This window comes from Cetorhinus maximus, chromosome 8, assembly GCF_964194155.1.
Source record: "Cetorhinus maximus chromosome 8, sCetMax3.hap1.1, whole genome shotgun sequence".
In the NCBI taxonomy this organism is placed as follows: Eukaryota; Metazoa; Chordata; class Chondrichthyes; order Lamniformes; family Cetorhinidae; genus Cetorhinus; species Cetorhinus maximus.
This window is the reverse complement of record NC_135886.1, coordinates 47,501,019-47,789,376: the sequence shown is the minus strand read 5'-3', so window position 1 is coordinate 47,789,376 and position 288,358 is coordinate 47,501,019. Positions and strand designations below refer to the sequence as shown.

Genomic DNA, 288,358 nt, shown 5'->3' with positions numbered 1-288,358 from the left:
ATTCTTGTGAGTTGTCCTGATGAATGCAAGACGAAAAGCTTCGACAAAAAAGTTTCTTTTTTCAGCAATACTGCTGTGAGTATGGAGCCACATGTAGGCCAGACCAATTAAGGACAGCAGATTTCCTTCCCTAAAGGGGAAGATGGGTTTTTACAACAATCGAAAATGGTTTCATGGCCATCATTAGACTTTTAATTCCAGATATTTATTGGATTCAAATTTCACCATTTGCAGTGGTGAATTTGAACCCAGGTCCCCAGAACACTAGCCTAGGTCTCTGAAATACTAGTCCAGTGACAATACCACTATGCCACCGAGGCCTCCCCTGTACAGGTATATAACAGGAACTGAGGTAGGAATGTCGGTGCATCCCATTGGATTTACTGTCCCACTGACCTTCACCTCCAAATTCTCACAATGCACACCTGGCATATTCTGAGCTTGAAGCGTGGTTTTGTAGAATCTGCCATTATGAATCCAATTTAACAACACAGGATTGCATGCAATGCGAAAAGGCCATTCAGCCCAATAAACAAGCAGCTTCCACAGCTCATGTGCAATCTACTGAGACAGTATTCAACTTTAACCCACCTTTCTCTTTTACATATCTATTACAATGAGTGACACACTGTAAGTTGTGAGCTACATACCTGGAGCAGGCACTAAGACACTACAGAGTGAATTACACATCCACTGTTGTGAGTTTATAAACCTATAGCTGTGCTTTGTGAATAAATACTGTACAGCCATCGACTCCCAGGCTGCAGAGTCTTTGTTCAATGTATGATAGTGTAAGAAGCACCTGGCATGATTCCATTGCTTGAAGCACAGTCCTAATACAATGTTAATAAAAAATGCTTTCTATAAAACTCTTTTTCAATTTATCATCTGATACAAGATACAATATTCCCCATTAATGTATTGCTCAAACTAGGATTAAATAGTGCATCCGCAAGAAAATCAAAGTGAGAGACACAGGGCAATCTCACAGCCTATTTTAGACATATATATATCAACAAAGGAACAGAGGGCTTAGGGCAGGAGTGGGCCATTCGGCCCTCCAAGCCTGCTCCACCATTCAATAAGGCCATGGTTGATCTGGTTGTGGTCTCAACTCCACTTTCCTGTCTGCCCCCCCCCCCATAACTCTTGAAATATCAAATGGTAACTTAGCTCAGCTTCCAATGACCCCGGTGTAGTGCAGACCAGGAATTTCCAGGTCTCCACTGAGATAGCCGATTTGCATTAAGCAGCTGTTGGTTACTAAGTTTCTCTTAGTGCCACTGGGTTAGGGAAAGGAAAAATCAGCCAAGGTTCCTGCTCCTGATCAGTGTATGACACTTTACAATGTTGACAATGTTTTTGCCTTTCCAACCCCATCACCAATATTTTCCCCTCTCTCCTGAGGACGCATGCTTGGATGCAGTTTGGGGTACAGTCTGCTCTCCAGTATCTGGTCCATTCTTCATGAGAAAGCCCAGGCTATGATTGTCAACAGGCTAAGCAATCACAAGAAAGTTTCACAGCTGAAAGTTCATGCAAAGTTCATGCACAGTTTCTAAAAGGACCACCTCTATGAATCAGAAGCAGAAACTCTATAGACATATGGTTTGGTCCTAGCCACGGAGACACATACAGTTTGTTTCACAACCTCAGAACGTCCCAAAGCACCTTACAGCCAGTGAAATACTTTCGAACTGTCGTCACTGTTGTAACAACCAATTTGCACATAGGTGATGATGAGGGATTTAATGATGCTAAGGTCATTGAATGGCATTGCCATCTTTGAATACCTGACCATCAACATCCCAGAAGGTTACCACTGACTAGAAACTTAACTGAATCAGCCATATCAATACTATGGCTATAAGTGCAGGTCAGAGGCTGGGAATTCTACAGCAATTAACTCACCTCCTTTCTTCCCAAAGCCTGACACTATCTACTAGGTGCATTTCAGGGGTCCGATGGAATACTCTGGATGAGTGCAGATCCAGCAACACTAAAGATGCTTGATAACATCCAGAGCATAGCGGCCCACTTGATCAGCATACCTCCACCATGTCACGCTTACACAATATGGACTTGTGAAACATAAGGACAAAATGGACACTTTAATACAAAATTGAATTGAGAAATCAGATGACCTTTTCTTTCCTGCCAATACACATGGGATTACATGACCCCTGAGCTAATCTACATGTCTAGAAAAGTCTTGATGCAGTTATTAAAATGCAAACAATCTCTCTGGACATATCTTTGATAAGTCATTGAAATGCAAAAGACACTTCCCAGTGATTAATGGCTGCCCTTCTCTAAATAATTAAAGAAACTGGCTGCACAATACTGTTTGCAGACTTTTTGACTCCAGAGTTGACATCCAGAGAATAGGTGTGAAAAAAACCATTTTATAATGATGGTATGTGAATGGGTGATACTTCGACCCCATTGTTTGACAATGGCCTAGTCATCAGAAACATTTGTGAGGACAAGGGAAAGAAATACTCCGGTCACATGACAGAAATTAGGTTTTTGATAAGGAGATTTAATAAGGCACATTTTTGGAGCAGAGAGGGAGAAACATCTAGACGAGCAAAGGAACAAGATCCTGCCTAAGAAACACTAGTAGACAGGGATTTGGTCTTGCCTAGACCTCTCCACATGAGGAACTGGACCAAGCATCAATATTGCACCTTTATTGGAGTTGAACAAAAGAAATCTGCTACTGCAAACAATAACTGACAGCGAACCTGTCTTCCTAAACCTCAAGACTTTTTTTTTAGTGGACCAAAAGGATTATAGGCCTGCATTATTTTCAAGTCTTCACCCCAGGGAAAAGCTAGTGTGTCGAAGAAGTCTCAAACTCTTAAGATTTAAATGTATGCTTTCCTTTTGTAATGACGATCTTTTTTTGATTGTGTGTATGTCTGTAAGAGTGTGTGAGTGGTTGTGGTTGTATATATATTCAGGTGTTGAATAATAAATATTTATCTTTCGGATATGATTTCACCTTACCGTAAGATCTAATTGCTATTACAGAGACATGGCTGCAGGGTGACCAAGGCTGGACAACTGATGTTCAAGGGTATTCAGCATATAGGAAGGATAGGCAAAAAGGAAAAGGAGGTGGGGTAGCACTGTTCTTAAAGGATGAGATAAGTACATTGGTGAGGGAGGATTTTAAATCGGGAGATCAAGGTGTAGTATCAGTTTGGATGGAGCTAAGAAACAGCAAGGGGTAGCAAACATTGTTGGAGTTGTTTATAGGCCATCAAAGAGTAGTGATAATGTAGGGCATGGTATAAAGTAGGGAAATTAGAGGTGCATGTAACAAGGACAATGCAATAATCATGGGGTACTTCAAGCTACATATAGACTGGGTAAACCAAATTAGCACTAGTGCTGTAGAGGATGAATTCCAAGAATGTTTACAAGATGGCTTTCTAGAACAGTTTGTTGAGGAACCAACTAGGGAATGGGCTATTTTAGATCTAGTGTTGTACAATGAGAAAGGACTAATTAATAATCTTCTTGCAGAGAAGCCTTTAGGGAAGAGTAACCATAACATAAATTGACATTCAATGGCATTACCATCGCTGAATTCCCCATTATCAACATCCTGGGGGTTACGATTGACCAGAAACTGAGCTGGACTAGCCATATACTGTGGCTACAAGAGCAGGTCAGAGGCTAGGAATCCTGTGGTGAGTAATTCACCTCCTGACTCCCCAAAGCCTACCCACCATCTACAAGGCACAAGTCAGGAGTGTGATGGAATAGTCTCCACTTGCCTGGATGAGTGCAGCTCCAACAACATTCAAGAAGCTTGACACCATCCAGGAAAAAGCAACCTGCTTGATTTGCACCACTTCCACAAACATTCCCTCCCTTCACTACCAATGCATAGTGGCAGCAGTGTGTATCATCTACATGATGCGCTGCAGGAATTTCCAAGGCTCCTTAGAAGCTCATTCCAAATCTGCAACCATTCCATCTAGAAGGATAAGGGCAGCAGATACATGGGGGCACCACCACCTGGAAGTTCTCCTCCAAGCCACTCACCACCCTGACTTGGAAATATATCACCGTTCCTTCAATGTCATTGGGTCAAAATCCTGGAACTCCCTCCCTAACAGCACTGTGGGTGCACCTACACCACATGTACTGCAGCGGTTCAAGAAGGCAGCTCACCACCACCTTCTCAAGGGCAACTAGGGGTGGGAAACAAATGCTGGCCTAGCCAGAGATGCCCACATACCCATGAATGAATAAAAGTAAGATAGAATTTTACAATAATTTGAAAGATAAGTTCAATCTGAAGCTAGGGTTTTAAATCTAAACAAAGGAAATGACTACGGTATGAGAGACAAATTGACTGTGATAGATTGGGAAACTATGTTAAAAGGTATGTTGATGGACAAGCAATGGCTAGCATTTAAATAATTAATATATGGTTTACAACAAAAATACATTCCTTTGAGGGATATAAACCCAACAGGAAACATGAAACAATTAATTGTCCTATGAGGACAGATTGAGGAGACTGGGCTTGTATTCTCTACAGTTTAGAAGAATGAGACGTGATCTCATTGAAACATACAAAAATGTTACAGAGCTCAATAAGGTAGATGCAGGAAGGATGTTTCCCTTGACTCGCGGGGGATCTAGAGCCAGGGGACACAGTCTCAGAGTCAGAGGTAGCCATTTAGGACTGAGGTGAGGAGGAATTTCTTCACTCAGAGGGTGGTCAATCTTTGGGATTCTCTACCCTAAAGGTCTGTGAAGGCTCAGTCATTGAGTACGTTTCAGATAGAGATCGATAGATTTCTAGATAATAATGACATCAAGGGATATGGGGATAGCGTGGGAAAATGGCATTGCGGTAGAAGATCAGCCATGATCTAACTGATTGGCGAAGCAGGCTTGACGGACTGAATAACCTATTCCTGCTCCTATTTCCTATGTTACTTTAGAACCATAGAAAAGTTACAGCACAGAAGGAGGCCATTCGGCCCATCTTGTCCATGCCAGCCTGAGGACACCCAGGTGCCCTTTCTAATCCTACCTTCCTGCACCCGGTCCATAGCCCTGCAGCTTATAGCACTTAAGGTGCAGATCCAGGTACTTTTTAAAAGAGTTTAGAGTTGCTGCCTCTACCACCAACTTGGGCAGCGAATTCCAGACACCCATTATCCTCTGCGTAAAAACGTTCTTCCTCATGTCCCCCCTACACCTTCTACCACTTATCTTGAATCTATGTCCCCTGGTTCTAGAATTCTCCAACAAGGGAAACAATTTTATCCTGTCCACTCTATCTATTCCCCTCATAATTTTGTATACCTCAATCAAGTCACCTCTCAGCCTTCTTTGTTCTAAGGAAAATAACCCCAACCTATCCAATCTCTCCTCGTAGCTACACTTCTCTAACCCTGGCAACATTCTTGTAAACCTCCTCTGCACTGTCTCCAGGGCTATTACGTCCTTCCTGTAATGTGGTGACCAGAACTGCACACAATACTCCAGTTGTGGCCTCAGCAGTGTTTTATACAATTCCAACATTATATCCTTACTTTTATATTCTATACCTCAATACCTTTCTTTAAAAAAGTCAGAGAAAACCTGTAATTTTTCTGTTAATGTCAGTTACAGCACTCGGGCAGTTAAAACACTACTTTTTGTTTTAAACACGCTATCTTTGGTCAGTTTTGAGGTGGAAAAAGGGAAATCATCCCTATTATCTCTCCCCTGTCCGTAAAAGCCACCCTAAACATTCACTCCCTCCACCACCAGCCCACCAGTGGCAGCAGTGTACAGTATGCTATCTGCAAGATGCACTGCAACAATGCACCAAACCCCAAGTGTTCAATCACAAAGTACACTTGTGCACCTTCTTGCAGGAGTTACTGGCCAGACCCTTCTTTCTCACTAGCCACACCCCACAAAGACTGCTGAACTTCATTGCATTATCCTACTGTAACCCCAGCTGAGATCAGGTCGGATAGCAAAGGTCAAAGATTGAAGTGGAAACTTGCCACTCTGCAGGGTTGAAAGGACAGCCTTTGGTAGTTTTACCCATTGGCACTTCACTGATGTTTACCTTTACTTGCAGCAGTGGGAAAGAAAGCAAGAAAGTCCTTTCATTTATATAGCACCTTATTTCACCTCAGGATATCCAAAGCTCTACACAGCCAACAAAGTACTTTCGGTACAATCACTGTTGTAATGCAGATGCAGCTGCTGCTCATTGTGCTGTATGAATAACACTGATTGAATGATCTCCATTTTTCCACAATATTATCAGCCCATTGAGCTGCCAGCCAGCACTTTGGAGGAATTTTAGAATCAGAGGAGACATCTCAATGTTTTTTTTTGTTCAACTGACATTCTTTGGGGGTGAGGTAAAGAGAATACTTTATCTTCTAAGTAATTCTCATAACCCTGCTTTAGACTATCATTCTTCTTCCAACTGTTGTCAATTTACTCTGTATTTTTCATTCATTTTCCCAGATGGGAAAGTCAGCCTAATAAAATAAATAGCTCGCACCATGTGTGGCTTCAACCAACATCTGTCAGCTGCACACATGCATGACCTTTTGGCCGTGAGCTCATAGTGTGACTCGATGTTGGAAGTTGAGGCCAGGTCATTTATTATGTGAATCTTTTGACTATTAAATAAAACCCAACAACTAATAATTTACTTTTCTTTCCTAGTGAAATGCAGAATGAAAGTGGATGAAGAACAGAGAGGGAAAGAGAGGTTAACAGTCAAAGTGGAATAGAATGGGTTGGGGAGAGAGAAACCAGCTTTAGGGTAGAAATTTCTTAATACTTTTAAAAAAAATGGTTGTCCTATTGAATTTATTTTAAATAGTTTAATGACTTTCTTAAAATAGCAGAACTTCATCTGAATGTGGAAGCCAGTTTGCTAAAAATATCACAAATAGGAGTGTCTTTTACTCAGAGTTATTGGGGTGGATTTAATGATTCAGTGTTCATTGGGTAGACCTGCACAAGACGATTGGCCAGATTGGCTGATTAGGTACGGAGGCCAGCACACCTAATTCATGCCAATTTTCTAGGCATTAACAACAACTTACATTCACATAAAGCCTTTAACGCACTATTACTGCTCACATATAAAAGGAAAAGCAGATAATGAGATGTCTAAGTTTGGGAATCCATTCAATGGCCTCCTGAGATGCTCAGCAAAGAAATGAAGTGCCTCCTTGCAACAGATCTCACAGACCAGTCTGATGTGCTGTTTACCATGTGCTGGAACTCAAGGCTGCAATTGTACTTTGGGTCATCCCTCATCTTGCAGAGAGGTGGTTGCTTCATCCATGCCCTGTGGGGTTTGTTTGAGCCCTGTCTGCTGTCTTTGAGGGAGATCAAAGACAGGGACCTTTGCTGTTGGGTCAGTGCTGAGATATATTGTCTTTTTATGTTGCATACATCCCATAGTTCTGTCTACCTGAATAGTAGGTTGATACTAGCACCAGGTCACAGTGAATGGCAAGCTGAGCAGTGTGGGAAGCACCAAGAGTCACTCAGTTGGACTTAAATGTTCCTGACACTATCCTCATGGCAGTGATGCGTGTCCATGGTCTTTCTTGAGTAGCTGCAGGACCATGAAGAAGAATAGTATTCTGCAGCAGAGTGAACAAGGACCTCTGTTGATGGGCAAAGTGTCCTCACTGTACACTCCCCATGATGTTCCAACGGGTTTCTGGATCAGGTTCACTCTGGTTTTTAACTATTTGGCCAGTGTTGATGCAATGTGGTTTGACAGGTGGGAATCCTGTCCAGGGTGACACCCAGGTATTTTGGAAGGGGGGAGGGGGGCGGTCATGGGTAAGACCTCCTTCTGCAGAAAGAAACATTGGGCCCTTTCTTGGTGGCGGCACAATTCAGATGGACTTGCAACATAATCATCTTTGCTGGATTGGGGCAGAGGTGCCAGGTCTGAAGTAGGCCAAATTTCTGGTGAATAGTACTATTTGGTTCCTCAAATATTGATGCCTACATCAGGCACTGCTATGTTATTGGCAGGGAGGAACCTCAGGGGTTTGATGCAGGGTGCATCTGCCATATCGTTGTTAAAAAAAGTGTGTGTGAATACTAATGCTTGTGGCAGACATTTGCTGAGCATGTGTTCGGCTGGTCTTGTCACCAAGACAAATGTGGAACATACGAATGCTCATTAAATGTCGATAAGCCTAAGAGTTTTGCAGCATTGAGTGATGTTGAAAGCTCAGTCACAGGCCTTTGTCTCAGACAGTTTTGTGTGCCAATGACAAATCTGTGAAGGCCGCTCCAGTTTTCAGTTGTTTCTGGAATCCTGCCACAATTGTGGTAGCAAGTTCAAGGACTTGGTCAGGGCAGCTTCTTCCTTTGCTGAAAATCATTTACTCATTTGGGATGGCTGCTTCTAAAATTAGCTTAATCTGGTTTTGGATGAGCCAATTGACCACCTTGTTGACAGAAGGGCAATAGGATGCAGTAAAATGTCCCAATATGCTTCCCAAGGCCATTATCAGACAAAATTTGACAGAGTCATCAGGACAAATGACCAAAAGTTTGGTCAAAGAGGTAGATCTTAAGGAGCATCTTAAAGGAGGAGAGAGAGATGGAAAGGAGGGGAGGTTTAGGGAAGGAATTACAAAACTTAAGGCCTTGACAGCTGGAGGCAAGGTCACCAATAATGGCTCAATGGAAGTGAGGCTGCTCAAGAGGCCAGAATTGGAGGAGTGCAGAGATCTTGGGGTAATAGGCCAGCAAGATATCAGAGAGATGTTGCCATGGAAGGATTTTAACACAAAGGTGAGAATTAATAAGCAGAAAATTGAGGGCTGTCATTTGTGGGTGCTGCCCTCTCTGCCCCAGTCGGCAATCTGCTCTTCCATCGAGCCAAGTTCCAATGCTGAAGTGTTAACATAAAATTTTACTACCTGCACCGTTAAAATAACTTAAAAGTAAAAACAAGAGATACATATACAGACAGCTGGCTTGACCAGATTGTGATTTGACACCAGAAACAAAAAATTCTTTCTTCCAAATCTCCAGGGTTACAGTGACTGCATCATTGATGGATTCTCCCCAGCTGCCTTGCCACATGTTCTAGTGGGAGAGTATGCCCAAAGTATGCCTAGCCCGAATGTTAGGATAAGCTCTGATGCAATTGTCACAGTGTACTCCCTCCTAATTTAACTGATAGAAACCATTCTCTACACTCCTTTTGTTATCCCACATCAGCATTCTGGGGAGGGAGGATACATTCGCATACCTTCCAATGATCCTTTCCCATTCTGAATTTTGCCACTTCCTTTCTTTCCTTTCTCTCTTGAAGAAGTCCTTGCTGGGTCTGGTAAGACTAGTACTGGGACCTCTTACATACCTCACCCAATGGGGGTGTCCCAGTGAATGGCAGCGGGCTATTTGGCCTCACTGCTGATCCCCATTCTCTTTTAGCCAATGTCATACACACTTCGGGAAGGGGTTAGGAGTGATAATGCTGATGACTCAGTATTGCTGAGTGAAGGAGAGGCTGAGGCCAAGTGTAATAACCTTAATGGTAGCATTCTCACCTCATGGCTGTGGGTTCACGTCCTGATTACAGAGTCCTGAAGCCTAGATCCATGTTCCCATGCAATGCTGAATGAGTGTTGCCATATCAGGGGTACCATTCTTTTGGATGAGGCAAACTGAGACCCTCTCTGCCCTATCAGGTGGACATACAAGATCCCATGGTACTATTTTGAAGAGCAGGGGAGTTATCCCCCTGTCCTGGCCAACATTTATCCCTCAACCAACATCATTTAAAGCACAGATTATCTGGTCATTATCATAGTACCGTTTGCGGCACTTTGAAACAAAGAAAGGCTTGCGTTTATGTAGAATCTTTCACCAACCACAGAACATCCCAAAGTGCTTTCCAATGAAGTACACTTTGAAGTACCTTTGTAATGTAGGAGACATGGCAGTCAATTTGCACACAGGAAGCTCCTAAAACACCAATATGACAATGATCACATAATCTGCTATGGTGATATTGTTTGGGGGATAGTGCCATAGAATTTTTATGCCCACCTGAGAGGGCAGACAGGGCCTCAGTTTAACTTCTCACCTGAAAGGCTGCACCTCTGACAGTACTGCACTGGAGTGTCAGCCTTGATCTTTCGCTCAAGTACAAGAGTGAAACTTGAACCCACAAATCCTGATTCAGAAGCAAGAGTGCTACCAACTGAGCCACAGCTGACACTATTGGCTGTTGCGTTTCTCACATTACAACAGTGACTACACTTCAAAAGTACTTCATTGCCCCTTTGGGATATCCTGAGTTTATGAAAGGTGCTATACAAATGCAAGTTTTTCTTTTTTGTTATTGCTGCTCCAGCTAAAATCAGCTAACTCAACACAGGCCAGATTGAACCCACAACCTTACTGGTTAGTATGACCCAACCACTTACAATCTTGGGGCTTGGCCATCAAAGAAGTATACCCTCTGCCTTCAAATAATTAGTCTGATGACACTGAAGAGGAAATTTTCCCAAGGTTGCCAACACTTAATTTGTACCTAATATTAGCTAAAGTTATTTTCAGGACAATTGGTTAAATAGTAGGAATTTGAATTGAGCACCTTAAATGCTGCCACCATTTCTTTGGAAATAATTCCCACTCACTGTCTAAGCTAAAAATACAGCCACCTGGACTTGGGTGAGAATATTGGAGAGAGGTATAGAGACATAAAGCAGTCACTAATGTCACTGATAATCAACAGAAAACCTCAAGCAGGAATTCCAAACAGATCTCAACCAGAATGTATGTGGGACTGCATTGCACTGCCGCAATGCATCACCTCATTGTCAGTGAAAGGTTTAGAATGTTATTTTCCTCATCTGTGATACTAAGCAAGTAAACATTGACCAGATGCACCTCTGAGTCCTCAGGAGCAGCAGGGTGTGATTGCCTCCCATTATTTAGAAAGTTAGTGATTCCTCTCCTCAGTTCTTCCCCCTGCTAAAAGCGATGGGCAAGGGCTCCACCGGTGTTAGTCGCCCTCTGCTATCTAACCAAGTGGCCACTATTCAGGTGTATATTTAGACGGTGAAATGTGTTGCCTGACTATTTCATCATGGGGAGATTCTATCTGGACCCTGTTCAGCCATGGCATAGTTCCCATATACTTCCAGCAGGAAATCCCTCCCTTGCCTAGGGGCAATGAACTAATTTTAGCAACCCCTCCATGCATCCACCCCCTCTGCCAATGTCACTATTGCTGAGAGCAGCAATCCATATGACTTTCCTAATCCATGTGACTCAGTGCAACACGATACATTTATCAATTCATAAATCTGCAAGGCAGCTTTTCAGTAAAACATTTGAACAAACAATGAATATTTTATTTATCAAAATGTTAATGTCTTTTTTTAAAAAAAAACTCTCAACCCTTTCATTTGTTTCTATTTTTCCATATTCCATCTTATGTGACTTCATTGCCTCTCCCCTGATAGCTGAGTCCTAAAAAATAGTAGCAAAAATCTGGAACTCTTTCCCACAGAAGTGTTCTGAGCTGCCACCATGTTCTGAGATTAGGTTTTTCTGTCTTGGACTCTTGGCTTGGCACTTGGTTCTTAGACAGACCGTAGACATACTGGGGTATCTGCTTAACACTAGTTTATTCATACTACTTCTAAACTGGTTACAGAATAGGCACGTAGCTCTTTAGCGTGATTCCAAACTCTCTCTCCCGAGAATCTAACACTTGACTGACTAGTGTCAATGAGTACATCATTATCTACTTCATATGTTAGCATAGCCCATCTGTTAACCCTTTATACTACAAATAGAATGAGGGTACTGGTGAATAATTGACCCAAGATTGATAGGTTTTTGTTAGGTTAGAAATCAAGGAATTATGAAGCATAGGTGGAGATGAAGTACAGATCAGCCTTGATTTACTTGAATGGCAAAGAACTTTTGGTGTTTAGCCTACACTATGTTTCTAGTGAGTAGTGGCAGTATTTTGTGAATATGGTCTCCAGACCTTAAAATTGGCTACAGAGAGAACTGGGGGAGGGGGGTAATATTGCTTTAAATTCTTTTTTAAAAAATTATTTCTTTAAATTCTTTTTAGGTTAGTCAGAAGCCAGACTTAGCTGAAGGAATGTTTTTATCCTGGGACTTCACAGCAAAGATTACAGTCTGGAGGCTCCAGTTGTGTGTGGAATTGTTTGACCACTTATTTTTTTCAAAACACAACTTGTACTTGTTGTTCTGGGGTAAATTTTGTGTGAATTTTAATTGCGAATACAAGCATGGGAATCAGCAGGCCAGATTTGCAGCCCACAACGTTTTCAGATTCTGAATTCTCAGCATGAGCTTGCAGTCGCATAAAGCTCCGTGCCCAGTGTTTGAATCTGCTTTGTTATATTTCCTAATGAAATCATTCTCAGCTCTGAGTTAAGTTTTCGTATCTCTCTTCTGCCTTGTTCACCTTCATTGCTTTCCATTTCTCTCCTCGTGTTTGACAAGGTGTTTACTAAAACCCGCTTTCACAGCCATATTTCCTTTCTCAGTGACTGTCTCCATCTCCGGCTTACCCCACGTGGATTTCAACTGAAATTCCATCCCTCTTGTTTCGAACCCACCCAGGATTACAGGTATCTCCGGGACATACAACGTTCCTCGGACTGCTATTCCCGTCGCATTCTGAGATCCACACTCAGTGCCATGCGCCGCCATATGAACACACTCGACCTCTCCCTCCAGCAGCACCGCCGCACCCTTTTTCAAAGTTGCGCGTGCCCCCAGTTTCATTTTATTCTTCGTCTCATCCGACGCCTCAACAAAAAAATTTTCTCTTTCTCTCACGTGCTAAGGAACGCAAGCTTCAACAACTCATCGACACCAACACCCATCCAGGACCCTCCACCCCTGCCTGTCCCTCTGTCCCCATCCCGTCTCCCAATCCCAGCCCCGGCCGTGTATTCACTATACCCCCTGACCTTCCCCTCTCCGATGCTGAACGTTCAGTGCTCAGCAAAGGACTTAGTTTCATACCCTTACGCCCTCATCTCAATGAATTTCGGGCTCGGCACGATGCTGAACTCTTCTTCCGCTGCCTTCATCTCCGTGCTCACTTCTTTGGGGAGGAGTCCTCTCCCCGTTCAACGGATCCTTTTACCCACCTCCAATATTCTCCCTACACCTGGACCCCTCTCTCTGCATTCTTACTTTCTCTTGATCTTTTCATTGAGAACTGTCAGCGTGACATTAAACGTCTCAATTTCTCTGCTCCGCTCACCCATTCTAATCTGTCTTTCTCTGAACTTACTGCACTCCATTCTCTCAGGTCCAACCCCAACATTGTCATCAAACCCGCTGACAAGGGTGGTGCTGTTGTTGTCTGGCTCACTGACCTCTACCTCGTGGAGGCTGAGCGTCAACTCGCAGACACTTCCTCCTACCTCTCCCTGGACCATGACCCCACCAGTGAACATCAAGCCATTGTTTCCAGGATTGTCACTGACCTCATCTCCTCTGGAGATCTTCCTCCCACAGCTTCCAACCTGATAGTCGCCCAACCTCGGATGGCCCGCTTCTACCTCCTACCCAAAATCCACAAACAGGACTGTCCTGGCAGACCGATCGTGTCAGCCTGTTCCTGCCCCATGGAACTCATTTCTCGCTATCTTGACTCCCTTCTCTCTCCCCTTGTCCAGTCTCTTCCCACCTACATCCGTGATTCCTCTGACACCTTACGTCACATCAACAATTTCTAGTTCCCTGGCCCCAACCGCATCCTCTTCACCATGGACGTCCAATCCCTCCATCCCCCTCCGGGATGGCCTGAGGGCTCTCTGCTTATTCCTTGAACAGAGGCCCGAACAATCCCCATCCACCACTACTCTCCTCTGTCTGGCTGAACTTGTTCTCACACTGAACAATTTCTCCTTTAACTCCTCTTACTTCCTCCAAATAAAAGGTGTGGCTATGGGTACCCGCATGGGCCCCAGCTATGCCTGTCTCTTTATGGGGTATGTGGAACATTCCTTGTTCCAGTCCTACTCCGGCCCCCTTCCACAACTCTTTCTCCGGTACATTGATGATTACTTCGGTGCTGCTTTATGCTCTCATCGGGACCTGGAAAAATTTATTAATTTTGCTTCCAATCTGCACCCCTCCATCATTTTCACATGGTCCATCTCTGACACTTTCCTACCTTCCTTGACCTCTCTGTCTCAATTTCTTGTGATAGACTGTCCACCAATATCCATTACAAGCCTACTGACTCCCACAGCTACCTCGACTACAGCTTCTCACACCCCGCTTCCTGTAAGGACTCCATCCCATTCTCTCAGTTCCTTCGCTTCCGTCGCATCTGTTCTGATGATGCCACTTTCAAAAACAGTTCCTCTGACATGTCCACCTTCTTCCTTAACCGAGGTTTTCCACACACGGTCGTTGACAGGGCCCTCGACTGTGTCCGGCACATCTCCCGCGCATCTGCTCTCACGCCTTCCCCTCCCTCCCAGAAACATGATAGGGTCCCCCTTGTCCTCACTTATCACCACACCAGCCTCCGCATTCAAAGGATCATCCTCTGCCATTTCCGCCAACTCCAGCATGATGCCACCACCAAACACATCTTCCCTTCACCCCCCCGGCAGCATTCCGTAGGGATCGTTCCCTCTGTGACACCCTGGTCCACTCCTCCATCACCCCCTACTCCTCAACCCCCTCCCACGGCACCTTCCCATGCAAACGCAGAAGATGCAACACCTGCCCCTTCACTTCCTCTCTCCTCACCGTCCAAGGGCCCAAACACTCCTTTCAAGTGAAGCAGCATTTCACTTTCACTTCCCTCAACTTAGTCTACTGCATTCGTTGCTCCCAATGCAGTTTCCTCTATGTTGGTGAGACCAAACGCAGACTGGGTGACCACTTTGCAGAACACCTTCGGTCTGTCCGCAAGCACTACCCAGACCTCCCTGTCGCTTGCATTTCAACACTCCACCCTGCTCTCATGCCCACATGTTTGTCCTTGGCTTGCTGCATTGTTCCAGTGAAGCTCAACGCAAACTGGAGGAACAGCACCTCATCTTCCAACTAGGCACTTTACAGCCTTCCGGACTGAATATTGAGTTCAACAATTTTAGATCATGAACTCCCTCCTCCATCCCCACCCCCTTTCCGTTTCTTCCCCCTCCTTTTTGTTTTTTCCAATAATTTATATAGATTTTTCTTTTCCCACCGTTTTCCATTATTTTTAAATGTATTTCCACCCATTGTTTATCTCTACCTTTTATGCTCTTTAAGTATTATTTCACCCCACCCCCACTAGAGCGATCTGTACCTTGTCTGTCCTGCTCCCTACTCTTAATTAGCACATTCCTTTAGATAATATCACCACCTTCAACACCTCTTTGTCTTTTGTCTGTGACATCTTTTGGTTATCTCCACCTATTACTGGCTGCTTGTCCTAACAACACCCCCCCCACCCCCCACTTAAACCAGCTTATATTTCACCCCGTTCCTATTTTTACTTAGTTCTGTTGAAGGCTCATGAGGATTTGAAACGTCAACTGTGCTCTTCTCCGCCGATGCTGCCAGACTTGCTGAGTTTTTCCAGGTATTTCTGTTTCTGTTTTTGTTCTGGATTTCCAGCATCCGCAGTTTTTTGCTTTTATCTCTGACTTAATTCATCCATTTTAAATTGTTAACATCCTGAGACCTCACTGAGATTATAATAGGTGTGAACATCACAGTTTGGCTGTAACAATGGAAGGCAGGAAGTCTAATGGATAAGTAGCCAGGATGGCTCCTGTTCTTTTGTACATGTACAGTGTCCCAAATCCGGCACACTTGGGACCGAGACTGTGCCGGGTTTTGGATTTTCCCTGATTTTGGATGTCCAACCTGCACAGTGCCTGAAACGGAATATAATAAAGATCCTGAAGCAAATAGTAAAGAGATTGGGATCTAGGTTAACCCAAAATTAGATGCTTCTGTCCAATTTTCCCTTGGGCCCAGGACCCTAACTCGTCAAAGTGCAAGCAAAGCAGCAGTCCCAAGAGCCCGATGCCCTCCCCAGGCAATGGCACAGATGCCAGTAGTGACCCTGTGACTGGCAGAGTCACATCGCTATCACCAGCGGTCGTACATTGCTCTCTTCCCATCGCCATCTACTCCCACATGCCTGGCAGAGAAGTACTAAGACCAAGGGAAGCCCGAGGAAAAGATTCCCCTCGAAGACTGGGAGAATGATTCTGCTCCATAACAGGGACAAAAAGTGGAAGCTCTTCTATCTGACAAACACAATCTGGACACAGCAGAAGTGAAGGAAGAAGACCGGGAAAAAACTGAGCAGAAGGATAATCAATAATATAGACCCTGAACCTAAAACAGAACCTAGAACTAGTCCAGCAGGCCATTACAAAAAGGTCTGCTTTTGTACCTCACCAGTATTCAGATAGCTGGATCTGAGGTACTATCTGCATCAATGATACTGACAAACCTGGAGGTCCGTATGGAGAAAAAAAATCAGGTGGCATGACGATATCAAAGGAGAAAGTTCTGAATTTTAGTGAGAGGGATTGGTAGGGTTTTCTTAGAACAGTGAAGGCCCTCCTGGGAGAGCTCATGGGCAGTCAGAAAGACAATGCCTACAGAAGCCAAACCTGATCATCTTAGGTCTGCAAGAAACCAGGTGGTGAGAGACAATTGTGTAACCTTAATAATTACTGTATTTATGTGTCTGAGTAATTAACTTGCATTTGGACGACACTCGATCTGAACCAAGAGGAATTATTTAACTAATTAAAAAATAATTCCTTGTACCCAGACCCCCGAAAAATGCTGCTGATGGCTTGGGTTTGCACCTTTGCAGGACAAGGAGAAACCATGCTGGGAGAGGAAGTTCCTTCAGTGTGCTCAGTTCTCCAGTACATTGTTCTTCTGAACCCAGGCAGTGGATGTTTGTACTGCATGAGGTCCTGGGCATCACGGCGGAACCCAATGCTGCCTTCACCCAAGTCCACACACGTGCTCTTTCCAGAGGGATCATGGGGTCTTGACCATGAACAGGTGCCCAGGAAGGTACCAGGTCTCCAACTGAGACCAGAGGACAGCCCAGACCAGATTATCAAACCCAGGACATTCCTGTCAGACCAGTTAACCCTGTTTATTCACTGGGCCAATGGTGAGAAGGAGTTTTAAGGTGACAACTCAGAGCTGACAGAATCCTGTCACATTGCAAAAGAGAAACTGCCAATTTTATCCATTTCTTGTAAGAGACAATGGCAAATTTCACTTGCCTGCCTTACCTCAGTCCCTCTGGTGTAAACTCCCTCTCACCAATGATCCAGTGACAGGGCTGGAAAATCCCGGCTGTAGTTAGCTGGACTGACACATGCAGGGTGCTCTTTCAGCGTGTCCAGACCTTTGGGCATTGTCACAAAGATGTGCTATATGGAATGAATTTGATGTCTCATTGGCTGGTTACACATATTAAACTTTTTAAAAGGAATGTTTCACTGGAGCACAAAAACACTTGACTTAAATGGGCTGCCAATTTGCCTCTGTGCAGCCACATTCCATTTCATGGAAATGTAGGGTCTATGGTGGCCCCAACAGACAATGAACTCTATGGAAGTGTGAAAATCTTCCTATCTCATCCAAATTGAAGAATGAACCATTCAGGAGCAAATTGCTGGAACATTAAAAAATAATCACAATGGCTAAGAGGAGCTGTGCCAGAAATAAGTTGATCAACATCATTTTAGAATATACAACTGAGATGGAGAGAGGTCAAGTGATACAACCTTTTGTGTGGAATCTTGAATTTTGGATTTGGCAGAGATATCCTAGTTGCTGGAGAGAGTGGGTGTCTTTCACCCTCTCTCTCTACAACATTACATCTAAGCTTTGAACCCTGTTTTATTGAGTTAAAAGTGTCTCCACATTCCTATAGCAGACAGGAATTCTCTACTGAACGCCATTGGATTTCTACAACAGTGTTTCCAGGAGAAAAGGGACATATCCACAACTTTAAACCAAGGGCTTCAGCTGAAGAATCCGGGTATAGAGAATTTTATTGACTTTCCTTTTTTTAAATCTGCAATTTAATTTAGCCAAGTTTAATCTCCGATACTCTGTAAATTTGTATTTTTTGCTGCATGCTTGGAGTTTGAGTGTGCGTTAGTGGGAAATAGGAAATATTTGTACATTTTTTAATACTTTTACCAGGGAGAGTTTTAGTACAATAAAACTGACCCCTTTACGTGCTTAACTCAAGAATGCCTGTCTGGCTTAATTCTTACAAACTGCACACAATCAAGTACATATTGAATTAGAAATACAGCATCCTTTTTAAAATTCAAAACCTCTGCTATAACCAAATGAGGAGTAGGACAAGGGGAAAATAAGTCCATCCCTCCTCTCCATGTGTAACAGCACTCTGAGTGCAGTGAAACCCTATGTGTTGCCTCTCTCAAGCCAATATGGCAGATAGCCAAGAAAGCCTCTTGGTGAATGTGTTCAAAAGCTCAATGAGAACCCTACTCAAAACTAAGCGTTGGATCCCTGTCTCTGGGGACCTGCTGTAGAAGGCACTGGAGTTGTCACACACTCCACATCAGATGATGTAACAGGCTATTATGTAAATATTACACTTAACAACGCATCCTGTCCTAGGGGAGTAATTGTTAACCCTTTGCCAATTGAATATTTTTGAGTATCGTTTTGTTTGTGCTCCAAGTAACTACCTAGTCAATTTAAAGTCACATTGAATGGGAATTTGTATTTATCTAGCATTCTTCATGTCCTCAGGCGTCCCTAGTTTGCTTCATAACCAATTGCCTGCTTTTGAAATGTAGTCACTGGGCAGAATTCTATGTTTGCCAGGCCCGACCCAATCGGCGGCGGGTGCATAGCCAATCTCTGCCGGCGAAACGGGCCGCGCTGCCATTTTGCACGGGCGGGCCAATTAAGGCCCGTCCAGCGCATTTCAGACTCCCGTGTACAGCAGGAAATTCAAATGTGCGGTGGGCGTGTACAGACCGCTGGTTCCAATGGGAAAAAGCCAGGCAGCCTCCTTTAGGCTGTTCACCATGGCCAGCGGCCAGACTCCAGAGGAGGTCAGGGCAGAGCAGGAGGGGGACAGGCTGCTGGGTAGGCCAGTGGGGGGCCAATGTGCCCCTTGGTTCTCCGATGCCTGCCTTGCTGCGCTCCTGGAAGATGTGTCACATCGTCGGGAGGTGTTGTTTCCCGAGGATGGGAGGAGGAGGCCTCCTACCACACCAGGCAGGTGTGGTAGGAGGTGGCGGAGGCAGTAAGCTCTAAAGATGCTGTGCGGCGCACAGGAACACATTGCCGCAAATGCTTCAATGATTTGTTGCGCTCTGGAAGGGTGAGTACCATGTCAGCCTTGGCCATTTAACCCAGCAGGTAGCCTTAGCCTTTGAGGCCCCCTCCCCTCCCCCACGTCTTAGTGTCGTGACTGCTTTGGGCGTTTGGCGCACGCTGGGTGGGCAAACAGATAGTGGCCATGCTTATACCAGCCTTAGTGGTTGGGGAGAAGATGGGTTCTCCCCGCAGCATATGTTGGTGTTTGTCACATTTGAGTAGCCTGGGGGCAACCTGCAGGGAGGCTGCTAGACACATACTCAGAATTCCAACACATGTCTTATTGATGGTGATGAGATGGTGGAAGGGGAGCCTCAAGGTGTTGTGGCCAAGAGCCATCTGCTGGCCTCGGCGCCGCACCTAGTTGCGTCTCCTTGTCATGGGCGCTAAGACCCGTGTGTTATTCAAAGTGATGGACGCCGAATGTGTCCAAGGTGGCCATTGGAGAAGGGGGTTGGGAGCAGCCGTATTATCTTCTGGTGACTGATCACCAGTAGTGTGGACAGGAGCCACTGGAGGCCTCAGATGGGCCACTGTGGTTGGGGTGCGGCATGCGCGTACAGAGTACATGAGTGATCAGCCCCAATAAATGGTGTTCTCTGTTCTGCAGGCAAAAACAGAGCACAATAGCCGGGAGCGTTTGCGGACTGGTGGTGGGCACGCCGTGCTGCAGCATGTAACCACATTTGAGGAGCAGGCCATGGAGTTGGGGAGGAGGCAGGTGGCCAGGTCGGCAGGTGTCGGCGAGGCTGGGGTGCAGCGGCCAGGTATTTGAGGCCCACAGTCCCATCCACTCTGTCTTCCCACCATCCAAAGCACTGATGGTTGCTGCAATCGTTAATGCAGCAACACTGCTCATTCACAGACTGATACAGTCAGACGTGTGGGTTACACACAAAGTTCCCTCGGCCCCTTGAGGATGCACATCTCTAGCACCTTCCAAAGTCGCCTTATCCCATTTGTGACCACTATCCCCATGGCCTAACATGCCATGGCATCGCTGCTGCACATCCAAATACTTATTGCATCTTAGGAGGGTTTGTACCTCCACCACCCTTTCAGCCAGTGCGTCCCACATTACTCTGTCCAAAAGGTCCTCGGCACCTCACCTGTCGACCTCATGGCACTCAACTTAAATAAATGCCACCACATTAGTCATCCCTGCGCCAAGAGGAAACGTTGCCTTCTGTCCACCCGTTCTATACCCCTCATAATGGTATGAAGGTCAATAATGTGACCTGTCAATCTCCTGTACTCCACAGCAAATGTCACAAGTGTATGCAATGTTTCCTCATAACTCCAACTCTCCAGGCCAACATGCATCCTGGTCAGGAACCTCTGCACTCTCCCCACTCCAATGCCATCCCTCCCATGAAGCGCAGATCACAAACGCAGAAGTGTAGATGTGGCCTCGACAGCGTTTTCTGCACTTGCAACATGACCTCCCTTTTCCAACATTCTATTCCTCGGCTAATAAAGGTAAGTCTGGCTTTGACCTTGTTAAACACCTTATGCTCCTGTTCTGCTACCTTAATGGGTCTGCCCAGCCAGATCCCTGTAATCGTCCTTACTTTCCACGGTCCTACCATTTCTCCTGTATTCCTGTACCTTGTTTGTCTTGCCCAAGTGCTTAACCGCACACTTATCCACACAACATTCCATGTGGCATTCCTTAGGCCATCTGACCAGCCTGTCTGTATGGGCGTGTAATGTTTGGGCCTCCTCTTGACTATTTACCACACCACCAATGCTCGTCTCCTTAGGTTCTTGAAGGTTGAGCGCATTATAACCCTGGGCGGGGGAAAGGGATGAATGGTGTTACTGACTGAACGCTAACTGACCCACTGTCCTTGTTGTTAATTTCAGCATCACCACCGCATGGCCGCCAGCAACAAGTCCAGAGCCCCCCCTCCACACCTGAGAGGCGTCATTTGCAACTTGCGTCACGTCATTTCAGCAAGACAGGCACCAGCGCAGCGACTACCACATCGGTGGGGATTATGACGCCAGCTAGTGTCCCGGGGCACAGTGGAGAGGGCACTTCACAATCGCTGGAGGAGATGGCACGGACAGAGAGTGCCAATGGCGCCAGCAGAGGAAGGACTGCAGGGGACCAGGCACATGCTGAGTCGGGCCGTGATGATGTGCCTCTGGAGATGTCAGCCATGCAGCAGCTGCAGGACAAGCGGCCGGGTGCGCGGGAGCATCTGGCAGGGTTGCATGAGGGTGTGCTTCACTTGGTCTCTGTGGTGGAGGTATCCAGGCAGAGTGTCAGTGATGGCATGAACCTCAGGACAGAACTTCAGGCTTCCTCCAATGAGAGATTGGCGACTCTCGTGGAGAGGGGCTTCCAACAGATTGAGAATCATCTGATTGGGTTACACTCTGACCTGCAAGCCCTCATAGCGCTAATGGCCACAGGTGGTCATTGGTAATGTGGGAGATGTTCTGGGCACCAAGAATCCCAGCTCGGTGCCCATCCATCTGCGGTGAGCAGGGAGGTCCAAAGTGACCTCACGTCGGTACAGCAGCTGCCTGTCGCCATGTGAGCTCCTCTCAGGGCGCTCCGGATGAGGGCATCAGCTCCTCCACCCCTCTGCCAGTGACTGTTGCATCCATTGAGGCTGTGACAACTGGGGAGGTGCCAGTTCTGGAACTGGCCACTCCTTCCCAGGCGGGGCCAGCACAGGCTCCACGGGCCAGAGGACGGCCGCCAAGGTCATCGAGGCCAACAGGACAGCAGAGTCAGCAGGCTGTCTCACAAGCCACTCCGAGCGATGGGGTGGTACCAAGACGTAGCACCCGCAAACGTAAGCATAAGGCACGTTAGGCACTCCATGGGTTTGTCACTGGCGATTTTGTGTTGGCCCTAGATTAGGAAATGTTTCATGATCAGCGTCAGAGTGACATTTGTGGTTTTTTTTGGTGAGAATAAAGTCCACATTTCTGACCATGACTGAGGGTGTTTCCTTTGTGCTGCATTTGTATGTTTCACAGACATATCATGAGTGTTTGATTGGACATTGATGTTTCTGTACTAAGCCCTTAGTTGCAGCTGATGAGGTGGAAGATGTAGCACCTAAGTGCCACGTGTGGAAGCGCCAGGCAATGATGGTCCTGCAGATCCATGTGTGTGGAGCTAGCTGAAGGTTCGTTGGATTAAAGTGTCCTGGATGTCCCTGCCTCCTTGGTGTAGTTGCGGGTCGGCGTGCTGCCCCTCATCATTGCCCTGTGCTTCCTCATCCTCTGAGCCACTGCTGGATTCATCATGTGCAGCCTCATCCACTGCGTCAAGGTCTTCATCGTCAACTGCAACCCCCCTTTCCGGCACAAGATTGTGGAGAGCACAGCATACTACCACTATCACAGAGACACGATCTGGGGGGCACTGGAGTGCGCCCCCTGAGCGGTCCAGAAAACGGAAGTGCATCTTGAGAAGACCAATGGTTCTCTCCACCATAGCCCTCGTGGTGCCCTGGCTCCTATTGTAGCGCTCCTTAGCTTCTGTTCTTGGATGGCGGAGAGGCGTCATGAGCCACCTTCTGAGGGGATAGCCCTTGTCACCCACCAGCCGAGCTGGAGCACTGAAGAGCCCCGGCACCTGGGAGTGTCTGAGGATGTAGGCGTCGTGGGAGCTGCCTGGGTACCTTGCACAGACTTGCAGAATCTGCAACCTGTGATCACACACTATCTGCACATTCATGGAGTGGAAGCCCTTCCTGTTGACAAAGGCACCGGGCTCACCTGCTGGCGCCTTGATGGCCACATGTGTACAGTCTATTGCACCCTGGACACGGGGGAAGCCAACAATGGCCGTGAAGCCTCTGGCTCGTTGTGCCTGACCTGCCTGGTCGCAGTGGAAGTGGATGAAGGTTAATACCCGTCTGAACAGAGCGTCTGTAACCTGCTTGACACAGGTGTGGACAGCTGATTGGGAGACACCGCAAAGATCACCCACCGAGCCCTGGAAGGAGCCAGAGGCATAGAAGTGGAGGGCAACTGTGACCTTCAGAGCTGCTGGCATGGGGTGTCCACCCACACAGTTAGGGGAAATCTCAGGGCCAATCATCTGACAGATATAGTTGACTCTCCCCCTTGAGAGACAGAGCCTCCTTCGGCACTGCATCTCAGTCATATTGAGGTAGCTGCTTCTCTGCCTCTATCCTGGCAGCTGGATAGTGGTGTCTACTGCGGCCCCTTCCACCTTGAACAACCTCTTGGCCCTGCGCCCCTTGTGCCTGCGCCTGGCCTCCCAAAGGTGGCTCCCCTGAAGGTTGATTGTACACTCCTGGCCCCCTCCTTATTCTATCCCTCCCTTCCTCCTCAGAGGAGCTGCCTCTAGTGGAGATGTCAGAACCCATATCCCCAGGCAAAATGGAGGCCTCCGGAAAGCTGCAGGCCCGATAAAGATTACAGTCTGCAGACTGGTGAGCTGAAGCTTCAAAGTACAGAGAAAGCTGCTGGAAATCGATCTGAACTGCAAACAATCACACAGGCAAGTTTAAAACACTTTCTGGAATAAATACTTCACATAAAACATTAACAACCCCTCTGAGCCCACATATCCCGCCCGGGAGATGAAGCACATCATGACAACCGCATGCACATTGAACAGAAAAGAAATATCTTGCAATCATGTTGTACCTCAGAATGTTCCATTGAGTTTAATAGCCAATGAAGTTATTTTTGAAATGCAGTCACTGTTGCAATGTAGGACATGTGGCAGCAGATTTGAACACAGCAAGATCCACAAACATTAATGTGATAATGACATAATAATTTGCTTTTTTTAGTGATGATGGTTGAGGGATAAATACTGCCCTAGACACAAGGGAGAACTCCCCTGCTCTTCTTCAAGTAGTGCCGTGAACAGACAGCTTCAAAATCCAGAATGCGGTCAAGCAATGCTGTTAAATAGCCCCCATGCAATTTCCAATCTATCTGACAGTGGCTGCCCACCTCATCAAAGAAAAATTGTCCTTTGGTGTCAGTAGTAAATACCTCACAGATGGAAAATTCTTTAACCTCGGTCGCTTCCATGTCAAAACTAAACTGACCACGATGGATATATATGACCTACAGTTTGCAGATGACTTCAGTGTCATTGCCCATTCTGCACTTGATCTCTTCAATTCTGCATTCAAGGAATTTGGCCTGTCCTCCAACATTGCCAAAGCAAAACTTATATATCAAAAATAAAAATACCTGGAAAAACTCAGCAGGTCTGGCAGCATCTGCGGAGAGGAACACAGTTAACGTTTCGAGTCCATATGACTCTTCAACAGAACTAAGTAAAAATAGAAAAGAGGTGAAATATAAGCTGGTGTAAGGGTGGGGGGGGTGTGGGACAGGTAGAGCTGGATAGAGGGCCAGTGATAGGTGGAGATAGCCAAAAGATGTCATAGACAAAGGGACAAAGAGGTGTTGAAGGTGGTGATATTATCTAAGGAATGTGCTAATTAAGGGTAGAAAGCAGGACAAGCAAGGTACAGATAGCCCTAGTGGGGGTCGGGTGGGGTGAAGGGAAGGGATCGAAATAGGCTAAAAGGTAGAGATAAAACAATGGATGGAAACACATTTAAAAATAATGGAAATAGGTGGGAAAATAAAAATCTATATACATTTTTGGAAAAAAAAAGAGGGGGATCGGAAAGGGGGTGGGGATGGAGGAGAGAGTTCATGATCTAAAATTGTTGAACTCAATATTCAATCTGGAAGGCTGTAAAGTGCCTAGTCGGAAGATGAGGTGCTGTTCCTCCAGTTTGCGTTGAGCTTCACTGGAACAATGCAGCAGGCCAAGGACGGACATGTGGGCATGAGGGCAGGGTGCAGTGTTGAAATGGCAAGCGACAGGGAGGTCTGGGTCATGCTTGCGGACAGACCGAAGGTGTTCTGCAAAGCGGTCACCCAGTCTGCGTTTGGTCTCTCCAATGTAGAGGAAACCGCATTGGGAGCAATGAATGCAGTAGACTAAATTGAGGGAAGTGCAAGTGAAATGCTGCTTCACTTGAAAGGAGTGTATACCCTGGTCCACTCCTCCATCACCCCCTACACCTCAACCCCCTCCCACGGCACCTTCCCATGCAACCGCAGAAGGTACAAGACCTGCCCCTTTACTTCCCCTCTCCTCACCCTCCAAGGGCCCAAACACTCGCTATTACAATTCCGTCAGCAATCCTTCCACCCTATCCTCCGGACTGTCAATCAAACACTAGTGGCTGTGTTGAAGCCAGGCCCACAAGCAATCAGGCAAAATCAACTTCGATGGCCTAGACACTGTCCGGATGGCTGAAAAGTGTCTCCCTCATCAGGTCCCGTTTTCTTGACTCTCAAAAGACCAACGTTCCAAGGGAGGACAACAAAAATGCTTGAAAGACACACTGAAGCTCTTCTTGAAGCACGGCTTAATGATTGGGAGGAGCTTGCTATCAATTGTTCAGAATAGCGACAACTTGTCCATCAAGCTGCATCGCGCTTTGAGTCACAATGTCTTAATGATGAGGCGGAGCAGCGGCAGAGAAGGAAAGGAATTAAATCTTGCACTCCGGAACCCTCTAGCTCATGGGATGTTCTGCCCCATGTACCCAAAGATCTGCAGGTTGCGATTGGGCCTGCTGAGTCACATGAAGACCCACTGCAGAAACTTGTGACCCTGAGTAGACGTCATCCGTGAATTGAGGGACAGCCGGCAACTAGTGCCGTGGATCTTTCACACCCACCTGAGAGGGAAGATGGGGGGTCTTGCTTCAACGTCTCATTGGAAAGATTTTCCTCCAGCACTCCCTCAGTATATTCAACATGAAGAATAAAGCTTCTTTCAACTGTGTCATGCCAATCATGTAATTATTATAACAATTCAATATGTCGATGATAATGCATAATTTTCCCACAAGAAGGGAAAATTCCTGTAATATTTGTACAATCTTTCACTATACAGTGATGGAATGTTTGGTGTACCCAGCCCTGAAGCTTGGGATAAAAGCAAAAAACTGCAGATGCTGGAAATCCAAAACAAAAACAAAAATACCTGGAAAAACTCAGCAGGTCTGACAGCATCTGCGGAGAGGAACACAGTTAACGTTTTGAGTCCGTATGACTCTTCAACAGAACTGTTCTGTTGAAGAGTCATACGAACTCGAAACGTTAACTGAAGCTTGGGATGTTGGCGTCTTTAGTGTAACAACACTGCATTAACTCATATTCAGGACTGTTTTTGAATTAACAGCTTTTGTAGAGTTGTTTATCAGCCTTTACTAGTTGTGGTCTATGTGCTGACATATACAAGGCAGCTTTACCATTGCTAATTAAAAGATCTTTATGGGCCTACAATGTTATTAGTTCCAGATGTTGTTCACAGACTGTGCGGGGGAATGGGATGCTTGCTGTCAGCTCCACCCTTGCAAGGTAAAGCAGCTAAGGCATATCCTGAGGCTAGGCCTGCAGGACAGTGACTACACTTCAAAAATGCGTCATTGGCTGCAAAGCTTTGGGATGTCTTGAGGTCGTAAAAGGCATGATATACATGCAAATATCTTTCCCATTAATGATGAGATTACACCTGTTGCTACCCTCTAGCACTAACCTCATTGAGTATGCAAAGTCAGGGTGTTTGCACATAATATGCATGGGGCACCAAATAAGGGTGCATCTTTTATGTCGATTTGTTCTCTCTTTCTTCAGGTGCCCTAAGAGGGATTTGGCAACAATGGACTTCCATGCGTTGGTCCATGCTTATGTTTGGCAAAATACTGCAGTGGTTTGCCATGGCCTTCTGCAGGTTCTGGCTGACAAGGAGATGCTCCTGCTCTTACCACCTGCCAATGACCTATTGGAAGGATTTGCGGGTTGATAATCAAGCTGTTTAGCCACGTTTTGGATACACCTTCCATGGCCATCAAGTACTGGAGTGGGACTTGAACCTGGAGCTTCTGGCTCAGAGGTAGGAATGCTACCACTGCACCACAAGACCTACTCACCTATCTGCTCCAGGGGGCTGAAAAATGCAGTGCTGGTGGATGGCCCGGGGTGGGATTTGGGGAATATTGGACCCCCAAGCAGATCCCTTACCAAGGTGGCCAATTTTTAAAAAAATGTGCCTTTAATGTCTTCTTCTGGGGCTCAGATCACAACCTCTAGTTCCACCATCTCAAGGCCTTTCTTTTTTTTTTGACATACTGACCTCCAAAGATCCAAAGTAAGCCTCTTTGGGGGCAAGGTAGGGGCGGAAGCAGGAATACTAATTTAGGGAATTCATTGCCCCAGCCCTGCCCCCTCAACCCCAGGTTGTGGCCTCACTTTAGAAAGGGAGGAAGCTGTGCCCCAAACAGAGGCTACATGAATCTCCCACAAAAAAAGTTAAAACCCACCGTAACAGGCTCCCAGCCAATTTCTTGGCTTATCTGCCCCATTCCCACTGGATTTGCCTCATTTGACGCTACATATGTAGTGATTTATTGCTCTGGTTGTCAATCAAAATTGATCAGGCTCACCAATAAGATTGTTTCTTCAGTCAGTGTTTTGTGGCTCATTCTTCTGAGAGTTCAGCTGCTAATAGACAAGACATAGGTCTTTCTTATGTGAGACATGTAACTACTTATACCTCAGTCTAACAGTACTAAGAATTCAGACCCATGGTGGAACAGACAACTCAAGATAAAGATTTCAGGGTAATTGTTTCTTTACTTAAAATCAATAATAGTAACAAGAAAACATACATACTTACGAGAACCAGCAAGTGATCAGTTCAGTAGAAGAGGAGCTTCTTTCTTTTTTTCTGCAAAAATATACTTTATTGATAAAATATCTGAAAGAACATTACAAAACATTTCAAAATGGCCATCACAGAAAGTGCAATAATTTTCAACTCTCTACATTGATCATGTTGCACTCTAAGGCGTTTCATTACAATAAAAAGAAACATTACCGACATTTCAAAATGGTCATTACGGAAAGTGTAATGATATTCAAGTTTTCTACCTAGATCATGTTGCGCCCTGAGGTGCTTCAATACAATCAAAGAAACATTACAAACATTTCAAAATGGTCATTATAGAAAGTGCAACGATATTAAAGTTATCTACATAGAACATGTTGCACTCTGAGGTGCTTCATTATAATTGTGATACACATTAATATTCACTGCATACATTCAATGTGAGTCATACAGCCCGAGCGGGTCTATATAACTTGCAGCCCCTCGGTGCATTATGGCTGAGAGGTCTTAGACAGCGACCTTTCCCAATTGCGCCTCCATGGTGGCTGCCCCAAGCTTTGTCCCTCCGCACGTAGTCCTGGACTTTGGAATGTGCCAGTCTGCAACACTCGGTTGGGGACAACTCTTTGCACTGAAAGACCAACAAGTTTTGGGCAGAACAAAGAGCTTCTTTCACCGAGTTGATGACCTTCTAGCTGCAGTTGATATTTGTCTTGGTGTGTGTACCTGGGAACAGCACGTAGAGCACAGAGTCCTGCATCGTGGAACTGCTTAGGGTGAACCTTGACAAAAACCACTGCATCTCTCTCCAGACCTCCTTTGCAAAGTCACATTCCACAAGGTGGAGGGCAACAGTCTCTTCCCCACCTCAGCCACCTCGAGGCAATGTGCGGACAGGGTGAGACTCTGGGTGTGCAGGTAGAATCTGATGGAAGAGGCCTTTCTCACCACCAGCCAAGCTATGTCTTGGAGCTTGTTTGAAAATTCTAACAATGAGGCATTCTGCCAGATGACTTTTACAGTCTGCTCAGGAAACCATCCGACAGGGTCCACCATCTCCTTTTCTCGCAGGACATCTGGGACGTTGCGTGCAGACGACTGCCTGATGGACTTGTGGTCAAAAGTGTTTCTCTGCATAGATTTTTCCACCAAAGACAGGTGGTGTGGTGTGGTCCAACTACTTGGAGTGTTCCACGGCAGTGTGACCAGACCCATCCTTCGCAACACCGGGGACAGGTAGTTCTTTCTGCGTGACCAATCAAGTACCCGAACTCACTGCAGCAGCCTGTAGTGTCCTTGGACTGCTATCTTTATACCCCAAAACTTGGCAGACTCCTTCCCAATGTGCAAATGTCTTGGACCATGTTTGACTATTGTCAATTGTTGGGATCTCTTCTCCTTATCTGTAGCCAATGGGTCTCAAGGCCTCTCACATTGTGTCAGCAGGGATTTCAGAAGTTGAAGGTTTGTTTGCAGAACTCTCAAAGGCTGTTTCCTTATCGGAGATAAAAATGTCCCAAACATGCCCTTGTAGTTTCCTTCGTCTGACACCATTGTCTAGTTCTTATGAGCTTGACTTTGCAGATTATCAGAGACAATGGTGATTGCTTACTTAAGAAACTTGGTTCAGAATAGTGAGAATAGCCTGAAACCACAGCAATTCCATTTTATAGAAGTTGTCCAGCGACCCGGCCCTCAGCCTCTCAAGGCATGCTGCTACATTAAATTCAGTCAAGAGCATAGATTTGGTTAAATCCGAGATATCCTCTCTTTCACTCCTCAACAGCAATCCAATGCTCATCAATGACACTCTGTACAAGGACTAATGATTCAAGTATGTGCTTCTGTAGATGTCTGTGTATATGTCTCTGTGTATATGTGTCTGCATGTGTGTTTATGTGTCTGTGTGTACCTCTGTGTGAGTCTGTCTCTCTGTATGTGTGTGTTTGTTTATGTCTGTATGTATAAGCAAGCTGAAATTTAACTCTCTTCAGGTTTACTGTGGGTCTGGAGACTTCATTTTGAAATAAATTTAAGAAGGGATACAAAATAAAGCCTTATCAATCAATCTTTCTCAATGAGCCTCTGTAATCAAAGCAACATTCGTGATGTTTATAGGTGAACCCTGCAGAGAAGTGATTAACTGCACTTTCTCTTGAAACCTCAGGCTAATGGCTGCCTGGAAATGGCTCCTGACTCAGAGTTACTTGGGTGATGGGGAGGTCGGGTGTATTGGGATTGTCATTTCCCAGGAAACAAAGGGACTTTCCTTCTCTTAAACTAATTAGTGAGGGGGGCGTGTGGGGGAGATGGATGGTTCAATTGAAGGGAAGTTTAGAAAATCAAAAATAAGCGAGAGAGCGGATGTGCAGGGTAGTGAAGAGGCGAACAATAATCAAAGTGTGACAGGAAGGGGCAGAAAATATAAGCAGAAGAGTGCAGCAGAAATTAGAACCAGAATGAGTAATAATGGTAAAAAGTCAAAGCTTAAGGCTCTTTATCTGAATGCACGCAGCATTTGTAACAAGATAGGTGAGTTGACGGCACAAATAGAAATAAATGGATATGATTTGATCGCTATTACAGAGACGTGGTTGCAGGGTGAACAAGACTGGGAACTCAATATTCAAGGCTATTCGCCGTTCCAAAAAAATAGGCAAAAAGGAAAAGGAAGTGGAGTAGCTTTGTTAATAAAGGAAGGTAATAGTGCGGTGGTGAGTAGTGATATAGGTGCAATAGATTGTGATGTGGAATCAGTTTGGGTGGAAATAAGGAATGGCAAGGGGAAGAAGTCACAGGTGGGAGTCGTCTATAGGCCCCCAAAGAGTTGCCTCACTGTAGGACAAAGTATAAATCGGGAAATAATGGAGGCGTTTAAGAAGGGCACTACAATTGTCATGGGCAATTTTAATCTACATATTGACTGGACAAATCAGATTGGCAGGGGTACAATGGAAGACGAATTTGTATAATGCATTAAGGATTGTTTCTTAGAGCAATACGTTACAGAACCTACGCAGGAACAGGCTATTTTAGATCTAGTAATGTGTAATAAGAGATCTCGTAACTAAGGATCCTCCACGGGGTAGCAGTCGCAACATGGTAGAATTTCAAATTCCGTTTGAGAGCGAGCAACTTGGATCTCAAACCAGTGTCATCAACTTAAATAAGGGCAATTACAGCAGCATGAAGAAAGAATTGTCTAAAGCAGGCAAGGAAAATAAACTAAGGTCAGTGGATGAGCAATGGCAGACATTTAAGCAGATATTTCATAAAGCTCAGCAAAAATTTATCCTGGTCAAAAAGAAGGACTTGGTGAGAAGGATGAACCACCTGTGATTAACAAAGGAGAGTCAAGGAGAATATCCAAACAAAAACTAAGGGATACAAAGTGGTGAAAACTAGTGGTAGGCCGGAGGTTGGGAATTTTTTTAGGAACCAGCAGCGGATGACTAAAAAGCTAATAAACGAGGAGAAAATTGATTATGGAAGTAAATTGGCAAGAAATATAAAACAAACAGCAAGAGCTTCTACGGGTATATAAAAAGAAAGAGAGTAGCTGAAGTGAGCGTGGGACCCTCGGAGGATGCGACTGGAGAATTGATAATGGGGAACATGGAAATGGCAAATAATTTAAACAAATATTTTGTATCGGTCTTCATGGTGGAGGATGCTATAAACATTCCAAAGATATCAGATAAGCAAGGAGCTAATGGGCAGAAAGATCTTGTAACAGTGTCTATCATGAGGGACAAAGTATTTGACAAACTAATGGGACTAAAGGCACACAAGTTGCCAGGACCTGATGGCTTGCATCCAAGGGTTTTAAAGGAAGTAGCTGCAGAGATAGTGGAGGCATAGGTCAAAATATTCCATAACTCACTGGATTCTGGGAGGATCCCAGCGGATTGGAAAACCGCTAATGTGACGCCCCTGTTCAAGAAGGGAGGGAGACAAAAAGCAGGAAACTATAGGCCAGTCAGCCTAACATCTGTTGTTGGGAAAATGCTAGAGTCCATTATTAAGGAAGAAATAGCAGGACATTTAGAAAAGCTTAACGCAATCAAACAGAGTGAACGTTGTTTTATGAAAGGGAAATCATGTTTGACAAATTTGCTAGAGTTTTTTGAGGATGTAACAAGCAGAGTTGATAAAGGGGAACTGGTAGTTGTAGTGTATTTAGATCTCCAGAAGGCATTCGATAAGGTGCCACATAAAAGGTTATTGTACAAGATAAGAGCCCACGGTATTGGGGGTAACGTATTAGCATGGATTGGGAATTGGTTAACACGCAGAAGACAGAGAGTCGGGATTAATGAGTCTTTTTCAGGTTGGAAAGACATAACCAGCGAAGTGCCACAAGGATCAGTCCGAGGGCCTCAATTATTTATTATATATTAATGACTTGGTGAAGGGGGCAGAGTGTAATATATCCAAATTTGCTGATGATACAAAAATAGGTGGGAGGGCATGTTGTGATGAGGACATAAGGAATCTGCAAGGGGATATAGACAGGTTGAGTGAGTGGGCAAAAACTTGACAGATGGGGTTTAATGTAGGAAAGTGTGAGATCATGAACTTTGGTTGGAAAAATCAAAAGGCAGACTATTATTTAAATGGAGAAAGACTCCAAAAAAATGCAGCACAGAGGGATCTGGGTGTTCTTGTGCACGAAACAAAAGGTTAACATGCAGGTGTAGCTAGTAATTACGATGGCAAATGGAATTTTGGGCTGTATTGCTAGGGGGTTAAAAATAGGGAAGTCTTGTTACAACTATACAGGATGTTGGTGAGGCCGCACCTGGAGTATTGTGTATAGTTTTGGTCCCCGTTTTTAAGAAAAGGTATACTGGCATTGGAGGCAGTTCAAAAGAGATTCACTAGGTTGATTCCTATAGGATGAAGGGATTGACTTATCAAGAATGGCTAAACAGGTTAGGACTTTATTCATGAGAGTTTAGAAGAATGAGGGGTGATCTTATTGAAACGTACAAGATTCTGAGGGGGCTTGACAGGGTAGATGTTGAGAAGATGTTTCCACTAGTGGTAGAATCTCAAACTAGGGGACATAGTTACAGAATAAGGGGACACTCATTTAAAACTGAGATGTAAAGAAATTTCTTCTCTCAGAGGGTAGTGAGTGTCTGGAATTCTCTACCCCAGAGAGTTGGGGAGGCTAGATCACAAAGTATTTAAAGAGGAGGTAGATGGATTTTTAAAATATCGGGGAGTTGAGGGCTGGGGCTGATCAGCCATGATCTTATTGAATGGCGGGGCAGGCTTGAGGGGCCGAAGGGCCTACTCCTGCTCCTATTTCTTATGTTCTTATGTTGTCCCATAATGAAACAAATATGGTGTTTTGCTGATGCCAGTGCATTTTGGAAGGTCCTAACTTCAGAGAACTTGTCTTAGTAACAGGGGTTCACTCATCAAAGAATGAAGCTATTGCTCAGTCCTTGACCTCTCTTTCTCCCTCTTTCCATCATTGTTTTTCACCTTCGGCTCAGTAGTAGCACTTTTGCATAGGTTCAGGTCCTACTGAAAGAACTGAGCACATAACCTGGGTTTAACACCACAGTGGAGTGAGGTGCTGCTTTTTAGATGGTTTAGATGTTAAACTGAGGCTCCATCTGCCTGCTCAAATGAGTGGATGGAAGAGATCCAATGGTGCGATTCAAAGAAGAGCTGGGATTTTCTCGATATACTGGATAACGTTTGTCCTAATCAATGCCTCCAAAACCAGATTTTCTGATTATTCATCTTATTGCTACCTGTCGATATAAATTGGATGCCAGTTTTGTCCTTAAAACAACAGTGACTATATTGTGTGTTAAGCACTTTGGGACATGCCAAGGATATGAGAGGTGTCCTATAAACACAAGTGCTTTCTTTCCTGAAGAATCACAGCAACAACACCTATCCACAATTGGCAGCTGAGTGGAAATGAAGCTGTATAATATTGTTTTCAGGGGGAATACAAAATGGGCACTAGTGAACCAGCAGCTTGCCTTGCACTCTATTTTCTATTGACTTCAATGGAGAAGAAACTGGAAAGTCTGCAAAACAGGCAACGAGTTCACTATCGCCTGTTATGCATTACCACGTGAGAGGAACTTATGCCTCAAAAATGTTAACAGAATATAACACTAAGGCACCATTAATTGCACACGGAAAAGAGGAAGGTGGGTCTTTATGCAGCATAATCTGTAAAGTGAGAAAGCACCACTTGTACTATCACCCTCCATTCACATTACCCAGGAAGAATACTCAGGTTGTGAGTTTGAATTGTTTATTTCACTTGACCATGTGGCTTGTTTAGCTTAAAAACAAAAAACTACTGCAGATGCTGGAAATCCAAAACAAAAACAGAATTACCTGGAAAAACTCAGCAGGTCTGGCAGCATCGGCTTCTCCGCCAATGCTGCCAGACCTGCTGAGCTTTTCCAGGTAATTCTGTTTTTGTTTTGGCTTGTTTAGCTTGTTTGATTTGTCTCATCGTAGAATCTTATGATACAGGAGGAGGCCATTCAGCCTATCGCTGTGCCGGTTCTATGAAAGAGCTATCCAATTTAGTCCCATACTCCAGCTTTTCCCCCCGTCATCCTGCAAGTTAGTCTTCTTCAAGTACATAGCCAACTAACTTTTGAAAGTTCCTGTGGGATCTGATGCCACTAACCTTGCAGGTTATGCATTCCAAATCTTAACATATCTGTGTGAAAAAAAATTCTAATTTCTCCTCTAGTTTTTATACTAATTATTTCAACTCTATGACCATTAGTTGCTGACCCGCTTGCCAGAGAAAACAGTTTCTTCCCATTTGATCTACCAAAACCGATTATTTTGAATACTTCTATGAGGTTCCCCCTTAATCTTCTCTACTCTAAAGAGAACAATACCATATTCTCTAATATCACCGTTTAACAGAAGTCCCTCTTCCCTGATATAATTCTGATAAACCTCCTCTGCACCTTCTAAAGATCTTGATATCCTTCCTAAAGTGTGGTGCCCAGAAGGGTACACAATACTCCAGCTGAGGTCTAACTGGTGAGTTTAAAGGTATAGCATGACTTCCTTGCTTTGTATTCAATACCCCCATTTACAAAGACAAATATCCCATATACTTTCTTAACCATTTTATCAACTTTTCCTGTCACCTTCAAAGATTTGTGAATATGCACCACCAGGTTCCTTTGCTCTCCGCTGCCAGTCAAAATAGTACCATTTAGATTACATTGCATCGCCATGTAGTTCCTCACAAAGTACATCACTTTCCACTTGTCTGCATTAAATCGCATCTGCCATTTGTCTGACCATTTCACCAGTCTGTCTGTGTCCTCCTGATGTTTGTATGATCCTCCTCACTATTTACTACCTTTCCAAGTTTGCTATCATTTGCAAACTTTGAAATTGTACTCCCTATGATCAAGTTCAGGTCACTAAAAATGATTTAAAAAAGGCAAAGAACCTAATACTGACCACTGGGGGACCCTGCTACATGCTTCCCTCCAGTCAAAAAAACATCTGTTCTCCACTGCATTCTGCCTCCAATTACTTTGCCAATTATGCACCCAAGTTAACAATTTGGTAGTTAGCTTGTTTGGGCGGTCTTGTGATGCAGTGGGTAGCAGCCCTACCTCTGAGTCAGAAGCTCTGGGTTCAAGTCCAACCCCATGACTTGATGGCCTCAGAAGGTCCGTTCATTACATAGCCAAACAGATTAATTATCAACCTGTAAAACCCTTCCAATATGCCTGGTAAGAGTGGGAGAGTTTCCTGGTTAGGCAGAACCGTGTGGTAGCTGCAGCACAATAGCCTCCCCATGTTAAAAGACTCCACGTGCAAGCTGCTGCCACGGGCTGTACTCTGTAGCAAGTGTCCTCACTTTGATGGACTGCTAGGGACAGAGGTAGCTTGCATAAAACAGCTGAGGTATTTGAAGACTTTGTATCTGATAGTTGTAGTTTTTGTCCCGTGTTACAGTTGTTTTTGGACTTTCCGTGCTGCATTTCACAAGGTGGTTAAGGATCTGGAATATTTCACTTTGCTCCCTACAACTTTCCAGTTAGTGAGTTCATATCTGATCCCCAGTCTCCGGTGATTGAGTTGAACTCAACTGAGGTGTTATAATCACCTTGAGGGGCACTGGGTTATAGAGGCTAAAACTAGCCAGGGTTTCTGCTCCTGACTGAGACTGCCTATCTCATGATAGAATAGCTTACTGATTCATAAATCAGGCTGAAACATAAAGAATAGCCTTGTTGTCAGTTTTGGCTCAGTGGCACACTGGCCACTGAGTCAGAGGCTGTGGCGTTTAAATGCCAGTCCAGAAACTTTTGAGCACATGATCCAGTACTAGGGAAGTGCTGCACTGTTGGAGGTGGTGCTTTTTGGGTGACATGTTAAATGGCCCTCTCAGGTAGACATAAAAGACCCAATGGCACTATTTCAAGAGGAGCAAGGGAGCTCTTTCTGTGATCTGGTCAATTTTTATCCCTCAATGACCATCACTGAAACAGATTATCTGATAGTTATTGCATTGTTGCTTGTGGCATCTTGCTGTGGGCAAATGGTCTATCTCATTTGCTACATTACAACAGTGACTACCCCTCAAAACTGGCTGTAAAGTTCTTTGGGACCTTTCTTTCTTTGATGAAACAGACACTCGCTGACAATAGGAGCATTTCTTTGTCATGCAGGAAAAAATTGCACACAAATCCCAAGAAAGACAGGCTACAGGGGGGAGAACAGCAGGAGGAACAGGCAAAGTAAATCAAAAGAACTCAGCTAACTAAAGCTGCAGGGGATGGAGGTAGGAGGGCATGCACCCCTATGGTGGTTTGTGCTAGCTAACAGTCAAAGGTCAGAGATCATTTCTATTAATGAGTCTCATGCTTGAACCTAACAGGAAGGAAAAGTGGACAGAAGAAAAATCAATACATTTCTCATTCTTCTTATCTCCACAGATGCGAGACAGATGCTAGAGAGAGAGAGAGAGAGAGAGAGAGAAAAAGATACAGCATACAGAGAATGAACCAATACTAGAGCCTTTAACAATTGGTACTGTTAGCAGAAATTGATCCAGTTCATCATGAACCAACAACCCACATTTGTACAGCGCCTTTAAGGTAGTAAAAAAACGCAAGGTATTTCACAGGAGGGTTATCAAACAAAATTTGATTCTGATTCACCTAAGGAGATATTAGGCGACCAAAAGCTTGGTCAGAGGTGGGCTTTAAGTAGTGCCTTAAAGGAGGAGAGAGAGATTCAGGTTGGCATTCTAGGGCTTAATGCTTAGGCAAATGAAAACAAGACCATCAATGGGAGGATCAAAGAAAATCAGGGCTATACAAAAGGCCAGAATTGGAGGAGCACAGAGATTTCAAGAGGGTTATATGGCTGGGGAAACCTTAACACTTGTACTCACTAGGCCATATTGGTTAACTCAGTCAGATGAGGGATAGGCTTAGGCTGATTCAGAACTCACAAGGAAGCCTGAGGATGAGATTTTGGAAGTGGGGTGTGATGCTACAGTTCCCAACAATTAAATCAGGCAAAACAAAAACAGAATTACCTGGAAAAACTCAGCAGGTCTGGCAGCATCGGTGGAGAAGAAATCAGTTGACGTTTCGAGTCCTCATGACCCTTCGGCAGAACAGAAAAATTAATTAAAATGAACAGAAGAATTAAATCAGGCATGTTAATATAATCACTGTTTTCTCATTATATCAAGTGGATGTTAAACAGCTGTGAATGACAGCTGAGCCTGCCCAAAATAACCAATTTGCTTAGTATAAAAGAGTGGTGACTTTGTAATTGATATCTATGGGAATGGCAAATGGCATTGATTGCCTGATGTAAATAGTTGCCCACAATAACTGTGGGGAGTGTAAGTGGAGGGGACTCTATATGAATGGAGACTTGTGAGACGTTAGACCATAGCAGTTATGCATTCAAGCGATGATTTCAGAAATCCATGAAAAGGCAAATATTTCTAGAACTCCATGGTATAATCACAGGCAAGGATCATCATCCCAACTAACAAGACCACTAGTGAGCAGACCCATCTGCTCCACCAATCTGCTGAATTTCAGAGGACAAGACCAAACTAGCAAGGTTATGGGGAAAGAGCGGGGCAGTGCACCAAACTGGATAGCTCTTTCAAAGAGCCTGCACAGGCATGTTGGGCTGAATGGTCTGCTTCTGCCCTGTCTGATTCTATGATCAAAACCATATAAAAGTGCTGCACATACTTTCTGAAGATGATGGGTGAGTTCAGTGCCATCATTGTCACAATTGCAGTAAAGACTTCCAAACAGTGAAGAGAATCTTGGAGTGAGTGGAAGATCCAGAAACATCTGCACAGAACACAGAGGCTCTCTGACATGTAGCTCCATGGATGCATTGGGGAATGGTTGTCTGAAATGTATACCCTGGTGGTTAAGTACATGTAGGAGGGTCTGTACCTCCCGCAATGTTATGTTAGGAACCTGGTTACCTGGGATGCCCTGTGTCACTCCTTCTCTCCAACAAATGGGCTGCACCAGGAGTTACCCTTTCATTTTAGGGAAGTTCACCAAACAGGAAATTGGTTCACAGTGCACCTTTCAAATAGAGCCAGAAGCCTGAAAAACACAGCGCAGAAAAAAGGGATTGACAAAGGACAAACTAAGTAAAATTCTGAACCTGTCTTACATGAAACACATCAAAAGAGCCAAGCATCATCCTATCTCAGTGATAGGTGCTAATTTGTAGTGGCATAAATTAGATTTTCAGATCCTAGGGCAGAAATGATGGAATTGTGGATGTTATTAGATCTAAACTTATCATTTGCATGATGGAACCTTAGCTAGAACTGGTGTATTTTACACCTTCCCTCATTTCCAGCAGAAATTAGGGAAGAATCTAAATGAGGTGCAAAACAGCCTTATCCTGCACCAGTCCCAAACCACCACACCGCACCCTCCAACCCCCACTCCTCTTTCAAAATTAATCAAATTTAAATCCGAATGAACCATCAGAATTTTAGGACCAAAGTTTTTTTAACGCCTCAAGACTGCAGGAGGATACAAAAAAAGAGCGAGTTGATAAGGCTTTCCACAGTTTCCTGGGAAAGAATAGACTACAGTGGGAGATGGAGAAATAAGTATTGATTTCAATATAGTGGGGATGTGATGCAGAGGGACAACATGTAGGGCAGTGTATTTGGGGCCAAATGGGACAAGACAGGAAAGGTCAAAGGAGCACTTACTAAGATCGTATCAACTTAGTCAAGTCGGCTTGTAATGGAGAGGGAGAAAGGTTGAAGTCTAGAAACGTGAGAGGTGGTTTACCGAATCGACAAGAAGCTTTTGCTTGGAACAAAAAGAGAAAAATATTGTATCCACACTACAGGCCACTCATCATCTGTTGAGCGAACAGAAAAGTTAGCATTTCAAGCACAGGTAGTGCTTCAAAACTGCAAAATAAGAGATGGACATGAACATTCAGTCCGAAGAAAGGAAGAGAAAAATAAACTCATGCTTATATAGCAATAGAGGTGTCTGACTTTCTCAGATATGGGAGCAGTTTTCAAGCCTTGCACTGTCTTTGCTTTATAAGGAGTTAACAGTTGTTGCAAAAAAAAACATTCAGCACAAAACAGGGCACTGAGCTTCTTAATATGGATATACGAAATAGGAGCAGGAGTTGATCATCCGGCCTCTTGGTCATGCTGATAGCTGCCTTAACATGCTTTCCGCCCGTTCCCCACGCTCCTTGATTCCCTGAGACCCCAAAAATCTTCAATCGTCTTCAACGATGGGGCACTCACAGCCCTCTGGGGTAGACAATTCCAAAGATTCACAACTCTTTGAGTGAATAAATTTCTCAGTCCAAAATGATCATCCCCTTAACCCAAGACCATGCCCCCTTGATTTAGATTCCCCAGCCAGAGGAAACAACCTCTTGGTATCTACCATGGAAATCCCTTCAGAATCTTGTAAGTTTCAATGAGATCACCTCTCATTCTTCCAAACGCCAGAAAGTGTAGGCCAAATTTAATCAGCCTCTCATCCCAGGTACCAATCTTCGCAGTACTGCGTCCAATGCAAGTATTTCCTTCTTTAAATATGGAGACCAAAACTGCACACGGTACTCCAGGTGTGGTCTCACCAAAGCCATATACAATTGTAGCAAATCTCCCCTTTTCCTGTTCAATTCCGTTGCAATAAAGGCCAAGATACCATCTGCCTTCCCAATTGCTTGCTGTACCTGTTATGTTAACTTTCTGTGCCCTTGCACGAGTACACCAAAGTTCCACTGAACATCAACATTTACAAGTTTTGTGCCTTTTTAAAAATATTCCGCTTTTCTATTCTTACTACCAAAGTGAATAAACTCACTTCCCCACGTTATACTTCATCTACCTTGCTGACCACTCACTTTTTTTTATTCATTCACGGGATGTGGGCTTCACTCGCTAGGCCAGCATTTATTGCCCATCCTAATTGCCCTTGAGAAGGTGGTGGTGAGCTGCCTTCTTGAACCACTGTAGTCCATTTGGTGTAGGTAGACCCACAGTGCTGTTAGGGAGAGAGTTCCAGGGTTTTGACCCAGTAACAGTGAAGGAATGGCAATATATTTCCAAGTCAGGATGGTGTGTGGCTTGGAGGAGAACTTCCAGGTGGTGGTGTTCCCATGTGTCTGCTGCCCTTGTCCTCAGAGATGGTAACGGCCGTGGGTTTGGAAGGTACTGCCTAAGGAGACTTGGTGAGCTCCTGCAGAGCATCTTGCAGACGGTGCACAATGCTGCCAGTGTGCATCGGTGGTGGAAGGAGTGAATGTTTGTAAATGGGGTGCCAATTAAGCGGGCTGCTTTGTCCTGGATGGTGTCCAGTTTCTTGAGTGTTGTTGGAGCTGCACTTATCTAGGCAAGTGGAGAGTATTCCATCACATTCCTGACTTGTGCCTTGCAGATGGTGGACTTGGGGAGTCAGGGGGTGAGTTACTCGCCACAGGATTCCTAGCCTCTGACCTGCGCTTGTAGCTACAGTATTTATATGGCTGGTCCAGTTCAGTTTCTGGTCAATGGTAACCCCCAGGATGTTGATAGTGGGGGATTCATCAATGGTAATGCCATTGAATGTCAAGGAGATGGTTAGATTTTCTCTTTTTGGAGGTGGTCATTCCCTGGCATTTGAGTGAGGCAAAAGTTGGACACTGCTCTGAGGAACTCTGCAGTGATGTCCTGGAACTGAGATGATTGATCTCTAACAACCACAACCATCTTTCTTTGTGCTAGGTATGACTCCAACCAGCAGAGAGTTCCCCCCCTGATTCCCATTGACTCCAGTTTGATAGGGCTTCTTGATGCCATACTCAGTCAAATGCTGCCTTGATGTCAAGAGCAGTCACCCTCACATCACCTCTGGAGTTTAGCTCCTTTGTCCATGTTGGAACCAAGGCTGTAATGAGATCAGGAGCTGAGTGACCCTGGCAGTACCCAAACTAAGTGTCAGTGAGCAAGTTATTGCTAAGCAAGTGCCACTTGATAGCACTGTTGATGACCCCTTCCACCACTTTACTGATGATCGAGAGTAAAATGATGGGGTGATAATTGGACGCGTTGGATTTGCCCTGCTCTTTGTGTACAGCACATACCTGGGCAATTTTCCACATTGCCGGATAGATGCTAGTGCAGTAGCTGTATTGGAACAGATTGGCTAGGGATACAGCAATTTCACAGAATCACAGAATTGTTACAGTGTAGGAGAAGACCATTTGGCCCATCGTGTCTGCACCAGCTCTCTGTGCATTTTAATTTAGTGCCACACTCCTGCCTTTTCCCGTAACCCTGCACATTATTTCTATTTAAATAATCATCCAATGCCCTCTTGAATGCCTCAATTGAACCTGCCTCCGCCACACTTCCAGGCAGTGCATTCCAAACTCTAACTACTTATTGTGTGAATACGTTTTTTCTCAACTAGCATTTGCTTCTTTTGCAAAACACTTTAAAACTGTGTCCTCAGGTTCTCAATCCGTTTACGAGCAGGAGCAGTTTCTCCCTATCTACTGTGTCCAGATCCCTCATGATTTTGAAAACTTCTATCAAGTCTCCTCTTAGCCTTCTAGTCTCCAAGGAAAACAGTCCCAACTTCTCCAATCTTTCCTTATAACTGAAGTGTCTCATCCCTGGAACGATTCTCTTAAATCTTTTCAGCATTCTCTCCAATGCGTTCACATCCTTCCTATAGTGTGGTGCCTGGAACTGTACACAATACTCCAGCTGAGGTCTAACTAGTGTCTTATATAAGTTCATCATCACCTCCCTGCTCTTGTACTCAATGCCCCTATTAATAAAGCCTAGAATACTGCATGCTTTAGAAACAGCTCTCCTTCTACCTGTCCTGCCACCTTTAATGACTTATGTATATATACACCCAGGTCTCTCTGCTCCTGCACACCCTTTAGAATAGTATCCTTTATTTTATACTGTATCTCCATGTTCTTTGTACCAAAGTGTATCACCTCACACTTCTCCACATTGTCCTTCATCTGCCACCTATCCGCCAATGTGTCAATGTCCTTTTGAAGTCCTACACTGTCCCCCTTACAGTTTACAATTCTCCCAAGTTTTGCGTTGTCCGCAAACTTTGAAATTGTCCCCTGCACTCCAAGATCTAGATCATTATATATCAGGAAATGCAAGGGTGTCAATACCGACCCCTGGGGAACTCCACTACAAACCTTCTTCCAGCCCAAAAAATGCCCATTAACCATTACTCTCTGTTTTCTATCACTCAGCCAAGTTGGTATCCACGTTGCTACTGTACCTTTTATTCTATGACCCATAACTTTCCTCACAAGTCTGTTGTGTGGCACAGTATCATACATCTTTTGGAAGTCCATATACACCACATCAACGGCCTTGTCCTCATAAACCATCTTTGTTATCTCTTCAAAAACACTCCAGTAAATTAGTTAGGCACGATTTTCCTATAAAAAATCCATACTGACTCTTCCGAATCAATCCACATTTTTCCATGTGACTATTAATTCTATTCCAAATAATTGTTTCTAGAAGTTTCCCACCACCGAACTAAAATTGATTGGCCTATAATTGAAGGGCATATCTTTACAACCTTTTTTGAACAAGGGCTTAATGTTTGCAATTCTCCAGTCCTCCGGCACCTCCCCCGAATCCAGAGGACATTTAAAGATTATTGCCAGGGCCTCTGCAATTTCCACTCTCACTTCCTTCAGTATTCTAGGGTGCATCTCATCCAGTCCCGGTGCCTTATCAACTTTAAGTACCAACAACTTATCCAATTTCTCTTCCTCATCAATTTAAATCCTTCTAGTGACCGAGTTTCTTCCTCTGTCACCATGGCCTGGGCAGCATCTGACTCGTAGGTGAAGACAGATGCAAAGTATTCATTTAACACCTCAGCTATGCCTCTTGCCTCTATGTGTAAATCCCCTTTTTGGTCCCTATTTGGCCCAACTCCTCCTTTTACCACCCTTTTGCTATTGGTGTGCTTATAGAACACTTTGCGATTTCCTTTTATGTTAGCTGCCAGTCTTTTTTCATAAATCCTCTTTGCTTCTCGTATTTGCTTTATCACATCCCTACTGAACCTTCTGTATTAAGTCATAGAGTTTTACAGCATGGAAAGAGGCCATTCGGCCCATTGTGTCCACACTGGTCATCAAGCCCTTACCTACTCTAATTCCATTTTCCAGCACTTGGCCTGTAGCCTTGTATGCATTGCCTTTCAAGTGTTCATCTAAATACTTCTGAAATGTTGTGAGCTTGTCAACTTGGTTCTCAATTGTATTTGCTACCTGGCATCTGCTGTAAGCACACTTTTTCTTCTTTAACTTAATTTCTATCTCCATTGTCATCCAGGGAGCTCTGGATTTGTTTGTCCTACCCTTCCCTTTTGAGAGAACATACCTTGACTGTGCCTGAACCATCTCCTCTTTCAAGGTAGCCCATTATTCAGCTACTGTTTTTCCCGCCAACCTTTTCTTCCAGTCTATCCGGCCCAGCTCTGTTCTTGCCCCATTGAAGTCTGCTCTCTGCCAGTTGATTATTCTTACTCTGGATTGACCAATGTCATTTTCCACTGTCATCCTAAACTTTATGATACAATGATCATTGTCCCTTAAATGTTCCCCAGCTATCACATGATCTACTTGGCCCACCTCATTCCCAAGAACCAGGTCTAGCAGTGCTTCCTTTCTTGTTGGAATAGACACATACTGCTGCAGGAAATTATCCAGAACACAATCTAGGAACAGCTGTCCCTCACTGCCCCTTACACTACCACTATCCCAGTTAATATATGGGTAACTAAAGTCCTCCATTATAACTACCCTATGTTTATACCTCCCTGTAATTTCCTTGCAGATTTGTTCCTCTATAGCCTTCCCACAAGCTGGTGGTCTATATATTACACTGAGCAATGTAATTGCACCCTTCTTATTCTTAGCTGTAGCTAAATCGATTCTGTCCTTGAATCCTCTGACACATCCTCTTTCTCCAGTGCTGCAGCACTCTCCTTAATCAAAAACGCCACCCTCCTTTTTTCCCTTTCCTATCTTTCATAAACATCTTGTAACCAGGAATATTTAACACCCACATCTGCCCTTCCTTAAGCCAGGTCTCCGTTATCACCACAACATCATAATCCCTCAAGGCAATCTGTGCCTGTAACTCCCCAGTTTTATTAACAATACTCCGTGCATTCACATGCATGCAGTGTAATCCTGATATAGATTTCATTTCTTGCTCCCTTACTCCGACTCCATCTATTAACTTACTATTCTCTATTTTAGTGGTCTCCCAATATTTCATGCACCCTGGTATTACTTTCTAATATTCTCTCCTGGTTCCAACACCCCTGCTGAGTTAGTTTAAACCCTCCCCAACAGCCCTAGCAAAACCCCTGCAAGAAATTCGGTTCTAGCTCTGTTCAAATGCAACCTGTCTGGCTTGTGTAGGTGCCATCCCCCCCAGTGCCAGTTCCAGTGCCCCAAGAATCTAAAGCCCTCCCTCCTGCACCAGCTTTCCAGCCATGCATTAATCTGTCTGATCTTCCTATTTCTGTACTCGTTTGCACATGGCACTGGTAGTAATCCAGAGATTACTACTTTGGAGGTCCTGCATACTAATTTTCTACCTAGTTCCCCAAGTTCCAATTACAGGACCACGTCCCCCTTCCTACCTATGTCATTAGTACCAATGTGGACCACCACCTCTGGCTGTTCACCCTCCCCCACAAGAATGTCCTGCAGCCGTTCTGTGACATTCTTGACCCTATCACCAGGGAGGCAACAAACCATCCTGGAGTCACGTTGACGGCTGCAGAAAAGCCTGCCTACTCCCCTAACTAAAGAATCCCCTATCATTGCTGCCCTTCTGCTCTTCTTCCTTCCCTCCTGTACAGCTGGGCCACTCGTGGTGCCACGGGCTTGGCTCTTGCTGCACTCCTCCAAGGATCCATTGCCCTCACCGATATGCAGAATGGAAAACCGGTTAGTGAGTGGGACCTCTGGGGACTCCTGCACTACCTGCCTGTTTCTCTTGGACTGCCTGGTGGTCACCCATTCCCTTTCTGCCTGCTTGCCCCTAACTTGCGGTGTGACCACCTCTCTGAATGTGCTATCCACATAGTTCTCTGCCTCACGGATGCACCTCAGTGACTCCAGCCGCTGCTCAAGCTCTGAAACACGGAGCTCAAGCTTGTGCAGCCGGTGACACTTCCTGCACATGGGCTCGTCTGGGTCACGAGAAGTGTCCATGACTCCCCACATGCCACAGGACAGACATTCCGCTTGGCTGAGCTGTCCTGTCATGCCTTAACCTCAAACTTTCAAATCACTTTGTTAACTTTAAACTTTAGTTACTTTTACTTACTTTGACCTCACTCTTGTACCATTAACTATAAACTGGAGATTAGTAGAAAGTAGAAATTTTTCACCCTTGCTCACAAATCAGCTCCCACTCCTGTGCCTATAAATTCTTACTTTCCCTGTACTTGTTCAGAAATTTACATTTTTCAAAATTGCTGGGGTTGAAACACAGTCCCTAACAGCAGCTGCTCAAGAACTAATGAACTCAGGACTTTCCTGTGATGTCACTCGCACACTTTTTTCAAATCCACCGAGCAGCTCAAGAAGGGTGCTGCCACGCAGGTCCGACTCCTCTTGCCCCCGGAAGGCTGCCTCTCCTCTCACACTGTTTTCAATCTCCAGACTGCCTCTCCTCTTGCATTGTTTTCAATCCCCTGGCTGTATCTCCTCTCGCATTGTTTTCAATCCCCTGACTGTCTCTCCTCTTGCATTGTTTTCAATCCCCTGACTGTCTCTCCTCTTGCGCTGTTTTCAATCTCCCGACTGTTTCTCCACTCGTGCTGTTCTCAATCTCCAAACTGCCCTGTTCTGGAGCACAAGTCTCCAGTGCTATTACTGGAATATTGTCAGAGACCATAACCTTTGCAGTGTTCAGGGCCTTCAGCCATTGCTTGATATTACATGGACTGAATCGAATTAGCTGAAGACTGGCATCTGTGATGCAAGGGACCTTTGGAGGAGGCTGCGATGGATCATCCACTTGGCACTTCTGGCTGAAGATTGTTGCAAATGCTTCATCCTTATCTTTTGCACTGATGTGCTGGACTCCCCCATCATTGAGGATGGGGATATACATGGAGCCTCCAGCGAGTTGTTTGATTGTCCACCACCATTGATGGCTGAATATGGCAGAACTGCAGAGCTTAGATCTGATCCGTTGGGTGTGAGATCGCTTAGCTCTATCTATTGCATTTTGCTTATGCTGTTTGGCACACAAGTAGTCCTGTGTTGTAGCTTCACAAGGTTGACACCTCATTTTTAGGTATGCCTGGTGCTGCTCCTGGCATGCCCTCCTGCACTCTTCACTGAACCAGTGTTGATTCCCTGACTTGGTGGCAATGGTAGAGTGGGGGATATGCCAGGTCATGAGATTACAGATTGCAGTTGAGTACAATTCTGCTGTGGCTGATGGCCTACAGTGCCTCATAGATGCCTAGTCTTGACTTGCTACAGTCAAGGAATCTGTTCGAAATCTATCCCGTTTAGCACAGTGATAGTGCCACACAATATGATGGAGGGTATCCTCAATGTGTAGACAGGACGTGGTCTCACTACTACCGATACTGTCATGGACAGATGCATCTGCGGCAGGCAGATCAGTGAGGATGAGGTCAAGTATGTTTTTCCCTCTTGTTGGTTCCCTCACCACCTGTTGCAGACCCAGTCCAGCAGCTGTGTCCTTTAGGACTCGGCCAGCTCAGTCAGTAGTGGTGCTATTGAGCCACTCTTGATGATAGATATTGAAATCCCCCACTCAGAGTACATTCTGTACCCTAGCCACCCTCAGTGCTTCCTCCAAGTGGTGTTCAACATGGAGGAGTACTGATTCATCAGCTGAGGGGGGGATGGTACGTGGTAATCAGTAGGAGGCTTCCTTACCCATGTTTGATGTAATGGCATGAGACTTCATGGGGTCCAGAGTCGATGTTGAGGACTCCCAGGTCAACTCCCTCCCGACTGTATACCACTGTGCCACCACCTCTGCTGGATCTGTCCTGCTGGTGGGACAGGGCATACCCAGGAATGGTGATGGTGGTGTCTGGGATATTATCTGTAAGGTATGATTCTGTGCATATGACTATGTCAGGTCTATGACTAGCCTATGGGACAGCTCTCCTAATTTTGGCACAAAGCCCCCAGATGTTAGAAAGGAGAACTTTGCAGGATTAACAGAATTTGCCATTGTCAGTGCCTAAGGCAATGCCGAATGGTCCATCCAGTTCTATTCCTTATGGGCTTCGTAGCAGATTGATACAACTGAGTGGCTTGATATACCATTTCGGAGGGTATTTAAGAGTCAACCATGTAGTTGTGGACCTGGAGGCACATGTAGGCCAGACCAGGTAAAGATGGCAGATTTGCTTCCCTAAAAGACATTAGTGAACCAGATGGGTTTTTACAACAATGGTTTCATGGTCATCATTAGACTTTTAATTCAAGATTTTTTATGGTGGGATTTGTGGGAGAGCATTACCCTGGTCTCTGGATTACTAGTCCAGTGACAATACCACTACACCACCACCTCCCCTTAACCTGTATATATCTCTTTGCAATCTTTGTGTTCTCCTCACACCTTACATTCCGAGCTAATTTTGTATCATCAGCAAATTTAGACATATTTCTCTCGGTGTCTTTGTCTAAGTCATTAATGTAGGTTTTTTTAAATTCGTTCATGGGATGTGGGCTTCGCTGGCTGGGCCAGCATTTATTGCCCATCCCTAGTTGCCCTTGAGAAGGTGGTGGTGAGCTGCCTTCTTGAACCGCTACAGTCCATGTGGTGTAGGTACACCTACAGTGCTGTTAGGAAGGGAGTTCCAGGATTTTGACCCAGCAACATTGAAGGAATGGCGATATATTTCTAAGTCAGGATAATGAGTGACATGGAAGGGATCTTCTAGTCGGTGGTGTTCCCATCTATCTTCTGCCCTTGTCCTTCTCGATGGTAGTGGTCATGGGTTTGGAAGGTGCTGTCGAAGGAGCCTTGATGAATTCCTGCAGTGCTACTGCTGCTACTGTGCATTGGAGGTGGAGGGAGTGAATACTTTTGGATGAGGTGTTGATGAAGCAGGCTGCTTTGTTCTGGAAGGTGTCAAGCTTCTTAAGTGTTGTTGGAGCTGCACTCATCCAGGTAAGTGGGGAGTATTCCATCACACTTCTGACTTGTGCCTTGTAGGTGATGGACAGGCTTTGGGGAGTCAGGAGGCGGGTTACTTGCCACACGATTCCTAGTCTTTGACCTGGTCTTGTAACCACAGTATTTATATGGCTAGTCCAGTTCAGTTTCAGGTCAATGGTAACCCCCAGGATGTTGATAGTGGGGGATTCAGTGATGGTAATGCCATTAAACATCAAGAGACAATGGTTGGATTCTCTCTTGTTAGAATAGTCATTGCCTGGCACTTGTGTGGCACGAATGTTACTTGCCACTTGTCAGCTCAAGCCTGGATATTGTCCAGGTCTTGCTGCATTTGGACGTGGACTGCTTCAGTATCTGAGGAGTCATGAATGGTGAACATTGTGCAGTGTAAACAGTCGAGGCATTTGCACTGATCCTTGTGACATTATGCTGGTAATAGTCTGCCAACTTGAAAATGCCCCATTTATCCATACTTCGTTTCTTGTCCGTTATCCAATCCTCTCTATCCATACTAATATATCATCTCCAACACCATGAGCCCTTATTTTATGTATTAACCTTTTGTGTGGCACTTTTATGAATGCCTTTTGGAAATCCAAGTATTCTACATCGATTGGTTCCCCTCAATCTACATAACTAGTTACATCCTCAAAAACCTCTAATAAATTTGTGAAACATGATTTCTCTTTCATAAAATATTGAAGGCAATTGGGGAGCTCTTGAGTTTTGTTAAGATAACGTCACAACAACAGGAAATTGTGGCTGTGAGATCCACCTATAACTTCACCAGCTAACCAAAAAATATGTTGAGCTGTTTAAAGAGGACCTGTTTTTAAAAAAAATACAAAAGACACTGACCAAAAATGGCTGACATGGGTCACCTGGTGTCCAGGATTGTAAGTTGACCTTTTCTGTAAAGTTACTATATGGATTGCATTGCAGACCTGCTAACATGTTGCTCATGGAATTCCACACCTGGGGGTCTCAAAGTTTACTTCAAAAAGCAACTCTTGAAAATAATGTATTAAAATGCAAAGTGCTGGACTTCAATCAACTGTAACTCTGTCAAGACAATGGGAACTGCTAACAAGCCAGATACCCAACAGACATTTAAAACCCCTGTGGAGGGTGAAATAACCCCATCCCCTGTTGGTTTCTACTATCTTGAAATATGTCAAAAGTTTCTGAGATGAAAGGGCAAAAATGTGATTACTTGTTTGGCAACAATAACTGCAGGACATGTTTATCAAATTCCTTCTTGGAATATTCAGACAGGAGGTTTAGGAATTGGTTTTGCCAAGCCAGAAATAGAAAGAAAAAAATCAAATCATCTGGAAACACTGCAGAAAAGAGTAGTCAGGAATCTCTCTCTCTCTCTCTCTCTCTGAAGCAAAGATTGACTCCAGCAAGGTGCAGCTACCTGAACTTAAATTCAACTCCAGGATTTTAAAGGAAACCAGCTAACTTCAAACAGATGCAATGTTCAACAGTCTATGCCTCAAGGACAAGCAAAGAACTTAATCAAATATTCTTTTAACTTATTTGGACCTTTGTTACTTCTGAGATCTGTGTGGGTGTGTTGCTGCATTTTTAGTTTTTTTTAGTTTAGTAACTAATAAACTTACACTTTCTTTGACCCAAGAAAACCTGGTTTGATGGGCTCCTTATTAAAAAGTAAATACAACTGGATTAAGAAACACATTTATAGGCAAAAGAAATTTTAAAAAACAGTTGTTGTGACCAACTGAGGGGGTTGAACAAAGGGGAACCAGTTCACTCCTCCTCACCTGGTCTTAACAATAAGTGGAGATGGAGAAGTCAAGATTGTCAATAGATGCACAATGCCGATGTGATACTGAAATGTATGGACCAGGAGAGAGGAAAAACTGATGGTGTGATGATGCCCTGCTGGTTTGAAGTGGCAAGTACAGCTGACGTATCCTCAACAGACACCTGCTCCGAACAAGTGTGGAGCAGTTAGATGAATTGACTCATCCAATAGTTAGCAAGTGAACAGCTGAGCCACACATACCAAGTTTGTGCTGAGTTATCTGCTGTCCACTAGGTTGGCAGTTGAATAAAACAGACTTGCATTTATTTCGCACTTTTCATAACTTCAGGGTGACCCAAAGTACTTTGCAGCCAATAAAGTACTTTTTGCAGTGTAGCTACTCACTATTCTTCATCAAACTAGTGTCATGGCACTTTTACATTCACTTGCATAGGCAGATGGGGCCTCAATTTAATGTTTCTTCCAAAAAGCATCACCGCTGACAGTGCAGCATTCCCTCAGTGGGACTGGAACCCATGACTTTCTGAATCAGCTACAAGAGATGCAGATACAGAGCCAACAGTGAGACACAGCTGCAATTAGCTTTGTTGCCTCTGGATCAAGGGGATGAAAAATATCAGCCAGTGCTCCTGCTCCTAATGACCATTCTATGACCCTGCTGAACGAATACTGAATTTTCAAATGTATTGTCCTTCAGAAAATAAAATTTAGACTGGGTATGGCAGCATATTGGTTATGTTACTGGACAAGTAATCCAGAGGCCTGGACTAATGATTTGCAGTTCAAATCAGCCATTAATTAAATAAACCTGGAATAAAAAGCTAGTAATGGCGACCATTAACCACTGGATTGTCATTAAAACCTATCTGGTTCTCTAATGTCCTTTAGGGCAGGAAATCTGCCATCCCTACCTGGCAGATCCATAGCAATGTGCTTAACTGCCCCCTGAATAGCTTAGTAAGCCACTCAGTTGTATTTCGGAAAATGAGCAATTAAGGATGGGCAATAAATGCTGCCTTTGCCAGTGACACCCACATCCCAAGAATGATTTTTTTTTAAATAAAATGAGATTGAGTCTGGTGGTTTAGGAACTGTTAAAGATCTCTTGGTGCTGCTCAAACAAGACTTGGTAAAACAGGTCTTCCCAGCTGCTGGCTTTACCCAATCCCAGGGTGGCAATCAGCTACATGAGACCCACATAGCAGGGGCCACCCCTATTAGTGCGAGTCTTCCACAATATGAAAACACCTCATACCGCCAGCTCCTGTCACAGCTGCCAAGTAAATCTGCTAGGTTCACCAAGACTGAGTGACAGGGGTTCAAAAAACAAGTTGCAAAATGATCAGATTACATTTGAACATCACACAAACATCAATGAGACAAATCAGCAGTCTATTTTTTGAATACATTTGAATACTTTAAAATCTGTAATAATCTCAATATTTAATGCCTCCGCATCACAAGACAAGCAGTGGAAAGAATGGACTTGTGTTTAAAACAGGCTTTTCAGCCCAAATTTTCCAATCAGGTCAAAACTGGAGGTGGGACTGAGCAAATAAAGCATCCACTGTCCCATAATGCACCGTCCCCATTTTCAATGTTTGTGGCATTTTCATTACCAAGGCCACCAGTCACCATGAAATACCCATCATTACGAGCCCTTGCGGAGCAGAGAATCAGGTGCTTCAGGAATTACACACCTGGCAGCAGCTTACGCCCATGAATTCTCCAATTTACTCAGTGGCTCAAAGATTCTGGAAGGAGTACAGTACAAAGGTCCTAATAGATTTTGTTGGAGAACATGCAGGAGAGAAGAATACTCAGTTCAGGATAGAGCAGTGTGTGGCCCCAGGAAATCTGTCCAATGAGAAAGCAAGAGATGGCTGCAGTGCAAATGCTATGATGGCCATGTTGCACATTGGTCAGGCAAGGTAAGGGAACACAGTGTTGCCTTCCATTAAGTCAGTGTAGAAGTATTCATCACAATTGCTTTTCCATTATGCTTCCTTAAATGGCTTTTAATGCTGACCTGACTGGTCATTATGCTACCGGGATTTACTTAGCATCACAAGGAGCACTTACATTTTCCAGCACAAATCTGTGCTGGAAATTATGTGAAAGACTTTTCGTCCTCCATGGTGCATCTCTCTCTATCTCTCCATCTGATTTAGACACAGATGTCAGAGGTACAAATAAAAGCAACTCTTTTTGCTGAATTGATTTCATCTAGTTGATCACATTATAAAAATCCAACAAATTCATTAAAAATTGCGTTTTTTTTCCCAGCAAACCAAAGATTGCAGATTGTAATCTGTTTTAAAATTATTTCCTTGTTTCCTATATGTTTAAAAGTACAAAATATAAAGTTCAGTGCAAAATTAATACAAATTATTATATATTCCAGAGCCAATCGCCTTAAATCTATGCTCACTATTTGCCAACACTTTTGCCATTGCAAACAGTTCCACTTTATTTCCTCTATCTATAGTCAGCATCCTTCCGTTCAAGAAAGCCCTTCACGATTTTACACAATTCTATCAAATCCCCTCTTGGCCTCCTCTTCTTTAAGGAGAACAAATCCAGCTTCTCCAATCTATCCACGTAAATGTAATAACCTCATCCCTGAAACCATTCTCCAAAGCCTTTGCATTCTTCCAGATGCCCAGATTGGACACAATATTCCAGCTGGGGCCAAATTAGTGTTTTATATAGTTTCTGCATAACTCCCAGGCTTTTGCACTCTATTTATAAAGCCCAGGATCCCAGAAGGTTTATTAACTGTTTTGTTAATCTGACACACCACATTCAAAGGTTTGTGTACAATATCCATAGGTTTTCTTCTTTAAAATTGTACCATTTAGCACCTATTGTCTCTCCTCATTCTTCCTACCAAAATGTATCACTTCACACTTTCTACATGAAATTTCATCTGTCAAGTGTCCATCTATTCCACAGCCTATCTTCTAAAATTTAATTGTAAGAATTTTCATAGGAGAAACTCAGCTTGTTTGTTCTGTGCATCAATCCATGCTGGCATGAGGTCTGCGTGACGTCAAATTTGAATGGAAACAGCATGTGGTCACAAAACATATATCCTGATGCAGCTCACCAGTTGGGGCCTTACCAATTCCAGGTCCTAGGAAGCAGCTGGGGGAAGGAAGTGAAACTGAGGGGAGAGAACTCAGGCGTGCAGTGGGCTGTAGTATTAATGCGGAGACAAGAGAAACACTCCTGTACCTTCTGGCTTCAGAAAGCTTTAACTTTAAAAGAAATCCAGTGTTTTTTTTTAACTGAACTATAGCAGTCCCATTTAGGACTGTTGGCTAGTTTTCTTGAGCCCTGGGTCAACTGGGTGTAACTTGAATGACTTGGATTTTGAATTGGGGTCTAACAACTAGTGTAAAGCTCTGATAGGTTTGGAAATGGAGCCTTAAGTCTGTTTCATGTGGGTAGGATGCTTGCTTATTTATAGGTCTACATGATTATGGCATCAGGCGGGCCTTGAACATCAGTGGGTGTTGCATTCTTCCCCCAGTGATATAGAGAGACTGCTATTTTAGATCCAGTATTGTGTTATGGGGCATGGTTAATTAAAAATCTCAGAGTAAAAAGTCCTCTGGGAAAAAGTGGTCATAACACAACTGAATTCCATATTAAGTTTGAGAATGACATACTCAAGTCCAAAACAAGAATCTTAAACTTAAACAAAGCCAATTATATAGTTATGAGGAAGAGCTGGCTGAGGTTGACTGGATAAATAGATTGTAAAGTATGGAAGTAAATAAACGGTGGGAAATATTTAAAGGAATTATTCAAAATTTTTGACAAAAATACATTGAATTAAAAAACAGAAACTTAGCAAGAAAGATCCATCCCAAGCTTACTAGGGAAGTTAACTATAGTATTAGATTAAAAGAAGAGGTTTATAATGCTGTGAAGAACAGTAATAAACTAAGGATTAAGAACGTTTTAGAAACCAAAGGGTGATCAAAAATTGATAAAAGAGGAAAATAATTGATTATGAGGGAGGGCCAGTTAACTAGACAGCGAGCATGTATTATAATGCCAACAGCGTGGGATGGATTCCCGTTCTGGCTGACGTATACTTGGGACCTGTCTCCTCACCCTGCCCCCAAAAGTGGAAGGTAATGGCAAACCACCACTGACAAAGAAACTGTCAAGGAAATAGCTCAGGATGAATCATCAGCAGAGAATGGGCCAATGACCTGCCCTCAGGCAGAGCACACATGAACAAATGAATAGATTATGAGGGCAAACTAGCCAGGAACATGAAAACAACTGTAGGGGTTTTCACAAGTATATAAAAAGGAGGAGAGTAGCTAAAATAAACATTGGTTCCTAGATGCTGAGACCAGAAAAATTATCATGGAGAATGAGGAAATGACAGAGACTTTGAGCAAATATTTTGTGTGTGTCTTCACAGTAGAAGACACAAATTACATATCAGAAATAGAGGGTAACCAAGGACCTAATTAGAAGTGTACAAAGCATTGGTGAGACCATACCTAGAGTACTGTGTAAAGTTTTGGTCATCTTATTTAATGAGAGGCACATATACATTGGAAGCAGTTCAGGGAAAGTTCATCAGGCTGATTCCTGGGATGAGGGGCTTGTCTTTTTGAGAAAAGGTTGAGCAGGTTGGGCCTATACTATTGGCGTTTAAAAAAATTAAAGGTGATCTTATTTAAATGTTTATCATTTTGAGGGGGCTTGACAGGGTAGATGCTGAGATGTTTCCCCTTGTGGGGGAATCTAGAACTGGGGGGATGGTTTAAAAATAAAGGGTCGCCCATTTAAGACGGAGATGAGGGGAATTTTTTTTCTTAAGGTCATTAGCATTTGGAATTCTTTTCCGCAGAAAGCAGTGGAGGCTGGGTCATTGAATATACTCAAGGCTGAGAGAGAAAGATTTTTAATTGACAAGGGAGTCAAGGGTTATGGGAGACAGGGAGGAAAGTGGGGTTGAGGCCACAATCAGATCAGTCATGATCTTGTTGAATAGCAGAGCAGGCTTTAGGGGCCGAATGGCCTACTTCTGCTCCTATTTCTTATGTGTTATGTCTTATATGGGGAACTTGAAATAATTAATGTCAGCAGAGAAAAGATATTAGATAAATTAAGGGATTAAAAGCTGGCAAAGCCCCTGCACCTGATGGCCTACGTCTCAGAGTTCTAAAAAAGACAATTGATCATGATTTTCCAAAACTCCTTGGACTATAGAATGGTCCCAGTGGACTGGAACTTAGCAAATGTAACACCACTTTCAAGAAAGGATTAAGAGAAAACAGGGAACTACAAGCCAATTAACCTGACATCAGTCGTTGGGAAATGTTAGAATCTATTATTAAGGAAGTCTCAGCAATGCATTTAGAAAATCACAGTATAATCCAACAGAGCCAATGGGATAAATTTTGCTGCTTAGCTGGAATTCCCGTCATTGGGTTGAAATCAGAAGGCAGCCCCTCGCTTCTGCAGGAGGCAGAATGTGGGGTGGCATATTGCTAGCAGCGACCAATTAAGAGGCAACCGCTGGGACCATCATCCAATTAAGGACAGTGGCCCACCCCAAGGACTGCTAGCTCAATCAGAGGACTGGGAGCACAGCAGGGCCACTGCTAGTGGTAGTCAGTGCTGAGGCTGCATCACCAGTGAGAGGACACTTCAATGAACCTGGAACCTGACAACTAGGCCCTGGTAATCAACAGGAGTGGGAAGGGTAGTGGTGCCATTGCCAACGGGGTTTCCCTCTGTTGGCCACAAAGCACCCATCAAGGAGGACCCTCTGGTCGGATGGTGGAAACAAATTCAATTGTAGCCATCAAAATGAACTGGACAAACAGAAAGAGAAAAAATTGCAGGGATAAGAGGAAATAACAGGAGAAAGGGTTTTTACGACAATGGTTTCATGATCATCATCAGACTTTTAATTTCAGATTTTTATTGAATTCAAATTATACCTTCTGCCATAGTGGGATTCAAAGCCAGGTCCTCAGAGCATTACCCTGGGTCTCTGGATTACAAGTGCAGTGACAATACCACTACACCACCACCTCCCCATAAAGGGCAAACCGGCTGAAACTTTGGCAGGGGTGGGGACTAACTTGATTGCTCTACAAAACAGCCGGCGCAGACTTGCTGGGTTGAATGGCCTCCTATTGGACTATTCTATGAAACCCGCTGGGAGGCCACCAGGGTTTACCTGGCCATCTCCCCAGGTGGTGCCTGCCCTCCCTACTGAGGCAAAGTGCCCAGGGAGGCAAAAGGCTATGGGCCTAGTGCTGGAAAATAGAATTAGAATAGTTAGGTACTTGTTTGACCGGCGCAGACTCGGTGGGCCGAAGGGCCTTTTTCTGTGCTGTAGGCCTCTATGAATCTATGGAGTGACCTTTAACTGGCCATTTGTATGGCTCAACTGGCTGCCCAGCAGGTGTTCAAGCCAACAAGTTTCCTGCAATATGGCATGGCAGCAGCAAGACAGTGGACTCCCTTCCCAACACCAACTCCTACCATTTTGGCAGGCCTCGCATCTCTTACCCCCACACTTGATAGGCCTGCAAATTTCAGCCCAGCATGGCTTAACGAAAGGGAAATCATGTTTGACATATTTATTGGAGTTTTTTGAGAATGTCACTAGTAGAGTAGATAAAGAATAACCAGTAGATGTTGTATACTTGGATTTCCTAAAGGCATTCACTAAGGTGCAACACAAAAAATTAATTAGCAAAATGAGGGCTCATTGGATTATGAGTACTATATTAGTATGGATGGAGGATTGGTTAACGAACAGAAAGCAAACAGTAAGGATAAACAGCATTTTCTGGTTGGCAGGCTGTAAGAGTGCCACAAGGGCCAGTGCTCGGGCCTCAGTTACTTACAATCTATATTAATGACTTAGACAAAGAGACAAAGAGTAATGTATCCAAGTTTGTAACTGATACAAAGCTAGATGGGAGTGCAAGCTGTGAGGAGGACACAAATATGCTGCAAAGAAATCTAGATAGATAAGTGAGTGGGCAACAAAATGAAGTATAAATGTGGGGAAGTGTAAGGTTATTTACCTCAGTAGTAAGAAAAGCAGAATAATCCTATATTTTTTAAAAAAGGAATGAAACTTGTAAATGTTAATGTTCAGAGGGACTTGGTTGTACTGGACACAAAAAGTTACCACGCAGGTACAACAAGCAATTAGGAAGGCAAATGACATAATGGCCTTTATTGCAAGGGGACTGGAATGCAAGAGCAAGGAAGTCTTGCTCCAGTTGTACAGGGCGTTGGTGAGATTACCCTGCAGTGCAGTTTTCCACAGTTTTGGTCTCCCTATTTAAGGAATGATATACTTGCCTTGGAGGCGGTACAGTGAAGGTTCTCTAGATTGGTTCCTGGGATGAGAGGGTTGCCCTATGATGAGCAGCTGAGTAAATTTGACCTATATTCTCTGGAGTTTAGAATTAGAGGTCATCTTATTGAAACATACAAGATTCTAAAGGGACTTGACAGGGTAGACACTGAAAGGTTGTTCCCTGGCTACACAGTCTTAAAAATGGGATAAAGGGTCAATCATTTAGAACTGAGATTAGAGGAAGTTTCTTGACTCTGAGGGTAAAGAATCTTTGGAATTGTCTACTCCAGCAGGTTGTGGATATTGCATCATTGATTATATTTAAAGCTGAGATAGACAGATTTTCAATCTCTTCGGAATCAAGGCATATGGGGAATGAGTGGGAAAGTGGAGTTTGAGATAGAAGATCAGCCATGATTGTATTGAATGGCGGAGCAGGCTTGAGGGATTGTATGGCCTACTCATGCTCCTATTTCTTATGCACTTATGTTATTATGTTAAACTGTCTTTGCTACTGTAAGCAGGACCTTTTATACAGGCCTTCTTTCCTTACGCAGATGAAAGTCTAATGTCTAATCATTCAAGGAGTTCCTGTCTTCAATTTAATTTTTTCTATGCACTTCAAACAGTTGTTTTCTTTCTCAGATAGAAAGGAAGGAGATTCTGCCATTTCATAACTCAGAGCATATTAAAAACAAGAGATTTTAGCTTCCCCAACCTTCCCTTGTTACTGCTCCTTCACTCTCATGTTGCATACATTCAGCCCACAGCAATCGTCCCATGCAGTCTATAACACAATTTATCATATCCAGTGTGAGCAGCATACTGAAAATATACTATCATGACAATTCTTAGACTCACTTGTTTGAATCTGGTTTTTGGTGACGGTAGCTACATTAGCAGATAAACAACATATGTAGCAAGAGGACAGGCATAGCAATGTAGTGGTTATGTTACTGGACTAATAATCCAAAGACTTTGAGCTCACATCCACCATGACAGTTTGAGAAGTTGAATTCCATTTATAAAAGAATAGCTGATATGAGAAAAGGTGAAAGCAACAGCTGGTGATAGTGGCTGAGGAGGAAAGAATCTGTTTCCTAAAAAGCCAACTTCTTCCTGCCTCAGCTGATAAGCCTAGTATTCTGAAATTCACAGTGTCTGGCCTACACCAGGAAGGCATCACCTTGCCATCACCCTTAGATGTTTGCATAGGTACCTCACCAGGGAGAAGTGGTAAAGCCTGCAGATGGTCGGTCCATCTTAGAGTCCAGATGCCAGAATTGAAGCCAGCTCAATCTCAAGAGACGCTTCTGGATATACGGCAGAGTCAACTCATGAATTCCTGCCCTGACAGAGGCAAAGCATCAAATTAGGTCTGAACGCACATGAGGCAGTTAACACATATAAATCAATTGTTTACACTGCATTTGGACATTGTGCAAAGAATGTTCATTCTAAGAAACTCTGAGATATTTTTACAATCTAGAATGCCAGAGTTTGAAGTTACCTATTTCTTGCCAATATCACAGAATCACAGAGTCATAGAGTTGTTACGGTACAGAAGGAGGCCATTCGGCCCATTGTGTCTGCACTGGAACTCCGAATGAGCATTATGACTCAGTGCCATTCTCCTGCCTTTTCCCCATAAACCCTGCTCATTGTTTCTATTTAAGTAATCATCCATTGCCCTCTTGAATGCCTCGATTGAAACTGCCTCCATCACACTTCCAGGCAGTGCATTCCAGATCCAAACCACTCGCTGTGTTAAAAAGTTATTTTCTCACATTGCATTTGCTTCTTTTGCAAACCATTTTAAATCTGTGCCCTCTCATTCTCGATCCCTTTACAAGAGGAAACATTTTCTCCCCGTCTACTCTGTTCAGCCCCCCTCATGACTTTGAACACCTCTATCAAATCTCCTCTTAGCCTTCTTCTCTCCAAGGAGAACAGTCCCAGATTCTCCAATCTATCTTCATAACTGAAGTTTCTCATCCCTGGAACCATTTTTGTAAACCTTTTCTGCACTCTCTCCAATGCGTTCACATCCTTCCTAAAGTGTGGCGCTCAGACAGTACACAATACTCCAGCTGAGGTCTAACCAGTGTCCTATACAAGTTCAGCATAACCTCCATGCTCTTGTGCTCTATGTCCCTATTAATAAAGCCTAGGATACTGTACGTTGTACTAAGTGCTCACCCCACCTGTCCTGCCACCTTTAATGACTTATGCACATATGCACCCAAGTCCCTTTGCTATGATGGCTGTCAGTCCTCAAGAGCTATTTATTCCTTGAAGGGCAGTTTTTGCTGCTGACCTACTTGGCTGCTTCACAGAAAACAATTAAAGTTGCCTGAGATTTGAAATCACAATTTGAGAAAAATTGTAAATATTTAATATACATCGTTGGCTATTTGTGTATATATCTGCACAATGATTATTCTTAAAATAATCCAGCCATACATGTTCACATGATAATTCAGATGAAAAAGACCATACAGTTTATTCAATCTCACCTTTCACATTACAGTACCTACCTGAACAGACAGAGATAGAAACAGGAATTGCTGGAAACATTCAGCAGGCTAGGCAACATCTGTTTTGGGGGTGGGGGGATGGAGAGAGAGGAGAATAAAAGGTCACAGAAGTGACCTCTGTCTCTCTCTATGTAACGTCCTCATTGTCTGATGGTTGCAAATCATGGCCCAAACTATGATATCACTATACAAGGCAAGAACTACCTCAGCTGGAACAAGGATTGAACACATGCTGTTGGCGTTATTATACTCCACACTCTAGCCATCTAAGCTAACTGACCCTCTGATCTTTCATTAGAACTGGAAAATATTATGCATGTAACAGATTTTAAACAAGAGAGGCAAGGATAGAGGATGGTGGACGAAAGAGCAAAAGAGAAGGCGATGCACAACTCAAGTGAGCATGAACAGATATTGGTGGCAGGCGCAGCCGCGGCAAGTCTGCTCCCGGAGTCAAGGTCCCCAGCAAGCTCTGTTCAGCTGGATACAGATGCTGATCCTCAGGGTCTAACATTAAGGAAGAGAATGACAGAGGTGCTTATTTCAGGTACTGACAGATGTGCCACACACACTCTCCACAATAACAGAGATGATGGGGGAAATCAAACTGAATCGCTAGTGGATTGGTGATGCAGGGAATTCTGAGAATATTTGTATTGGAGAGAATGGCTGCTCCCATGGAGCTTCAAACACTGCTCTCAATTGAGTCCAGGCATGCAATTTTGGATACCAACATGTCTCTCACCTTTAGCAGGATAAAAGATACCTTATTCGTGATCTCTACCAAGCTTGTATGCTGGTTCTGGCCCAGGAGAAGAATGATGGCAGAAGGGGACATGGAAGCGGGAACTCGACTCAAAGCCCTCCCACTTCTCACCCATTTTCCCTCCCCACCACAGCCAATACCCAAAATGTTGCCTCGTCTCCTGATAAACACTGCAAAATTGCAGGTGGGGCAGTCTTTGACAGGGCCCCAAAGGCTTCTAAAAAAACAGAGATCATAGGTCAAAATCATCTTAGGTGTCAGGGTAGGGATCTATCTCTGCTGAAGCCAGGGCCCTGGAGAGGGGGGTGCAGTCAGTGCCAAACACCTGGGCCCAGGGCTGGGGGGGCACGGACTCTGTGTTTTAAATGGAATTTCTCGTCATCCAGACTGAGCAACCGGCGAGTTCCGATCTTTTTAACACCAGTCAGTCAGTATCAGTGGCAAATTCATGGAGTTGTAATGTGCTGCTTCCAATCCTTGGGCAGCTTCGTGGGTCTGATTTTTTTTTTAAAAGGCCGCCAGAAAACCGAAGCTGCTCGAAGAACAACAGCAGCGCAGCAAATGTCAGGACCATGTTCTTCCTTGAAAAATGGTAAGTGAAATCCGTGTGTGTGTGTGTGTGTGTGTGTGTGTGTATATATATAAAGTTGAGGGAATTTGGAGGAGTGGTTGTGGGGGGAGGTTTGAGTGTGGGTTGGGAGAAGGTTGGGGAGGGTTGGAGGGAGGTTGGAGTGGGGATTATGGGGCATTGGGGGGAGGTTGGAGTGGGGATGGAGGGAGGACAGAGGTGGGGTTAGACGGGGTATTGCCGGGAGGTGGGGGCAGAGGGGGAGGTCAGCTAGAGAGTTGAATTGCTTTGTAAATTTAGTGATTTCTTTGTAGCCACTTTCTCGACATCAATTGATTGCTTGTGATCAACTATCCTTAGATAATCAGCATTGGGTCTCCAATTTCACCATTGTTACAGTCACTCTGACTACTACATACAGGTATAATGAAAGAAAGAAAGACAAAATCTACATTTATACAGCACCTTTCATGATGCCCCAAATCGCTTTACAGCCAATTAAGTACTTTTGCATTGTAGCCACTGGTATAATATAGGTAATGTTATCAAGTGACAGAGCAGGCTCGAGGGGCTGAAAGGCCTATTCCTGCTCCTAATACGCATGTCTGTATGTCATTCTGGGATGAATGAGATGAACTGGGAAAGATGGCCTTTGTCCTCCATAATTATCTTGCGAAGAGGGTGAAATCATGGCTGGAGTTGTTTATTTTGTTGCTAATGAAAGATTACAATGAGAATGATTCGTCGGGTGAGATTGCCAGGACAGAAGTGCATTATGGGCTCATAGCGAATCAGTAACCTGATTTACATTGCGGACAATTCTCAAGAATTCAATCTAGTCCTTTTGTATACTTAACTATTATCCCATTCTATCTTGGTACTTTTTATGAGTTTTGTGAGGTATTGAAATACTGTTATAAAGTTGTGTTGCATTGTAGATATTGAAAATATACTGTAGTGAGAAGCAGCAGGGTCTTTAGACTTGCTAATCAAGAAAACAGATACAATTGTGAACCATTCAGTCTTTGTCCTCTGGCCTTTTAAAAGTTGTGTTGCACAAAGGCACCAGAGAACACCAATGCTTCTCATTGACAGTAAAGACCTATGTTGTTCAATCATTCTACTTTGTTGCTCAGGAGTCATTTGATCTTTCTATCCTGTGAGATTACTGATAAACTAGAATCAATTTACACCCCTTGTGTGAAATAATTATATTGAATAATAAATATCATGCATCCAAGCAGAAGAAAGTCTTCTTCTACTTCTACAGAATGGAAAAGATCTTGTGCAGTTAATCAGGATTGCAAGTACTGAATATTTCCCCCAGGTATGAATTTACTGTCACTGTGTCCATATGGTGCAATGCCCAGAACATGTTAATGAGGGCTGAGGCAGTCATTGAAACCAGTGTTATCATATGCACAGTGTTATAAATAACAAATGATTTCCTGTCAAATTAACAACGTTGCACGATTTTGTTAAAGTAAAATTTGTACTTTCTGGTTTGTTTAACAGTCACTGAGATCACCTACAGGGCGCATACAAACTAACACTGCATTATATCGTTGCTGCTCTTAATATTAATGGCCCATGCTGCATATATTGGATGATATTTGTAACCAGATGCCAACGATGGGCATCATCATTTTACTAGGACCTTTTTGTGATTGTTTGGTGAATCTTGAAAGGGGAAAACATATCATGCAGGATTGAGGGGGAGGGTTAAAGTGGCACAGAATAAGGGGCCCAGAAACAGGAGAAGCGCCGGGGCCCATCATATCTCTCCCTGGCCCTGACTGAAGCCACTTGGCTTACAACATGACAAGGAGGTAGGAAGTGTAAGTTGAAGAAATTGTATGTCACCAAGAGACAGCACATTAATATTTGGCAAAATGTTATGTTGTTAATTTTCCTTTCTTTATAATAGCATATAAAAGATATTGATTAGTACCACTGCCATGTCTTGCCATTATTGCGTCCTGAGTGTAAACTCGTACTTTCACTTCACTCGTGGTGAATGCCATTGCTTGCCATGGGGTGGATGTGCAATGGGCGGATGACAGGTTGAACTGCTCCTCTTCTTTTATATTCTCCTCATACGATAATGAGTGCTGTCATCATCCTCCTTCACCTGCAATCCACTCTACTGCTCAATGTAGTGCAGGATACAGCACACCACTACTATTTTGGAGATCACTCACCCCAGATCTGGCAAGTCCTGAAGGATACTTCCAAACATACCTAGACATGTGAAAAACATCTTCAACATTCTGAGGGCTTGCTCTACATCAAACCTTGTGGTCATGTGGCTCACACTGTAGTGCTCGTGTGCTTTATTGATAAGGTTTCTCAAAAGGGTTCGGGATGTTGCACTGCAACAGTATGAAGGCATCATGACAGTTCCCAGTGAAACTGCATGAACCCTTTCTTGAGGTTGCAGATTTGTTGTGCACTGATGGAAAAATATTCCTTGCAGTTTATAAACATTTTGAGTCACTATGGCAGTGCTTGAATTGCCGCTTGTGTGCCACTAGTGGCAACATAAACCTGGGGGAGTCCAGCCAGAGAGCTGAATCTGATTATCTGCTCATTCTGTTAATTGTAATCACTGGGAAAACTTTCATCATTATCAGCAAACAAATTGCCTTACGCACTGATATGCGGATAACTGGGAGATCTTGGATGCATCGCAGGTAGCACCCTGGAAGGATCCGGAGACAGAAAAGTTGAGGCGGTGGTCATTTTCACAGTCATTGGTGCCGCATGGCCACTGGGTCCAGCCGGGAGCAAGTATCCTTGTAGTAGGCTGTAGATGTCTGCGATCACTTGACGTGACAACCTCAGCCTGCAGGTGTACTACTCTTCTGAGAGATCAACGAAGCTGAGCCTCTGACTGTCAGCCTGTGATGTGGATAGTGCCTCCTGAACCTGGGTCCCTTTCCTGTGCATGTGCTAATCCCACACAGCATGACATCGCTGTCCTGGATAGTGATGTTCTTCCTCTTCTGATCTATTGTCAAACGTATCCAAGGTTCCTCCCATTCTGATTGAGTCAATTTGAAAGGCTCCAAGGTTGAGAAAAGCTGGTTTCACACAAGAACTCTCTGCTAGCCATTGCTGGGGGGAACTGTGACATCAGCTTCAATAAGTGAGACTTTATTCAGATGGGACAAAGACAAGTTTAAATCTCCATATGAACAGCTGCTCAAACTCACCTCCCTTTCCCGGTCAGTCTCCTGAGCCCCAGAAAACCTGTGCTGCTCAAGTTAAATCTGGAGTTAAGTGAAATACAATGTAAAAATTAACATCCTCAGGATATTAAATGTGCCAATAAGTACCTGCCTGCATCCAATTATGAAATTAGTCGTTTGGTAGTATAGAGCACTCAAGTACTCTGTACTACAATCTGAGTATTGCTGAAAGAAGGGACATGTCTAAACTTTTTGTCTTGCACTCATCAGAACATGCAAGAATACCAATATAAGTGGAAAATAACAATTTATACAGTATGTGAAGAGAGTGCTGATTGGTTGGCAAGTGGCATTGCCATGGAGAATGCACCACTGATGGTTACTAACTGTTAACTGCCAAACATTGTTTGAAATTTAAACCAGGCAGCTTGACTCTGATTGGTCAAGGCATTGCTCTGAGGAATGAGTCAGCAAATGACTGTCACAGGTGCAATGTATGTACATGTTCTTTCTGTCTGCAAAGAATAGGGCCCTGTATATTAATATTTGTAGCTGAATGCTAAAATGAGACACAGTCCCACGACTGAGTGAACATTTATGCAAGATGAGATTGAACAGATTGCTAATAGGGTTACTAATTTACGCCATGCCCTACCCTGCACTTGGTCTGAATTTCTTTCATTTATCGATTTGATCTGTTTATGCCACTATATTGCTTTAATAGATCACCGCACCATAAACTCACTTAAATGGAAGCAGTTGGGCAATGCAATTAATGATGCCACTAAACATGTAATAAATCTCTCTGACCATGTACTCTCAGAAAGTGAAGAATTTGTGCTTGCGCATGGTTTCAATTTTGGTGTGCGTTCATCACAAATCAAACAGGAAGATTGGACTCCTCTACTCCCAACTATCCTGCCACAATCCAGCGTCCACTGAAGATGCTGAATCATTGAAAATGCACCTAGCTGATCCAGGGATTCCGAATGACTGACCTGTCTGACTTGCACGTGCAACATGAATGTCTTACACCGTTGCGAGGCCTTCAGACCAACCCGGACATGCACATCAATAACAACAAAAAACTGCAGATGCTGGGAATCCAAAACAAAAACAGAATTACCTGGAAAAACTCAGCAGGTCTGGCAGCATCGGCGGAGAAGAATAAAGTTGACGCTTCGAGTCCTCATGACCCTTCATCAGAACTGAGTAAAATTAGGAGCGGGGTGAAATATAAGCTGGTTTAAGGTGGGATGGGGGGAGAAAAGTCGGGGGGGTGGGGTTAGTTGTAGGGACAAGCAAGCAGTGATAGGAACAGATAATCGAAAGATGTAACAGACAAAAGAACAAAGAGGTGTTGAAGGTGGTGATATTATCTAAGAGAATGTGCTAATTGAGAATGGATGGTAGGACACACAAGGTACAGATAGCTCTAGTGGGGGTGGGGTGAAATAAGACTAACAGGGCATAAAAGGTATAAATTTAAAAATAATGGAAATAGGTGGGAAAAGAAAAATCTATATAAATTATTGGAAAAAACAAAAGGGAGGGGGAAGAAACGGAAAGGGGGTGGGGATGGAGGAGGGAATTCAAGATCTAAAGTTGTTGAATTCAATATTCAGTCCGGAAGGCTGTAAAGTGCCTAGTCGGAAGATGAGGTGCTGTTCTTCCAGTTTGTGTTGGGCTTCACTGGAACAATGCAGCAAGCCAAGGACAGACATGTGGGCAAGAGAGCAGGGTGGAGTGTTAAAATGGCAAGCGACAGGGAGGTTTGGGTCATTCTTGCGGACAGACCGCAAGGTGTTCAGCAAAGCGGTCGCCCAGTTTGAGTTTGGTCTCTCCAATGTAGAGGAGACCGCATTGGGAGCAACGAATGCAGTAGACTAAGTTAGGGGAAATGCAAGTGAAATGCTGCTTCACTTGAAAGGAGTGTTTGGGCCCTTGGACGGTGACGAGAGAGGAAGTGAAGGGGCAGGTGTTGCATCTTTTGCGTATGCATGGGGAGGTGCCGTAGGTGGGGGTTGAGGAGTAGGGGGTGATGGAGGAGGGGGCCAGGGTGTCACAGAGGGAATGATCCCTACGGAATGCCGCCGGGGGCGGGGGGTCAAGGGAAGATGTGTTTGGTGGTGGCATCATGCTGGAGTTGGCGGAAATGGCGGAGGATGATCCTTTGAATGCTGAGGCTGGTGGGGTGATAAGTGAGGACAAGGAGGACCCTATCATGTCTCTGGGAGGGAGGAGAAGGCGTGAGGGCGGATGTGCGGGAGATGGGCCGGACACAGTTAAGGCCACTGTCAACGACCGTGGGTGGAAAACCTTGGTTAATGAAGAAGGAGGACATGTCAGAGGAACTGTTTTTGAAGGTAGCATCATCAGAACAGATGCGACGGAGGTGAAGGAACTGAGAGAATGGGATGGAGTCCTTACAGGAAGCAGGGTGTGAGGAGCTGTAGTTGAGGTAGCTGTGGGAGTCGGTAGGCTTGTAATGGATATTGGTGGACAGTCTATCACCAGAAATTGAGACAGAAAGGTCAAGGAAGGGAAGGGAAGTGTCAGAGATGGACCATGTGAAAATGATGGAGAGGTGGAGATTGGAAGCAAAATTAATAAATTTTTCCAGGTCCCAACGAGAGCATGATGCAGCACCGAAGTAAATATCGATGTACCGGAGAAAGAGTTGTGGGAGGGGGCCGGAGTAGGACTGGAACAAGGAATGTTCCACATACCCCATAAAGAGACAGGCATAGCTGGGGCCCATGGGGGTACCCATAGCCACACCTTTTATTTGGAGGAAGTGAGAGGAGTTAAAGGAGAAATTGTTCGGTGTGAGAACAAGTTCAGCCAGACGGAGGAGAGTAATGGTGGATGGGGATTGTTCGGGCCTCTGTTCGAGGAAAAAGCTCAGGGCCCTCAGACCATCCTGGTGGGGGATGGAAGTGTAGAGGGATTGGATGTCCATGGTGAAGAGGAGGCGGCTGGGGCCAGGGAACTGGAAATTGCTGATGTGACGTAAGGTGTCAGAGGAATCACGGATGTAGGTGGGAAGGGACTGGACAAGGGGAGAGAGAAGGGAGTCAAGATAACGAGAAATGAGTTCCGTGGGGCAGGAACAGGCTGACACGATCGGTCTGCCGGGACAGTTCTGTTTGTGGATTTTGGGTAGGAGGTAGAAGCGGGCCGTCCGAGGTTGGGCGACTATCGGGTTGGAGGCTGTGGGAGGAAGATCTCCAGAGGAGATGAGGTCAGTGACAGTCCTGGAAACAGTGGCTTGATGTTCAGTGGTGAGGTCATGGTCCAGGGAGAGGTAGGAGGAAGTGTCTGCGAGTTGACGCTCAGCCTCCGCGAGGTAGAGGTCAGTGTGCCAGACTGTTATATTTAAATCCGCAGCTGCATGTAACAATTTCCTTACATTTCTTCATGGGCTCCATCCTGTGCTCAAATTCACCTATGAAATGGAGCAGTCAAATGAACTCCCTTTCTTTGACGTACTAGTTGAGGAATTTGCCAGGGGATTCTCTACCACGGTGTACAGCAAGCCTACCTTCACTGGTCAATACATGTGTTGGGATTCTTATAGTTCCACATGCTATAAGACTGATCTTATTGGCAACCTTGTAAATAGGGCCCGAGCCATTTGCTCAACATGCAAGCTTGATGCTGAAGTAGGGCGCATCAAAGGCATCTAGCAGGATAATGGTTACTCTGATCAGATCATTTCATGCTGTATATCACGCAAACTCACAAAGAGGCCTAAGGCCATCATTTTCGGTTCTGAAAAGTGCCCAGTCTACCTCAGATTACCCTGGAGGGCAAGGTATCTCAAAAATTTGAGCAACAGGTGAAGTTAGCTGTTTCACCTGCTACTATGCAGTCGCAACACAAGTGGTATTCGCCATTAACAGGATGCTGCTGTCAAGCCAAAAAGATGTTCTGCTTATCACACAAATGAGTAAAGTGGGTATATGAATTTCAGTGCTAATGTGATGCTGGGTATGTAGGCCATACATCCCAAAGACTGGTGGATCGCGTCAAACAGCATGTCCCAGCCGCTGTTTGCAATGGGCAGGGTACAGACCGTACCCAACCAATCTGTACTTGTAAAACTCAAAACAGTGTCCAACATTAGATGTGATTCCACAATTGGGCAATATTTGCTAAATAATCCTCAATGTGCTAAGAATTATGCTGGCAGCCAATTTAAGACTGTCAGTCAGGCTCGCAATGTGATGCATTTGCATGTACTGGAGGCTACCTAGATTAATACACAGGGCTCTGTTCTTTGCAGACAGAAAGAACATGTACATACATTGGACCCTGATTCAGCTAAACAAAATGTGACAGCCATTTGCTGACTCATTCAATTCCTCAGGGCAATGCCTTGGCCAATCAGGGTCAAGCTGCCTGGTTTAAATTTCAAACAAAGCTTGGTAGTTAACTGTCAATCACCATCAGTAGTGCATTCTCCATGGTAATGCCACTTGCCAATCAATCAGCACTCTCTTCTCATACAGAATAAATTGTTGTTTTTCCCCTTATATTGGCAAACTTGCGAGTGTCCTGATGAGTGCAAGGTGAAAAGCTTAGACACGTCTCTTTTTTCAGCAATTATGGAATTCCTGGCTTTGGTGTTTGGGTTTCTTGTCAGCATCCAAGCACACCTCTTCTAAGGCTGGGAGTGGCTGTGTTAGAGTCAGGTTGCACTAACACCCTAAAAATTACAAATTTAACCCCCCACCCACTCTCATCTTTCCATTGTTGGGGGGTTAAAATTTCCCAACATGCAATACTCAAATTCTTAGCCTGTAAACAGCTGAAGCCAATTGACAATAACCCTTTGGAAAAGTTCCAAGCGCACATAAAATTCTGATTATTTTGAAAATGCCAGTTAGATATTATCCAAAATGATAGTTCACTTTAAACAGATACAACAATTGGCACAATTACATGAAGGAGATCTTAAACCGCCTCCACTCCAACATCCTGAATAAACAGTCAGCCTCTACTGCTACACCAGAAAAAATTAATTAGGTTGACAGTGAGTTAGCAAGTCAATAAGAATAGCAAGAGGTCGTGTGGGGCATTTTCAACTTGACTGCTTGGTATTAAGATCGTCGGAGAGACCCAAACATTGTAAAAAGATATTTGAGTTTCCAGTAACTGACTGAAAGCATTACAAAACAAAATTTCAAGCTATAAGGCTTCTACTGTAACAAACAAACTGAAACCAACATTATCTAAACACTAAGTTGGCACTATACACTAAAGTTATACACTAAATTACAAAAAAAAAACCCAATTTAACTTTTAAAACAACTGAAAATCCCCCTCCACAGTTATATTTGTCCCTGAAGTGGACACTTCATTCTCCAGGAACCTGTCCAAAGCTATTCTCAGTTCCTGACGCCTTGCTTCCTTTTCCCTTATTCAGGGTAATTTCTAATCCCCAAACTGACTTTTACAACGAGGGTTATCCTGGAGGTTCCTCCCTCCAGCTAAAGCTAAATGAATCTTCCAGCCTTGTTTAAATCCTCACGAACTTGGTCTCTTCAATCTGAATGTGAGCTCCCACCCACATTCTACATGGTGAACAATAGGGACTGGCTGCTTCTGTCTGCCTGCTCTCTCTCTCTCTCTCAATTCTTTTATAGATGACTGTGTCTGTGAATTTCAGCGATATCTTAAGAAATCTGCAACTTGATCCTACAATGGCTTCCCATGGACCTTACCAAATCCTATATCTATGATAACATGAATCATGAGATCCTTGTTTCCAGGTAGAAACACTAATGAGCTATCCTCCGGACCCCCAATTCTATTCTATCTTGAATTAAGTAGACAGTTTAAAGTGCAACTGTTTATACAAAACCTGATATTCATAACACCTCTCTGTGAGACTTGGAGATTGACCGAAAATCAGCACAGCATCACTGTCTACAGGTGTGAACATCTTGTACCTATTTCCCAGTAAAATAACCTGCACCAATCCCACCACCAACCCCCCAACCCACCTTAACCTTTAACCGCCAACCCCCCAACCCACCTTAACCTTTAACCGCCAAGCCACCCAAGCTTGTTGTCAGACAAGATTCAGAGGTCATATGATCCCTTTCATTCCTCCGTTTTACCCTAAATTAAAGGGAGAGTCCCAAAACATAACAATTTTGTGAACTTCATATTTGTGACACTAGATGGTAGTATGGCAGAATGAATTATCCTCCCATTATACAATTTGTTTGATCTTCATCCCATTCACGCCAATAGAAAAAAAATCCAGGTGGGTTCAATAACAGATGTGTAATTCATTCAGCCAAGTTTACTGTCCAGGTACAGATGCTCAAATTTGCCACAAGAATCAGTGAAATCACAATGTCGTTCAACAAAAGCTAGTATTCAGAGGAACTTTAAACATGAGAAAGGTCAGTCAGACTAAGTTAATTCATACCCTTGTAAAACCCTACACTTCCCACATTGCTATGTCTAGTTTTTTTTTAATCATTCCAGAATTTTCATCTCCCAGCGTTCTGTCCAAATTCCATTACAAGAATTGCTCACTCTTCACATGAAAAACTTCCTGATATCAGGCATGCCTTTAGCTTTTACCAATTTCCATCACAATTTAATATAAAATATAATCTGCATTAGCCTTTTCTATACTACTTACTATTTGGCAGCGAAGAGAAAGAAACAAAGATTATTTGAACCTGACCGTATCCCACAGTGCTGTTTGGCAAAGAGATGGGAGTTCTCCCAATTCCTGGCTAACATCCTTCCCTCAGCCAACCAAAAATAGATCAGTTGGTAATTTAACTCATTGCTGTTTATGAGATTTTCACTATTGTCTACAATGAGTGTTATACTTGCCTATGTAACATCGGGCACTACATTTCACAAGGTAATCTACTTTAAATTGAGCACTTTTTGATGTTCAGAGCCACGATGAGGTGCTATATAATTGCAAATTGTTCTCTTTTCCTAATGACCAGTTTTGCAATGTCACAGGGCAGTGGCCCTAAAGTAGGGTTACCCATCTAGTCTCCGCCACAGTTGTTGAAAAGTTTGGGGAACCACAGAATGGGCTGGAAAATGTAACAAGATGCGTATAGAGGCCTGATTACAGAATGGGAAAGCTTTGAAGGGAAGGGAGAAATAGGAAAGAAAAGAAAGGAAGAAACATCTCTTGATTCCCTTAGATTTTTGGACTCTATCAATCTCACCCTTGAAAATACTCAATTACTGAATATTCATAGCCATCGGGGATAGAGAATTTCAAAGATTCACAACCCTCTGAGTGAAGAAATTCCTCCTTACCTGAGTTCTAAATGGCCGACCCCTTAAACTGAGACTATGAACCCTAGTTCTAGGCTCTCTAGCCAGAGGAAACCTCTCAATATCTGCTCTGTCGAGCTTTGTCAGAATTTTATATATTTCAATGAGATTCTTCTAAACTCTGGAGAATGTAGGCCCATTCTATTCAATCTGTCCTTAAAAGACAACCCTCTCATCCCAGGAATCATTCTAGTGAACCTTTGTTGTACCCCATCTAAGGCAAGTATATCATTCCTTAAGTATGGAGACCAAAAGTGCTCCAGGTGTGGTCTCACCAAAGCCCTATTCGATGCAGCAAGACTTCCTTACTCTTGTACTCCAATCCTCTTGCAATAAAGTGCAATATACAGTTTGCCTTCCCAATTGCTTGGATTACCTGCATGTTAACTTCCAGTATTTCGGATGCAAGGATACCCAGATTCCACTGAATATCAACATTTCATAGCTTCTCACCATTGAAAAATATGCTGCTTTTCCATTTCCCTTAGAAAATGGCACAACCTCACATTTCCCCACATTATTTTCCATCTGCCACCTTCCTGCCCACTCACTTAACCTAGCTACATCCCTTTACAGGCTCTGTGTCCTCCTTACAGAATACTTTCCCACCTATCTTTTTACCAACAACAAACTTAGATATGTCAACTCACTCCCTTCATCTAAGCCATCAACAAAGAGTGTAAATAGCTGAAGCCCAAATGCTGATTCATGTTGTATCCCGCTTAGTGAAAGCCTGCCAACCTGAAAATGATCCACTTATCCCTGTTCTGTTTTGTGTCCATTAACCAATCCTCTATCCATGCTAATATATTTCCCCAAACACACCAGGCCAAACTAATAAGGAAGTTGTGCTAAACTTTTACAAACAACTTGGAGAGGATAGTGAGGAGATTTGCCAGAATAACATCAAGGATGAGGGAGTTCAGTTATGTGGCGAGGCCAGGGAAGTTGGCATTGTTCCTTGTAACAAAGAGGGCTAAGGGTATATTTATTACAAGTGTTCAAAATTATGAGGGCTTTTGATAAAATAAAGAAGGAGAAATGGTTTTCACTGGTAGAAGGGTCATTAACCAGGACACAAATTTAAGATAATTGGCGAAAAAGGGGGGAGATGAAGATATTTGTTTTTATCCAGCAAATTGTTATGATCTTTAATGCATTGCCTGAAAGGGTTGTGGAAGCACGTTTCAAGAGTAATTTTCCTGGGGGATATTCACAGCTAGGAATAGACTGTGCTTGGGCAGTAAAACCCATAGTTGCTTTGTAGTGAGAGACCTGGTATATGTTCCAAGTGAAAATGACCATAAAGTGGAAAATTTCATTCATCCAAGGAAATAATCCTCTATCTGTGTTTGTTTTCTTTCCAACACATTTCTGTCCTGCTTAAAGCTTCTTGCACATCTTTGGGTACCCTGTCCAACTGGCCAGCCCTCATTTGTGAACAGAAGTAGTTAGTGTCAGCTGACTGCTTGCTTGCAGAAGGCATCAGAGTCAAGTCCAATCCTGTAGTTATGCCAACATCTGCTTTCCATCAGGGCACAGCAATCAGGAGCTGGTCATTGGTAATTTTTTCCATTCTTAGGTGAGGGACACTGAAGCCAGTGGAAGTACCCCTACCACCATTCCAGTTAAGATCAGCTAAATCAACACAGGCTCTTTTGGCTTTTAAATCTCTTAAAATTCAAGCTCAGCCATTTTGGAGGGAAATTAGGGCTAATTTCTTCAGTCAAATGGTACGAGAAATCTGTAACTCCCTCCCTGGAAGGCTTTGGATGCTGCAAGTTAATTGGAGCTTTTAAGAGTGCAATAAGGTGGTTTTTGATAGGTAAGTGTATCAAGGAATATGGAGTTAAGGCAATTGAGATACAGATAAGATTAGCAGAACAGGGAGTGCTGAAAGGCCTAATTCAGTTTCCTATCTTCCTAGGCACAGCACCTCATTGATATACTCAATGAGCCATCAGTGGTCTGAACCTTGTGTTACTTGAGCAAATTTTCATGGAACAGCAGGAACAACAGAATCTATCACCACATCAGCTTTGATTCCATTATTTTCCTTTATTTTATGATTTTCTTTTCATTCATCCTAATGCAGTTTTATTTCCTATTTTTCCTCTAGTCTCTTTTTTGATCTCATTCCTGTTCATCTCTACTGTTTGTCTCATTCCCACTATCACCTCATCTATCTTTTTAATTTCCTTTCAACACCTCATTATTCAACGACTTCAAATGCTTTTCCTGTAGTCTAGCCCTTCCTCCCACTCTGTGTCAGTATGCGCGAGTGTTTTTTATTTCAGCTCCTTTATCTATTTTCCTCCCATAGGTTCCTCCTGAAGGCTTTGTGCTCTTGTGAAGCTATTAAATCCTAAATTATTATTTTTCACTGTCTTTTACTAAATGCTTTATGAACATACGAAATAGGAGCAGAAGTAGGCCATTCGGCCCCCGAGCCTGTTCCGTCATTCAATAAAATCATGGATGATCTATTTGTGTTTCTAATTCCACATTCCCATCTACTCCCAATGACCTTTTATTCCTTTGCCTAACTAGAATCTATCTACCCCCACTTTTAAAATATTCAATGACCTACCTCCACCGCCTTCTGAGGCAGGGAGTTCCAAAGTCATAGAGAAAAATATTCTCCTCAGCTTTGTCCTAAGATGGTGACCCCGAATTTTAAAGTCGTGCCTCCTGGTTCTGGACTCACGCACAAGAGGAAAAATCCTTTCCACATCCACCTTGTCAAGACAGTTCAGGATCTTATATCCTTCAATTAAGTCACTCTTCAATCTTTTGAGCTCCAGTGGAAATAAGCCCAGTCTGTCCAATCTTTCTAGATAAGACAGCCCACTCATTCCAGATATCAATCTGAACCGCCTCCAACGCATCTACATCCTTCCTTAAATAAGTAGGCCAAAACCGCACACAGTATTCGAGATGTGGTCTCACCCAATGCCCTGTGTAACTGAAGCATAACATCCTTACTTTTTTGTTCAATTCCTATCTTAATAAAGGATTGCATTCCATTATCCTTCTTCTTAATTACTTGCTGTACCTGCATGCTAACTTTGTGTGACCCATGCACGAGAATACCTAGATCCCTCTGCACTTCGGAATTCTGCAGTTGCTCTCCTTTAAGTAATACTCTGCTTTTTTATTCTTCCTGCCGAAGTGAACAATTTCACATTTTCCCACATTATACTCCATCTGCCAGATTTCTGCCCATTCACTTGGCCTATCTATATCTGTCTGCAACCTCATGTCCTCTTCACAACATACTTTCCTACCTATCTTTGTGTCATCTGCAAATTTAGCTACCATGCCTTTGCTTCCCTATTCGAAGACATTTACATAAAGTATAAAAAGTTGAGGCCCCAGCACAGACCCCTGCAGGATGCCATGCATCACATCCTGCCAATCAAAAAAAGACCCATTTATGCATACTCTCTGTTTTCTGCCAGCCAGCCAACCTTCTATCCACGTTAATATGTAACCCGCTACACGATGAGTTTTTATTTTCTGCAATAACCTTTGATGTGGCACCTTATCAAATGCCTTCTGGGAATCCAAGAACAGTACATCTACAGGCTCCCCCTTATCCACAGCGCATGTTACTCCTTCAAAGGCCTCCAAAATATTTGGCTAAACATGATTTTCCTTTCACAAAACCATGCTGACTCTTCACGATTATGTTGAGTTTTTCTAAATCCCCAGTTATAACCTCTTTAATGATCAATTCTAACACCTTCCCCATGACAGATGTCAAGCTAACTGGCCTATAGTTGCCTGTTTTCTGCCTCTCTCCTTCTTGAATAGAGGGGTTATATTTGATACTTTGCAGTCTGATGGAACCTTTCCAGAATCTAGCAAATTTTGGAATATTAACACCAAAGCATCTACTACCTCAATAGCCACCACTTTTAAGACCCTAGGATGAAGTCCATCAGGACCCAGAGACTTGTCAGCCTGCAGCTCCACCAGTTTGCTCAGTACTACCTCCCTAGTGATTGTAATTTTACCAAGATCGTCTCTTCCTTCCACCTTCCAATATACAGCTATTACTGGAAATGTTTTTTGTATCCTCTATAGAGAAGGCAGAAACAAAATATTTGTTCATTGCATCCGCCATTTCTTTATTATCTACTATTAACTCCCCATTCTCACTCTCTGGAGGACCAAAACTCACTTTATTTACTCTTTTCCTTTTTAAATACCTGTAGAAACTCTTGCGTTCCTTTGTTTTCATTTCTTACTAGCTTCCTCTCACACTCTAATTTTTTTCTCCTGATTAACCATTTAGACATTCTCTGCTGTTCTTTATATTCTGACGAATTATCTGACCTGCCACTCATCTTTGTGCAGTTAGATGCTTTTTCCTTAAGTTTGATGCTTTTCTTAACTTCTTTAGTTAACCATGGATGATGGGTTCTCCCCTTAGAATTTTTCTTTATAGTAGGAATATACTTGTTCTGAATATTCTGAAATATCCTTTTAAATGTCTGCCATTGTTTCTCTATTGATCTATCCCCTAGCCTAATATCCCAGTTCACTTCAGCTAGTTCAGCTTTCATGCCCACATAGTTGCCCTTATTTAAATTTAAAATACTAGTCTCAGACCCACTCTTCTCCCTTTCAAACTGGATGTGAAATCCAATCATATTGTGCATACTGCAACCTAGGGGGGGAGCCTTTACTCTGGAGTATTTAATTCATCCTGTCACATCACACAATACCAAGTATAATATAACCTGACTCTGGTTGGTTCCAGAACATGCTGCTCCAAGAAACTCTCTCGCAAGTATTCAATGAACATCTCATCCAGGCTACTACTACCGATTTGATTTTTCAGTTTATATGTAGATTAAAATCACCCATGATTATTGCTGTCCCTTTATCACAAGCATCCAATATTTCTTCTTGTATACTTTGTCCTACATTGTGGTTACTGTTAGGGGGCCCGTAGACCACTCCCGCTGGTGACTTATTTCCCCAACTGTTCCTTATCTCCACCCAAACTGATTCCACATACTGATGACCTGAACCAAAGTCATCTCTAACTATTGCACCAATGCCATCTTTGTTGAACAGTGCTACCCCTCTACCTTTACCTAGCTTTCTTTTCTTCTTCAATGTCATATACTCCTCAATATTTAGGACCCAATCCTGGTCATCCTGCAGCCATGTCTCTGTAATGGATATCAGATTATATTTACTCACTTCAATGTGCACTATCAGTTCATTTACTTTATTACAGAGCTTTTAATTTTGACTTTGTTATCTTTGTAATACGTATTCTTGATTGTTGGTGAATTCTTAGGTTTTTTTCTCTCTGTCCCTTCCTGCCATTCTCTGACCCTCATTTCCCACATTACTACTTTGCTCTCCTACCTTGACTCTACCGTTGATTTGCTACATCTACCCAAGCTTGATTCCTCACCCCACTTGTTCAGTTTAAAGCCCTCTCTACTTCCCTAGTTATGCAGCTCGCTAGAACACTGGTCCCCGCATGGTTCAGGTGTGAACGGTCCCAATGGTGTAGCCCCCACTTTATCCAGTAGTGATGCCAGTGCCCCACGAACAGGAACCATTTCTTCCACATCAGTCTTTGAGCCACACGTTCATTTCCGTAATCTTATTTATCCAATGCCAATTTGCACATGGCTCAGGTAATAATACAGAGGTTACCTCTGAGGTTCTTCTTATTAATTTGGTGCCTAGCATTTCATACTGGGCACCAAATGCCCGTCTTTTTTAGAACATGGAGAAATAGACAATTGTGAGTGCACACTTTATTTGTTGATGGCATTAACACACAGAACCCGACAACAAAACTAGTGCTACTGAATTCTTGGCTTCCCAACTTCCCTCCCTGATCCCTGTACTAGTTGGCAATGCCATGGTAAATATGGCTATCACCCAGATTCAACCATTTCCAGTATTTCAGCTCTTACCGATTCCCTCTTCCGATAACTGTGATAGGGTTCCATCCCACCAGCTTTTGCAGTTGGCAGGCCATCTTCCAATGTGATCCTTCTACCCAACCTCTCATTTCCTCCCCATTCTGCTTTCCAAAGATGCTTTGCTTTATTCTTCCACCATCGTTATTAGATGTTCTCCTTTCCCCGTACCTGCCCATGTAAGCACAAGAGAAGCAACACCTCCTTCACCACCCCCCACATCGCTTTACAAAGAGCCAAACACTCCTTCTGGTTGAAAAGCTTTGTTCCATGTACATCGTCCAATTTGGTATATTGCTTAAATGTGTCCATTGCTCATTCTGACATCTCTACACTGGGGAGGCCAAATGCTGATTGGGTTACTACTTTGTTAAACACCCCTGCTGCGGGGGCCACAGAAAGAACATTAACAGTGTGGTTTCTGTGTAGCCTGCAAATTCTTCTACAACACTACACCTAACTTCCTGCCACTCAGGTTTCTTGAGCCTGCATGGAACAACGTCGAGGAAAGGTATAGCAACCTAAGAAGAAGAAGAAGAAGACGATTTCAGTCTCTAATTGCAACTCCAAGCTACCTGCTGCTAGCACTCTAATTCCCTATTTTTCTCCACCTTTGGCCTTTTATTCTGTTGCAATAGTTCAACACAAGCTTGAGGGACAACATCTTGTCTATCTGTTATATGCATTGCAACCCTCTTTCCTTAATATTGATTTCAATTACTTCAGACTTTAGCCATTTTTCCAGCCCTGTCTCAACCCTCACTTGCCACCTCAGCTATTCCCATGTTCTTGGCTTTAATTTTTTTCATTATGCTTTTCCCTATCATTTGATATTAATACCCTTTCAGCCATTTAACCATCTCCTGCTGTCCATTGAACCATTTTACATATCACTCTATTTCTTTTCATTTGTATGCGTTTAGTCTTCTTTCCCCTCTTCCTTTCTTGCTCTATTCCTTGTGAAATGCTTTCACCTGTAATTTATTCCAGTTCTGTTCTCTCCATAGATATTGGCTAACATGTTGTGCATTTTCCAGCACTTTTGTTTTTAATCCCCGACCCCCCCGCACCCACCCCCACCCACCCCCCCGCAAGTATCAGCCGCCTAATACCATCACAAGTCAGTGATGATGATACCACTTTGTCTTTCACTGGAACAATTTGTTCTAGTAACCGGCCTGAAAATATCTTACTGCTCGTAAAAAGAGCAGTCGCCTCCACTTCTTCTCAGCCTCTGCAATCTTCTCCTGTCATGGACAGGGACAAAAAAAATCAAAAAGGCTAATGATATTCTGGAGTTTATATCTGGAAGACTAGAATACAAGGAGGTAGAAGTCATGCTTCAGTTATACAATGTCCTAGTTAGACCATGCCTGCGAACAGTTCAAGGAAGGAAATAAAAACAGAAAGTGCTGCAGGTCAGGAAGCATCAATGGAAAGAGAAACAGAGTTATCATTTCAGGTTGATGACCTTTCATCGATCTGAAACACTGCCAAAAAGTTTGGCTGTATATTCGGCACCAGAGGTACCATTTTGGTATCAAAATGGCGTCCACGCAGCCTGCACATTTCAGGTCTGTATGCTGGACACCATTTTAGGCAGGATGTTGGTCTTCTTAATTCCTTGCTTATAATACCTTTACTGGCCAGGACCGGTTTAAGGTAACTGCATCCTAAATTAAAATACATTGTATTTTTTTTAATACACTATACAATACACTTATAATATACACATCACCATAGGTACTATATTAAAAATAATTATTTAGTAAGAATTCTTATCAGTCTGTGCGTGCATACAAGACATTGGAAAAGAGAGTGCAGTTATATTGTTACATATGCATTACTGCAAACTAACTTCCATTTTGAGTCCTGATCTGAGACAGGAACAGAACAGTGCAGGATCCCTCAGGGAAGGCAGTGAAACACCGCTTGAGCTTGAAGCTGCATTGAATATAACTGCAGAGACGCATCAAGTCTGATTCACCAAGTGCTCAGGAGCTTGACTGTTTTTAAAATCTTAAAAACTGTAAAACTCATTGGCCCAAATCTTCCAATATAAAGAGTGGCGAACATTAAGAAGTTTGCCACTGACGTACATTGAGACCCAGAGGAAGTCTTGACCTGTGCACAGACGGTAACTCCATGAGAAGTTTAAACTTCCAATGGACAAAATTATGCTGCCCGGACCGCTTTGTGGATGCCTCCAACACTGACACTACCATTGGGAACTTGTCCAGAAATTTATTGCAGCAAACTCACACTGTTAATCACAGGCATAGGACCCGGGTTGAAAGTGATTGACAGCACAAGCTGTATCTGGAAGGCCTCACATGCATTTAAAAGTAAACTTCCTAAACAATTAACAACCCCCTCACTGTCCCCTATCCCTCCACCCCATCCTCTCATCCCTCCACTTACTCTCACAAAAAAGATTCTATAACTCATGTTACAGTTGGGGATTTTCAGGAAGCCCCTTTCATTCAAAGGCCTGATGGAAGTTTTTACAACTGGACCATTTCCCTTATAGCCACAAAGTTGTTTCTTTTGGTTTCTGTCTTGCTTTGCTCAAGGCTAACAATTAATTGCAATTGCAGGATTTTGCTTACTAGAATTTACTCGAGATTCCTACTCTGAATGAAGAAAAATATTCCACACTAAATTAAGATTCTTAGACAGTAAGATAGAAAGAATCATCTCATCCAAGGAAGGGTGAGACAGATTGATGATCCCCCTCATCTGTACTTTGTGATTTGAACAAGCTGTTCCAATTATTTATCATTAAATAAATAACACACAGAAGCAAAGATATTGTGCGCAGACTGTGCAATCAAAATGTTTTAAAACAGACCTGGAATGTTTACTTAAAGATAAAGCTGCTCTTTAGTCTTTTGGAATTAAGAAGTACTGCAGAATATGGACAATTTATCACTGTGTTCATCACCTGTTGCAGTAGCCTGCAGATCATTCATTGAACATAAAAAATGGGAGCTGGGACTCCAGGATATTCCAGAATGGCACTCTGAAATCGCAAGACTCTGGGAAGCCACACTTGTGGCTGGGAAAATTAGCATCTTCAGTTTTTTTCATTACATGCAACCAGCATTTGGATCAACCTAACCCTTCATTTGGCAGTGTTTTTGCATGTACAGGCTGAAACACTGCTTAAACTATCCTGGTGCAGATGCAATTGGAAGTTAGAACACTGCAGTCTGTCTGCAAGAAAGACCCAAACCTCCCTGTTGCTTGCCATTTTAACACTCCACCCTGCTCTCTTGCCCACATGTCTGTCCTTGGCTTGCTGCATTGTTCCAGTGAAGCCCAACGCACACTGGAGGAGCAGCACCTCATCTTCCAACTAGGCACTTTACAGCCTTCTGGACTGAATATTGAATTCAACAACTTTAGATCTTGAACTCCCTCCCCCATCCCCACCCCCTTTCCGTTTCTTCCCCCTCCCTTTTGTTTTTTCCAATAATTTATATAGATTTTTCTTTTCCCACCTATTTTCATTATTTTTAAATCTGTAATACCCTGTTAGTCTTTCCACCCCACCCCCACTAGAGCTGTACCTTGAGTGTCCTGCCATCCATTCTTAATTAGCACATTCTCTTAGATAATATCACCACCTTTAACACGTCTTTGTTCCTTTGTCTGTGACATCTTTTGGTTATCTGCTCCTATCACTGCTTGCTTGTCCCTACTACCACCCCACCACCCCCCCAAACTTCTCTCCCCCCACCTTAAACCAGCTTATATTTCACCCCTCTCCTAACTTTACTCAGTTCTGCTGAAGGGTCATGAGGACTCGAAACGTCAACTCTTTTCTTCTCCACCGATGCTGCCAGACCTGCTGAGTTTTTCCAGGTAATTCTGTTTTTGTTTTAGCTAGAAATAATTGTTATGACGTGGTGGATGATGTGTGCCAAGCAGACCAAATCCACAAGGGAAATTTGGTAGCGCTATCACAACGGCTTTGCAATTTGTATTTATTACGAGAAAATATGTGCACTGAATTGCGAAGTAATGAGTCTACCAAGACCTTTAAAATTTTTTAAAATTAAATTAAAATATTTATTAACAAAATAAAAGACTTTAAGCACATACATAAGACTACAATTACTTACTACTATAACAAATCCTAAAATTCCTATTTAGCCTGACTCCCAGTTACACACTCCCTTTAAGTCAACGGTCCAAAAATAGATTTAAGACTTAAAACAGAAAGGAAATAGAGAGTAAAATGAATAAGTAGAAGGTGGGTATGACAGATGTCAGGTTGATAATACAAATGAGAACCAGGCTGAATTTCAAAAGTTAAGTGGAAAATTAAATAGGATAGGCAAGGAGAGAATATGGAAAGAGGTGGGCAGCTAATATAAAAGGGGAATACAAAAGTATTCTATAAGCATATAAATAATAAAATGGTGGTAAAAGGAAGGCTGAGGCCAACCAGTCACCACAAAGGGGATGTATACAAAGAGGCAGAAGGCATGACTGAGGTACCAAATAAACACTTTACATTTTTTTTTAAACCAAGGAAGAATTTGCCACTGAAGTAATAGTGGAAGAGGAGGTTGTTGAGACACCGGATGGGCTAAAAATTGATAAAGAGAGGGTAAGAGATATCCTGGATGTATTGAAGCTGATAAGTTACCAGGTTCAGATGGGATACATCCGAGGATGCTAAGGAAAGTAAGGGTGGAAATTGCTGAAGCACTGGGCACACTCTTCCAATTCTCCATAGAACTGGTAGTGCCAGAGGACTGGAGAATTGCAAATGTTACACTTCTGTTCAAAAAACGGTGCAAGGATAATCCCAGCAACTACTGGCCAGTTTAACCTATGTGGTTACAAAGCTTTTAGAAATGATTACCCAACACAAAATTAGCAGTCACTTGGACAAATGTGGATTAATTAAGAAGCCTTGCATGGACATCTTAAAGGCAAGTGCTATTTAACTAACTTCATTGAATACTTTTATGATATAACAAAACGAATTGATGATAATGCAGTTGATGTGGTATAAATAGGCTTCCAAAAGACATTTGATAAAATGCCACATAAAAGGCTTGCCAGAAAAGTTGAAGTCCATGGAATAAAAGAAACAGTGGCAGCATGGATACAAAGTTGGCTCAATGACAGGAAACAGAGCAGCGGAAACAGTTGCTTTTTGGACCAGAGGAAAATCTACAGTGGGGTTTCCCAGGGCTGGTACTAGGACCACTGCTTTTCTTGATCAACAGTAATAATGTAGACTTGGGTGTAGAGGGCACAATTTCAAAATTTGCAATGACACGAAACTTAAAAGTATAGTGAACCATGAGAAGGGTAGTGATAGACTGCAAAAGTTTTCTTTTTGAGCACGTAACAAGTAGGGTGGATAATGATGTGGTGTACTTGGATTTCCAGAAGGCATTTGATAAGGTGCCACATCAAAGGTTAGTAGACAAGATAAAATTACATGGTGTTGAGGTAACATATTAGCATGGGTAGAGGATTGGTTAGCTAACAGGAAGCAGAGAGTCGGGATAAATGTATTTTTTTAGGTTGGCAAGTTGTAGCAAGTTGAGTGCCACAGGGATCAGTGCTGGAGCCTTAACTACTTACAATTTACATCAATGAATTGGATGAAAGGACCGACTGTATGGTAGCTAAATTTGCCAATGACACCAAGATAAGTAGGGAAATAAGTTGTCAAGAGGAGGAAGAGAGTCTACAAAGAGATATAGACAGGTTTATTGTGTGGGCAAAAATTTGGCTGATGGAGTATAATGTGGGAAAATGTGAAATTGTGCACTTTGGCAAGTACAAAAGCAGTATACTATTTGAATGGAGAGAGACTGCAGAAGTTGGTGGTGTAGGGGAATCTGGGTGTCCTGGTACATGAATCAAAAGTATAGGTACAGCAAGTGACCAGGAAGGCAAATGGAATGTTGGTATTTATTGCAAGGGGAATAGAAAATAAAAGTAGGGAAGATTTACTGCAGCTGTACAGGACCCTTGGTGAGGCCACATCTGGAATACTGTATACACTTTTGGTCTCATTTGAAAAAAATATATAATTGCATTAGAAGCAGTTCAGAGAAGGTTCACTCGACTAATTTCTGGGATGAGTGGCTTATCTTATTAGTATTGAACAGGTTGGGTCTATACCCATTGAAGCTTACAAGAATGAGGGGTGATCTTCTTGAAACATAAAGATCCTGAGGGGACTTGATAGGGTAGATAACAGGAGGATGTTTCCACTTGTGGGAACGACTAGAACCAAGGGACACAGTTTAAGAAAAAGTGGTCTACCATTTAAGGCAGAGATGAGGAGAATTTTTTTTCTCTTGAGGGTCATGAGTACTTGGAATTCTCTTCCCCAAAAAGCAGTGGAGGTTGGGTCATTGAATTTATTCAAAGCAGAGTTAGACAGATTTTTGATAGATAAGGGAGTAAAGGTTTGTGGGAGGCAGATGGCAATGTGGAGTTGAGGCCACAACCAGATCAGCCATGATCTGACTGAATGGCGGAACAGGCACGAAGGGTTGAATGGCCTACTCCTGCTCCTAAGTTCTATGTTCCTATAAGAGGACATAGGCTGGAGAAGTGGGCAGACATGTGACAGATGAAATTTAATGTAGATAAGTGTGCAGTGGTAAATTTTTGTAGGAAGAATGAGGAGAAGCAATAGAAAATAAAGTGTATAACTCTAAAGAGACAGAAGCAGAGGGACCTGGGGGTATATGTGCACAAACCATTGAATGTGGCAGGACAGATGGGTAAATTGGTTGAAAAGGCAATGGGATCCTGGACTTCATAAATAGAGGCACAGGATACAAAAAGCAAGGATGTTATGAACCTTTCTAAAACACTGGTTCGGCCTCAAATGGAGTATTCTGTCTAATTCTGGGCACCATACTTTAGGAAGAATGTGAAGGCTTTTGAGAGGGTGCAGAAAAGATTTATGAGAATGGATCCTGTTATGAAGGATTTCAATTACATGGATGATTAGAGAAGCTGAGGTTGTTCTCCTTTGACAAGGTTGAGAGGAGATTTTATAGAGGTATTCAAAAATCATGAGGGGTCTAGATAGGGCAGATGAAGTCAAGAACCAGAGGACATGGATTTAAGGTGACTGGCAAAAGAACAGTCGGCAACACAAGGAAAAGCTTTTTCATGCAGGGAGTAGTTGGGATCTGGAATGCACTGCCGGACAGTGTGGTGGAGGTAGATTCAATTAAAGCTTTCAAAATTGTATTTAATAAGCACCTGAAGTAAAACTTTTTCAGGACTTCAGGGGAAGGGTTAAGGTTGGGGAATGCTCTTGCAAAGACCCAACAATGACATGAAGGGCAAAAGGCCTACTTCTGTGCTTTAAACATTCTAGGATGCCAGATGCATTTAAAAATTGAGTGGCTAACATGTTAGAACAGACTTCTAGACTGGCACCGGCAAAATTCATGGAATGATTTAAAGTATAGCTGGATATATAATGTCGGGAGGAAGCGTGTTGTCTTATTTTGTTATCAATGTGGGCTGAATGTCCTTGCTCATGCGTGTCTACCTTATGATTTGTGATCTTACGAAGCAATGGCAACTCCTGGTGGTGAGTAACTGAACTGTTACAAGTTAGAGTTCTCAGCACTGCTCTTGTATTTAGTTCAGGTTTCCAAGACACAAAAGGAAACTGGAGCAAACGATGGTGGTGTAAAAATTTCAATTATATTTGCCACCATCCTCCTTTTTCATTTAAGGAAATACTTAGTGGATTATCACCTTGTAGGGTCCAGAATGACATTTATTAATGAGAAGGCAGCAGACAAATATCGGTTGGAGGGATTTGCAAAGGCCATTATCCACTAATCTGCATTGATTTTCATGTTAGTCTTTTTTCCACTGAGTGTTCATATCCCATCTTTTCTTCTTAAACGTTAGCTCTGAATGATTATTCTCACATCACAACAAATACTCAGCAGGGACTTGATCAAAGCCAAAGTAAAGCTCATGAATGCAGACCTCAATAGAGGTTTGCAAGAATCACCTGTAAAGATAATCCAGCCTGACATTAGTGAAGAAAATCTGCTGAATTTATGGTCTGGCAAAATGTCATCTTTATGAGGCCTCCTAAAAACAAATATTGCTGAGAGTCACACTGCGGGGGGCAAACGTGGAGCCTAAGCTCTTTATCTTGCCCGTACCAATGTCTCAGTGATAGTATTCTTGACATTGTTTTAGACAGTTGTGGGTTTGAATCCCACACCCCTGACTTGAGTAAATAATACTAATAAAAAGACTTGCATTTATATAGCACCTTTCACAGCCGCTGGGCATGCCAAAGCACTTTACAGCCATTAAGTATTTCTGAATTGCAGTCACTGTCACAAAAAAGAAAGTATAGCTGTCAATTTGAGCACTGCAAACAGAAATGGTGATGAGTAGATACACTGTTTTGTGATATTGATTGAGAGATAAGTATTGTCAACGCCGCTAGGGATATTTTACATCCATCTGAGAAGGCTGTCAGGGCCTCAGTTTAACTCTCATCTGAAAGGCAGCACCTCTAACAATGCAGCACTTTCTCAGTATGGCGCTGGAGTGTCAGCCTAGATTGTTGTGCTGAAGTCCCAGAGTGGGATTTGCACCCACAACCTTCTGATTCAGAGGTGAGAGTGCTACTCTAATCTAAAATATCACATCAGTGCAGCAGTCAGGGAGCGTTAACACTAATCAGAGGTGCCATCTTTTGGATGAGACTTATGCCTCATCTACCCTCTCAGGTGAATGTGAAAGAATCAATGCCACTATTTTGAAGAAACCAACGTCGTTAAAACAGGTTCCTTTATACTGCTTGTGGGACTGTTCTGCGCACAGATGTGTCCTGCATTACAACAGTGACAACCCTTCAAAAGTACTTAATTGGTTGTAAAGCACCTTTGAACTTCCTGAGGTAATAAAATGCACTACATGAATGCAAGTTCTTTATTTCTTCAGACCTCCCCCTCCAACTCAAGAGCACATTGCTCCAGTTACTTCGCTTCTGGAGTTGGATCTACCTGCAGCTTAGTCTTAGAGCATAGCAATCTCTATATACCTTTGCAAATACTATCCTCTTCACAACTTGCTTTCCTACCTTTGTATTGCCAGCAAATTTGGCTACAACACAGTCGGTCCCTTCACCCAAGTCATTAAGATTAAAATAGTTGAAGCCCCAACACTGATCCCTCTGGCATTCCACTAATTACAGTATACCAACCTGAAAATGACCCATTTTTCTGACTTCCTGTTTTCCAATGGTAAGTCAATCTTCTATCAATGCTAATATATTAACACCACCATGAGCTCTTGTGTAGTAAACTTTTACTTGGCACCTTATCGAATGCCTTTTAGAAATACAAATACACTGTGTCTACTGGTTCTCCTTTAACCACCCTGCTTGTTACAGCCTCAAGTAATGCTAATAAATTTCCCTTTCATAATGAAATCATGTTAACACAGCTTGATTGTATGATTTTCTAAATGTCCTGCTACTACTTCCTTAATAATGGATTCCATCATATTCCAGTGACTGATGTTAGGCTAATTGGCCTACAAGTTCCCTGTATGTCTCGGTACTTTCTTGAAAAGGGAATTACATTTTCCATTTCCCAATCTGCTGGGAGCTTTGCAAAATCTAGGGAATTTTGGAAGATTACAACGAATGCATTCTCCATCTCTGCAGCCGCTTTTTTTTTAGACCCAAGGATGTAGGTCATCAGGTCTGGGGCACTTGGCAGCCTGTAGTCCCATAAATTTGCCTAGTACTTTTCCCCTTGATAATGATTGTTTTAAGTTCCTCCCTCCCTTTTGCCCTTGACTAACCACTATTATTTGCATGCTTTTTGTGTCTTTTAGTGTGGGAACAGATACAAAATATCAATTCAAACTTTGTCATTTTCTTCATTTGGGTACAAAGAAAAGGATTTAGGTAGTATGCATTGAGTGCAGCTACTTTGAGAATTGAAGATACTTTTCACCATTATAATCAGGAAATCTCAGTTTTGCTACTGAATTTCAATCCTCTCTAACCTTCCCTTAAGCCCTCCCTTGATAGCCAGTTTCATCTTTGTAAAGTGCTCCGGGGACATTTGGAATGTTAAATTTGTTATATACATGCAAGTTGTTGTTACTTTGAATAGTATTTCTGAATTATTACAAGTCCCAAGTTAGTTTGCAGACTTTTCTTGCAATTACAGGAGTCAGAGTGATAAAGCAATGCTTGAACTTAGTTTTTCACACTCATAATTGTTATATTATGACTTAAGTTATATATAACACACTTTATGATCAAAATTCAAGTCTTCTCATGGTGAAGCATGGAGAAACAAAACCTTCCTGTTATTTACATCTGTGTAAACAAGAACAATGCATTAAACTTCTGAGAATACATAAACAATAGTGCCAAAGAAGATATTAACTCATCAGCCTCTGAAAGGCAAAATGATAGGCCATTTTTCTGATGCGGCATCTTCCTTAAAACTCATTAAAACATTATATTTGAATAGTGATAGAATCTGTCCAAAGGCACAACAAACCACACTGCATCTAGTTATTTCAGGAGCCCCCAATGCAATAAATAGGTTTTCAACATTATCATAAATAAAGCAAACTACGGCAGGTGCTGGAAATCTGAAATGAGAACAGAAAGTGCTGGAAAAAAAAACTCAGCAGGTTTGGCAGCATCTGTGGAGAGTTAACATTAACTCTGTTTCTCTCTCCACAGATGCTGCCAAACGTGCTGAGTTTTTCCAGCACTTCCTGTTCAACACAATCACATGGCTTTGTTCATGTAATTGAATCTAATCCCAAGAGCAAAACATTCATTGCTGACAGAAGTCAGTTTCTTAATTTTATTTGTAATCTAAACATCTGCAGGAGCATATAAAGGTTCCTGTTAAAAAAAAATCCCCAAATGGCCTGCAGCTTCTCAGCAACTAGTGGTCCAGCCAGCTCATCCCAACTTCATTGCATTTTCTGTTTCTTCATTACAGTCCATTCCAACTTCTGCTTGTTGCAATGTGTAAAACGAAGTATATTATCGGAATATTCTAGATATAAAGTGTCCTAATAACTACTTTTCACTTTAGTTTAAGGACCCAGATGCCTAATTTTCCACCTGAGGGAAGCCTGAAGACTCAGTGATAGATCCACGTGATACCACCACCCCCCCACACTTGCCCGCCATTTGCAGACGCCGGGAGCCGCACGTCGGCGACTCACGCAACCAATAGGAACGCACCACCGGCGTGCCGTGCGTCCTGACGTCCTGTCTCCACCCGCGCGGCGAAGACCCGAGCGGCCAATCGGAAATGGGTTTGCATCCGGCGGTAGGAGACGGGCGAGGTCGGCCAATAGGCGCCGCTGTTTAACGCGGGCGGTCGGTGTCGGCGAAGCTCGAGAGGGTTTTGAATGTGAGCGTGCGCGGAGCGAGCGCGAGAGAGAGAGAGAGAAAAGAAAAGATGGCGGAAAACAAAGGTGGAAATAATATCGAGGCGAATGGCGTCAGCGAGGAGAAGAGCGGCCTGCCCGACAAGGATGAAGAGAGTCAGGACAAACCGGAGCCGGAGCTGAACGCGGCGACGCCGGCGGTGACAGGATCATCATCATCATCTTCATCATCATCATCAACAACACCACCGGCGGCGGCACCGATACCAACGGCCGCGGCGGCGGCCGAGGGACCGGGTCCGAGCCCAGGCCTAAGCCCGGGAGCGGGCCCCGGTCCAAGCCCAGGGCCGAGTCCGGGCCCAGGGCCGAGTCCGGCGTCAGGACCCAGCCCGGGAGTGGGCCCGGACAAAGCGGCGGCGGCGATGGCGGCTGCCCCTGCTGCGCCTCCGGCTGCGGCTCCCGCCGAGGTGAACCTGAACCTGCTGGACGAGTGCGCCGTGTGCCGCGATACGCTGCAAGGGAAGGAGCCCAAGTTGCTGCCCTGCCTCCACTCGTTCTGCAAGCGCTGCCTGCCGGAACCCGAGCGGCAGCTGAGCATCCCCCTCCCCGCCGGGGGCAACAACGCCGCAGGAAATAACGGGGATTCGCCAACCATCCAGCAGGGTAAGTACCGCCTCGCAGTCTGGGTGCAGAGGTGGGGATCCACCCCGGCCACTGCGGACTTTACTTCCAACTTCTCCAGTTTAATGCCTTCCTTTATCGACATGATCAGACCATCATGATCAGATTGTCTGAAGTTATTACATAACAAACTCCTGATCTGATTGTGTGGTAAATACGTTGTCCAATCTCCAACTTAATGTGATCATATAAGACTCTTGCAAAGGGATGCAACGGAATCTTAGTTTTTCTCATGTTGTGCTGAGCGGTGTCTCTTAGATTGACAGGGTTTCAGGTAAATTCCAAAAATAAGGCCTTAACAGGTCAAATCTGTCTTGCATCTGAAGCTTTTGTTTTTCTTTAAAGCGATGATGGCGACTCTTTATAGATTATTTGTCTGCATTTTGCAATGGTCAGGAGTTCACCTTGTAAATACTATAGACCCGTTTTATATGGGAAAGGATCAAGACTCAAAATTCTAAAGCATTGCAGGTGTCAGGGCAGATTTTTCCTAAGCTTGCTATGTGTTTGTGCAGCATTCGTAATTTAGGGTATTTTTCATAGTCGTTTCGTACTAATACCCAAAAAGTAGACCTTGTCCCTTACAAATCGAGCTGTATTTTTTAATTTTGTTGAACAGAACAGCGAATGATTGTTATACTTGATTATACTTGAATTTATGCCGCACAATCAATGTTTTTGAAGTGGTAGAATATCAAATAGGCCAAAGTAATATTTATGACCAAATCAGTTTCCATATGCTTGATTTTCCCTCAATGAACACACCTTTTCAATGTAGTTGAACCAAGCCATATAAGGTGACTAATCACCAACCTATTTAGGAAGTCCACTGGAGGTATTGAGGGTATCTTTTGAAAGTAAGTCTTGAGGTTGCCAAAGAATCCTGTCATTGTGACTTGAATCATAGTATGTATCAGCAAGCCTGATCTTAGGTCTAACTCGATCTTTCAATTTAAAATGAACTCCATTGCAAGGTTTGGTCCTGATCCATGTAATTCCAGAAGATTACCCACCACAACCTTAGAGTAGCAATGGATGGGCCAAATCTGTGGCCTTGCCAGCATCTCCCATGATCCAACAGAAAACGTTGAAAGATCCTGTTTAGGATTTTTCAAAGTTGTTAATATTTACTTTTTGAGCATCCCTTATGTTAATCCCCCATCCCAAATCCCTTGGCCTCTCTACTCTTCATAATGCACTCCTTAAAAACTATAGAGATAAAAACAAAAAATAAAAACAAAAAACTGCGGATGCTGGAAATCCAAAACAGAAACAGAAGTACCTGGAAAAACTCAGCAGGTCTGGCAGCATCGGCGGAGAAGAGCACAGTTGACGTTTCGAGTCCTCATGACCCTTTAACAGTTCTGTTGAAGGGTCATGAGGACTTGAAACGTCAACTGTGCTCTTCTCCACCGATACTGCCAGACCTGCTGAGTTTTTCCAGGTATTTCTGTTTCTGTTTTTGTTTTGTGTCCTTAAAAATTATCTCTGACCAAGTTTTTGGTCATCTGCTCAAATCTGGCTCCTTCTGTGGTTCAGTCTCCTATTTTGTTTTATGATTCCTCTATGCAGCAGCTTGGGACATTTTGTTGGGTTTAAAGTACTATATAAATAAAAGTTATTACAAATATGCTAGTAGTTGAGTTACCACATCAGTCCTCATGGCAGAAGCAGGTTTGGAAACCTTTGACAATATCAATTAGGTAATTGAGTAATGGAAGATAGGGCGCAGCTGTAAGCTTTGCATGACAGAATACATTTTTTTAATGCCGATTAAATCCCTGTGGTTTTGGTGATTGAAAAGACAAACAAATTAATTAGTTCAGTTTATGACTATGAACTCCATTCCAATTATGGTGGTGGAGTTGGGTGAAGTTATTTAATAATTGCTCAGTTTTGCTTTATCTTTGGTACTGAAAGCCCTCTTTCTCTCATTCACCCCCCCGCCAAAAGAAAAGAATCGCTCAAGTACATTAACTTGAATTAATGGCCCAGACCTTCCAATAAATTAGTGATGAACTTTGAGACATTCCCTGCTGTTGAGCTTTGGGACCCAGAGGAAGTCCTGATGTGCACACATGCATGGTACTTGGGTGCGAAAATAAACTTCCAATGGGCTGAGGTAAGCTGCCCATAACCTTCTGTGGATGCCTCCAATGTTGACCCAACCACCTCCCCCGCCCCGCCCCGCCCCACTATAGACTTGGACTAGATGCCCTGGACCTGCCAAGAATTCTACTCCAGAATAATCACATTATTAGTCACAGGTGCCAGTGATCAACAGCAAAAGCTGTATTGGGAAGGCTACTCAGTGTGTTTAACAGTAAACTTGCTGAACAATTAACGCCCTGCTTCTTCACATTCCACCCTATCCCTAGCACCTCACTTGTAAACTGCCCTTGTCCACTGTTAATCCGTCCTGTAATAAAAATCAACGCTTTCAGACCTGTAATTCATTTGGGGACACTTGTATCACTTGTAATCCATTGGGTAAACACATTTTTAAAAGACCAATGCACTCAGATCTTATGCATTTTACCATTTATTTCATTTGAAGTACTTCAAGTCATGTCAAGACTTCTCCACATTTACTTATGTAAAAGTAAAGCTTATACAACCTCATAAAGTAATTAAAATTTGAAAGATTAAAAATGGTTAAATGCTTAACTTTACAAAAAAACTCACCATAACACTGCAAGTCTGCTGAGCCATCTAGGGCATTCCTTCGACTGCTGACATCAAAGGGGCGTGGCTTTATTGTTTCTGTGCTTTACCTTGACACCTCATAGTTCCCTTTGGTTGTGTCCCTCAGCTGGTACGGGAAATCCCTAAAGCTTCCACGCAAAATAGTAAATGCCAAAGCCTCACTGCTGACCAGAAGATCTGGGCCAATATTTTTTCAGCAACTGCTCTGTTCAACAGATGTTGTGTATTTGAAGTAATGAAGTGTGCTGAAGTAGATGTAACAGTGGAAGTAAATTTTTGGTGGCAAAAACTCAGGAATGCTGTAGCCCCTGCCTGCTGCAACAGCTGAGTCTGATAACTGCTGCAAAGCAATCTTTATGAACATAGCTGATTTAAAAGTAAGAAATGGCAAATGTAATGTTTTAATTTAGAAAAGCACAATATTGATTGCTATCAAGTTTTGTGGTTGTGAAAAAGTCCATTATTGACTGTGGAAATAGTCATTAATAATTTACATCTGACCTTGGATACCACAGAAATGGTCACATGGCTAGGGATCAGTTGGACAGGAGATTTAAGTCATAAGTCTGGACCTATTGAATTTGACGGGCATGGTCAGACATTTTTATGACTTAGGGCTGCAATTGGTTGATTAAACAAAACTAGAAGGGACCATTTCCAGGCGTGCAATGCTTAACTATGTTTAAACTGACAACATCCTGTATCAAAATTCATACATAGTTATTTCAAGTTCTGTCAGCATATGTGCCTCCATTTGTATGTTATTTTGTTTTCTCCCTTTTTCCCTCTTGCCTGAGCCTGTTTCTCTGCACGTATTGCTTCCCTCACTGGGGATGGGGAAGTCACCGTTTTGTACTTTGCCTCATTGGATGTCTTATCGTTCAGTTCCTGGTGCCCTTGCCACTTAGTTAGAAAGTTGTAGGTACGACTCTTAATCCTGAACTTGAACACTTTGTCCACTCTGACATTTTGCAGGATTGATGGGGTGTGATTATTGTTGATTGTTTTTCAGATCAGATATTAAACCAAACCTCTGACAGGTGAGTAGGGTCCAGTGCTACGATTCAAAAAGGAACAGGGAGTTCTTCCAGTATCCAGGTTAACACTTTATCAACCAATACTGCCAAATTTAAGCTGAGTAACTGATCATCTTATTGTGGATTTTTGCTGTGTGCAGAATGCCAGCTGAGTTTGTGTATGTAACTCCATTCACTGCACTTCTTTATTTGTGCGCTTCCCAAGAGGATATGGCGTACGTTTGATCATTGCCCCTTAAACTTGAGGCACTAAGGCCAATTGTGGTGTCCCAGAACCCCACAGCTAAGATCAAAGAAGAAAGATGTACCTAAGGTCAGGTTTGTGATAAGATTGTATGTCACCAGTATGAAGCAATGCTTTTCTCGCTAACTATCTTTGAGCTTTGGGCTGTGTCTGTTTTTCTTTGGGATGGAAGGGAAAATGGAGGCTAAAATTCCAATCCCATCATAGTCCTCTAGCATGGCAATTTTACTGATATGACTTCAATATTTCAGCAAGTAATTGCTTTTTGTGGTTTATACCACTGTCAATTAACTTTAAAGATAATGTAACCTTTTTTATTCTTTCACAGGATGTGGGTGTCACTGGATAGGTCAGCATTTATTCCCCATCCTTAATTGCACTTGAGGTGGTGATGAACCACCACAGTCCATGTATTGCAGTGTGTCTATGTTTAAAATAGCAATTGACGTATGAGTAGAAGTTGCCAGGGCAACCATGTCAAGGTGGTGAGGGAGGGGTGGAGAGAAAGGTAGTGGTGAATTACAGCTTTGTCATGATAGCTCCTACTTGTCCAAAAAATTGGGAGAAGGTTGCTTGAAATATTTTTATTAACTCGAAAATGGCAAATGAATGCATGGTGTAGTCATGGTTTATCTTTAAACTTTGGAATTCTTGATGTGGAAGTGCACCCCATCTCCTTGGAGAAGAAAACTTGAACCATACTCATATTTCCCAATACATGTATAGGTAACCTTGCTTTAATAAGAGAGGGTTAGTGCTGATGTTTTCCCAAGTGTGAGTGAATTTATTTTTGTTGGAGACAAGTGTAGAAAAGAATCATTTAATCTTGCAATGTGTAACTAGAGTATAAACCTGTGACTGCACTGCCACAGTGAATGATCGAATGAGTCTGTAAGGGAGGCAGTTGCTGTAACCATATAGAATAATGATTTGACTGGCCAATGTTCATGGACAACTAACAGGCATAGATTTATTGGATTTCATTGTGCTGTTTAGTTCTGGTGGCTATTTATTAGCCCATTGATCACAGTGGTAACGTTGGAAAGGATGTTATTCTTTGAACAAATCTCATGTTAGAATGCCTGTGAAAGTATTCCCTAAGTACCTGTTAACTAAACAAGTGTGTTTGTAAATTAACAATGCTGTGTATGTTTATATACTGACAAGTTTGCTTTCTAAGTATGGATCTTTCAGTTCCATTTGTAGTGGCCACCTTATTTAGAAAAATATGATCATGCTTTGAGCTGTGCTGATAGGATTTACTGAAAGGTTGCCGATGGTTTGAAAATGTAAGAGATGCTAATACCAGTCGTGTTTTCAGTGGAGTGTTTTGGTGGTACTTATGAAAAAGGCAATGGCTTTGACTGTGGCTTAACAGAAGTGCTGTAAGCCTTTTAAGTTCCATTTAAATGTGTATCCTGTTTTGGTTCTGAATTCCAACACCTTTGTAACAATAATGCTCCTAATCTCTAAATTGGAAAAAAGTTTGTATTGTTGAGATGAGTTTACAGTTTACTGTACCAAGAGTGGTAGAGATCGGATTCATCTACAGTCTGTTGAGGCAATGCAGTTCATAGGCTGTAAATAATTCATCAGTAAATAATTCATCAGTATGTAACAAGGATACAGCAAGTGAGGGTGGTGCTGAATGCACTTCACAGGGCATGAAATATATGGTGCATGAGCACAGCAGAGTGCTGTTCAATAAGACGTTTTGTGAGGCAAAAATAGTTAAAACTGTGGCTTGTTGGGCTAATTGAATTGAAATTCTTGCTATGATTACAAGGTTTCTTTTGAAAGTGCTCCGGGAGCTGCGTAGTATAAATTTCAAGATAAGCCTAATAAACTATTTTATAGCCAGTAAATGTCTTTTTATAAGAGACATATTACTTGTACCCTAGTTCTGTAAATAATTGGATGTAATTTTTGCCAGCAGTAATATTAAACTTGTATGGCCTTGGAGGCTCTAATGGCACCTATGATTCATTCAAGCAGGGTGTTGCACTTTCTTGCAGTGCCACTGTGAAGATGGAATTCCCTTGTGCACTGAGCAAGCAATGTGTAACCTTGTCAAAGAATATCCTCCTGTACGTAATGCTTAAAATATAGAATGACCTTCAGCTTTCAATGTTTTGTAAAACGGTGAAGCTTGTAGAACAAACAGAAAATATGACTGGGCATAACGTCAGGTATCTGTACATTGTTTATCAGATCGTTGAAGTGTTTTCCCATCCAGCACTTGCATGGATGGCCTCCTTCTGTACTGATAATTTTTGACTATTTCACACCAAAGCTCCCTTCAGTCATGCACCATAATAATATCTTGGAAGGCAAAGCTTTGTGGATAATCAATTTCTATAAAATGTATTTTAAAATGTTATTGCAATGAGTACTTTGTGTGCTAGGGGAATGGCTACATTTTTACTGCATTCTCTGCTCATGCTTCTTTTCCCCCCTTCCAAATACTCTGCTCTACCAAATCTCTACCTCAATCCATCAGTATTGCTACTCGTCTGCTGCCTTCCTCCCCCCTGCCTCCCAGACTTGATTCTTCCTTGCATTATCTTATAGCTTCCCTCCGTACTTCACATCCTCCGAAGGGCCCTTTTGAGGCACTGGTTGCTGCTTCCTTACAAGTTGCAAACCCAATACTTGCTGACCTTTCTGTTCAGCCTGATCACATGGGACTAGTCTTGCCAATCTACTCCCCGACCAGTCCTGACCCTGTAGGCTCATCAGATCAGCTATCACACCCACTTTGCATATTCCCCCAACATTCCAGTTCACTTATGAACATGGCCCGTGCCAACCGTGATGTTGATGCATTCATTCACAAACTCATGACCTTGATGGAAGCTTGATTGAGTGGTAAAAATGCCATTCTTCTAAATGAAGCCTCCTTGCCTGGTTATACCTTCCACCACTTGACTTAGACAGAGCCTCGTGGTGGCTGTGTGGGGCTCTTATCACCTTGGTCTGTTCCCTTACTCCTCTGGCACATTCTTCTCCCTTTGAACATCTCACCTTGCTTCACCTCTTTCCTTCTTGATTTATCATCTTTTTTTTCTCTACAACCTTCAAATGCCAGAGAAATTTTCTCACCGTGATAGCTTCACTTTCTTCCCTCAGCCTCAGCACTGAGCAACTACTTATCCTCAGTGATGTCAATCTCAATTCATCATGTTTTCTCTCCTGAGTTTACTCTCTTCCTGGCCTTCCTTAAACTTTTCCTCTTTATAAACTACCAATCCATATTCATTGGGCACCCCTTGATTGTGCATCTTATGTGGCTTTCCTAATCCGATCATGCCCTCCTCCCGTTAAATTCATTATGATCCCCGTGGAGACCAGTAACTTTGAAAAAGAAATTCAGACTTGAAGTTAACAGCTGAAAGGATGACGCAGCAAGATTTTGTGTTTTAAGAACAGGGTAAAATGTAATTTTCCAAAATTCACTAGATTCAGGGAAGGCTCCATTAGATTGGAAAATACCTAGTGTAACTCCTTTCAGAAAGGGAAGGAGACAAAGCAGGAAACTGTAGGCCAGTTCACTTAACATTTTCCCTATGACAGATGTTAGAAGCTATTATTAAAGACGTTATAACAAGACACTTCTATAAATTCAAGGTAATCGTGCACGGTCAACATGGTTTTGTGTAAGCGAAACCATGTTTAACCCATTTATTGGAGTTTATTGAAGGAGCAACATGTGCTGTGGATAAAGGGGATCTGGTGGATATAGACTCATAGACGTTTAAAGCACAGGAGGCAATTCGGCCCATCGTGTCTGCGCCGGTCAACAAAGATCTGACTACACTAGTCCCATTTTCCAGCGCTTGACACATAGCCCTGGAGGCTATGGCAACACAAGTGAATATCTAAATAATACTTAAATATTATGAGAGTTTCTGACTCAATCAACCTTTTAGGCAGTGTCCCAGACTCCCACTAAGTGTCCCACTGAAAAAATTTTCTCCTCAACTCCCCTCTTAGCCTTCTACCTCTTACCTTAAATCTATGCCTGCTGGTTATTGACTTCACTACTAATGGAAAAAGTGCCTTCCTAGCTATGTCCCTCATAATCTTATACACCTCTATCAGGCCCCCTCTCAACCTTAGTTGCTCCAAGGAAAACAACCCCAGCCTATGCAATCTTTCCTCATAGCTCAGACCCTCCAGCCCAGACAGCATCCTGGTAAATTTCCTCTGCACCCTCTCCAGTGCAATCACACCTTTCCTATAATGTGAGGACCAGAACTGCATACAGTGCTCCTGTTGTGGCCTAACTAGCGTTTTATACAGTTCCAGCATAACCTCACTGCTCTTGCCTTTATTAGCCGAGGCATAGAATACAAGAATCCCATATGCCTTCTTAACCACCTTATCTACCTGCCTTGCTACCTTCAGGGATCTGTGAATATGCACACCAAGGTCCCTCTGACCTTCAGTACTACCTGAGTCCTACCATTCATAGTGTAATCCCTTACCTTGTTAGCCCCCCCCCCCCACCCCTCCAAGTGTATTACCTCACGCTTTTCTGGGTTGAATTCCATTTGCCACTGCTCTGCCCACATGACCAGTCCATTGATATCCTCCTGCAGCTTATGGCTATCCTCCTCACTATTTATTTACCACCCAACCAATTTTCATATCATCCGTGAACTTCTTGATCATGCTCCCTATGTTTAATGACACAAAGATATGAAGGAAAGTAAGTTGTGAAGAGGACATAAGGAGGTTACAAGGGGGCATAGGTGAGTGGGCAAAGACCTAGCAAATGGAGTATAATGTGGGAAGATGTGAGGTTGTCTATTTTGGCAGGGTGAATAAAAAAGCATATTATCTGAGTGGTGAGAGATTGCAGAGCTGTGAGATGCAGAGGGATCTGGGTGTCCTGGTGCATGAATCGCAAAAGGCTAGTATGCGGGTGCAGCAAGTAGTTAGCAAAGCTAATAGAATGTTATCATTTATTTCCAGGGGATTTGAATACAAGAGCAGGGAGGTTATGCTTCAGTTATACAGGGCATTGCTGAGACCACATCTGGAGTACGTTAAGGGTGCTATTTAAATATAAGTTCATCTGCCTCGGTAAATGAATATAAATTTTTTCTCCCTGTATGGTGAATCAGTGTTGTCCTGAGACTAGATCCATAGTTGGTGCAGAATGCATTTGGAGAAGTGATCAATAGCTGACTACACATGAGGATTATGTTAACACTGATAAAATAGTAACACAATTTTTATGCATCTATATAATTCCTTCATGTTTAAAACAGATGCCTTGCACGTCACACTAGCGACCCAAGTGATTGTGATGGAATTAGTGACGAATGTTCTGATGTTTGCTGTTGTGTCGAACCCAGAGGAAGTCCTGACCTGTGTTTGTATGTGGTACTATGTCACCTATAAATTTCAAACTTCTTATGGGCAGAGATATACTACCCAGAACCCTGCACGGATGCTGAACTTGCCTGGAAACTTACTCTGGAGTAGTCTCACCTGTTAATCACAGGTGTAGGACCTGGGTTGGAAGTGATGAACAGCAGAAGCTGTTTGTGAATGCCTTAAAATGTATTTGAAGGTCAAGTTGCAGAACAATTAGCACCCTGCGCACCTACCCCAAACAACCCCCCACCCACATCCAACTCCACTTGCAAACAGTTTTGTCCACTGCTAATCCCTTCTGTAACATTGAATATATCAATGATCTCAAAGCCTGAATGCATTTGCTCTTGCCCACATGTCTGTCCTTGGCTTGCTGCATTGTTCCAGTGAAGCTCAACGCAAACTGGAGGAACAGCCCCATATCTTCCGACTAGGCACTTTACAGCCTTCCGGACTGAATATTGAATTCAACAACTTTAGATCTTGAACTCCCTCCTCCATCCCCACCCCCTTTCCGTTTCTTCCCCTTCCCTTTTGTTTTTTCCAATAATTTATATAGATTTTTCTTTTCCCACCTATTCCCATTATTTTTAAATCTATACCTTTTTTGCCCTTTTAGTTTTATTTCACCCCACCCCCACTAGAGCTATCTGTACCTTGCGTGTCCTGCTATCTATTCTTAATTAGCACATTCTTTTAGATAATATCACCACCTTCAACACCTCCTTGTTCTTTTGTCTGTGACATCTTTTGGTTATCTGCTCCTATCACTGCTTGCTTGTCCCTACAACCCCCCCCCCCCCCCCCCCCCCCCCAACCTTAAACCAGCTCATATTTCACCCCTCTCCTATTTTTACTTAGTTCTGTTGAAGGGTCATGAGGACTCAAAACGTCAACTTTGTTCTTCTACGCCGATGCTGCCAGACCTGCTGAGTTTTTCCAGATATTTCTGCTTTTGTTTTGCATTTGGGAACAGTTGTCCACTTCTAATCCATTGGGTAAACAAATATAAAAAAAACAGTGCAGTCGGAGACCTAATGCATTTATCATTTATTTTGTTAAAAGTACTTTTTCAGTTCAAAGACTTTTATACATGTTCTTACATTAATTTAAAGGTTATCCAAACTCCAACAATTAAAAGGCTTTGAAAGATTTAAAATTTTTAAAAAAACACTAAAGAACTTAAATGCTCACCAAAACACTGCAAACCGGCTATGTCTTATGAGGCATTTCTTCCATTGCTGACATCAAATGGGAAATGCCTTGGTGCTCCTGCAGCTTTCCACTACCCCTTGTTCCCTTCTGCTGATGGCTGGGCCTGCATCAGGGACAGGAAGTCCGTAAAACTTCGGTGCAAAAAGGGATGGCAGCAGTTTTAATCGTGTTCAGTGGCGGGGAGTTTGGCCTCACCCCTGACCAGAGGATCTGGGCCATTGTGTTTTAAGTGGAGGATTTTGGTTGAGTATCATCGTCCTGGAATTAATTAAATAACCCCATAAGCCATAATTATTTTGAAATTCTGCATTAATATTCCATTAATTGACGAGCATAGTTTTATTTCAGAATATTCGGGGTTTGCTTGATGCAGAGCAAAGACTGGAAATGTTGGGATTCAGTTGTTGTTCAGGCTCTTGTTGCATGTGTTTGCCTATTTTATTCAGACTTGCTTTATTATTGCTTCTGGTGAGTAGCTGCTTTACATTTTAAGACTTTCTAAGTTTCTTGCTGCTTCTGGTTTGCAACTTGTTCTGATTGTAATTCTGATTGTGTCTTGAATGTTAGAAATTTGCCCATTGTAAGCTTCTTCCATTATCAGTTGGCTGATTCACAGTAATCATGCAACACATGCCAATCTTATTTCATCGTTCAGTTTGCTCGTGCAATATTTTCTCCTTGATTCATAGAATTACACAGCCTCAGACTGGGAAGGGAGGCAGGGGATAATGACTGATGCACAAATCATCTGAAATTCCTGCTCTTGACTGCTGCCCATTCACTGACCTGAGTAGAAAGTACTAATTTTTAGGATAATCCTTGTCCTCTTAATTCAGGGCAGGTGATGGACTTGAGACTCTTGTCTAATCAATAATTATGTATCAAATCAATATAAACCCAACATATGTCGTACTATTTCCAAGTAACAAGCTCATTGAGGTTTGTGACTGCTCATGGTGATCTCAGCAACAGTATTTAGATTTCTTAGTTTCCTGGTCTGCCCTTTCTTTTCTTTCAGTATGGTTAGCATGCAAGTGCTGCCATGTAGGCACTTCTTTTGCACATGTGCATTGTGGTTCCTTTCACTTATCTTTCTCCAGACACTTTACATGGTTGAGTGGTGAGGCTGGCCTTAGGATCAGCACTTAAAATATTTCTTTAGACATTTCTCTCATTTGCTTAGTCCTGAAATATTAATCACCTTTTGCAGACATGTTGGGTTTTTCCCTCTTGGAATTTTCCATTTCCAACTTTCTACCAATGGTATTTTAAGTCCTGCATTGACTTGGTCTGGGGCTGGATTTTAACCTGTTACTACTAAATAACAGCAACAATTATAGTATGCAAAGAAGAGTATTACCAGCATGGTTGAAAGATACTACTTGCCCAAACAGCCATGCAACATAATTGATTGCAAGCTATCCAGCAACCGATGTGCCATTGATCTCTACCCAAGGATCAGTCATCACCATTGTCAATGTAGAGATAAGAATAGAGGGACCTTGTTTGAGTAACCAGCAAAGCAGCATTTTTATCAATCAGGAATTTGTTGGCTGCATATGATGGCACCGCTATTACTGGCGAGAATGGAGAGATCACTTCTGGGATTGATTTTACTCAAGTAATTTGCATTACGCACTTCCACTCTGCATTTTGCTAGAGAAATCACCCTGCTTTAATTGGGGGATGTTACTGCAGTTTTAGAATGAGTTCTGTTTACTGTAGGTGGTAGGGACCCCTTTTTTAAATGACACTGTTTGCTGATTAAATGGACCTGGCTTGCTGTAAAATAGATATCGCAAGTTCTTGCATAAATCCCACCCCACCTCCAACTCATTGGCATAGTAGTATCAATAGATACTCTGGAATTTGTTTTGCATCTTTACAGGCAGTGCTATGTCATTTTATGGTGGAAGTTACTTGTCACAGTTGGGGAGTCAAATGTCCATCACTGAGCCCCAGATCAAGGCATCGGCTACTTAATGCTCAGAAAGCCCTGAATTTTCTTTGAGGGCAAGATGCTTGCAAAATAGAGACAAAATTTGCGAGCTTCTCAATGGGTAGCTTAGAGAGTGTGAGCAGGCTGCTGAATAGCATGTTGGAGAACAAGAGAGGGAAGGAGAAGGATTTAATTAGGTGTATAAACTATTGCCAAATGTTTATTTTAAGCATCCTGTTATATCCATAAATGAAACGGGCAAGTTATTTTTTCTAGATCATTTACTATTTGCATACAGTACTGTTTTTAGATTTCAGGTTTGCAAATCTGTAGTTTGTAAAGAACATATCTTTTTATTTTCGTTGGATTGTAGATTAAAATTACAATGGCAGCAGTTTGAAGGGCATGTCTACTGGAACAGTGTGAGGGGTCTATACAATGTTACTGTCCTGGAACAGTGTGTGCCATGAAAGACAGGATGATGCTGAGGAGTCGTCTGGTCTAATGGGGAAATGCCTGGCATCAACATTTTAATTGGCTCCTGACCAGGTGACCAGGGTTTGAGAGAGAGCAGTGCAGCAGAATAGCTCCTAGCCGGAAAAAAAGACCTAAAATCTCTTGCTCCTGTGTCTCAGATTTGAGTATTTCTACAATAATAGCTAGCTGGCTTTTTCTCCTCATATCTCTATAACCTGTTCTCTCTGAAAACCCCTGTCAAGAGGTAAAGGGGAAAATCACTGTTAGAGACATTAAAAGGCAAGTACTCAACCAGTGAACTAAAGACAAAGTGCTGGAAGACCACTCGTGTCATCAGCAATGAACTGAAAGGACTTTGGAAGACATCAAAATCAACCCTTCGAATCCTGGACTCCGGAATTGGTGCTATTGAAATGTTTTATCCCACCCTTAATCCATGTTTTTGTGTGTTTTGTATGTCTTGTATATGTGTGTATAGGGATTTAAGAAGGGGTAGAGTTTAGGTTATGGAGTTTGGAGTTAGAAATTAGCAGTCCATATTTCTTTCTTTTGCCATTGGTTAAAGACAATTTGTTCAATAAACAGTTATTTACTTAAGTGTACGAACCTGGTGCTTGTATTCTGTTGACCTAACTTAAATAATTAGGTGGGTTGATCAAACATTTGTCACGGCTCTGAGAGCATTGGGGTTTGATATTACAGCGCGCTATCCCAAGTGAGTTGTGACAAGTTGTGTTCTGAGTGAACTGCATAATATGTTAAGGAAAAGTAAGTTCCTAATCCCGAACAGCACCTCATCTCCCGACTAGGCACTTTACAGCCTTCCGGACTGAATATTGAGTTCAACAATTTTAGATCATCCCCACCCCCTTTCTGTTTTTTCCCCCTCCTTATTTTTTTCCAATAATTTATATAGATTTTTCTTTTCCCACCTATTTCTATTATTTTTAAATGTATTTCCATCCATTGTTTTATCTCTATCTTTTAGCCTTTTTAGTATTACTTCACCCCACCCCAACCCCACTAGAGCTATCTGTACCTTGTTTGTCCTGCTTTCTAGCCTTAATTAGCATATTCCTTTAGATAATATCACCACCTTCAACACATCTTTGTCCTTTTGTCTGTGACATCTTTTGGTTATCTCCATCTATCACTGGCCCTTTACCTAGCTCTTCTTGTCCCAACACCCCCCCCTCCTTAAATCAGCTTATATTTCACCCCTTTCCTATTTTTACTTAGTTCTGCTGAAAGGTCATGAGGACTCGAAACGTCAACTGTGCTCTTCTCCACCGATGCTGCCAGACCTGCTGAGTTTTTCCACGTATTTCTGTTTTTGTTCCTATCCCAGATGCCTCCTTATCCATGTAATTCCATCCATTTATTTTTAACACCATATTCCCACATGCCATTTTCCTATCAGCCCACCCCTTTGTGGCTGCTTCATTTATATTGGATATTACGAAACTGCTTCTCAACTTCCTCTTTGTTGCTGTTCCTGCCAGGAGATCTGCTGCCATGGTATGCCACACTCATCTGCAACTGTTCTATGATGTTGGTCATCCAACTTTGCATAGGTTGACCCCTCTTTCTGCCCTCCAGTAGAGATCTCTAGCTTTTCAACTCCGATCAAATGACCAAAATACTGACATTTTCTATGTCACTTTTTAGAGTTAATTTCACTCTTGCTATTTCAAGCACTGTACCTCTTCATTTGTCTTATGCTAAAAATTCCGTATGCAGACCATATGTCTTAGCATCCACATTTCAAAGGTCTCTATTTTCTTTCACAGATTTTCACTTTGTCCAGGTTTCTAAGACAGACAGGAAAGTGGTTAGAATGTAGTAGCTTATGAGTTTTTTCCTTATTACATGCTTGAGTTTTCTTGTTGACACATCCCTCAACTTCACAATTACTTGTAGCTATCTCTTCCTCCTTCTGACTTTTGCATCACATCTGCCATCTTCTATTATCATTTGTCCTAAATAAAATTATCTGCTTATTCCAGTGTGGCACCATCCACTTCAATTTCACGCTAGTTTCTTCTAATGTATTCTTTGTAGCTACCATTGTTTTTTGGTGTTCATACTCCATCCATATTATAAACTTGTTATATATTACTTCATCTACAGTATATTGTAGGGTCTCTTTATGATTCTGCAAGTAGCGTTGTTGTGTCATCAGTGTACCACAAATTTATGTTCTTGCCTCCCGTTTAATACTGTGAACATTTGTTCAGTGTACAGATTGAATAATTTTGGTGATGGTATGTACACAGCCTTGTCATACTCCTCTCTTCACTTGAAACATGCCTGATTGTCCCTCTTCTATCCTGATGCTCTCAATTTGGTCCTACTATAGTCTCTGGATAAATCTCATCTTTACTGTCAATGTCACATTTCAGCAATGCATCTATTAACTTTAGGTGATAAACCGAATTGAATGCTTTTCATTGTCCACAAAGCATATGTAAATGTTCTTGTTTACTTCTAGATACTTAGCGAAGATTGTTCTTAGGTTAAATATTCCCTTTCCTGTTCCTACTCCAGATCTAAATCCAGACTGCATTTCACATTTGTTTCAAATGTGTTATTCCTTTCTATTTCAAGATCAGTTTAATGAGATGATTCATTAAGCTTATAGTTCTAAAATGATTGCATTCCATTTCTTTAGCTTTCTTAGCTAACTTAATGAATAATGAATCTTTCAAGTCACTTGGAATGTATACTTTAGTATATATTTGATCACAAATTTCTGCGATTACTTCTAATTCTATTTCTCCAAGGGCTTTTCAGATGTTCTGTTACTTCATCTATGCATGGAGCTTTTCTTGTACTCATCAATTTCAAATCCTCCTATACCTTTGATATAATGCTTGGTCCTTCATTTCCCTCTATGTCTTGAGAAGTCCCTTGATTTGGATCATCGTATAATTCACTTTTTTATGCTGTCCATCTTCTTGCTTGTGCATTCCTTTCAAACAACAGTTTACCAGCTTTATTTTTATGTACCCACTATCTGTTATCCTTTTCCTTCTAATTATCAAAAATTTCATTTTCTGGTTCATAACTCATTTTGTGATTTATTTCCAGCTACAGTAGTTCATCACACATCTCATTATACCATTTCTCTTTAGTCTGCCTACGTGCATCCTTTATTCTTGTTTCAATTTTATCATACTCGCTAGTACTTCATCATTGCCAGTATCTCATCTGTCATTCACTCCTTGTTCCTCTTTTCTTTTCTGTTTTGGTAATATTTGCTTTTGCAGCATGTTGTATGCTCTCATGTTTTTCCATTTGCTTCTTTCTCTTTCTTGCTCTGAGACTTTTGTCTCAGGATTGAGGAATCAGAACATTCATACTTGTTTTACTTTGTGTGAATGCCCCTCTGTTTTCATCCTTCAACATGTCAAGGTTTAAATGGTCATGCCTTTTTCTCTTTTGGAATTTTCAGTTTTAGCTTAACTTTTTGCTACAAGGAGACAGTGATCTGAATTTATATCTGCATTGGGATATGTATAAGTGTTCTTTTGTATTGTTTTAAAATATTTCACCATCACACAATCTATTTGATTTCTATACATATCGCCTGGACTTCTCCAAGTGTACAGTCACTATTCGATCATTTTCTTGACAAATTGTATCAGTCTCTCTCCTCTTTCATTTCTTGATTCAAGGCAATGTTGACTGAGATGCGTCCCGATGTTCCTTCACCAATTTTAGTGCTTAAATAATCTATTACAATTACCATATCACTTGATTCAACTTGATCATAACACTTCAGGTTATCGCCATAATATGCCTCTCTTTCCTGCTCACTGCGATCTTGTATCAGGGCATAAACTTGTATGATAACCAGATCAAAAGTTTTTTTTTTAATCTTAATCATAACTCCTTCTGAGATTGGCCAGTAACCTTGAACTGATCTCTTGTATCTAAATGTTTACTAGGATTCCGATTCCGTTCCTATTTTTCTCAGCTCCCGGGAAGCAAAGCATATGATTCTTTTCCATCTGACCAAGTTATAGCCACCCTCCTTCTGCAAGTCCTAGTAAGCCCATACAGTGTCTATTCATGTATGCAGTTATCAAGCTTTCCTGTCAGGATAAGAACTTTATATCAATGTTCCTATTCTCATGAAGTGAGTATTCCATTGAGTGTAACAGGCTCAGAAGCTGGACCTCAGTTGTGAGTTTAGGTCAACTTCGTCATAAATTTGTTGTTTACTTCTTTAGACGAGGGCTTCTCCATCCCCGTCAGTATTTACAACAGTATCGGATACCGGGGCCCCCCCAACCTCTCTGTATCTCCCAACCTTTTTGACTATGGCTTTCCATGACTAACTATGGGGCTTTTATACTGTGTGAGGTCCCAGATTTCTCTCCGGTGACTGGCCAAATTGTCTTACTAAGTGTCATGACTGTGTCCTTGGGTGTTCCCCACACACACCTTACTGGTCTACAACTTCTGAGCCATTATTCCTACTAACTCGTTAGCACTTTCTGCCTCTTCTGCCATTCCTGGTCTTCACGTACATTAGAAGGGGTGATGTCCCCAAAGCTGATGGCCCCCTCATTTAGTTTTGCACGATTGCCAAGTCAAGATCCCTGGCTGTGCACACCAGCGGTCATAATCAGCCACTTGGAGTCATAAGTGAGAGTTGAAACCCCACGCCTTTTGATGTGGGTGTGTGGCTTGGTAGGGGCTCAAGGGTACTAGCCCTCAAACATCTCTCGCATACCAGCTTCTTAATGCTCTCACTCTGTCTGCCCTGTTGCTCTGTCCATGAACTCCTCGTCTCTGGGCACTCTGAACAGCCAATCACTTATCTGCTATACTGTGATGTCACTCCTTGATTTTTTTTTTTCCCCAGTTAATTCTCACTGTGCTATGTCTCCATCTGTCCTCCTGCTGACTCCCTCAGGCTCACTTTCCCTCCTCCCTCCCCTGCTTTCTCCTCTCTTCTCCCTTCTCCTCTCCCCCCCCCACCCCGATTTCTTGACCATCCCTTGCCTCTTTGGGATGCTGGTGGATGCCTTGTTCTAGTTGTGAATAGATTACGCTGATTCACTCAGACTTATTAACTTGTGTGAAACTTCAGCTTGTCAATCTTGCGCAGTAGTCCCAGTGCATTCTGGGTGAATTTAGCCATTTCACATGTTTAAACCAACTCTTGCTGAACCAAAACCTTGTGTATTAACTTCAACTGTCAGCTTTTAAATGTTGGCCTCTTAAGTTGAATGTGTTCTTGCTGAAAGGCTGGTAAAATATCCTGCCTTGAATGAGCCTCAGTTTTGTTAAGCTAAGTTGCTAAGACCACAGCTACCTATTTTGATCTCTCTTCCCCAGTCACTCTGTTTGAATTACTATTAGCTACCATGATGTCCTATTCGTAAGACATAGGAGCAGACCATATAGCCCATCAAGCCTGCTCCACCTTTCAATCCGATTATGGCTGATCTTGTGCTTCAATTCCACTTTTCTGTCCATTCCACATACCATTCGATTCCTCCTGACCATAAATCTGTTAATCTCAACCTTAAAACATCATCAATGATGAACATCCACAACTCTATTGTAGAGAATTCCAAAGACTTACAGCCCTTTGAGTGAATAAATTTCTCTTCGTCTCAGTCCTAAATGGTCAGCCCCTTATCTTGAGACTGTGCCCCTGTGTTCTAGATTCCCTAGCCAGGGGAAGCAACCTCTCTGTCTACCCTGTCAGCTGAGCTTCTTGACACCCTTTCTTTACTAATCCAAAGTTTACCCCCATAATATTGCAAACAACTCCCTTACCATCACCTACGATGCTGACCTACATTGGCTCCTGATCGCCCAACAATTCAAATGTAAGTTCATACTTATTGTTGAGTTTAGATCCCTTTGTAGCCTTGTTGCTTCTTATCTGTGAACTATTTCCAAAATTGGATTAAAATTCTTGGAGCCCCTTTGCACTCACCACACATTGGATCAAAAAAAGACAAAATTAGCCTCACCCCTTCTGAGTATTTTTAAATGCTAGAATATTTTGATCCCAGTGGTTGTATGCAGTTTTTCTGCATTTACGGTGAACTTTGCCTGAGTCCTTAGCTTCATGGATTCATCCACTCCTGTTTTCTCCAGCCCTGTTACAGCTTCCCTCTGAACTCACTTTCCTTCTGATCTCATGTGCATCCTGTTGCCCTATACTGTAGTCTTAGCTGTGTACTCAACTTCCTAGTTGCCACAAAACAGAATTTCCTCCTTTACGATTGCCCTTCAAAAACCACTTCTTTAACCAAACTTCTGGTTACACCCATAGATTCCTCCTATGGCTTCACTTTCACTATTCCCATGTGTCTCTGAAGTTCATTGGGACATTTAGTTCTACAATAAAAACCTTTTAGAAATGCAAGTTGTTCTTCCAAGGTTACAGATTAGTGGTAATCAGTTGCACCCACACTATCCAAATAACCTTATTTATGTATGCCGTAACTGTGTGTATTGATTATTAACTCAACAGTAGAAGCATCTCTAGGCCCTCTGCTGTCATCACCTGATGTCTACCATCCTTTAACCTTCGGCTTCAAGTACCTGAATGAGAAGCAGTGCATAGCCCCATCACAGACTTAGCTGAGATCAGCTATTAAGGGGCTTCAAAATTAGCTCCACTGCATCCTCCGCTGAGATCTTTCAACTGCATGCATTGTAGATTTAAAATATTTTATGTTTGTGTGATTCATCTAATCACTGGATAAACTTGCTAGCTATCTGGCAACTTGAATGTACCATTAGCAGTGTCCCTGCAGTTGCACGAGAACCTTGACAGTGAGCATTGAAAGGATATTTGACTGTTGTCTATGGTTACAATTGATTTTGATTGTCTAGTTATTTCACCCTGAGGTGAAGTTACTGATTGGGATGGCAACTTTGCTGTCATATTCTTTCCATATCTTGGGGTACTGAGGCCAATTATTTCTCTTCCTCTGACTTTTCCTTCTGCATTAACCAATGATAGAACCCAAGGTGGTTTTATATTTATTTTAACTCAGAATTACGCTTAGCACTTGAACAAATAAATGTGTTCTTAATCTGTTTTTAAATGAGGTTTTATTCATTTTGAAGGTTCCTGGTCTTAAAAAAAATGCCATGTACCAAATCTATATAGTCTTGCCATTCTTAAGATTAGCAGAAGTGATTGGTGCAGTTGCCTGTTGTGGCTTATTGTCTTATGTGCTACCTGTCAAAGATGACGAGCTGCAACTAAGTGACAGCATGGAAGATGTTTAAGTCAGCACTGACATGAGAGAAGTTTTGATATACTTAAACCTTTAAAATAACAAAATAATGACTTGCTTAGACTTTAATTACTTTCTTGGCAGACTTTTTCATTGTCTACTTATAAACCTGATCCTTACCAGTGTTGGATCACCACCTATAGATGATTTTAAGATTGGTTAAAGACTGCTCACTTCATATTGCTTTCAGAAATTTTGAGCATAATATGGGTGTTAAGCTCTTCCAATTTCAGGCACCCTCTAGTCAACTTTAGCGTAACCAGGTGACTAATAAAGCTCACCCTTTTTTTGCCCCAACAAAGTGCTTTAGCTGCAAACGATCAACACCTCATCCCTGAGGCTATGCATCCACCATTTCCATCATTGGTGTACCCTTGCTACAGCGTATGCTGCCTTCAGACTGCACAGCTGCAGTTTGCCCAGATCTCTTTAGCGGTACCTCACAACCCTGTGCCCTCTACCACTTAGGAGGACAAAGACAAGAGATCATGGGAATGCCATCACTTCCAAATTTTCCCCCAAGAGTCTCGCCATCATTGGACATGTGTTCTTTTGCTGGGCCAAAATCCTGTAATCCCTTAACTATCAACATTTGTGAGCACTTTCATCATGCAGACTGCAACTGTTCAAGAAGGCCCATCCCCTCAGCAATGTGAGTTGGGCATTAAATGCTGACCTTGCCAGCATCCCAAGAATGAATAAAAATAAGTGAAGACATCCTACTGCACTAGCATAGTTTTGTTTTCCATTTGCCATGTACACTGGCCTCTCGGGTTGTTGATTAGTGTTGAGTTAAGAGCCATTTTATACTGTAGGCATAGGCCCACCAAACACAGGATTAAGATTTCCAAGCTTATTTCTTGCAGGTTTTGTAAGGACTAACGCCTGTCAACTGACCAATAAATCTTCTGTATTTCTGTACTTCCTAAGGAAAAACTGAAGATTCTGTTTTCTATTCCTGCTCTGTTAACTTTTAATGACATCTCTGCTCCATTTAAAATGGTACCATTTAAGGCTCATTTTCAAATGCATTGTATGTCGCTTTTCTGCGTGAATTGAATATGCCATTTATCTATCAATTACATTTCTGTATCTTGTCAATAGTAAATGCTGTTTAATCTCCTAGCCTTTGATATGCTCCCTTTTATCCATTCCATCTGTTTTAAATACTTCCCACTGCTGCTCTGTTTCTATTTGCCAATATTTCTTGATGCTTAATTTGCTTGACTCGTTAATACGCGTCTGTTTAATTTGTTTATTTTCCAGTCAAATACCCTTGTTCTCAAATTATCCTATTCTTTTGCCATGCTGAAGTTGTCATATTGTTCTCGCTTTACCAGATATTTCCTTACTTTAAGGCCTTCTATATATTCTATTTCATTATTCAAGTGTTTCCTTTCTTGTTGCAGCTATAATCTACTGCCTAGGAAAACAGTCTTGGACACAATGCAAAAGAAAATCCCAGCTGATTTCATTCTGTTTTTGGTTAACTCCCATCATGTAGCCTTCGCGAATTTATTTTTAAAAATCACCCTCGCCCTCTAATTTCATCCCACCTTCAATGTCATTGCTGGAAAGTTTATGATATATGTCCAATAATACAACCAATCTTTTACTATTCCTTACCTCAATCTTTTTGGACTACCCCATTTAAGTTTTTGTGCTCTAGTAGTGATAATTGTCTCCAATTTATGCACTGTCCCTCCCACCCGTTTATCCTCACTTTCTTAAGGTTCCATGCCTAGGAATATAATTGACAATATTGACCGAGCTCCAGTTCACACCACATAAGTGCCAGGCAATAAACAGATTTTTAATCAGTGAGGGAATCGGGGGTTATGGGGAAAAGGCAGGAAAGTGGAGTTGAGGGTTATCAGATCACCATGATCTCATTGAATGGTGGAGCAGACTTGATAGGCGAAATGGCCTACTTCTACGCCTTGTTGTCTTACGCTCTTGTAGGCAATGACCATCTCCGACAAGAGACAATACGATGATCGCCCTTTGACATCAATGGCGTTACCATCGCTGAATCCCATTATCAATGCCCTGAGGTTACCATTGACCAGAAATTGAACTGGACTAGCTATATAAATGCTATGGCAACAAGAGTAGGTCAGAGGCTAGGAATCCTGCGGTGAGTAACTCACTACCTTTTGACCCAGCGACAGTGAAGGAATGACTATATGTTTCCAAGTCAGGATGGTGAGTGACTTGGAGGGGAACTTCCAGGTGGTGGTATTCTCGTGTGTCTGCTGCCATCGCCCTTCTGGATGGTAGCAGGTTTGGAAGGTGCTGTTGAAGGAGCCTTGGTGAATTTCTGCAGTGCATCTTATAGATAGTACACACTGCTGCTACTGTGCGTCAGTGGTGGAGGGAGTGAATGTTTATGGATGCGGTGCCAATCAAGCGGGCTGCTTTGCCCTGGACGGTGTCAAACTTCTTGAGGGTAATGGGAGCTGCACTCTTCCAGGCAAGTGGGGAGTATTCCATCACACTCCTGACTTGTGCCTTGTAGATGGTGGACAGGCTTTGGGGGGAGTGTCAGGAGGTGAGTTACTCATCGCATGATTCCGAGCCTGTGACCTGCCCTTGTAGCCACAGTATTTATGTGGTTAATGGTAACTCCCGGGATGTTGTTAGTGGAGGATTCAATGACGATAATGCCATTGAACATCAAGGGGCGATGGTTGAATTCTCTCTTGCTGGAGATGGTCATTGCCTGACATTTGTGTGGCGTGAATATTACTTGCCGCTTGTCAGCCCAAGCCTGGAGATTGGCATTTGGACATGGACTGCTTCAGTATCTGAGGAGTCCTGAATGGTGTCGAACATTTCACAATCTTCAGCGAACATCCCCACTTCTGACTTTATGATGGAAGGAAGGCCATTGTTGAAGCAGCTGAAGATTGTTGGGCTGAGGACACTACCTTGAGGAACTCCTGCTGTGATGTCCTGGAGCTGGGATGACTGGCCTCCAACAACCACAACCATCTTCCTTTGTGCTAGGTATGACTCCAACCAGTTTTGCCAGGGCTCCTTGATGCCACACTCTGTCAAATGCTGCCTTGATGTCAAAGGCAGTGACTTCTGCCTCACCTTGGGAGTTCAGCTCTTTTATCCACGTTTGAACAAAGGCTGTAATGAGGTCAGGAGCGGAGTGGCCCTGGCGGATCCCAAACTGGGTGTCAGTGAGCAGGTTATTGCTAAGCAAGTGCCGCTTGATAGCATTGTTGATGACCCCTTCCGTTACTTTACTGATGATCGAGAGTAGACTGATGGGGCGGTAACTGGCCGGGTTGGACTTTTTTTTTGTACAGGGCATACCTGGGCAATTTTTCCACATAGCCAGGTAGATGCCAGTGTTGTAGCTGTACTAGAATAGCTTGGCTAGGGATGCAGCAAGTTCTGGAGCACAAGTTTTCAGTGCTGTTGCCGGAATATTGTCAAGGCCCATAGACTTTTTGCAGTACCCAGTGCCTTCGGCCATTTCTTGATAGGACGTGGAGTGAATTGAATTGGCTGAAGACTGGCATCTGTGATGCTGGGGACCTCTGAAGGAGGCCGAGATGGATCATCCACTCGGCAATTCTGGCTGAAGCTTGTTGCAAATGCTGCAGCCTTATCTTTTGCACTGATGTGCTGGGCTTCTCTATCATTGAGGATGGGAATATTTGTGCAGCCTCCTGCTCCAGTGAGTTGTTTAATTGTCCACCACCATTCACGACTGGATGTGATAGGAGTGCAGAGTCTAGATCTGATCCATTGGTTATGGGATCGCGTAGCTCTGTCTGTCACTTGCTGTTTATGCTGTTTGGCACGCAAGTAGTCCTGTGTTATAGCTTCACCAGGTTGACACCTCATTTTTAGGCATGCTTGGTGCTGTTCCTGGCATGCCCCCCTGCACTTGTCATTGAAACAGGGTTGACCCCCTGGCTTGGTGGTAATGGTAGAGTGGGGGATATGCCGGGTCATGAGGTAACAGATTGTGTTTGAGTACAATTCTGCTGATGACCCACAGCGCCTTCTGGATGCCCAGTCTTGAGTTGCTAGATCTGCTCTCAATCTATCCTATTTAACATGGTGGTAGTGCCACACAACATGATGGAGGGCATCCTCAATGTAAAGGCAGGACTTTGTCTCCACAAGTGCAGTAGTCACTCCTACAGATACTGTCATGGACAGATGCATATGTGGTAGACAGATTGGTGAGGATGAGGTTAATTAAGTATGTTTTTCCCTCTTGTTGATTCCCTCGCCACCTGCTGCAGACCCAGTTTAGCAGCTATGTCACTTGGCCAGCTCGGTTAGCATTGGTGCTACCGAGCCACACTTGGTGATGGACATTGATGTCCCCCACCCAGAGTACATTCTGTGCTCTTGCTACCCTCAGTGTTTCAACATAGAGGAGCACTGAGGGAGGGCGGTACGTGGAAATCAGCAGGAGGTTTCCCCATGTTTGACCTGATGCCATGCGACTTTATGGGGCCTGGAGTCGATGTTGAGGACTCCCAGGATGACTCCCTCCTGACTTTATACTACTGTGCTGCCACCTCTGTTGGGACTGTCCTGCTGGTGGGATAGAAAATACCCAGGGATGGTATCTGGGACATTATCTGTAAGGTAGGATTGCGTGAGGATGACTCTGAGGCTGTTGCTTGACTAGTCTGAGAGACAGCTCTCCAAATTTTGGCACTAGCCCCCAGATGTTAGTAAAAGGAGGACTTTGCAGGGTCGACAGGGCTGCGATTGTCGTTTCCGGTGCCTGGGTTGATGCCATGTGGTCTGTCAGGTTTCATTACTTTTTTGTGACTTTGTAGCGGTTTGTTACAACTGAGTGGCTTGCTAGGCCATCTCAGATGGCAGTTAAGAGTCAACCACATTGCTGTGGGTCTGGAGTCACATGTAGGCCAGACCAGGTAAGGACGAGAGATTTCCTTCACTATAGGACATTAGTGAACCAGATGGATTTTTACAACAATGGTGCCATGGTTGTCATTAGACTTTTAATTCCAGCTTTTTATTGAATTCAAATTCCACCATCTGCAGTGGTGGGATTCGAACTTGGGTCTCTGGATTACTAGTCCAGGTGGCATTTGCTGGGCTGACCAATCCACAAAGGAAACTTGACCACAGTATCACAACGCTTTTGCAGTTTGTATTTATTACAGGAAGATTTGTGCACTGTACTCAGAAGTAATGAGTCCACTAATGCCTTTAGAGATTTAAAAAATTAAATTAAAACATTTAACAAAATAAAATAATTAAAACACACACACAAGATTAGAGTTATTGTTAATATTATGATAAATCCCAAAATTCCTAATTAACCTGACTCCCAATTATACACCCCCTTTACGGCAACAGTCCAAAACTGATTTTAAATTTAGACAATCCAGCAAGGTTACCACAGGCACTCACTCGACAGTGGAATTCCAAAGGCTTTTAACACAGCTTTGGTTACTAAAACAGCAGACTTCTGCAAAGTGGCTGGAGGCTATTTCCTCAAAGATAAAAGCAAAGAACTGCGGATGCTGGAAATCCAAAACAAAAACAGAAATACCTGGAAAAACTCAGCAGGTCTGGCAGCATCGGTGGAGAAGAGCACAGTTGACGTTTCGAGTCCTCATGACCCTTCAACAGAACTAAGTAAAAATAGGAAAGGGGTGAAATATAAGCTGGTTTGGGGGGTGGGGTGGGGGTAGGGGGGGGTGGGGGAGTGGGTGTTGGGAGAAGAAGAGCTAGGTAAAGGGCCAGTGATGGGTGGAGATAACCAAACGATGTCACAGACAAAAGGACAAAGAGGTGTTGAAGGTGGTGATATTATCTAAAGGAATGTGCTAATTAAGGGTAGAAAGCAGGACAAACAAGGTCCAGAAAGCTCTAGTGAGGGTGGGGTGGGGTGAAGGAATACTAAAAAGGCTAAAAGGTAGAGATAAAACAACGGGTGAAAACACATTTAAAAATAATGGTTTCCCACCTATTTCCATTATTTTTAAATGTATTTCCACCCATTGTTTTATCTCTACCTTTTAGCCTTTTTAGTATTCCTTCACCCCACCCCACCTCCACTAGAGCTATCTGTACCTTGTTTGTCCTGCTTTCTACCCTTAATTAGCACATTCCTTTAGATAATATCACCACCTTCAACACCTCTTTGTCCTTTTGTCTGTGACATCTTTTGGTTATCTCCACCTATCACTGGGCCTTTACCTAGCTCTTCTTGTCCCAACACCCCCCCCCCACCCCCCCCCCCACCTTAAACCAGCTTATATTTCACCCCTTTCCTATTTTTACTCAGTTCTGTTGAAGGGTCATGAGGATTCGAAACGTCAACTGTGCTCTTCTCCACCGATGCTGCCAGACCTGCTGAGTTTTTCCAGGTATTTCTGTTTTTGTTTTTGTGTTGCTATTTCCCCAAGTCTGTTTCACACGGTGCATCTTTTAGATCTTACACGCCCACCCTGATACAACCTTCCATCCTTCTTTAAATATTCCTCCTCTTTAATCTGTAAATCCCATTATTCCCACATGCCTTTGGAAATTACTTTTCTCGTACTATAAAAATCTTTCATGTTGTCAATATGGCCTTTTCCTTTTGGGAAAAATAAACACAATAGCCTCCCCTATTTATCCTGTCAGTTGTAAAACTTTATCATGTTTCTTTGAAAATCCAACAACTTTTCCCCTTATCTTAAAAATGCAAATTTCATTCACACCCTATCTACTGACTTTACCCTAGCTCACTCATTAGCATTTCAAATACCTTTTTTACACCTAACACTCTTGATAATTTCAACCTTGCAGTCTATTGGACTCTAATTCAATTAAATCAGCCACACACACACACACACACACACACACGCCCACAATATCCCACAATACTATAATGAAAAATATGATAGTTTCATGACAGCTGTCTGTATTCTGATTTCTTAATTGTTACTATTTTGTCCTGTTTAATCTCTCTCGACCTCAATATCTGTGCATTCAGCAATTTCTTTCCTGTCCAAGGAAGGCCTTAAGCTAGGGTTATGTTTAAAAGACTTCATCTACTTGAAACAGTAACCATTGAGTGCAAATTTAAAGTAACTGGGAAATTTTTTTTACACTGAGTTGCTACAATCTGGAATATACTACCTGAAAAGAATGGTGGAAGCAGACTCTAGTAAATTTCTATGAAGAAGAGAAATTTGCAAGGCTATGGTGTAGAGTACAGTACAGTAGGGTGGAACTAATTGGATAATTCTTTTAAAGAGCTGGCACAAGCATGCTGGCCGGATGGTCGCTTTTTAAAAATTCATGCATGGGATGTGTGCATCGCTAACAAGGCTACTGTTTATTCCCCATGCCTATTGTCCTTGAGAAGGTGGTGGTGAGCTGCTCCCCTTAAACTTCAGCAGTTCATATCACTGTTAGGTAGGGAATTGCAGAATTTTGACCCAGTGCCCAGGAAAAATTGCTGGTATGTTTCCAAGTTGGGGTGGTGCATGACTTGGAGGGGAACTTGTAGATGGTGGTCTTCCCAAGTCCTTGCTGCCCTTGTCCTTACAGATGGCAACAGTCGCAAGTTTGGGGGACATTGCTGAAGAAGCAAAGCGGGTTGCTACAGTGCATCTTGTAGGTTTAAGGTGGTGGATGGGGTGCCCATCAAGCCAGCTGTTTTGTCCTGGATGGTGTTGAGCTTCTCAAATGTTGTCGGAGTTGCACACATCCAAATGGGTGGAGAGTATTCCACCACACCACCTGGCCTGTGCCTTGTGGCGGGGGGACAGGCTTTGGGGACTTAGAAAGTGAGTTACTCAATACAGAATGCCCAGCCTCTTATAGTCACCAAATTTATGTGGCTGGTTCAGTTAAATTTATGGTCATTGATAAGTGCCCCACTGCCAACATTCTGGGAATAAAGTGGTAATGTTTTTGAATGTCAAGGGACGGTGGTGAGTGGTGCCTGGCACTTGTGTAGTGGGCATGTTACTTGCCACTTAATCAGCCCAAGCCTGATTGATCTCCAGGTCTTGCTGCTTGTTGGCACAGACTGCTTCAATATCTGAGGAGATTTGAATGGAACTGAAAATCGCAAACATTTCCACTTAAACTTATGATGGCGGTGACATTATTGAAGCAATTGAAGATGGTTGGGCCGAGGACAGTCCCGTGGAACTCCTGCAGTGATGTTCTAGGGCTGAGGTGATTGACCTTCAACAATCCCAACCAGTTTCCTTTGTGCTAGGGATGACTGAGCTTTTCCTCCTCATACCCATTCACTTCAATTTACAACAGTTCTTTGATACCACACTACCAAATGCTACCTTGAAGTTACTCTTGCTTTATCTCTGCAATTCAGCCAAGTTTGAACAAAGGCTGTAATGAGGTCCAGAGCTTTGTGGTCTTGGGGATAAGCTAGTGGAGAGGCCTGGACTAATGATCCTGAGACATGAGTTGAAATTGCACCACAGCAGCTGGAGAATTTAAATTCAACCAATTAAATAAATCTGGAATTAAAAAGCTGGAATCAATAATGGTGAGTGACCCTGAAACTACTGGATTGCCATAAAAAAGCCATCTGGTTCACTGATGCCCTTTAGGGAAGGAAATGTGTTCTTGCCCAGTCAGACCTAGAACCATGAGACTCCAGACCCACAGCAATGTGATTGCCTCTTAATGGCCTCTGAAATTGCCTGGCCAGCTACTCAATTTTACCAGACACTATGACAAAGCATAATGGGAATGAGACAGCTAAGGGAAGTAAGCTTGGTTGAAGAGGGATATATTAATGCAAATGTTTAAATATTAGTTGATCTTGTGATGTTGCTGAAAAATGAAATAAATTTATCTTTCTGCAGCTATCTTAATACTTCCACTCCATTCATAATTCCTTCTGTTTGCACTGTTTTCTGTGTTTTTTCATTCTTTGTGCTTCCTGCTTTATCCTTGTGTCTCAACAATCCTCCTCTGGCAAATATAATTGTACCAAAAATTAGCCTTTCCAGTTCATGGAGTATATACTGCTTTGCAAGTTATATCACATTTGCGGATGCATATATTTATGATGTTGCATTGCTATATTAATTCCTCACATTTGGCTGACATTAGTTGCCAGAGCAGGGCCAACAGCTTGCATAGATGGGGTGGTGGGATCATATTTTGAGTTGGGGTGGTGTATTATCTGTACAAAATGAGGGAATCGGTGGGGTGAGAATTGAAACATTCATTTTCTGTGCCTTCTGCCGCCTCCCTTCTATGTCAACCTCTCATATATGCTTTTATTCACTTTGTTTCTATATTTTTCCTTAAAAGCTTGGAAACCAAGATGTCAGCAATCATATCCAATTGGAAATGGGTACTGGAACTTATTCAAGGGGAAATTGGATTGTTATTTGGAAAGAAAGAATGTGCAGGTTTACAGGGAGAGGGCAGGGGAATGATACTTGGTGAATTGCTCATTTGGAGATCCAGCGCAGGCACTATGGCCTGAATGGCCTCCTGTATTATAATAATTCTGTGAACCATTGTGGGCGGAGTGGGAAATGGTGTGAGGATTTGGGTATATGGCAGGGGCCAGGTTGGAAGATGCTGGCTGGGAGCTGTTGCAAAACGTACCAGTTAGGTTGATGCACACAGTGCTTTCCAGAAATTATCAGTTTGTTCCCTTTTGCCCTAAAGACAGCACATCTAATTATTGTTAATTCATGCTTTTGTGAAGCACTATGGTTGAGTCTAAAACACCAGGAGAACTGGATGTGTAGTTTTAAATAAAAACAGAAGTATGAATTATTGCACAGAAGAAAATGCAGAGATGGGTGACTACCCAAGGGTGAAGTACTCTGGTTTGGTAACATCTGTAGAGAGAGAAACAGAATTGGGCCGATGGCTTTTCATCAGATTTTAAGTTATTGATTTTGAGCTAATATCAATGGCTGATGATGCATGTGGATTGTTTACTGGCAGCTATATGTGGTCTGGAAAAATCATCTGTATCTTTTAGTCGATGTAATGTTCAGTTTTAATTCATCAGTTAGCTTTCAGTTAAAAGTAGGAATCTGAAGCTTAGGCCTGGCGTTACCATTCAGTTGCGCTGTTTTATTCCTTAGTGCAATTTGCCTGAAGTCAGTGTAACAGATGAATTGAATTTCTGTGACCTTTTATGCCTATTTAAAAGCTGTTGCTTTAGAAGTAGACTCCACCCACAAAATTGGCCACCCCATCAAGATTGAATTAATCATCATTGGAAGTTTCTGCTTATAGTACTCATTTATTGACCTTTGAGAGAGTTCCAAAAATTAAGCTGGTTCTTTTGAGCTCAAGGGCACTAGGAACATGTTAAAAGCTTTTGAATATTTTTAATTCCATTTACTAAGGAAATAATTCCCCTAAATATGACTGGGAAATAGTTCATTTTTTTCTGTTTTCAGTAATTTAAAATCAAATTACTAAGCGGGTAATTAAAAATTATTTTCTATGATGAGCCCATTTTCAGTTCATTGATAAAATTGCATCTAGTCACTGTACTCAAATATATCAGGAATATTTTTTCAAGCTGCCTGATCATGGTGATTCATGGCAGATTTTGTTCTCTGATATGCAAATGAGTGAGCAGAAAGCATAGAAAGAAACACTTCTCAAAAATGGCCCAATTTGCTTCAGTTTCATCGATTACACCCAAAACGCAAACTCTAACTCCAGAGATGAACTTGCGTCCTTGCTAGACGTTAACTCCAGATATTGATTTCTGTCCCTGATAGGCACTAGCACTTAGCAGCGGGCACCGTCCAGTTGGTTATCAATCAAAAGGCAAATTGCATCTCAGTTCTAGACGGTTGAACTTTGTCCAAGTTAAAGGTAAACATTGTCTTCTCCTCACATATTGATCTTGTTTGGCATGCAGTTTTATCAAGCCATTCCAGCTTCCACAGTTGGCCCCTGTTTGTTACTGTGATTCTTAAAGGTTAATATTTTTAGAGCCACACACTTCATTTGGAAAAGGAAAACATGAATTATTGCATAGAGGAAAATGCAGATATGGGTGACTACCCAAGGGTGTAGTACTAGCTATTCAAATGATCCAAACTATCTCCTGTTCAGTCCTTGGTCTGAGGAATTGTTTTGAGACTGTGTAGATTCCTGACTTTTACAAGCCAATTCGCCAAAATCAAGCAGGATATGGAAAATTGGTTGTAATGAAAGTAAGATCCCAATATCTTGAGTCGTTTTTTGAAAAGCATAATTTTTTTTGAGGGAAAGTATGTTTGGGAATATTTTTATTGCAATAAGTTTTTTGTTTTGGTAAATCAAACTCTATCAAGAAAACACTATATAAGATGTAAGTAGGAGAATGAGATAATTTAATGTTCTTGGGTATGAACTTGGCTTTCTTGGTAGTGCTCTCACTTTTCAGGCCTTATGTGCGTAATGTAGGTTGACACCCAAGTGTATCATTGAGGAAGTACCATGTTGAGTTACCTCCCTCCAAATGAGGTGTTAAACCAAGACTATGCCTACTTCAGGTTAAGATCCCATAGCACTTTTGGAAGAGGACAAGCTGTACTATCTTTTCTGAGTCAGCACCACCCGAAATTAATTTTAAACTTAATTTGTTAATCATATTTCTGCCTTCAGTGGGATTCTGTGCACAGATGGCTATTATGCCTGCATTTCAAAGTGATTCATTGTCCTTGTACCAGACTCTGGCCAGATTTCAGTTAGTGTTCAGTTTTAGTTCTCCTTGTTGTCGGTAGCATCGAGGCTTTGGAAAGGGTGTTGAGGAGGGCTAATAGTTTAATCCCCAGTTGGAAGCACTTTTGGATATCATGGCCTAAAAGAGCTGGGACTGTACACTTTAGAGACGTGTAGACTTCTGATACAACTTTTATTTTGAGATGATGAAAGAATTAAATAGTGTTTGAGTTGAGTTTGCCTAAATTAAATAGGTTAAGAGGACATGGTCAAAATTTTAAGTTGTGCCCAAATCAGCTAACTGTGGAGGTAACTCAACACTGCTGTTCTTCTCCCAGAGAATCTTGAGGGTTCGCCTGAGACAGCAAAGGTGGAAACAGTTCTCCTGCCTAGTGTCTGTCAAGTTGTTGTCATTCTACTTGGACACAGAGCTATTGAACTCTGAGTTTAGACAAGGTAGATACCATTTCATTTGTATTCTAGCAGAATTCGGATCATGAGTTTCATCTCCCTGTTTGTTTTGTGATGGTGCAGCTGGATTTGAATGTGAAGAACTACTTCCAAAGATATTTGGCTAGGCAGAATTCAGGAGCTTGGTTATGTGTACTTGGAGAATAAACAACAACACACATTTACGTACTGCCTTTAAATGACTCAGCACTCCATAGAACTGCTAGCAAACAAAATTTGACACCATGTCACATGAGCTATAAGGACAGGTCACCAAAAGCTTAGCCCAAGAGGTAGGCTTTACAGAGTGTCTTAAAGGAGAAAAGAGGCAGAGAGGTTCAGGAGGGAAATTCCAGAGCTAGGGGCTTAGGCAGCTGAAGATATGGCTGTTCCTGCTGAAAGCGTTGAAGATAAGAATGTGCAAGACACTAGAATTACGCTATGTCAGTGTGCACAGAGGTGATGGGTGAATGGGATTTACTGCACCTGAGGATATGGCCAGCAGAGTTTTGGATCAGACACTGGATAAGGGGAATGAAGGTGATTATCAATATTTAGAACATTTTGTACTTTGTATCCCATGTACTAATTTGTAACTATTAAGCTTTCCCATAGCATCGAGTATGTTAAAAGATTTCACTATAGTTTCTAAAATATAATTTAGGGCCGGATTTTCATGAAGGAAATGGGTATGTGGAGTCGGGGAAAGTTCCCAACCCTGCAAACCTGTCCCTGTTAAGGAGGCCCCCCGCTCGTCATATTTTAGTTCCACAAGGCAGGGTGGTGATCGGCCTGAGGTGGCAATGGAGGGGTAGAGATAGTGAGATCAACAAGCTAAAAGACCCACATCTGCTTGCTGGAACATTTAGCCCAGTTGTAATGATGAATGTCATACCCTCATTCCGCCCCCCACCCGCCACCCCACATGCCCCTCATATTCCCCCATGTCCCTTCTGTGCCCCTATGCATCCCTCTTTCCCTACTCTCCCAATATCCATTATATTTAGAACTATTGGCAAGCCTGGCAAACCTTTGGAATAATCCTGAAACCGAAGCAATAAGCAGAGTCTTTGAAAAGATATTTGAAAAAAATGGCTCAGTTTACAACCTCTTAATAGTGTCAATCAGCAAGCCATTCATAATGATGCCATCAGGCAACTATATCAACAAAAGCAGGCTGAACAGATGGCTGCGTTATAAATGCCTGGCTGAGCTCCAAGAATGGCTAATGTACAGATCTCAGCAATGTTTGTACAGCTACAAAGAGGACTGAAACCTTAGTTTGATGTCTCCATTGCCTTGTAACAAACCTGTTTCATTGAAGAGTTTTTTTCACCGGCTGTGTGCTCAGAAGATTGAGGTTCTGAAGTGGACAAAAGCTTGACATTGATAATATCAATGGCTGTGATTCATTGACAGCTTTATGTGAAGGTAAGATGGCCAATATTTTTTGAAGGAAACATTGAATGGTTTCTTTTGGTTGATTTCAACTAGATTCCTCCGTGAAGGAGCCCGACACAACTAAAATTGCGGGGAGGGGTTAAACTGTGTTAAACCATGAAACTTGATGATTGTATGTTAATATTTTAGCTGTAACCTTTGGTTTGGGGGAGATTAAATTTGTACAGGTAAGGTAATTAAATTTCTGGACTTGAGAAATTGCCGGTCCGTCCTGTTCAAAGGGTGATTTGTGTTTATTTAATAAGGTAGAAGGGAAAGAGCTATAAGATGGCAGGTGGGTTCGTTTAACTAGAGAACTGGGGACAGTGTCTGAGCATCATTGTCCAGTCTATGAGATGAATTTCCATGCAGGAAAAGAGGTTTGGTTTTGAAGCTGAAGGTTAATTAATCTAAATTTCTATCGGACATCACAACTAGTCTCTGTTACCATAGAGATAAGCTTTTCAGGGTGGAGCCTTGGTTGGAATTGTAGGAGGCTGTCTGAGATTTTTTTCAGAAAGTTTTTGGGGTTGAAGCTGGAAGCAGCCAAGTTGCTTGAGTTCAGAAGACAATGAAAAAAAATTGCCCAGAGCTGTGGAACAGCTGTGGCCCAGGAGAATAGAGCTATTAGAAACCATGGCTGTTTCTAATTTTCTGTAAGTCCCTGCAGGAATTGCAAGTGAGGCTTGAGCTGAAAAGCCCCAAACCTTGAAAGGCAGCTGTGGAAAATTTGGCATTTGGTCCCAAAAAAGTGGATAACCTTCAATAACTGGATAAGTAGCCAAAGACTTTCTGGTGGAAGTCAGAGGAAAAGGGAAGGTTCAGTTGAAGATTTTGATTTAAAGTATACATGATAGCGTTTTATTGTGTTTTCCATCTTGAAGTATAAGTAATTATCTAAGATATTTATTTAGTAGTGTTTGCTTGACTCTTGTGTAGTAAAATTAATTGTTTTAAACTGTGGAATTTTGTGGCTTTCTTCTTCCAGTAAATAATTGGGATTTGTGTTTTTTTAAAATTACCGGTCTCTACCGGGATCACAAAAACTGCCTAAACCTGCAATGCAACTGGCAAGGGCAGGAGCGCTACATGCAGCTTGGCTACCTGTGCCGTGGAAATTGCTGGAAACAAGAATGGGGTGCAGGAATCCTGGAACCTGGTCCAACCCACCATTTTAAAGGGTTCCCAAGCCAGCCTAACTCAGTGAAAATCCGAACCTATGTTGTTCATTACAATTGGAACGGTTCTTTGGAAAATATTTTAAAACCAGCCTTTTTTTCAGCCTCTGCAATAGAAATTTTACTTCCTTCGTCCCAGTAAGGTGGTATTGAATGTAGGTAAGGTCTTGACTCCCATTGAGCATAATATGGTGCAGGTGAACGATTGGGCCAGGTTTTTTTTGACCAGGCTCTCATGTATTTTTTTTACTCATGTAAGGGATGATTTTTGAGACCAATTTTTTAGGCCAAAAATTTAGGAGGTCACCTATGAGGAGCATAGGACTTGGGAACAGGAGTAGGGAATTTGGCCCTTTGAGCCTGCTCTGCCATTCAATAAGAGCATGGCTGATATGGTTGTGGCCTCGATTCCACTTTACTGTCTGTCCCCCAATAACCCTTGACTTCCTTGTCTATTAAAAATCTGTCCAACTCTGCCTTCAATAAATTTAATGACCCAGCCTTATCTGTTCTCTAAGTAAGATGATTCCACAGACTAATGATCCTCTTTGATATAATTTCTCCTCATCTCAGTCTTAAAAGGGAGACCTCTTTACTTTTAAACTGTGTCCCCCAGTTCTAATCTCCCTCACAAGTGGAAACAGCCTCCTGAAATCTACTCTATCAAATCCCCTCAGAATCTTAAATATTTCAATAAGATCACATCTCATTCTTCTTAACTCCAACGGTTATAGGTCCAACCCGTTCAACCCTTCTTCATAGGATAAACCCAACATTCCCAGGAATGAGTCGAGTGAGCCTCCTCTGAGCTGCTTCTAATGCAATTATATCTTTCTTCAAATACGGAGTCCAAAATTGTACACGGTATTCCAGATGTGGCCTCACCAATGCCCTGTACACTTGCCTACTTTTATATTCCATTCCCCTTGCAATAAACGGCAGTATTCCATTTGCTTTCCTAATCACTTGCTGTGCCTGCACACTAACTTTTTGTGATTCGTGTACCAGGGTGCGGACATCCCTCTATCGCAATCTCTCTCCATTTAAATAGTAATCTGTTTTTCTGTTCTTCCTGCCAAAATAAATGCGTTCATATTTTTCCCACATTTTGCCATCTGCTAAATTTTTGCTCATACTCTCAACTACTGAAACCCCTTTGCAGACTCTGTCCTCACAATTTGCTTTCCTACTTACTTTTGTCACCAGCAAATTAGCAGCCATACGTTTGGTCCCTTCAACAAAGTCATTGATGTAGATTGTAAATAGCTGAGATCCCAGCATTGACCCCTATGGCACTCCAGTAGTTACAGCTTGCCAGCCTGAGAAAGGTCCATTTATCCCTACCCTCTGCTTCCTGTTAGCTAACCAATCCTTTATCCATTCTAATATGTTACCTCCTACACCATGTGCTCTTATCTTGTGTAATAACCTTTTGATGTGAGACCTCTAGGAAATCCAAATATGTCACATCTACAGGTTCCCCATTCTCCACCTTGCTTGTCAGTTCCTCAAAATCTGTTCATTACCAGGCCTAGAATAGCTTGCTCCCTGGTTAGCTCTAGAATGTACTGCGCTAAGAAATTATCCCACGTACACTCCATGAGCTCAGTTTCCAGGCTACCTTTGCCAATCTGATTTTGCCCAATCTGTGTAGACTAGACACCCATTATTATTGCAGTACTTTTATTTCCCATTTAATTTTTCCTGCATACTATCCTATAGTGCAACTAATAGTTGTTTGGTAGTACAGAACTTGAGTATTGCTGAAAAGAGACATGCCAAAGCTTTTCATCTTGCACTCATCGGGCACTTCAAGAATCCCAATATAAGGGGAAAACAACAATTTATACTGTATGTGAAGAGAGTGCTGATTGGTTGGCAAGTGGACTCTGGTAAAGGCATTACCATGAAAAATGCATCAGCGATGGTGACTGACAGTTAACTGCCAAGTATTGTTTGAAAATTAATCCAGGCAGCTTGACCCTGATTGGTTGAGGCATTGCCCTGAACAATGATCCAGTGAATGGCTGCCACTTGTTTAGCTGAAACAGGAGCAAGGTGTGCACATGTTCTTTCTGTCTGCAAAGAACAAAGCCCCATGTGTTAATATATGTAGCTTCCAGTACACACATCTGCCACACAAGCCTGACTGGCGATCTTAAATTGGTTGTCAGTGTAATTCTTAGCACACAGGATTATTTAGCAAATGTTGTCCAACTGCAGAATTACATCTAATGTTGGACACACTATTTTGAGTTTTACAAGCAGGGGCTGGTTGGGTACGGTCTGTACCTTGCCCATTGCGAAACGCAGCTGGGACATGCTGCTTGATATGACCCACCAGTCTCTGGGACGTACAGCCTACATATCTAGCACCACGCTGACAAATTCATACACCACGCTACTCACTTGTGTGATAAGCAGAATGCCTTTTTGGCTTGATGGCAGCATCCTGTTAGTGGCGAATACCATTCATGTTGCTACTGCGTAGTAGCAGACTGAAACAGCTAGCTTCACCTGTTGCTCAAATTTTTGGTATACTTTGTCCTTCCAGGGTAATCTGAGGTAGACTGGGCACTTTTCAGGGCCAAATGTAACGACCTTGGGCCCTTTCATGAGTTTGCATGACATATAGTGCGAAATGATCTGATTGGGGTAACCATTATCCTGCTGGATGCCTTCGCACCCTATTTCAGCATCAAGCTTGCATGGTGAGCAAATGGCTCAGGCCCTATTTACATGGTTGCTGATAAGACCAATCTGAAAGCGTGTGGAACTGTTTAAAAATCCCAACGTGTATATTGATCAGTGAAGGTAGGCTTGTGGTAGACCATGGCAGAGAACCCTGGGCAGATTTCTTGATTAGTACATCAAGGAAAGGGAGTTCATTTGACTGCTCCACTTCCAAGGTGAATTTGAGCACAGGATGGAGCCCATTAAGACATGTAAGGAAATTATTACATGCAGCTGCGGATTTAAATGTAGCAAACGCACCATCCATTTATCAGAAACATGCAAGGGTTAGGAGATTAGGTGTGATTTCATCGAAGAAACAATTCTCATGGAACCCAACAAAGATTTTGAGAAACATTTAAAAAAAATAGAAGCAGGAGTAGGTCATTCGGCCCTTCAAGCCTGCTGCGCCATTCAATATGATCATGGCTGACCCTCTATCTCAATGCCATACTCCCACCCTCACCCCATACACATTGATGCCTTTAGAGTCTAGAAATATCTTAACTTTCTTTTTAAATATATTCAGTGACTTGGCTTCCACAGCCCTCTGTGGTAGAGAATTCGACAGGTTCACCACCCTCTGAGTGAAGAAGTTTCTCCTTGCCTTGGTCCTAAATGGCCTATCCTGTATCCTGAGATTGTGACCCCTTGTTCTAGACACACCCCAGTCAGAGGAAACATCATCCCTGTCAGAATTTTATACATTTCAATGAGATCCCCTCCCATTCTTCTAAACTCCAGTGAATGCAGGCATAATTGGCCCAATCCCTCTTCATACGACAATCCTGCCATCCCAAGGATCAGCCTGGTGAACCTTCGCTGCACTCCCTCTATGGCAAGCTTATCTTTCCTTCGGTAACTAGACCAAAACTGTGTGCACTACTCCAGGTGTGGTCTCACCAAGGCCCTGTATAGCTGCAATAAGACATCCTTGCTCCGTACTCAAGTCCTCTTGCAATGAAGGCCAACATACCATTTGCCTTTTTAACTGCTTGCTGTATTTGCATGCTTGCTTTGTGATTGGTGTACAAGGACACCTAGGTCCCTTTGTACATCAACATTTCCCAATCTATCACCATTTAAATAATACCCTGCCATTCTGTTTTTCCTACCGAAGTGGATAACTTCAGACTTATCCATGTTATATTGCATCTGCCATCTATTTGCCCACTCAACTTGTCTAAATCGCCTTGAAGTTTCTTAACATCCTCCTTACCAGTCTCATTCCCACCTAGTTTTGTGTCATCAGCAAACTTGGAAATATTATATTGGGCTCCCTCATCCAAATCATTGATATATATTGTGAATAGCTGGGGCCCAAGCACTGATCCCTGTGGTACTCCACCAGTCATCACCTGCCATTCTGAAAAAGACCCATTTGCGAGAGCTGGACCTAGAGGGGATCCCTTGGCAACATCTATTTGGGCATATATAGTGCCATTAAAACTGAACTAACTGCGTGAATTGCTGAGTTCATAAGTTCAGTGGATACTGATCCATGCAATGGTGGCGGGTCTAGATTACAAATATCTATGGCTTCCTTAAGTGGAACATTGGTGAATAGACTAGCAATGTCAAATGAACACATGGACACAGCATTGTTATCGAAATGTAAGTCCTGTATGGCCTCAAATGTAAAGGACTCCTTCACTGCCTGTGGAAAACTTGGTCGGAACTGGTTGTAACAATTCACTCAGCTATTTGGCCAATTCATATTGTGCAGAAGATGAGTCTTAAAGGGACATCACCATTCTGTGTCTTGGGCAGCCCATACATATGTGGACGTGGTGAACTGAGAGGACGAACCCTGTCACAAATCACACGGTAGTTCATCACTCTTACATAAGTCCAGCAAGCAGTTTTTTAAGCTTGCTTTCGAGCAAGGCTGCCCAGTCATGTTGAATGGCAGGTCCAATGGATACGAATTTGGACTTGTCATTAAGAATGACATGCATTTTGTTGATTATAGTCACGCTGGTTTAAGAAGACATATCCTGTTGCTTTGTCAGGTTTACTGATGTGTGTCTAGGTTGGCCTTAAGGCCTCACAACGCTGTAAGACATTATTATTGCATGTGAAAGTCAGACTCCCCCAGTATGTGCATCTTAGCTGATCAAGCATGCGCATGTTGCGGGATTCCGAACCGTCTGACTTCCACATGCAATGTGAATGTCTTATGGCAGTGCCCACATAAATCATTTTTTGTGTGTTTTTCTGTGCCTTTCTCTCACTCTCTCCCTCTCTGTTTTTATTATGGAGCCTCCCCAGTCCATTTTTCCCCTTCCAAAACACACCGTGGGAGTGGAAGTGTTGTCATCAGCTGGGCCTGGGGTTTCAACCTTCATGGGCTGTGTGACGACTACCAGCTCTTTATTTAGACTTCTGTGCAGGGGAATTGCATCCCAGGAAGGCTGAAGGCAGTGGTTGAGGACACAAGGTTCATTTATTTAATGTTCATTCTGAAAGTTAGCCCCTGCCTCCTGTTCCCATGTGTGCTGTTTATTTCTTCTCCGATCTTCCAGTTTCTCTCCAAAGTCCAAAATTAATCTACTTTCTTGCTGTCTTAATTGACAAGTAGAAACTGGAAGAAATAAAGTGAACTTTTTTATGAATAATGAATTGAGGATTTTGTGTTTGGAAAAATTATACTTAAGTTTTGACATTTTGGGCTTTGATCCTTGATTAAACTTGGGTCGACTTATATACGAGGTACATGAAAAATTACGTTTTTCAGCCAAAAATCATGGGGCCAACTTTTACATGAGACTGACTTTACAGTCGTTTGGCAGGATAGTGCAGTTTCTGTTTGCACATGATCTGTTTATTCATATTTTAGAAAGTTGTCTAGGCTGGATTTATCTGGTCTCAGTCAATTAAACTAGTTGATAAAAGTAACAGAAAAGTTTGAGCTTGATTTAAAAATCGGGATGGGGGTGAAGTAGATTAGATTAAAGTTAGCAAATAAAGAGTTTGTGGAAAAGGAAGGGTTAGCGCTCTGCCTTTTAATCTTTCTCAATTTTCTCTTTCATACTTACGTTTGTAATGAATCCAGTGTCACATTGTGTGCAGGTTTGATGAGCAGTAACATCAGCTGCCAGTTGTATGACTATAATATAATATCTATCAAAATCACTAGAGCTGGCATATCAAGTAGACTTCTGTTAAACTGTGATTGGTTTGGCAGTCCAACTTTGATTATTATCATGGAGTAATCATTGAAGCTGCCATATATATCTCCTCATCCTCGTGTAGTATTGGCCTATCACTTAGTGGTTCCAGGCCCTATTAATTGGCTGATCTCAGCAAGGACTGTGCAGTAAAATTACCTCGACCTATGAGTTAGTGAAGGGAACAGCTTACTCGGGGTTCCCGATCACCACCTAGCAGTTTTGTGCTGAGTATAAGCTAATGGACATTGAGTGAGGACAGAATCAGGTTTCTTGGGAGACTGCTTATAGTTAATGACACTGGTCAGGACTCCTATTTTGATGATGGCCACTGGACTGTGGTAGGAGTGCAGCTGGTGCTATTGGAACAGTACCTGAGCAAAAAAGTATGCTTTCAGGAAGGAAAAATTAAAGCAAAGTAATCTTTAGTTATGGTACATTCATTAATATTCTCTGGTTACTGGTGCTTTATGTCCATATTTGAAAATTAGAGCTCTACATGTTTAAAATGTGGGTGAGCAGAGTGTGATATTGAATACATTGTAACCATCTGGCTTCACATGCAACGTTCTCTGATTACTGGCACTTAATTCAGTGCTGTAATTTTAAACAGCATCAGCAGTGCCAGTAAATAGTGTACTGTGAGAAACACCAGTTGGTTATTGTATAATAATGGACCCCGACAGCAAAGCACCTACTGTGAACTTCATGGTAAAAGGTTGGCAGCAGAGACAGAATATTGGAAATTGGACTTCTGAGAGAATGTTTTTTAAAAAAAATTTTGGGGGATATTGGGTTATTCTGTAAAGAAGGTTGGGTGTATGTGAGATTTAAGCTGGGCAAGAGATTGATAGGAGCCAGGTTGTCTGGGGGGGAGGTTTGAAACATGAAAACGATAGAGGTACAAGTAAATAGGTTAGATCTAACATTTGAATTTTTAGATAAGTGGAGAGTTTGTTTGAATATCGAAGGGGAGTCAGAGCCGACAAGAAACATGTTTGCGTCTTGGAGGAGTTCCATAGGTAAGTAGTAGTGGGGTTATAACATTTTATTGACCCAAAAGCAAAGACAAGTTAGAGACATGAAGGATTTTTTATATTTTGGAAGGATTTGAGTTTCAAGGAGGTGCGAGAACAATGGAACCAGAGATGAAAAGGAGAAAAAAGATATTTTAGAGTTACTGGGGAGAGCTACGATAGAGATAGCTGAGCTGGGAGCTGTTAGCTTTGGGCTGGGAGAAGTTGTAGTTTGAATCAGCCATCCAGTCAAGCCAGAAAAGCCTTGGGCTGCAACGACCAGTTCCACTCTGCAGTGGAATCCACTGCAGAGTGGAAGAAGGTAGTGGTCATGTGGTATGCCTTTATTGAAGGTACAGCGGTTTGCCTTGTGTAATATTTCTGGATTTCACAATAGACATCAATAAAGGAGTGTTGCCTGGAAAGTGTTTACTTGTGGGTTTGACCTAGTAGAGTGTTTTGGGGAAATGTTTTGTAAGACTAACAATTGTGTAACTATAATCTTGTGTGCTTAAGTTTTATTCTTGTAAATTAAACTTTTACTTGTAATTTTTAAAAATCACAAAAGTGTTACTGGACCTCTTACTGCTGAGAGCGGTATGCCGTCCTCTTGTTTTTAGAGTACAAATAAAAGGTTATGGCCCATAAACCAAGTTTCCCTCTGGGATTTGGTTTGGGCAGCATTTAACACTGGCTGTGGTCAAACACTTTAAAAATATGGCAGAAAGATGTTGCCTTAAATCACTTCAGTCTGTGAGGTGAAGGTGCTCCCACAGTGCTGCTGGGTACAGATTAGGATTTTGACCCAGTGAAGATGAAAGAGCAGTGATTTATGTTGAATTTAGGACGATGTGCAGCTTGGAATGAGCTTTAGGGTGATGGTATTCCTATGCATCTCCTGTCCCTATCCTAGTTTGTGGCTTTGGGAGGTGCTGTGGAAAAGTCATGGCACGTAATTACAGCACATCCTGTGGATTGGCTACACTGCACTATTGTTGGTTGTTGTTAAAGTTGGTGAATGGGTGTTTCTTTTTGTATTGTTTCAGGAAGAACAACTTTCCCATGGTGACACAATATTTTGCTAATTGAGCAGGTAGTTCCCCCACTTAGCACAAAAAAACTAATTATTCATCATGTTACTGTTTACAGGATGTTGGTAACAGAATGAATTACCTACATAACAGTCATTGCATTGTGTGAAATTCTGAGAGTTGCTTTAGTGGTGTAAATGTTCAAGAATTCCTTTTTTACCTAAAAGCATCCTGCAGTGGGAGTTGTCTTCCATATGTTGGGGATAATATATTAGGACAAAGCATTTCTGGTTAGTGGCTGGTTGTAGTTTTGGGAGGCATTTGATGGGCTGAATTAAGAATATTACAAAACAGAAATTGTTTTGTGTGCCTTTTCCCCCTCTACATCTCAATCAATATGTCAATATGGTACCAATTTTGGTAAAGCAGTCAAGGACACTGATTTATACTGGAACTGCTTTGATAATTGCTCATGAACAAGAGGAAGCTGTTTGGCTATTCTGTCTTGATTATTCAGGGCATGCAACCTCATTCCTGAGAGGAGCATATAACCATAAATAGAAGGTTGAAAGTAATTTCTAGAAAACTGAATATTGAAAATAAATCCCAAGCAATCTAAATTTCAGTTTATACAGTTGAACCCTAAATGTTAAATGTCTTCATTATGTATGTATGCATAGCCCCAGCTCAGTGTAATTTTTTTAAAAACTGATTTGATTATTAGTGCTTTTCATTTCTTAGTTGGCTGTTGGAATTCTTTAATGTGATTAGCTGCTTGGATGACCTGATGGCACAAGATCTGAACTGACATGAATAAGCTAAATACTCTATTATAGACATTGCTGCCGACATTAGTTAAATCGGTCAACACTCAACAGTCTTATTTTTGTCAAATTAAAAATTAAAGTATTTGCTCTATTGTTCTGTTCAAGCTTAATGGCACTGAAGAGGCAATTAGTTTGTATAAGCTTATGGGCTGGAAGATCTGATTTGACCAATTGGCGTAGTCATTTTTGTTTTTAGTGTTAAATCTTCAGTGAAATAGTGAACAGTGAGGCATACGAAGTTGAGAATCTCTCAATGGTATTTGGCCCTTGTTTTGTGCCAATATTGGATTTTCAGACTGAAAACTTACTGCAGTAAATTATATATTCCAAACACAAATCCAGCATGTAGATTGAATACTTGCCACAAATGTTTCGCAATAGTTGATTCGCATGCAGTATGTTAATCTAATTATTAATCTACTTATTAGTATCTTAACCAGACAGTTTCAAAAGCTAATGGGGACAGGAACAACTAATGAAACAGTGCAATAAATATTACTGTGAATTACATTCATTACATATGAATCAGGTTTGTTTTAGTTTGTCTTTGACCTTTTCTATTTAGCAGAATCAAGGTAAGAAACTTGGGACTAGGTTCCCAGTTAGACCGATCATAAATACAAGTTCAGCAAAAATGGGAAGATGGAGATGAGTTGAATGGAAAAAAATCTACATACTTATGACTTAAAAATAAATGCAAAGAAAGGCATTCTTTCCCCATAGACAACATGATAACTGCAAGGAGTCATGATAGAAGGGAGGAAAAATGTTCCAAAAGATTAAATTCTTATAGAGGCTATACATATAGTGGCAATTGACCCAACAGATTTCATGAAAACTGTTTAAGACCTGTTCAGGACATGAGACTTTGTAGTGAATGTAAATGCTTTAGAAGAAAGTGTGAAATGATGTGAAAGTTTTCATTAAAAAATTGAGGCACTGTGGTTGTGGATTTGGCCACCAGAGAGAGCATGACTAGTGATTTTGGTTTGTGACAAAATTTGTGACAAAACTGCAGCAATGTGCCTAATATGGGCTCTTGTAACAAGAATAGGAGCTAAATAGTTGATATGCTTATACCTTCAACTGTCGATTCTATCTTTATAATTGGTATTTTTCAAGACTGTTTCCTGCATTCTCTAGTAAACAGCTGATTGATGCTGATTATCCTCCTGTCCTGTGCAGTGTCTGGTGCACTTTAGACTGTTGTTCCGGGAACCGTCTGTATGTTCTCTCTTTGGGGTTGGAGGGAAGGAGAAGATGGTGGGGGCCAATTGTGCTTTTCTAAATCCTGCTGCAATTCTTCACGTTGACAGACGTTGTCCAGGGCAAAGAGGCAGTTAGTCGGAAACAGACTGCACTGTAGTATGCTGTGGAACAAAAACGTGATTTCTTCACAAGTCTGTCTCGGAGATTCCGCTGCTCAATTCAGGAAAAATACCAAATGAGGCTAGATGTTTGCCCCCAGGGAGGGTGGTACCTTTTAGAGGTCTGTTACAATGGCAGAGACGTGGAAGGAAGCTGCCTGCACGCTCTGCCGGCAAATAATAGTGCACGGAGAGGGCTGAGGAAAAGATAGTTGGACTCTGAATTGATTTTGTGAAGTAGACATCTTTACATATTACTTTGCTATTTTGTATTTTTAAAACAAGTGTTACCATTTTTAAAAAACAGAACTCAATGCCATACCAGCTATAATTTCGGCAGCTTAATTTATATTGTTGAGAAATGCAGAAAAAATGGCAACCTTCCAGTTATTTAAGTTGGTTTATTTTCCCCTCATTTCCCATCAGGGTCACCGGTTTACAGTGATTAAGTCAAATTGAGCCTTAGGTTGTGTAGTATTCGCAGCTGCAAGCATGTTAACTGAATCCTGAATTTAAGATTGAAGCAGTTGCCTGTGTTGATGCAACCCACTGGAAATTAAAATGCTTGTGACATTTTAATTAGCTGCAAACAGGGTCCAGGGCCAATGAAGATGAGATTGCTGAGGTTTGCAGACTGGCTGAGTATGGAGTGGTGTGAATGCAACAGCATGAAGAAGGAATTGCTGTTTATGTCCAAGTCAGGATAGCATTTCAAACTTCCAGGCCCCACAATTTAAACAAAAACCAGTGAATAAAGCAGTATGGATAATTGTTACAGAAATGGCAATGGCCAGATACCCAAGGCTCAAAGCTACACCTGACCCATTGGCAAGAGTTTATACACCCCTGAAATAAAGCAACAGCACGTGCTGAGTTATACTATTGTTTATGACCTCCTGTGGTGGCATTGCAGATAATAAATTGGAGAATGATTTCACTTGCTCTGTTGTCTTTTTGTGCTGTTTTTCCTCATAGTTTCTTTTTCTCACTGTATTCTGCTTCCTTTGTATGTGTCTCTCTCTTTCAGCCCCCTCATGACTTCTTTCTACGCACACTCACTAACTTTTTTTCTACTTGCATTTTCTTTTTTATCTTTTAATTCATTAGTTCCTGCTTTCAATTTCTTAGCCTATCACAAAAATCTAGTGTTTGAGTATATTTACCTTGATAGTTGCCTGGAGCTTGCAATCATATTTGTCAATTTTTGCTATGTGCAGTTTGCAATTTCCTCAAATGCAATCTACATACATCACACTATTAGCCAACGGAGAAATCTTAGCACTGTATTTCTCAGTTGTAACCTGATTTGGACAAGCAGATTATAACCTCCAAGTTTGCTAATCTGTAAATTCTGTGTCAGAACTATTTGACTGTTATGGCTCAGTTCACAGCACACTATTTGAATAATCAGTATCATTTAGCACCTCAACTTTGCCCTTGCACTGGCATTTATTACCTGATGAGTCAAGTGGAAAACCTGGCAAGCAGCTAAAAATTTAGAGATGCCCATTTAAATACAGTGGTTTTGTAAGGAGGACAGGAATATTGTATTCTTATCAGTTTCTCCCAAATGATTTGATAGCCCTTTTTGAGGATGACCTTTTAATAACTTAATACTAATTTTATGTTAAACTATTTTTATTTTAAGACATACTGGTTTAAGAGGCATGCATAGTGAATGAGATGTAGATGGATAATTTGAATACTTAATTCAGTTAAATTATGGAGTAAGCAACAATATCCATGTGCAACAAGTAAGCTAGAATGTAGCTGAATGGGGTTTAAAAACAAGCATTTGCAATGGTGGTGAACAGTTCATGGTCTGAATCACATTTGATTGCCTATTAGCTGAATTACCTTATTTAATTCCTTTTCCTATCACCAGTTATTAACCAGCAGTGGGGCAAATGAGAAGCTGTAGGAACCACATAAAACTAGTTGCTCTCCCCACCCTCTTCCTTATCTAGTTTCATTCAGAAATGTTTTTGTTTCAGTTCACTACCATTTTGTATGAAACTTCAATATATAACCATCACTTATCTGATGAGCGGTCAGGACCAGTTTCGTCTCATGCATTTTTGCGTTAATCTGGAAATCATATTTTTCTGAATGCTCTGATGTGAGGACTAGTTTTGATAGGTTTTCCCTATGTTAATCAAGTGATCATTGCTGTCCAATAGGACTGCTACTTCAAAAAGAATGGACACCTTTTTAACTACCAAGAGAAAAACGCAATGTACCAGGAGAAAGAAAATGACTACTTTAATGAACACAGCAAACCTGAGTTAACAGAATAAAACATAAAAAATACCTGGAAAAACTCAGCAGGTCTGGCAGCATTGGCAGAGAAGGGTACAGACCTCATGACCCTTCAACAGAATTAAGTAAAAATAGGAGAGGGGTGAAATATAAGCTGATTTGGGGGCGGAGGGGGTGGGGGGGAGAGGGTTGTGGGGGTGGTTGTTGGGACAAGCAAGCAGTGATAGAAGGAGATAACCAAAAGATGTCACAGACAAAAAAAAAGGAGGTGTTGAAGGTGGTGATATTATCTAAAAGAATGTGCTAATTAACAATGGATAGCAGGACAAGCAAGGTAGCTATAGTGCGGGTGGGGTGACATAAGACTAAAAGGGCATAAAAGGAATAGATAAATGATCGGTGGAATACATTAAAAATAATGGAAATAGGTGGGAAAAGAAAAATCTATATAAATTATTGCAAAAAACAAGGAGGAGGGGGAAGAAACGGAAAGGGGGTGGGGATGGAGGAGGGAGTTTAAGATCTAAAATTGTTGAACTCAATATTCAGTTCAGAAGGCTGTAAAGTGCCTAGTCGGAAGTTGAGGTGCTGTTCCTCCAGTTTGCGTTGAGCTTCACTGGAACAATGCAGCAAGCCAGGGACAGACATGTGGGCAAGAGAGCAGGATGGAGTGTTAAAATGGCAAGCGACAGGGAGGTCTGGGTGATGCTTGTGGACAGACCGAAGGTGTTCTGCAAAGCGGTCACCTAGTCTGCGTTTGGTCTCTCCAATGTAGAGAAAACCGCATTGGGAGCAACGAATGCAGTAGACAAAGTTAGGGGAAATGCAAGTGAAATGCTGCTTCACTTGAAAGGAGTGTTTGGGCCCTTGGACGGTGAGGAGAGAGGAAGTAAAGGGGCAGGTGTTGCATATCTTGCGTTCGCATGGGGAGATGCCGTAGGAGGGGGTTGAGGAGTAGGGGGTGATGCAGGAGTGGACCAGGGTGTCACGGAGGGAACGATCCCTATGGAATGCCGCCAGGGGGGGGTGAAGGGAAGATGTGTTTGGTGGTGGCATCATGCTGGAGTTGGCGGAAATGGCGGAGGATGATCCTTTGAATGTGGAGGCTGGTGGGGTGATAAGTGAGGACAAGGGGGGCCCTATCATGTTTCTGGGAGGGAGAAGGCGTGAGGGCGGATGCGCGGGAGATGGGCCGGACACGGTTGAGGGCCCTGTCAACGACCGTGGGTGGAAAACCTCGGTTAAGGAAGGAGGAGGACATGTCAGAGGAACTGTTTTTGAAGGTAGCATCATCAGAACAGATGCGACGGAGGCGAAGGAACTGAGAGAATGGGATGGAGTCTTTACAAGAAGCGGGGTGTGAGGAGCTGTAGTCGAGGTAGCTGTGGGAGTCGGTAGGCTTGTAATGGATATTGGTGGACAGTCTATCACCAGAAATTGAGACAGAGAGGTCAAGGAAGGGAAGGGAAGTGTCAGAGATGGACCATGTGAAAATGATGGAGGGGTGGAGATTGGAAGCAAAATTAATAAATTTTTCCAGGTCCTGACGAGAGCATGAAGCAGCATAGAAGTAATCATCGATATACCGGAGAAAGAGCTGTAGGAGGGGGCCGGAGTAGGACTGGAACAAGGAATGTTCCACATACCCCATAAAGCACAGGCATAGCTGGGGCCCATGCGGGTACCCATAGCCACACCTTTTATTTGGAGGAAGTGAGAGGAGTTAAAGGAGAAATTGTTCAGTGTGAGAACAAGTTCAGCCAGACGGAGGAGAGTAGTCGTGGATGGGGATTGTTCGGGCCTCTGTTCGAGGAAGAAGCTGAGAGCCCTCAGACTATCCCGCTGGGGGATGGAGGTGTAGAGGGATTGGACGTCCATGGTGAGGAGGCGGTTGGGGCCAGGGAACTGGAAATTGTTGATGTGACGTAAGGTGTCAGAGGATTCACAGATGTAGGTGGGAAGGTACTGGACAAGGGGAGAAAGAAGGGAGTCAAGATAGCGAGAAATGAGTTCCGTGGGACAGGAACAGGCTGACACGATCGGTCTGCCAGGACAGTCCTGTTTGTGGATTTTGGGTAGGAGGTAGAAGCGAGCCGTCCGAGGTTGGGCGACTATCAGGTTGGAAGCTGTGGAAGGAAGATCTCCAGAGGAGATGAGGTCAGTGACAGTCCTGGAAACAATGGCTTGGTGTTCAGTGGTGGGGTCATGGTCCAGGGAGAGGTAGGAGGAAGTGTCTGCAAGTTGACGCTCAGCCTCCACGAGGTAGAGGTCAGTTCGCCAGACAACAACAGCACCACTCTTGTCAGCGGGTTTGATGACAATGTTAGGGTTGGACCTGAGAGAATGGAGTGCAGTAAGTTCAGAGAGAGACAGGTTAGAATTGGTGAGAGGAGCAGAGAAATTGAGACGACTAATGTCACGCCGACAGTTCTCCATGAAAAGATCAAGAGAAGGTAAGAGTCCAGGTGGAGGGAGAATATTGGAGGTGGATAAAAGGATCCGTTGAACAGGGAGAGGACTCCTGCCCAAAGAAGCGAGCATGGAGACGAAGGCGGTGGAAGAAAAGTTCAGCATCATGCCGAGCCCGAAATTCATTGAGATTGTGGCTAAGGGTATGAAACTAAGTCCTTTGCTGAGCACTGAACGTTCAGCGTTGGAGAGGGGAAGGTCAGGGTGTATAATGAATACCCGGCCGGGGCTGGGATTGGAAGATGGTGTGGGGACAGAGGGACAGGCAGGGGTGGAGGGTCCTGGATGGGTGTTGGTGTCGATGAGTTGTTGGAGCTTGCGTTCCTTTGCACTTGAGAGAAAGAGAAAAAGTTTCTTGTTGAGGTGTCGGATGAGACGAAGAATAAAATGAAACTGGGGGCACGCGCAACTTTGGAAAAGGGTGCGGCGGTGCTGCTGGAGGGAGAGGTCGAGTCTGTTCATATGGTGGCGCATGGCAATGAGTGTGGATCTCAGAATGCGACGGGAACAGCAATCCGAGGAACGTTGTATGTCCCGGAGATACCTGTAATCCTGGGTGGGTTTGAAACACGAGGGATGGAATTTCAGTTGAAATCCACGTGGGGTAAGTCGGAGACGGAGACAGTCACTGAGAAAGGAAATATGGTTGTGAAAGCGGGTCTTAGTAAACACCTTGCCAAACACCAGGAGAGAAATAGAAAGCAATGAAGGTGAACAAGGCAGAAGAGAGATATGAAAATCCTGACGGAGAGTAGAACAAAACTTCTTCAAGGTAGGCATTTCTTGAAGAGAAGTGACAGTCAATTAACAATTAAACACAGAGATAAAAACAAAAAAACTTAACAGAATTTCAATTTGAAATTGATTGGTCAGAAATTAAGTATAATTTTCTGGCCAAAGATAAGGATGAGTGGAGCGGTGGTGGTTTTTGTAGGATGGAGGGGAGCATTGTCAACAGCTACCCAAGTAGATGAGTGGGAAACTTCGAGGTCGAATAAGGAAACAAAAGCTCCACTTTCCATAAATGCTTTGCACCTGTAAATTGTACTGATATGCATACATATCAGTAACATCTTCAGGGATTCTCAGATTCCAATAATGCGTTATAAATGGTGAAATTGACTTTTTCAAAATAGTGTGTAATTGTTCCCTCAATAGTTTGTCAGTATAAGAAGGAAAAACAAAGGCCACTTGTCATAAACACCAATGAAAGGGGGAAAATAGTGTCACACTCTATAGAGTATGCTCCAGCCTTCTTGCTTCAGGAATGCCTTTAATCTAAACAACACAATGGAACAATATGAGAACAAGAAAGTGTGGATGACAACTATTGTTTGTGTGGCCACTGAGTTTCAAAAAAAGGATGCACATTGATTTGGCATGACTGTGTTCATAAACATTTGAATCAGCTGTTTTACTGACATACATGTTTCCTGGCAGCCTGTACACCAATTAGCCTTTGTACTTTGGGTATCTTTAGTTAAGCTATCCAAAATGTAATGAAGGAAATTGGTCACCCAACTAGGACGTAAAATCGGTTATATTTTTCTGCACCGCATGAAATAAGATGTTGTACCACATTGAGATCTCAGAGCTGATTAGCCAGTGCCTGGGCCTTGATGAACAGCCGAGAGACCAGCCCAAGCCTGATGAACGGCCAAGTTGTCAGTAAGCCAGTAGCTGAATTCATTTATTCCTTTGACAACTCTGAATGTACATTGCCTGCAAATAATAACCATGGCTCATCCATACCATGTGGCATTGCAGATGATAGAATGGGTTGGAAATATTGTGCACCAACAACAATAAACTGCGGTTATGCAATGCCTTTTAATGTCGACAAACCTAAGCTGCTCCACAGAAGCATAAAGGGGAAAAGGTATGGATACCAAGATAAAGAAATCGTATTAGAAAAGATAACTAAAATCTTAATCAGCCAAGTATGTTTTAAGAAGAGGTGGATAATTTTAAGGAAGAGTACTCTAGAGTATACAGCCTAAACAATTGAAAGCTGACCATCAGTGGATGGATCAAGGTCAAACACCATTATGAAAAAGGCAGCAATAATAAGAGCCTGTAGTCAATGCAGTGGGCTTATCCTACCTATCGAGAACTTTGCGATTGGAAAATTTGGAAGTATTTTCGCATTAGGTGCTATTTGCATAATCAAAGACACGCTAGGGTTTGTAATGCAGACCTGGGAGATACAGTAAAAACTCTTAACTTGATGAAGAAAGTTACTTAGTACTGGAAGTAGTAAGGTTGTTGTGTACAGTAAGTATTTGAAGTGTTAAATTTACTATTTACTGTGTACTGTATGTTTTTCATAAGTGTTATCATTTAGATACTGTTTGGTTATTTAAAACACTGGATATCTAAGTTTTGGTAATTCAGCACACATGTTCATCCAATCCTTTGCAGCGATTATTGTCAATGCTGTCTATCTAGGGATTTCGTATCCCAATCAATGTGAAGCACATAGGGATACAAGTGAGTTCATTTATTGCACATTATCTTATTGAGGTGTATGTTGCCACAACAACTTGCATTTATGTAGCAGAAAAGCATCCTAAGACACTTGAAAGTGTATGAAAAAACCAAGAATTTACATGGCTCTTTATGTAAGTCCTTCGTTGTGCTTTTACTGCAAATATGAAAGAAGTTGCTCCATTAATTGAGAGAGAATATTTGGAAATAGGTGAAACTTAACTTCCAAACATCCATTTTCAAATGATTTCAGGATGGGAACTAAAGAAAAACCCTGCTAGAACTGATAAATTGATTTAAATCTTGAAACCATAAGACTAGGAGAAAGGTAGTTGTCAAGAATTGATGTAAGTAATTTTACTCAATATCCATTTTTTGTGAGGGGCAATTTCAGATCTCCATTTGAGCACCATAAGCATATGCAGACTTGCATGGCACAGGCACAAGTCCTGGCAGCCTGAGCTCCTTTGAGTTCCCTTTTTGCTCAAATCTCTACACCTGTGATCTTGTCAACTAGGGGGGGAAGAAAAACAGCAAATCGGGCATTTGTTACGTACTATTAATAGTCTTGAAATTAAAATCCATATATTAAAAATGTTACTGTTATGACCGACGCAGTTGGTAAAGCTGGGGTATTTAAAAGTCCCAGAGGGAAGTTTTAAACAACTGTCATAACCTATAATTTTAAGTGTTGTGTTTGAGATGCGACTCTAAATTCAGGAATCGGGCCATCAGTTCTCAAGGTTTTACATTAAACTAATTGAAACATTTTATTAATTTATACAGGTTAAAAAAAAATATATATATATATATATATATATATATATATATATATATATACACATAGCTACAAATTACTACTAATCATAACTTTTAACAAATTCTCAAACTAATCTCCATTAAGGCAACAGCAGTCCATAGACTTAACCAAGCACCAGGCAAAGCATTTTAACCTTATGAATACTAAATGAGGTTCTTTCACTTGGTTCCTGTGGAGCCAGTTGGAGGCTTGCAGCATTGCCTCTGCCTGCACACCCGAAAACTGATGAAGTTATACTTACCAGCCCCATTGAATGTTAATTCTCATTGTATTAACAACTTCTTTGAACTTCACCTTTTAACAATGAAACCCCTTTCATAATACCAATTTTATTAGTAATATAAACATATTGCTTGGTAGCTGCTAGAAAGGTGTCAATTTTCACCCCACTTGTTGAATGCCCTATTCAAAAAATGCAAATGCACACTATCTCTCTTACATATCAAAACTAGTACATATCAAAGCACCCAGACTAGCTGAGTTTAATCCAATTATGACATACCCAAAAGAAAAGTATTTTCCAATAATATTATATACACTAATAGCTTCTTGATAGTTAGATCTGGTCAGTATTGAATTATGGATGTGGAGCTTGGAGTGTTGAGAAAGAGGAAGGAAAGAAAATCCACAGCATTGATATGTGCTTAAGAAGGATCCCAAAGGTAAACTGGGTGGAGAAAAGAACTAAGAAGTATGGAATTAGGCCGGAAGAACAAGCATTCTTTCAAATAATATCAAAAAATGACAAAGGATTGGAGTGCCTTATCACCACTGGAACGGTTAAAGAAAGAAGAGCAAAGAAACAACAAAAAGGAAGCAGCTAGATAACATTAAAGACTGGCTTTAGCAGCGCACCCAACAATGCAATCATCCAGCATTGCTATGATCTATACGTTTGGAAGACCATGATTGCTTCCGTTGCTTGACATGGCACTTGGGCGACAACTTCTAGTCAGTCTAAGTTATACATCCGTGCAACATAATAACCAACTTCTTAAAATCATTATTGTTTATAAAGGATCTGAATCTTGCACAGGTCTTGATGTTGTAGTGCATTTCTGTCTTCACCAAATTGGTGGCAAAAATAAAAAAGTGACTTTTAGAGCTCTGGGGAACTGGTCATTACATTCTAGTGCACAGTGGGCGTACATATATTTCAAAATGACAGACAAAAGGCCAGCTGCTCCATCAAGCCTATTCTACGCCATGATGGGTGGACAGATTTGTGGTTAATTACATTTTTTTGCCACCTCACATGTATACTCGCATCCCATCCTGAGGGGATTACCATTGACCAAAAACTGAACTTGACTAGCCATATAAATACTGTGGTTATAAGAGTAGGTCAGAGGCTAGGAATCCTGTGATGAGTAACTCGCCTCGTGACTCCCCAAAACCTGTCCACCACCTACAAGGCACAAGTCAGGAGTGCGATGGAATACTCCCCACTTGCCTGGATGAGTCCAGCTCCCACAACACTTAAGTAGCTTGACACCATCCAGAACAAAGCAACTGTCACTTGGTTTCAGAGTGTGGTGCCTATTGATACATGGACTGTGTACATTAAAGTATAAGATAGCTTTTGTAACTTGTGTTATCCTTACAAATCTGTATATATCTGTAAAGATATATCTGTGGGTGAAGGAGCCTTGTAATAGTTAATCTTTTCTTGCTGAATAAATGTTTTATTCTTTTGTTAAAAGTTCATCAGCTGACTCCGTGACAGTTCAGTAGCGCTTCTCCACATTTCTAAACAAACAAAGTAAATGTTAGGATCTATCAAGATGGCTTCCAGTCTGAGATCAGGCTTGTCCAGTGGTAACCTCAGCTGGGATCATAACAATTATCAAAAGCTTTTAAAACTTTAAAAATTATTTTTAAAAACCTAGTTTAATAAATCATCATGGAGTCATTTAACAACATTCTGCATTTCAAAGGCAGTATTTATTACTCCGATTGCCATTTAAAAACTCAAGTTAAACCTTTTCCAATGAGGTTTAACTTTGATGAGATTTCTAACCAATATGACAGCAGAAAAGGGAAAGTTTGCACCAGATTCGCAGATTGCCCTCCCTGATGGTGTTGGGGAGGTGGACTGAGTAAATGTCTTCAGTGCAGCTTGTGTGGCATAGTGATTGACACATCATATCACAACTTTAGGATTTCTGCATTAACCTGCATTTGCGCTAAATTCTGAAGTTGTTGTTAGACTCAGGTGATGACAGTGAATGCTGACAACCTGGCAAATTTGTCTCCTGTGAAGAGTAGCAAACCTAGGACCAATCCCTTGGTGACATGGTGCACGAGTAACAGGTCTCCAAGTTAAATTACATCTGTTAACTACGACTTTTGACTGCATGATTGGAGCCAATTCCTAATCCTGGGTTTCAAACTTATACTGATACCACAAGATTTTTTTTTTAAAGTAACCTGGTGTGAGGTTCCTTATCGGAGTTTTACAGAAATTCGAGGATAGATAATGTCTGGATGTAAGCCAAAGAAGCTGGTGAAAAGCTCTGCCAAAATTATACTCTTCTAAAGTAGATGAAGAAACATTTGTTTTAATTGAAAATAGCTGTTTCTTCAGTGTCATTCAGCTATTAAAATGCACATGTGCATTTTTTTATGCATGTGATTCTCTGCCATTTGTGATTTTAAAAATGTGAGCAGGCAGTGAAAATCGCTAAGTGCTTAAATGACTTTGGAAGACATGTTTTAATGCAGTAGAAAGTGCCATTTTTCTTTTGTTCTTTTTCTGCTCTGCTTTCAGATTTCGAACCAGGATTATGTCCTTGAAAGAATGGTAGGTTTTGATCACCTCTTGTACTGGTCAAAAACACACTTATTGAAAGTGAGGACAGAAACAGAGTTTTACTATCGGAGGGGAAATAAAACTCATTGAGAAATACTATATATGGGTTTACTTGTTGGCGTTTAGCAGAATGGACCCTGAAAGATTGTCATGCATAACTAACCTGAGAGAACTCTTGATGAGATAATGGAGAGTGGATGAGGATGATAAATATTCTATATGTAGGTTTTTGGAAGGCACCACGTGGGTGGGCTCCTGACAAAGGTGGAGTGGGGACAAATAACTGGGTGGCCAATTGGCCAAGAAATGGAAAGCAGAAAGTACAGGTGAGCATAGTGCCTCAGATTGGGGGAAGGTAAGAAGTGTTGTTCCACAAGAATAAGTGCTAGGGCCACTGATCATAGTTTACAGTAAGATTTGGAGTTGGGAACAAGTTACCCAATATCAAAATTTGTAGATAACCAAACTGCGGTGTATAGCTAATACTGTGGAAGAATGCAACATTAAACAAAATACATTAGGAAACATGCCGACTGGATAGTTCTGTGGTAAAATGACTTTATGGATAAATGTGAGCCAACGTACTTGACAGGAAATACAGAAACATCACTTGCACTTCAGTAAATGAACTGAATGGGGTAGAGAAACAAAGGGATCTAGGAATACAAGCTGATAAATCATCAAAAGCATTGTCGCAGTTCAGTGAAACAAGATTGCTTTAAAAAAAAGTGGGATTTATTTCTAGAGGTATAGAATTCAAAAATAGTGAAGCCATGTTCAACTTGAATGGGGCACTGATCGGTGCTGTGTACAGTTCTGTTCTCCATACTAGAAAAAGGATGTAGGCGAGCACTGGAGGAAGTGCAGAAAACTTTTTTACAAGGATGGTACCTGAACTGAATACAGCTATCAGAAAAGATTGAACAGGTTGGGGCTTTTTAACCTAAAGAGAAGACTTAAAGGTGGCCTCATCCAGGTCTTGAAAACTATGAATAGGTTTAACAGGGTAACTGGGGAGAATGTATCCAGCTGTGCAAAAATTCAAAACCGCAAGCCATTAATACAAGACAGTTAATAAATCCAATCCTTGGTGAATTTAATTATATAACCTACATATTATCTTAAATTCCATTCTTCCTTGAATCCCTTTCTGGATGAGCAGTGAGCACGTTTGCCAGCTAGCTTTTTGTGAACAAGTTAGTCTTCCCATCTGTTCTCTGCTGTATTTTTATTTTCTCAGAGCTGTCGTTGCATTTTTTGGTATTCCATTGGTGCCACCTGATTGTTAATAAATTGAAAAGTTTGACTCAAAATATTCTTTTGGTTTGATTTTACTGTCTGTTCTACAAATAATAAATCAATATAATCTGTCAGGACTTGGGAGCCACTGTGTGGAATTTTTTAAATATGTGGGCATATTTAGATGGTGTTGTTTGTACTGCTGTTGCTTCTTGACATGCTGTTTTGTAAATCTTACTGAGACTATTTGGAAGCTTTGTTTTGCGTGAAGCCAAGTTGCCTGAAGCACACTAAGATTTTTTTAATCATCCAGTGTACCATCTGCTTTACCACCACAATGTTTGTTTGACTACTCCACCTGTTTAGTCAGATTTGTATAATTGAAAATCGTTTTTGCTGTCGTCACGCTGTTAGGATCCCAGCTGATAATACTGGCCAAGTCAGATCCCAGAGTGAAGCCTGGCTTGATGGATCCTGACTTTTTAGCAACCATGGAGGAAGTTACTGAACAAATTCACAGGAGTCTGCTGATGGAAATTTTAACACAGAATAAAATATTTATTAAACAAGAAAAATGAACTATTACACCAGGCAAAAAAGTTGGAAAGATTTCAATACAAACACAAGATGATTCACTATCTCTTTTTTCTTTACCTAGCAATATCTTTACAGCCACAGAAACCAGTGAAGAGTTACCACTATTTTGACACAAAGGCCCCTTGCTTGGGACTGGCAAATGTGCGAATGCTTTCCTTTCGGTGAATTCTTGAGCATTCCCTTGATGCTTCTCACCTGCATAATTGTTAATAATTGCATTGAGTTAACACGACATGGCGGAGGTATGGGCTTTACTGAGTGCCCTCTTCACTTGTTTATACTGGTTTGACATGCATTGCACTTAATTCCAAGTTTGCAAACATGTTAGTGTGGGTTTCCCCAACATTTGAATTTGCTCCAGACCTTGTGTGTTGGCTTTTCTAATCCTCCACTTTCTTAGTCATGTTTAAGATGATACAATTGCAATTAGTAAAAATGCTGCTTGTGCAGCATTCATAATTTCTCTGGCATAGCTTCAGGTGTTACTGTACAGGACAAATCAGTTTTCATGTGTATAAAAGGATATTGTCACTGGTGTACAGTAAGATCTCACTTAAAAGGTTGCGGTTGCGTTCCTTAAAATCATGACTTTAAGTTCCTGCATCTCAGGACTTGCTCTCTGCCTGTAGGCTTGGCCTCTGGTGACGGCGGCGGATCCATCATCAAAATATGGCAGCATCTGGCCCAGAGTGCAGTGTGGCTGGAAGTAGGGCCAGAGTGCAAATGATGTACAAGTGAAAATGAACAAATGGCATTAAAACAAAACAGTGTTAAGTGGGGCAACTTAAAGTGAGGATTTATTGTGCTTTTTTTAAAAAAAAGTTAAAGCCTGCCAATTTGAGATATTTCATCCAACTTGAGAGTGGGGAAGCACAGTGTGGTCTGGCATCAGTGCTTCATGAGCAGTGTGTGTATTGGGAATTTGGTGCAGAGCAGAAAGGTTCTGCTTTTAACCTTTGTTTTACACCCTGTAGCTGGTGAATCATCTTCCGCCTCCAAGCTAGGAGACTAACTTGGAAAAACTCAGCAGGTCTGGCAGCATCGGCGGAGAAGAAATCAGTTAACGTTTCGAGCCTTCATGGCCCTTCGGAGGGCCATGAAGGCTCGAAACGTTAACTGATTTCTTCTCCGCCGATGCTGCCAGACCTGCTGAGTTTTTCCAGGTAATTCTGTTTTTGTTTTGGATTTCCAGCATCCGCAGTAGCTTTTAGCTTTTTGTTTTTATTATTATAGGAGACTAACTTGCTGTTACTAATTAGTAACTAGTTAACTGATCAAAGGTAGAAAATACAACTGAGAACTAAGAGAACAAAAGGTTCAGGGGGGAGGTGAAAAGGCATATTAGAGAAGCAAAAAGGGATTATGAGAAAAGACTGGAAGGCAGCATAAAGGGGAATCCCAAAGTCTTCTATAGGCATATGAATGGTAAGAGGAGTAGGGCCAATTAGGGACTACACATGGACGAAGGGGCCGTGGCATTAAATGAATACTTTGCATCTGTCTTTACCAAGGAGGTAGATGTTACCCAGGCCATGGTGACAGACAAGGAAACTAGAAGGGTTCAAAATTGATAAGGAGGAAGTGTTGAATAGACATATCGGTTGACAAGACACCAGGACTGGATGTGATGCATCCAAGAACATTGAAGGAAGTGAGTGTAGAAATTTCAGGGGCACTGGCCATAATCTTCCAGTCTTCTCTAGACTCAGCAGTGGTGCCAGAGGACTGGAGAATTGCAAACACTACATCCTTGTTCAAAAAAGGTTGTAAGGATAAGCCCAGCAATTACAGACCAGTCAGTTTAACTTCCGTGATGGGCAAGATTCTAGAAACAATTATTTGGGATAGAATTAGTAGTCACATGGAAAAATATGGGTTGATAAGGAAGAGCCAGCATGGATTTTGAAAATTAAACACTATTTCCCCTAACTTGCTGGAGTTTTTTGAAGAGGTAACAGGAAAAGGTCAATGAGGGTAATGCTGTTGATGTGGTGTACATGGACTTCGAAAAGGTATTTGATACAATGCCTCACAACAGACTTGAGAAAAGTTATTGCTCATGGAATAAAATGATAGTAGCAACGCGGATACAAAATTGGCTGGAAAAATGGGGAGCAGAGTGTAATGGTCGATGGATATTTTTCTGGCTGGAGGAATGTTTGTCGTGGAGTTCCCCAGGGGTAGGTATGGGGACTCTTGCTTTCCCTGATATATAACGATGATCTAGATCTTGGTCTGCATGGGACAATTTCTAAGTTTGCGGATGATACGAAGCTTGGGAGTGTTGTGAATTGCGAGGAGGACGATGTGGAACTTCAAAAGGGCATAGACAAGTTGGTGGAGTGGGCAGATAGGTGGCAGATGAAGTTCAATGCAGAGAAGTGTGAGGTGATACATTTTGGTAGGAAGAACATGGACAGACAATATAAAATAAGGGGTGAAATATTGAAGGGGGTGCAGGAACAGAAAGACCTGGGTGTATATGTGCATAGATCATTGAAGGTGGAGAGAGCAGTTAATAAAGCATATAGTATCCTGTGCTGCTTTAATAGGGGCATAGAGTACAAGAGCAGGGAGGTTATGCTGAATTTATATAAGACACCCGTTAGATCTCAGCTGGAGTATTGTGTACAGTTATGGGCATCACACCATAGGAAGGATGAGAACACATTGGAGAGAGTGCAGAAGAAGTTTACGAGAATGGTTCCAGGGATGAGAAACTTCAGCTATGAGGATAGATTGGAGGTTTGATAGAGATGTTCAAAATCATGAGGGGGCTGCACAGAGTAGATAGGGAGAAGCTGATGCCACTTGTAAAAGGATAAAGAACAAAAGGGCACAGATTTAAAGTGATTTGCAAAAGAAGCAAATATGACGTGAGAAAATCATCATCACATGACGAGTGGTCTGGAATGCACTGTCTAGAAGTGTGGTAGAGGCAGGTTCAATCGAATTATTCAGAAGGGCATTAGATGATTTGAATAGAAACTGTGCAGGGGTATGGGGAAAAGGCAATGGCACAAGGTCATAATGCTCATTTGGAGAGCTGGTGCAGACACGATGGGCTGAATGACCTCCTCCTGTGCTGTTCAAATTCTGATAAACAAGGTTAGACAGACATGGCAGAGCTGGTGATGTGCTGCAACTGCAACATGGGAATGCATGCAGTCCCAAAAAACATATCTGCGATATATGTCTGGAGCTTGAGCAGCTTCAGCTCAGAGTTGCTGATGTTGCAGGGCAACCGATGGAGGCGAGATAACTGGACAGTTTGTTTCCAGAGGCAGTCACATCCTCTTCGGTTAACTGGAACATTAGAGTTGGTTAACACCCAGAGACAGGAGGGTGTGATTTGTGAGTCAGGCAGGTATGGGGATTCAGCATGTAGTGATGGAGGAGCCTCAGCCTTGACTTTTGCCAACAGGGATGAGGTACTTGATACCAGTGGATGAGAACAAGGACTGCAGGGTGGATGAACAAACTGACCGTAGCCACAGTTAAGGACATCTTGCAACTGGAGAGACACTTGGAGGGGGAGGATACAGTTGTCATGCTCCTATTAGCAACCAAAATCATAGGTGAAGCTAGAAATGATCTGAGAATGTTTAAGGAGTTAGGATCCAAATTAAAACGCTGAGCCTCAAAAGTTGGTAATCTCTGGATTGTTACCTGAACCCTACACCTATTGATACAGAGTCAAGTTGATTGGAGAACTAATCATGGCTCAGAGTGGTGTAGGAACGAGGGGTTTTGATTCATGAGGAACTGGCACATTACTCTGGAAAGAGGAAGCTGTTCCGTTGGATGGACTTCACCTAAACCAGGCTGGGATCAGTGTCCTGGCGAATTCTGTAACGAGGGATGTGGGTAGGACTCGAACGTTCCATTGTAGAATATATTTAAGGCTGTTAGCACCATTTTTGAGGTCTCAGGAAATTGAGGGTTATGGGGAGTGGTTGGGAAAGTGGAGTTGAGGCTGAAGACCAGTTATCATTTTGAATGGCAGAGCTATTTAAGTTATGCATTATATCAGTTTCTATTAAATAATGATGTACCATGTTAAGAAATAGTTTGTGTATTTGGAGGTGTTGGAGATAAGGTATATCTTTAACTTTAAGTTTAATTTGTATTTCTGCATTTGTGCGTTAAAAGGATGAAACCTGAGTTTTAGTTTCATTTTTTAAAAGATGCCTACGTTTTTAAAGAGTTTTGTGACCCTTGAAGTGGAGAGCTGTATCATCAAGTGGTGTAGTGGTTTAGGAAAATTGAAACAAAAAAATTGCCTCGCAACAGGGGTCCAGAGAGGCAGGTCTGTCCCTCCCACAGACATACACAGAAGAAATTAGAAACATCAGTTTTTGAGTTCAATTTTGAAGACAGCTGCCAGGTAGAAGGGGCAGAATGCCAGCCCCAAGCTAAAGTTGATTGAAAGTAGCTACCACAGAGAGACTGGACCAAAAGGGACAGATAGCAAGTCCGAAGCTAAAGAAGAGAGTCTCCAAGGACCCAGGGAGTGGAACAGGAGAAAGCCCCAAGCAGACCAGGTTAAAGGAATGACAGGAATCTGGAAAAGGTCCTGTTAAGTGAAGTTAAGACTGAGGAGCAAAGAAAAGCTTAAAGAGATGAAGATTTGTGAGAAGCCAGAAGATCCAGAGAGACAACTGAAGGTCTGTAACTTTGCTATGGGCATATGAAGCAGTGGTGTACTGTTGACTGCTGAGTCAGTGAGTGTGTGTGTGCGTGGAGGAAAGCTTAAACACGTGGTGACCCGGGGAGAGGAACATTGGAAGGAGAGTTTGGAACCCTGGAGGTGAACCCCTGCGGAAGGCATTTGAGAGAAAGCGTCGGTTTGGGAGAAGATTCCAAGGTGAGTTCTTGGAGAGTGGAGTTTGGAAACCTTCGTGTGAAAGATGGAGTTCAGTGAGACCGGTTGGCTCATGCTGTGACTGGGGGGAGTTGATGAGAGATCTATAACATCTGTTTGGGTGACATCTGTCACTTGGTTTTGGAATGTTGTATGCCTGACTGCAGGTCACCTAGTGCTTTACATGGACTGTGTACTTACTGTGAACATTAGAGTATAAGAGAACTTTTGTAGCTTGTGTTATCCTTACAAATTTTTATGTATCTGTAAAGGTATAGGTGAAGGAGTATTGCAATATAGTTAATCTTTTCTTGCTTAATAGATGTTTCCTGCTTGTGTTAAAAGTTCATTAGCTGACTCCCGGTGACTCTGTTCAATAACACCTCGCCACGTATCTAAACAAGCAAATAAAAGTTTGGATCTATCAAGCTGGGTTCCACCCTGGGATCAGGCTTGTCCAGTAGTAACCTCAGCTGGGGGCCATAACATGCTCACATTCCATCAAAGAATAAATTAACTGTTAGATTATTCTGTCTGCCATTTCACTCTTGCTATGCCACTATCTTTTTTTTCTCTTCCTTACTGGGAACAGCTGTGATTTTCTGCTATTTACACATTCTCAAAAAATCACAACTGTCATATCAGGTTTTTGCTCTGTTAGTCTGCATTTGAAAAATTCGGTGTGATTTCACTGGCAGTTTTACATTGTGCATATTTGGGCAATCTGGGATCAAAGTGCAGATGTTTACAAATGCAGCTGACTATGAAATGGTTGGAGATTATGCTCGCACACTTGCTAGTGATTTGTCGCAAAGGTTCAGAGATAGACTGGCTTCCAATTTTGATCAAGGAATTGGATGCACATCATAATAAAGGATTATTTAAGTTGTCAGGTCTTTACAGAAACTTTCTACCATTCACTTCCCACATAAGGCTCTGCAAAAATTTGTGCTGAGTTCCAGAATGGGTTCAGTGGAAGATTGCAAATTAGAAGAGATAAAGCAGAATAATCATAAAACGGCTCCCTAAATCAACCCACTTATTTACTGGTTAATGATGTGACCAACAATGAATATGCAGGCACAGGCTGCATTGAGGAAATTTTAAGCTATTAAAATTTTCCCCCTCTTCAACCAAAGATGTGGTATAAGTTAACTGAGCTTGGTCACTTTTATTATAAAGTAGACTGTTGGTCACTTTTATTATAAAGTAGACTGCTAACTGGTTATTTGTGTCAGAACTAAAATTTCCAGTCTTTACATTTATAGCCGAACCTGGAATAGGCTCTTAATACACCAATGCCTGCAATTGCCATTACCCACTCAGCGACAGCATTAATGGTCTGAAACAAAACTAACTTCCTTTCTGCACATTTTGAAGTCACAATGGGGTTTTTTTTGTTTCCAATCCCTCAATTTGGTTCTACTAATCCTAATTGCAATACACTATTGCAATTTTGGGGAAATTGGAAACAGTGTTGGTATGTAATGCTATGAATGTGTTTGATGCTTTGCCATTTGCTTCCAGAGCTGGGAAGAGAAATGGGGCTTGTGCCTGTATAGAGTGCAAAATGGAACAAAGGCTGGTGATGAAGGCAGAGGTTCGGTGATGAAGGCAGTGACAAACTGTGATGTCTTCAAATCATTCTCCCTTCGCAGCAAGCCTAAATAGTAGCATGCAACAACTGTCACTGTGGAAGCAGACCTTTCCTGCCACTGATTCATGATGAGTAGAAAGACATGGCCAAAGAACAGCTTGCACCCAAACCCATTTTTGCAAACACCCTTTCTTAAGGACTGAATTTGGAAATCCCTTTGAGTAGAAAGGCACAAGGCAGTGTGATGTGGGAACAATTTGTTTGAGAGAGATTAATTACATTGTTACACAGATCTCCGCAAACATCTTTGCTGGACTTGGTCCTTCCTCAATGTGGAAGAACTAACAAGTGCATAGTTAATATGGTAAATGGCTTATCCTGTGCTGGCTTTATCTTTTGTTGAGTTACCTATGTAAGTTGCTGTGCTCTGGGGGTAAAAAATGATGTACTGTAATGACTTGATGAGGCAATGTTTTTAAAAATGCTAAATACTTTTTTAATGTTCTGCTGGCTTTATCTACATTTTTGTCAAATCATACTTCTGGTTGAAATCTTATGTTGAGGAAAACTCCAATGCAGTAATGTAAATCAAAACTCAATGTAGCAATTTTTTTTTAAATGTGTAAACTTAACCAGTAGCAGCAGGCTGCTATCTTTGCACTGGTGAAATCCATTGCCTGGATTTTCATTTTAGTACATTTTAGCCAAAATGGGTCTGCCTTGAGGTTAAAGTTTCAATTCTTTTATTCCCCCCCCAGTGGGTGTGATCCGGTGCCCGGTGTGCCGTCAAGAATGCAGACAGATAGACTTGGTCGATAACTACTTTGTGAAGGATTCCACGGAAGGAACAAACAATTCTGATGAAAAGTCATGTCAGGTACGACTTGTCTATTCCTGGTGTTTTTAAAATTAGGTTGAAATCCCAGACACATCATGGATAAATAGTGTTTAAGATGATAGCCAAATCCGAGCATTTTCTATCCAGCTACTAAATCAGAAAAAATGTGTTTTTTAAAAAAAATTAAGATGACTTTTGAAGGGGAGGTTTTAAAAGGTGGACTTTTTGGGGTTAGGTTACGGATAAAGAATTTAAAAGTTTTGTAATTATGAAGGCAGTTCACTGCAGAATTAAGGACAGATTGATCAAATGGCCAGAGTCTCATTCCAAGCAACTGCTTATGGCCTTAGCAACGATACTGACCCTATAGAATTGGCTTATGTTATGATTCAGTCCATGATGTCGTACCACATATGCAATCCATGGCTCAGTTGATAGTGCTCTCCTCTGATGCAGAAGGTTATGGGTTCAATTCAAACTCCAGAAGCTTAAGTGCAAAATCTAGGCTGACACTCAGTGTAGCACACTCTCCATGCTGCATTGTCGTGGGTGCTGACTTTAAACCAACAAACCTGTCTGCGTGCTCAGCTGGACATAAGATCCCCAGGTACTTTGGAGAAGAAAACAAGGATTCTCCCCGGTGCCCTGGTCAAAATTTGGCCCTCACTCTGATTTTAAGTGATGTTGATTAGCTGGCTGTTATCACATTGCTGTTTGTGGGAGCTTGCTGTGTGCAAATTGGCTGCCATATTTCTGACATTACAGCAGTGGTTACACTTAAAGTACTTCATTGCCTGTGAAGTGTTTTGTCATGTCCTCTATCGTGAAAGGTGCTATATAAATGTAAGTCTTTTTTTTTCTTTTTCACATGCTTTTGGTTAGTTTCGTGGCTGAATTTTAAAAACACAATGCATTCTGGAGGAATAGAACAGCTATTGTAGATTGTACTTTATTCCTCTCTCCACCTCCTGTTAAATCTCATCCTTTGGGAAAATACTGTACCCAGCTAAGAGTAAAGCCAACAGAACTTAATGGCTGAACCTGTCAAAACACCGTTCAATCATAAATAACAACCGAAGGTGCTTCACAGAAGCACAGGGAAAATTTGGCATCAAGCTAGAGATGCTGTTGAATAAAGGAGATTGACAGGTGGAGGTATTTTGGAATAAAAATTCCAGCAGGCGGGTCTTAGTGGGTAAAAACATGGTTGCCAAGAAGGGAGTTTGGTAGGTTACTGTGACAAAGGAGGTTAGAAATTGGGAGAAATAAAATCATGGAAGGATTTCGAGGTGAAAACAAGAATTTGAGGTCTGCAAGGTGATCAGGGTGAGAATGGGGATGCCAGACATATTGAGAGATAGGATGCAAACAGCAGAGTTTTGATATGTTGAAGTTTATGGTTCCCACTACATGCCCTATTCCTTTGTCACTAACTTTATTCACCTTCTGGCCACTGTTTCAGGTTGACTCCGATTGTACAGTACTTCACTGTCACTTTGTTTCTGACCCATATACTTGATTACAAAGGTGGTCCATTTGCACCACCGAACATTACCAGCCTCTGACCCTACCCTACCCTCGGTGCTGCTAAAATCATTTCCTCTTCCTTGGTCACTCCGGACTTGATTTATCTTTGCCGGCCTCCCTATCCTCCTCTTGAAGGTTAGAATTTAGCATTCTGGAGCATTGTGAGGTGGTTTACCTGGGCCAATGGAGTTATGAAGGATGTTCCACAACTACCCACTGAATGCTTCAAGGAGGTTATACTTCACCAAATTTGGATATTTATTTAACCTCTGAAAACCAAGCTGTATGTCAGTACTGCTCGCCTATTTTGATGATACAGCAATGTCCAAGAAACATGATTATCTTTGCTTGGATGGCAGGTTTGTTCAAGTGCCTATTGGAATTCATCTGTAAAGGAGCTTCTCTGATGGCATTTTACTTTCTAGAGACTCCATTTAAATTAGAAATTCCAAAACTACCAAGGTATTTAATAGATCTGCATTCAAAAGCAAGTCAAGAAAAGTTTTCCTGTCAACGCATTACAGGTGTCCAAGTGAAGCTAGTTGCCTTGAAAAGCAGAAGCCTAGCTACCTCAGGGCACAGACTGTCAGCAACTTTGTCGCCAGAATTCCAGGCTTGTGATCACCTTTCAGATCTGTTGAGTGATGCTATTTAGTTATCTCCCATTGCCCTTGATGTTTTTTTCTTGACTGAGAAGGATTAGTGGAGAAACGTAAGGAAGAATTTGACTCTGGCATCGCCAATCCAATTTCCCTATCATAACCAGTTCTGGCCTAGCTGGCCCAGTTTGTTCTGGCCTACTCCTACTCTTATACAAAAACAAAAATACCTGGAAAAACTCAGCAGGTCTGACAGCAACTGCGGTGAGGGATACAGTTGATGTTTCGAGTCCATATGACCCTTCATCAGAACTAAAAAATATAGAAATGAGATGAAATAGAAGCTGGTAGAGGGGGGTGGGACAAGAGGAGCTTGATAGGGGCCAGTGATAGGTGGAGGCCAAGAAGAGATTGCCAAAGGTGTCATAGACAAAAGGACAAAGGGGTGTCGACAGTGGTGATATTATCTAAAGGATGTGCTTTTATCCTACTCTTCTTATGTTCCTCCCAAAGTGCAGCTAGACATCATTGCGCCTAGCCATTTTACAAATAAACATGTTGGACTTTACTGAAGTTTTTAATTTTCTTCCCTTTTCCATTCTGCTGTTAAAATCATTTTCTGCTATCCCTATGGAAATAATGAAAAGGGGAAAGAGTATCAAAATGGCCTCAATTGCGTTTGAAACTCCAAGGCACTGTTTTGTATCCGTCACTGAGCTCTTAGACCATTTGTACCAGGGATTGAGTTTGAGTATCGAGCTATGATGGATCCTAATCGGTAGCTTTGGTATCTGACCGTACAGGTCACTTGTGAAATAAAGCTCATGTTCTAACTTTTTGGAAGCCTCCAAGTTAGAATATATAAATTAAGGGGGAGTGCTTTGCCCTCTTATGTTAGTAACAAGATTATTAATGAGCATAGTCTAAACTCTTGCTCCTCCTCTCTTGTATTCATTTGCCCTCGAGCCATAAATTATAGTGTACAAGATGCTTTCCTCAGCTTCAGAGGGAATTTGCAACAACTTTATTTGATTTCCATCCCCTATGGAGGGGAATTTGTTTAGATGACCTTACTCCTCTACAAAGGATGTCTCGCCGCATTGTCTTTAAACAATGCTTGTTCTTTAAAAATGACGCATGCTTCTTTTCACCATATAGGCTACTATAGACTTCCATCTAATTTCCTGAAAAATGACCCTCGTTTTTGATTTGACCCCATCAAAAAGTCTGTAACATTCATAACTTAATGATTTTTAATCATCTGGTATGAGGATTAGCCAGTCTTTTGACCAGGTTCCAGACTTCTTCCCAAAATCAGAGAAATAAATTTTGTAACCATTTTGTTCAGCATGTACATCTGAGATCTGTTAAGAGGAGTAGGCCATTTGGCTCCTCGAGCCTGCTCTGCCATTTGTTAAGATCATAGCTGATTTTTTGTGGCCTCAACTCTACTTTCCTGCCTAGCCCCTGTACCCTTGTCAATCGGGAATCTGTCTAACTCAACCTTAAAAATATTCAAGATCCTCCCTCTCCTCTCTGGGGAAGAAAATTCCACAGACTAATGGCCTTCAGAAAAAAAGTTCTCCACATCCCTGTTTTAAATGGGAGACCCCTTATTTTTAAACTGTCCCCTCCTAGTTCTAGTCTCTCCAAGAGGAAAAATTCTCTCAGCATCCATCCTGTCAAGTCCCCTCAGAACCTTAAATGTTTCAAGAAGATCACCGCTTATTCCTCCTATCTACAATGGATACAGGCCAAACCTGTCCTACCTTTCCTCATAAAATAATCCCCTCATTCCAGAATTCAGTTGTGTGAGCCTTCTCCGAACTGCTAATGCAATTATATCCTGTCTTAAGGAAACCAAAATTGTAAAAGTACCCCAGATGTGGTCTCACTAATGCCCTGTACAACTGTAGCAAAACTTCCTTATTTTTGTATTCCATTCTCCTTGCAATAAACGACAACATTCCATTTATCTTCCTAATTATTTGCTGTACCTGGATGCTAACTTTTTGTGATTCGTGCACCAGGAAACCCAGATCCCCTACCAGAGTGTTCTGGAATCTCTCTCTTTAAATAGTCTGCTTTTCTATTCCTGCAAAAGTGGACACGGTCATATTTTCCCACATTATGCCCCATTTGCCAAATTTTTGCCCACTCACTCAACCTATCTAAATCCCTTTGTAGACTCTGTCCTCGCAATTTGCTTTCCTACCTACTTTTGTCATCAGCAAATTTAGCAACCATACATTCGGTCCCTTCATCCATGTCATTGATGTAGGTTGTAAATGGTTGAGGCCCCAGCACTGATCCCTATGGCACTCCACTAGTTGCAGCTTGCCCACCTGAATAAGGTCCATTTATCCCGACTTCCTGCTTTTTTAGCTAGCCAACCCAACCCTTTATCCATTCTAATATGTTACCCACTAGACTGCGTTCTTAATTTGTCACAACTTTTGACGTGGCACCTTATCAAATGTCTTTTGAAAATCCAGTGAATCAAAGTTGGATTGTTGAATTGCAGTATGGATCTGAAAACAAGGAAAATATTTTAAATCAAATTGCCCTTCAGACAAAATTTTACTTGAGGCTGGTGGGGGTGGGAGGTGATAAACAACTCCACTCACTGAGCATCAAGATGAGGCAGCAGCACGAGCTGTTGGGCAACTCTGAATGCATCAGTATCTCTGCATAACAGATATCTTGGAAGCACCTCTAATAGTTCAGGCTTTTGACACATTAGTTTCAAACACAGTTGAAAAATATTTTTCAAAGGGTTCCCCAGCCAATCTCTACTCATTATCCAAAAGGACTTGTTATTGTGAATGGGACTTGAATGATTTAAGCCTCCCAAGTACAGTAAAGTCCTGCCATTGGTGGGGGTTACGTTCCCCTGAAACCTCACAAACAGCAAAATCGCGAAGGAGGAACATGCTTTTGAATGTGACTCATTTGGATAATTTCCAGCTATGCGAGGGCAGCATTGTTATGGGAAGTTACACCACTCTACAAAAAAACTGTTTCTCTTCACAGCAGGCCCAACAGCTTCAGCATATACAGGTATTCCACATTTTGCTTTTTGTTTCTGATTTCCAGCACTGGCAGCTTTACTCGCAACCTATTTAAAAATCACGGTCAATGAAAAAGAGAAATACCCAGGGCCAACAAAGAGTAAAATATAATTAATGACGCCACTAAACATGTAACAAGTCTCTGACCATGAACTCTCAGAAAGCAAGGAATTTGTTCTTGCGCATGGTTTCAATTTTGGTGTGCCTTCACCCCAAATCAAATGGGAAAAGGTATTTGCTGAGTTCAAACTCCTAAACTTCCACCTATCCCTCCATAAACCAGCGCCCAATGAAGTTCCTGAATCTTTGAAAGCGCACCTAGATGTTCTAGCGCATGCATGTTATGGGATACCAAATGAGCTGCCTGATTTTCACATGCAACGCAAATGTCTTATAACCTTGTGAGGCCTTAAGACCAACCCAGACATAAACATCAGTAAACCTGGCAAAGGGATGGGGATAGTTATCCTTAATAAGCACATCAACAAAAGACACACCGTTCTTAATGACGGGTCCAAATTTGTAACCATTGGACCTGTAGCTCAACACAACTGGGTAGCATTGCTCAAAAGTAAGCTTAAAAAGTGCTTGCTGGACTTGTGTAAGAGTGATGAGCTGCTTCGTGATATATATGATGGGGTTCGCCCCCACTGCTTGCTGCATCCGCATATGTGTGGGCTGCCCAAGAGACACAAAAGTGATGTCCCTTTGTGCCCTATCCTATCTATGACCGGTTCTGCACAGCCATGAATTGGCCAGATGTTTGGGCGAATTGTTATAACCAGCTTTGAGCAAGTTTTCCAGATACACGGTGAAGGATTCTTTCACAGTTGCGAAGACCATACAGGATTTGCATATCGATAGCAATGCTGTATCCATGTGCTCATTTGACATTGCTAGCCTATTCACCAATGTTCCACTTAAAGAAGCCATTGATATTTGCACTGCAGCACTATCATGGCGATCTAATCATGCCATCATTACGTGAATCATTATTCACTGAGTTTAATGAATTTGGCAGCTCACGCAGTTGAGTTCAGCTTTAATGTCCCCATGTATGCCCAAATAGATGTTGCCATGGGATCCCCTTTAGGCCCAGTTGTCACAAACATCTTTGTTAGGTTCCATGAAAAACGTGTCTTCGATGGAGTGACACGCAACCTCCTACCCCATTGCATATTTCTGATGCGTGGATGATATGTTTGCTATATTTAAATCCACAGCTGCATGTAATGATTTCCTTGCATGCCTTCATGGGCTCCATCCTGTGCTCAAATTCACCTTTGAAATGGAGCAGTTAAATGAACTCTCTTTTCTTGACGTACTAGTTGAGGTACCTGCGAGAGGGTTCTCTACCATGGTCTACCGCAATCCTACCTTCACTGGTCAATACACACATTGAGACTTTTTCAGTTCCACATGCTATAACGTTAGCCTTGTTGGCAACCTCGTAAATAGTGCCTGTGCCATTTGCTCAACATGCAAGCTTGATCCTGAAATAGGGCGCATCAAAGATATCCTATGGGGTAATGACTACCCTGATCAGATCATTTCACACTGTATATAGCACAAGCTGATGAATGGGCTCAAGGCTGTCACTTTCAGCCCTGAAAAGTGCCCAGTCTACCTCAGATTATGCTGGAAGGGCAAGATATCTCAGAAATTTGAGCAACAGGTGAAGCCAGCTGTTTCACACTGCTACTATGCAGTACCAACCCGAGTGGTATTCGCCACTAACGGGATGCTGCCAAAAAGACGTTCTGCCTATTGCATAAATGAGTAACGTGGTGTATGAATTTCAGTGCCAGTGCTATGCTAGATGTGTAGGCCATGCGTCCCAAAGACTGGCGGATCGTATCAACCATATATCCCTTCTGCTGTTCGCAACGGGTGAGGTACGGACCACACCCAACCAGCCCTTATTTACCAAACTCAAAACAATATCGAACATTAGGTGTGGTTCCTCAATTGGACAACATTTGTTAAATAATCCTTAGTGTGCTAAGAATTATGCTGACAACCAATTAAAGATTAAGCCGGGCTCTGTGTGGTGTATTTGCATGTACTGGAAGCTGCAAATAATATACAGGGCCCCTATTCTTTGCAGACAGAAAGAACATGTACACACATTGCGCCTGTTTTAACTAAACAAAATAAGTGACAGCTATTCACTAGTTTATTCCTCAGGGCAATGCCTGTATCAATTGGAATCCACTTGCCAACCAATCAGCACTCTCTTCTCATACTGTATAAATATGCTGTTTCCCCCTGAGATTGGTATTTTCTTGTGAATTGTCCTGATGAGCGCAAGATGAAAAGCTTCAACAAAAAGTGTCTCTTTCAGCAATATTTATAATTGGTTTTCAATGTCAGAGGGGCTGACTGACAATAATTAACTCTTGCCACCTCTTTGAAAGAGTACTTAGTATTGAAATAATTTGCCTTAACCTTTTGTGGCAGGTTGATATTGCCTAAAAAGTGCAAGTGTAGGACCTTCGTATTGCTTGCAAAGCGTTATCAGCCCTCCTGTGCATGCGCACCCTTATGGGATAGTCCGAACACACTGTTGGCATGGTGCATTGCCACTTGATCGATTGCACATGCCCCTGTATTCATGAGAGCAGCTTGGAGAGGAAACCAAATTGTGAGATCCATGGAGGAATCTTGCATTATCGAACCTGAAGCTGCTTGCTGTCTGCCTTGCTTGCCTGGAGCCTGAAAGGTGTGCACCCTGAAGCTTCTTCCTGCCTACCTTGTCTGTGCCTTGCCAGGAACCTGAAAATGCTGCCTGCCTTGCTGGTGCCTTAAAAGAAAGACTTGCAGTTATATAACGCCTTTTGCGACCTCAGTACATCCAACAGCACTGCACAACCAATGAAGTACACTTGATTTGTAGTCACCATTGTAATGTAGCCAAGGCAGCAGACAATTTTCATACAGCAAGTTCTTACAAACAGTAATATGATAATGATCAGATAATCTGATTTTAATAATGTTGATTGAGGGGTAAATATTGGCCAGGACATCAGGGAGAACCCTGGTGCTCTCCCTGAAGTAATGCCTGGGGATCCTTTATCTCCACCTGAGGACAGACAAGGCCTCGGTTTGCATTCCATCAGAAAGATGGCAGCACTCCTTCAGTACTGCCTTGCCTGAAACCTGAAGTTATTTGCTGATTACATAGCCTCCCCTTCACCCAGGAAGGCTGTAGCCAACTGTAATAACCCTAATGCATGGCTGTGGTGGTCCACTCACCTCAAGGTTGTAGGTTCACTCTCATTCCAGAGACCAGAGCCTTAAATGCTTCAATGCAGTGCTTCGGGTCGGTGGTACCATTCTTTTGGATGAGGCAAACTCTCAGGTGGACAAAAAAAAATCCTATAGCACTATTTTGGAAAAGAGCAGTGGGGCTATCCCCAGGGTCCTGGCTAATATTTATCTTTCAACCAATATGAATTAAAAACACGTTATATACTCATTATCACATTGTTGATTGTGGGACTTTGAAAGGAAGATTGCATTTATATAGCATTTTTCACTAACCACAGATGTCCCAAAGTGTTTTACATTGAATGAGCTAATTTTTAAAGAGTAGTCAGTGTTATGTAGGAAGCATGGAAGCCAATTTGTGCACAGCAAGGCCCCACAAACAACGATGTTGATTGAGGGATAAATATTACGAGCAAGGAGCAGGAGTAGGCCATTTGCTTCTTCGAACCTGCTCCACCATTTAATCAGATCTGCCATGATCTTATAGTAACCTCAAATCTGCATCCCCATCACCCTTTTGCCTACCAAGAATCTAACAACCTCTGCATCAAAAAGATTCAAAGACTCTTGCTTCCACGGCCTTTTCAGGAAGACCGTTCTGAAGATTCGCGACCCTCAGAAAAAATTTCGCCTTATCTCTGTGTTTTCAATGGGCAACCCCTTATTTTTAAACAGCGATCCTTAGTTCTAGATTCCCCCACAAGTGGAAACATCCTCTCCGCATCCACCCTGTCAAGATCCCTCAGGATCTTATGTTTCAATCAAATTGCCTCTTAACTCTTCTAAGCTCCAGCAGGTACAAGCCTAACCTGTCCAGCCTTTCCTCTTAAGACAACCCGCCCATTCCAGGCATTAGTCGGACATGAAGTTTTGTATCATAATTATCATACAAGGACAGGATCTTCACATTGCCCATTTCGTTTTCGTTTTCACTAAGTTAATGGCTTGAGTATCTGTGTGTTCTCGATTTCCGGCATTTAGTTGCACATCTGCCCTTGTCTGTAATTGCTGTGACATTTGCACTTAAATAACAGCAACAGCTAATAGTCTTGTTATTCTGTCAGCAATTTCTGAGCTATTGTGTGTAACATGCCTTGCATTTGTGTAGTTCTTAGAAATATATTTTCCTTTGAGGGAAAGTGAGTTATTTAGTGGGGGCTTCCTGGTGACCATCAAAGCTTCAAATAACTTAAGTATTTCATACATAAGCAGTATTCTCTTTTAGATGGTGATTTAACATTTGATTTTGCAGTATTTTTGATTTTTATTTCATCTATCACTCTCGTTTTTAATCAAAATGCTTAGGAGAGATGTGGTTATTCAGAGTAGCTTGATTCCTAAATGAAATAATTTTGGACTGCTTTGTTAGTAACTCTTCCCGAGGAGTTGACTAAAAAAATGTCATGCGTTTGAATTCATGGAACTAAGGTTAATTTGCCTACCTTGAATTGTGCTATATGGAAAGATTTGGGGCTGTTCCTGTGCAATCGTGTATTGGTGAAAAATCTTAATTTTCTTTTTGAGATACCAAATTTCAACTTCCTCTCCAGTTCTTCATTATTCCTCAGCAGGCTTGGCAGCATCTGTGGAGGGAGAAAGAGTTAACGCGTTGAGCCTGTATGACTTCTTCAGAGTCAAAAAGAAGTAGAAATGTGATGGATTTTATACTGTTTGAGAGGGGGTGGAGCATAATAGAAGGTCAGGGGTAGGGGGGAGCTCAGGCTCAGCCCTCTTTATTGGGCTACACAACGCCCAACGCAAACTGGAGAAACAGCACCTCACCTTCCGCTTAGGTACTTTACAGCCTTCCAGAATTAACATTGAGTTCAACAACTTTCGACCATGAACTCTGTCCTCTATCTTTACCCCCTTAATGCAATTTTTAAATTTTTTATTTATTCACTTTTTAAATATTTTTCAACCTCTTTCCCCAATCCCCCTTCCCCCACCCCCCTACACAGGGCCACCTGTCACTTATTTCTATCTTACACTTTCAGAATGCTGATCCTTGTTCTGCTATTACACATTGCTATCTTACCTTTTATCAGCACCTCCATTAGTCTTTACACTGCCATTAACACTCCCTTTGTCTTGTGCCCATAACATCTTTGTCAATCTCTCCTGAGCTCCCACCTATCCCGATCTCCTATTTTGCCCCACCTCCACCCCCTCAAGCTTAAAATCCATCACATTTCTACTCTAGCTCTGAAGAGGAGCCATACGGGCTCAAAAAGTTAACTCTTTCTCTCTCCACAGACGCTGCCAGACTCTGCTGAGTTTTTCCAGCATCAGTATTTTGCATTTATCTCCATTATTCTTCACCATGTTTCTCTGCTCTGTAGTGTTGCTATTCCTTGCTTAGTTCTTTATTTTTAAATATTTTGCAATGTTAATCAGGAAACATTAGGCAACCATCGTAAGTAAATAGAGTGCCTTTCATGTTTTCGTGATGTCCCAAAATTCTTCACTACCAGTGAATCATTTATGAAGTGTACTCAAGGTTATATAGACAAATGCAGCAGCCACATTGCACACAGCAATGTCTCAAACAGCCAAAATGATTGCAGAGCAATGAGTGGATATAATGGATAAGTGCTACATTTGTATACAAAGGATAATTCATATTATATGGAAATAGCTTCTAAAGCTGTGGATCTTGAAATGTGAAGTTTGCAAAAATTGCCATCTATTCAAATCTCCTATAATTAAACAATGAAACTCAGGACAGGCGTAAGTGTGTTGTTTCTAGTTTTGCTGTTAATTTTGTCATAGCTCATTGACATTTTATCTTGCAGATCATTTGGGGGAAAAAAGTTCTACAGTGATTTTTTTTTTGGACCCTTAGGTATGCACAAGCTGTGAAGATAATGCAGAAGCCAGTGGATTTTGTGTGGAATGTCTTGAATGGCTCTGTAAGACATGTGTAGAAGCCCACCAGAGAGTGAAATTCACAAAGGATCATACAATAAGAAGGAAGGAAGATGTTTCACCAGGTTGGAAATTAATTTGCTGAATGTAGTTCTAATGTTGCAGGTTTAACCTGAACTTTCAAACACAGGTGGTTTTCTAGAAAGAATCTGTAGAGTGAATAAATACTGTGAAATCTTTATTACAGGTTACAATGGCATAATGCATCTTGTGTCCACATTTAGAGGATAGAAGCATAAATATGACGGTATTAAACGTTGGAATGGATAATGCATTGAGTGGCAGACCATTTGATCATTGTAACCTTTCTAGTAATGGTGTTATCTAAAAAGACATCATTAACTTTTAGAAAGAAATTTAAACTAATAAACTGAAAGAACTATGCCACAAGATGTCAAGTTTTAAATAAAAACTTTTACTCTACAGGAATTAAACAAAGCAAGTACTACTAACTTAACTGCCCTTCAGAAGGTGATGGTGAGCTGCTGCCTTGAACCACTGCAGTCCATGTGTGTACTCATAATATTGTTAGGAAGGGAGTTCCAGGATTTTGACCCAGCAACAGTGAAGAAATGGTGATACAGTTCTAAGTCAGGATGGTGTGTGGCTTGGAGGGGAACTTGCAAGTGGTGGTGTTCCCATGCATCTGCTGGCCTTGTCCTTCTAGTTGGTAGAGGTCACAGGCTCAGAAGGTGCTGTCAAAGGGACCTTGGTGAGTTGCTGCAGTGCATCTTGTTGATGGTACACACTGCTGCTTGTGTGTCGGTGGTGAAGGGACTGAATGTTTGTTGTGGTGGATAGGGTGCCAATCAGGCGGGCTGCTTTGTCCTGGACAGTGTTGAGCTTCTTAAAATACTTAAGAAGGAGCTGCGTCATCCAGTCAAGTGCAGAGTATTCCATAATACTTCTGACTTCTGCCTCGTAAATGGCAGACGTGCTTTGGGAAGTAAGGAGGTGAGTTACTTGCTGCAGGATTCCCAGTCTCTGACCTGTTCTTGTAGCCACAGTATTTATATGGATAGCCCAGTTTAGTTTCTAGTCAGTGGTAACCTCCAGAATGTTAGTGGGGGATTCAGCGATGACAATTCCAGTGAATGCCAAAAGGAGATGGTTGGATTGTTTCTTGTTGGAGATGGCTATTGCCTGGTACTTGTCCCAGTGTTACTTGCCACTTATCAACCCTATCCTCAATGTTGTCCAGGTCTTGCTGCATATGGACACTAACTGTTTCAGCATCTGAGGAGTTGCAAATGGTACTGAACGCTGCAATCATCAGCGAACATCCCCACTCTGACCTTATGGTGTAGGGTAAGTCATTGATGAAGCAGCTAAAGATGGCTGGGCCTAGGACACTACCCTGAGGAACTCCTGCAGTGATTTCCTGGGACTGAGAAGATTGAACTCCACAACCGTCTTCCTTTGTGCTGGGTATGACTCCAGCCAGTGGAGAAATTTCCCCAGATTTCTATTGACTTCAGTTTTGCTAGCGCTCTTTGATGCCACACATTCAAATGCTGCCTTGATGTCAAGGGCAGTCACTCTCACCTTGCCTCTCAAGTTCAGCTCTTTTGTCCATGTTTGGACTAAGGCTGTAATGAGGTCAGGAGCTGAGTGGTCCTGGAGGAACCCAAACTGGGCATCAGTGAGCAGGTTATTGCTAAGCAAGTGCTGTTTGATAGTATTGTCAATGACTCCATCACATTGATGATCAAGAGTAGACTGATGAAGTTGTCATTGGCCAGGGTGGATTTTCCCTTGTTTGTGCACAGCATGTACCTGAGCAATTTTCCACTTTGCCAGGTAGATGCCACTGATGTTGCTGTACTGGAGCAGCTTGGCTAGGGGTGTGACAAGTTCTGGAACACAAGTCTTCAGCACTATTGCTGAACGTTAGCAGGGCCCATAGCCTTTGCGGTATCCAGTACCTTCAGCCGTTTCTTGATATCACGTGGAGTGAATCAAATTGGCTGAAGACTGGCATTGGTGAAGCTGGGAACCTCAGGAGACGGCCAAGATGGACCATCCAGTCAGCAGTACAGACTGAAGATGGTTGTAAATTCTCCAGCCTTCTCTTTTTCACTGATATGCTGGGCTCCCCCAACATTGAGGATGGGGATATTTGTAGAGCTGCCTCCTCTGGTTAGTTGTTTAATTGTTGTCCTCCATTCACAACCGGATGTGGCAGGACTGCAGAGCTTTGATTTGGTGCATTGGTTGTGGGATCGTTTAGCTCTGTCTGTCGCATGCTGCTTCTGCTGTTTGGCATTCAAGTAATTGTGTTGTAGTTTTACCAGGTTTACAGCTCATTTTCAGGTATGCCTGGTGCTGCATCTTCATTGAACCAGGTTGACCATCTGGCTTGTTGGCAGTGGTAGAGTGGAGGATATGCCAGGTCATGAAGTTACATACAGATTGTGGTTGAACACAGCTCTGCTGCTGCTCATGGCCTACAACACCTCAGATGGCCAGTTTTGAGTTGCTAGCATGGAGGTAGTGCCACACAACATATAGAGGGTACCCTCCATGTGAAGCACGAACTTTGCCTCCACAAGAACTTTGCGGTGGTCACTCCTACCAATACTGGCATCAGTGACAGGCAGATTGGTGAGGGTAAGGTCAAGTAGGTTTTTTTTTTGGTTACTACCTGCTGCACACCCAGTCTAGCAGCTATGTCCTTTAGGACTCGACCAGCTCGGTTGGTTGTGGTGCTACTGGGCCACTTTTGGTGATAGGCATTGAAGTCCCCCACTCAGTGTACATTCTATGTCCTTGCCATACTGAATGCATCCTCTGAGACGTGTTCAACATGGAGGAATACTAATTCATCAACTGAGGTGGGTGGGTGCAGTACATGGTAATCAGCAGGAGGTTTCCTTGCCAATGTTTGACTTGATGCCATGAAACTTCATGGGGTCTGGAGTCAATGTTGTGGACTCCCAGGCAACTTCCTTCCGACTCTGTCCTGCCAGAGGAACAGGACATACTCAGGGATGGTGATGGTGGTGCCTGGGACATTGTAAATTATGATTTGGTGAGTTTGACTGTCAGGCTATTGCTTGCCTAGTCTGTGGGACAGCTCTCCCAATTTTGGCACAAGCCCCCAGATCTTAGTAAGGGTGACTTTGCAGGGCACAGGGCTGCATTTGCCATTGTTATTTCTGGTGCTTACATTGATGCTGGGTAGTCCTTTCGGCATAATTTCTTTTAGACTTTGTAGCAGCTTGGTACAGCTGAGTGGCTTGCTCAGCCATTTCAGAGGGCAGTTAAGAGTCAAAGTCAGTGGTCTGAAGTCGCACATGGGCTAAACCAGGTAAAGATGGCAGATTTCCTTCCCTAAAGGACATTAATGAAGCAGATAGGTTTTTATGACAATCAAGAATGATTTCATGGGCATCATTACTGAGACTAACTTAATTCCAGATCTATTAATTTAAGTTCTACAGGCTGCTGTAGTGGGATTTGAAATCATGCTACAGAGTGTTAGTCTGTGCCTCTGGATTACTAGTCTAGTGAGTCTCTAAACTTGCAAATGGGATCGCAAACCGGATTTCTGTCCATGAGTTCTACTGTCCTTTCAGGATCCTGAGGGTTCATTCACTTCTCTTGAGGCCAATTTGCCAAAGCTCTTAACAATTTACTTTGATTCTCCTCAGTATTCCTGCTATTCTCCGAGGTACGAGATTTCTTTCCACTAGCATTCGACCAGGTGACCCACCAACTCCCGAAGCACCCCATAGTTGCGAACCCCACCCCAGCTGAAGCTCTGCTTTTAAAAAAAAATTCATTCATGGGATGTGGGGTCGCTGTCTAGGCCAGCATTGATTGCCCATCCCTAATTGCCCTTGTTCAAAGGGCATTTAAGAGGCAGCCACATTGCTGTGGGTCTGGAGTCACTTGGAGTTGGACTTTCCCTAAAGGACAATTAGCCCTTAAGTTCACATTAATGAACCAAATGGATTTTTACAACAATCAGCAATGGCTTCATGGTCTTTTAATTCCAGATTTTTATTGAATTCAAATTTCACCATCTGCTGTGGTGGCAGAACCAGGCCCCCAGAGCATTACCCTGGGTCTCTGGAATACCAGTCAGTGACAATACCACTCTGCCACTGCCTCTTTTTTTAATGGTCTACAGCTCCTGGCAGATTTCTCTCTGCCTATTTCCATGCTATTCCAGCTCCAGAAGTAATTTTTCTGTGTCAGTCAGAAAACACAGATAAACCCAAGGCAAAAAAATTGCTGTGATCTATCCCTATGCCAACCTGCATCCCTGGGATGTCCCAAATAGAGATTTCAACTCATTAACTTCACCTTCCAAAACATCATTTGATCTGAAAAATATATGCTCCTTGTTTGCTAGTTGTTTTTCAACCTTTGGTTGATCTGGGGAAATGACATGAATAATTTATAACTAATGGGGCCAACTGCAATCTTATCAGACTTACTGGCTCCATTCCGAAGCTAAGAGAAGACCACCTATTGTTTTTTGTTTTCACACCTCTAACTCTCACTCCTTTAAGTGAACTTGGACCACCCTTTGAATTGTAATTATCTTAGGGGTGTTTGCCAGTTTATCAAACCAGGTGCTTCCGTTGCCTTATTTTTAAGAATTTCAATTGCCAAACTATAAGTTATATTATGAAAGTACACGAATCATGAAATTAGTCATTTCCGTAGCAATAGTCTGAAGCATTTAGTTGTAGGAACTTAAAAATGATTAATAAATCAAAACAAGCAAGTAGTAATGTGACAAGAATTTGGGTGGCTTCAAGATGTCTTTGAAATTTTGCTTCCAACAGGCATGGATGGTATGCACCCTGGAATACTAAGGGAAGGAAGTAGAAACTGATTATCAAACATGCCTAGATATAGAATTTGCCAGGATTTTATAGTTTATCAATATATTTAAAAAGAAGTAAGGGGTAAACTGGATAGTGGAAAAAGCCTCAGCCTAACCTCGGTAGTGGGTAAGCTTTTTGAAACTGCAATGTGCGATAAAACTACTCTTCAATTAGAATGGAATTAATTAAGGAGAACCAGCCCAGATTTAGAAAAGGCTGTTCATGCCTGACAAATTGACATGTTCTTTATATATTCTTTTGGGAAATATATATTAGCAAAGGAAAAGTAGTTATGTCAGTAGATTTTCAACCAGTGCGCAATAGGATGCCACATAGGCGTGCCAGGTACAATATGTTGTCTATAGGTCTGTCTTGACATTCATAAAGGAAGTCATTGTTAATTTGTTCACTGTGCAGAAATAGGGAGTGCGGCTAACTGAAAAGGACTGTACATGACTTTTGAGGTGCATGCAGGATAATGTCACCCTCATTAGATTAGGCAAATATACATTAAATGAAATATAGAGAAGCACGAGGCAGTACATTTTGTGAGTAAGAATAAGAACATGTATGCTGTATGGCAAAATTTTAACTGGAGCAGAAGGCATAGAGATTTGAGGTTTAGACACCGATTGTCCCTGTGATATCTGAATAGTTAATTTCAGCAGCCCAGCATGTGGTTCCTAATTGCATAATTTGCATTTACTTATTAGTGTGCAGAAAGTTAATTCTGTATGCATTTGTGTGAAAACTGCATGGTATTTGTGTTTAAAACTGTTTATTTTGTCAAATTAATGTGACAGCTGACCCATATTTAATTCAAAAGTATAAACTTTGTGATTATGTAAATTGTAAGAATATTTCTCATACAATCCCTAAATAAGTTATACAACAACAACTTGATGAAATGTTCCAAATGGTTCACAGGAGCGTTATCAAACAAAATTTGATACCTAGCCACATGAGATATTGGGTCAAGTGATTGAAAACTTAGTCAAAGAGGCATGTTTTTAAAGGAGTGTCTTCAAAGAAGCAAGGTAGTAATAGTTTGGCCCAATTAACTCATCCTTGCCTACTGCAGTTCAGCATGAGATTTAGCAGTCACTCACTCACTTTTGCAGAACAGCTTCATCCAATTCAGGGTCGCGGGGAGCCAGAGCCTATTCTGACAGGCAATGGGCATTAGGAGGAATACACCCAGAACGGGACGCCAGTCCATCACAGGGCACACATTCACATGCACGTGCACACACACTGGGGGACAATTTACCATAGCCAATCCACCTAACCACATCTTTGGATGGTGGGAGGAAACCGGACCACCCAGTGGAAACACATGCAGACACAGGGAGAACATACAAACTCCACACAGACACCCAAGGTCAGGATCAAACCCGGGTCCCTGGAGCTGTGAGGCAGCAGTGCTTAATAACTGTGCCACCTTGCCAGCCTTAGATTCAGCACTCTTCCTTTTTATTTCATAAGTGAAAGCAAGGGATGAAATTAGGAGGGGGTATCCAATATCTATACTGAGTGGAAGGAACAAAATAAAATGTCTTATTACTCTGGCACAGTAGTTTGCAAAATTAACTGAATTGTCATTGTTGCTTGAGGGTGTAGCTCTTAGCAAAATTCTAGCGAGTAACTCAGCTTTGAACTGTAAAGTTTAAACATTCTTTCCAGTAAACTGCACTGGATTACTGTCCACCATCATACTTGTCTACAAAGTTGAATTCATACCACCTGCAATCAGTCGGCTTCAAAGCATGTTTCAGTACCTACCATAGTGGCTGTTGATTACACTGAGTTGGCAGGGAGCCGCTACGTTCCTTTACTCAAGTGAGTTGAACTGATTGCTGGATTGTTGTGTTCTGGGTACTGTTTTCGGATACGGTTAGTGAGCTGTTGCTTTTCTTTATGATCTATAATAGTTTGAGATTTAACTTATGAAACAAATCCTTCAGGATAAAAGCAAATCTTTCTTATTGAGTTTATTTGCAAAAGTTAACCATTTATCACTGTTAGAAATTTCCATTTTCTTGAAAAATTGAATATACGGTGGCTCCACAGCTTAAGTTATGCGTTTTCTAGCATATCTGTCTTGTTAGTAGTTCAAATATTTCCTGTAAAGCAGATCATGCCTTTCCTGAACTGCCTTGCATTGTCTTCTGAGTTCAAGTAATTAGCCTAGTGTTCCATATTTATGGTCTGCATTCATTATTATCTCACACTTCCATTCAACCTCATCTTTCATATGATCAAGAGCTTACCTTTATTGCTATCTAGTCATGGGTTGTGTAACCCAGTAACCATACCAGTGAAACCCCTCCTGCTAAATGGCCTGCATGTTCCCTCATGTGCATTTCTTACCTACCAGAAGGAAGACCAATTCACACCACTTGTGATCTAAATGGTTGCCAGGGCACTGAAATGAATGACACAGCAGCGCACTTCACGGTGTACACATTTTCTCTTCAGGGAAGATGCTGCCAAAAGCCCCTTTTAAAATCACGGAGTACTGGCCTAAATACAACTTAATATAAAATATACGAATTGAAACAGCGTGGCTTATAGATATATTGGCACAGTGAAATTATGATCCCATAATCTTTCGTACAGAAGTTTTAAATGAGCATCAGACTTGCAATGAGGCAGGAAGCTGCTAAATGGGATCTTCATTGTGTAAAAACTTAGAACTCATTGAGCCGAACCAATCATTGCTGAAGATGCTAACTTTTCTCAGCCATTCATTGTTTCACTGCCAAAGAAAGTAAAGGTAATGGTTGGGACAAAGGGGAAAGGTGCAAAGCAAAAACTTGAAATATTGCACTGTTGGATACCAGGCACTTTGTACAGTGTTATCTGTGTATGAATGTGATAGTTGGCACTTTTGGACCTTTATATGCTCAACTGTTTTGCTAGTTGCTGTTTGTGTGGTTGTAATTGTCTTTGCTTTCCATGTTGATTATTTTTTTGTCAAGCAGGGCAGAAAAACAAGTTACACACAACTGTGCTTACACTAATGTAAGATGCCAAGGATTTACTTACAAATGACCATCACTAACTTAAAGGGTCAGCGTTCAGTTTGAAAGCTGTTCATCATTTCTAAATTCAATCTCTTGAATTATAGAGGCAGTGGGAGCTCCCAGCCAACGGCCTGTGTTTTGTCCTGTCCATAAACAAGAACAGTTGAAACTCTTTTGTGAGACGTGTGACAAACTGACATGTCGGGACTGCCAGTTATTGGAACACAAGGAACACAGGTAGGCTCAACTTCTTACTGAAAAAAGTTTGCAGGAAGAATTTCTGATGGGTAGATTTCACGAAGCTTAAAAGGTTTTTATAAAAAGTTTAATGGTGTTTTCCAAAACTTCTTTGGATGGATTACATAGATAGGACCTATAGCACAGAAATAGGCCATTCAGCCAACCGGTCTATGCCAGTGTTTATGCTCCGCTCGAGGCTCCTCCTAGCCTTCCCATCTAAATCTACCATCGTAACCATCTATTCCCTTCTCCCTTATATGCTTGTTTTGTTTCACCTTAAATGCATCTATACTGTTTATTTCAACCACTCCGTGGTAGCGGGTTCCACATTCTCACCACTCCTTGGGGAAATTCCAGATTGGATTTCTTGGTGACTTTCTTGTATTGATGACCTCTAGTTATGTTCTTGCCCCACAAGAGAAAAAATTCTCTCTGTATCGACTTTACCAAATCTTTCATAATTTTAATCTATCAGGTCGCCCCTCAGCTGCCTTTTTCAAAAGAGGAGACCCAGTTGGTCAATCTTTTCCTGATATGTATACACATACATTTCTGATATTATCCTTGTAACTAGAAGAGGGATGTGAGGAAGATTTTTTTTTAATGCAGCAAGTGGTAATGACCTGGAACTTCTTGTCTGCAAGGGTGGTGGAAGCAGAAACAAATCAATGATTTCAAAAGGAAATTGGAACACCTGAGGAAATAAATTTGCCTGGCTATAAGGACAAGGCGGGAGAATGGGGCTGACTGGTTGCTCTACAAAGAGCTGGCATGGTCTTGGGCCAAATGGCTGCTTTCTGTGCAGTTATAACTAAATGTTTGGATATAAACTCAAAGGACAAAAGCTGTTTATTGCTGTATTGTCAAATAGCCCACAATAGAATTAGTTTTTTATCATGTGACTGAGCCATCTTAATGAGTCTTTGATGGAATTTAGAATTCTCGGAATATAGTCCGTCTAATTAGAGCATAATCTTGAGACTGGAGGGAGAAACGATGTATTACATTTTTGATGCTGATATCAACCAATCGTCTGCATTAGACCCCTCTTTGTTGCTTCTATTGAGATGGAACAATCTTAAAAATAAGCTGCTTTCCCCCCATGTCAATTTAGAAACAGCCCAGGGAAGAGAAGAGAGTTCTCAAAGTCCAGTCATTTTCACCACATGTTTAGAACAACCTAACTCCTTTATATCATCATAGAAGGTATGAAGTGATGGAAGTAGCTACTTCAGAAATCTTTTATGTTGCAGCTAGTAAGTCAGATTTAAGGCTTACATTGTATCCATGTGGCAGAAATGCTTGAAATACTGAAAAGATCAAGCCCAAAGCAGCCAATATTATAGAATATGCTTCTTTCATATTACATGGTAATTCATAATACCAGAGAAGCAAAGAGGTTTGATAAAATCAATTCCTGGCTGCCAAGATCCCAGAATAGTTGGTAAGGCCTGTACGAGCTCATGATTGAAAGGGCATGTTGTTGACCTGCACAGCTGGACTGAGTTTTGCAGCTATTTGACAACAGCAACGATTTGTACTTGGAGTGGCAGTTTTATCTTTGACTGCAATATACTTTAGATGCTTCTCACCATTGCCAATATATTTGCATCCCCTGCATGATAAACTCAGCATACGTCCTGCCAACACAAATATTCCTTTACATAATGTAAAAGAAATGGACAGCAGCAGTGGTGAGCAGAATTGAGTGAACATCAAAAATGACAAAGGAAAATATTAATATTTAGAATTCAATGAAAAGTTGTCAAACACTTGTAAAAGTACTGAAATACCTACAGAGATGGAACTAGGAGAAAAGAGGATAATTGGAGTTATTGAACATGGGTGAAAATTGGCAGACTGACTATCTCCTTGGATTTGGATTGCAATCCAATTTCAAAAAATAGGAGCACGATAGAACTGCAATGAAGTATTCATGTTCATACCTGAGTTTTAATGTAGTTGATTTTTAGAGCCCCATGTAAGATTTAAGGGCGAGCAAGGGAAGGTGATAAGGTATAGATTGAGAACAAAATGCTTCCATTGAATCAAAAAAGGCTTTCCTATGCATATCTCTTCAATTTTATACATTTCTAAATAAACAGAGAAAGCAACAAGATGTGGAACGCTAAAGTATTTTCAGTTAACTTGCTCGTTTGATTTAATTGCCGCTTCATGCTGGAATAGATCTTTACAGCCAGGTACTAATTTTAACTAAGGGCACGGTTCATTTTCAAGACTTTCTATGTTTTGTCCTTTGTTGAATTAACAATTAGTAGTGGTGTTTTCCTACTGGGACCTAAAGTTTGATGCTTATTCCAGTGCAGTTGGATAATGTTCCTTATGTTAATGTTCTTTATTATAAGATAGTGAAATAATTGAATTGGGAATGAATTGAAGTTGATTTATCTAAGCGTTGATATATTTAAATGAGTAATTTTTAGCAAGAACCAATGAGAATTTGAGAAGATAGCTTCCGTTCAATTAAGCGTGATTACTGCACACAGCCGATGGTAAAGGCCGAGTTGTTCAAACCCCAGAGGGAAACTTGAAACAACTGTCATAATCCCTTTTTGCATTTGTAAGTTTCGAGATGCAGGCTTTAAATTCAGTAGTAATAAGACCACCGAGTCTCAAGAGGTTTTTTATAAAATTAAATTAAACATTTATTAATACAAAGATTGTAAACACATATATCTACAAAATTACTACTATAATAACAACAAAAATCCCCTAATTAACCTGACTCTCAGTTACATCCCTGTTAAGGCAACAGTAAATCTTATAGATTTAAAGAGAGACCTGGCAGGGCACACCCTGGACAGTAGCATTCCAAATGAGTTTCTTTCAACTCTGGGTCTTTTGCAGACAGCAGCTTGAGGCTTCTCACACTTGTTGGATCTTAAAAAGCCTCTGCCTTACCCACAATCTCCTTTATACATATTTTTCTCTTTGAATGTAAATTGTCCATTGTATCACTAGGCTTTTAACTTTACCTCATCCAACAATAACACCCTTTCATCCCACCAATTTTATTAGTAAGCTGACAAAAAAATAAACAAATTGCTTGGTGTCTTCTAGCTAGGTGCAAGGCTTCAGCCTTAGTCTTGAATGGTTTATTCAACAAATGCAAATATACACCTTACCTTTTAACTCCCTTACTATTTCCCCAATTAACATCTCAAAACTAGTATACATCAAAGCACCCAGACTGGCTGATTTTAATCCAGTTAAGAAACACACACCCACACACCACACACCATTAAACATTATTTTTAAAAAAATTTCCAACAACATTATGGACAGTATCTCTTCAAGACACTGGGAAATTGAGTGCTTCCAATTTGCATGAAGTGATTAGTAATACAAGTCAAATACAGAAGAACCAGGTGCAGTGCAAGTACTGAATTCGATTGCATAATCTTAAACTGAAAATGCCCCATACTAAATTGGTAAGGAATCTTTTTGGTAACTAATGAAATTGCTGCCTTGTATATTATTTTAAATGATTTAAAATTAATATCTGCTCAGGCAAAAAGCTATCCACTTCTCCAAGATCTAGTGGTTGAATGTCAAGTTATATGGACTGTGCCCCTGCAGAGTATTAAAATAATATGCCTCGATCCTATGTTGATATTTTCCAGTTGGAAAGACAGACTGGTTTTGTCCAAAAAAAACTTACAGAATACTGAAAGGCCTGGATAGAGTGGACATGGGGAAGATGCTTCCATTAGTAGGAGAGACTAGGACCCGAGGGCACAGCCTCAGAGTAAAGGGAAGACCTTTTAGAACAGAGATGAGGAGAAACTTCTTTAGCCAGAGAGTGGTGAATCTATGGAATTCATTGCCACAGAAGGCTGTGGAGGCCAGGTCATTGAGTGTATTTAAGACCAATATAGATAGGTTCTTGATTGGTAAGGGGATCAAAGGTTACGGGGAGAAGGCGGGAGAATGGGGTTGAGAAACTTCAGCCATGATTGAATGGCGGAGCAGACTCGAATGGCCGAATTTCTGCTCCTATGTCTTATGGCTTTATGGTCCAAAATGTAAGTGAAAGAATCATCAATTGACAAAAGAATAGAATAGTGCTGAGTAGTCGCAATCGTGAAATAGAAATTTATACTTATGCAAATATATCTTAAAACGACTAACTCGTTGTACCTAATCTTTACAATTAAGTGATTAAGTGCCATTCAGATAACTTTGCAAATATAGAACAGATTTTTCTGTTAGTTTACAAAAAAAGTAACAACTTTAAAGAGTTTTTTGAATGAAATTTGCCCCCCCCCCCCCCGCCCCCCCCCAGTAAAAAGACGAAAAACTCATTCAGAAAGGTATGATACTGCAGCACATTTGCTGTTGGGGCCTTAAGTACATTCGGCTGAAAGTAGCTATATTTTAAAAGATTTAGAAACGCTGTGCTCTTTGAAGCTCCAGCCACATTGAATATTCATAAACAATAGTTTTCAATGAGTATCCTCAATTCAGTGCTAAGAAGTTGAAGAACTTTATTGTGTATTCCTGGTGCTTGTGTCTCAGGAGCATAGTATATATTCATCCAGGACATATATTTAGTCAAATTCTTGAACTTCTGCCACTATTGGCTGTTTTAATTTGGCAGAGGTGCACAACGAAAGAGCTTTTTAGCTCCAGGCTTTTGTCTTTGTGGAAGAAGTCATCCACACAGATACTGAGACAATTGTATCACAAGTAATTAGAATAAATATGAGCTTACCTGCAACTGAATGTCAGACAAGCAGTCTAACAACAGCAATGAAAATCTGGGTTTTGAATTGGCTACTCTGCAGAATATATGCCATCATCAAAGGCCATCATGTTTTCTATGGTTTATTGCAAGCTATTTTGGCATGCTAATGTTTCATTACACCTTAAAATCCTACTAAGAGATTGTGAGAAAAAGGCTGCCTCCTGATCAAAAAAAAATTACAGCTAAAGTTGAATTGAATGTAAATGTAATGATGAACACTCCTTTGGGTAATTGGGTTAAATTGCAGAAACCCCAAGCAATGCATATTTGAAGTTCTCATCAGTTCCCCGTAAGGCCACCTCTATGCCTGTGTATCTGCATAGGTTGTAAAATTCTTCTTCCTTTCATGTTTAGCTGAAAGCTCTTCAAAGCAGGCTCCTATACTTCACCAGAATTATGGTTTGTAAAAAAAACACATTTTGTATTAGTTTAGTTTGTCCTGCTATAAAGTAAGCAAACCGAGAAAACTTGTGCTTGCGTGTTTTGTCCAAAGACTACGTTTAATTTTTGCTATTTCACATAGATTTGCTTATTTAAGTACTTCATTTCAAGTTCAGTAAGAAGATTTCAAAGGGTTTTGCTTGATTAACCTGTGTGAAGTGTTTCAAAGTTGTGTTGAATTGTCCTGCTTGCCTACAAAGCTAGCTACTATAAACAATTCTCCATAACTGAACATGCTTAGAGCTTCTGGAAAGTGTCTGGCATGGCTGATAACCCTTCTGCATTATAGGAAGGATGTGATTGCACTAGAGAGTGTGCAGAGGAGATTTACCAGGATCTTGCCTGGGCTGGAGAGTTTTAGTTATGAGGGGAGATTGGATAGACTGGGGTTATTTTCCCTGGAGCAGAGGAGATTGAGGGGAGACATGACTGAGGTGTATAAAATTGAGGGGCATAGATAGGGTAGACAGGAAGGAACTTTTCCCCTTGATGCAGGGATCAATAACCAGGGGGCATAGATTTAAGATAGGGGGCAGGAGATTTAGAGGGGATATGAGGAAGAATGTTTTCACCCAGAGAGTGGTGGGAATCTGGAACTCACTGCCTGAAAGGGTGGTAGAGGCAGAAACCCTTCATATCATTTAAGAGGTATTTGGATGTGCACTTGCGATGCCATGGCATACAAGGCTATGGGCCTAGTGCTGGAAAATGGGATTATTATAGTTAGGTATTTGTTTGACTGGCGCAGACTCGATGGGCCTAAGGGCCTTTTTCTGTGCTTGTAGACCTTAATGACTCTATGGATTGAAATGAGGAGTGAAACCCTGCATATAGTCTAGTAACAAGCTTGCAGTATCCTTAATATTCCTATATTAATGTTTTGTCAAAGGCTACATCTCAGACTAAACACAGAGCGAAGTTTCGGATTGAAGGAATGCAAGCTTGCCAGTGGAAATAGCCTTTTGCAGTCTATATGAGTGAAAAATATTGAAAGTAAGCTTGAATCATTATACACCCAAAGTGTTAGGCCATGCTAGCGAAGGCAGATCTCTGTAATCTGCACTCAAAAGTGCCAAGTTGCTCGTTACACCTCTATCAGATGAGATAGCCAGCTCTGTAAGAAAGGTAAACATATGTGAAAAATTAACTTTAAAAAAACAGCACACTGCCAGTTTCTGACACAACTTTATACTGCTTTGGATGTCGATCCTTCATCAGAACTGACTAAAGCTGCACTTTGGAAACTTGAGCTTTTTTTTTCTTGCTAAATTTTTCTTCGCACTGAGTATAGATGCACAAAATTTGTTGCATGTGTGATTTAATGAGTGTGGAATACCAAAATGTTATTTTTGTCATCTCAACCTTGGTAAGCGAGTAGTCAAGGTAAATATCTACTCCCTTATTTTATACACACATTCTGACTCTGGTATGAATTGTATATGTCTGGTCATCCTTATTTTGAGGCATAAAGCATGGAAACACTCAACAGGTCTGACCTTAGTATTTCTAGGATTTCTGTTTTTATTTTGGGTTTCTAGTGTCCACAGTATTTTTTGCTCTTAATGTTTAATCTAGTGTAGGTAATTAGCTCTGGACTGTCTCTGGCTAGAAACCCACCTGTGCTGCTTTGTGAACGTAACCTGGTTCTCACCATAACTGCTTGGCATAAATATTTTGGGATGTGCTCCTATTTCAGTTACCATTTGGTTTGCGGCTATATTCACTGCCTTTGTGCACTATGATACATTTAAAAGTGAGAAATTGTTAAGCCTTCTGGAATCACATTGAATGTAATTTCTGATGCATTAATTCTATTTTAAAGAACTACCAGCAAAGAGTACACGTAAAGTAAAGTATGTGTTCTAATAGTGTTCAGTTTCATTAACCTGCCTATTGCCCTGAGACCTCTAATTACATTCATAAAAAGTGTCAATTTAATTAGTCTAAAATTTCTGGAGGAGTTTGCTTACTCTTAGCCAGTTTTCCAACCTATTTACTAGATAAAATTTGATGCTTTCAACACTTTACAATTCTCCTTCCATTATAAGGAATTGATGTTGCTTACTTGTTCTATAATTTATTGCACCACCAAATGCTGAATATTAAGTATTCACTGAAATATATAGGATACTAATTTGTCAAACTTCCACTGGAGACTTAGCCTGCTTGTCCTAATGTTGCTTAACAACCCTCAGTTTAGGTCGGCTTAAATTCTTTTAGAACTTTGCTTTGGTTGCTTCATTGAGTGTCTTTCTTCACTGATGGTCTCCGGGCGTTCTGCACTCAGACTCTGTTTTTCTGATATCCGTTAATGATTGGGCTTAGAACCCAGTTAGTTGCTGGCCGTAATTTCACCTTGTATTGGCATTATACTTTTTTTTGGATTCCATTCTGAAGTCATTCAGTAATTTTTTGCATCTTGGTAATCTCTTTGTTCTATGGAAAGATGATATGGATCTGTAGTGCATTGAAAATGGTATTTTTCTTGAGGTTGTTGCAGAAATTCTTTTGCCTTCATGTGACAGAAAGGAATTATTGTAACACAGTAGTATTGAATGACCTTGTATGTTTGGCAGAACCTATTTATGCTGTGTCTTAGGCCATTATTCCTGCAAATGAAAATGCTCCCTTCCACACTACTCTCATGGTAATTTACGTTTTAATTTTTGTGAATTCTAAATAATAGTGCAGCAAATTACTATATTTGAGACCAAACTCTGAATTGGTATTTATTACAAAATCAAATGATACTAAACCAATTGAAGCGCCAGTTAAAATAACCCGAGGAATCATGTCTTGGCTTGGTTTGAGTCCAAGGGTCCTAGAGGTGAGGCCTTCAGCTGATATGCGAGTCTGTGTATATATCTGGACTTGCGTCACAGGTCTCGCACTGTCACCCAATGCAATATGTATGTAGAATGACTATTGAACAATATTTTGATTTGTACTATGTACTTTGTGTTTGGGAAGACTATCTTGAATGTAATCCATATGATTACATTTAGCACACTCTAAAACTACAATTATTAGTCCATATATTTGAACAAAGCATATCTGTGTAAAATACATGATCAGTTTTAAAGGCTGTTTTTCATTGATGACTTTTCCAGCAAAAAATGTGTACCTGCAATGAAATTTACAGATTTTTATGAAATTAATTTGAAATTACAGATTTTTATAAAATCTTACTAATTTAAAAAAAATTTCAATTAAATAATTTGCTCACCAGCAAACAAGTGAGAGAATAGAAAAAAACTTGCACTTACATATTGCATTTCATAACCCTAGGATGCCCAAAAATGCTTTACAGCCAACGAAGAAGCACTTTGAAATGTGGTCGCTGTTGTAATGTAGGAAATGTGGCATCCAATTTGTTCACAATCTGGTCCCACAAATGACAAAATAAGTGACCAAATTGTCTGTCCTTAGGCATTCGTTGAAGGATAAATATTGGATGGATGCTGGGAGAACCTCCTCTGCATTTAAAGTTGCACTGTGGATTTTTTAACATTCACCTGAGAGGACCCTGATTTAATATCTCAAGGATGGCAACTGTGACAATGCCGCATTCCTCAGTGCTCCACTGAAGTGCCAGACTAGATTAAGGGCTAAATTCTTGGGGCTTGAACTAATCATTGTCTCACTTGAGTGAGTGCACTGTGGGTTCATGTCCCACTCCCAGAAACCAAGAACTGTGATTGTACTCGAAAAGAGTTGCAATCTGTGACTGTTGATAACTCGAAAGAGTATTACTGAGTCAGTGCTGACACCCAAGGTCTCAACAAATCAGTAATTCAGAGAAACAGAAGCATCAGTGCATTAATAGTGTCATGGTAATGAAGGAAAAAAATACTGAAATACGCCTGGAAATATTGGACTTTAAAAAACTCCTGTTTTTTTAAATTCACACAAACCACTGGCTGAAATGCTGCAAGGTGACTGCCTAAGAGATAATGGAACCCCACCGTATTGCCAGACAAGGTGGCACTTCAAGGACATCCAGAAACTAATTGCTCCCTCCGGTAGAGACAATGGGACATAATGGGAGATAAGCATCATCTCAAGAAAACAAAAACAAAAATACCTGGAAAAACTCAGCATGTCTGACAGCATCTGCGGAGAGGAACACAGTTAACGTTTCGAGTCCGTATGACTCTTCAACAGAACTAAGGAAAAATCTCGAGAAATCCTGTGGGCAATGCCCAGACAGATTTTTGAATTTGCTCCCCACTTGGAATATACCAAGCAGGGGTTAAAAGTGAGCTGAAAAGCTGCCTCTGTGTCTGTCTGTCTGTTAGGTGTTCTCTGAGAGAGAGCAAGTGCTGGAAGTTTGACTCAGAAGTAACAGCCACATATAGTATCCCTGCACATCACCATTTTGCAGATATCCTGATCTCTCTCTCTCTCTCCTCTTCTCCTCTGAAGTCAACTCTGCTGGAACCTTGAAACTGACTGTTCGCCTACCGGAGTCAATTCTACTGGAATCCCGAATGGCATGTTTGCACGTTTATGTTTGCACATTTATATATAAATATGTTTTGTCCTTTTCTTGCCTTTAGTAGTTAATAAACTTTTAACTCTAACTCAGGAAAGTTTTGATCAAATTCGTGTCTTCAAAACCAGAACGATTGGATCTGGGGATAAAGGTATCCGCGAAAGAAACCACTTTTAGATTAAATCTTGTTGCGACCAACAGAAGTGGGTGGGAGCTGAATAAACACAGGGAGCCAGTTCACCCCTCCTCACCTGGGGCATAACAATTTGGGGGTGTCCCAGCCAGCCGGTACAACTTGAAGGGTCTCGTCTGGATCAACAACTTTGGAGAACCTCACTTGTGGGTGGGTCATAACAGTATTGCTTCTAACTTCGCCACTGGCTGTCACTTGCCTGAGACTCTGCTGATATACTTATGAGGCTTTACTTGCAGTTTGCAGAGTGAGAGTATTTAGTCATCTGATGACTGCTAAAAGTAAAAAAAAAAAGAAAGCTAAAGGCTTTGGATATTCAGTCTTAAAAAGACCCAATTTAACAATTTAAGTGCATTAACAAATAAATATTTTGTATGCTTATGGCTTTAAGTGCTTGCAAAGGATGTGTTATACTTGAAGTCATTAGGGTTTAGCCACAAAAAGAAAAGAACTGGGATGAATGCCCCAAGGAGAGGGAGCAGTGCAGGCAGGTAGTAGCTGAAGGGTGGGCTATGGGAAGGGGCTCACAATGTGTTAAGTAAGGCTTAAGTTAGCTGGCTTGAGACACAGTATTCTATTGCCAAGGATGGGGAAGAACATGGGTTTCCTGTGAGCTGATTCACAAACTCAGTGGTGCTCCTTCATTAATTAACAGGTATATATCAGTCGCCTCGTATTAGTATGAATGGTCTAATTTTGTTGATGGCTGGTATTTTATGAATTCATTTAATGACTGATATCTGATGCTTCATTAATTTATTGAATTGTTGGTGTGCTTCTTATTGATCTGGGGTGTGCTTACTGCTTCATTAATCTATAACTGTCCATTGCTGCTATAATTTATTAATTTGCAAATGGCTGCTACTCTCGTGAATTTATTCCATGGTGGCTAATGATTGATTTATTGCCTGCGTAGCTGTGCTCAAAAATATATTTTTCAAAGTGGTGCGATGCCTTTGCTTACTGTGGGTTGAATTTTCTCATTACAGTTGTAGTGTCAAACAAAACCAATAAACACTTGGTTTTAAGCTAAACCCTTTATTTTGTTAACTATTAATTACTAATTTCTATATTGCTTTAGAGAGGATGCAGGAAAATAGATTGGAGAAGCTGGGTTAGTTCTCCTTAGAGAAGGGAAAGTTGGGAGAAGATTTGATAGAGGTATCGAAAAATGTGAAGAGTCCAGACAAGAGTACATAGAGAGAAACTGCTCCCATTGGAATTGTCAAGAGACCAGAAGACATAGATTTAAGGTGCTTGGCAAAAGAACCAAAGGTGACATAAGGAAAAACCTTCGTATACAGTGAGTGGTTACAACCTGGAATGCACTGTTTGAGTGTGAGAGAGAAGCAGATTCAACCATGGCTTTGAAAAGGGAGTTAAATAAGCATCTGACTGGGGAGGGGGCAGTGGAGAAATTGCAGGGCTGTGGGAAAAGGGCAAGGGACTGAGTTGAGCTAAATTGCTTTTGCAGCGAGGCAACAGACTTGAAGGACCAATGGCCTCCCTCTGTGCTGTAACCATTCGATGATTCTATGCTATGATAGTAGCAGCTTGTGTTGTTCGTCACATTCGTTGGGAATATTGAGAGAAAGCTATTCCAGACTTGTGCAGTGTCATGGTAAATTGAGTTGTGATATATTGTAAACTACAGGATAACACCTCTTTGCATTGCCGTGGCATCGCACTCTTCAGTTTAAGTCTTAAAGCAAATCACAGCTATAACTCTGCTAACTTAACTGTAACTGTAAAGATTCAACAGTTTCAGACCGAAGTTAATATTTCTGTTTTTCTGAAATCCTTGACGGCTGATGGCTTAAGGGCATAAGGCATGAAATTTAACAGTGTGACTAAATTTAAAATGTCAAAATAGCTTGCATTTATATAGAATCATAGAACGTCTACAGCATGGAAGGAGGCCACTTGGCCCACTGTGTTTGCAACAACCGATAAATGAGCCACCCAGCCTAATTGCATTTTCCAGCATTTGGTCCATATCTCTGCAGGTTAGGGCACCTGGAGTGCATACCCAGACACCTTTCTGCCTCTACTACCCTTTCAGGCAGAGTGTTCCAGACCCCTACTACCCTCTGAGTGAAAAACCTTTTCCTCATCTTCCCTCTAATCTTTCTGCCAATCACTGAATCTATGCCCCCTAATCACTGACCCCTCTGCTAAGATAAATAGGTCTTCCCCATCCACTCTATTCTACATCTCAATCAAATCTCCCCTCAGCCACCTCTGGAGAACAACCCCGGCCTATCTAACCTTTCCTCAAAGCTGCATTTTTCCAGTCCTGGCAACATCCTCATAAATCTCTGTACGCTCTTGAGTGCAATTACATCCTTAATCCTTATGGCGTTTTTAATGTTGAACGAGCCCAAGTATAGAGGAGATATTAGGAGGGATGACTTTAAAAAAAACTTGATCAAAAATCTGGGATTTAAGGCAGGCTTCCATAAACAGAGGGGTGGGGAAGTAGTGAGGAGGTTTAGGAAAGGAATTCTAGATCTTCAGCTGTTTCGGTCCAGTGGTGCGACAAAGATCATAGTCACGCAAGATATAATTTGTCACTTTATTTAAGGCCCTTTGACTCCTGTACTCATTAGAAACTTAATTGGAGAGGTTCAAACATGGAGCTGTAGGAAAGATGGATATGGGTTTGGGAGGTCTGAAAGTGGCAGCCATGAGTGAGTTTGCGCTATATACAGTAAGCAATGGTCTATGAGGAGAGCCATAGTCCTGCAGGGTTGCTTTGATGCGCTCTATTGCTTTGTTAAGCTTGCAAGGTGAGCAGATGAGAAGGGCCCTATTTACAAGATTGCTGATAAGGCCAAACTTATAGCATATGAAGCTATATGAACCCCAACAAGTGAAAGTAAACTTGCAGTAGGTAATAATGAAGAACTCAGCTGATTTCCCAACTAACAAGTCAAGGAAAGTGTGTTAGACTACTTCATCTTAAAATTGAATTTGAGCACTGGATGGAGCTTATTAAGGTGTGTAAGGAAATCCTTCCATGCGGTTTGCAGATTCAAAGATTGCGAATGTACCCTCTGCATATCGAAAATATGCATGGGTTATGAGGCTAGGGTTCATACTGTCAAAATGGGAGAATAAACTTAGCTGATATAATCTTTATAACTTCTTCTCGGCAAATCCAACCAAGGATGTAGAATTGAATACGCGAGAGAATATTCTTGTCAGAAAGATGCTTCCTCCTACTCAAGTAAATACAATTGCTTAAGTGCAATGGAAATAAATATTCGCTTTCATGCTTTTATGTTTCCAATTAGATGAGCATTTTTATACTTGGGAAAGAGGTTATGCAGCTTGACTATGTTACTGTGCAGTTGTCTTCACACTGAAACAGAAAATCTTGTACAAATTTAACTAAACTTTCAAGTCGCTATCCATTGCAAAATCCATGGATACCATTTCTTTCACCGTATTAAGGGCTGTTCCATACTGCTTTAGAGCTACAATTTAACCCTGCTGTGAAAACCCAAGCACAAATTTGAACAAAAAAAAATCTTTTATTCAACAGATTCAAAATATTTCAGAAATTTTTCAAAATAATTCAGCAATTAAATACAATTCTGAGTTTAGGGATATTCTGTTTTGCTACAGGGTTTATACCAATTAAAGTACTGAAAATTTTAAAAATTTTGGTTTGTCTTGTGGTTTCAATACTGATATTTGAGTGGAATCTGAGGTTTAGAAGCATTAGATGGGGTTGATCCTGGGGTTTGGCAGCACAGCAATTCCATTACTAAAGTTTTTACAGTGGTTAGTGGGAGGGTGATGTTTGATAAGCATCTAGGAAGTGTTTCTAGAATTTGTTAGCACTGATCTGGACACTTTAAGAGTGTTACAGCTTGAGGAAGGTTGGGGATGGAAAGAGTCATGTCCTGCAAATTGGTAGCACTGAGGAGCTCTTCTGAGGACAGCTGTGCTGTGCAAGTTCTGGAGTTCAGCAGTACTGTAGAAGGGGTTTTGGACCACTGGCCAACAGGGCTCAAGATTTGGCAACACTGCTCAGAATGGAACTTGTTTCCTAACTTGTACCACATTCTGTTCATCAATCATCCTTCTGTTCATTGATCTATATTGGCTCTATACCTCCTTTAGTGAATTTTGTAACAATTTCTAGGTAAAGCCAAAACCCTGATTCAGTAGTAACTCTAAATTTCTACATGCAATTTTTGATTTTTGTGTAAAACGCTTTCAAGAAAGGTGCTTGTTAAATCCATTTAAAAATGGATCACTTGTCAGTCTGTTTTGGGATTCTAACTTTATATTGAGGCCAGTTGTACAGTACAGCTTTGTGTCTGACAGACTTGATTATTTATTCTAGATTATTCTGTGCTGTGATTTTTTTTTTTGCATCTAATTTGTAGACTACAAAGCTACTTAAATTATTTACAGGTTGAGCTCTTGACTCCCTGTCATGGAAATCTATCCTGTCAACTATCCTGCACAGTGCAGGCTTGGTTTGTCAGTTCTTGGGGCATTAAGATTTTAATTCTTTGATCTAAAATTCTTGTGATACTCTTTTTTTGCTTAATTTTTAGTGTAAAACCAATTAATGGGTTTAGTAGTGTACTGATTTATAGTACTAAACTAGCAACTAGAGTTTAACAATTCAAATTACACCCTAGTCTGGTTAAATTTATTAATAATGCTAAATCTGAAAAAAAATCATGAAGGCTGTTGTTATTAGAAGCCTGATCTGTCTTCATATGGTTAACTTATAATGTTAGAAAGTCTACCTTGAAGATCTATTATCACCTTGAAGCAACTGGGATTGGACAACAAATACATTCTTGCCTATATTACCCACATCCAGGGACATAAAATAAAAAAATACTCAAATCTACCCATTTATATTGTGGGGCTGATTTTAATGCATTTAGGATAATTGGAGACATACCTGCGGTACTTACATTTGTTGCTTAAAAGCTATGGTTGTGATTGTTATCTTACGGCAGACATTGCACCAGGCACCAATTTAAACAACACACCCCAGTAGCTTGTACAGTGCAAACCTAGAACCAGTGACATGACTTGCTGATGCTGCCTCTGCCAGCCCTCTTGCTACTGAAGGGATGCAGAAGTGCCACTGCCTGAGGCAGTTTTCTAATGTTGCCTCATTTGCATTGTGGTTGTGCCACAGAAGTCAGGGCTTCTGCAATTGCAGCACTGTACTTTATAGAGGGTGTTTGTTTGCAATGCAATCCGGAATCAGTTTTTGCCTTGGGTAAAGAGGGATCCTTCTCCCCCTGGGTGAACAGCTTTATACATTTGCTGCAATGCACACTTTGCTAGATTCTACTTAGGAAAATATACTTGTAACTGAGCTAATCTCAATAACTGACTAACTGAGCAGGAGAGTGCTGCTGTTGATGTCTTGTATTTTGAGTAAAGTGTGTGCACTTGTATAATTCTTGAGCCTTTTTAGGGAGAGTTGACGCACAACAGAAAACTGAAGGTTTTTGGCTTTCTCCAAAAAATCCCAACTTGATGGTTTGCACTGGTATGAACCTGAGACAGCAAGCTCCAAATGGTTTGGAACAAGAGGAACGCCAATGACATACTATAGATTTTAATAAGCAAAACAAACACCCAAGAACCAGGTGCAGCCGGACAATCCAGTTCTTGCGTACACAGCCTGAAAATTGTCCTTGATCTGTATCTGTCCATTTAACTTCTGCATGCATTTGAGAGGTTTGGTTTTATGTAGCTATTTCTATCTCCAAGTTTTGAAAAGCTATATCATTCTGAACTTTGTATGCTTACTGATGATACAGCTATTGATAATTAGCATTTGGCCAAAATTCCTGACTGTTATTCAAGGTTGGGAGATAGATGAAAGAGTCAAATATGTCAAAATTGTTGCAAGAGATTAGCACCATTCCCTGTGCCAAAAGGCATTTGCTTGAATTTGGATTGGATTTAAATGTGATGGCTCTGGGACCTCGACAAAGTGAGCATTCCTTTTCTACAAGCTAGACTATTGCAGTGGGCTAGTTCATTGTGGAGAAAAGTATCATACCCCATCTATCCCCCTCCTTTCAGGAAAATGACTGACAAAGACTTTTGAAAAAGGGGCCAAGGTAATGAACAAAAACCTTTCCCAGTATCCCATTCTCCTAGGCCATATTGCATGATGTGCTATTAATTATGAGTGATATTATGTACAGCAGAGATCCATTTAAACATCTATTTCTTTCCATTAATCTTACTAATTGGAGTTCTATCTGGTTTTAAAATTAAATATTCTAAGTCGCAACCTGTCTCAGCAGCTGTACTGTTTTTTGTTTAATAGGTCAGAGATGAAAGTTATTTTGAATATTAGTGCAAATTGTAGCTTTAGTAATGGAAAAGCATTTACCCCAACTTGATCAGCACAGCTACGTCACCTTCAGGAAAGATTTGGAAATGGCATTCTGGCTGAATTATTTTCAGATGTTTATGCCAGTTTAACTCTAGATTCCTTCCTGCTATCTTTTATCTATTTCCTATGTCCCATTTACTGTCAAGTTTTTATATCTCCTAATTTTTATGTAACCAAGCCTATGTAATTTCAGCTTTCCCCTGTGTCCACTTGCATGTGAATTTGCAATGGCTCTCTAAATTGCTTCTCCATATTTCTCTTTCTATTTACTTATTTTCACTTTACCTCGTTTACGCCCCTTGATTCTATCATGCCTTCTTTCACTTCTCCCCTCAAGAACCCTGTCCCTCCAATTCCCCACCCCAACCATTCAGTCCTCCTCCACTGTTTTGCTCTTTTGCCCATTGTCCCAGGCTGAATTCCCCTTTAAATAAGCCTACAGCTTCTCTCTGTGCCTCTCTTGGCACCCTTTGAAGAGCTTGTTGAGACAGTCGGAGCTGGCTCATTATGAATAGCAGTCCCAGTTGTACCATCCTCCTCTCTTGCTGAACTTTCCACCCTGCACATCTGCTGGGGGCTAATTTTGTTGATCTCCTTCCCATCCAACTAATTCACTTCTCCAACTGCTATTGTGGATGATTGTATCGACGACATCCAGATTTTAACAGACCCCTGGCTTAGGGGTGATGACAGCTTCCCCCTAAATAAAGCCTCCCCACCTCGCTAAACCTTTAACCACATGCCCCCCAGCAAGACTGTCACGGTGTCCGTGTGGAGCTTCTCTCCAAATTGTACTCAACTGCACTCTTACCTCCATCTTTGACATAACTCTCCCTCATTCCAGTCTCCCTCTCTCTCTTCTCCCCCCCCCAACCCACCCCCCGCTCTCTCTCTCTCTCTCTCTCTCTCTCTCTCTCTCTCTCTCTCCTGCCCCCAACTGCCCATAGCTTTACTCCCTTAAGTCCAAGGGTATAGGCTTACAGCGACCTGGTGGACAACAGGTTAAGCCATTCACTGCCAGATGTGCCTGGGCTACATAAAGCACTATTGGGTCTTGTTCTTATCTGCTAAAATTGCTCACTATCCCAGGATCATCCAGCTTCTGTTCTCTACTGTAAACCACGTTCTTGAACTCCTGTCTCCTTTACCTTCTCCAGCAATAAGTGCGAGGAGCTCATGGCCAAAACTGCTATCAACACCCTTCCAAAAAAAAAAACCATTTTATTCCACTGCCCTTGCAAACTACCACCCTCATTTACCTGGCCCTTTGCCTAGTGAACCAAGACAGCTTGCCAACTGCCAAGTTTCCAGTGTATGTAGGAATCTCAGCTGATGGTGAACTTGTGGGCTATGAGGGACCAACTGCTCCAGCCCAGTTGTCTCAACTACTGACAATGAACTCTGGGTGTTCCCATTTCTCTTCAGGGGAATGAGTGCATCGTCTTCCCCCTCTGAGTCTACGCCCTGGGAAAAGCATGGTTCCTCTGGAATTTCACTGGCGCAAAAGAGCTAGGCGGAGCTGGGGAGACCAGACTGTTCCTGGTGCTTTATGCTGTGGGGCAGGACATTCTGCCAGAAACTGACTAGGCATGAAGTTCACAATTTAAAAAAATCTCTTAACTCCATTACAGAATCAGACAATCTACACATTAATAAAATGTTATTTACATTTTATGTAAGTATATGCATGATGGCTAACATTTTAAGATCTTGGAAAGAAAGGTCAGTTGATATGTGTGCATGTACAAAAAAGCTTATTTTAATATAGTGCCTTTAACATAGAGAAACCTGTTCAGAGATTTCACAAATGGAAGTTGGCAGGGAAAGAGATGCAAGCCATAGAGAGAGAGAGATTAGTTGGGGGTGACCAAAACTTGACCGAAAAGATGGGTTTTAAGATTTTTATAGGAGCAGAAACTGATTGGCATGCAGAGGACATTGAAGTGGGATGAAAGTTCAGCCAACTGTTGTTTTTATTCTATGGCTGGGGAAGCAGTTATGGTTTGATGTTAAGGTCAGCAACCCATTCAGCTTATTCAGCTGACGCAGTGTCATGATATCACCAGGGATGGAGATCTCAGGGCAGAAGTTCAATATGTGGATGATAGTCTGACTTGGATGGCCACACTCAATTTGAGCTGTTCTTCATATTTTACTTGTGGAACAAGTGACCACATCTTCCCTGACCTGTCTTCAAATGATTGAGGGTTGTCCAAATTTTCTGTGGAAAGTTAACCCTGGACTTGACCACTCAGGTCAGTTATAAGATTATGGTTTGTGATGCTTGCAGTCAACCAGGAGGTGTGCTATTGAGAGGTAGGGCTGTCATCAATTTGTATGGTGCGGAATGTGTTCCAGAAGGGGCCTCATGATTTCAATGGTGTAGGGTTTTATTTGAGGTCCTATGTCAATGGGAATGTTATGTTAGCTGTCAGCTGGTGGTGCTCTTTGAAGAGGATGCTTTGCCTGTGGACACCAGGAGGTTCAGTGCGTGCTGGGGCAGGAAGCCACTTGAACTGTGTTGGTCTCAGTGTCCCAGTAATAATGCTCGTGACCCTGGAGGTGGATCTGTACCAGGTTTGTGTAGTGGCTCCTGAGCCAGGTTAAGCAGTAGTAATCTGGGTAGACCAGGGACAGTGAAGCAGTACATAATGTTGCTGGCCCTGTTGCCCCCCTGGTGGTACCACCAGTTTCCATATGGGATTCACTCTTGCCCAGTCCTGGATTCTGGTCTCCTGGAGGTATTGCTGGTAGGTCAGTGTGCACTGTGTTTGGCCAAAGTCTCAATTTTCTGAAGTAGGCTTTCATAGAGCATAGATCTTCAGTGAGTGTTTTCTGAATGTCCTGAAGTTGTTTAGCCTAGAAAGCTAGGGTCAAGTTGTCAGCATATGTGAAGAGCTGTGACTTTGTGGGAGGGAGGTCACTGGTATATATGTTGCGAGGACTGATCCCTGTGGGAGCTGGTTGTTGCTTATGCATGAGTGGCTGATTTGATCTCCGAGGCACACGAAACAGTAGGCTGCCGATTATGAAATTGATTAGTTGGAGAGTTTTCAAACAGATGCTTTTGTAGAGCATGCCTGTGGACCACATTGTGTCATAGCCATAGAATAAGTTAACAAAAGTGGTTCGTTTGTTCAGCATTTCTGGAAACCAGTCTCCATATGTGAGGTCAGTGTGAGAACCCGCTCAGATTAGTTGTGGCCAATGTGAAAACCTGCCTGTTGGTTGGGGGGGGGACATTGCTGCTTCCAGGTTGATACTTATTCTGTTTAGCAGGAGGCATTTCAAGGCCTTATATGATACTGAGAGCAGGGCAAGGGGCAGTAGCTGAGTGTGTTGTCAAGTGGCTCCCCTGGCTTTGCATTGGTTACTATCTTGGATTGGCACCAGATGTTTGAACTGATGCCTGTGCTGTGTATGTTGTGGGGCACCTTTATTGAAGGCCTTTGGAGGAAAAAAAATCCAGATAAATTACATCTACTGGATTACCATTGTCTACTGTCTATGATAACTCCTCAAAAAATTCCAGTTGGTCAAGCAAGATTTTCCCTTTTGAAATCTATGCTGACTATTCATCATTCATTTTATTTTCTCAATGTTCTTCTGTTCTCTCCTTATGGAGGGATTTCATTATTTTTCCAGCTACAGATGTTAAGCCGACTGGTCTATAATTCCCTAGGCATGTTCTGTCCCTCTTCTGAAATAATGAGAATTACCAGTCTTATAGTACTGCACCTTTTCTAAAAAAAATTATTGAATATGTGTAATTATGCTTCTGCTGCCTCTTCCTTAGATTGTTTTAGATTGCATTGATACAATCCATTTGAACCAGGGGTTTTATCCTCTTTGGGTTTGTTTAGCATTATTCAATATATACCCTTCATTATTTTAAATGTATTTGCCACATTGTTCATATTATCATTCAGTGTCGCATCTATCTGTTCTTTCTCCCTTGTAAATACAAAAGCTAAATAATTATTTCATATTACTGCCATCTCTCTATCATTACCTGGTATTACCCTGTCTGTTCCTCAATGGCCCTATTCGCACACAGTCTTCAATTTCTTTACTGATGTGCCTGTAAAATATTTTACTATGTTGTTTTATGTTCCTTGATGTAATTTCATTAGTTCCTCCTTGCCTTCCTAACTTTTAAAAAACTTTTCCCCTAATCTCTTTGTACTTTCTCTTATCAGCCTGCTTTGGGGGCTGTCCACATTGTAGTCTTTCTCCTTGTCCTCACAGGTAGAGGGACCCTGGTGTATATGTATATGTCATTGAAGATGGGGAGGGGCATGTTGAGAGAGCAATTAATAAAGCATATAGTATTTTAAGCTTTATTAATAAGGGCATTGAGTACAAGAGTAGGGAGATCATGTTGAACTTGTATAAGACACGAGTTAGGCTTCATCTGGAATACTGCATCCAGTTCTGGGTGACATACTTGAAGAAGGATGTGAAGGCATTGGAGAGATTACAGAGGAGATTCACAAGAATGATTCCAGGGATAAAGAACTGTAACTATGAGGATAGATTGGAGGGGTTGGGACTATTTTCCTTGGAGGAAAAAAGGCTGAGAGGAGACTTGATAGAGGTATTCAAGGTCCTGAGGGATAGGGACGGGGTAAATAGTTAGAAACTCTTCCCCCTTGAGAGCATCAAGAACTAGAGGGCACAGATTCAAAATAATTGGCAAAAGGACCTAGTGATGTGAGGAAAACATTTTCCTCAGAGGGTGGTTGGAGCCTGGAACGAACTTCCTGAGAGGGTGGTGGAGGCAGGTTTGATTGAGATATTCAAAAGGGAATTGTATTGCTACCTGAAAAGAGAATCTGGAAGGTTACAGGGATAAGACGGGAGTGGGACTCGGTAGAATGCAAACTCGTTGGGCCGAATGGCCACCTCCTGCACTAAAGAATTTGTGGAACCCATATGCTTAGCCTTATCAAGTCGTCCTGCCCCCTTCATTGTCACCTAATGCAGATTTGTATATATTCACCACAGGTTTTTCTGTTCCTGTACAGTTTAATTTATTGCCTCCTCATTCTTCCTTCACAGTTCCGTATTAAATTGCATCGGCCACATGTCTGCCCATTTCATTAATCTGCCTTGTGTGTTCCTGAAGTTTTGCCAAATTTTTGATTCTTGTGTCACCTGAAAACTTTTGAAATGGTGCCCTGTATTAGTTTTGCAACTACCTGGTATTTTATGAATGAACTGAATGCGACTCATGTTATGATCACAGCAGATGTTAATTGCTAAGCAAACCAAATCCCAGAGGGAAACTTGGTTTACGGGCCATACACTTTTTTTTTGAAAACAAGAAGAAAATGTGCTGACCTCCTCTGACTTCCCTTTGATATTCAAATGAACTCTCAATTTATCTAAAAATGCAAGTGTTAGATCCAACCTATTGTACCTCAAACCCACCATAATATCTCATTAGCAATGCACAACCTAATGCCTCTATCCTTTTATGCCTTAAACCTCTCAAACAACCTGTCTCTAGTAACCTTTCCCCAGCTTAACAAATCATTGACTCTCTCTCACACACACACGTGTGCGCGCACGCGCACACATACACCTCTTTATAGAATGATACACTATTACCCAAAAATATTAAAAAATAACGTCCATTCTCACTGTTATTTCAGATGATTGGAAATAACCAAACACTCGAGAGCAGTTTTCACAGAAAACACTATGTCCAAATAGTTATTCCATTTACCAGTGGGGTGCTACTGTCTCTAGAGGCATCAACTTAAAAGAAAAATGTTTTTGTTCCCATTCAGCTTTTAGTGGCAAAAAATTCAGCCTGTCCCTACATGAGCGATGTGATATTTCCAGTGCTGTCCTCTAGCAAGGCTCCCAAGCCATTATGAAAGGTCCAGCGACTGGACAGTGTACTGACATTCAAGTAATTGCATGCATGCAATTATTGCGGTGGTTCTGTGCAATTTGTGCAGATTCCACAGTACCAGTGACATAGGATGTTACATAAGTCACTGTTCTATAAAGAAGTCTATTAGAGGTGTTCTATGGAGCGGTTGGAAGAGAGTCCAGCATGCCAACTGTAAGGAAGAACAGGGTTGTTTCTGTACAGAAGGCATCTGGAATAGATTCTTCTGTTGTATATGGGAAGCTAAGGAAGGGCATTTTTTAGTATCATGATACCTGGGCAGGAAGCCTACACTGTTTCACAAGACTTTCGTTGACTATCGGTTGGTTTTATAGCATTTGGAGCATTACAAGTTTGGACTTGTATATGCTCACTTTCTTGATTATTGGGGTGGATGCTGATGTTTGGGTAGGAAAATCTATAACAGAGTTGCCACTGCATGCTAATTATTATGCACGTGCTACTATCATGTCATGGATGCTGTTAAAGGTGTAGAATTCGTTCCTTCATCTAAACATGCTTCCATCCACCTTGTTAATATAAATGAGAAAAGGGTTTGGTGTATTAAATTCTTTTTAACTTCTGACGCACTGGACGTAAAGTTTATTTTCTATGCAAGGATTCGGTCACACGTAATTGCATTCTTGTTGTAAAAAGGCTCAACACTTAGCTGTGACAAGTTCACATTCAGACAGATGGAGAGATTGCAGCCTTGTTCCTGAGTTTGAGATGTGTTTTCTCAGTTGTCAAGCAGCTTCAACTGTTCTCCAGTATTTCATACTACCAAATCCAAGTTTTATTTTTTTCTGAATGTTGCATCGCTATGTTGTGGCATTAATATACAGATTTAATGAACACGTAATTGGATGGTTATGGCACTGTGAAGAAATTTCAGAGATTATCATGCAAATGAATAGCATGCTTGGGAGTCATCAGTTAATTGCATTTTGTGTGTGTTGAACTCCAGTCTCCTTGTTCATCATGATGATATAACATATTGTGGAGACATCTGTTTTCTCACAGGGCATGTGAAAGACAAGATGTTTAACTTGTTTACAAAAACTTAATGGAGCTAAAACTTTTAGCTGAAAGCATGTGTGATGCATATATGCCAGCCAGTGATGGTAGTGTTTTTATTAGGGACACTCACTCATTTAACAAGTGATAGAAATTGAGGAAAGGAGTGACTGAATACCTTGAAAATTTTCAATTGATCCGAGAGAACCAGCATGAATTTGTAAAGGGTAGATCATGCCTGGCAATCTTGATTGCGTTTTCTGAGGAGGTGACCAAAGTAGTAGACAAATGTCTATGGATGATTTTTATATGGATTTCCTGAAGGAATTTGATAAAGTCCTTCATAAAAGACTTAGATCAAATTATGAAATTGAAGGTAAGCTATTAACCGCGTTGGGAATTGCAAAGTAGAGATAATGGGCAGGTTTGCTAATTGCCAGAATACGTCTAGTGGGGCTCCCAAGGACCTGTGTTGGAACCTCAAATATTCATTATTGATTAATGACTTGGCTGATGAAAAAGAGAGCCGCACACAGTTTGTCGATGACGTGCAGGTGGAAGAATAGAATTACAAAGTGATATTGAGTGAGTGAATGGGTGAAACTGTGGCAAATAGATTTCAATATAGGAAATATCAGGTCATCCACTTTGGACCTAAAAATAATAGCCCAGGGTACTTTCTAAATGGTGAAAAGCTCAAAACAGTGGAGCTCCAAAGAGATTTAGAGGTCCAGTTACATCATTAAAATGACATTTACAGGTAGAGAAAATAATAAAAAAAAGCTGTTGGAATCCTGGTCTTTATATTTTGAAGCCTAGAATATGTATGGAGGTAGAAGTTGTGTTTCAGTTACACAAATACCTGATTAAACCACACCTGGAGTACTCCAAGCAGTTTTGGGCACCACACCTTTAGAGGGACATATTGGCCTTTGCGGCAATGCACTGTAGGTTTACTGGAATTTACCTGGATCCAAGAATCTCAATTATGAGCGACCTTGCACACTAGGAGTGTATTCCCTGGGCTTTAGAAGGTTTGGTGGTGATTTGACCAAAGTTTTCAAGGTTTGAAGGGGAACAGATAGAGTAGATGGAGAGAGTATTTCTTCTGGGGGGGTTTAGGACATAGTTTAAAAATTAGAGTCAGACCTTTCAAGAGTAAAATTAGGAAACATTTCTACACACAAAAGGTGATGGAAGCTTGGAACTTTTCCAGAAATGGTAGTTGATGTTAGGTCAATTATAAATTTTAAAACTGACATTGATAGACTTGTATTAATCAAAGGTATGAAGGAATACTGGGCAAAGATGGATATACAGAGTTAGGTTGCAGCTCAACCATGAAGTGTGGGAGCAGACTTGGGGATTTACTGTTTTATTGTCCTGTGTACCACTGAGCCTCCCTTTCATATTCTTTGTACGTTTTGAGGTTCTTGGCTAAATATTTTTAAATTTAAAGGTAATCTCTAAAGAGAACTAATTGAGTAGCTTTTTCATTGTCCCTTATAAATGGAGGTAGAAGTTGTGTTTCAGCTACACAAATACCTGGAGTACTCCAAGCAGTTTTGGGCACCACACCTTTAGAGGGACATATTGACCTTTGAGGCAATGCACTGTAGGTTTACTGGAATTTACCTGGATCCAAGAATCTCAGTTATGATTTATTTATTTATATTTTCATAGAAACACGAACAATTTTCCCAGATTCCCTTTCTTGAATCTTGCTAGCATATGTTTGCACATCAGCCCCACCAGTTCTTCACCCAAGTGTCTATTTTCATGTGAGTCTGGATGGTGTCTGTCAGCAGCCTATTGACTTTTGCAGACTACCATAGCCAAGCCTAATTTTAGCCACAACTAATGTTCACAATACGTATCTTGTAGCAAGGGTCAGAAGCAAGAATGTTCTAGCTACTTTTATTTTCCTTTCCATAACCCAGGGGTGATGAAACTAATTGCATTGTTCCTAAGCTGAGATCAGCTGACTCAAGACCAGACTAGCTAAGGCGCTTCCTTACAGTTTAATTTTTGAAAAATTCTTAGTTTGCAGGATTGATCTATGGAGCCCTGATGGCATTCAGTTCAGAAAGTGCTGTGAAGTGGTGACAGGATCTCTGGTAATCCTCAAATTAGGAGGGGAGGGGAGGGGGGGACTCCCATGAGATCATGGGGAAAAAATTGCGTGAGAGTGATTTCTGAGAGTGCCCCAAAAAACCCCTTTTCCTGTGCTGCAGGGATCTCCCCTGGCTACTCCCCAGTCCATATCGACTGTTTGAAATAAAGCTTCATCGAATTGCATGAGAAATCTTGTAAATGCATAAACTATTATCCTAGCTCAGGAAGGGGCTCTGGTAAGTACCTACCAGACTGGTATAAACATTAACTGTAAATGGAAGAAGCACCTTGCTCAAGCCATCAGGCTAAATTTTACAAAGTGAAAGCTGGCACATATGATGAACTTCATTTTTTGACATTTTAGTTACAGTTCCTGGTTTAGGTAAAAATATTAATGGTGTGATAACTGATGTGGGCACTCGGTGGCTGAAACGAGTGGCGACAAGAAGTTGTTTGTGCAATTTATGGAGGAAAAGCTGTTAATAATTGAATGGAAACATTAATAACCCATCCTAGTGAAGGAAATTCCTTCGTACTAGAAATTGGCTGATCATCTAGGTCCTACTAGAAGGAGTGTTCTGCTCAAAGTGGAGAAGTTGTACATGTATGGCTTCCCTTGCACTTTTTTCCATTTTGCAAGTTATCCTTGAACTGAAAAAAGATTTGCAGAGAACTTGATGTTGTACATGGGTCTTGTCTGATTCCATTAAGTAATGGTTTGGTGCATTCCTCTCATGACAGTTGCCTATAACACAGTCAACTAGTCACCTTAGTTTCTCCACATGCGTTTTTCAAAAGTATTTCATTGATTGTGAAGTGTTTTAGAAAGTCCTGATGTTTTGAAAGGCACTATTTAAATGCAAGTTATTTTCTTTCCTTGCCCATACCCCTGTGGGTAACTGTTCAGGTAGTTGAGGCTTTGCTGTTATTAGATGTGAATCTCATCATCTTTGGGAGTAAGGACATGGTGGTTCAGAGGACTGCTATCCAAAAATGTGACATTTTGAGAAAATAGCTGTTCAGTTTTAGAAGAACTCATCACAAAAATGATGTGTAACAAATGTATTGGCAAAGTTGTGTATATATTAATTTTGTAGGCATTCCCATTTCCTGCCTCAATTAAACCATTTAGGGGTGGGTGGGTGAGTGGGGCGGGGTTAGTTGTAACATTGCTGCATTTCTGGCTAGAAGTGTCAAAAGTGGCAGTAAAATGGAGTTACAAAGGTCTTGCATGCTTGAATTTGAATTTGCATGTAATATAGCCATACTGTGAAATGTCAGCAGAGTATTCAAAAATGCTCAGGATTCACTTCTAAAAGTTACTTAGATCTTAAGTATTATGAAAAGCTGGATTTTCCAGTTGGTAGTCTTTGCATTTAAAAATTAAACACTTGTCATGGAAGCTTGCATGTGCAAAGCTCCCTTCTAGCCAGGAGATATGAATTAAGTCCTTGCTGATATTACCTGGCTGGCACCAATGCTGTAGCTCTGCTAAAAATGCTCTGCAAGAAAATGTGTGATTTCTATTCAAAGAAATGCACAACACATGTAAATAGCCTGTAGACATCTTGAATACAATGCTGCTCATGCAGTGATGTTTTAAACAACAGACTGGCTTATGCTCATGCTGTTCATAGTTAAATGGAATTTAGGGCACTAACAAACTTTTGAGCATTTACTTAATCATATACTTGAGTGAAGGTTAGAAGTTTGAAATATTACATGGAGGCCTCTAATGTATACACACTAATTGTGTATAAATGCAATTTAAGTTATTTGTTAGATTTGAGAGCGAGTTCTCATAATTGGGTTGTCTCAACAGTTTAAAAGAAACAATAGATTTAAGTAAAGCATAAATGTGGGTGCATGAAACATTCATGCAGCTGCACTCTGTTTTAACACCCAGTAGTACAAACATATTTTTCCTACAACTTGGCTTTTGTTTATATTTTGAGTTGTGCAACACCAGCATGAGGTGCTGATGGGTATAAATCTGTTCCTTTTGGGAATATTCAAAAGCAATGAATCCAAGAATTATATTGCAATCCAATCTATCAGTATTCTTTCTTCTACTTCCTTTCTGTTGTCAACTCTGAACCAGATTATGCAGGAACCACTGCTCTCTGTTAATTTGTCCAGGAAATCACTATTCATCTGTAAACTACTTCTGTAGGTGTTGACAAACTGGCCTTGTGATGAAACACACTTTCTTCTTCCTCTCTCGCTCCCCTTCTTGCAATTGCATAGTGTGGATATCTAGGCATTTGCAACATTTCTTCTACTCTGGTCTTTGCTGAATTTGTTGATTTTAGCCAGTGAGTAAATCTAGAATCCGGTTGCTCCCAGTGATTCAGCTGCTCACTGGATAAGTTGTTGAACTTGTGTGTGTTTCATGACAACAGTAAGCCTTTTGGCTTTGTTTGTTTTGTTCATGTAATATAACACCAGCAAACAAATTGGCCTATTCAACAGATATCCAATGAGGACACAAACCCTAACTTTTAAAATACAATGTTTAGACTTTTTGAAAGTCACCATTCTCTTTGGGCCCATGCCATTGTCACTCATCACACCATCAAGGCTAAGTGCTACTTCTGAAATTTTGACTAGGAAGAGCACAGAAGCAGTGAAGATGTGTAAAGGGTTTAATGTCAGAAAAGTGTCTTCCCATCTGATGGTTTTACTTAAATCTCAAGCCCACATAGTGGATTCCCTCCCCTGCTCTGTAGCTACCCCACCACTCTCACTCTGTAGCTAACTACTTCCAACCCCCCCCCCCCCCCCCCCCCCACCCTTCCTCCCTCTTCTGTAGCCAACTCCCCTGGTCTCCCTCACAAACCCCTCCTTCAGTCCCCTCTGCCCTCCTCCACTTAGTCCACCTACACCTTGCTTTCCTCCGCTCGGAACCCCTTCACCCTTCTGTCTCCCTGTTCACATTCTGACTCTAACTTTCCTGTCCATGCCAACATTACTAAGTTCAAAGTTCAGGATGTGGGCAATGATTTTTTTTTGTATTCTTCCCCATTATCTTGCTGCTGATCATTTTTGATCTGCTGAATAGATCATAATTCTACAGTATTTGAATCAGAGCATGGTAGTTTTAGTCTCTTGTACTGGAGCACAATGAAATGGAGATGTTTATCAATTTTAGAATTTGATATCCACATTCCAGCATAATTCAGGGTATCTAGATATTTGAAGGTGACGAGGCCCATTGAGAGAGTAGTTAGCAAAACATATGGAATCTTGGGGTTCATAAATAGAGGTATTGACCCAACCTTACATTTCCAATAGTGGCGCTTGAGGAGCTGGGGTAAGGACTGGAGCTGTTGATGGTGGGCAGAAGGAAGTAGAGGGGGTGCTGAGAGCTGTAATCAAAACTATATCAAATGAAAAACAATATAGAGAATCCAGAAAAATTCACCTGTCATTGAATTGAAGACAGACCTCGAGGGCTGTGTCTTCAACTTATGTCAAAATGGTGGACTTTTGCCAGTAATATGGTGTGCTGCTTGGTGTCTCTGCTGACTCAACCGTTAAACCCACTCTGCATCCAGGAAAGCAAATTCCTGCAGCCTACAGGAAAGTGTTAGGAATGAGAGAGTTTTTGAGTAATTTATATTTGTATTTGCGGGTGTTAGGAACAAGATATAGCTTTGAATTTAACTTATATTTTTAATTTGTGTTAAGAAAGGTGAAACCTGGGTCTAGCTTCATTAGAGTTTTTCCTCTGGTAGAATGTTGCCTGCAAGTCTGAGAGTTTGTTTGTATACCTGCATTTTAATGAGATGTTTTGACCCTTGAAGTGGTTTAGGGAAGTTAAAACAAAGGGTACGCTGTGCTGTTGCCTAGCAACGGGGGCCCACAGGGAAACAGAAAAGTTCAGTTGGTAGAACCATTCCACAGAAACTGCAGAGCGGGCAGGAAAGGAGCTGCAGGGAGCAAGTCCCAAAAGAAAAGCATGAAGCCCCAAAGCCAAGGAGGGGGACAGGAAAATATCCCAAGTCGACAGCTAAGTCGAGGAACAGGGACAGGGAATCTGGAACAGATCCTGTTCAGTGAAGTTAAACTAAGGAGGAGTGGAAAAGGCTCAGGATTAAAGAGAAAGCTGTGGGGAGCAGAATTGAGGCAAAGTTGACTTGCAAGAAGATCCGAAGAGACAGCCAAAGGTTGGTGATTCCTTACTTTGGGCGTGTGAAGCAGTGGTGTTCTATTGGCACAGCTAAATATCTGAGTGTGTGAGGTGGGTGAGGAATATCAGAGGGAGAAATCGAAACTCTAGAAGTGGATCCTTGTTGAAGACATCCAAGTGAAAGTGTAGCTTGGGAGAAAATTTCAAGGCGAGTACTCGGAGCATTGAGGTTGAAAACCCTTGGGAGAAAGATTGCATTCACTGAGACTGGTTGGCTCATGGTGTGACAAGCGTTTGGGGTGGGGGTGGGTGCAGCTGATGGGAGATCCATAGCACCTGTCTGGGGTGCCATCTGTCACTTGGTTTGAGTGTGGTGTGTCTGCCCACAAGTCGCCTATTGGTTTACATGGACTGTGTATTTATTGTGGACATTAGAGTATAAGATAGCTTTTGTAACTTTGTTATCTTTACAAATCTATGTATATCTCTAAAGGTATAGGTGCGGGTGAAGGAGTATTGTAATATAGTTCATCTTTTCTTGCTTAATAAATGTTTAATGCTTTTGTTAAAAGTTCATCAGCTGACTCCTGTGACACTGTTCAATAGCCACCCCCCAGGTTCCTAAACAAAAAATAAAAGTTAGGATCTATCAAGCCGGGTCCACCCTGGGACCTGACTCGCCCAGTAGTGACGTCAGCTGGGATCAGAATAAAAGGTAGGGTCATATGTTTTCTCTTAGCCTGCAGCAAACACCTCAGCTTTGTTGCTGACTGCAAAATCCAAGCCATAGAATACAAAAAGAGGAAAGCTATGATGAACCTTTATGAAGCTCTGGTTAGGCTACAGCTAAAGTATTGCATCTAGTTCTGGTCACCACACTTTAGGAAAGGAGATTTACCAGAATGGACCCTGAGATGGTTGAATTTAGCTACAAGATTAGGTTTAAGAAACTGGGATTGTTCTCCTGGAACAAAAGATTGAGAGGAGATTTGATAGAGGTGTACAAGATTATGACAGGTTTCGTTCAGGTAAGCAGAGCTGTTCTCATTAGCTGATGGTATAAGGATTAGGGGGCACAGATTTAAGGTTTTGGGCAAGAGATACAGAGAGGATGTGAGGAAGAATATTTTTGTGCGGAAGTGGTAATGACCTGCAACACTCTGCCTATGAGCGTTGTGTAAGTGGACAGTGATTTCAAAAAGAAATTGGATGGCAGTGCAGTTGAGGGGAAATAAACTTGCATGGCTACAAGGGACCGACTGGATTGCTCTACAGAGAGCCAGCATGGTCTTGATGGGCTGAATGGCCTCCTGTGCTGTTATGACTGTAACTTTAAATTGAGGTTGTAGAATCAGTTGATGAGTCCAGTTTTCCTGAGTTGTCATATGGTATACAAAATACTTGTGCATGCAAAGACATATATTTGTGCTTTAGTTATGCAATACGGTGGTCTCTATAGATAAATCCCACAGCAGTTGCTGATCTTAGTCCAGTGAATTACTTATCCGTTCAGCTATAAGGCAGCCTTATAAAGGCATCTTGCAGCCATGGTTATTTAGCTTTCTTAGGAAAGACCCATTAGCTGATTCTAAACAAGTGCATAAACCCATTGCATGATACATTTGGATTTTTTCAATTCAATCTTAGCGGATCCTGGAAATAACTTAAACCTTCAAGCCTGGGATGCAAGTAAATTCACTCCTTTCCAGTAGAAATGCATATGGATATACAGTAGTAAATTGCCTTCTGGCAACAAGCTAAAAGCTTTCAGTAGTTTTTGTTCTTAGGAACTTATGCTTTAGAGTCTTTCACTGATTTCACTGAACCCAGGTCTTGGACATCCCAGTAACATTAACATGGCTAGAGCCTAAATGTTAAAATAAAAAAAAATACAGTATGGTACCTATCCTTTCAAAAATTAGCTAATAGCTCAATGTCTTTGTTTTCTAAGTCACTGTGTTACACCCAATTTTTGAAACTGCCCATTTCATGAAATAGCCAGTTAAATTGGCCATTTCTTGAAATGGACAGCCTACCTGCATACTTCATGAACAGGCAGTTTGACCACCCAGTTCATGAAATGGGCATTTTCAAGCTTGCCCAGTTCATGAAATGGTCAACTTCTATGAATAATTACTTAATTCTGTTTACTATACTCTTATGTGCCTTTATTCAATGTACATTTCAGATTCATTATGACATCCAAACATTTCAAATTCATTGGTTTATGTTCTGTTATATTTCATTCGGGATCACGCCCAAACAATTCAAATAGCTCAAACATCAATGTTTACAGAAACAGCATAAATACAATTCATACATTTTGAATATACCAGCACTGGACATCGTTGTCACAGGACTTGTGGTTGTGGCAGGCAGCGATGCAGTGGAGACCAGCTTTCAAGCAGGAACATAGCTTTGATAAGCAGTTACCACTGCAGTGACAGCTCTGGAAGCCTGGCCCACCACAAACATTTTTAGCATGCACAGTCTCACATGATCACTCCTGTTTGTGGCTCCTGTCTGTGATACTTTTCTACGCATATCTTGCAACGACTGATGTACTGGCCTATAAGAGAACTTGGGATGTTTGAGAGAGTTTCTTGTGAGTTGACTTTTCACCACCATGGCTAGTTTCAATGTGGGCTTGTCACATGATGTCCAGGACAGCTTCCTTGGTGGCCATGTACATACCATTGCTCTTGGTAACCTTCTCCACACCACCTAGAGGTGTAAGCATTTCTATGATTATAGACTGGTTCTACAAGAGGTGTGAATGCCACATTTTCATCTGGGTACAACAAAGAGGAGATGAAATAAGAACAAAAAATGCTGGAAAAACTTAGCAGGCCTGGCTGCATCTGTGGAGAGAGAAACAGTTAACACTTCAAGTCCATATGACTCTTTGGCGATGAACTTGTCACCAATGAACTGTAAGTGTTACTTGCTATATGAGCCTCCAAAGTCAACACCATGTTATTTTCACTTCTAGCATGAAATTACGCACCTTCCATTGCCTGGTGTTTGAGCCAAGTCAAATAGGAAGGTATAAACAATTACCTTTCACATCTACATGGCATTTCACACCTTCCATCACCTGTGTGAGCCTTTGAAGTCAAATAGGCAGATGTGAACTGGTCCTTTTGAAATTTTAAATTTTACACCTTCCAGCCACTTTTGTAAACAAACTTGCTTTCCCAAATTTACAATGTTCATGCTGTTATTGAGCAGCTTAGTACATGATGTTAAGCTTGTATACTGCAACAGATGTCAGCAACAATTCCATGAATCAGATTTTAAAACTCGCACATAGCACTGACCATTTCATGAAATGTGCAGTCAAACTGCCTATTTCATGATCTGTGCAATGGGTTTGCCCAGTTCATGAATTAGATTCTACCAGTGTCCACTTTATAAAATGGGCAGATTCACAAATTGGGTGTAACAACTGTCTGTTACAGCGTTGTTAGGATCAAAGCTGAAATCCCACCCTGCCCCCCCCCCCCCCCTCCAAAAAACACCGTGCTGAATGTGAAGCACTGAAATTGAGAGTGTAATATTTTCTTAATTTTGATACTAAGATGGAGAACAAACTTGATAAAAGTATAAATGGTGCTAGTGTAAAATAAACTAGAGATCATGGACATCAGAGCAGCTGACCATGAAAGCTTCCGGATTATTGTAAAAACCCTACAGATTCACTGCCCTTCAGGAAAGAGACTTAGTGCCACAATTTGCTCTGGCTTACATTTGACTGCAGTGCTACATTGTATGGTTGGCTGTTAATACCACAATTTCATCAAGGGCTGAAAAGCAAATACTGCCTTGCCAATGACATTCGCATAAACAAGTTAAATAAAATAATAAAAATTCAAGGCTTTTGTCTGTAAACCAGTTAGTACAATTTGTGTAAATTTTAACAATGTTAACATCCTGTTTAACTCCAGATATACTGCCGTAATTATACTTGGGAGGATTTTCATGGGAATTAAATAGTTCACCTTTTACTGTTAATACAATTGAGGAAACTATATACAATTTCACCCACTGCAATGACTTTTTAAGATTGACTGCAAGTAGGTTAATAACAAGGTGATCTCTTACAGGGCAGTTGTTTATTGGGGTGGGTATTTGGTTTTAGGTAGTTAAACTTGTTCTGAACTATATACTTTTACACTGCATTGCACTACTGAGCGTGCTCTAGCGGCAAAGGTGCCATCTTTTAAGCGAGACGCTAAACTGAAGCCCAGTCTATTCTTTAGGGCAGATGTAAAAAACTCTGTTGCGCTATTTGAAGAAGAGTGGTTGGGGGTTCTCCTGATATCCTGGTCAACATTTATACCTTTACCAAAGTCACTAAAAAAACATGACCTGATCATTCATCTCACTGTTTGTGGGACCTTGCTGTTTGCAAATTGGCATCACGTTTGCTTACGTTACGACAGTGAGTATACATCATTAGCTGTGAAACACTTGTGGAGTGCCCTGAGTTTGAGAGTTGGTATATAAATGTAAACTTATTCTTTATTTAGCCAAGATCACAAGAGTGATAAAGTTCTTTCTTGCAAGGCTAGAATTGTTATTTTCCCCACTATAACAAAAAAGACACTTGTAAGCATTGAAACCAAATATGTAAAATGTCAGCTGAGGTATCATGCAAGAGCGTAATCAAGGAATTTAGATTTTTGCTGATTCACCTTTCTGACCTTAAGACAGGTTTTGTGAGGACATAAACTTAAGAACAGTTTCACTGGTGATTTGCGTTAAATTCATCCAGATTTTCTTTGCTTTGCAGATACCAATTTTTAGAAGAAGCATTTCAGAACCAAAAAGTTATTATTGAGACTTTAATGGCCAAGCTTCAAGAAAAGAAGAATTACGTGCAGTACGCAGCTAGTCAAGTGCAGAACAGGTATGTTCAACTTAGTGAATAGAGCACAGCCATGTGATGGTACCCTAATTTGATTTTTATTTCAATTATCATATCAGGAACTTGATGCTTTTAGAATAAGTTTCAACAATTTGAAATGGCGCATGTATTACTGTCTCCAGTAACTGTTTTTATCCATACATGGATACAGATTTGTTTCTTAAAACTGTTATCGCAAGAAGGTTTTGCTACTGGTTTGCAAATGCTATAATTTGCTTGACAAGTCTCCCATGAACACAAATAGGAGGAAGAGTAGACCACATGGCCCATCGAGCCTGCTCTGCCATTCAGTATGATCATGGCTGACCTTGGGTTTCAACTCCACTTTCCTGCCTGCTCCCCCTACTCCTCAATTCCCTGAGAGACCAAAAATCTATCTATACCAGCTTTAAATATATTAAATAATGGAGTATCCACAGCTCGCTGGGGTAGAGAATTCCGAAGATTAACAATCCTTTGAGTGAAGTAATTTTGCCTCATCTCAGTCCTAAGTGATTTGCCCCTTATCCTGAGACTGTGTCCCCTTGTTTTAGATTCCCCAGCCAGTGGAAATAATCTCTCAGCATCCATCCTATCAAGCCCCTTCAGAATCTTCTATGTTTCAATGAGATCACCCCTCATTCTTCTAAACCCCAGAGAATATAGGCCCAATTTACTAAGTGTCTCTTCGTAGGATAATCTCCTCATCCCAGGGGCCAATTTAGTGAGCTTTCACTGTACCATCTCCAATGCAAGTATACCCTTTCTTAAATGTGGAGACCAAAACTGCACACAGTACTCCAGATGTGGTCTCACCAAAACCCTGTACAATTGTAGCAGGACTTCTTCAATCCTGTACTCCAATACCCTTGCAATAAAGGCTAACATGCCATTTGCCGCCTTAATTACTTACTCTCCCAAAACTAGTGTTTCCTGATTTGAGTAAATGCTTGGCATGCAATTTTGTCTTTGGCATAATGCTCAGAAGTTATTTTTATGCTTGCAACCACTTGTGAAAAATGTACTTTCTGGTTCATAGAATATACAACCAGCTTATGTTCCACTTAAGCCTTGCTCATCTAACTCTTATCAGCATAACCCTCAATTCCCTTCTCTGATATGCTTTTCTAGCTCCACCTTCAGTGCAGCTATACTATTCACCTCAAATACTCCCTATGCTTTCCCTTTCCCAGCTATCAGTTAAACAAGCATGAGATGTGCCACTCTTTTATCCCTATCCATCCCACACTCAAAGAAAAAATAGGTAAAAATGGCCTTTCTCTACTACTCTGGTTTGGCTACAGTCTACTGATTATCAAAATTGATTATACAGCTATCATTAATGACCACGTGGCTGCCAGTTTCATTTGGAAGACTTGCACAAAGCAACAGCATATTTCTGAATTATGCGTATCAAAACATTAGAACTCATCAATAACAAAATAATGTTTTGTATCTTTTAACTCCTATTTGCTACTGCAGAGGTTATACATACATCTTATCATGAAAGCTGCTTAATTATTACCAGTTACTGAATCATAATACAGAAAACCGGTGCTGAGTATGTTTCATATTTGCCCTGAATCTAGGTATAGTACAATTAAAATTTGTTTTGTTTTGAATTACACAGTATGTACTTTATTGGATTCTGACCCAGTTAGCTTTACAAGGATTTTGCAATCTTCAGAAGGTGGCAACTTCTGGAGTATGATTGCACCAGTACCTGTCACTACCACCACCCCCAGCACCTCTCAGTATTGTATTCATGTGTGACCCTTCACAATGTGCTTGTGCAGGCTCTTTAATTATAAGGGAGAGAGATCACAGACAAGCTCGATCCTGTTCTTAACTGGTGTTGCATGCAAATTTCACTAGTTTTGCCCTCCCTAAAGCATGCAGAGTTCAGTTTTTAAATCCTGCTTGTGTGGCTAAGATTAGCTAACTTGAGTACAGCAGGTGTCAAACTGAAATGTTTTTCTAGATAAACCCAATGAACCATTGGGAGGAACAGATTATGTGGATAAATATTGAGCAGGAGAGGACTGAGTTGCAAATAAAATTGAGAAAATGGTATTCGATTGGACGTGTCAGAAAACCCCAAACTTGTGTAAATGGAATCTCCGGAGAAAAGGCCCAAATAGACCAAAAACAGTTGGTATAGAACTGTGGATGCTGAAGTAAAAAAACTAGGGTCAGTTGGAAGTTTATCAAAACCCAGTTTATTGCCTAAAAGCAATAGAAACCCTGTACTCTGCGGAGTAACCAAGATTGAAGGAAAAACACCAAATTTGTCAATTTAGGCCTGAGAGAAATCTTGGGCAGTGTAAGGTGTTGCAGCATTACAATGTTGTACGATACAATTGTGACTACAGAAAATATTTAGTTTATTACTCCTTTGTTTGAGTTTTGCTCTCCTTTATTAATGTGGATCTTTTTGGATTTATAGCAATGAAAAAGGTGCTGTCAGATTCACTGGATGTTATCAGGGTTATGGGGTTAGTTTTTGAGTTATGAGTCGTTATGTCTTTCGATATAGCCCAAAGGTCATGATTTCATATTCCACCATAGCAAATTGTGGAATTGAATTCAATAAATCTGGTAATTCACAAGTTGCAGTCAGAAACATTAATCTGGAAAGTTAGTGTCTTGAAAAATTTAATTTTACTACTTAATATCCTTAAGGGAAGAAAACTTGCAACCTCTAACCAGCCTGATACTACATGTGGCTCCAGTCCCACACTGCATACTTGATTTTTAATGCCCTCCTTACTGCCTTGCTACTGTCACCCAAACCTTACGAACAATTTTTTTCAAGGATGTGTTTATGGGCAAACTCCATGTTCTTTTAGGTTATAAATAATAAGGGAAATGGGAGGTGTAATTGGACATCAGCATTCAGCCTTCAGTGTATAATTTTATCCAACCAGTAGCACTCAAGCAGGCAATGCAGCCTTGAAACTTTGCTTAACAACACAGAGGTAGTTATCAGTGTACAGTGGACTGCAGGGAAAACTCATCAGAATGTATAGTGAATTTGAGACAACAGTCTTAGCATTCCCTACAGTTTAGATGTTTCAGTGTTAACACACTCAATTGACCCGTATTCTTGGATAGCCAGGGGACTAAACCTGGTGGAAGGTTATCTCTGGAGCAACAATGGGTGTACCATTGGCAAAAGCAACCAGGGAAGTTAGTATATAGATCTGCCTTCACACAGTTAGCACCATAAGGCAGCAGGCTCCAAGCATAGATGAGCTGTTTCATGAACAGTGAATTGGAGCAGGGTTCTATGCCCTAGCCTTATCCTTGTCTAGAAAGTTTGTGGCTGGCCTGATAATGGACATGAACCTCTCATACTTAAAACAGGGTGGGGTCCTGCATTGATGTACCAAAAACTATAGTTAAAATGTATGCAAGTGTCTTCAGCCACAGGAGCCAAGCTCAGTCCTAATTCATTCTCTGACCTTGCCACTTGGTGTCTGTCCTGTTAGTTGCCTCCCAATCATCAGTAGAGTGAAGGTAAGAATCAACAATAATGCCAACAAGCAACTCATACTTGGTCTTTGATAGTAATGCAAAAGTGGTGATAGTAAATAGGCAGCACATTTTACACCACCCACAATTTTCTTCCAAAGAGAATTAGAGGTTAGAGAAAAACGTTTGCATAAGGTGATTGAAATTTTCTGTTGCAAGTGATTAGTGCAGTCACATCTTTTTAGAATTAAATTAGATGCTTAAAAGAGTAGAATATTAAAGGGAATAGCGAGTGCAACAGAGGGTTGGATTAAACTAAGCGTCGTGGAGAAAAACACCAACACTGTGGTTGGGTCAAATTGGTGCTGTAACCTCTGATAAGTGCTAAATCCTTCAGACGTAACTATGAAGGAAGCATTCATAGTAGAGCAGGATAAGAATATGTGATGTTGAGATGTGATTTTTTTTCATGGTGCAATGTCTAGGTTATTACCTGTTCAGGTAAAATAGCCTTATTCTATTATATAGAATGTGGGAGGAGGCAGTGGCACAGTGGTATTGTAACTGGACTAGTAATCCAGAGACCCAGGGTAATGCTCTGGGTTGAATCCCACCATGGCAGATGGTGGAATTTGAATTGAATAAAAATCTGCAATTAAAAGTCTAATGCTGACCATGAAAACCATTGTCGATTGTTGTAAAAGCCCATTTGGTTCATGAAGGAAATCTGCCATCCTTACCTGGTCTGGCCTACATGTAACTCCGATCCACAGCAAAGCAGTTGACTCTTACGTGCCCTCTGAAATGGCCTAGCAAGTCACTCCGTTGTATCAAACTGCAAAAAAGCTTAAATGGAATGAAACTGCATGGGCCACCCAGCATCGACCAGGCACGGGAAACAACAATGGTAGCCCTGGCAACCTGAAGAGTCACCCGTACCAACAACAGGGGGCTTGTGTCAAAATTGGGAGTGTTGTCTCACTCTTGTCTTGTCAAGCAACAGCCTGCCATAGTCATACTCTCGGAATCGTACCTTACAGAAAATGTCCCAGATGACACCATCACCACCCCTGGATTTGTCCCAGACCCAACAGAGATGGCAGCACAGTGGTATACAATGGGGAGGGAGTTGCCCTCAGAGTCCTCAACATCAACTCCGGACCACATGAAGTCTCATGGCATCAGGTCAAACATGGGCAAGAAAACCTCCTGCTGATTACCATGTACCATTCTCCCCTCAGCTGGAGGAATGCACTGAGGGTGGCAAGGGTGCAGAATGTATACTGGATGGGGGGCTTCAATGTCCATCACCAAGAGTGGCTCGGTAGCACCAGTACAGACCAAATTGGCCGAGTCCAAAAGGACATAGCTGCTAGACTGGGTCTGCGGCAGGTGGTGAGGGAACCAACAAGACAGAAAAAACATACTGACCTCATCCCCACCAACCTGCCTGCTGCAGATGCATCTGTCCATGGCAGTATCAGTCAGAGTGACCACCGCACAGTCCTTGCGGAGACAGAGTCCCGTTTCCACATTGAGGATACCCTCTATGTTGTGTGGCACGCCTACTATGCTAATTGGGATATATTTAGAACAGATCTAGCAAGCCAAGACTGGGCATCCATGAGGCGCTATGGGTCATTCGCAGAAGCAGAATTGTATTCAACCACAATCTGTAACCTCGTGGCCCAGCATATCCCCATTACCACCAGGCCAAGGGATCAATCCTGGTTCAATGAAGAGTGCAGGAGGGCATATCTAAAAGTGAGGTGTCAACCTGGTGAAGCTACAACACAGGACTACTTGTGTGCCAACCAGGATAAGCAGCAAGCGACAGAGCTAAGCAATTCCACAACCAACAGATCTAAGCTCTACAGTCCTGCCACATCCAGTCGTGAATAATAGTGGACAATTAAGCAATTCGCTGGAGGAGGAGGCTCCACAAATATCCCCATCCTCAATGATGGGTGAAGTCCAGCATATCATTGCAAAATGTAAGGCTGAAGCATTTGCAACAGTCTTCAGTCAGAGGTGCCTTGAATGATCCATCTCTGCCTCTTCCAGAGGTACCCTGCATTACATGCAGATCTTCAGTCAATTCGATTCACTCCACATGATATCAAGAAACTGTTGAAGGTACTGGATGCTGCAAAGGCAATGTGCCATGACAATATTTGGCAATAGCGCTGAAGACTTGTGCTCCAGAACTTGCCATGCCCCTAGCCAACCTGTTCTAGTATAGCTACAACACTGGCATCTACCTGGCAATGTTGAAAATTGCCCAAGTATGTCCTATACACACAGCAGGACAAATCCAAACTGGCCAATTACTGCCCCATTAGTCTACTCTTCCATCAGTAAAGTGATGGAAGAGGTCATCAACCATGCTATCAAGTGACACTTGCTTAACAATAACCTCACTGGCGCTATGTTTGGGTTCTGCCAGGGCCACTCGGCTCCTGACCTCATTACAGCCTTGGTTCAAACATGGACAAAAGTGCTGAACTCCAGAGATGAAGTAAGAGTGCCTGCCCTTGACCTCAAAACCACATTTGACCAAGTGTGACTTAAAGGAGCCCTAGCAAAACTGGGGTCAATGGGAATCGGGGGAAACTGTCTGCTGGTTGGAGTCATACCTATCTCAAAGGAAGATGGTTGTGGTTGTTGGAGGTCAATCATCTCAGTTCCAGGACATCACTGCAGGAATTCCTCAGGGTAGTATCCAAGGCTGAACTATCTTCACCTGCTTCATCAATGACCTTCCATCATAAGGTCTGAAGTGGGGATGTTCGCTGATGACTGCACAATGTTCACCATTTGTGACTGCTAAGACACTGAAGCAGTCCATGTCCAAATGCAGCAAGACCTGGACAACATCCAGGATTGGGCTGACAAGTGGCAAGTAACATTTATGCCACGCAAGTGCCAGACAATGACCATCTCCAACAAGAATCCAGTCATCGCCCTTGACATTCAATGGCATTACCATCACTGAATCCCCCACTATTAGTACCCTGGGGGGTTACCATTGACCAGAAACTGAACTGGACTAGCCATATAAATACTGTGGCTACAACTGCAGGTCAGAGGCTAGGAATCCTGTGGCAAGTAATTCAACTCCTGACTCCCCAAAGCTGTCCACATCTACATGGCACGTTGGTCAAGTCGAGTGGAATGCCTGAGGTGGCGGCTGTGGCTAAGGACAGTGCTTCCCACAAAGCGCGAAGCAGCTGCTGATTAAAGTCACCAAAAAGCTGCCCAACAAGTGGAGGAAATCTCACAAGCAGAGCTGTTCCACTTACGTGCACAGATTGTTGACCCAGGTCCACCCTTCCACCAGGATCTCATGCAAGGCCATGGGTGCAATGAATTCCTTCATTGTCGACATTTTCGAGTGCACTGCCTCCTAGGCCATCACCTCATTCACTACAACAGGCATCACACCATCTTAGCGAGAGAGACCCAGAGCACCGTCAGCTGCCAGGGGAACTGGCCAAACATGCCATCTCTGAAGGCATGAAAGCGGTCACCAAATACACCAACTCTGTTTAGGTTGATCATTTTAAAGATTATTTTTAAAAATGAAAAAAACTCAGGGCCCAAGACAGGAGTGCGATGGAATACTCTTCACTTGCCTGGATGAGTGCAGCTCCAACAACTCTCAAGAAGCTTGACACCACCCAGGACAAAGCAGTCTGTTAGATTGGGGCCCCAACCACAAGATGCACTGCAGGATCTTACCAAGGCTCCTTAGAGAGCACCTTCTACACCCATAACTGCTCCCACCTTGAAGGACAAGGGCAGCCGATACATGGGAACACCGCCACCTGGAAGTTCCCCTCCAAACCACTGACCATCCTGACTTGGAAATATATCGCCATTCCTTCACTGTTGCTGAGCCAGAGTCCTGGAACTCCCTTTCTAACAGCACTGTGGGTGTACCTACACCACATGGATTGCGGCAATTCAAGAAGGCAGCTCAGCACCTTCTCAAGGGCAATTAGTTGGGCAATAAAAGCTGGCCTTAGCCAGTGACACCTAAAAAAAAAAAAATGGATTTTTATTTGCTAAACAAGGGAGCCATATAGGTACAAAACAAAAACAGAATTACCTGGAAAAACTCAGCAGGTCTGGCAGCATCGGCGGAGAAGAAAAGAGTTGACGTTTCGAGTCCTCATGACCCTTCAACAGAACTGAGTGATGTTAGGAGAGGGGTGAAATATAAGCTGGTTTAAGATGGGGGGGGTGGGGGGAGAGGGGGTGGGGGGGGTGGTGGTTGTAGAGACAAGCAAGCAGTGATAGGAGCAGATAATCAAAAAAAGATGTCACAGACAAAGGAACAAAGAAGGTGTTGAAGGCGGTAATATTATCTAAACGAATGTGCTAATTAAGAATGGATGGCAGGACACTCAAGGTACAGCTCTAGTGGGGGTGGGGTGGAAAGACTGGCAGGGCATTAAAGGTATAGATTTAAAAATAATGGAAATAGGTGGGAAAAGAAAAATCTATATAAATCATTGGAAAAAAACAAAAGTGGGGGGGAAGAAACAGAAAGGGGGTGGGGAAGGAGGAGGGAGTTCAAGATCTAAAGTTGTTGAATTCAATATTCAGTCCGGAAGGCTGTAAAGTGCCTAATCGGAAGATGAGGTGCTGTTCCTCCAGTTTGCGTTGGGCTTCACTGGAACAATGCAGCAAGCCAAGCACAGACATGTGGGCAAGAGAGCAGGGTGGAGTGTTAAAATGGCAAGCGACAGGGAGGTTTGGGTCTTTCTTGCGGACAGACCGTAGGTGTTCTGCAAACGGTCGCCCAGTTTACGTTTGGTCTCTCCAATGTAGAGGAGACCGCATTGGGAGCAATGAATGCAGTAGACTAAGTTAGGGGAAATGCAAGTGAAATGCTGCTTCACTTGAAAGGAGTGTTTGGGCCCTTGGACGGTGAGGAGAGAGGAAGTGAAGGGGCAGGTGTTGCATCTATTGCGTGGGCATGGGGAGATGCCATAGGTGGGGGTTGAGGAGTAGGGGGTGATGGAGGAGTGGACCAGGGTGTCCCGGACTACCCCTACTCCTCAACCCCCACCTATGGCATCTCCCCATGCCCACGCAATAGATGCAACACCTGCCCCTTCACTTCCTCTCTTTCTTTCTCCTCAGTCTTTCCACCCCACCCCCACTAGAGCTGTACCTTGAGTGTCCTGCCATCCATTCTTAATTAGCACATTCGTTTAGATAATACCACCGCCTTCAACACCTTCTTTGTTTCTTTGTCTGTGACATCTTTTGATTATCTGCTCCTAACACTGCTTGCTTGTCCCTACAACCACCCCACCTTAAACCAGCTTATATTTCACCCCTCTCCTAATATCACTCAGTTCTGTTGAAGGGTCATGAGGACTCGAAACGTCAACTCTTTTCTTCTCCGCCGATGCTGCCAGACCTGCTAAGTTTTTCCAGGTAATTCTGTTTTTGTTTTGGATTTCCAGCATCCGCAGTAGTTTTTTGTTTTTATAGCCATATAGGTATTTGGATAACTCTCAAGCTGAGGTTTTACTCACTTGGCTTTTTCTCATCTAGCTTGAAAGTAAGCTTTCAACTTTGAATATTTGCCACGTTTTATCTGTAAAGCATTATGACGCATTGCACATTAGACCCCAAGATGAGCTTTCAGGAACACATCTGCACTATGACTCTGGCTGTCTATTTCTACTTCTGTAACACCACCTGACTCCATCCTTTCCTCAGGTCAACTGCAGCTGAAACCATCATTTGTATCTTTGTTATCTCTAGACTTGGCTTTTCTACACTTCCTGGTCAGCCCCTCATGTTCTATACTCCACTTGAGGTCATCCAAAACTTTGTGGACCATTCCCCATTCACCCAGCGTCCCTATGCTTACTAGATTAGGTTGACACCTGGCTAAGCAATACCTGGATGTTAAAATGCTCAACCTGTTTTCAAACCTTTTAATTGTTTCATCCCTCCCTAGCTCTGTAATCTCCGCCAGCCATACAACCCTGCAAAGTATTGAACTCCTTCAATTCTGGCCTCTTGAGCATCCTCAATTTTAATTTCTCCACCATTGATGGCCATGTCTTCAGCTGCCAAAGAAGGAGCTCTCAAATTCCCTCCCTAAATGCCTCTGCCTCTCTCCTGTCCTTTAAGATGCTCCTTACAACCTATTTCTTTGACCAAGCTTTTGGTCACTGGCCCTAATAGCTCCTTGCATGGCTTAATGTCAAATTTTGTTTTATAATAGCACCTTAGGACATTCTGCTACATTAAAGTACATAAATGCAAGTTGCAAATTGTTGTGTGAGAGTAAATATCACCTTTCAAAGTTCTTGACGTATTGGTGAAGAAAAGGAACATTTAAAATTTTATGTGAATCGGATTTTAGAAGATAGTTGCTCCTGGATTACATTTGTTTCTTATTTCCATGTTATTAGGTTAAACGAAGTAACTGATACGAACAAGAAAGTTGAACATGACATTAAAGTTGCCATCTTCACTCTCATTAATGAGATCAACAAAAAGGGCAAAAACCTATTGCAGCAACTGGAGGTATGATACAATAAATGTTTGCATAGTGATTATATCCCAGTGCTACTGAACATTACCTTCCTTTGACTGGCCTTCACTGCTTTGTCTACAGAATGTGACAAAAGAGAGGCAGATAAAATTACTGCAGCAGCAGCAGGATGTGACCAGTCTTGCCAGGCAGGTGGAGCACGTGATGAACTTTGCCAAGTGGGCCATTTCCAGTGGAAGCAGCACAGCACTACTTTACAGCAAGCGACTGGTAAGGCAGCCACATCTTAATACATTATATCCTTGATGCAAAAGATGTATCTTCCTATAGTGGAAAAATTAAGCTCCTAACCCCATGATATGTTGCTGAGAGTGAAATGAAGCAAGGTGATAGAAGTTGTGTGGGAAGCATAACGCTTGCATACACCTGTTGGGCTGAATTATGTGTTTCTGTACTGTTAAATTCTCAGTGACCAAGAATCAAAATTAAGACTGCAAAGCCAGTTGCTGGCAGGGAATATTTTTCTAAAGCATAATAGAAACTTAATGTTATGCATATGCATGTTTGTAGCTATTAAAATCTGAATATGGGAAGGGCATGCCAGGAGAGGTTTTGTTTGCGTGATCACCATGAAAGGATAGAAATATTGGGCTGTAGTTTCATGAGTCGGTGGACTCCTGATGTGTTGTCCCAGTGACTTTCAGGCATGAGGCAAGGTGGCTTCCTAATTATTGTACGGATGTGCCCAACCAAAAGACTTACTAGAAAATGCAGTCAGTAATGTGGAAGCTACCAGGCACGACAGCTTAAGCAGTCAGGAAAATAATATGGGACATTTTAAGTCATGTTTATGCCTCTGTTCAAAAGACTGAATACAGTGTGTTTGCTATATCCTATGTTATATGGCAATGTCCTAGACTCCTAAGTTAGAATCATGGCCTTGAGCATCTTTGTACGTGGGCTGGCACCGGTTTCTTTTAACAGCAGTCCTATTCTAGACACCTATTCTAGCCACTCTTTAGTGAGAAAAGTATTTTTGGGAGACTGCATTTAAGAGTGCATTGTGCAGTCTGGTCTCCAAATTACAAAAAGGGTGTAGAGGCATTGGAGTTGGTGCAAAAGAGATTTACAAGGATGATGCCAGAAGTAAGGGAGCCTTACTATCAGTGAAGGCTCTTTTCTTTTTAAAAAAAACAAAGACAGAGATTGATATCTTTAAAATAATAAAGTGGTTTGATAGGGTTGATGTGGAGAAAATGTCTCCACTGGAGGAGTTGTTCAGGCCTAGAGGTCATAGATACAGGATCATAACTCCTAAATCCAATAGGAAATTTAGGAGAAACATTTACTCAGAGTGATTAGAATGGGGAACTTGCTACCAATTGGAGTAGATGAGACGAATAACATAGATGCCTTTAAGGGGAATTTGGAATATGACAAAGGGATAAAAGGTTAACCAGATCAGTATAAAAGAGGCTTATGTAACACCAATTGGTGTTCACAGTTAGAAGTTCCCCATGATGCATCCATACTATCGTAGTATGTACCTACATTGTAGCAGTCCACCTGCACATTAATCAGTTAGAATTAAATATAGTGAGGCCAGCTCTAGAATGCTTCGAGACAGAGCAAATTGGTGTGTGTTGGGTCAGTCAAAACTACATCGGTCTGTTAAGTCAAACGAGGAGGAGTGGCTCACTTTACAATTGGCTGTCTAATTCCCAATTACTATTATTTAAAACCTTGGATTTTACAATTCACTAACTTGACTTTATCTTGAGGTTAAACTAACTTTTCTTTCACTTTAAATAATAGTGATTCAATATAGATTACAATTATTAAATTAAATTATTTCTTGGCTTTTTAAGCATTAGTCATCAGTGTAGGTGAAATGTGGTGCAGCTCAGAATAACTGAACAAAATTCTTTTGCCATCTCTGCTCCCCCTTCCACACCCCCTCATTCTCTTGAATATGATTGTATTATATATTTATCTTATTTTATAGTGCTCTGTGCAACAATTTGTGATTCAATCTAAAAGGCTTTTTGTAGCTGTTGTGAAATTAAAATTCAAGGGCATTTAATGATTTAATCCTTTATATTAGTTGAATGTAGTTTTTGGAGACTGCTGCAAGCTTTTTATATAGGTTTGCAAACAGTATTTTGGAGCATGGCTGCAATTTTTGTTTTTCAATTTAACTGGCCTTAATTGGTTCTACAACAGTGGAAGTGCAACATCCGTACCATTGCACAATCCATTTTATGGCAGCAGCTAAGCTTGTAAGATACTCCATTTGTCTAACAGTCCATCCGTTCTTTTTTCTCCAATTTCATAAATGATTATAATTAAAGGTCAAACAACATCGAACTAAATCTGTTGTAATGCTGCTATCAGCCAGTTTTAAATTATTATAGTTGCAGGTTAATGGGCTGTTAAGCCAACTGAAGCAATTCTGTTTAATGTCCCTATTGAGGAACTTCCCTTACTGTGATCAACACAATTATAGCGGAGATTTTTATCTGTCTCTCTGAATTTATTTGAACAAGGGAAAGCTATTTATTGCAAGTCTTAAAATGCCATTTAATTTTTCATTGAGAGATTTCTTTATTAAATTCGCCATTTGACATATCCCACATAATTTTCAAAAGTTATACTGGACAGAACAACTCTTTACCAGTGCCCAACAACATAGATTGCATACTTCCGTAAGATTATAATCCTTAGAAAGGAAGCATTTTCCATGTGCCTCATGAATCTGTCGTCGTCCTCATTGCTCCTATGTAGTCATGTTTGACCCGCAGACTTTCTGATGCCTCCCTTCTACAAAAGGCAATCAGTTCATTTGATTTTGATTGTGGTTTCCACCTAAAAATAACCTTCATTTCTCTTTTGATACTGTACCAATGAAGATAAATGGGATTGAATGTGAAGAAAATTTTGCTGGATAGTTTTGGTTGGGAGCACTGGATGTCAATTGGAATTAGCTTCTTTTGTTTGTATACTTCATGATCTTTGTCTATTTTCACTTCCTTTGGGGACTTTTTGTACGCATCAAAGAATGCCTTGTAAACATGTATCAGTATTAACATTCACTAAGATAAAAGCAAATACTGCGGATGCTGGAAATCTAGAACAAAAACAAAAATATCTGGAAAAACTCAGCAGGTCTGACAGCATCTGCGGAGAGGAATACAGTTAACGTTTCGAGTCCGAATGACTCATTCAGACTCGAAATGTTAACTGTATCCCTCTCTGCAGATGCTGTCAGACCTGCTGAGTTTTTCCAGGTATTTTTGTTTTTGTTTAACATTCACCAGTTGAGTCTAGCATGACTGGATTCAAGGCAAATCTTGTTAAACTTCAATAAGAACAAAAAATGCTGGAAAAGCTCAGCGGATCAGGCAGCATCTGTGGCAAGAAGCAGTTACAGTTTCAGGTCGATGACCTTTCTTCAGAACTGAAGGAAGAAATGTAAGAGTTTTTAAACCAGTGGAAGCAGGGAGGGGGCAGAAAGAACAAAGGAAAAGTTCTATAAAAGGGTGGAGGGCCAGGGAGATTAAATAACAAGATTTCATGATGCAACAGCCAGAGAGTGATAATAGGTATAGTAAAGAAACAAAGGTGTTTAAATGAGGCATGAATGGCTATATAAACATCTGAATGCAACAATGTAGGGATAAAGAAAGAAACAAAATGCGACCAACCCAATAAAACAAATAGAGAAGAGAAAAACAAAACAAAATGGAGGCAGAGGTTGTGATTTAAAGTTGTTGAACTTAATGTTGAATATAACATTGAGCCCAGAAGGTTCAACAGTGCCCTGACCATGTACTTTAATCGCAACCTCAGGAAAGCATCCCTTAGTGCAACATGGATTTGAACAACTGTTGTATTTTTTAATGTGGGAACCTATAATGGCAGTCTTTCTCTCATTCTTTACATTTCATTTATTATTAAACAGCAATAATCCTTTTAAGCAGCTGTAAATGCTGAGTTGTAGATTCTAAAAATGAAACCAGAGCTGTTACAAATTCTTGTTCAGAATTCCCATAGACAGACTATGTCCCATGTGTTGGAGTATGCCTTTGCTGCCACGGTATCTAGTTAAATAATGAGGGCGACCCAAACTTCCAACAATAAGAGAGCTCCTGTGTACTGGATACTGTATGCTGCCATGTTGTTCTCCAGTCCTTTTGGAAGGTGAACTGAAAAGCAATTTAGATGAAGCACAAGTATAAACCACAAATTGGTCCTTTTGCATGAAATACTTCAAAATAGTCAGATAATAGATTTTGCAGGAAGATTTGCATATTACCTGTTGCTCCTTGTATCATTTAATATGCCCTCTTTTGGATAAACTCGGGGAGCAATCCTTGAACCGACTGGCACCAATCTTGGAAAATAGGAATTGTTTCTAACCTTGTTCCACAGTGCAACTTGTATTTATAAAACACCTTTAATGTAGTAAAATGTCCCAACGTATTTCAGAAGAGCATTAACAAATAAAATTTGTTGATCAATACTGTTTTCCAGTGTTGTGATCCTAGACCAGACCCCCAAGTTTTTGGTACGATCGGGCTAGGGACCAATAACATTTTGTTTAAAGTAGACGAAGTTTGAAATTCAAGTCACCTGCTAATAGAATAAAGCCTCAAGATTCCACAGGTTTTGAACAAACAAAAATAAACTTTACTATACAAGGTCAGAAAGACAAACCAATTTAAAATATCTATCTTAGACTCCAATTAATACAAGGCACATGTGAATTAACAAGCCAACTGTGGTTGAAAACATCACATACACAATAAATGGCAGGTGTAACCAAGGCACAGTCCATGGATTTCTCAACAACCCACGTAGACATCAGTAACACTGGGAGTCAATCAATCTCACTGAAACCTTGTCTCTCTCTCAAGGCATTCCAGTCTTCATCTTCGACGATGTAACCCAGAATTCTCTCCAAGAGTTGCTCCAACTCGGATAGCATCAAGGACGGACCAACTCGTAGGGTTTCAGTCTCGTCTCCCAAGATTCCATTCCCCTGAATTCCCGAGTATGCATTCAAACACCAACTCTCAAGCACAACTTAAGCTCTTTGGCCAAGCAGAGCAGTACTGCTCCAAAAGGGTATCTTTACCTCAACAGCCCACAGCACGGAGTCACCAACCTTCGGCTGCCGCCTTGGATCTTCAGGGTTCTGCTGAGCCCTCTTCACTTAAAGTCTGTACCCACAGCCTTTTTCCTGTTTGGAGCCTGTTTCTCTGCTCCCCTCCTTTTAACTGAACTGGGACTTTTTTTGCTGTCCCTGTCACCTCTCTGGTACTCTTGATTTTGGACCTTTCCTTGTCGTCTTCGCCCTTTGAGAACTCTCCCTGTTCTCTCTCCCTTTGAGAACTCTCCCTGTGGGACCTCTCCCTGTCCCCTACTTGGGACACTAGTCTTCCATGATGCTCTGCTCCTAGTCACCTGACCTGGGTTTTCGCGCAGTTTTTCTTCTTGCACACGCGCACTGGGCCCAAAGAACGTAGAAATTGCAGAACTGTTCATGTATAGTCCAGTCCAGGCCTGGGTGTGTGCAAAAGCTCCAAGGTCAGTCAGAAGTTGAAGTTCCCAGCCTCGCTCTCAGCACGGTAGGGATAGTTTTGATAACAGAAAACAATAGTGCAACAAAATAAAAATAAAATTGAGTGTAGAGAGACAAAGGCTGACTCTTGACATTTTTCACAGCTCTGTGTAGATCAAAACTACCATCTAGAATAAGAAACTTCTATACTTTGAAGTGGAAATTATTGTAGCTAAGTTGTCTCTGGAATGCGCTGAATGACTTCTATTCTTTCAAAACGGATGCGTGAAATGAGAAATCAATTATCGGTTTCACCTGGTATGGCAGTTAATGGTCTTCACAACCCAAATAGCTTACTTCTATGGAACTTGATTCAGTGACACTCAATTTCATTCCAACATCATAACGTAAACCAAGTGAAATAGGTAAAAATCTCAATGTTACAGCAATTCATTTTTACCCTGTTTAATATTGAAAATCTATCACTAGAGTGACACTATCAAATGCTGGAACTGAAGAAGCTAAATATGTGCAACTAAGAAGACGAGGCACAATATCAACGATAGGTAATCTACTTGATTGAGTAAACCAGGTAGATTACCCACCTCCCCCACCAAAAAAAACCTCAAACCAAATGTTTAAAATTACAAATAAAAACAAAATGGTAGAAAAGCTCAGCAGGCCTGGCAGTATCTGTGGAGAGAGAAACAGAGTTAATGTTTCAAGTATGCATGACTCTTTATCTCTGAAGAAGAGTCATATGGACTCAAAACATTAACTCTGTTTTTCTCTCCGCAGATGCTCTCCGACCTGCTGAGTATTTCCAGCATTTTTTGTTTTTATTTCAGATTACCAGCATCCTGTGTTTAAAATTTAAAAATTGCAATTTTTTTCAAGTAGAGAAATCTAGCTTTGATTTGCACACGTTGGCAAATATTACATGGAAAGTTGGCTTGAACCGATAAGCATTGCAAATACTGAATTGCAAAATTATTCATTGATTTATGTTTTTCAGATTACCTTTCAGTTGCGACATATTCTCCGGGCACGCTGTGATCCTGTCCCAGCTGCTAATGGCGGGATGCGCTTTCACTGTGATCCTACATTCTGGGCAAAAAATGTAGTGAATTTAGGTACGATGTCAACAAAATAAAATATTTGGTAAATGCAGTGTTAGCCTTGCTAACGAATGATTGTTCTCTCTGTCCTTTTCTTCTCTCTCCTTCCACCTACAGATTTTCTTCTCCGCCATTCTCACCCTCAATGCACGCATGTTCATGTGCCTAAACAGATTTTGTTTGTTTTTAATCTTTGTCAGAGTGTGCAATAAATAAACCTCCAATGATCAAAACTATAAACTTGCTAATGGAGCCTGTTCATTCCAAATGCTTAATTCATTGCAATATATTGCAGTTTGTAACGAGCAAATCTTTCTTTAATTTGTTTTCCCTGCTGTACCCAATTTGGACTGGCCACTCCTCCATAGTTATAAATCAATATTGTTTACCATTACTGTTTTATACTACAACCTGAAATATGTCTAAAGAGCCGCAGCACCTTCTAGAACCAACAACAGTAGCCATTACATTGACACTTTTAATGATTTGCATGACTAGCTGCAGATAAAAATTAACCGGAGACTTGATTTTTATTTTCTAAAATAGGTAACCTTGTGATTGAAAACAAGCCGAACCCTCCAGGTTACACTCCCAATGTAGTTATTGGGCATGGTTCCCAAGGCCAGGGGCCATCTGGGGGAAAACCTCAGGGTCAGATTAATCTTGCACAGCTGCGCCTGCAGCACATGCAGCAGCAATTTGCACAGAAGCAGCAGCAGATGCAACAAATGAGAATGAGTCACCCAGTAGGACAGCACCCCAGGACTACAGGGCCACAGATGGTCCAGCAGCAGGTACACTGTATGTCATGTTACTGAAATGCAGTCCATTCTTCCTTCTTGATAGTGGAGGGATAGGCTGCTTATAAGCATGTGAAGGGTTTAGAGAAGGCTTTAAGCTAAATAGTGGGGGCGAGGGATCAAGTGAGGGAAGATTGGGCAAATTAAAGGAAAAGGAGAAGGCAAGAGAATAATCGTAGCAATTAGGGTAACGACAATCAGAGCATGGCAGGAAGGGACAGAGCATACAAATGTAAGAGTGCAACAGCAGGTAAGGCCAGAGTTTGCAAAAGTCGTAAAAAGACAGAATTAAAGGCTCTGTATATAAATGTGCATAGTACTCATAACAAAGCAGATGAGTTGTCAGCTCAAATAGAAATAAATGTTTGTCTTGATAGCCATTACAGAGACATGGCTGCAAGTGACCAGTGCTGTGACCTGAATATGAGACATTTCAGAAGGACAGGATGCTAGGAAAGGCTAGTGGTGCTGCTCTGATAATTAAGGATGACATTAGCACAGTAATGAGAGATTATCTTGGTTCTAAGGATTGAGATGTAGGGATAAGAAATAGCAAAGGGAAAAGATTAATTGTGGGAATAGTTTATAGACCTAACAGTAACAATGCTATGGGATGGCGTATACAAAAAGAAATAATAGGTGCTTGTAAGAAGGGTATGCGGAAATCATTCTTGATTTTAACCTACATATAGATTGGACAAATCAGATTAGCAAAGATAGTCTAAAAGAGGAGCACATCGTGTTTTCGGGACAGTTTCTTAGAGCAGCACATTCTAGAGCCAACCAGAGGACAGGTTATTCTAGCCCTGGTAGTTTGCAATTAGACAGGATTAATTAATGACCTCATAGTAAAAGAGCCTCTAGGTAGCAGGGATCATAACATGAGAATTTTGCGTTCAGTTTGAGGAAGAGAAGAGTGGATCTAAGACTAGTTTTTTTTAACTTAGCTAAAGGCAACTATAAGGGTATGAAGATGGAGCTGACTAAATGAACTGGGAAAATAGGTTAAGGGGCAGGTCAGCAGAAATGTAGTTGCAGACATTTCAGGAGACATTTCATAAAGTTCAGCAAAGATATTCCAGTGAGAAAGAGAGACTCTGGGGGAAGGATGCACCATCTGTGGCTAAGTAAGTTAAAGATAATATCAAATTGAACGAAAAAATGTTCGATTCTACAATGGTTAGTGGTAGGTCAGCAGGTTGGACAGGATTGAAGAACTAGCAAATAATTTTTTAAAAATGAGGGAGAAATTATTTGGAGAGATAGCTAGCTAGAAATATAAAAATAGATAGTAAAAGTCTCTACAAGTATTTAAAAAAGAGAGTAAATAATGACCTTGGGTCACCTGGAGAGAGTGTATGTGTCTGGGGAATTAATAATGGGAAATAAAATGGCGGAAGTGTTAAATAGATATATTTTGTCCATCTTCACTGTAGAAGACACAAATAGCATCCCAGAAATACTTGTAAATCGTGGGGTGAAAAGGAGGGAGGAACTTAAAACCGTTGGGATCACCAGAGAAAGGGGTACTGAGAAAACTATTAGAACTAAAGGCTGACTAGTCACCAGAACCTGATGGACTTCATCCTAGGGTCCTAAAGGAAGTGGCTGCAGCGATAGTTGATGCATTGGTTATAATTTTCCAAAATTGAGTCTCCTCAGATTGGAAAATAGTGAATGTAACTCCTGTGTTCAAAAAGGAAGGAGGCAAAAAGCAGGTAACTACAAATCACTTGGCCTAACATCTGTCATGGGGATAATACTAGAATCTATTATTAAGGAGTTTATAACAGTGCACTTAGAAAATCCTAATGCAATTAGGCAGGCTCAGTGTGGTTTTGTGAAAGGGAAATCATGTTTGACTAATTTATTCAAGTTCTTTGAGGAAGTAGCAAATAACCTGGATTGAAGGGAAACCTTTAGATATGGTATACTTGAAATTCCAAAAGGTGTTTGATAAGGTGTCACATCAAAGGTTAGTGCACAAAATAAGAGCTCCTGGTGTAGGGGGTAGCGTTATCATGCAGAGAGGATTGGTTGGCTAACAGGGAAGCTGTGTCATTTTTGGGTTGGCAAGCTGTAACTAGTGGACTGTCACAGGGATCAGTGTTGGGACCAGTGTTACAATTTATATACATGACCTGGATGAAGGGGCTGAAGGTATGATTGCTAAATTTGCTGATGACCACTGAAAGATATGGGAGGTAGTGGTGTTGATACTGGACTGGTAATCCAGAGTCCCAGGGTAACGCTCTGGGGACCCACCATGGCAGATGGTGGAATTTGAATTCAATAAGAATCCGGAATTAAAAGTCTAACGATGACCATGAAACCATTGTCGATTGTCGTAAAAACCCTTCTGGTTCACTAATGTCCTTTAGGGAAGGAAATCTGCCACCCTTACCTGGCCTGGCCTACATGTGACTCCAGATCGACAGCAATGTGGTTGATTCTTAAATGCCCTCTGAACAAGGGCAATTAGGCCTGGGCAATAAATGCTGCCTAGCCAACAATACCCACGTCCCATAAACGAATTTTAAAAAGTAAATTGTGAGAAGGACATAAAGGATCTGCAGAGGGATTTAGGCTGTGAGTAGACAAAAATTTGGCAGATGGAGTATAATGTAGGAAAACGTGAACTCGTACACTTTGGCAGGAAGAACAGAAAAGCAGCATTCTATTTAAATGGAGAAAGGTTGCAAAACTCAGGTGCAGAGGGATCTGGGTGTCCTGGTATATGAATCACGAAAAGTTAGTATGCAGGTACAGCAAGTGATTAGGAGGGCACACAAAATGCTATCGTTTATTGTAAGGAGAATGGAATATAAAAGTAGGGCAGTTTGCTACACTTGTACAGGATGTTGGTGAAACCATATCTGGATTACTGTAATTTTTGTCTCCTTGATAAAGGATATAATAGCATTAGAAGTAGTTCAGAGAAGCTCCACTTAACTGATTCCTGAAATGAAAGGGTTACCTTATGAGGAAAGGTTCGACAGGTTGAGCTCATTGAAGTTTAGAAGAATGAGAGGTATCTTATTGAAACATATAAGACCCTGAGGGGAGTTGACAAGGTGAATACTGAGAGGGCAGTTTCCCCTTGTGGGGGAGACTAGAATTAGAGAATACAATTTAAAAATAAGTGGTCTCCCTTTTAAAGATGGAGATGAGAATTCTTTTTTGGGGGGAGTCGTTGTTCTGTGGAATTCTCTTCCCCAGAGGGCAGTGGAGGCAGGGTCATTGAATATTTTTAAGGCTGACTTAGATGGATTCTTGATTGACAAGGGAGCCAAAGGGTATAGGGGATAGACAGGAAAGTAGAGTGATGTCATAATCAGATCAGCCATGATCTTATCAAATCGCAGAGCAGGCTGAAGGGGCTGAATGGCCGACTTCTGCTGCTAGTTTGTATGTGTAACAAAAAAAGTGATAAAGGACCTCAGATTTTTACTGTACAGATGGTCATTTCCTCAAGGTCAAATAATCATATCAGGCTTTTGATGCTGCACCCTTTGTATAAGCAAAATAATTTTGGGGATTTAGTGAGGAAAGGCTATAAGAGCATTCAACTTTGAGTGCCCAGAAGGTAGGTCAAAAAATGCTAATTAATGTTAATTTCCAAATATAATTGACCTGGTATTTTAGTACATTGCTTCCTATTGAAAGATTTTAGTGTTATGGGTATAGCACACGGCAAAATGTAGGTTCAGTACAGCTGGAAAACAGATAATTGTATTGCTGAAATTGTAAATGCGGCATAGTTTCTATGCCTCTCCACCCCCATGCATCTTAATCAACATTAATGCTGGGTGAGCCAAGTCAAAGGAGTTTGTAACTATACAAAATCTAAATGAGAAATTTCTGAAGTTGGCTTTGTAATATCGTTTTGAACTCTGCATAAGTTGACTCATGTTATCTTTTTAGCCTCCACGTTTGATTAGCATGCAAGCCATGCCCAGAGGAAATTTGAATGGTGCTGCACTTCAGGCCCACCAGGCTCATCAAGCCCATCAGATGAGAATGGCACAAAACGCTGCTCGCATGGCTGGAATGTCTCGACACAATGGACATCAGTATCCAATGATGCCTCAGATACCACGACAGGTAACATGGCCTTCCTCAAAGATTCACAATTTCTTGGTAGTTTCAATAGAAACCAACTTGGGGTATATTCTTTTTATTTATTATTACTTTTATCTCCTCCAAAGGAATGGTAGTAAAAGATTAAAATTACTAATATAGCCATTCTGTTAGTGCACGGAAGTTGAAATTTTAAAACTAACCATTACAGTTTGTTTATTTTATTTGGCTGGCTTTCAGATCATTGCCAGGTCAGCCAGCATGCAAGGATGGAAACTAAGGATCTGCTCTTCCCATTTCCTAGGTGTTTGTGTCAACCTTTGCTCAGTGGTAGCACTGTCACCCGAGTCAAATTTATGGGTTCAAACCCCACTATTGAGACTTGAACGCATACTTTGGGCTGGTACTTCTGCATGGTATGGAGGGGGGTGCTGCACTATTGGAGGTGCCATCTTTAGGTCCTTTTTGCCCACTTGGACATGAAAAGATCCCAAGGCAATATTTGAAGGAGAGTTCTCCCAGTGTCCTAGCCTGTATTTAATTCTTGACCTGAACCCAAAACAAATGACCTGATTAATCATATCATTGCTGTTTGTGGGTGCTTGCAATGTGCAAATTGAGTGGTGTTTCCTACATTACAACAATGACTACTTAATTGCCTGCAAAGCCATTTGTGCCATCCCAAGGGCCAAGGAGCCAAGTGCTGAGCGGGGAAAGGCACTGAGCGAGGGGTTCAGGGAGGTGCCAAGCAAGAGGGTCAAAGTGGCCACTGCAATCTTGATATTTTATTGTAATTTTTTTGGCATCAGTGGACCCAAATCCTGAACCCTGGAATTTTGCAAACTAACTTTCAGTTCTTTTCTATCTGTTATATTTGCAGTATGAAGCCATTTTTTTTTTGTTCCATGTCTACTGAATAAAAAAAATTAAAATGTGCAATTTATAGAAAGGCAAATTGATTCTAATTTGGTAAATATTTTTACTGGAACGCATCTTGTCAAACCAAGTGAATGGGTGGAGGGAATTTTTACTGTTTCATCTAATCAAACTAAAATGTGTCACCTGTTTTGTCTCCTGACAGCATGCAAATCCTGGGCACACAGGACCATTTTCTGCAGCCTCAGTACACAATAGCATTCCAAATCCAACCAGTCCCACCACTGCTAGTTTGGCTGGTGCAAACCGCGGGCCCACCAGTCCCACAGTTGCCACAATAGAGCTGATTCCTTCAGTTACTAACCCAGAGAACCTTCCTCCACTTCCAGATATCCCACCCATTCAGGTGAGTATCCTGAGGTTTCTGTTGAATAGATTGTTCCTTCTGCTTTGTCAGTTATTAAGAAGCTACAGATGGTAAGTAAACTACTGCACAAAGATGAGTGGCAGAATAACTGGTCAGAATATAACGAATGGCAGAAAATGATTAAACGGTTAATCAGGAAAAATAAATTTGAATGTGAGAGGAAGCTAGCTAGAAATGTTAGAACAGATAGCAAGAGTTTCTGAAGGTACTTAAACAGGAAAAGAGTAGGTAAAGTGAGCGTTGGTCCTCTAGAGAGTGAGAATGGGGAGCTGTTAGTAGACAATAAGGAAATGGCAGATGAAATGAATAAATTTGCTTCCGTCTTCACTATGGAGGATACAAAAAACATTCCAGTATCACCTGTAAATGGGGTGGTGGAGGGGAGAGGGGAACTTGGTGAGATTACAATCACTAGAGTAGCAGTACTGAGCAAACTGATGGAGCTGCAGGCTGACAAGTCTCTGGGCCCAGATGGACTTCATCCTAGGGCCTTAAAAGAGGTGGCTAGTGAGGTAGTAGAATTCTAGAAAGGTTCCATTAGACTGGAAAGTAGCAAATATTACCCCTCCATTCAAGGGAGGAAGGCAGGAAATTGTAGGCCAGTTAGCTTGGCATCTGTGATGGGGAAGGTCATCAGAGTCGATCATTGAGGAGGTTGGCTTGACACTTAGAAAAACTCAAGGTAATCGGAAAATAAAAGCACATGATGTCAGGCGTAACATATTGGCCTGGATAAAAGATTGACTGGCTGGCAGAAAGCAGAGAGTATGCATTAATGGGCCTTTGTCTGATTAGCAGGATGTGACAAGTGGAGACCCGCTGGGGCCTCAACTTTTTACAATTTACATAATTGACTTAGATGAGGGGGGCAAAGGTATGATAGTGTTACAACCGGTCCCCGGACGAGATTCCCCAATTTGTCATGGTCCTGCATGAGATACCCCAAATTGTTATGCTCCCAGGTGAGGAGGGTTGAACTGGCTCCCCTTCTTTATTCAGCTTCCTTGGTCGCAACATGGTTAATTTAAAAGGATCCCTTCCCTCATGGATACCTTTTCCCAGCCCAAATGAATTTATGTTTTAGAAGGAGCCAATTTAACCAAGCTTGAGTTAAGGAAAGAGAGAGTTTATTAGTTATTACAAACCTGACAAAAATAATAAAAATGCAACACATGTACACAGATTAGAAATAAGAAATTGAGTCCAAAAATACAAGTATGTTCATATAATTTAAAATATATATATGTATCGGTCTTTGGCTTGTCCATGAGGAGTAGATGGTGAAACGTTGCGACCGTTAAGTTGGGTGATTCTGGTAGAGATCACTTTGACATTTGAGCACTCCAACAGAGAGACACTTTTTTTAACCTGCAAACTACAGGGATGCCTAGTTGATTTTCAGCTTTTTTTTTAAAAATATACTTTATTCATAAAATATCTGGAAGAACATTCCAAACCATTTCAAAATCACCATCATATAAGTACAATCAGATTCAACTTTTACACATGTATCACAAGGTGCATCAATACAATCAATGAATATTACAATCATTTCAATATGGTCAATGCAGACAATCAGACAATGGTATTGGAGTTATCAACATACATCATGTTGCACTCTGATGTGCTTCAATACAATTATAATACAATTAGTATTCAATGCATACATTCATTTTGAGCTGCACAGCCCGAGGGGCTCTCAACAGTTCCCAGCCCCTCGGTGTACTGTGGCAGAAAGGTCTTAGACAGCGACCTTTCCCCTTTGCGCCTTTGCGGCGGCTGCCCCAAGCTTTAGTGCGTCCCTCAGCACGAAGTCCTGGACTTTGGAATGTGCCAGTCTGCAACACTCGGTCGGGGACAACTCTTTGCGCTGGAAGACCAACAAGTTTCTTCAGCTGTGATCTTCACAGCACACATTAGCATTACCAGAACTAGTGCGCACAGACCAGCTTTGCAGCTGGCTTTTTAACCTTTTCTTGTGTATTCCTGGAAGAGACAAGCAACAAACATGTCTTACACCTAGAATCTGCTTTCTTTCAACGCATCATGTTCACATTCTGAGATATGACTCAACAGGGGATGGTTTCTGCTGAGATGGTAATCAGCCTCCATTGTCTCTGCAACCACAAGAGATTAAAGTTCAGGTTTTTTTACATTATATCTCTTCTTTTGAAGTGTCTCTGTCTAAAGTAGGCCTTGACACCTTTTTAGGTGCGACATTCCATGCTCTCTGGACTAGTTGGTCAAGTGTAATCCATAAAGGAATTTTCCAGCAAGTGGTTACTCCACATACTCAGCCAGTTCTTGCTTGCAGGTATTTAATAAAAACACAGGTCTTATCTAAAAAATTCAATACGCCCGTAAGTAATTTGGGGCTGTGATCCGCTGTCGTGACAGTAGCTAAATTTGCAAACGACACAAAGATAGGTAGGAAAATATATTGTGAAGGGGACATAATGAGGTTTCAGATTGCTATAGATAGGTTGAGCGGGCAAAAATCTGGCAGATGGAGTATTATGTGGGAAAGCATGAAGTTGTTCCCTTTGGCAGGAAGAATAAAAAAGCAGAGTATTACTTAAGTGGAGAACGACTGCAGAATTCCGAGGTGCAGAGGGATCTAGGTGCATGAGTCATAAAAAGTTAGTGTGCAGGTACAGCATATAATCAAAAAGGCTAATGGAATCATCCTTTATTAGGAGAGGAATTGAACATAAAAGTAAGGTTGTTATGCGTCAGTTATATAGGGCATTGGTGAGACCGCATCTCGAATACTGTGTGCAGTTTTGGTCTCCTTATTTAACCAAGGATGTAAATGTGTTGGCAGTTCAGAGGAGGTTTACTAGACTGATACCTGGAATGAGCAGGTTGTCTTATGAGGATGGCTTGGACAGGCTGGGCTGGTTTCCACTGGAGTTTAGAAGAGTAAGGGATACTTGATTGAAGTATATAAGATTCTGAATGGTCTTAACAAGGTGGACATGGAAAGGATTTTTCCTGTTGTGGGTGAGTCCAAAACTAGGCGGCATTATTTTAAAATTAGGCGTCTCCCTTATAGGACGGAGGGGAGGAGAATTTTTTTTCTCTCGGAGGGTTGAGAGACTTTGCAACTCTGTCTCAGAAGATGGTGGAAGCAGGGCCACTAAACGTTTTTAAGGCAGAAGTAGATTCTTGTTAGGCAAGGCATTCAAAGGTTATTGGAGGTAGATCGGAATGTGGAATTCAAACGCAAACAGATCAGCCAAGATCTTATTGAATAGTGGACAGGCTCGAGGGGCTGAATGGCCTACTTCTCCTATTTCATATGTGCGTATGTTCATTTGTCAACTGCAAGTGATGATGAGCTGCTTTCCCTCCCTCTCCCGCCTCTGACCCTTAGAATGCAACAAACAATAAATTTACTTATTTGTCAGAGCACAATGCTGGAAACACCATAAGTGTTATAGCAATGTATAATTCAGTTCTAGTTACCAATTTGATTGTGTTTTTATATTTGCAGTATGGGAGAAGGGGGCACTGACGGCCTAGATATTTTCGACGTGGAAGCATAGGTTTTAGCTCATTTGCCTTCAGACCTTCAAGGCCCCCAAATGTTGAATACTGGCAAGTTGATGTCTGCTTTGAAAATGTGGTCAGAGTGGAGTCCTAATCAAATGTCACCTGGAAACTCTTTTCGAGTTACCAACAGTCACAGATTGCAACTTCTTTCGAGTACAATCACAGTTCTTGGTTTTCCTGGAGTGGGACATGAACCCACAACCCTCTGATTCAAAGGCGAGGGTGCTATGAACTGAGCCACAGCTGACACATGCTGTACAGTTTGGGTGTTGCTGGAACTTGCCAATTGCTGCCTTGATCTGCTTGATCCTATGGCCCATTGTTTACATTATTTCTGAAACATTTTTAAAATTATAAAAATGAATCTTTGAAGTTATGAAGCCTACTTGTATAATAAAGATATAGTTGATGGTTTAAATTCTGAAGCTGAATATGTAATAAAATAAACTTCCAGCACTGTATGCCTTTTAAGTAGACCACTGATGGTAACCAGACGATTGAGTGTTGGTAGTTATTTGAATTGTAAACCTGTTAGCCTGAGATGTGACAATTTCAGGACAGCCTATTGAGGGGCAGCACTCCCTGTTAACAATCTCTCAATCCAGTGACATTGTGATCTTGCACATGAGCAATCAAAATTCAAAATATCTGCCTCCAGGTTACCTCTGATTAACAGTTACAGCAAGATAATCTGCATGGATGTAGCAATCTCCCTGGATTAATTTGAGGAGCTATTGGCATGAAGTAAATGTTTTCCTGGGTGCACTGAAATCTTTATTTTTAGCCAGGAATAATTATATCTATATTAAAAACAGTAATTGTGCATTGTTGCATACATAAATGTACAGTACAATAACAGGCAATTTGGCTCAATTTAATGCAGGGCTAGATAGATTCTTGATTAACAAGGGATGAAAGGTTATCGGGGTAGGCAGGAATGTGGGTTTGAGTTTACATTCAGATCAGCCATGATCTTTTTGAATGGCTCAGGGGGCGACTGGCCTACTCCTGCTCCTAATTCATCTGCTTGTGTGTCTGCTTCACATGAGCCTCCTCTGACCTGACTTCATCTACCCTGTCAGCATGAGCTTCTGTTCTTTTTGCCCCTCATGTATTTGTATCTTTTTCCACCAACCCCCCTCAAAACCAATCTGTCCTATTTGCCTCAGCTGTTCATTGTGGTTTCACATTCTTAAGTTCAAGAGGTTACCCCTGAATTCCCTATTGGATCTATTAGTGACTATATTATGTTTATGCCCTCTAGTTTTGGACTCCCCTGCAAGTGGGAACCTTTTCTCTATATGTACCCTATCAAACAATTTCAGTGTCATAAATACCTCTATTAGGTCACTTCTTCACCTTCTGGTTGGAGAAAAGAGTCTCAATCTGTTCAGCCTTTCCTGATGAGTACACCCTTTCACTCTGCTGTCATCCATGTGATTCCTTGTTGCACCTACTCAATTCCCTCTTTCTGTTTTATAATGTAGAGACCAGAAATATGTGCTCCAAAGTATATTTTTTAACTGGATTTGATAACTCCTGCATGTCATTTTCACTTGAGTTCTGATCTAACTCTTATCAAATTTATGCTTATATGCTAAACATTGGAATCCAGCTGTAGAATATCCATTACTCTTAGTGGATATCATGCTGTCATCTGCCAAGTTTAATTCAGTCTCAATTGGAAGAGGTGTTACACAAACTCATTGTGTTAAAGCAAAAAAAAAACATTTTCGTCTAGTTAGTCCTCAGTCCTTCTGTAAGGCAACACCTAGAACAATATGCAGCTCAATTTGAACTGTGTTCCAAAAGAGTTGTTCCTTCGCTTATTTTCTTTGATGTTAATTCTGTTTGCAGCTGGATGATGCTGGATCGAGTACATTAGATAATTTGTTGAGCAGATTTATCTCGGACAGTCACCACCACCCGCCACCACTGCCACCACCATCCTCCTCCAGTTCAAACCCGTCCCCTGGACCCTCAGCACCGTCCCCTGGACCAGCAAGTAAGCATTCAGTGTTGCAAATAACCATACAAATATATTGATATGAAAGAAAGCTAGATTCTTATAAATTTTGCCTATGAAGTGCAATTTATAATTAATCTATTAAATATTTTTATATCACTAATTTTGTGCTCCTCTACTAACTACTACTCACGGAACTTCTGCATGTAATGGAATGTACTGCCTGAAAAGGTGGTGGAAGTAAATTCAGTAGTCTCTTCCAAGTGAATTGTGTATATATAATTATATATGTTAACTCTACCATGGACATGATGGGCCAAATGGCTGTCCGGTTTTATTCTATGATTCTGTAAGATCCAGAACACCTGATTATGATCCCAGGAGTAATATCTATTTCTGAGGAACAACTGAATCTGTTAAGTCTGCATTGTTAAAAGCTGAAAGGCTGCAATAATTCAGGCATTTGGTGTATAATGCTGGCTTTTTTTGGATGAAGCTGTGCTGAGATATAAAATCAGGCATTCTGTTGATATATTTGTAGGACATTGCACTTATTGTGCCTTTGGCCTGTTTGTGGAAAAGGGTGTCAAAAAGACACAATTTCATACTACTTGTATGTTGCTACCCCACAGTGTAATTACAAAGAGAATCACAAAGGGATTGCATTTTTCAGAAATATGTGGCACAGCTAATTTCCTGAAAGCAGTGTTTCATTTTTGTTTAAGTGACATATTGTGATAATTCAAAATTATTGTAATCTATTTAATTTACTTGAAATTTTTACTCTATTTTAAAACCGATTGAGGTATATATCTTTCTAGTTGCTAAAAACCTTTATAGAAGATATTCATACAAAATTCTATTGGTGGGGTTTCATTATATATTCATAACATTTGGATGCCTGTATTCAAAAGCTGTCCATCAGAACTAGTTTTGTTGACAATCTTCTGCTGCAGGAGGCAGTTACACTGTTAACTGGCCCATCAGCAGCCAGCTTCTCACGTGGCTGACAAAGAAGGGCTGTAATTAATCCCATACCTTCCCTTCAAAATCCGCCCACATCAATTAACTCTTTTGAACAAGTAAAAGCAGTATCATGAAAATTCTTGGTGTCTCAAGGCTGGGGACAGATTAGAACATTCAATAGGTAACTGCCATGCTCCACGAGAACACAACTGTTCAAGTTCTCAATACTGTCTCCTGTGACCCAAAAAAGCCTTTGCAGTCACAATTTATGAAGCCTGTTTGAGGTTACTTGACTCTTAAAACATTCCCCTTTGCAAAGTCTACACAGGATAACTCTATTCTGATGTAAAAACAAAAAACTACTGCAGATGCTGGAAATCCAAAACAAAAACAGAATTACCTGGAAAAACTCAGCAGGTCTGGCAGCATCAGCGGAGAAGAAAAGAGTTGACGTTTCGAGTTCTCATGACCCTTCAGCAGAACTCAGTTCTGCTGAAGATGTCATGAGGACTCGAAACGTCAACTCTATTCTGATGTGTTCACCTCCTGTGTGTCAGGAATTAATAAATTACATCTTGGTACATAATGCTGATTCGTTTCATTCAACCCTTAAAATGGGAACTTGCAAATCCCTCAAACATGGAAAAGAAATACGATAACCTGAGCATTAAGTTTATATTGCAGCATTTCTACCCCTACCTCCAAGGTGGGTTAGTCTTTTCGTGAATGCATTATATAAGTCTTCCTTGGAAAGCAATATCTACTCTTTGGGCTAGTTACAGATTGCTGCATGATATAACTTCAGCTCAGCCACGTGGAGTTGGTTAGATGTTATTATCAAGCACTGGTAACTTGTTTCAAAACTGATGCTTTATGGAATTTTAAAATTGCTGTGCTGAAGTTATCTTTGCCCTTAACGTTTTGCTTAATGAGATGAATCATTCAGTTCCACACTTGCAATCTTTACTTCCTAGTGTGGCATGGCAGTGTTGTCTTTCACTGTCATCCACAATTTATACTCCGTTAAATGTTTTGATTCAAAAGTTATTTCTTCTACCCAGCACTTTGTGTGTCTAAAAGCACAGTTTAAGCAGTGGATGTTGAAAAGGTCAGCTGTCATGAGCTGTACATAGTGGGCCACGGAATAACCACAGCCTTTTATACTTTAGGGCAACTACTTGTTTGGAAAGTGAAGTAGACTGCACCAGTTACTAGGTTATAGGTGTTAAGATTAAATCCTGTTCAAGGACAACATGTGACATTTGGCTCAGTTTCAAATTAATGGCACTGATGCTTTAACATTTTTATCTACTGTAACATATGTCTTCAACAAATTTATTTTTAAGCACGCTTTCATAGGATTTTTGTAATTCTAGAGAATTTTTCTGCCATTTCTTGGACCTACAGGGATAGTTATGAAATTATCATCAAGACATGTCCCTGTAGTTTGTGGTAGAACTCTCAAAGTTTGTACTCAACAGCAGAACCAAGATGGAAGGATTCAGAGTTGAAGTTCACATTTGGCTAACATGATACACCATAGCCATAATCTAATGCCACTGTCATTCAATCAGACTTAAAGCCTTCGTGGGGGTGGTGGTGGTGGTATAACTCCCTGATTCCACACTGGCTGTGCATACAGCACATTGTAGATTCAATCGATTAACATAGGCAACAACATCTAATAATATCTTTTTTTCAGTTGCAGCTTTAGCAATGGCGAACTCCCACACTCCAGTTAGACCCTCAAGTACCTCTAGTACCGGTAGCAGAGGCAGGTAAGTGCTTTAAAGGTTTAAAACTTGCCAAAGCTTATTTAGGCAGGAGCTATACTGACTTCCAATCTGCGGTACAGCAATTTTTGAGTGTGACAAGGAAGCTGCAGTGTAACTCTGGAGTCTGATCATTTTATCATATTGTCTTGCATTGTTTGGGATTAGCACAAAGTGTACTGTAGCTCCAGGTTTCCACAAAGCAACTTGCAAAAAATTTCCAGAAGTGTACTGGATCTCCTGCGAAACGTTTGAATTTTATTTTGGAATTCCTTTCATGTTATGAGGACGTAAATGTTGCTGTCCTTGTGCTCAAACAATTAAAAATTAACAATCCAGGAGCAGAACTCTGCAAGCCTAATGTTCTTTTCTTGTTGATCTGTGTATGATTAGTGGTAAGGTGCAACAACTTGTGCTGTACAGACATTGGTATCTATAGTATAACAGCAGGCTAGAAAATTGTTCAAATCTAGTACTGTACAATACAATTTTCTTGGTTCTGGCCAAGATTCCCGTTATCCGAGCAACACTGCTTCAAAGCTCCAACTTTTCCTCTTCCTAGGGGTACAAGTAAGTTTTTTAGATTTTCCCAAGAGCTACTTTTTGGTTTTCAGGAGCTCTTTTTTTCTCTCTAGCTCCTTTATTAGGTAATGCAGTCACATAGTAACATTGCCTTCTGTATTTGTGTTGATTTTTTTAAGGTTTCCTTCTTTAAATGGATACAAATACCAAAGTGTGTATGTGTGTGTAAGAGAGGGAGATATATTATATCTTTTAACCTAGAATCTATGATTAAGATGCTTTTTTAAATTTATTATAAATAAATTTCCTGTACTTCATTTCCAAAATGAACATTTTACCCATTTGCAATTGCACAAACTTGTCAATGCATAAAAAAATTAGGTCAGAGTCCAACTTTGTCTTCACACTCTGTTTTGGCATTGCCCTGAAGGGGATCATTCCACAATTGTTAGACTTTACGACAACACCGGGAAACAGTAAACAAAACCTTTTAACATATGTTTTTGTTTATAAAGTGTGATCCTTAAATTAGGTAGAAATGAAAAGAAATTAAGCAAGTTAGTCAGTGAAAGCGTTGGGGGGTGGGGGGTTAGTGTGGGCAGTGGACATCAAAAGCTCAACTTACTGGGGCATTGCTCCCACAGATAAGCTCTCCAGTTAATTATGGGTATTTATTAATTATTTACAAAAAAAATGAAAATAACTCCTCACCCTAGAAACTCAAGTGAAGGGGAAAATAGAAGATCAACTTTAAGCTAAGGTGAGGTTAAAGTCGCCAAAATTCTTTAATATATCTACATAAAATAAAAGTGGGTGATGTTGTGACACAGCAATTGGTAAAGGCTGAGTTGTTTAAATCCCAGAGGGAAACTTGAATAACTGTTGTAACCTATTTTTCAATTGTTATGTTTGAGATGCAGCTCTGAATTCTGTAATAAAACTACCAAGCCTGAAGAGGTTTTTATTTACAAAACTAAATTAAACATTTATTAATTTAACAAATTTAAACATGTCTACAAATTACTACCATAATAACTTTTAAACAAATCCCCAAATTAATCGCTCCCAGGTAAATCTTCACCAAGGCAACAATAACCCATAGACTTTAAACAGACATCCGGCAAAGCACATTGGACCGTACAAATTCAAAATGAGGTTCCTTTGCAGACACAGTTCTCTGCTTGCATGCAAGATCTAACCAGCCTGCCTCTGACCCAGATGCACAAATTCGTTTCTGTTTATACCTAGCTTTCCCTTTGAATGTAAATTTTCCATTGTATTACTAGGTTTTTTAATTTTACCTCTCCTAACAATAATCCTTTCATTCCACCAGTTTTATTAGTAATATAAGCACATTGCTTGGTGTCTCCTAGCTAGGTGCAAGATTTCACCCATTCTTTTGAATGGTTTATTCAACAAATGCAAATGTACTCTTTACCACCTATCCCTTATGTTTATCTAATTAATCTCTCAAAATTACTATACATCAAAGCACCCAGACTAGCTGGCTTTAATCCAGTTAACACACAGACACACACCTTACTACAAGTCCAATTTAAAAATAATTTTCAGTAACATTATAGACATTAATCTCTCATGACAATGGAAAGAGAGGGGTTTAGGCAGAGGAGGAAAGAACAGGATTGACCATGAGTGGTTACAGCAGCCTGAGAGAGATGTGAAAGAGCCGCCGCCGTCTGACATGCAACTGCCCCCTCAATGATGACAGTTCGGCAAACCACACCAATCCGCAAGCAGGAGAGGTGGCCCGACTGCAGATAAGAGACAAAAATGCAGCCTAACACTCATCCTCTATCCACCACAATTGGATAATCTGGATCTATCTGGTTTACTGCTTGTGTTTCAATAGGGCATTTGTGGCTTTACTTTTTGATACTGATGTGATGCTTCAGCCCCCTTTTTGTGCTGCAGGGAGACTTGGTGGTCCTGATGGTCAGGGTCTACCCCCCCCACCCCTGCCGCCACTCCGGTGCTTGGCACATGCTGCCACTCACTTTCCGGCTGCTGCTCCAATCACAGGCTGTTTTCTTCTATGTTTGCTGTTGATGGGCTCACTAGTGAGTTGCAATTTAGCTTATTAGCAGCAAGTGTGGCAGAGGAATAGCCTGTGATTGGCGGTGCAGCTCCTCGCAGATTCTGTCACTTCCATGTGCAGGGGTGATTTTTCTCTCATTGGTTGCCCCTGATATCAAATTTCCCCAAGCTTTTTGGGGCTTTCAAGTGAGAATTTGCCTGCCGCCCCTGTGTATTTTGAACCCTGCCTCTTCCTCTTTCAACCTGGACTGGAGCTAATAAAGTGGGGATATTCTGGGGACTTCTTCAAAAATCAGTCTGTGCTTAAAAAAAATTGGGAAAGTTATTAAAACACCATTTGATCTGCCACTTCTACTTTTAAGACGTTTTGTAGATTTCCACTAAGATTGATCAAATTTCCCTTGCCCTTGAGATGCATACTTTCATAAATGGGTTCTCAGCTGTAAAAATTCAACATGGTTGACTCCATCTGTAAAGTGCCTGCTCAGTTAGCTCACATTCTGCTATTTCAAATAAAAATGATCTTGTATCTATTTGAAGCTGGAGTCACCAGGCTGTCCCAAAGCACTTTACAAGCAAAGAAATGCTTTTTGAAGTTCAGTTACTGTTTTAGTACAAACGTGGCAAGCAATTTATAAATTTATTTGATCTCTGGGCGTGGACAACAGTATTTAAGATTTGCCCTGAGTTGCACTGGGACGATGACAACATGTTATCTTTATTACTACAGCCCTTCTGATGGTGCTTCCACAATGGTATTGGGTGGGAAATTCAAGGATATTGAATCAGCTTCGAAGGAATGGTGATTATGTTCAAGCGAGGATGGTGTTTCTTTAGAACAGAACATGCATATGATGGGGTGGATTGTGGAATCTGATCTTTCAAACCGACTGCCATGTTGCTCCACACTACAGTCACTAGATATAATTGCATTGACATGCTTTATGTTTGTTGATGTGCAATATGAATGTTTTTTCTTGATCACAATTGGGAAGGTTGAAGAGAAATAACATTTTTTGTTGGGATGGTAATATGAATATGAACTTGTTCATCTGCTATATCAAAGAATGCGACTTCCTTCCGTAGCAAGCCAATCTTAGCCAAATAGCTGAATAAAATTGCTATTGGGTTTTGTGGATAATTCTCAGTAGTTCAGGATAATTTGAAGGCATCTGGCCCTGAGGGCTAAAAGGGTCAAAGGGCTCATCTCCCTAAGTAAAGGGTGCCAATCATATAAATAAAGGGTGTCTACCCTTGATAAGCACTTGATAACCTTTTACAATAGGCAAATGTTGAAACAGCGTCAGCTGAATCATGACTAATTTGATCATTGAGCACTCGCAGCTAATTAAGGTAGAGTAACCAGGAAAGGGTAGTGTAAATAAAGGGAACCCATTAGATTTTTAGATTCGCTTGAGCGACTCTCAGCCATCTGAGCAAAGGGAGCTTGATTGTCCCCTTACTGTAACAATATTTAAAGTTTAGAATCTCTACTAGAAATTTTTTTTTATCTTTCCCTTATGAACTGTTAATGTTACGATTGATGATTGACTGTAATTTGCGTGTTTGTTTCTTTAATAAACCTCTATGTAGTTTAGAACTTATATATGTGTCATGGTCTCCTGTATCACAAATTCGTGAACCACATCTCTCATGCACTCTTGGTGAAGAGATACATTACTGAGAAGAGACCCCGGACCCCAACAATATCCGGGACATTATAATCTGCTGGAACTTGCTAAAAAAGATTCTGGAGGATGATAGCAAACAAAGGTTTGTCCCATTCTTTTGGGGAGAGTTAGACCAGACCTTCAGCCCCATTCAGATTTGACTACCTTGAGCTTAAGTTGAGAGTCAACATCTGAGAAGTAGGGCTGATCCGGATAGTCCCAAAGGATTATAATTCACCACATTAGACTACTGCAAACAAACATATTTTTTGGAAAGGTAGAATTGGTATTTTTCTTGTGTTTTGTGCTCCAGGTAGGAATATTAAGCTGGGGAATGAAATATTTTCCATTTTGTGTACCCAGTGTGTTCATAGAGTGCACCTAGGTCTCATTTCAAACAAATGTTGCAGAGTAAAGCTGCCCCTGCTCAGTCTCAATATTGTGCCTCAGCCTAACCTCTCAAAGCATTCCCTGTTGTCTATTTCCCACACCAACTAACTATTGACTTGGCTAACATTGCTAATTTCACATGATGCTAATATTTTTTTTAGGGGTGGGGGCATGCAGAATAGTATTTTGTTGTGTTTCTTTCAAGTTTGATGTAGAGTGACCAAACTCTTCCATGTAGCGGCATCACAGACAGCAGACATATGATGTTCATGGATTCACTTGAGGCAGGGTAATTTATTACTTCCTGACATTGTAATTTGGATCCGATCAGGGCAGGGAAATTTGGCTTGAACCATCCGGTTTGAGTTTAATGAAAGTCAATTTAAATATAGTTCAAGAGCTCAGTGACAGTCATTGCCAAGCATTTTGTGTTTAAAAGTATGAAATCTCATAAACCTGTGAATTTACATTTGTGTGTGGTTAAAGTGAGCCTGAGCATACTGATTGTAAATGTTCCTTTACAGTTGCAGCTCCTCTGGCAAAGCTCAAGGTACAGAGAGGGGGATCTCAGTCTTCCGACCAGATCAAATCAAAGTGAAGCAAGAGCCGGGCACAGAGGATGATGTGTGCAGTTTCTCTGGTGCTTCTGTAAAACATGAGCATTTGGAAGATGGTCGGAGAAGTGCTTGCATGGTAAACCTGAAGTACTTGTGGTTTAATCAAAGAAATCAGGTGCATTTTCAATGGTAGTTCCTTTGCTTGGATGAGAAATTAATTTGAGCCACAATTTAAAATATGTATCTTTAATACTGCTTAATTAATGCATTCTAGTCACATGTCAGCAATGTTTGTAACCATTAAAGTAGCACAGAAACTGATTTTCAGTTTAAGAATTTCTCTAATTTTATATAGTATCTTATAAAGGAAAGTTGATCTATAAAACTTCTGTTGGCAGAATTTGATGCTGTTCCTATCGGTAAAGACTGAGCATCCTTGGTACTTTCAGATAGGTGGTGGCATATATTTCATTGCAGTACTAGCAGGCGACTAATAGAGGATTGTGTTACTCAGAAGTAAACTGAATGAAGTATAGGGTTGTTGAGTTCTGTGATAGTGTCACTGTAAATTGATACTTTTGGCTCCAAGTGTATTGGAGCTGTTGGATTCATTTGAATTATACCTCAATTACCGGGATGCCTTCTCAGACTCGGTTCCCCTCTTAAGTGCCATTTACACTACACATACATGTATTACAGATGTGAATGCTGCATATATATCATTAGTACATTATTGGGACACTTTTTGTTAAGAACATTTTATTACTCTCCTTCCTGCTATGATTTGGTTGCAAATTGGCAACACACGTGCAACCAGTAAGTCGTCTGTTCTGAAAAGTACAGCTGAATGGGAACAGTGAAAAGGAATCTAAATGAGGAGTGTATTATAAGAGTGGTACAATTAGACAGGTTCAAATGATATGGACGAGCTGCTCAGGTGTTCCTTCCATCATTTGAAATTTAATCTGAACTCCACTGAATCCGTTACACCCATGTAACATACCCCTTGGCCTATGTTCTGTATAGTACAGGACTGTACTTTCAGGATTGATTTCATTCAGATTGCTTTTCACATTGAGTTCTCAGTTTCCTAAGCACAAAAATGAATATTTTATCAGAGTCCTTTTTGTTTACATGAAAGTTGTGCACAAAAGATAGAAATTCCCACAGAAACAGAGATGGGTTCAAAGTGAAGCTAACTGAAGTGTAACTTTGAGCTTTGGGTGTTGATGACTTACTGTGCTTTTACAGTGCTAGTTCTGGTACAATCATCCTTTTTCTGTAAAGGTAAAACAAATTAAAGGAGGTTATCAGAATTTAGATATTCAGCGTAAAATTGAGACACTCACACTACAGTAATTCACACTACAGTATATTTCAGTTTCTGAAGAGAGAGCATTTTAATAATCTGAATATTTTTGGAGCTGTGTAGGATAGAAGAATAAAGCCTGCAGTTTTGAAAGCAACTGTGAAATTTCAGATTTTGCCATGATACCAAGGAGACGTTGCAATGTTTTTCAGCACTTTTTGAAATCTAAAGTACAATTTTTGCACCAGAGTATTTTCCATGTGAGGACTTCTGGCGGGAGGTGGGAAACAGACCAGGTGTTTCCCTGCAAGGAGAAAGGGGAATTGCAAGTCACCTGAGACAGGCTCAGTCTTCTCAGTGGCCATCTTGAAGTGATTGAAGCAGACGCCTGGGAGCAGCTTCACTTCCTACGTGCTTGGACAAGGAATAGTGTGTGGGCTGCTGAGACACTAACTTGGGCATTGGGGTACAAGAGGAATTAAATTTCATAATGTTTGCTTGAAACATTGATTCCTGAATAATCCACATACTAACCTCCTCCAAATTTAGATGAGCAGTCCTGAAAGCAGCTTGACGCCACCTCTTTCCAACAACTTGCACTCTGAGAGCGAGACTGATATAGAGGGTCTTCGGCAAGTCGAAAACCATGTGAAGATGGAAACTTCCGATAAGACAGGAAGTTGCAGGCAGTTGAGTCATACCGTTAATGGAAAGTCCCCAATCCGTAACTTTGCACATCGCTCGCCTCGAGTTGGAGGGGACAACAGCAATAACAAGGATGAAGACCCCAATGAGGACTGGTGCGCTGTGTGTCAGAACGGAGGAGATCTACTGTGTTGTGATAAGTGTCCAAAGGTTTTCCACCTAGCATGTCATGTACCTACACTTCTCAACTTTCCCAGGTAAGTCTGTCCTATCCTTAACATTGGATTAGTAACAGCAAGTTTAGGATTTATTTTTTCTGAAAGGCACGGTGAGCAGCAATGAGTTATCATGTGGAAGTAAGGGAATTTGCTGTTCTGCCTGTCTTTCATTATACCTTTTCAATATTTGAATTCATGCCAAATTAAACTATAGCTGATACAATGGATTTTACTCCATTGTACACTGTTCTAAATTTAGCTGCATGATGCATGGATCTGTAATCAATGTCAGTGCTTCATGCTGCATATAAACCTCCCAAATAAATAAATGGTGTTGGATGCACATAACTGGATATCTAAATGTCATGCCAGTGACCTGTGTCATAAAATGTATTAGCAGGTTTATTGAATACGATTTCCTTTTCTCCTTAAACAGGAGCACTAATTAAGTACCAGCACCCTGAGGAAGCATACTTCAGCTTATGCTCCCTCAGTGTGATTGATTTGAGCCATCTCAACCAAAACCCTGTCAGTCCTCAATGCATTGACATAGAACATTGAGTTCGGTTCCTGTATCTGGAAACGCCATGTAATGTATCATGATACAGGAAAGCTGGCACTTTTCAAATTCTGATTAAAAAAAAAAAGTAACCTTTATTACTCGAGACAACATTCAAGACAACCCCAGGTCATAATCAGGTGATGTATGTTTCTATATCATAACCTAAGAAATAGGAGCAGGAGTAGGCCATTTGGCCCCTCAAGCCTGCCCCGTCATTCAATAAGATACTGGCTGATCTGCCCCAGGCCTCAACTCCTCATTTCATGCCAGCTCCTCATAGCCCCCAACTCCCTGACATTTCAAAAATCTACCTACCTCTTTAAATACTTTCAATGATCTCCCCAACTCTCTGGGGAGAGTTCCAGACATTCACTACCCTCTGAGAGAAGAAATTCCTTCACTTCTCAGTTTTAAATGAGTGTCCCCTTATTCTGTAACTACGTCCCCTAGTTCGAGATTCCTCGACTAGCAGAAACATCTTCTCATCCTGTCAAGCCCCCTCAGAATCTTGTACGTTTCAATAAGGTCACCCCTCATTCTTCTAAACTCTAAATGAATAAAGATCTAACCTGTTTAGCCGTTCTTGATAAGTCAACCCCTTCATCCCAGGAATCAGCTAGTGAATCTCTTTTGAACTGCCTCCAATGCCAGTATCTCCTTTCTTAAAAACGGGGCCAAAACTGTACACAATGCTCCAGGTGCGGCTTCACCATCACCCTGTACAGTTGTCATAAGACTTCCCTATTTTTAAACTCCAATCCCCTAGCAATACAGGCCAAAATTCCATTTGCCTCCTTAATTACTTGCTACATCTGCATGCTAACTTTTTGTGTTTCATGCACAAGAACACCCAGTGCTGCACTTTTTTGGAGTCTGTCTCCATTTAAATAATAGCCTGCCTTTTGATTCTTCCTATCAAAGTGCATGACCTCACACTTTCCTACATTAAACTCCATCTGCCAAGTTTTTGCCCACTCACTCAACCGATCTATACCCCCTTGCAGATTCCTTATGTCCATATCACAACATGCCTTCCCACCTATTTTTGTGTTGTCAGCAAATTTGGATGCATTACATTCTGCCCCCCCTCCAAGTCATTAATATAGATAGTAAATAATTGAGGGCCTGGGACTGATCGATGTGGCACTCTACTAGTTACATCTTTCCAACCTGAAAAAGACCCATTAATCCCGACTCTTTCTTCTGTTAACCAATCCTCAATCCATGCTAATTTGGTCAACTCTGCTAACATATAAAATCAGTACAGAAACAGACCGCCATGCACTTGGCATAGGTTTGACAGCATCGTGATGAGGAAATTAGAATGTGGACACAGTTGTGATGTGCACAAACATTACACATTTCTATTGTTCAAAAGGCAGTTGGAGAAGTAATAGCAAAATCAAAATAAGTAGAAGTATAAAGAAAAGGCAAGTTCAAATGTGGACCAAAAGTGAGAAGTGAAGCAAAATGAGAAACCTAAAGAAAAAGCAGGAGGAAGATAAAATATAGAAATGAAAAATGTGTAGAGAACTGTCAGAAAAAACAAAACCAAAACTATATAGGGCTAAAAATTGGAGGTAGATAAAATGAAGTTTCTGAATTACTCAGCCCTGCACAGTAAAGTACTCCTAATCGGAAACTCAACTGGACTGGCTATATAAATACTGTGGCTACAAGAGCAAGTCAAGGGCTTAGGAATCCTGCGGCAACTAACTCGCCTGACTCCCCAAAACCTGTCCACTATCTACAAGGCACAAGTTAGGAGTATGATGGAATATTTTCCACTTGCCTGGATGAGTGCAGCTGCAATAACACTCAAGCTTTACACCATCCAGGACAAAACAGTCTGCTTTATTGGCACCCCATCCACAAACATTCATTCCTTCCACCACCGAAGAACAGTGGCAGCAGTGTACCACCTACAAGATGCACTGCAGGAACTCACCAAGGCTCCTTAGACAGCATCTTCCAAGCCCATGACCGCTACCATCTAGAAGGACAAGGACAGCAGGCAAATGGGGACACCACCACCTCCACGTCCTTCCCTACCTCCCCTCCCCCCGCCGCCGCCAAGCCACTCACCACCCTGACTTGGAAATGTATCTACGTTCCTTCACTGCAACTGGGTCAAAATCCTGGAATTCCCTCCCTAACAACTCTGTGGGTGTACCTACACCACATGCACTGCAGTGATTCAAGAAGGCAGCTCACCATCACCCACCTCAAGGACAATTAGGGATGGGCAATAAATGCTGGCCAAACCAGTGACCCGCTCATCCCATGAATGAATAAAAATATACTTTTGAACCTGTGGTTAATTCGGCTGTTTAGTGAAGGTGGCAGATATTAGTGATATCTATTACAGCTATTGATGTGCACACTTTCCAGTTTACCAAGAATATTTAATGATTAAAACTATTTTGACCCCCTCTTTTTGTGCCTACTTAAGTGGGGAGTGGATCTGCACATTTTGCCGGGACCTGTCCAAACCAGAAGTAGAGTATGACTGTGACAATCTGCATCATATAAAGAAGGGAAAAACTGGACCAAGCCTGGCCCCAGTCGACCAAAGGGTAAGCTCCATTTATTTATGAATAAAAGTTTACTCTATATAAAGAAAAATTAGAGCTGTTTCTCATTTCTCCTTTATTCCAATGGTTTATGTTGTAGCAGTATGATGATGGTAAGAATGAATAGAAGTAATGGGATTAATTATGATTGTTCATTTAGAGTTTTATCAAATCTCTGACAAAGTTTTATGTGAAATATTTCTAGTTATAAATCACAGGAATCTTAAGTGGAATATACAACTGGATAAGAATTGAAAGCAAAGCAAAAAGTACTTAGGATGTATTGTCTGTCAGTGGGGGAGGGGGCAGTTCTTTTGGGGAGTGCGTTGGGAGTTGGTACTTGGACCCTGTTGCTTGTAGTCTACATCAGACCCTAATATGGAAAACAAATATCTTTTTCAAAGCTCTGGCTGTTAAATTAGAGGGGGTAGTGGAGACAGATGAACATATGAATTAGGAGCAGGAGTTGGCCACTCTGCCCCTCGAACCTGCTCCACCATTCAATAAGATCATGGCTGATCTGAATGTAACCTCAACCCCACATTCCTACCTACCCCTGATAACCTTTCACCCGCTTGTTAATCAAGAATCTATCTGGCTCTGCCTTAAAAAAATATTCAAAGACTCTGCTTTCACCGCCTTCTTAAGGAAGGGAGTTCCAAAGGCGCTCAACGCTCAGAGAAGAAATTTCTCCTCATCTCTGTCTTAAATGAGCAATCCCTTATTTTTTAAACAGTGACCCCCACCTCGTTCTAGATTCTTCCACAAGAGGAAACATCCTCTCCACATCCGTCCTGTCAAGACCCATCAGGACCTTAAAGGTTTCGATCAAATCTCCTCTTACTCTTCTAAACTCCATTGGATACAAGCCTAACCTGTCCAGCCTTTCCTCATAGGACAGCCTGCCGATTCCTGGTATTATTCTAGTAAACCTTCTCTGACTTGCTAACACATTCACATCTTCCTTTAAATAAGGAGACCAGTTCTATACACAATACTCCAAATGTGGACTCACCAATGCCCTGTACAACTGAAGCCTTACCTCCCTACTTTTGTAATCAATTCCCCTCACAATAAATGATAACATTCTATTAGCTTTCCTAATTACCTGCTGTACCTGCATAGTAACCTTTTGTGATTCATGCACCCAGATCCCTCTGAATCTGAGCTCTGCAATCTTTCACCATTTAGATAATTAGCTTTTTTATTCTTTCTGCCAAAATAAACGATTTCACATTTGCCCACATTATACTCCGTTTGCCAGATCTTTGCCCATTCACTTAACCTATGTCACTTTGTAGCCTCCTTATGTCGTCTTCACAATTTACTTTCCTACCTATCTTTGTGTCATCAGCAAATTTAGCCACCATTCCCTCGGTCCCTTCAGCCAAGTCCATTTATATAAATTGTAAAAAGTTCAGGCCCCAGCACTGATCCCTGTGGCACACCACTCGTTACATCTTGCCAACTTGAAAAAGACCCATTTATGCCAACTCTCTGCTTCCTGTTAGCCAGCCAATCTTCTATCCATGCCAATATGTTACCCCCTACATGATAAGCTTTTATTTTCTGCAATAACCTTTGATGTGGCATTTTATCAAATGCCTTCTGGAAATCTAAGTGCAGTGCATCCACCAGTTCCCCTTTATCCACAGCACATGTGACTCCTTCAAAGAACTCCAGTAAATTGGTTAAACATGATTTTCCCTTTGACAAAACCATGTTGACTCTGCCTGATTGCCTTGAATTTTTTGAAGTGCCCTGCGATAACATCTTTAATAGTAGCTTCTAACATTTTCCCTATGACAGATGTTAGGCTAACTGGCCTATAGTTTCCTGCTTTCTGTCTCCCTTTTGAGTAAAGGAGTTATATTTGCTAATTTCCAATCTAATAGAACCTTCCCTGAATCTGGGGTATTTTGGAAAATTAAAACTAGTGCATCAGCTGTCACACTAGCCACTTCTTTTAAGACCTTAGGGTGAAGTCCTTCTGGACCTGGGGATTTGTCAGCCCGTAGCCCCAACAATTTTCTCAATACCACTTCCCTGGTTATTGTAATTTTCTCCAGTTCCTTCCTTCCCCTTCCGTTTCCTGATTTATGGCTATTTTTGGGATGCTACTTGTGTCCTCTAGTGAAGATTGAAGCAAAATACTTGTTTAATTCATCCATCACCTTTCTACTTTCCATTATCAATTCCCCAGATGCACACTTTATAGGACCAACACTCAGTTTGTTAACTTTTCTTATTTAAATATCTATAAAACTCTCACTATCTGTCTTTTATATTACTAGCTAGCTTCCTCCCATACTCTAATTTTTCCCTCCTTATTAATCTTTTAGTCATTCTTTGCTGTTACTTTATATTCTTTCTAATCTTCTGACCTGCCACCTGTCTTTGCATAATTATTTGCTTTGTCTTTAAGTTTGATACTTTATTTTAGTTAACCACGGATGGTGGACCCGCCCCTTGGAAATTTTCTTTCTCATTGTAATGTGTACATTCTGCAATATCCCTTTAAATGTCTGCCACTGAGCTTCTATTGACATATCCCTTAACCTCATTTGCCAGTTCACTTTAACTAGCTCTGCTTTCATGCCCTCACTTGTTTCTCCTTCAAAACAAATGTAAAATTCAATCATATTATCATCGCTGCTACCTAGCAGTGCCTTCACTAGAAGGTTATCAGTTAATCTTATCTTGTTGCTCAGTACCAGTTCTAATATAGCCTGCTCTCCGGTTGGCTCCTGAATATGCAGTTCTAAGATACTATGCCGAAAATATTCTATGAACTCATCGTCCAAGCTACGTTTGCCCAACTGATTTTTCCAGTTTATGTGTAAATTAAAATCCCCCATGATTGTTGCTGTACCTTTCCAACAAGCTCCCATTATCTCTTTTATACTTTGTCCTACTGTGTAGTTACAATTAGGAGGCCTGTACACCACTCCCACAAGTGACTTGTCTTCATCATTCCCCATCTCAACCCAAACCACTTCTACATCCTAGTTTCCTGAACTTAGGCCACCCCTCTCTAATATGCTAACACCATCATTAATTAACAGAACCACCCCTCCACCTTTTCCTAACTTCCTCTCCTTCCTAAATGTCACGTACCCTTCAATATTCAGGTCCCAATCTATGTCATCCTGTAGCCATGTCTCTGTAATGGCTGTCAGATCATATTTCTATTTGAGCTTTCAGTTCATCTGTTTTGTTTCGAATGCTACATGCGTTTTGATAGAGCCTTTAGCTTTGTCCTGTTATTTTTGTAGAGTCTAGCCTTATCTGCTGATTTACTCTTAAAATTGTTCTCTCTGTCCCTTTCTGTTGCAGTCTATCATTTCCCATATTAATACCTGTCTCTCTTGCCTTGCCTCTACTTTTTGGTTTACCACATCTCCCCAAATTTGATCCCTTGCCCCCGCTATTCACCTTAAAACCTTCCCTACTTTCCTAGTTAGGCGACTCGCAGGGACACCAGCCCCAGCAAGGTTCAGGTGTAGACCATCCCAACGGTACAGATCCCACTATCCCCAATACTAGTCCCATAAACCGGAACCCACTTCTCGCACACCAGTCTTTGAGGCATGCATTCATTTCTCTAATCTTATTTGTCCTATGCCAATTTGCACATGGCTCAGGTGGTAATCCAGAAATTATCACCTTTGAGGTTCTACTTCTTAATTTGGTGCCTAACTCATACTGATTATGTGGAGCTTCCTTCCTCACCCAGCCTATGTCGTTGGTACCTACAAGGTCCAAGACCACTGGATTCCCCCCCCCTCATCGCACCACCACCTCCGTTGCAAGTTCCCCTCCAACCAAGAGCAGATGTCCTGAACCCTGGCACCGGGCAGGCAGCAAAGCCATCTGGACACCCTCTCTTTGCTATAGAGAACCGAGATACTCCTAAAGCTTTGCAAAAGAATTTGAAGCACTTGCAAAATTAGGTGGTTGATCTTCAAGTAAAATTTATCAATGAGAACTATAGGCGGTGCACGTTGGTTGAAAAAAATAAACAGATAACAAATTGAATAGTATTATTACAGGCAGAGTCATGGAGTGAATGGGAGAAGAATGGGCTTATAATTTACAATGTCTGTATTTGTTTAGGGGACTGGTCAGAGCTGTAGAGTATAGATCTAGAAATTATGCTGAGACTTTACAAACATTGCTAATAACATGTCGAGGAACCCTTTTTCTAATATTACTGTGGGATACTTTAAAGCAGGCATGTGTGTGTATGTGTATGGTTGTGAGTGGGGCTATTTTAATTAAACTAGAGACAATTAGACTGTAAGGTTTAACTTGCCAACCCAAAAGAATTTAGGTGTAAAACGGGCATTTGAAATGGAAATGAGTAAGAGGGTGAGGTCTCAGCAGAGATGGTGTGAATGAAATTTGCATTTTTAGAGAAGTGGTGTTTGATTTTCAAAGGGACATGGAAAATGTTTACAACTGACAAGATGAATAAAGCGGGATTATTACGTTGATTTTTCCCAAAAGTGCTGACCATAATGAGAACATGAAAGATTTTTATATTCTGGGAAAAGTAACTTCTAAAGACAAGTTGAAACAATGGGATTTACAGATCAAAACAGAGAAATATATTTAAAGAAAGATAGAAGGCTTTGTGAAATCTTGAAAGGTGTCTGTGTGAAACAGACTTGGAGAAAAGCTTCTAGCTACCTTGAAGAAGTTTTGCTGTTCCAGTAACCAAAGTTGTGTTAAAAGCCTTTGGAAGTCCATTGTCCAGTGGATGCTTGTGGTAATGTTGCTGGATGACTTTATAAATATGGAATCTATTTGGACTGTTGCCTTAAAGGGGACGTGTAGTTGGTAGTCCGGTTAAGTAGAAATTTTGGGAACTGTTAGAACTGTGTAACTAATCTTGTGTGTCTTTTAAGTTTTTTCTTCTTTTTGTTAATAAATGTTTTAATTTAATCTTTAAAATCTCTAAAGGTGGTAATAGACCCAGTACTTATGACTTCAGTGCAGAAGCCTCCTTGTAATAAATACAAATTGCAAAATCGTTGTGATAGCGTGGCCAAGCTTCCCTTGTAGATTTGGTCAGCCTGGCAAATAACACCTGCTATATCGTGTACACATGAAACGCTGTGTTTAGTACTGGTTGCCATGTCGCAAAAAGCTTACAGATATTGATAGGGACAAAGAGAAATGCAACAAGGCTAAGTGTAATATGCAATGAGGAAAAGTTAGAGCAGTTGAAACCCCTTCTGCCCTGAAAGAAAATGCTTGAGGGACAACCTCTCGGTAGTATATCAAACTCTAAATAGCACAATAAGGTAAGCTGAATGGAATATCATTTTAAAGCATGTTATGAAAGTCAGACTAGGTCATTTAAGTTAATGGAAAGCAAATTAAAAATGGATATTGTAAGAATTAATTTGCTTGTAAATGTTTTGGAGTAATCTGCCATTTAGTTTGGAATAAAGATGTTAAAAAATGCTACAAGATGCTAACATTTCAAGTTGGGGTTCAAACCTGGGCCATGTAACTGCTTCTCATCCTGAACTTTTGTTCCATGCATATCTCCATACCCTATGACATGTTAGTTTGTTATGTGGGATTTGGAGTGAATCAAGGGATATGGGAATAGGGCGGGAAAGGAGTTGAGGTAGAAGATCATTCATGATCTTATTGAACAGCTGAGAAGGCTTGAGGGGCCAATTGACTTTTGCCAGCTCTTGTTTGTTCTTCTGGTTTTTGGATTTGAAATAGTTGGATATAACTAGTCAAATTTCTTGAATATTTCAAGAGCAAACTGAATGTCCTAAAATTCTATCTCAACCTGTTGCATGACATATAGACTAGTCTCAAACTCAGTTTTTCAGTTTTATTAACTGGTGTTTTGTTCACTTTGTTTTTTTTAATAGAAGTGTGAACGTCTCCTGTTATATCTATATTGTCATGAAATGAGCATCGCATTCCAAGAACCTGTTCCTTCCTCTGTAAGTGTCTCCTGTTTGGAGCTGTGTCCAGTTTCTGAAACGCTTTTATATTTTAAACCTTTAATACCTCATACACTAAAAGAGCTATTGCAACATGAATGCAATTTGAAAGCAGTTAGTGTGCGCCTCATGTGTCAGATCTGTTTTGTATGTGTGTTATAGTCCAGAAGCCAGTTGGTAAAAGATCTAACTAGAACTAATGGGTGGGATTTTCCAGCCTGACACTGGCAGGCATTGTCGGGGGTAGGATGGGAAAATTTGGACAACTGTTGACTTTTAACAGTTCTCCAAATGTTCCTGTCCCACCTGCGATGATGCCTGTCGGAGCTGGAAAATCCCACCCAATCTTTACATACTAAGTATTTATTTACACAGTTACAGATCACAAGCAAGCACTTCCAAATCCAACAGCCGTAAATCCGTGTCCATTTATACAAGTTAAATCCTACTTGATGCCCATTAAATGCCTCCAATTAAACACGCTATGATTTGCAACATGTCATGGCTTAATATAAACATGGTTTATTTTCATCATTTAACTCCGGACAGGTGCAATGGTGTATAAAGGAGATGCTTCTGCATTGTCTACCACACTCTGTGCCTAGCTTTGGCGCCTACTTAAACATGCACTCTCACATGCCTGGATTCTGACTTATGCTGCTTATATATCCACCCTCGTGCATAGATTTGTAGTCCTGCTTATAAATCCATGTTCACATGTCCAGGTTCTGGCACCTGCCTACATATCGACCCTCTGGATTCTGAGAGACATTTCCAAGGTAGAGACACATGGAAATATTATGACGATGATGTAATTAAAGGGATTTTGGTGTGGCTGACTACATTTTAGGTCACAATTTCACCTCTTTACTTCTCCTGTAGGTGGCATCTTGTACTGAGGTTCTAATAGATACTGGCACCCATCACTTTACACCCCTGTGTTGCCTTTCTTCATTGTGAAACTACATGGGGAGATTTATCAGACTGTTTAACTTGGGATGGGATATTGCAGTTGATCCAACTCTACCCAGCTATGTGTACTTTCCAGCAGGGATTATTAAAAGGGAATCGGGAAAATATCTTCTCAGCCTGATAGCATGTAATATGGTCCAGTTACTCATTAGGTATTCAGATTTCTTAGTACCAAGTTATTTGCATGTGTTGGTTCTTCTCACCATATTCATCATGTGAGCTCTTAGAATACTTGTAAACTGAGGACACTTGTCAAGAGTGATTGTAGTAAACTCCTACCAGTACAAATACCTTTGAAATGTGAGTTCATTTCTCTTCCCTTCCCAGCCCCCAAAATTGCATTCCTTTAGCGCATTATTTTCCTTGAAATACTTATTCATTTCTCCGCTATGAAACCCATAAGAAATGAATTATTTGTATGGCACATGTATAACATGTTCCACTGTTGCATTAGAACTGTTATTCAAGTAACTGGGGCAACATTGTTGGGAGGAATGACTTTTTTTAATGTATTTATCAAGGAGGCCAAGACAGAGTAAGTTTAGTACTTATGTATAGCCACAATAACAATAATTACTCAGGTAGAAAAATTTTGTGTTTTAATGGATTATTAGTTGCAATTCAATCTTCACTGAAGTCCCTACAGCTGAAACTCAATTGTACCTCTGAACTGTACTATCAGCAACACTATTATGAATGATTTTATTAACATTCTACCTTTGATACTTGGCCTTTGGGTAATGACTCTTAGTCCCTTTCATCTCTTATCCTCTACATTGAATAACAACTTGTTCTCAAATGTTTACAGCCTTCATCTACCCCATAAATTAGGAATGCTCTGAGGTTTATTACCCTCTTATGCTGTGTCAGCCCTGGCTCAGTTGGTAGCATTATTGTCTGAGTCAAAATGTGGGATCGAGTGCTACTCCAGAGACTTGAGCGGAGAACAATCTCTGCTGACGCTCCAGCCCTGCATTAACAGAGGCTGCACAGTCTTTTGGATGAGACTTTAAACTGAGATCATCTACCCTTTCGGGTGTTTAAAAGATCCTACGGCATTTTGAAGTTGAAGAGGGAGTTACCATTGGTGTCCTGGCTGATATTTACCCTCAGTGAACTTCACAAAGATTATCTGGTCATTACCACATTGCTGTTTGTGGGAGTTCACTGCTTGAAAATTAGTTGCTGCATTTCCCACATTTCAACTGACTAGACTTCGTTAGTACTCCCATTGGCTACACAGCACTTTAGGATGTTCAGTAGTCATGAAAGGTGCTATTTATTAGAGCAGGGTTTTTTCATCTCTAAACATGTTCCATAAACCTTTTTCTTGTAAAATACCCTGTTACTGTATATTTATGGCCACTTCCATTGACCTAGCCTGGATCATTGATGTGGCCATCTTAGAATCATAGAATGGTTGCAACACTGATGGAGGCTATTTAGCCCAACATGTCCCTTCAAACCTTCTGCAAGAACAAGTCCTGTGGTTTTTCCCATTGCCATGCAAATTTTTTCTCTTCAGAAATTATCCAGTTTCCTTTTCGGTATCATGACTGAATCTGTCTGTCTTCACAGTCTCAAGCTATGCATTCCAGATCCACTGCCTAAACAGGCTTTTTCATCACGTCGACTCTGATTCTTTTGCCACCCACCTTAAATCAGTATTCTCTGGTTCTTGACCCCTCTGCCAACAGAAAGTTTCTCTAAATCTACCCATGCCTAGAACCCTCATGATTTTTAATAATTTTTCAAATCTCCCCTCAACTTTCCCTCCTTTTGGGAGAACAGCAGCAGCTACTCCAATCTATCCACATAACTGAAATTCCCCATTCCTAGAACCATTCTCATAATTTTTTTTTTTTTTTTGCACCCTTTCTAATGCCGGCATGGTCTTTCCCCATCCTATTTCTGTAACCTCCTGTAGATCTACACTCACCCCAACTGAAATTGTGCTTCTCTGAATTTCACCTCTCTTCTATGTCCCTTCCTTTCCTCTACCATTGTCAGCCTTGACCTGCCTAAGCCTCGTACTTTGGAATTTTCTCCTTAAACCTTTCTATGCTTCTACCACCCTCTCCTCCTTTGACTTCCTTAAACTCTGTCTTTCACCAATCATTTGGTCACCGCTTCTGAAATCATCTTTTAATAATTCTGAACTTCCTTGGGATGCTTTTCTATGTTAAAGCCACAAGATAAGTGCATGCTAATTTTTTTCCTTGCATCACTTATAAAAATTAAAACAGCATTTATATCAGCTAGCAATAAAGTACAACCATTTAATTTTTTTTTAACTGCATTCCCTTCCTCCATATCCAATAATGGTGTTGTGCACACTAATTGGCACTTGGACTACAGATATAGCTGAAATATCCATCAAGTGGAATCAAGCTACCTTTTTTCCTCCTAGGTTCCTGATTACTACAGAATTATTAAGAATCCAATGGATTTATCCAGAGTGAAAATGAAATTGCAGAAAAAACACTCTCAACATTACCAAACACCAGAGAACTTTGTGGCTGACATTAGGCTCATTTTTAAGAACTGTGAAAAGTTCAATGAAGTAAGTATAACTTATGAAATTTGTATGTTTCAAATACGCCAAAACTTCATGTTCTGTTACCTGTTTCTTTAGCGGTGTTGTTTTGCAATCCATATTAAGTGTTTATTTCCCACACTGCTTTAAACAAGCCCAGATTCAAACTGAGTTTAATTTGAATTTCATTTGGAAACAAGATGTGAAATATAGTCAGCATGCACAACCAACTTTTATTGGACTCTTTGAATAAGCTACAAACGTAGACAAGACTAATGTAGCAAATGAAGCAAACGGAAATACAAGTAGATTCAGGGCTAAGGTGAGTGCATGTGGAGTCCGGACAAGTAGCAGAATGAATAGCAATCTGGCTAGAAAACAAAAAAACAGGTTAAAGGCTACTCAGACTGGCACAATGTGGGAAGTGGTGTTCAACAGGAATCAGGGGCCATTTCACCATTTACAGAAATGATTTGGAATCAGAAGTACAATATCCAAATTTGCATATAGCACCAAATTGAGAGGTACGATTAATACTGAGGAATGCAGTGACAAAATACGAGACGGTATTAATAAACTTGCAGAATGGATGTGTAGATGCCAAATTAATTTGAGTATAGGTATGTCTGAGTTGATACATTTTGGTAGGAAGAATAAGGAGGCCAGCTATAGCATGGAAAATTAGAGTTTTAAAACATCATTAAAAGTAACCAGAGAAAGAGCAGAGGACTGTGGTTTATTTCTCATAGGAATAGAATTCAAAAGCACAGAAGTTATGTTAAACTTACACAGAGCCTTGGTTAGACCATACTTAAAGTTCTGTGCTCAGATTTGGTCTCCATATCACAAAAAGTATGTAGAAGCAACAGAGAAAAATGTGTTTGAGGATGTCAGGGTTCTTTGAGATTCTTTGTAATTAAAATATAAATTCATCATTCACTGAATTTGTGAATAGGAAAACTAAAGTGTTAATTGTTTGTTAAAATTGCCAAAATTATTTATTTACATTTATAGAATCTTAAAATGATTATAACACAGAAGGGTGCCATTCAGTCAGTAGTGTCGCTGCCAGCTGTCCAAGGGCAACTCAGCTATTGCCACTCTCCCTCCCTTACACTGTAGCCATGCAAATCTTCAGGTGCTTATCCAAATCCCTTTGAAATTCACAATTGAATCTGCCCCCACTACATGCTTAAGCGCTACATTCCAGTACCTAGCCATTCATTCAGAAGTTTTTCCTCATGTTGCCATTGGTTCTTTTGCTGTTCACCTTAAATCAGTGTCCTCTGGTTCTCAACCATTCTGCCAGTGAGAACAATTTCTACTCTGTTCAGGCCTTTCATAATTTTGAATACTTCAATCAGATCTCCTCTCAACCTTCTTTTCTATAATGAGAATAAACACAACTTCTCCAATTTGCCCACATAACTGAAGTCCCCACCCTGCAATCATTCTTGTAAATCTTTTCCGCACCCTTTCAAAAGCCTTCGCATCCTTCCTAAAGTGTGGTGCCCAGAATTGGACGCAATTGTCCAGTTGAGGCTGAACCAATGTTTTATACAGGGTCATCATAACTGCCTTGCTTTTATACTCTATGCTTCAATTTATGAAGCCCAGGATCCTGTACATCTTTTTAACCACTTTCTCAACCTGCCCTGGCACTTTTAGCAATTTGTGCACATATACCCCCATATCTCCCTGACCTTGTACCCCTTTAGAATTGTGCACTTTACTTTATACCGCCTTTCCTCGTTCTTCCTACCAAAATGTGTCATTTCATACCTGTCTGTATTAAATTGTATCAGCCACGTGTGCCCATTACACCAGCCGTCCCCTTGAAGTCTATCATTATCCCCCCTCTCTGTACAATTGAGTCACATAGCATGGATATATTCTTATATTCTATAAGCTAGATAAGTACATGAAGTTGAAAGGAATAGAAAGATGTGATAGGGTTTGATGGAGAGGTGGGAGGAGAATCATATGGAGCACAACTGCTAACATGGAGCAATTGGGCTGAGTGAACTGTGACTATCTCATTGGACCCTGGATGGGCTTGATAGGGTAGACGCTGAGAGATTTTTTTCCGATGGTCAGGGAATCTAAAATATGAGGGCAAAGTCTCAGAATAAGGGGCCAATCATTTAGGACTGAGATGAGGGGAAATTATTTCACTCAAGGGATTGTGAATCTTTGGAATTCTCTGCCCCAGGAGGTTGTGGATGCTCCAACATTGTCTATCCCAGCCTTAAACGTATTCAGATTTTTGGTGTTTAAGGGAATCAAAGGATAAGGGAACAGGCAGGGAAGTGAAGTTGAAGCCCAAGATCAGCTATGATCGTATTGAATGGCGGAGCGGGCTTGAAGGGCCATATGGTCTGCTCCTGCTCCTACTTCACGTGTTCACTGTGCACACTATATAGTAACTTTCAGTCTTAAAACATTCAGTTTGTAGCTGTTCCCTAATGCACAAAATTTCAGGATGTATTTTGTTTCCTAGTGTGGTATTTGTGCTTCATTTCTTGACTTGGTATTTGTTTTTATAGATTCAGCCTTCCTTTGGAAATGATGGCAAAATGCCAATGCATTGCCACTTTTTCCATAGGGTGCACTCTTTAAAGCCATTACAAGCCCAACTCAGTGACCAAGCTTTCCAAACTTTTGACAAAATTATCCAAAATAAATAAGCATAATAAAGTGCTAAAATTGGCATCATAGCATAAATCAAGGGCCCCTCAAAATGCCAAAATCTATTTGGCCAGCTGCTTTCAGATTCCTCCACACAATCCAGAATGCCTTAAAACTGATTAATCACTGTACTCAACTAGAAATATTCAGTGCATTTTCCTGGTTAATTTGCTTGAAGGAAATTAAAAGGCAGTGAACTTAACCATTGTGAAAATAGAATCATATTAAGGTTTTGATGTGATCCCACAAAACTTGTGGTTCCTGCAGGCATTATACACCAGCTTTGAGTCCTCTCAATTAATTACTGTTTAGATGTACTTATTTTGTTTCTTTTGAACCGTAATCTGACTATTGTGACAGATTGGAGCTCAAGGATCTCTTTGTGACCACTGCACTACTTATATACCTCTCTAATAATGGTTTATGGAGTTCAATGCCACAAATAAGTGAGTGGTTTCAGAGGTTATTTTCCAGGTACAAGGACCACATTACTGCTGATGGTTATTTAAACTGAGTTGGTTCTTTTCAGCAGCCTCTATCCTTGGGGACTAGAATGGCAATTCTCAGGGCACATTGCCTATTTTGATGCTCGTTTTGATTTGAATAATACTTTTTGTGGAGTTTTAAAGTCCTTTTAGGCATGTCTTACATCTTGGCTGACTCTTTTGAAAGCTTTTCCATTTTTGATTTAATACAACAGTATAAGTAAAAGTGGCTTTCTAAAAGGATTAAGCTTTTTTTTGTGTAAAATTCAGTACCAGACCTTTCTTAGCTTCAATGGCTGAAAATATCCCTAAGGCACTAGAATCTCCAAATAACCTGGCAGTTTGGTGCTATTCTGTGGTATTTTAATATAGATGCCTTGAGCAGTATAATTCTAAGTGCATGTTTAAATTTTTCGTCATTTAATTGAAATTAAAGTGCTACTTTATAGAGGAGGCTTATGATTTCAAACTTTTCTCACCTGTTTTCTCTATTTAAAAAAATTGTTCAAAGGCTACCTGGTATATCTGCAGAAGTTGGAGGATGAATTTATGAAGTGCTTTGTGGGTGTTAAACATTCTGCCTTTAATTTGGCATTTATTTGTATAACAGTTGTTAGGTTAGGAAAAATCTCATTTGCGCTAGCACCATATGTTCAGGCAGTATGCAAATAGTCTTGCCCCCTAACCGCGACAGACTCTGAACATGTCTGAGTTAAGAGTTGCGGTAAAAATTTACAATTATCTATTTGAAAAGCATAGTTATTGCTAGAGGACTCTTATTTGTGTCACGTGACATGTAATAAACAGTGTAATTAATCAATTCTCTTACTCTTCTTTCCCCCTTCCCTACCACATTCCTCAACCGTTCACAACACCATTTCCAATTTTTTCTTTTGTTGCTCTTCTCCTCTGAAAGTCTTATGCTGATGTGCTACTCCACAGAAGGTGTGTGCCACAGTGCTGCTGTGTGGGCCATTGCTGGCCTTGTTCTCTAATGCCAATCCCATGGTTGGCCTGGAATGTAAACCCCAATCACTAAGGATCCCTGAATACTGAGGATACCACTATTTCCCTAGTCAAGCATAACTCACTGAACACAGACCAAGAATTGGATCCAGGCCCTCTAGGTTTCAATATGGAACCATATGTGTTTACTCAGTGGGGAACTTCAATATTTTTCAGTGTTCCAAACTTAAGAGCCCACACAAAATATGGTATGAATTCTCGAGCAATGTTTTGTTTACTTTTCCAACAGCGAGACTGCATGATAAACTATTTAAACTTCCCTACCCTCAACAAATTCACAATAAATAGATACAGGATATACACAAACATTACTGCAGTTAGCGATGTAAATTACCATCTCACTTTTACATTGAGCAATACAAGATCACTGCTCAATCTGTTCACATCGTAATGTTTCACTCAGATTGCAGAAGATGTTGATCTCATAGGGAACGGTAAACATTTTATAATTCAAAAAAGGTTTTGAAGAGCAAAATTAGCATGATAATTGTCAATGATATTGATAGCTATTAACCAATATGTCACCCCTCATTTTTGCATTTCTAATAAACCAGCCTTTTAAGCAAAAGGAGCATGGATTTTTGTTGTAGTGAAAATACATAAATGAGTATGCACTTAAAGGGTAAACTGTACAGATATTAAGGAAACTTTGATGTTTGTCTCTATCGGTGCAACATAAAACAAATTTACGTTATGAATTTTATTGTCTCATAAAGGTTACCCTATTACCTGGGGTTCAAAATGGTCCTCAAGCCCTCATGAGGACCAAAGAAAGGGAAATGAGAACCAAGGTAAAAAAACATCACCCCTGCTTATGACAGACCTGTTTCTTTCTCTGCAGTGTGTATCAGTTGAATTTGGTTGTTTATGTTAAAAAAAAGTTCCACATAATCTTTGTGGAATAAAAAGATAGTGTTTCACCAAGAGGTATCTCAGAATATTATTTTAGCCATTGTCCATTGTACCAGATGAAATTTATTGTGTAAGGAAGTGGATTGACACCCGGGCCTTTCATTTTTGACCCTTTGGTTCAAATTCAGACAGCTGATGAGACACAAATTGTCTTTACTGGCTGTAAATGCCCTATATGACATGTGATTAACAGCTTCAATCCATTGCCTAATAGATATGGACACACAACAGACTGCTGCTCCTCAGTTGGCATTAAATTAGTAATCTTATTATGGAAGACCAGAAAATGGCAGGTGTGAAAAAATGGGAGTGTCCCAATGGTGGTGTAGGGGATGATCTTCTGTTCTTCTAAAGAAGATTATGCAGAGTAAAGGCAGCTTTATTCCTCACACTAACATGCAGTGCATAACCTGGAAGTGCTTGATACCGGGTGCCCAAGAAGAGAAAATGTTCAGTTTATCAGCAGCATTTGCTATGTCACTTTGAGCCCAAAAAGCCCAGTGCTGGAGCAACGGGGGATCTCTACTGTCAACAACTAAGATACTTTTGCCATTGTCATATTTTTTGCATAGTGAGAAAACAGGGCTGAGATGGAAATTAGAAAATCCTGTTCCAATTTTTTTTCTCTTTCACTGGCCCCTTTGGAGCCTATTGGTATCCATTGGAAAGAAGCTAATGCTCTGTGCTACCTTCAATGTTAGATTGCATGAAAGTTTAATTCCCTGATGTGTCAGCGGCATGAAAGTCAAAACTATAATGTCAAGTGCTTTGAGTGATGGGTCCGTAAAGGTATTGCTAAATGCACATTAAAACTAGTAATTCGTTCCTCCGTATGTCTCAGTTGTCTTAAGCTTTGCCCACTTTGTAGCTGATGTAGAGGATTACAGCAACTGAAGCCCATTTTGCTTTTATTATCCAAGTTGTCAGGAGCATGGTTTCTCCAAGTTAAGGAAGCCTGTGATAGTAAAAGAAAGTGAATGTTGAGAGAGAAATAAAGACGTCAAACTGTCATGGCATGTATGTACACAAACATTAACCTGATACTTCAGGTCTCAACCTTGGCTCAGTGGTAGCAGTCATGTCTGTAAGTCAGAAGGTGGTGGGTTTAAGCCGACTCCAGAGACCTGAGCAAATAATATAAGCTGACGCTTCAGTGCAGTAGTGAGGAAGAGTTGCACGGTTTTTTGGCTGAGATGTTAAACTGAAGCTTCATCTGCTGCCTCAGGTAGATGTAAAGAATTCTGTTGCATTAAGTTAGAAGAACAGGGTAGTACCCTGTTGAGCATTTATCCCCGAACCAATCCCAACAGATTATCTGGTCATTTATCTCACTGCTGTTTGTGAAACTGTGTGTGCTACGTTTACCTACAATACCTGTACTTAAAGTACTTAGAAAGACCCTATATAAATGGAATTTCTGGTTTTCATCGGGGATGAAACCTACACGTGAATTAATGTCTTTCAGGTTTGAGGTATGGTTTGTACGTGGTAAATGAGGACACTGTGGTTTGCCCATAATCCATGTTTTATGTAGTGTGAGCAAGTATATGCATGGAAAGGCTTGAATAATGTAGGAAAGCCCTGGTGTTTGGCATACTGACATTTGTCGCTAGATGGCTAGTGTATAGATTATTCAGAATAACGCCAGCAGTGCGGGGTCGATTCCCCTTCCGGCTGAGGTAGATTTGGGACCTGCCTCCTTGTCCTCCCCCTGAGAGGGTAAGGCAGTGGCAAGCCACCACTGACAAAAACTGTCAAGAAAAATTGCTCAAGATGAAATATAAGCTGACAATGAGCCAAGGACCTGCCTTCAGGCAGAGCGCACTTAACATACTGATATTGTAAAGTAAGTGGATTTACCACTGTAAGACATTACAAATATGATGGTGATGGGGAAGATTGTACAATTATAAAGAAATTACTGAGAAAAGTTTGTTTTCCTTATCCTACAGTTGATATAGTTCTAAAAAGCATAGACATGAAACAGGACATAACCATTTTGTCTCTGGGCTCCATCTTGTAAAGACTGAAGATTTTAAAGTCTGGTTATATTTTATTTTGAGGATTTTGTATACACTAAACACATTTTCAAAGTTACATCCTCTTTTGAAAGTAGATTTTGTATGCAGATTGTAACAAATCAAATAATTTATCCTAATATTCTCCTTACCTGAAGATGCTCACCCGGAAGAGTATAGTTTAACAGGGTCTAGAAGCCCCTCTATTTTCCCATCTAAGTGGATGTTTGTGAGTTTACACAGTGAGTTTTAGTAGACTATTAGTGATTCACTGCTGACGTCTATATGAGCAAAATTTCTCGCAGTGACCATTTGACTGCCAAGCAGGGACCTTGGCTCATTTCCCAGACTCGCTCCCAAAGCCTAAGAGCATTAAGCTCAAAAGAATTCAGCTCCTCTTTTGGCTAAGATCAACTAACATAGAACAAATTTGGGAATTGAAGGTCTGTATGAGTTTGTCAGAGAAAAGTTGCCTATTAGTATTTATGGCCTTTAATAAATGAATATTTTATTAAAATGGGGATACTGGTCTGTTAGTAGCAAGATTAAATACTTTTGTATTGCTTTCACTTTTAGGCAGATTCAGAGGTGGCCCAGGCCGGAAAGGCTCTAGAAAGCTACTTTGAAGCAAAACTACAGGTGGTTTATCCTGACAGAACCTTCACGCCTCTGGTGGAATCAGATTCCGAGCATGAAGATGAAGCTCATTTTAGTGAGGATTCGGACGATGACTTCGTTCAACCTAGGCGAAAGCGGCTAAAGTCGGATGACAGACCAGTGCACATTAAATGATTTTCTCCTCCTTTGAGGGGGAAGATGAACTTCTTAGACTTTCCCCCTCTTTTTTGTGCTCACAGGATGTGAGCAATACTCCTGTGGCTATCTGCTTATTGGTTGTAAAAGCTGATATCCACCACACAGTATTTATTAGAGTTTTAAAATGTTTTTGTACAAATAAACAAGACTTTGTTGCATTTGTTCATTACCTGAATACTGAGAGTCTTTCCAGATTCTGTTTCTTTTTTAAAAAAAAATCCTTGCCTTTACTGATTGATTCTTTGTGTGCTAAACGTTGTAGATGGCATATATTTTATTGGCATGCACAGGGAACTATTTATTAACTACACAAATCTTTAATTTACATATTTAGAAATGGAAATTTTCCCTGTATAAAATGGTAACCTAACACGCAGTTATCAGGTTAGATAAACACAGTAGCTCTTGCCTTCCAGGTGCCTGTTCTCATTCAGTTACCTTTTTTCAGCTACCAAGTGTTCAATTAAAATCAGATGCAAAATCTTCAAACGCTTTCTATTGAATGCCAAGGTTTTTTTTATTCCAGTGAAGTACATATGTGCAGTGCAATACTTAGCTGCCATTAACCACGTTTTAAACTATTGGAGGACCACTGTAACATTTCACATCTTAAAAATACAAGATTTGTTTATTTTTGCAAGACAACAGTAAATAGAATCTTTCATGTACTTTTGTACATTTTTATTTGACTTAGTTAAAAAGAACAGGAAGTGGCCTGCAAACCTACCAATTAATGCCATGACCTGTGAAATGGCCGCAGCACTCAAAAATAAACTATGTTGCCACTGTCACACTGCATAAGTTGAATTTTCAATTGACTTATTTGCTGCAGACTTGTTTTCATACCTTGAAATCCCCATTACTTTAAATGTAATAGAACAGTATAAGTAATCATTTTTCCTGATGTTATTTTGGTTCTTTCTGCACTGTTGGTTTCTCAGTGGATGCCTAACATAAGTCAAGTACAAAATTGGGCACAATCTAAATTGAGAACAGAATCCTGTACTTTTTTTAAAAAAAAGACAGATGATCTTGTCATTCCTAAACATGAGTGAAAAGGTCATGCACTTGACCATCAAACAGCTGAAACAAACATCTTCAAACTCTACTGTGATTATTAAGTGAAAGTGATTAGCCATTTGGTGCAATGCGTTTTTTGTATTGTCCCCTCTCCTTTGGGATCTACAGACTGAATTCAACAGACTGCTGACACTTCTCTCCCTACTGACTAAGGCACTGTAACATGAAATTAGTTTGGCCAGCCTCAAGCCAGTTCTTAATGGGTATAGGCTTGCAGAATAAAATTGTTGATACTAACTGTTATATAATGCATGCAATAAGGATGATTGGTGTCAGAAATGGAGAATGTCAAAAGCACAAAAGGATGTAACTTTCAACGGTTACATTGTGCTTTTTTCATTAGGTGATTTAACAAGATGTAATTGTACCATGAATAGATGCATCATGAATTTGATCCTGGCATTTGTTGGCTGGACAGAAGACTTGAAAGTTTACATTAAAGAACTAACAGCAAGTCAGAACTTCCTTGTAGCTCACTTTATGCTTCAGTCTTATTCAGCAAGTGCTTAAGCATCTATTTACAAGGAACAGAGAGTTGCTTGGAGTGAGAATGATGGACATTGCAGGGAGCTGTGCTCTGCTTCTAATCTGCTCCACCTGATTTTGGAAGTGTTGTACCGCGGATGCGAAGAATCAAAAATGGAGTGTACACAGCCAGGAATCAAACCACCATATCTCACCTTGATCATGATGAACAATTTATGCATACAACTTCAAAATAAAAGATGAAAGTGATGCATTTGGAAGTATTTCTCTAGTTTTGTAAAATTGAAGTCAGAAGTAGATGGAAATAAAACTATTTAGTGCTGATTGTTCTTTTAAAGTATACAAGCACATGATGCTTAAATGCTCCTTTAGATAATTTGATGCCATCGATACACTTTTTTGTCAGCTTTTTTATATTGTTACTTGAGAAATGCATGAAATTTGGACATAGGATAGACACTGATACCAAGCTAGTTAAAACCTACAGGTTAATAGAAGTTGTATAATGGGAATTCTTGGATTCCCATTACTGTTCAAATACGTAAAACCTCAGCCTCTAAATAAGATAGATATAGATCTAATGCACTGTCAATTTATGTTTTATACCACAATTTCAGCATTAATAAACTAGTGGTTCAGACCACTTCATGAGAGTGCTTGAAAGAAACAGTTATATTGACATCTTAATCAAATATTTTCACTGTTTCACTTCATACTGATATAAGGCAGTATAAGACTGCTCTTGTACAGTGCTGTCTCGTGTACAAATGGTCCAGATATAGACTTTTCCCTTTGACTAATTTTGTTTGCTGGCAAGCTTCTTTGTAACTGGTTTTCTATCTGCATCAGAAATGATAACACTAGATAGTGGAAAAAAATTTAATGGCTGGAATATATATTTCTGTTGACTGACCCTCCTAAAATTTCCATCGGATATATATCATCGTACAGTAGATGTTAACTTCTAACAAGATATGTATCCACATTTTAAGCATCTAGCTGGGTACCATTGCCTTTCTGGTCAATTAATCTCAGTGTGAGTACCAGCTGCTTCTGTTATCCCCACACAGCACAGACTTGAAAATCTAATTGAATTTCTAATTCATCCTTCAACCAATTTCCAGATAGCAACCCTTGTAAGTTAATAAATCATCCTCAACTGTTTGCTTTTGCAATTTTCTCTCATCCAGTGTTCTGTACTATTTTGGTCACTGGGATCTGACTATTTTTCAAAAAACAATAACCCACAATAAGCTTTCAGTCAGAGGTAGGTGATTGTTCAGTATGGTTCCTAAGGGTCAAGTGTTATGCTTCAAAATATAGAATAGAAATAAGTGCATCTGGGGTCTGTTGAATTTAGGATTTGCAGTTTTCATGTGCTTCAATGGTACCATCCCTAACTTGATGATTACTTATGATTTTCATTCGAAGTGATGACATTTAGGGCCTTACATTCATACTGTTGATGCCTTGGCTCACATAAAATGTGTACTGCAATTCCTTTAACTAGGGCCTGAAAGGACTGATGCTGTTATATCCAGTTTGAAAGAGGGAGAGGACAATTCATGTAATCTATTTAGGGGTGAACTGCTGGTTGACATTCTGAAGTTACAATAATAGCTTACTTTTAAGTTGCACATTTTTTTCCCCTGAACCTCTTACTTCATAACAGGGATTTATGCTGTACCTTTACTTCCAGGGTTTAGACTGAAATCCAAAATGGTAATATGAGGTCCCATTATGATTATCACTGATGCAGGGTTGAAGTTGAAGAAAGTCTTAGATTTGATTGTACAGCAATTATTACTTTTGATAGTTTTGAAAAGCTTCTTGTGTATGCCATAAAAATATACAGCCTTACTAGCTACTGATCATACTCTTTAAAAAGTCGATCGTCCTATGGATGAATTTTAACGACTTCACCTGTTTTTTTTTTATGATTGCCAGTTCTAACTGTTGCATCCGCTGTGTTTTTTGCTATTTTGTAACTTAAAAGTTTACAGTATTTTTGTCAATGAGTTATTTAAAAGCCTGTCAACAGTTTGTAAATATTACCTGTTTTAAAATATTACGGAATGTTGTGTTGTAGACGATGAAAGTTGTTGCATTAGAACAGACAAAATGCTTTAATTGGAAACTTTCTCCTTAGTCATTTCTATTAAATTGTACAGCTGGCAAGGGGCATGTAGTGATGGAGTGTTTTTCTTGTGCCAAAAAAAGCAGATGTGACCTATAATGCAGCCATAGAGCACAGTCCCAGCTCTCAAATAAAATTCAAGGCACCATTTCTGCTGAAATAGATGATTTTCCTGTTTGTTTTGTTAATAAAAAAAGTCAGTTTTTTTTTGTTCAGCCCAGCTGACAGGTTTCAGCTAAGCCATTGAAAACAAATCAATTTGATGTCTGAGATTTTGGTTCTACATTATTACTTCTAATACCAGCAATCCTAAGTTTCACAATGTAGCTGAAAGATATTAATCCAAGCCTTTCTCTTGGAAATTTAATCTTGGGCCACGCAAGCGTAATGTTTGGTTAGGCCCATCTTCTTTTGACTTGTGGTCATTGGTAAAGTTACAATAAAAGTTGTTTAGCTGAAAGGAAAAAAGGGAGTATGTGTTTTGCAGCATCATAACACCAGTGTTTCAGCTCCTTTTCAGCAAAAGAGGAAGGTAAAATTCATATCAATATTTTAATGTGCTGTAGGTTTTTGTAAAGCTGTGTTGTATAATGGTCCGTTCTGGATTAGCAACAATTATTGTTTTTTTTTTAACTCATGGTTAAACTGCATTTTTCCCTTCTTTGCATCAGCTTGGAGTGGGGAAGGAAACAGACTACTGGGAGAGTGGTCTGTTAGTATGTATTGATTTTGAGGTTATGCCAGTCAGAAGCATCATGAGTTACTCTGAAAATTTATTGTCTACTAAGTAGACCTGAGCACTTAACAGTGATAGGTAGGGAGACATCCTATTTTCCCACATTCTGCTCTAGTGGTCTTGTTCTGAGGCAGCTCTTCAGTTTCATTTCTCTTCAGGCTTGGTTCTGTTGTACATTGGAGAAAAGTTCAGTCGTCATTTCCCTTGTTCTTCAATTTTAAACTACCTCATTTAGTCCCTATACATGTGAAAGAGAAACTATTTATTGTGACGTCAGTTCAGTTGTGGCCTAAATCTTAGAATGGGTACAAAGCAGAAGGCGGTCATTCAGTCCATTGTGTCCATGTTGGCTCTGCAAGAGCAGCTCAGCCTGTCCTGATCCCCTGCCTTTACCACGTGACCATGCAAATTCTTTCTCAGATAATTATCCAATTCCCATTTTGAACATCATGATTGAATCTCGAATCTTCCCCCCACCACACTTGGGCAGTGCATTCCAGATCCAAACTGCTCACTGCATTTTATATTTTAAAATAAGTTTTTCCTCATGTCACCTCTGGTTCTTTTGCCAATCACTTTAAATTGATGTCACCTGATTCTTGACCAGTCCACCAATGTGAACAGTTTCACCCTACCCACTAAAACCTTTATCAAATCTTCTCTCAACCTGCTATTCTCCAAGAAGAACAATCCCAGATTCTCCAAACTATCCTTATATCTGAAGTCCCTCATTCCTGTAACCTTCCCTGTGCTCTTTCTGATGCCTTTGCATATTTTCTGAAGTGTGGTGTCCAGAAATGGACACAACTCCAGTTTAGTCCGAAGCAATGTTTCATAAAAGTTCACCATAACTTCTTTGCTTCTGTACTCTATGCCTGTATTCATAACACTTGGAATTCTGTATACCTTATACTTAACCTGTTCTGCCACCTTCAATGATTTATTCACATATATCCCTTCTGCTCATGCATCACCTTTAGGAATCTATCCTTTATATTGCTTCCCCTATTTTCCTACTAAAACATATCACTTAACACTTCTCGGCATTAAATTTCATCTCCCATGTGATCACCCATTTCACCAGGCTGTCCTCTTGAAATCTATCACTATCCTCTCAGTTATATGTTTTGTGTCTTGCAAATTTTGAAATTGTGGCCTGTACATCCAAGTTAGGTCATTAATATAGATCAAGAGAAACATTGGTTCTAATATCAATTCCTGAGGAATCCCACTATATACTTGCCTCCAGTCCAAAAAACAATCGTTCACTACTATCTTGTTTCCTCCACTTAGCCACTGTCCTCCTTCCATAGGCTTGTCAGCAAAGTTGAAGTCCATCAACCACATTACCCTCATCAACACACTCTCGTGTTACCTCATTGAAAAGCTCCAATCAAATTAGGCAAACACTATTTGTCCTTAACAAACCTGTACAGACTTTCTTTAATTGATTCACACTTGTCTAATGCCTGTTGATTTTTGTCCTGAATTATTTTTTCTAAAAGCTTTCTCACTGCCAACGTTAAGCTGACTGGCTGGTAATTTCTGGGCTTATTCGTGTACACCTTTTGAACGAGGGTGTAAAAATTGCAATTCTCCATTTTCATTATGACTTTGGCAGCTTCTTTACAACTTTGGTGTCTTCTTCAAACTTGAGCTGAGTTTTCAACCTAATAACCACTCTATCACAAAGACCACCAAATTAAGCTGTCAGCTGTATTAGTTTAGTAGTGGTTTTCTCACCTCAGAGTCAACTGATTGTGGGTTCATGTCCCACTCCAGAGACTTAGCACCTAATTTATACTGACATTTCAATGTAGTGTGGAGGGACTGTTGGTAGTGCCAACTTTCTGATGATAAACCAAAGTTTTGGCGCCTCATTAAAGTGGATATAAAAGTTTCATAAAACCTAGCTATGTGTAGATTGGTTGGTGCTTTCCCTGGCATAATAGTAACTACATTTCAGCAAGTAAAAACAAAAAGCTACTGCGGATGCTGGAAATCCAAAACAAAAACAGAATTACCTGGAAAAACTCAGCAGGTCTGGCAGCATCGGTGGAGAAGAAATCAGTTAACGTTTCGGGTCTTCATGACCCTTCGGCAGAACTGAGCTGAAGGGTCATGAAGACCCGAAACGTTAACTGATTTCTTCTCCACCGATGCTGCCAGACCTGCTGAGTTTTTCCAGGTAATTCTGTTTTTACATTTCAGCAAGTGTTCCTTCTGACTGTTAAGCACTTGGAGACATCCTCAGATTGCGAGAGGGACTATATAAGTGTAATTCCTTCTTTCTTTACCTTTGCCAAGCCTAAATTCAAACATGCACACTTTTGTCATCTCCAGACTCACCTATACTAAGATAAAAACAAAAAGCTACTGCGGATGCTGGAAATCCAAAACAAAAACAGAATTACCTGGAAAAACTCAGCAGGTCTGGCAGCATCAGTCGAGAAGAAATAAATACCTATACTAATGCTATCCTGGCTAACCTCCCATTCTCTGCCCTCCATAAACTTGAGGTTTATCCAAAACTCTAGTGTCTACACCCTGTGCAAACTCAGTCTTGCTTACCCATCACCCCTCAGGGCCTCATTTAAAATTCTCACCTACATTTAAAATAGATTTATGGCTGTGCTCTCTCCCCCTCTCAACTTCCTCAGCCCTATAATTCTTTTGGCTATTAACACCACAAGTCGTCTTAACTCTGGTTTCCTGTAAATTTCTCCCACCATTGTGCTTCCTTTTGAGCCCTCCCTTATCACATTGACCATCCGGCTGCCCTAACAGTTCCTCTAGCTTGGAGTTTACTTTCTCTTTATGGCTGTTTTTAAAGAAGCTATGTAAAATCAATTTGCTTAAAAAAAAGTACTTTATATTGTCCTTGGTTGAACCAAATTGCCTGAATACCCGGGGCTTGTTGAGAGGAAGTACTGGTGTCTTGCAGCAAAGGAGGAGACCATTAAACCTATCATGCCTGTGTTGGCTCTTTGAAAACGCTGCCTAATTTAGTGTCTCACCCCCATTTTTGCCCCCATAATCCTGCAAATTGACTTTTGCACCACAGCTTTCAAGCAATGCATTTAAGATCTTAACAACCTTGTGTGGAAAAAATTCTCCTAATTTCCCCTTGAGCTTTTCTGCCAAATTATTTTAAATCTATGGCCTGATTATTGAACTGCTTACGAACTTTAGCAACAGCTCTCAACGTTTTGAATACCTCGATTAGGTTTCCTATTACCTTCCTCTGCTCTAACGAGAACAATTCCAGCTTTTCCAACCTCTTCATATAACTGAAGTCCCTCAACCCTGATATTATAGTAAACCTTTGTACTGTCTCCAAGGCTTTGTCATCCTTCCTAAAGTCAAGTGCCCAGACGTGTACACAGTGTAGCTGAGGCCTAGCCAGAGAATTGTAAAGATTCAGTATAGCTTTTTTTATATTCAGTGCCTCTATTTGCAAAGGCATACACTCTATTCACTTAACTGCCTTTTGAACTTGTCCTGCCACTTTCAAAGATTTGTGTACATGCAGCCCATGTCCCTCTGCTCTTGCACCACCAGAGTTGAACGCAAGGTTGGTGTAGTTTAACCCAAATCTTCAGCTTGGCCCCGGTCCCCTCCCCTTCCCTGGTGACCAGGAATTGGGACCTAGTCTATCTCCCTCTCTAGCTCCACTTCTTAAGTGAAAAGGCAAAACAGGTTTTATTATTTAGCTCTGTTGCTTGGCAGTTTTCAATTGTCAATTTTAAATAACGAGTAATTAATTTAAATATTCAATTTATTGCTTTGACTTTTTGCTCAGCAAGTGGTTTACGTTTTAACTTTTTGTTTGAAATTCATATTTAATATTGTCCCAAACCAGATCTCAGGCAGCAACTGCTGGGTTTCTTGCTGAAGGAAATTGAGACACTCACAAGAAGTCTGATTGCATTTTGGTGAGCTGGCAAAAGGGATTACTTTTGCTCTAATAAAAACAGGAAGCATTGGAAATGCTCAGCGCATCTGGCGGCATCTGTGCAGAGAGAAACAGAGGTTGGCAACCCTTCATCAGAACTAGTGAAGATCTTGGACCTGAAGCATTGACTCACACTCTCTCCACAGATGCTGCCTGGCCTGCAGAGTATTTCCAGAATTTTGTTTGATTTCCAGCATCTGCATTTGCTGTCATATTATATGCTCCATGCTGGGCATTTGTAAGTGTGGTTAGTTTTGATTTAAAATGCAAAAATATTTATCACTCGGTGCAAATGTGATTTTTCCGTTAACAAAGCCCACTTGTGTGGACAGAAACAGCCCATTATTCCAGATGAATTGGTTAGTGCTAATTTACTGGAAAGGTTTTGCCATTTTTAAAGTAGGAAGTGAAACCAGGAGTCATGCACCAATAGAATATGTCACTGTTAGGTCAAGATATTCTCATTTGCACACAGGATTATTGTTTGCAGTGCTTGTGAGGTCCAAGTCTTTTGGATGTTGCTATCCAGCTATTTACATAGGACCAGGTTCAAAAACGTGGAGCTGTTTGCATAATATGAATGACCAAGTTGTGTGTAATTATCTGACAATATTGTTGTAAGGTGTATCATACCGAAACCTGAACTTTTGATGGGTTTTATAAATAGAGGCATAGAGTACAGAAGCTAAAAGTTTTGCCAAACCTATGTGAAACATTTTGACCCCACCACAACTATGGTTCCCAACTCTGGGCACCTGAAGGATGTGCCGTGACCCAAGTTACTACTATCACTTTTATACCATGTGCCTCTATTATCCCATTAAGCCTATTCTATCATAGTTTTGTCATTTGGTTAAGTTTAGTCTGCCAAGTTCCAATGACATTGATTAGTGAGGATTATTGCAAATTAACTAACGCTGATAAATTTCACAGGAAGCAATTATATAAATGCCAGTCCAACCATTGCTGGGGATTTTCAACAGGAGAGTAATTAGAGCACAGGGTTCAACTCTGAAATGAGGGAATTTTCTATTCTTGGCAAGTGGGGTTGAACTTAATGGTAGCGTGGTGGAGCTCCTAAATATTCTTCTGTTTCAGACACATTGGAGCAACAGCCCAGATATTGAGCTGTAGGGCTAATAGGACTGTAGTTTGAACAAGCAAGCTTCACAATACTACTAACTGCTCAGAACACTGGAGCCTTTGAGGCATTAATGCTGAAATTAATTGGTATGCAATATGCCAATAAGATATTTTTAGGCCCAGTATTCCATATTAAGAATCCATATTGTCCTCTTTGTTTGCTATCCCTGTCAAAGGAAGGTTATAATGAGAAAATACACAATATATACAAAAGGTGCCTGAAAGGGTGCAGCCCTTCCTCCTTTGGGCTGTTCCTGCATGGGTACAACATCTCATTGAGTCATCACTATCAAAATCTACCAGTTCTTGTGAACTTCCTTATTTGTTCTTGGAATGTGGGCATCGCTGGCACAATCAGCATTTATTGTCCATCTCTAATTGCCTTTGAGAAGGTGTTGGAGAGCTGCCTCCCTGAACAGCTGCAGTCCACCTGGTGTAGGTCCACCCACAGTGTCGTTAGGTAGAGTTCCAGGATTTTGGTCCAGCAGCAGTGAAGGAATGGTGATATAGTTCCAAGTCAGGATGGTCAGTGACTTGGAGGAGAGCTTGCAGGTGGAGGCTTTCCCATGCATCTGCTGCTCTTGTCCTTCTAGTTGGTTGAAGTTTCAACGGTGCTGTCAAAGGAGCTTTGGTAAGTTGCTGCAGTGCAACATGTAGATGGTACATGCTGCGACTGTGCATCAGTGGTAGAGGGAGTGAATGCTTAAGGTGGTTTGTGTGCCAATGAGATAGCTGCTTTGTCTTGGATCATTTCAAGCTTCTTGAGTGCCTTTGGAGCTGCACTCATCCAGGCAAGTGGAAAGTATTCCATCACACTCCTGATTTGAACATTGTATATGGCAAGCTTTGGGGAGTCACGGGGTGAGTTACTCACCACAGAATTCCTAGCTGCTGACCTGATCTTGTAGCCACAGTATTTATATGGCTAGTCCAGTTCAGTTTCTGGTCAATGATAACCCCCAGGATGTTAATGGTGAGGGAATCAGTGATGGTAATGCCATTGATTGTCAGGAGGAGATGGTTAGATTCTTTCTTCTTGGAGATGATCATTGTTCATGGTGCAAAAGTCATTTGCCACTTATCAAGCCCAAGCCTGAATGATGTCCAGGTCTTGCTGCATATGGATGTGGACTGTTTCAGTATCTGGGGAGTGCAAATGTTATTAAACACTTGTGCAATCAACAGCAACACCCCAACTTCTGATCTTCTGATCTTATGAAGAGGGGAAGATTACTCCTGAAGCAGCAATAGATGGTTAGATATTTAATTAGATACATTTGCCTTAACCCCAATCTTGCCACACATGATTAGTGAATGATGCTATTTTGTGATAGTCCCCCTTGACATTTTAGCATACAGAGATCATGCTTCTCAACATCCTTGCATTTGAGATTCAACTTCTTCACCAGTAGCACCTATTTTAAAAATTACTTTTATCTTTTTTCTTGACAATATTGACTTCTGTTGTGATATGACTTGTGTGCGTTAGAAGTTTTCGAGTTCCTCATGTGAGCTTAAATGCCCTTAGCACTCTTTCTTTATTGGAGGGCGAAGGATCATATTCATGTCCCCAAGATGCTAGCCCGTTATTAGGTTATAATTCATTTAGAAGCTTACATAGAAGAGTTGTAAAGTCAATCCGAGATCATGAGGAATTTACACAATTGTACATTTCCAATGACTGTACTTGCCGTCAGTGAAGAATACAGCAACAATCTTAATAAAGTGAGATGTCTTGAGGCTTGTGAATAAACTGAGCCATGTACGACTTTGTTAGGAGACAGTAATGGAGAAACCAGAAAAATAAGCACCTCTGAAGTAAGCTAGAGGGAAGTGGTGGGTACTTCCAAACAACTGTTGGCACAGTGAGGTTTTATACAGCAGAGGGCAGAATGCAGTTTCATATGAGAATGAATGTACCTGTAGGTTTCATTGTTGATGCTGTACTTGCTTCCTCCTGCTAGAAGGAAGTGTTTTCTGGTGTTATCACTAAATTTTGCACTTCTTGTCTCACTGAAGTTGATGTTTAAAAGGAAATGCAAGCTTCTGGGATTATCACAAGGATACCAGCTCAAACATGGGTTCAAGGGATCAGACTTTGAACTGACTTCCCTTAACCCACATGCATGGAATTTACTTTGATACTTGGCCCATCTTTCTTCATACTGCAACAAAAGAGGAATGGCTTGAACAATCTCTCCCATCCCCAAAAAAATTGTGGTGAAAGACAACTCCTCTATTTTGGTAGTGAAAGAGCTCTAAAAGACACGATGTGTGGAGAGATCTGTGTTTTGTTATGCACAATGGGCAGCTTCATGCTTAGTGAATGGTGACATCTTTTTGGGTCATGCCTCAGACTCAGATTAAATGCTCAGTTTTCTAATTAAACCAGAATCCAGGGCAAGGAAGGATGCCACTCTGAGATGCAGCAAGTGACATTTGTGCTACAAACACATGGCTGCTTCCCAGCTGTGTGACAGAATACAGTGGGCCTCCAGTAAGCTGCTTCCTCATATGACGAATGAGGAATTTATGTGACTAGGAAGAACAATATTTTGCAATGGTTCTGGGATTGAAGCACACTGCTTCCCCTAAACATTGTTCCTTAATTACAATGAACTCCTGATTCTACTCTAAAGGAATATTGCGAACTAAGGTTAGAATTTAATGAAGTGAACAAGAGCAGGCATTGAGGCGGCAGTGGGTGGGGAGAGCTGTAGAATTGCACGGGAAGCCAATTATCGAAGGCCTGACATCGAGACCGGCAGGAGAAATTCTGCGGGCGATGGCAAGATGACAGGCTGCCTATTAGCTGGCCAATAATAGCTGGTGGTTTTGAGGTGAGATTGCAATCCTTCACTGGAAAGTCAGCCATTTTACAGCTGCAATCTCTGTAATCTGCTGGCAAAGAAGGTGTGAGAAGCATTGCAGGGGAGGGGCTGCTCCCAGAAGCTGAGGAGCAGTCCACTATACGGGAGGAGCTGACCAGAGAGACGAAGGCTCCAAAGTTGGTTGCTGAGGAGCAGCCAGAGAAGGGGGAGATCTTCAGAGAATGGGAATCACACCCAATATTACTGGACCCACGAGCAGTGGATGTAATGTGCTAAGGAAGCAGATGTAGGAATGAGAGGCTGTCGGGCAACAGAAGCACCAAGAACCAAAACAAAAAATGCTGGAAAAGCTCAGCAGGTCTAACAGCATCTGTGGGGAGAAAGACAGAGTTAATGTTTTGAGCCCGTATGACTCTTCAGAGCTCATACGGAGTCATACGGACTTGAAACGTTAACTCTGTCTTTCTCTCCTCAGATGCTGATAGACCTGCTGAGCTTTTCCAGCATTTCCTGTTTTTGTTTCAGATTTCCAGCATCCGCAGTGTTTTGCTTTTATATAGGAGCACCAAGAAGTTCAGCTCATAGCTGGCCAGGGAGCCACAGAGAGCCATGAAAGAGTCCCTTGTTCCAGAGTATTCAGAACTCCAACCAACTAGCAGTAGTTGACTGACCGAAAGTGCCAGAGAAGATTGCACCTCACTATGCTGCAGAAAGACCTGCGATGAGACTGGGTGGGCAGCCGATGCCAGAGGCACTGCAGATCACGGCGGTGTTAAATTTTTATGTATCCGGATCTTTTCAAGAATATACTGGAGATCTAAAGATTAATTTTACTAAGATGAGATATGATTTATTCCAAGTGGACTGGGAGCAGCTACTTGCAGATAAAACTGTGGCAGGGCAGTGGGAGGCATTCAAGGAGGAAATAGGAGAGTACGGGGCAAATATGTTCCCGTAAAGACAAAGGGGGGACCAAGGCTGGAGAACCCTGGATGTCAAGGGACATAAAGGTTAGGATTAAGGAAAAAAAGAGAAGCTTATGGCAGATACCGAGGGCTCAGTACAGCAGAATCTCTAGAGGAGTATAAAAAGTGCAGTGGGAAAGCTAAGAGGGTGCATGAGAAAGCATTGGTGAGTAGAATAAAACCCAAAGGTGTTTTATATAAAGAGCAAGAGAATAACTAGGGGAAGAGTAGGGCCAATTAGGGACCATAGGGGTAATGTGTGTGCGGAGCTGGAAGACCTGAGTACAGTCCTCAATGAATACTTTGCGTTGGTATTCACAATGGAAAAGGACAACGCAGATATAGACTTCAGGGTTGACAACTGTGAAAGATTAGAGGAAATTAACATAGAGAGAGAGGCGGTACTAGCAGGTTTAGCGGCCTTAAAAGTGGATAAATCCGCAGGCCCGGATGAGATGTATCCCAGGCTGTTGAGGGAGGCAAGGGAAGAGAAATCAGGAGTCTTGGCAGTAATTTTCAAATCACCTCTGACCACAGGTGAGTGTCAGAGGACTGGAGGACTGCTAACATTGTCCCATTATTAAAAAAGAGAGGAAGGGATGGACCAGGAAATTACAGACCAGTTAGTCTAACCTTGGTGGTGGGGAAGTTGCTAGAAAGAATTCTGAGGGACAGAATATATCTGCACTTAGAGAGATACAGATTAATCAGGGATAGTCAGCATGGATTTGTTAAGGGAAGGTCGTGTTTGACAAATTTGATCGAATTTTTTGAAGAGGTAACCAGGAGTGTTGCTGAGGGTAATGCATTTGATGTGGTCTACATGGACTTTAGCAAGGCTTTTGATAAGGTCCCTCACGGCAGACTGGTCAAGAAAGTAAGAGCCCTTGGGATCCAAGATGAAGTGGCACATTGGATCCAAAATTAGCTGAGTGGCAGGAAGCAGAGGGTGATGGTAGAGGGATGTTTCTATGACCGGAAATCTGTTTCCAGTGGGGGTCCGCAGGGCTCGGTGCTGGGGCCCTTGCTGTTTGTGGTGTACATAAATGATTTGAACTTAAATGTAGGGGGTGTGATCAAGAAGTTTGCAGATGACACCAAAATTGGTAGGGTGGTAAATAGTGAGGGGGATAGAATAAAACTGCAGGAGGATATCAATGCACTGATCAGGTGGGCAGAGCAGTGGCAAATGGAATTCAAACTGCAAAAGTGTGAGGTATTGCACTTGGGGAGGGCTAACAAGGCAAGGGATTACACTATGAATGGTAGGACCCTGGAAAGTACTGAAGATCAGAGGGACCTTGGTGTGCATATCCACAGATCCCTGAGGGTAGCAAGGCAGGTAGATAAGGTGGTTAAAAAGACATATGGGATATTTGTCTTTATTAGCCGAGGCATAAAATACAAGAGCAGGGAGGTTATGTTGGAATTGTGTAAAATGCTGGTTAAGCCACAACTGGAGTACTGCGTGCAGTTCTGGTCACCACATCATAGGAAGGATGTGATTGCACTGGAGAGGGTGCAGAGGAGATTTACCAGGATGCTGCCTGGGCTGGAGGGTCTGAGCTATGAGGAAAGATTGGATAGGCTGGGGTTGTTTTCCTTGGAGCAGTGAAGGTTGAGAGGGGATCTGATAGAGGTGTATAAGATTATGAGGGGCATAGATAGGGTGGATAGGAAGGCACTTTTTCCATTAGTGGAGAGGTCAATAATCAGGGGGCATAGATTTAAGATAAGAGGTAGAAGGCTAAGAGGGGAGTTGATTAGAAATATTTTCACCCAGAGGATGGTGAGAGTCTGGAACTCATGGCCTGAAAGGGTGGTTGAGTCGGAAACTCTTGTAAGGTTTAAGAAATATTTAGATATTCACTTGCGTTGCCATAGCCTCCAGGGCTATGGACCAAGTGCTGGAAAATGGGATTAGTGTTGTCAGATCTTTGTTGATCGGCGTGGAGATGATGGGCTGAATGGCCTCCTTCTGTGCTGTAACTCAGGCAGCCACACATCACTACATCAGGGAAGTCACAAACACTATTTAAAAGGGCTAGAGAGTTTGTACGTTTTGGAGAGCCTGGCTGAGAGTTCTGTAGGCTTTGAAGCCATTGTAGGTTTCCTACATGTGCAGAGGATCATAGATTGCACACGTGGCCATCAAAGCTCCACTGGAATAAAAACAGAAAATGCTGAAAAAACTCAACAGGTCTGGCAGCATCTGTGGAGAGAGAAACAGAGTTAACACTTCGAGTCCATATGACTTCTTGGGAGCTCTGAAGTTAGAGCACTGGGGTAGCACACCAGGGAGGTTTGTGAGAACCTTATTCCGAGTCTATTCCTCTACACACGGGAGACTTTTCCCCCAAGTCTACATCTGTTCCATCATCCTTCTCCCAGCCTTTCTCTGCCCCGCAAGGGAGATAGCCAAGGAGCGAAGCCACCACTACCCACCACTATGTAAGGTCTGTCATTTCCAATTAGAAGCCACATGAAAATGAATAAATGAGCAGAACCAAAGCTGCCATCACAATGTAATGACACACACCAGCTAGACAGTAATGTGAAGGCTATCCATGTCACCATGGTGCAACTAAGTCATCTTCTGAATACGCTTACAATAGCCTCAAGAATATGCAACCTTTGCATCTGCAGCTGAGCTGGAGGCAGGCTGCTGGGCATGATGCCCCACTGCATGATACCACTGTGGCAGCTATCCTCTGGGTGCTTAAGGTCTTGAAGGGCCTGGCTTGCTGTGGGGCTGTATCATTAGAGCAGAGGCTCCTCTCTGGCCTCATCCACTGGAGGCGACCAGTTCACTGGCAAAAGGGGAGAGGTGCACTTCTCAACCTAGGAGCATTATGAGAGAAGTCCTCAGATATGACAGTTTGCAGTTCCTCCTTCCTCTTGGTGCGTGACGGCACTTCCCTGGATGACGGAGTAGGAAATTAACCAGGATGGGACTCCGGGTTCAATGTCCCCCTCTCACCTAGCCACTGCTACACTGAGCTCATGGCCAAGGTAATGGTATGCAGGTCTGAGCGTGTACCTGGCAGTTACTAAGTGTTCTGATGGATCTAGCTCTCCAGGATAGTCACCAGCCTCTCCATGGAGGAAGCCATGCATTTACACCCCTGAGACATGGCGGAACTCATGGCCTGCATGGACTCCTCCATCGTCCGTGTGTGTGTGGAAAATACCTTTGACAGCTCCACCAGATGATGATCTGTTCGATGCTGCAACTCCAACAGTTCAATGTGGATAGGAAGCCATGCATTTACATTTACAAACAGGAGCCAGTTATCGGCCAGGGCCTCAGCATGAGCCTGGCCTCCGACAGTCCTCCAACTATCTGTTCCAGCCTCCTTCAGCTGCTCCTGCATGTCAGTGATGTGTTCATCAGATTGTGAACTCGAGCCTTGTCAAAGCATTACCACTGATGTGAATGTATTTGCACTGTTGGGTGGTGCGGGGAAATGATGTGACACTGCATCCTTCGACAAACATCCCCCCACTTTCTCCCCAAAAGTCGAACGCAGGGTTTCTGCTGTGACTGCAACATGTCTCTCCAGGGTTTTGAGACCTGAATGGAGTAAGGAAAGCAACTAATCCAAGAGCCTTTGCAATTGGTTATTCATGTGTGTCACACGCCTTCCTTGTGCCCACAGGGTGATGCTACTTTCAAGTGCTTCTCACTGTCATCACCCATGGCACCAATCTCACCACCCATGATGGCAGGCCCTCCCTGCTCCCCAGCTAGTTCCAGAACCTCCATTTTTGACAATGTTAGTGTCCTGAGATTTAGCATCTCTACCCATTTTCTCCCTTTCCCTGGTATTGTTGACCCTTTTCTCCTACCAGTTGAATGAAAAAAAAAGGTCTTCAGAAAATATTAATTTCTCCCTCTCCTTGCCTGGCACTCTCAGGACCATGATGGATCCTCTAGCTTGTATCTCGCACCCATCCACTCTCAGCAGTTTAGGGACATTCTGTTAAAGTGAGGCAAAGGTCTGAGACCCACATAACGCCACTGCTCCTGGGGGAATTCCTTTCTTTCTCCCTCCTGTCTGATTCCTCCCTCCTTTGACACCATTGTGTATTAAACACATGGCGGTCATATGCATTAACTATCAAGATTGAATTCACTCTGTGATTTGCAGGAGGTCATTGACACATTTACAGCACTGGACCCAGTCTCATTGCGGGACCCTGTAGCTGCTGACCTCTGACCTCTGCAGCGATTTCCATCCAGGTTTCCTTAGTTAATTGCGATGCCTGCTCTTGCCATCTGCGGGGGCCAGAATCTTGTGCTGTCTCAGGCTGTCTGGAGGAGAACCTACAGGGAGGTATCACTGAGCTGTGGGGCCATTACCAAGCCTTCTCAATCTTCTCCCAGGCGGTCCTTATACAGCTTATAGCACTGACATCTCTGACTTGCATGGCTCACATTGAAGGAACTCCGACGTGCACTTCAAAATCTTACAATTTTGTGCTGAAGGCTGATGCTTTTGTCTGAACTAATGCTGGTTTGTTATATTTACCAAATGTGAGCCAGAAACACACCAATCACCACAGGCAGGTGTGGCTGGCATTTAAAAATGGCTCCAGGCTGTGCGATGCCAGCAGCTGTGCCCAGTCTTTCTGCCTTCCAGCTTATAGCCAGCATGTGATTCAGCAAGCTGCACGCATACGCATCGTCAATTGGCCAGCCATCACAGGGTCGTGGTCAGCCGGCTTCTTCCGCTCCCAGTTGCATTGTCACCCACTTCCAGACCCCCTGTTGGAACTCATCTTAAAATCTGCCCAAGGTCAAGCTTGTAGGTGCTCATTGAACTAAAATAGATTTTCTTTTTGATGGGACAGAGAGGTTGAATTTTTCTCTCTTATTTTTCCTCCTCCCCCTCCACAATCTCCAAGCAGTGCGACCCCAATTACCAGACAACATCTACAGCCACTATTGAGTCTGGAAGTAGTCACAGGTCAAAGGTTTCCTCAAGAAATGATGGGAATTAGACACGAGGCCGTAAAAACCCTAAATACTCAAAAATAAGTATAAAAGAAAATCTGACAAATAAGTGAAAGCTTTATTCTATTATTTAAAATGCACTGATCAGTTTAGGAAGTTGGTGAGATGCCTATCTACTATACTGGCTAGAATGGCACAGCACTAAGTGACATTGGAAAAGTCGATTTTCTCATTCCACCACTAGCTTTTCATCTTTCTGCTGTGAAAACAGTGGGGCTTAGCCAATAAAACCGGAGTCAATCATTACTGAGTTTCTTTTGAACAAAGGTTGCTGCAACATTTTAACAGAAAAGCAATTTGTGTTTGTGCCGGAGGGCTGAGGGGAAGCAGGCAAGCACAGATGGCACAGCTGAAAGATGGTGCAGCTGGCATGAACATCACAGAAACACAGATGGCAATGTTGTCACAGGGTTGGAGTTTTTTTTTTGGAAGAGTTAACCTGGTGTACTTGGCTTTCATAGTTTGTGACCCCTCCAAATATCAGTGCCTGTACAGCTGTGATATGGCACAACCAACTTTCTGTGCACTGCATACAGTGTTCCTTTGTTTTGTCCACACAGTTTGAATGAGAACAGTTAGATAAGCATTCACTTGGGGGAAATGGATCAGTTGCCTTTCATCACTTAGAATTTTTTTTTCAAAAAGTAGGATTAAGAAGAAGAAGCAAAAGTGAAACAAGTGGACGAATGACTACAAAAAGTTTCACTGAAGGGGAGAGACTGAAAAAAGAAGCATCTTTCATTTGCTTCCTTCCTCTTTCATTCTCTTATTATTTTCATCATTTGAATTCAGCACAAGTATCCATACTTTACTTTGTATGTGGATTTTTCTCCCATCTTCTGGGTCTCATTCTCTGAGCTCTCTCATTCTGTTCCTCATGATGCCCAGTTAAAAGAGTAGGGATTGCTGAGCTGCAGATTTCGCTAGGAATACCATTGAAATTGTGCCAGTATCTACAGACAATATACATTTGGCTGCTCCAATATAGTGAACCTCATACTTGACTAGTTGTGAAAGAGCTAAATTATCCAGGTTCAAATTTGAGTTGGCAGACTGAGCTTGGGTTTTGGCCAGGTTAGAAGGATGAACTCAAACCCAAAATTTGAGGTCACCCAGAATGAGTGAAATTCAAGGTTTATCCAATTGAAACTATTTGGTTAGCTAAACTCAAAAATGTTTCCCATATATCTTATATATGACTTAGGCACTGGAAACGACAATATATCTAGCCCTGTTGACCCTGCAAATTCCTCCTTATTTATATCCCTGAAAAAAAATTATCCAGTTATTATCACATTGCTATTTATGGGAGTTTGCTCTGTGCAAGTCGGCTGCTGCGTCTCCTACATTATAACAGTAGTGACACTTCAAAAGTACTTCATTGGCTGAAAAGCATGTTGAGACATCAAGTGGTTGCAAAATGTGCTATATAAATGCAATTTTTTCTACTTTTACAACATTGAAACTTGCTGA

The 288,358-nt window shown here is 41.5% G+C and overlaps 1 protein-coding gene across 4 annotated transcripts; it reads left to right on the top strand.

Annotated features, from left to right (window-relative positions):
• The first annotated feature begins 89,769 nt into the window (after window positions 1-89,769).
• Window positions 89,770-272,283, top strand: trim33 (tripartite motif containing 33). 4 transcript variants are annotated; one of them, XM_078546786.1, is made up of 20 exons: window positions 89,770-90,444; window positions 155,533-155,651; window positions 166,925-167,072; window positions 174,979-175,111; window positions 209,370-209,486; window positions 219,401-219,515; window positions 219,607-219,753; window positions 226,062-226,179; window positions 226,711-226,958; window positions 230,889-231,068; window positions 232,126-232,326; window positions 237,760-237,907; window positions 240,537-240,612; window positions 245,768-245,975; window positions 247,659-248,011; window positions 250,987-251,110; window positions 257,008-257,082; window positions 260,465-260,617; window positions 265,506-265,580; window positions 268,296-272,283. In XM_078546786.1, the coding sequence occupies exons 1-20, from the start codon at window positions 89,853-89,855 to the stop codon at window positions 268,509-268,511; spliced, it is 3,546 nt and encodes a 1,181-aa protein (XP_078402912.1). In that variant the 5' UTR covers window positions 89,770-89,852; the 3' UTR covers window positions 268,512-272,283. The 4 variants fall into 4 exon arrangements, with proteins under 4 accessions (XP_078402912.1, XP_078402913.1, XP_078402915.1 ...); XM_078546787.1 differs by having other exon boundaries at window positions 89,771-90,444; window positions 245,768-245,936; XM_078546789.1 differs by lacking the exon at window positions 265,506-265,580 and having other exon boundaries at window positions 89,771-90,444.
• The last annotated feature ends 16,075 nt before the right edge of the window (window positions 272,284-288,358 follow it).

Coding starts and splice junctions, on each gene's coding strand:
- trim33 (XM_078546786.1), top strand. CDS start 89,853: ATGGCGGAAAACAAAGGTGGAAATAATATCGAGGCGAATGGCGTCAGC. Junction 209,487..219,400: donor GCTAGTCAAGTGCAGAACAG/GTATGTTCAACT, acceptor CCATGTTATTAG/GTTAAACGAAGTAACTGATA. Junction 265,581..268,295: donor AAAGGGAAATGAGAACCAAG/GTAAAAAAACAT, acceptor TTTCACTTTTAG/GCAGATTCAGAGGTGGCCCA.